General features: G+C 34.3%; 1 pseudogene; it reads right to left on the bottom strand.

The window, feature by feature from the left end:
• Window positions 1-63461: 63461 nt before the first annotated feature.
• LOC149537895 (YTH domain-containing protein ECT2 pseudogene) lies at window positions 63462-187592 on the bottom strand (annotated as a pseudogene).
• Between the last annotated feature and the right edge of the window lie 100766 nt (window positions 187593-288358).

Genomic DNA, 288358 nt, shown 5'->3' on the forward strand with positions numbered 1-288358 from the left:
TAATGATGCTCCATGTCAAATCAAAAGAAAAGGTTCCATTAAGCTTATAGAGAAAATTTCATGTGATAATGCATACTATGTTGAAGGACTAAACTACAATTTACTAAGTGTCTCACAGTTAGGCAATGTAGGGTGCAAAGTAGAATTTGGAAATAAAACTGTGAAAATCTATGATACTGATGGTAGATTGATAGGAAAAAGAGATCAAACAAGAAGTAATCTATTTTATCTTGATCTGGAAAATACTTCTTGTCTTGTTGCAAAATTTGATGATGTGTGGTTATGGCATAGAAGTCTATGTCATTTCAACTTTGATAATCTGGTCAATATTAGTAAAATGAAGAAAGTCAAAAGTTTACCTAAACTGAAAAAAGCCTAACAATATCATGTGCAAACGATGTGAGCTAGGAAAGATGACCAAGTCAAGTTTCAAGAGTAAAAACTATACATTTATTCCAATAGAATTATAGAGTTACAAAGGAGATAAACATATAATGTTTTTTGTAGATGACTATTCCAAGATGATGACTATTATGTTCTTAAAACAAAAATCTGATGCTTTTTAAATGTTTAAGTGGTATGTGGCTAGAGTTGAAAAAAAAAAGGGAAATAGTTTGAAATGTCTGAGATCAGACAGAGGTGGTGAATTCACATCAAATGAATTTGATATATTTTGCAAAGACAAAGGAATCAAGAGACAAACATCAGCTCCTAGAACTCCCCCACAGAATGGAATTGCTGAGAGAAGAAATAGATGTATGATTGATTGTGCTAGAACATTAATGATGGAAAAGATTGTTACTCTGAAATATTAGAGAGAAGCTGTAAGTGTGGCTGTTCATACATTGAACCGAGTACAAGTCAAGAAAGGTACTAATGCAACACCTTTTGAATTATGGTATGGTCACTCACCCAATGTAAAGCATTTCAAAGTATTTGGTTGCAAAAGCTTTATCCTTAAGGATGCTAGAAATGAAAAATTTGATGCAAAAAGTGATGAAGGCATATTCCTTGGTTACTCCACTAGAAGTAAAGCATACAAGTGTTTAAATACTAACATTGACAAAATTGTGGAAAGTGCAAATGTAAACTTTGATGAGCATGCAGATGTCCAAGTTGAAAAACCAAAGAGAATGGATGAATACAGAACCTTTGTGTATTCTTATGAAGCAATGCCTATTGATGAGCATACTAACAATCAAACTGGAATTCAACATCAAGTTTTAGTCTCAACCGAGTCACAACTAGTGAATGTTGAGATGCATTCAAAAGCCAAGTTGCAAAATGAAGGAAATGCTCATTCTGACTTTGAAGTCAATACACATGAAAGAGATGTAGAACAACCTGACAATGAAGTGCATAGTGATCTTGAATCTGAAAGATCAAAAATGGAAACAAGGATAGAACCAAGATTATCCAAATATGTGAAGAAGCATCACCCTCGTGAACAGATAATTGATGACAAAGATGCAAGACCAATGACAAGAAATAGACTAAGAAATGAATCATGTTTGTTAAGAAAATTTGAACCTAAGATAGTGTATGATGCATTACAAGATGGTGACTGGTATAAAGCTATGAAAGAAAAGATTGATCAAATAAAGAAGAACAAAACCTGGAGTTTGATTCCCAGACCAGTTGACGAGAATGTGATTGGCACCAAGTGGGTATTCAGAAACAAGCTAGATGAGAATGGTGAGATTACTAGAAACAAAGCCAAACTTGTATGTAAGGGTTATGCTCAAGAAGAAGGAGGAAACATTTTCCCCTATTGCAAGAATGGAATGAGTAAGAACTTTACTTGCATATGCTACATATAAAGGTTTTAGAGTCTATCAGATGGATGTAAAGTCTTCTTTTCTAAATGGTATATTGGAAGAGGAAGTCTATATTGAACAAGCAGAGGGATTTGTTGATGAGAACAGTAAGGATATGGTTTGTAAACTACATAAAGCACACTATGGTCTGAAACAAGCACCCAAAGCGTGGTATGAGAGACTTCACAAGTATCTAGTGCAAATAGGATTTGAAAGAACTGATGATAATAGCAACATGTACATCAAATCAGAAGAAGGTAAGGATATTATTGTATCTAAAATATTTGTGGATGACATAGTGTTTGGAGGAAAGGAAGTGCTTTGCAAAAGTTTTGCAGACAAAATGAAATATGAGTTTGAAATGTCTATGTTTGGAGAAATCAATTTTTTTGTTAGTTTGCAAGTATATCAACTAAAACATGGTATATTTATGACACAATAAAAGTACATCAAAGAGATACTTAAAACATTTGGACTAGAAGACTCCAAACTAGTTGGCACACCAATGGCAACAAGACACAAACTATCCAAAAATGATGTATCAGCTGAAGTTAATCAAAAAATGTATAGATCCATGATTAGAAAATTATAGTATGTTCTACATAGTAGACTAGACATAGCATTAGTAGTTGGTATAGTGGCTAGATTCTCTACAAATCTTAAAGAGAATCATTTCATAGAAGTAAAAAGAATAATGAGGTATCTCAAAGGAACTGATGATTTTGGCCTATATTATAAAAATCATAAAAAGTTTGAGCTCAATGCATACACAGATGCAGATTGGGGAGGCAACATTGATGATAGAAAGAGCACAAGTGGAGGAGCAATATTTTTAGGTAAAAGACTAGTTACTTGGACTAGCAAGAAGCAAACATGCACATCTCAGTCCACTGCAAAATCAAAATATGTGGCAGCAGCAATCAATTGCACAAACATTGTGTGGCTCACACATTTATTGAAAGGAATGAAAGAAGAGGTATCCAAACCTATGATATTGTATTGTGATAATACAAGTGCTATAAACATATCCAAGAATCCAGTAATGCATGCAAAAACTAAGCATATTGCAATCAAATATCACTATGTCAGAGAATTGGTAGAAGACAAACAAGTGAAAATGGAGTACATCCACACAAAGGAACAAATTGTAGGCATCTTCACCAAACCATTGCCCAAGGATGCTTATGAATATCTAAGAGGCAAGTTGGGGGTAATGCCCCTAACTCAAGTAGTTTAAAGCAAACAAGCCACCCTGCATCAATAGGAATAAATCATTGAAATAATAGAAGAATGATGTAGAGGATAATAGTAGAAGTAGAAACTCCAAATAAATCACAAGCATGGTGACAGAGGGAGACAATATGAGATGCAAAGGTTATATTTCGCATGATTAAGATGTTACATCTTTGGCATTTATGTCAAAGAGGGAGATATATGTAGAAAACTAATCATATACAAAGTAAGAAGGAGATATATATGAAAAAGGGAGATATATGAGAGATTGAGAGGTAAAGATATGGAGATATATGAGATTAGTAGTAAACAATGCAATAGTCAAGAAGGAAGCAGAATTTAGCAGAAAAGGTATATAATTTTGGTGGTTGATCAAGTGATCAGTTTGGTTTGCCATCAATGCCAAAGAGGGAGATTGTTGGAAATGATTGAAAAGCTCATGAATGAATAGTAATGGAATTGGTAAATAATGTTTTCAATCATTTTTTTTTCATTGATGTCAAACTTGCTACTTGTAGGAATGACAATTGCTTTAGTGATCCACATACTATAAGTTGGTTGATTGATAAGGAGGTGGCAATCAATAAGACGTAACTAGAGTACCTAGAGAAAGGTTGAAGTTATGATGTTGTAATGAAGTATAAAGATCAGCTAAGCCATTGATGAAATTGAGTATTGATGACATACTCTAAGACACAGAGGATAGACACACCAAGACATATCAAAGATCTAAGGTTTGGCTAAGTCATTTGTATAGCCTAACTAAGTTCATAAGAGAGTGCTAAGCAAGCTAGTTAGTGCCGAACAGATTCTTAGTTGAAGTTGAGCAAAGTTGAATTTTAGTATGTGCCGAGTAAGTCTTCAGGTGGCAAGTAAAGGTTAGGTGCTGAGTAATGGAAAGGAAATGTCGAGTAAGTCTTCAGGTGCCAAGCAAGGAACAGGTGCCAAGTGAAGATTAGGTGCCAAGCATAATTCAAGTGTCGAGTAACACAGAAGACACTGAGCATCGGTAAACCAATAATGTTGAGTTGTTGCATTAATTTGAAAATCAAAGATTCACCAGATCTGAGCCGACATGGTAGTTATCTAGAATTCTGTAAACTAGAGAGAAGATAAGAATGATGAGATGGTGGCACAGAACATTATGTAAACCATTTTTGACAAATACAATTGGATTCTAGAAAAATTTTCTAGATAAGAGCAAAATATGGAATAGGTACATTGTATCTTACCTAATCTACTAAAACCCTAAAGTTGGAGAGGGAGAATTGAGCAAAAAAGGTATTCCAAATTTCTATTTAAGGAGTTATAAGGTCATGAAGCAAAGAGAGATGGTCTAGCATGAAGTGCTGAATAAGGTGTTAAGGTGGAAGAGAGTACAGATACTCTACTTCAATAGGTGACCATAGATGTGATTGCATTGGTATGATGAGTAAGAAGACTCAAGGTGATGAAGCTTGAGATGACAAGCTGATAGATCTAAAGTGATTAAAGCCAAGCAAATGATTGAACTGAAGTGTGATCTGTAATCTGCAAGGCATGTTGTAAGTTGTATCAGATTAAAAGCAATTATTGTTACTCTCTAGAAATTGTAATAGTTAAAATAAATCCTATGGACTTAGGTTGGTTTAATAGCCATGTTGTAAATCCTTTAACAGGGTGACATTCCAAGTGAATGTTCTGAATTCTTATAAACAAGCCCATTCCTAATAATATCGTGAAATCCTCTAATAAGGTCACATTTAACAATGTGTTGTAGCCTTTAACAAGGCAGGCCTTTAACAGGGCAGACCATCAAAAGTGGTTGAAACCAAATTGCGCAGTTATTTTATGGGTATCACCCCCACTCCAGTTTTACCTTCTTATTCCTGGAGGATTTTTTGGTTATCAAATTCTTAGTGTTATGGTGTAATGCATGTTTATTTTTCATAGTTGTTTAAATGTTCAAATTACATGCATGATAGTTTCAGTTATGTACTATTAAGGATTTGGAGAAGAAGTGGCATTGGACCTTGAATAATTGATTCACCCCCCCTCTCAGTTATTCTAAAGAATTATAACACTATCACCATCTTTCTTCTTCCATATCTTATTCATCTCATTCCTAATGTGTTCAACATCTACTTTGCCTTTACCTTTATTAGATTCCCAACTTGGTACCTTGGACCTAGTTGGACAATGTTTACTGATGTGACCAGTCTTCAGACAACTAAAACATGTGGTTTGACTCAACCACCTCTTGTAATTACCACTAAAGTGAGTCCTAATACATTTTTTAGGTACATGTCCATATTTTTGACAATAGTGACAACTATATCTTGTATTATAATCCCAATTATAATAGTTTTCATAGATGCTTAGCTTTTCTAGCTTGTTTGTTGACCACGTGGACTTGGATCTACATTCAAAATCTCTATGTCCATACTTCTGACAGTTGTAGCAATATCCTTAAAATTTTGGTACATGCATGCTTCTAGTTCTATATTCATGTGCCTAATGACCTTGTTTATTGTACTTATGATAGTGGACCATGTTCTTAGGTTTAGCATTCTAATTTGTATTCTTGCTCCTACATACATTAGAGGTCTGCCCTTTCTTTCCACAATGATGAAAAGTGGGGTTGGAGTTTTTACCTTTTTTGTTCCTTTCCTTAGTGGCTTTGTATGATTATCCTTCTTCATTGCTTATGTAGCCCAATCTTGATGTATCTCTATTAGATCTAGGGAATTTTAGTAATTTCTCAAAGTACTCGATGGCTTCATTTGGTCTGTTGAAACTTTCAGCAAATTCTTTTTCTCTTTTCAATTCATTCTACAGTTGTTCATTCTAAAACTTTAATGTAGTTATCTCAACGTCCTTGACATTCAATTCATGGTGAGCATTCATAATTTTTCTTAAGGTATCCATTTTCATCTTGGAAATTTTGGATAGCTTTTTTGACTTTACTTCCAATCTATTTGCCAAGATTCTTTTATCTTCTCCAACCATGGCCTTATCTTCTATAGCTTTCTTCTTTTGTTTAGCCACTTCACACAGTAGTATAGCTTTTGATTCTTATACCAACTTGAGAATTATGATCTCTTCAACTTGTGCTCTATTTCTTTCCAGAAGATCTACAATTTTTGCATCAAATTCACTTGAGTTTCCATTTGCAAATAACTTGGTGGTGTCAATCTCTTTGTATTGTGTGTTATTTTTTGCTAAAATAATATCCTTCATTCTATTTAGGGAACTCTTCAAGGCATCTCTAGCTTCATTTAGTTGATGTAGTATAAGATGTATTTCAATCTCTTGGTTCTTAATGGTCTTTCCCAATTTGTAGACTTCCATTTCAAGTTCTTTTCTCTAAGCTATAAACCTTCTCCTTGTGAGAAGTTAGCTCTGATACCAATTGTTTGAATTAAAAATGGGAAAAATATACTCCTAATAGGGGGTGGGGGTGAATCAACAGTTAAAATATGAACCCATAAAACTTTTCACCACACATTCATCTCATTTATTCAATAGATAAACTGAAGTAACATGTAGAGTACATTGATTTAAATCATGTAAACATGTAAGAAATCACACATTTGACACTTGATATGATTACGTAGAAACCCTCCAAAGAGAAAGTAAAACTAGAGTGGGGATGACACCCACAATTCTTTACTACTACAGCTATTGGTGTGATTTTTTACACTATAGAAAAATTTTGATATTTGGGTGAAAAATTAGTTCAGTCTTTGTTTCTTGCAGACTAGGGTTTTATTTTGTGAAATCCTAAAAATTGTTAGATTACCCTAATTATGCCCTGTTATGTAGGTTGTATCTTCCTTTTAATTTCTCAGGGTTTGGCTTTCAAAAAGGCCTTAAGTGCATGAAAAATCCTTATACCTTTTTTTTTTATGTTTCCCTAGCTTTAAAATTTTAAAAATAGGGGGTTTTCTTCAAATATCTTGGCAGGATATTTTATCCTAATGTTTTGTTCACATCAGAATATATTTTAATCCTTGTGATAAGCCTTTCATGTGCCTTTAATTGTGATATTATTTTTGAAAGGATGCCAAGTTGAAGTGTTTTTCAATCACCATTGATCTATCAGAGATCAAGGGCCAGTGCATCCCCACATTATGAAGATGTAGGTTTTTAAGTAAAGCGGGGAAGTGCATTTGTGACATGTAGCCCCTGATGTTTCTTGAGATCCAGTATGTCGCAAAAGGTCTTGTATGTCAGATTTTTAGGAACTTTTGTAGGTTTGTTAGTACTTTTTCATGCGTCCTGATCTTCCTGCAATATCATTGGTGGATTCGCCAGTAGAGCTATGAAGTTAATTGCCAAGGAGTGTTCACAATTGATCTATCAGAGATCAAGGGCTAGCGCATCCCCACATTATGAAGATGTAGATTTTTAAGTAATGCAAAGAAGTGCAATTGCAATGCATGTCATAGTGGGACTAGACTATAAAGAATGAATAAGTCATGCCATGAGATCTGACAGTTGTGCTTAGCTAGAGCTACTCATCCATGTGGGCTAGAAAGGTATCAGAAATAAATACAATAATTAGAACACGTGGGTTAATAGCCACCATATCATTGGCCCAAGTGGATAATGCGAGCATGAAATGAAAAATTATTTTTGATCATTGATTTTTGTCCTGATCTACGAAAGGCGCTTCCTCACATTTTGTATTTGAGCGAAGTTTAAACAAAGCAGGGATGTGTCCTACAAACACGTGTCCATGGTGACATCAAAATTTTTCGTAGACATTTAGTAGGGTGGAATCAGCATCGCTGTTGATCTTTTAAAGATGGATAATTAGCACATCCCCACATTATATAGTTGTAGGATTTTAAATAATGCGGGGAAGCGTATTTGTGACACGTGGACTAGATGATGTCAAGTACTTGCAGTATGAACTCATATAGCAGTTTCTTATTGGTCAGTTCAGTTAACTGATTGTTAATAGAAAGTGGATTAGTCTGATCATTGATCTATCAGAGATCAAGGGCTAGTGCATCCCCACATTATGAAGATGTAGGTATTTAAATAATGCAAGGAAGAGAATTTGTGACACGTAGCATTTTTCTAAAAGTTGTAAAGCTTCTTACTTTTAAATCAGAACCGTCCGATTTGATAAAATCTACGGATGGGATTCAAACTTGGGTGCAAATTGCAGGCAACAGTTACTGAGAGTAAATGTGATTCAGATCTTATGCATGCAGTTTTAATTTATGAAAGGAGCCCATGATTTCACCATTAATGAACCACTGAAGCGCAGAAAGAACATCAGGGCATTCAAGATTTGAGAGCTAGGGCAGGAAAATTCTTGGTTACTACTCTAGTAAAATTGTAGAAGACATCATATAGTGCAAAAGTGTGAATTCTGGCAGGTAAGTGCTCTGTGACTTTCTAAGTAAATTTGTAAGTATCTGCTGTTGTAAATTTCCTAGGGTTCATTCAAAATTCCTGCCCAAAAAGAGTTTACTGGGCAAAAGGATTATTTGAAACGTTCTATACATGATGATTTTCTTGAATAGTTCCCCTTATTAGTGCATGAAATAAATAAGGGGAGGGAACTCATTCCGAAACATCCTAGAATATTTATAGCAGAAGGCTTTTATGACAAAGGTAATTGGATAAGAGATGCCCAGGTTTCCATGGGAGGTCTAGAATTGTTTAAGAAATGGTTTTCAGAGTGAAAACTAGACACTCCTATGAGCAATGTTTGGAAATTTGATATTGGAAAATTGATAGTCCCCACCATTTTCTTTGATAGTTATTTATTCGTGGACCTGGCAAAGAAGTATGATCCTAGGAAGGGGAAAAGTAAACAAACCATTATGTTGGTATTCATTGATGATGCATGTTTTCTTATATAAAGGATATACTTTCTTCTCCAAGGGTATGGAGTTGGAAAGAACCAAGGATGGAGGGAGGAATCCAGTGCAGTTGTGGAGTGTGGATATGACTTCAGAAGCCACAAATGTTAGTTATGTAAGATTTGACAGGTATTTTGCATCAAAGCTTAGACTGCTTTTAAGAGGAGATAGCCCTAGAATCCCACAAGCATTGTTAGAATTGTTTAGACCCAAGGACCATGCTAAAGGGCTACTTAACAGTCATAACTGGGGGGATATAATCCCGTACAATGTTTCAACAGTGATAAGAGTTTATGGTTTTTTGGGAAAACCTCATGTGCTACCATTTCATGTGCCTTTGAAGATAGGGATTGTTGATCTCTTATGGCAAGTAGGTACTATATATGAGAGGGAATTGTTTAAGAAGGGCACTTTATTTCCAATGGTTACTGTAGTGCATGATTTTGTCTTTGTCAAAAAAGGGTGTAAGCACTTGAATTTGTTTTTGGATAGGTATAACATGGTAGAGTCTCATGCCAGATTCATTGATCCTGAAGGATTCTATGACCTAGTAAAAGAAAGGGTGAGAGCTTTCCATATGGTACATCAAGTTTACTATCCAAAAGATATAATAAAAAATATCTTCACATTGCAGGAGCAAGAATTGAGGAAAGAGAAATGGATAGTTTTCAGTAAAACTCTAGAATTCATTAATGCTTTTGACCCCCATTATGACCCATTGAAAGATAAGAAATAGTGGGGAGCTAAAATACATGCATTAATGAATAATTTTGGCATAATAATTCAAACCATGAATGAAAAGAAAGCTATGTATGTTGAGGCACATCCAGACATGGCAGTAGAAGTACAAAGAAGAATAAGCAGTAGAAATGTGGTGGCTCCTGGCTAATATACATTGCAAAAACGGTTGGGTTATGTCATGATTCAAAATGTGCAATAGGCACCCCCTCATAAAAAATTGAGGTCAAGAAGTCCATCTGGAGCTAGCTCTCCAGAAAGACAAAAATTAGAGCAGGGGTCTTCTTCTTCTCAAAAGGAACAATACTCCCCAGGCCAGTCCCCAATCCAGATAGATGATGAGGCATCTCTAAGGGAACAACTAAGACAAATTGGAGGAGAAGGGGATATAATTGTTACTTACATAGATTTGGAGATTGGGGAACCACAAGAACCCCCTGCACCTTCCTTGGAGCTTACTATTGCTGACTATAAAGGTAAGGAAATTGATCCTATAGTTGCACAAGCCTCTGAGAGGTTTGTAAATGATGAAAATTTTGTGAAATCTAGAGCATTTGCACAATTTCTGTGGAGGCTGAATATAGGAAATTTTGAAAATACTTGTAAAAAAATAAAAGGAGAGCAACTAGAGAAGCCATACTCAGTTATTAAAGAAGAGTTAAAATCTAAATTTTTGAAAGATTTTGCCCAGTTTACACTTGAGGCTAGGAGGCAATTAGTTAAACAATCAGGAGTCCTTATCTTACCTGAATGGGATATAGTGAATGCTATGGTTTTTGATTCAGTAAGAAAACAAAAGGATGTTCAGTTACAAACTGAAGAAGAGATATTACAAGCTCATAGAGGAGTCAAATTTGGTGATGATCATCAAGCCCTTTTAATTTGGTCAATTGAAAAAGCGATAAAACTAGGATGAGGAAATCTCTACCACAGAACATACTGGTACATTGATAGTATACAGGGCTAGTGAAGTAAGTAGCAAGCAAATAATGGGAATGGCCTCAGAAGTGTTGAATTTGGTGGTGTTTTATTTGGCAAGGAAGAAGATAGATTTACCCAACTCAATGCTAGATTTGAAGAAGTTTTAAAAGAATATGAGGAAAGGGGTATATAGATACAGTCACTGGAAAACAAAGTGTCTCAAATGGAGAAGATAATTGGGAAGAGAAAAGTGGGAGAATCCAATGCACCTAGAATTGCCTACCCTTCACAGTCATTTGTTGGAGCAACCCCTATTGTTGAAATACTAGACACCGCTGAAAGGCCCCAATTCTATACTGCAGAGGACTTTGAAGAAGAAAAAACCAAATTACATGAGCTGCAGGGAGAATTAAAGAATCAATATGAAGGAAAATTAAAGCAGGGTGCGATGTATTTAAGGGATAAAATACAATGGTCAACCTTCTTTGATCAGTTGACAAGAATTACAACTCTCATGGATGAGTTGAATAGAGATGAGGTTAAATTAACTCCTCTGACACAGAAGTGGAGGGAGAGAAACAATGATATCACATTTATGTGTATATCTACCATCCAAATGCCCTGTCATCAAGTAGAGAAATTTTTTGATTTATTAAATAAGTTGGTAGATTTTGATGATAAAAGGGATTCTTTGCAAAAAAGATTAGCACTTTGTTTTTCCAAGTATATTGCTGAAAAATTCATTTTATTTCCTTGTGCTTTAGAATCTGTTGACACAATAAAGGAAAAAGAAAAGTGGAAAAAAGAGTTAGATGAAATATTTTATGAAATGATCAAGAACATCATGAGTGAAACTGGCCACTAGTTTTGGGCAAGGACATATGAAGAGTTGGTAAAGATATAGTTATTTTATAATGTCATCAGAAAAGAGCTTCATGATTTAGAGGAATTGGCAAATTCTTTAGTGATTATAAAAAGAGAGGCTCTAAATTTTGATTGGCCAGATGATGCTACTTATAATGAATGGAAAAATTAGTTCTTAGTACAAATATCAAAATATGATGAGGAGGAAGATGCAAAGGTAAAAGTTACCCTCATAGTTAGTAATGAAGACATCGAAAATCCCCAAATCAAAGTAAGTTTACAAGTAGTTGAAGATGATACGTCACTTTTTAACCTTATGGCCACTTACACTAAGGATGAAGAATAAATGAAGAATTAGATCATATTTTCTTGTCTCAACATTTGAGAATCATAATAGAAAGGGACCCACCAAGGAATGTTTTATGTAATAGCCTTTCTGTTATTTACTTTTTTATTTTATGACAGATGTATGTCAGTATCTTTTAGAAGACACCTGTCACTTTCTTTTAGCCTGAAGCTTGTTGCATCTCACCATATTTAAGTGAGATTCCAAGGCTAAAGAATGGTCTAAATTCTATTTTTCTAAGTAATATGCTTAGTCAGTTTTTGGTCAAAATTTTGAAAGCAAGTTTATGATGTATTTTCTCTGTCAATTCTCTGAGAATACATGAATATAGAATGAGCTGTGTTTCTTTCTAAAGGTCATTCTGAGTCTATTGTAAATGATATACCATTTTCAAAGAAAATGAATACAAATTGTGAACTATCTTCATATTAGTTCTTTCAGAATCTTGTCTCCTTCCAATTACTTGGTTGTCTTGATATTGTATAAGTAAAGGCTTGTGCAATTTAATGCAATCTAGTTAGATTGTATATCTATTTATCACTGCTGTTAATTCAATGGATTAAATAAAAAGTGTTGATGAATGTGATAAGGTTTCTTTAGTAGTAGAAAGGGTTTTGAATGATGAATTCTGATAAGAATTGCTGATAGAATTTGTTGTAAGGCAACAAACTAGATCTGAGAACTTGCTATAGACTCTGAACCCCAATGGATTAGGCACTGATCAAATTGATTCAGCTGAAGGAGACATATATTATAAATGATTATCAAAATGTAGCATGAAATCAAATTTTACTTTTATTTCCTGTAGATCTTCAAAGCTGGCCAGCACTTGTCTGCATGAAATGTTTTAGCTTCAGTTAGCCACTATTGTTAAGAACATCTACAGATCTATAGAAGAATTCTTGGCCATATCTGTTTTATGGGATGTGTTTATCAAGTTAGTAAGAATTATGTATATGTTTGAGGATTTTGAAATGAAAATCAGAATGAAACTAAGAATAATCCTCATACAATTGTTCTAGTTTTGAATCATCCCTGGGTATACCCACCCTAGCTTTGCAAAGCCAAAAGAGTAGAAAACCACCTTCGGTTTTGTAGAAGTTGGATCCAAATATTTTACACATGCAATTGTTAACAAGAATTGGCTGAACTTTAGATTGTATGAGTATTATCATCTTGTTATTAAGCATTTTGTTGCTTAGTAGTTTTAGTCCTTTTAAAAACACCAACAAAATGGCGACTCTACTAGGGAGTTGTCCAATACGTCTGTGAAAAGTACTACAATTTGTTTGGTCCTTCTGTGTACGTGTGTATCATGTTATCTAAGTTTTTCCCATGGTTATAAGGGAATATTTTAGTGACAAACCTTGAGAATTTAAAGAAGATAAAGCCCAAGTACCATTGCTACACACTGATGTATCCAGCCTATCCAAGTGTCTTATCTAACAAGCAAGAGTTGTAGTCTTACGACATCAGTGATTGGTCTGTCTGTTCCAAATATTTTTGTTTCTACTTGAGTATTGTTTTCCTTGAGTCAGCAATAAGTGTCATTACATATTTTTCCAAAATAGAGTGGCGAATCAGTCAAGGTTTTGAAGCTAGTGCTTATTGTAACAAAAGGTGAATATGGCTTACAAGAGAAAGAACACAAGAGCTTACGTAAGAGCCAATCCCTATGTATCAATGCATACTGATCTACCCCAAGGTGGTAGGAAGAACCAAAATAAAAAGAAGATAGATCCAAATCCCACTTGGAAGCCCAGAGGTAATGCATCCATCAATTCTCATTATCAACCAGTAGTAGGAAGAGAGTCTTCCTCACTTAGTTCTGAATCTAAAACTACAAGACTCTTAGGAGGCATTTTTAGTACCCCTGTACTAGATGAGAGAGTCTTTCAAGACAAAGATGTGTCTACAATAGGAGTTGCTTCATCAAGGCCAGATCCTATAGCAGATATGAACTATAGGCTAGGATTTAGGAGTTCATTTGATAATCCTTTTAATCCCAGAGCAACCCCATATGTAGAACCAAACCTTATAGATTTGGACAATCCTACTGATTCAGAGGCAACCTTTGTAGTTCCTAAAGAAGTGCACTCTGAAATAGGATTTTTGAAGAAATGGATTGCTAAGGAAGAAGCTAAATGCATTCATCTTGAAAAAGAAAAGGAGCAAGCCACTTTGGATGCCATAATAGAAAGGGATGCTTTACTAAGAAGGATGGCTTCTTTGAAGGAGTAGAATAAAAAGTTAGAAGAAAATACCACAACTCTCCATACTGATGTATTTAGAGATGTAGACAATTTGAGAGCTAAAGTTTAAGAACAAGAGAAATGCCTAAATCAAAGGCAAGAACCAGTTATTGCTCAAGTCCAAGCTTATAAACCTGTTCAAGTGGATCCTGTAGAGCCCACTGCAAAAGCTCCAGATAGAGGGAAAGGCAAGGCTATAGGAATCCAAATAAATGAGCCTCAAGCTATACCAAGCAAACCTATACAACCCTCCATGTAAAAATTAGATCTAGATCTGGAGAGGGCTCGAAAAGAGAGGGAAGACCTTGCAAAAGAACTTGAGAAGGTTGAGAATGAAGCTCAAGCTGCAAAAACTAGGAGAAAAATCCAATTCATAAAATCTAATTCTACATTGGTTTCATGGCCCAATTTTTCTATCCCACCTGCAATTCCTACACCAGCTAGTGGTCCAATAATCTCAACTCAGGGAGTACCTCAATTTGCTCCTACCTCATCTTCCACTATTCGCAACCAAGTCCCATTTGTCCCACCTCAACAATCCCAAGCTGCTCCTCTAAGTCAAGCTAATATAGCTAGTACCTCAAATGTTCTTGGTTTCCAGAAGAAACCTATATACCTGGAAAAGTATAGAAAAATATCATTTTTCGGTATTCCTGGTGCTCCACATCCCATATCATTTGATTTAAGAGATGAAGTGGTTAAGTTCTCTAGGAATAATGCTGTTACTAGTGAAGAACATTTGAGAATTTTTATTGATATGTTGAATGATTATGAAGTTGAACATGAAGATATGGTAATGAAATTGTTTGTGCATTCACTAACTAAGGATGCAAGGGATTGGTTTAGGAGGTTGCCTAATGACAGTATTACCTCATGTAATGATTTGGAGAAATTGTTCAAAGAGCAATATGGAGACAACACTAATGTAGGATTCATGTTGAATGAGTTCAACACCATCAAGAAGAATCCAAATGAGTCCACATTTCATTTCAATTTAAGATTCCAGAAAGGTATGTACAGACTATTTCAAGTTATGAGGTTGAATGAAGATGTCTATCTCACAACATATTTCAACGCTTTTGATAGCAAAATGGTTTATTAATTGGGGATAAAGATCCTAAGACTTTAGGGGATGCCTATAAAATTGCAATAAATATAGAGAATAATAGGAAGGCATCTGGTAAACTAGGTAGGAGGGATGATCCAAAGCTTTTTAATCCTAAGAACAATAATAAAAGGGAGGGTGACAAAAATCCTATAGGAAAGAAGCTCGAAGAACCTACTATAGGCCAGGTTTTGGAATTGCTCAAGAAGATGAATCCCACTAATTTCACTAAGCCAAATGTTGCTGAAAGAGCCCCTGTGAATAACAATAGTTTCAATAGGTAGCCTAGAATGCAAAATTAATCTTACACCACTCAGTTGAAAGATGGTAAGCCATTTCCCAACCAGACCCACAATGTGAAGGATAAGGGTACTCCAGATCCCTTGCAAAGGAACACTGTAAATATGAATGATGATGTACTGTGGTGCATTAAATGTCAATCACCTCATTCTACTGATTATTGTGTTGTTGCTCAGTCATTTGCCCAAGGTCAAGGAGTTCAACCTTAAGAAGAAAGTGAAGAAAATAGCCATGATGATATAAGTTGAATATGGTAAGCATGTGTGATGATTTGATAGATTCTGATTTAGAAGAGCCTAAAAATGGTATTACCAGTCAAAGAATTTCTTATCATTTACATCATCAGCAAGTGCTTTCAGATGATGAAGGGTATGATATAGATAAGGTATGCAATACATTTTCTGATGTAGGACTCACAAGCTTAAGAATGCCCTCCAAAGAGGAGATTGGTAGAATTACAACAGAAATGATTTCACAAGTCCATAGTAACTACAATTTGAGAAATAGAGCAATAAATAATGATGCAGGAAAGCCATCCAGTGTATTCATCAAAGATATCACTTATAAGATGAATGATCAAAACAAGAAAGTCAATGTAGATGTGCCTAAGATCAAGGACAATAAGGGTAAGAAATGGGAACCAAAGAAGAAGGTTCAATTTTAGATAAGTGAAGCAACAAAACCAATTATGCAACCAAAGAAATCAGAACCTGATATTATCAAGCAAATAGTGGTGTTTTCTACTCAAAAGATTCCAACTCTAGGTACTCTTGTAAAACCCACTATTCTTGAACCTATTGATATGATATCTATGTTATCTCAAATTATTGTAAAAGTGCCCTTGTCTGAACTTCTTATAATTGAAGAGCATAAAAGCAAGGCTTTATCATGGTTGGGTGGGATAGGAAACAATAATACTGTTGTAGATCAAACAGTTTCCCAAAAAACCCCATTAGTAGTGGAGGAAAGTGGTATCATATCCCAGATTCCCTAGATGTTTTTAGATGATTCCTCAGTGGCATTTATAGAAGATATTGACCCCCTTTTCCTCAGCCTAATCATAAAGGGGAAGACCTTGAAAAATTGCATGATAGACTCAGGAGCTTCCAACACTATAATGCCTTTCAAAGTAATGGAAGCCTTAGGTTTGAAGGTGGATACCAAGTAGTGCAAATACAAAGGAATAGATGCTAAGGAAGTCCCAGTCATAGGTACCATAAATGCCTTACCATTCAAATTGGTTGCATATCCTCAAGTAGAGTTAACCATGTCTGTCCTTGTGGTAGATATACCTCCACACTATGGAATGTTACTCTCCAAGAAATGGAGTGCTGCCATGGGGGGAAGCCTACAATGTGATCTGAATTATGGCACTTTTCACATAGGGGACAAAGCTATCAGGGTAAATAGAGAGCCAAGGGTTAATCACATTTTAGGGGAAGAAATTGACAAAGATGCCACTTGTTTCCTAGATACTGGGATCAATGCTTTTAGGGCTGAATTAATTATTTAGGAAGTTGAAAATTTACCTGCTATCATTGAACATGAAGTTGAATGTTGCATGAATTCACCAAAATTATGGACAATGTTCTTTGATGGGGCTAGTTCTAAAGAGGGTGCAGGGGTAGGTGTAGTTTTTGTGTCCCCTGAAAATAACACTTTTAGGTATTCATTCACTTTAAAGTTTTCCTGCACAAATAATATTGTAGAATATGAAGCATTGTTGCTAGGACTGAAAGTTGCCACACATCATAGAATTAAGAAATTATGTGTCATAGGGGATTCTGAACTAATTATCTCTCAGATCAAAGGAATCTACTCGTCTAAGAATAAGAGATTGAAGTAGTATAGAAATGTAGTTTGGGATCAGATAGAATTCTTTGATGCATTTGGGATCTCATGGAGAGATAGGACTCAAAATAAGATGGTTGATTTGTTAGCCAATGTAGCAATCAAGCCAAAAGAGATATCATTTGCAAGAATCTCTTAGATTGAGGTACAAAATAGACCTTCCATACCTGATAACATTGAAAATTGGCAGGTCTTTGAAGATGACAAAGATATTACAATTTTTTTGTTAAATGAAGATAAGTACCACGGTCAAGAAATGGATTGCAATGGACTGATTGAAACCATAAATGGAAAGGAAACTATTTTTGGTCAAGAGATTATGAAATTGAAAACAAATAAGGTGCCGAAGGGGTTAGTAGTCTTGGAAAATATTTTTGATAACTAGGACAGAGTAAAATTAGGAGTTAACGACCCCAAACCTCAGGAGTTAGAAGAGATAAACTTGGGTACTGATGAAGTTCCCAAAAGGGTTTATATCGGCCAAAATCTACCTATTAAAATTAGGAAAACATTGATTGACCTACTTAGAAAATACAAACATGTTTTTGCTTGGTCATATGATGACCTTAAGGCTTATAGGGAGGATCTGTTCTAGCATGTCATACCATTAAAAGACAATGTAAAACCTTTCAGGCAAAAATAGAGACTAGTGAATCCTACTCTGGCCCCAAAAATGCAAGAAGAGTTGATAAAACTAAGGGATGCCAGGATAATCAAACTAATTAGGCATTCCACTTGGGTTTCAAAGTTGGTTCCTGTCAAGAAGAAGAATGGAGATATTAGGCTATGCGTGGATTTTAGAAATTTAAACATTGCATCTCTGAAAGACATTTATGGGTTACCAAATATGGAAGCCATGTTGCAGCAAGTGACTGGCTCTGATTTAATGTCAATGATGGATGGTTTCTTTGGATATAATCAAGTTCTAGTAAAGGAAAGTGAATAGTTCAAGATAACCTTCACAACCCCATGGAGAACATATGTATATGTGAGGATGCCTTTTGGCCTAATTAATGCAGGAGCTACCTTCCAAAGAGCCATGGATGTAGCATTTCATGATTATATTGATAAATTTATGGTTGTGTACTAGGATGATCTTACAAAATATTCTAATAAGGCTGAGGATCACTACAAACATTTGGAAATTTTTTTTATCAAAGCTTTGGAATATGGAGTATCTTTAAACCCAAAGAAATACACATTCGGGGTCACAGAAGACAAATTACTAGGACATATAGTGTCTAAGGATGGGGTGAAAATAGATCCTAAAAGAGTAGCAACTATTGATAAAGTCCCAAAACCAAAAAATGTAAAAGGAATTTAATCTTTCTTTGGCCAAGTCAATTTTCTTAGGAGGTTTGTTACCAATTTTGTTGAAATCAGTAAACCTATCTCAAAGATGCTCAAGAAGGGAGCCACTATAGATTGGAATGGTGAGCCTTCACAAGCATTCTAGGATATTAAAATTGCAATAAAAAATGCTCCAGTACTAAGAACCCCAGATTATTCAAAACCCATGCATATTTTTTCTTTTGCGTCCTTCCATATTGTAGCCGCAGTCTTATTGCAAAAAAATCAAGAAGGATATGAGCAGCCTATTGCCTTTTTTAGTAAGTCACTGTAGCTTGCTGAACTGAAGTATGAAATAAATGAAAAGAAAGCATATGCTTTAGTGAAGGCTGTCAAAGCTTTCAGATGTTACCTGGTAGGTGCTATTGTTATTGCTTTTGTACCTAGTGCTGTAGTCAAGGATGTATTTTCTCAATAGGAAGTATCAGGAAAAAGGTGTAGATGGATCAATAGAATCCAGGAATTCAACATTGATATAAAGATAATTAAGTTAGTAAGGGGTCAAGTTTTAGCCAAACTCATGGCTGAAGCTAATCTAGAGGCTAATCAGATAAATCTGGTAAATGATGATCTCAAAGCTTACTTATGTGACATGGACCAGTGTGATTGGTACACCAATGTCATATATTACTTGCAACACATGGAAAATCCTCCCCATTTGCCTAAAAATGAAAAGAGGAATACTAAATTGCAAGCCATCAGGTATGTAATTGTCCAAATCAACCTATGGTGGAGAAATTTTGAGGGAGTATTGTTGAAATGTGTTAATAAAGAAAAGGTAAAAGAGGTCTTGAAAGAAATGCATGCTGGAATGTGTGGGGCACAATATATGGCGAAAACTACTGCACATAAGATAATGAGGGCAGGATTTTTGTGGCCTTCTCTTTTCAAGGATGCCCAAGTTATGGTTAGGAAGTGTGACCCTTGTTAGAGGTTTTCTAGAAAACTAAAGTTCTCAAGAAATACTCCATTGAAGCCAATGGAGATTCAAGCACCATTTCAACAATGGGGTCTAGATTTCATGGGAGAGATTTTCCCCAAGTCTAGCATTGGCTATTCTTGGATTCTGGTGGCTACTAACTACTTTACAAAATGGGTAGAGGCTATCCCCACAAGAAATGCAATAAGTAAAGTTGTCAATAATTTTCTACTAAATAATATTATTTGTAGGTTTGACTTTCCATACAAAATTGTAACAGATAATGCTATGTGCTTCAGGTCTAAGGAATTCATTAAATTTTGTGATAAATATGGAATAACAAGGTCATCATCTACTCCATATCGTCCACAAGGGAATGGACAAGCTGAGTCCACAAATAAGAGCCTATTGAAAGTCATTAAGAGAACCTTGGATGATAATAAAAAGGAATGGGATTCCAAGTTACAGTTGGCAATATGGGCTGACAGAGTAACTGTAAAGAAAGCCATTGGTGTAGCTCAATTTGATTTAGTGTATGGAATTCAAGCCATAATGCCTCAAAAAAACTTGATGGGACTCTACAATTATATCTAGTTGTATGATGAAGATACTAGAGATGAAATGCAAGAAAGAATGGATGAATTGGTAGGACTAACAGAAATCAGAAGAGAAGCATCTGTAAAGAACCAAAAGTTGCAACTGCAAGTTAAGACACTCTATGATAAAAGAATTGTAAGCATAAAGTTTGAAGATGGATATTTAGTCTTAATGTGGAATGCCAAAATTGAGGATAAAGGAAAACATGGAAAATTTGATCCTATTTGGTTAGGCCCATATCTAATTGAAAATACTTGGGGTGTGGATTCTTATATACTCAAAGATGTATTTGACAGTATTCTTGAATTGCCAGTTCATGGACAGTTCTTGAAGAGGTATTTTTCTTGAAAGATAGTTATTTTCTCCATGAATAGTAGTTTTAGGGTTTCCTGGTGGTTTGTACATTCTATATATTTTGTAAATATTTGTTAGTATCCTTGTGCAGTCTGGTTCCTTGTTTCTGTGTGTTGCTCAGTGCTCTTTAAAGAAGTTGTCATTTTACCAAATATGTGGTCTGCTCTCCTAGAGATTCTAAATTCTCGCATAGACTTAAGTAGTCTATCATCCCCAGATAGAGCCACTATTGGTGTGATTTTTCATAGTATAGAAAAATTCTGATATTTGGGTGAAAAATTAGTTAAGTCTTTGTTTCTTGCAGACTAGGGTTTTATTTTGTGAAATCTTGAAAATTGTTAGATTACCCTAATTATGCCCTATTCTTTAGGTTGTATCTTCCTTTTAATTTCTTAGGGTTTGGCTTTCAAAAAGGCCCTAAGTGCATGAAAAACCCTTATACCTTTGTTTTATGTTGCCCTAGTTTTCAAATTTTAAAAATAGGGGTTTTTCTTCAAATATCTTGGTGGGATATTTTATCCTAATGTTTTTTTCGCATCAGAATATCTCTTAATCCTTGTGATAAGCCTTTCATGTGCCTTTAATTGTGATATTCTTTTTGAAAGGATGCCAAGTTGAAGTGTTTTTCAATCTCCGTTGATCTATTAGAGATCAAGTGCTAGCGCATCCCCGCATTATGAAGATGTAGGTTTTTAAGTAAAGCGGGGAAGCACATTTGCAACATGTAGGCCCTGATGCTTTTTGAGATACAGTATACCGCAAAAGGTCTTGCATGTCAGATTGTTAGGAAATTTGGTAGGTTTTTTAGTACTTTTGCATGTGTCCTGATCTTCCCGAGATATCATTGGTGGATTTGGCAGTAGAGCTATGAAGTTAATTTCCAAGGAGTGTTCACCGTTGATCTATCAAAGATCAAGGATCGATGCATCCCCAAATTATGATAATGTAGGTTTTTAAGTAATGTGGGGAAGCGCATTTGTGACATGTGTCCCAGTGGGACCAGACTGTAAATAATGCAGAAGTCATGCCATGAGATCTGATAGTTGTGCTTAGCTGGAGCTACTCATCCATGTGGGCCAGAAAGGTGTCAGAAATAAATACAATAATCAGAACACGTGGGTTAATAGCCATCATATCATTGGCCTAGGTGGATAATGCAATCATGAAATGAAGAAATCTTTCTGATTGTTAATTTTTGTCCTGATCAATGAAAGGTGCTTCCCTACATTTTGTATTTGAGCGAAGTTTAAACAAAGCGGGGATGCGCCCTGCAGACACATATCTATGATGACATCAAAATTTTTATTAGACGTCCAGTAGGGTGGAATCAGCATTGCCATTGATCTTTTAAAGATCGACGATTAGCGTATCCTCGCATTATAAAGTTGTAGGATTTTAAATAATACGAGGAAGTGCATTTGTGACACGTGGACTAGATCATGTCAAGTACTTGCTTGCTCAAAAGAAGATACGGGATCTATTGGTGTGGAATGTTGTCAGACAGTATGAACTCATATGGTGATTTCTTATTGGTCAGTTTAGTTAACTGGTTGTTAATAGAAAGTGGATTAGTCTGATCGTTGATCTATTAGAGATCAAGGTCTAGCGCATCCCCACATTATGAAGATGTAGGTATTTAAATAATGCAAGGAAGTGCATTTGTGACATGTAGCATTTTTCTAAAAGTTTTAAAGCTTCTTACTTTTAAATCAGAACCATTTGATTTGATAAAATCTATGGATGGGATTCAAAATTGGGTGCAAATTGTAGGCAACGGTTACTCAGAGTAAATGTGATTTAGACCTTATGCGTGCAATTTTAATTTATGAAAGGAGCCCACAATTTCACCATTAATGAACTACTAAAGCCTAGAAAGAACATCAAGGCATTCAAGACTTCAGAGCTAGGGCACACCAAATTCTTGGTTACTACTCCAGTAAAATTACAGAAGACATCATATAGTGCATAAGTGCAAATTCTGGCAGGTAAGTGCTCTGTGACTTTCTAAGTAAATTTGAAGTATCTACTATTGTGATTTTTCTAGGGTTCATTCAAAATGCATCCTTGAAAAGAGTTTACTAGGCAAAAGGATTATTTGAAACATTCTGTACATGATGATTTTCTTGAATAGTTCCCCTTATCAGTGCATGAAATAACTAAGGGGAGGGAGCTCATTTCAAAAGATCTTAGAATAGTTGTAGCAGAAGGCTTTTATGAAAAAGCTAATTGGATAAGAGATGCCCAGGTTTCCATGGGAGGTCTAGAATTGTTTAAGAAATGGTTTTCAGAGTGAAAAACTGGACACTCCTATGAGCAATGTTTGGGAATTTGATATTGGAAAATTGATAGTCCCCACTGTTTTCTTTGATAGTGATTTATTGATTGACCTGGCAAAGAAGTATGATCCTAGCAAGGGGAAAAGTAAACAAACCATTCTGTTGGTATTCATTCATGATGCATGTATGCTTATACAAAGGATATACTTTCTTCTCCAAGGGTATGGAGTTGGAAACAACCAAGGATGGAGAGAGGAATCCAGTGCAGTTGTAGAGTGTGGATATGAATTCAGAACCCACAAATGCAAGTTATGTAAGATTTGACAGGTATTTTGCATCAAATCTTAGCTTCTTTTAAGAGGAGATAGCCCTAGAATCCAACAAGCATTGTTAGAATTGGTCAGACCCAAGGACCATGCTAAAGGGCTACTTGTCAGTCATAACTAGGGGGATATAATCCCGTACAATGTTTCAACAATGATAAGAGTTTATGGTTTTTTGGGAAAACCTCATGTGCTACCATTTCATGTGCCTTTGAAGATAGGGATTGCTGAGCTCTTATGGAAAATAGGTACTATAGAAGAGAGGGAATTGTTTAAGAAGGGCACTTTCTTTCCAATGGTTACCGTAGTGCATGATTTTGTCTTTGTCAAAAAAGGGTGGAAGCACTTGAATTTGTTTTTGGATAGGTATAACATGGTAGAGTCTCATGCTAGATTCATTGATCTTGAAGGATTCTATGACCTATTAAAAGAAAGGGTGAGAGCTTCCCATATGGTACATCAGGTTTACTATCCAGAAGATATAATAAAAAATATCTTCACATTGCAGGAGCAAGAATTGAGGAAAGAAAAATGGATAGTTTTTAGGAAAACTTTGGAATTCATTAATGCTTTTGACCCCCATTATGACCCATTGAAAGATAAGAAATAATGTGGAGCTAAAATATAGGCATTAATGAATAATTTTGCCATAATAATTCAAACCATGAATGAAAAGAAAGCTATGTATGTTGAGGCACATCCATACATGATAGCAGAAGTATAAAGAAGAATAAGTAGTAGAAATGTGGTGGCTCCTAGCCAATATACATTGCAAAAAAGGTTGGGTTGTGTCATGATTCAAAATGTGCAACAGGAACTCCCTCATAAAAAAACAAGGTCAAGAAGTCCATCTGCAACCAGCTCTCCAAAAAGACAAAAATTAGAGCAAGGGTCTTCTTCTTCTCAAAAGGAACAATACTCCCCAAGCCAATCCCCAATCTAGATAGATGATGAGGCATCTCTAAGGGAACAACTAAGACAAATTGGAGGAGAAGGGGATATAATTGTTACTTCCATAGATTTGGAGATTGGGGAACCACAAGAACCCCCTGCACCTTCCTTGGAGCTTACTATTGCTGACTATAAAGGTAAGGAAATTGATCCTATAATTGCCCAAGCCTCTGAGAGGTTTGTAAATGATGAAAATTTTGTGAAATCTAGAGCATTTGCACAATTTTTGTGGAGGCCGAATATAGGAAATTTTGAAAATACTTGTAAAAAAATAAAAGCAGAGCAACCAAATAAACCAGACTCAGTTATTAAAGAAGAGGTAAAATCTAAATTTTTGGATGATTTTTCCCAGTTTACACCTGAGGCTAGGAGGCAATTAGTTAAATAATCAGGAGTCCTTATCTTACTTGAATGGGATATAGTGAATGCTATGGTTTTTGATTCAGTAAGAAAACAAAAGGATGCTCAGTTACAAACTAAAGAAGAGATATTACAGGCTCATAGAGGAGTCAAATTTAGTGATGATCATCAAGACCTTGTAATTTGGTCAATTGAAAAAAGGGATAAAACTAGGATGCAGGAAATCTCTACTGCAGAACATACTTGTACATTGATAGTAGCAAGGCTAGTGAAGTAAGTAGCAAGAAAATAATGGGAATGGCCTCATAAGTGCTTAAATTTGGTGGTGTTGTATTTGGCAAGGAAGAAGATAGATTTACCCAAGTCAATGCTAGATTTGAAGAAGTTTTAAAAGCATATGAGGAAAGGGGTATACAGATATAGTCACTGAAAAAAAAAAGTGTCTCAAATGGAGAAGATAATTGGGAAGAGAAAAGTGGGAGAATCTAGTGCACCTAGAATTTCCTACCCTTCATAGCCATTTGTTGGAGCAACCCCTATTGTTGAAATACCAGACACCCCTGAAAGGCCCCAATTCTATATTGTAGAGGACTTTGAAGAAGAAAAAATCAAATTACATGAGCTGCAGGTAGAATTAAAGAATCAATAAGAAGGAAAATTGAAGCAAGGTGTGATGTATTTAAGGGATAAAATACAATGGTCAACCTTCTTTGATTAGTTGACAAGAATTACAACTCTCATGGATGAGTTGAATAGAGATGAGGTTAAATTAACTCCTCTGGCATAGAAGTGGAGGGAGAGAAACAATGATATCACATTCATGTGTATATCTGCCATCCAAATGCCCTGTCATTAAGTAGAGAAAATTTTTGATTTATTAAATAAGCTGTTAGATTTTGACGATAAAAGGGATTCTTTGCAAAAAAGATTAGCACTTTGTTTTTCTAAGTATATTGCTAAAAAATTTATTTTATTTCCTTGTGCTTTAGAATTTGTTGACACAATAAAGGAAAAAGAAAAGTGGAAAAAAGAGTTAGATGAAATATTTTATGAAAGGATGAAGAACATCATGAGTGAAACTGGGCACTAGTTTTGGGCAAGGACAAACAAAGAGTTGGTAAAGATACAGTTATTTTATAATGTCATCAAAAAAGAGCTTGATGATTTAGAGGAATTGGAAAATTCTTTAGTGATTATACAAAGAGAGGCTCTAAATTTTGATTGGCCAGATGATACTCCTTATAATGAATGGAAAAATTAGTTCTTAGTACAAATATCAGAAGATGATGAGGAGGAAGATGCAAAGGTAAAATTTACCCTCATAGTTAGTAATGAAGACATGGAAAATCCCAAAATCAAAGTAAGTTTGTAGGTAGTTGAAGATGATACGTCACTTTTTAACCTTATGGCCACTTACTCTGAGGATGAAGAATAAATAAAGAATTAGATCATATTTTCTTGTCTCAACATTTGAGAAGCATAACAGAAAGGGACCCACCAAGGAATGTTTGATGTAATAGCCTTTCTGTTATTTGCTTTTGTCTTTTATGATAGAAGTATGTCAGTATCTTTTAGAAGACACCTGTAACTTTCTTTTAGCCTGAAGCTTGTTGCATCTCACACTATTTAAGTGAGATTCCAAGGCTAAAGAATGCTTTGAATTCTATTTTTCTAAGTAATATGCTTGGTCTATTTTTGGTCCAAATTTTGAAAGCAAGTTTATGATGTATTTTCTTTGTCAATTCTCCGAGAATACATGAATATAGAATGAGCTATGTTTCTTTCTGAAGGTCATTCTGAGTCTATTGTAAATGATATACCATTTTCAAAGAAAATGAATACAAATTGTGAACTCTCCCCATATTAGTTCTTTCAGAATCTTGTCTCCTTCCAATTACTTGGTTTTCTTGATATTGTATAAGTAAAGGCTTGTGCAATTGAATGCAATCTAGTTATATTGTATATCTATTTATCACTGCTATTAATTCAATGGATTAAATAAAATCTTTGATGAATGTGATAAGGTTTCTTTGGTAGTAGAAAGGGTTTTGAATGATGAATTCTGATAGGTATTGGTGATAGAATTTGTTGTAAGGCAACAAACTAGATCTGAGAACTTGCTATAGACTCTGAACCCCAATGGATTAGGCACTGATCAAATTGATTCAGCTAAAGGAGAAATATATCATAAATGATTATCAAAATGTAGCATCAAATCAAATTTTACCTTTATTTCGTGTAGATCTTTAAAGCTTGCCAGCACTTGTCTGCATGGAATGTTTTAGCTTCAGTTAGCCACTATTGTTAAAAACATCTGCAGTTCTATAGAAGAATTCTTGCCCATATCTTTTTTATGGGATATGTTTATCAAGTTAGTAAGAATTATGTATATGTTTGAGGATTTTGAAATGAGAATCAGAATAAAGCTAAGGATAATCTTCATATAGTTGTTCCAGTTTTGAATCATCCCTGGGTATACCCACCCTGGTTTTGCAGAGCCAAAAGAGTAGAAAACCACCTTTCGCTTTGTAGAAGTTGGATCCAAATGTTTTACACATACAATTGTTAACAAGAATTGGCTGACCTTTAGATTGTATGAGTATTATCATCTTGGTATTAAGAATTTTTGTTCTTAGTAGTTTTAGTCCTTTTTAAAACACCAACAATAGTGATAAAGTGTAGCTAATTAAGGTTACAATGGTTTTACCATGAAATATGATGTACCCTATGAAAGGCCTACCCTATTAAAGGCTTACAAGGACTATTAAGTCCCACCTTGTTGGAGGATTTCAACACCCTATTAGACATGTGCTTGGTTAAAGGACTTCTGGTCATTCACTAAGAATGCCACCTTGTTAAAGGATTTACAATAGTCTGTTAGGACTACTCTGCCTAGGAGATTTAACTAAAATCACCTATTATGATTGGTTCTAGTTACCTGATTAAAGATTAAATCTATATAGTGTCTTTCTTGATCCTTTCTAATCTTATGTGTCAATGTTGTATCCTTTATCCTTTGTTCTTCTCAAACTAATTTTGTAATTCACTCTCTATGTCTTCTAAGTCTCCATAAATTCTTTGTTTACATATGTAAACTTCTCTATTCACCTCCTTCAATTGCTTAGGCACTCATATGAAGTTTAGGGTTTCATCTTCCTTTAGAAGACTAGAAGACTTATGGTTAGGTATGAATCTACGATTGAGATTCATTCTTTTTGCCACTTAATCCTTCCCTTTTTCTTATTGGTTGAATGTAAATACATAAGGACTATGCAAATAGATTCATCCTTATCTTTAAAGAATCAAAATCTAACCTTATGTTGGCTTGAAAATGGTTTATATAGTTGTTTGTGCAATCACAAACAAGTATGTCCAATCTATGTTACTTGGCACTTGAAGTTACTTATTCTCAGCACATACTATAATTCTATTTCTGACTTAGCACCTAAACTACTTGGTATCTATTATTTACTCAACACTTGAATTACTTGGCATGGTCTATCTACTTAGCACTTGAGTCACTCGGCACAATCTTGTATTTACATATTATACTTAGCATGCATTACTAGTTTGGCATAAACTTAATGATTATCTTAAGTGTGTTGACACTCAATTGTCAAAACCAATATGAGATCAACAACTAAGCTATCTTAAAGCCCTCAAACCTATTAGGTGTTATTATGTATAATTAAAAAATGTATGTAAGATGAGCTCACTACCCAAACATGCAATATAGTTCTTTTATACAAAAGAGATAGATACAAAAATCTCTTGTTTGATGTTGATATATTCAATATTTGATATGTCACTCTTGCTCATTAAATAACTCACAATCCTCTAATCATACATTAGAATTCACACCACATAAAATTTGCATAGTCTTCCTTAGAAGCACACTTAACTTTTCATATTGTAATCTTCTAGTATGCCTTTGTAGTTTACAAAACATTGTCTTGTTGGCCTTCAAGCTTTGACATACTTGGCAAAACACAAAAATAACTCTTGCCCTCTTAGAGATAAAAAATAAGATTTTGTCTCTAAATATTCAAGTAATTATTTTGTAAACAAAGTATTTCCTTAACTCATAATTACCTATTTATTGGTATTCTTTGTTCTGCCTGTATACTATCAAAACTAGTAAATCTATCATATCTTCTCACATACTAACCGTACTAACTTGCACTCTTACATCCATCATCCTGACACATTGTACTATCCACACCTAACTATTTATGTACCAATAATGTATGTTTAAATTCCACTGATAAAATCTATATCTTCTCTACTAGATAACTAGCTTGTACTTAGACAATTTTCCATGTCTACCTGTAGAATCTTGATATGTACACAATGCCTTCTCTATAAAAAGTATATGCTTCCATAAATGACAAATTTTACTTTACTTCAACTTGTACTGCTTACCCAAATTTCTAAAAATCTCCCCCTTTGGAATTGATGGCAAAAATATGGGAAATTTGCCTATGTCCTAAAATGTTGTTCAAAAACTTTTTCAAAACTTGGCCTCTAAGAAATTTCAGAATTGTATATCATTACATTTATAACCATATTTCCTTATATCACCTATTACATTATAATACTTCACATAATTACTCATCCTCCTTTCTATTTACATTATACTATTATATAATTATTCTATTACTACCCCTTACATACTTTTATATGTCTACCTTATATTATTCCCTCTTATATATCATATAATTTTCCTATATTACTCCACCTTTGACATGAATGACAAAAGCATCAAAAATTTATACACAAGTCAAAAATTTGAATCTTTTAGCTCTATATCAGGCTAATAGGCATGTAATACAATCATTGAAGCTTTTCTTCAAACTCTTAAAGTTCTTCTCCCATGTATCCTTAACTCCCCCTAATATACTGAGTAAAGCACACAACCCATAGGATGCTACTTCAAATGCATTTAAGTTTGAAGAAAAAAATTGTCAAACGATGTCTTCACTTTCAAACATTATTCTACTTTTTTCTTAGGTGTATTGATCTTTAAATCTATATATTCTCTCCAAAGTAAGAACATCTTTGGTGTCCTTTCTCTGCTCATCTCTATGATTCTTATCTCATCACAAGTCTTTAAAATATGTACCTCAATCATGCTTCCTTTTTAGGTCATCTTCACTATTCGTGGTTAATTTGAAAGACATTTCACATTTGGAATATAATAATTTTCCTTCTTGTTCACATATTCTTATCTCCTTTATGCATGCATCAAGAGCACCTAAGTCATTTATGTTGTTTTGAAAAATGGTGTCAAACATGTGTGCATCATGTTTAGTTTGGGCTTTTACTACTACCATATCACATACACTTGTGAATTCAACATCAAAATCCTAAATCACAACTTTTTCTCTATCTTCTAGATTAGGGTCTATTAATTGTACGACTAGAGCTCTTTGTAGCTTCTCTATCATGTCCATTAGGGATCTCTAAAATCTATGTACATTTTTGTTCTTGTTAGTTATCTTTCTAAAATATAAGATTAGCTTGGCTAGATCATCATCATCAGATCCTATTAAGGTTGGAAGAGTTAGGGCTATCGTAGATGAGTGAGGTATAGTTACCTTCTTCTCTTCATCCTCCTTTTTCTTCTTCTCCTCTTCTTCTCTTCTTTCCCTCTCTTCTTCCTTTCTTTCTTTTTGTTCTATTATTCTTTCTTTCTTTTTTCTTCTTCTTCCTTCTTCTTCCTCTCTTCTTCTTACTTCTTTTTCTTTTCCACTTGTTCTCTCCTCATCCTCTTCTTCTCCTTGTCTTCTAATCTCTTCCTCTCTACGTCTTTGTTTCTCTCTTCCTTCTCTTTCTCCATTTTTTTTCCTAATCCTCTTCTTTCTTCTTATTTTCTCCCACATCTTCCTCTAAGTTGGTGTAGCTTCTCAAATTGCTAACATTGGGGCCTTAATCCTTAAATGGATCCTCAGCTATATCAACTATTTCTTTAGTACTATTAATTTTTGAAAATAGATTTATACTATTAGAATTCTTTAGAATAAATGAGGGGAGTGAATTAGTTTTTCAAGATCTAGATGTAACAATAAGAAATAAAACATGAAACATAAGAATTCATCCACAGACTTGACACATTGATTTAATGTGGAAACCTAATTTGGGAAAAAACACCAGTAACATGCTACTCATTTTTCACTCTTCTAAATTGATTCCCTATGAAATTCCAACCCTATTAATGCTTACAATGCACACTATTAAATGTGACCCAGTTAAGGGATTTCAAACACACTATTAGAAGTGACTCTAGTTAAAGGGCTTTAGGTCATTCACTTGGAATGACACCCTATTAAAGGATTTTATAATGACTATTAAGTCAACCTTAGTCCAAAGGATTTTACCCTATTTGATACAATTGTTAGAGAGTACAATAGATTATTTGATGTGAAACAACTTACAACTTGTCTTGTAGATTTGAGATCACAATTTAGTTCTCAATTTACTTGGCTTTCAACCTTTGTAGCTTTGACAACTTGTTCACCTTTCAAGAATATGTTCACCTTCAACCTTCTTGCTTGGTATGATGATGAAATCACTCCTTTGGTCACTAGATGAATTAGAGTTCTTAACTTTCTATCTCTATTCTTCCTTAGTTTCTCTTCTTCCTTCTGACCTCTCTTACTCTTTTTCTTCGTGACTAGACATTCCTTAAATAGAAATTTAGAATTCTTTTCCATTTTTCATTTTCCAATTAAAGTTTAGATAGATTAGGTAGGATACAATGTATCTACCCCATATATTGTCTTTTCTAGAAACTTCTCCTAGAATCCATTTGACTTCGCTCAAAAAATTTTCACCTCAAATTTTGTACCACTAGCTTATCAGTCTTATCTTCCATCTTGTTCATAGACTTCAAGAAAAAAAACTTGTTAGCTTTTATTTGGCAAATCTACGATCTTTGCAATAATGCAACAGCTCTAAATTATTGATCTTCTAATGCTTGGAACATAATGCGTCACTTAGCATCAACTGTAAGATTACTCAACATCAACTATGTTTTACTGATGCTCAACACCAATTGTATTTTTCTCAACACTAATTATGTTACTCAACACATAATAGAATTTTCTTTTACTTGGCACCAACTAATTTTCTTCTTGTCATGACTTATCTTTGGTTGGCACCTACTATGAACTTGGTTAGGCTTTGTAGACAGTCTTAGTATTACTTGTTCTTTTAAAGTTTTTAAGTGTGGCCAACCTTTGTAACTTCAAGTAGATTATCAATACATCATTTTACCAATGTCTTAACTAATCCTTGCACTTTATTACATAACCATAACTCAACCTTTCCTCTAGGTGCTATTGTTACATCTTATTGATTAAATCCTCTTCATCAATTAACTATGTGATAGTACTTGGATCTTATAAGAAATTGTCTCACCAAAAAATAGAAAGTTTGACATCAGTGACAAAACAATGATTGAAACACATAGTGCTTCAACAATCTCCCTCTCTCAACAATCTCTTTCAGCAATGATCTTTTCAATCATATCTCAATAGGTACAAGTATGAGAATATTTTTCAATCATTGTTTTGTCACTAATGTCAAACCTGCTACTTGTTGGTAAGACAACTATATAGTTGATTTGAGTACTATCATTTGTTTGATTGATGAAGATGATTTTATCAAATGTGATAACAAGAGCACCTAGAGTAAAGGTTGATTTATGGTAAGAAAAATAAGTACAAAGACTAGTGAAGACATTAATTATATAGTGTATTGATTATATACTTAAGGCTACAAAGAATGGATATACTAATTAAGTCTAGAAGAAAAAGTAAGAAGAATTGAGTTTGTCAAGCATGACCAAGTCGATAGTAGCTACTAAGAAAAGTTAGTGGAAGACAAGAAGAACATTAGTTGGAGCTAAGAAAAGTGAAAGTTCAGTGTATGTTGAATAATACAGTGTAAGCGAAGAAAAGTTTAGTTGATGTCAAGCACCAATAAACTTTAGTGTTTGTCAAGTTATCTACTAGATGATGAGTGAAAGTACAATATGAAAACTAAGTGAGAACATATTGTTTCCAAGTGCTATTATTCATGGTAAGTCATAGATTGGATAAATATGAGTTGATTATTTTGTTTTCTTAAATTTTATAAACTAAAGCATGAGGAAGATAACTATGATGAGTTGGTGGCAAAAATTCATGGTAAACTATTTTGAGGTGAATTCAAAGAGGATTGAATAATTTTCTAAAGACACTCAAATGAAAAGGTGGGTAGATTAATTGAATCCTACCTAATCCTTCCTTAACCTAAAATGGATGATAGAAGTTGAATGGAGAAAGATATTAATTTTCTATTTATAGAGATGGCTGGTTAGAAGCAAGGTTGGTCATGTTTGTGAACCTCAGATAGACAAGAGGTCTAAGGTATTGCTTCATTCAATGACCAAATAGAAGAGATTTCTACTGGCAAGCAAAGAAATAAGGCTTAAGAGTATTAATGCTTGAAGGGCAAACAAGCTATCAGACCTAAACTGTGTGAAAGCTAAGAAGAATGGAGGACTAAAACTGATATCTATAATCATCAAGTGAGTTCTAATTTTTTAACCAAAAAAGTGTTACTAATACTTTCTAATCATTGTACCAGTCTAGGGTAAAGCCTTGGGATTAAGGTTGACCTAATAGTCATTTCTAAATCCTTTAACTTGGTAACATTCCAATTGAATGATCTAAAGTCCTCTAACAAAGCTCACTCCTAACAAGGTGATTGAAATCCTCTAAACATGTCACATTTAACATTGTGTATTGTAACCTTTAATAGGGTTGGCCTTTTGTAGGACATAACTTAAGAAGAGTGAGAATTATTAGCATATTAGTGGTGGTTTTTCCCATATTTTTTTTCCACATAAAATCCTAGTGCAAATATGTTATTGAATCTATTATCCTTCATGTTTACATTTTTGTGAAGTTGTTTGATCTAGGATAGTAATCTACAAGTTTAAGTGATTATATGATCTAATGGATGCATGCATGAATATGTTTTATGGATACGAGCTCACCAAGCTATGATTTATTTTTTGGTACACCTAAACCTTGGGTAACTTATTCACCCCCTTCTTAGTTATTCTAAAGAATTGCAACAATTAGAATCAAAGTCATCTACCTAAGAGGACTAGTTTGAAGGTACTAGAAGCAAAAGATCAAGATGTCAAAGAAGGAGCTACCCAAGATTAACAAGGAAACCTTCCAAGTTGCATGATAAAGTCTAATGAAGCTACACCTAGGAGGTCTTGAAGACAATGCACAATCCGCCATCATCACAGAGCAAGTTGATCCTACTAGAGCCCTAACTACTAAAGATCTGAAAAAAAAAGAAAGAACACAACCACATAATGTTGGAGATTTCCTTTGACGTAAGTTGTTCTAAGTTTGATGATATCTAGGGTTGTAACAGTGCAAAAAAGATGTGGGATGCTCTTCACACCATCTATGGAGGAGACACAAATGTTCTGAGAGCCAAATCTACAAATCTTAGAGCTAAGTTTGATGATATGAGGATGCAAGAAGGTGAGAACGTTTCTCAATATTTATCTAGAATAAAAAGATGTTGTTAATTATATAAGAGGAGCTATTGGAAAGATAGATGATGATAGTGTATTAAGAATTTTTTAAAGAAAATTGCTGCCCATCTATGCTATTAGAGTTTCTACAATACAAGAATTGAGAGGTATACTAGGTCCCAATCTAACTCGTGAAGGTCTGGTAGGTAGGCTCACTACTTTTGAGCTATCTAATTTTGATAACTTTAAATCTGACAATGTTGAATCTTCTTTCAAACCTAAGCTTTCATTGAAGGAACCTAATGAGAAGAAGAAGAAAAAGGTAAAATATGTTTCCAGTGATAGTGATATAGATGAGGAAGATGTAGAAAAACTTGAAGCACTAGTAGAAAGGAGATTTCATAGGGGTAAAGGAAAATTAAAGGGTAAGTTATGTATCATGTGTTTTAATTGCAATGAGAATGGTCATATTGGTGCTAGATGTCCAAAGAAGAATAACTATATAAGTGGAGACAAATACAAAAGTAGGAGAGACAAGGATAGAAAAGGTTATAAAGATAAAGGGAAGAAGTCTTGCTACATTGTAGAAGAGGAAACCAAAGATGGATTTGATGATTATGAAGATGAAGTGGTTTATGTTACTATGAAGGATGATTTTGATGAGGATGAAGCAATTGCACTGGTGATTTGTGTGAACAAGCAAGACATGTGGATCATTGATAGTGGGTGTTCACATCACATGACTAGAGATAAAAGTAAGTTCATTATCTTGAATTATTATGATTGAAATAGTGTAAGGTTTGGTAATGATACACCCAGTCTGATAAAATGGAAAGGATCTATATTATGTTGAAGTACTTAACCATAAATTATTTATTCGTCACAAATGAATAGTTCAGGTTGAAAGGTTGAGTTTGAGAACAAGATAGCTAAGATATATGATATTAATTGAAAACTAGTTGGAAAAGGTGATCAAACTAGATGTAATATATTCTACCTTGATATGGATGATGCTACTTGTCTAGTTGTAGAATTTGATGATGTGTGGTTATGGAACAAGATTTTTTTTCATTTTAATTTTCATAACTTGGTTAGTATTATGAACATGAAGAGAGTCAAAGGTTTGTGTAAGTTGAAGAAGCTTGAAAATATAATTTGCAAACAATGTTAGTTAGGAAAAATGACAAAATCTAGTTTTAAGAGTAAGACTCACAACTCTAAAGGAATTCTAGAGATTGTTCATACTGACTTGTGTAGACCAATTAATGTGCAAAGATATAAGGGTGACAAGTAAATTATGTTATTTGTTGATGATCATTCTAGGATGATGACAATTATATTTTTGAAACAAAAATATGATTCTTTCCAAAAGTTTAAGTTGTACTTAGCAAGAGTTGAGAAGGAAATGGTTAAAATTCTAAAATGTTTGAGATTTGAAAAAGGAGGAGAATTCATATCAAATGAGTTTGATATGTTTTGTAATGAAACAGGAATAAAAATATAGACATTGCGACCTAGGACCCCTCCGCAAAATAGAATTGTTGAAAGGAGGAACAAATCTATAATGGACTATGTTAGGACACTTATGATGGAGAAGAATGTTGCTTTGAAATACTAGAGAAAGGTAGCAAATGAAAATGTCTATACCTTGAACTATGCACAAGTCAAGAAAGATACCCATTCAACACCTTTTGAACTATGCTATGGATACTTACCCATTGTAAAATATTTTAAGGTATTTGGAAGCAAGTGTTACATTCTCAAATATTTTAGGAATGGTAAATTAGATGAAAAAATTGAAGATGGTATATTTCTTGGTTATTCCACAAGAAGTAAAGCTTATAAGTGTTTAAATGCTAACACTAGAAATGTTGTGGAAAGTGCAAATATGAAATTTGATGAATATATAGAGGTACATGAGGTTGAATACATGAATAAAATAGAGGAATAAAAACCTTTTGTATACTTTTATGAAGGTATGCATGCTAATTAAGATGTTGTAATCAAGTTACAAATCAAGAACAAGTTTCAATGATTGCCAAGTCACATAAAATGATTGTGGAGTTGCATTTAGGAATTGAGCTCTAGTCAAGTGTTTAGTTGCATATTGAACATGAGGCACATTCTAATTTTGAGATTAGTGTACATGAAAGAAATGTTCAATTACCTAATAGGGAAGCACATAGTGATTCATAAGTTGACAAACCTAATGAGGAAAATAGAGTAGAACCAAGATTGTCAAAGTATGGAAAAAGACATCACCCTATTATACAAATTATTGGAGATAAAGATGCAAGACTAGTGACAAGACATAAATATGAGAAAAGATACATGTTTTCTTAGCATGCATGAGCCTAAAATAGTGAAAAATACCTTAGAATATATGGATTGGAGTAAACCCTTGAAAGATGAGATTGAATAGATTGAGTAAAACAAGACATGTACTATAGTTCCTAGACCAAAAGATAAAAAAGTGATTGGCACCAATTGGGTGTACAAATACAAGTTAGATGAAAATGGTGAAGTCACAAGGAATAAGACAAGATTAGTTTGCAAGGGGTATGCACAAGAAGAAGGGATAGACTATGGAGAAACATTTACTCCTATTGCAAGATTGAAAGGAGTAAGAACTTTTCTTTCTTACTCTACATGCAAAGGTTTCAAAGTTTATCAAATGGATGTTAAATTTGCATATATGAATGACATATTGGAAGAAAAGGTCTATATAGAATAGCCACAAAGATTTTTTGATGCTAAAAATAAGAACATGGTGTGTAGACTACACAAATATTTATATGGTTTAAAGAAAGCACCAAGACTACACAATTATCCTGTGAAGATTGGATTTGAGAGGACTGATGATAACAATAATCTATACTTAAAGAAAAGAAAAGGAAAAAGAATTTTACTAGCTGAAATTTTTGTTGATGATATCATATTTGGAGGAGAAGATGGATTATTTAAGGTATTTGTAGATCAAATGAAGAAAGAATTTGAGTTGTCTTTGTTTGGAGATATCAAGTTGTTAGTAGGTTTGCAAGTATATAAGATGAAATATGGTATATAGATGACTTAGTCTAAGTATGTGAAGGAGATACTAATAACTTTTGGATTGGAAGATTCCAAGCTAGTAAGAACTATTGGATATAATTGTTCAATTGAGTGTTGTCTTTGATGTTACACAAATGTCATATAAGTCATCAGAAAAAGTCTACCGAGCTCAGTTGGTCAGCAAGGAAAAATATAGAGTCTACCAAGCTCAGAAGGTTAGTGAAGAAGGTTTACAGTGTCTACTAAGAATTCTCAAGCTTTACCTTGTGCAATAGTTGTTACCGAGCTTTCAGGGTTAGCAAAGGAAATTTAGTTGTTACCGAGCTCACTTAGTCATCAAGAGAAAATAGTGTAGGAAATAGTTCTAACTAAGCTTTCATGGATAGTGAAGGAAATTTAGTTCTTATTGAGTTAACTCGACAGCCAAAGGAATTTGCAGATTTTTTAGTGTTAATCAAGTTGAGATGGTTAAATCAGAAAATTATTTCTAGAAATATTGTTTATCGAGCAGGGTTAGCCAATGAAGGATTTCTTTGTTTTGTGAATCTGAATGGTATATATAAGAGGTCAAGTTGTGAATTCTAAGTGTGTGTCGATTTGGTGTAATATGAATGTCAAGGAGGACTAATTATTGTGAGAATGAATTTTGAAGGATGCTCAGAGATCATTGAGGAATAGAAAAGCAATATTTGATCGAGGAGGATCTAATAGTACAAAATAGAGATCTATAATCAGCGAATTTAGTTGCATTATATTCAGGTCAATTCATTGTTACTTTCTAACCATTGTAGTAATGATTTCAAATCTCTTAACAGAGTTGGTTTAATAGCTATTTTGTAAGTTCTCTAACAAGGTGATAGTTTAGTTGAATTGTTCTAAAGACCTCTAGCAAGGCCACTCCTAACAAGGTGATTAAATCCTCTAACAGGGTCACACCTAACAGTGTGTTTTGTAATCTTTAATAGGGTTGGCTCCTAATAGGGCTCACTTTAGAAGAGTGAAAATTTGTAGCTAGTTACTTGGTGGTTTTTCCCATATTGGGTTTCCATGTTAAATCTGGTGTCTCTTATACTCATTTTATTTACTTTTGCATGCATGCTAATAATTATGAATGCTTAAAAATTAGTAACAAGTTAATCTATTGAGTGACAGTACTAACTAGTTATTTAAGATATCTAAGGGATTAGGATTTGTTTTGGTGGTAACTAATTCAATCCCCTCTCAGTTACTTCATCTATAATTCCAACAATTGGTATCAGAGCTTTTGGTGCTTGTAGGAAAATATTTCAAGGATCTAAGCTAAAGATCAGGATGTCTTAAAAAAGGGAAATTCCAAGACTTAATAGGAACAACTTCTCAGCATGGCAAGGTTTGATGAGACTTCATTTGGGTTCTATTGGTGATTCAGGGCTAAAGTACCTTGATGAAAAATATGCAGAACCTACTGGTACATTATCTATCAATGATAATGCTAAAAAGAAGACTCACAACAACATGATAATAGAAATTCCATCTGCTCTAAGTTATGAAGAATTTGATGACATCAAGGATTGCAAAACTTCTTTTGATATGTGGAACAAGCTGAAAGAAATCTATGGAGGTGATGATAATGTAAGAAGAGCCAAGGAAGAAAGTTTGAGAGGACAATTTGATCAAATGAGGATGAGAGAGGATGAAAATATAGCAAAATATGTTGAAAGAGTTAAAGCAAGTGTTAGTGCAATCAAAACATCTAGAGGAGATATCGAGGAGGAGACAGTTATAAGTAAAGTTCTTAGAACTCTACTTCTTATATATGCAATCAAATTTTTTGCAATTCAAGAAAGAAGATGTGAAGAAAATCCATAGTTGGAAGATTGACTGCATTTGAGCTATACAACTATGATAATTATGTTCCAGCAGGCAAAAACATTGAATAAACATTTGAAGCCAAGCTTTCATGCAAGGAAGAAAAAGGATCCTCAATCAGATAGTGATGAAGAATCAGAACAGACTTTAGACAGTGATCTTGAGGTATTTGAAGCTCTACTAGCAAGGAAATATTCAAGAGGCAAAGGGAAATACAAAGGTAAGGTTCCTCTAATCCATTTTTCTTGTGAAGAAATTGGGCATATTGCTACTAGGTGCCCAAATAAGTAGAAAAATGATGAGAAGAAAGGTCTAAAGTGCAATAGCAAAAAAGACTTCAAATCATTTAAGGATAAAAGTAAGAAAACATGTTTCATGGTTAAAGACTCTAATGATTTTGATGATGAAGAAGATGATGAAATTGTTTACACTACTGTAAAAGATGAGTCTAATAATGATGAAGAAATGGCACTCATTTCTCATGTGAGAAAAAATGATACATGGATTATAGATAGTGGTTGTTCTCATCACATGAATGGTGATAAAACTAATTTTGAACATTTTGAAGACTATGATTGTGGTAGTGTAAGATTTGCTAACAACGAACATTGTTGTATAAAAGGAAGAGGAAGAATCTCATTGACCAAGGAACTTGTATGTGATAATGCATATTGGGTAGAACAACTAAAGAATAATCTATTGAGTGTGGCATAGCTACTCAATAATGGATTCAAATTAGAATTCATGCATGGAAAAGCAAGACTGTTGGATGGCAAAGGTAAGCTGATTGGATCAGGCACTCAAACAAAAGGTAACTTGTTTTATCTTGAACTTGGTGAATGTTCATGTTTTATTGTTCAAGTTGAAGAAAGTTGGTTATGGAATAGGAGGTTATGTCATGTGAATTTTGATAACTTGGTAAAAGTAAGTAAATTTAGGAAAGTAAGAGGGATTCCTAACATAAAGAAACATAAGGTTGGTCTATGCAAGAACTGTCAAATTGGCAATGTGGGAAAGACTAGCTTTAAAAGCAAGAACTATCAGTCTAAATTTCTTTTAAAAATTGTGCATACTAATTTTTGTGGACCTATTAGCATTGAAAGTTATACTGGTAAAAATTTCTTCATTCTTTTTGTTGATGATTACTCAAGAATGATGACTATCATGTACCTAAGAAATTAGAAGCATTTGAAAAGTTCAAATGGTATTTGGCCAGAGTAGAAAAGGAAACAAGCAAAAGACTAAAATGTTTAAGGTCAAACAGAGGAGGTGAATTCATTTCACATGAGTTCAATAACTTTTGCATTGAAAGGGGAATCAAAAGATAGGTTTCAACACCTGGAACTCCTGAACAAAATGGGATAGCTAAAAGAAAGAATAGATCTATCATGGACTATGCAAGAACCTTAATGATTGAAAATAACATTTCCATCAACTACTAGAAGGAAGCTATCAACACAATTGTTCATACCTTGAATCGAGTACAGCTGAAAAATGACTCATTCAAAACTCCCTATGAGTTATGGGATGGGTAAAAACTCAATGTAAGTTACCTAAAAGTATTTGGAAGCAAATGTTACATTTTGAAAGAATCTAGAAAAGGTAAATTTGATGTGAAGGGTGATAAAGGAATATTTTTGTTATATTCTTGCAAAAGTAAAGCATATAGATGTTTGAATTTGTCTACTCACAATATCATAGAAAGTGCACATGTAAAAGTTGACGAGTTTGCAAAAAGAACTGGGAAAGAAAGAAAAAGGGAACCTAAAGACTATAGGAGATTTTTTTTTTTTGAACCTGATACAGTGCCAAGCACACCTATCAATTAGAAATCTTCTATTCCAGAATCTTCTTTAATCGAGTCACAGGAAGTTCAAATTGAGCTAATGCCTACCGAGCTACAAGGACCCAAGTTGCAAATAGAAGCTATTGAATCAATAGCTACCGAGACCAAGCAACTAGAACTAGAAGCTGAAACACAAAAGGATATCCATGCAAGCCATTCAAAAGGAAAAGAACCTATGCTAGCCAAATATATCAGAAAGCATCATGCACTAGATCAAATCATTAGAAACAAATCTGAAGGAAATATGACAAGAAGTAAGTTGAGAGGCACTTGTTTACTTGTTGATTTTGAACCTAGAAATGTTAAAGATACATTAGAAAATGAAATTTATACTGAAGCTATGAATGAAGAGATAGGAAAAATAGAGAAAAAGAAAACATGGGCTCTTTTATCTAGGCCTAAAGAAAAAAATGTGATTGGAACTAAGTGGGTATTCAAAAACAAGTTAAATGAAGATGGTAAGGTGTCAAGGAACAAAGCTAGACTGGTATGCAAAGGATACTCTCAAGAAGAAGGTGTAGACTATGGAGAGAATTTTTCTCCTATTGCAAGATTCGAAGGTGTCAGAACCTTACTTGCATATGCTACATAAAAAAGATTCAAAGTTTATCAGATGGATGTCAAGTCAGCATTTCTCAATGGCATATTGGATAAGAGGTTTACATTGAAAAACCTAAAGGTTTTTTTGATCTAGGAAAGAAGGACATGGTTTGAAAATTGCATAAAGCATTGTATGGTCTAAAACAAGCTTCTAGAGCATGGTATGTAACATTGCATAACTATCTTATTCAGATTGGTTTTAAAAGAACTAATGATAATAGTAGCTTGTACATAAAGAAAGGACCAAATCATAAGATTGTTTTGGTAGAGATATTTTTAGATGATACTTTGGTCACAAGAAATAATGATCTTTGCAAAGATTTTTTAGAACAAATAAACAAGGAATTTGAAATGTTAATGTTTGGAGAAATCAAATTCTTTGTTGGTCTTCAAATTCATTAAAGTAAGAATGGCATCTACATCACTCAATCTAAATACATCAAAGAGACATTAAAAAAGTTTGGCATGGAAGACTACAAACTAGTTGGGACTCCTATGTGTACTAGATTGAAACTTACCAAGGATGATGAATCAAAAGAAGTGGATTAGACATTGTATAGATCTATGATTGGAAAGTTACAGTATGTAGTACATACAAGACTAGACATTGCCCTTTTAGTAGGAATTGTGTCAAGATTCTCATAAAAACCAAAAGAAAATCACATGATGGCTATCAAAAGGATCATGAGATACTTGAAAGGAACTAAAGATTACATATTATGGTATAAACTTGGAGGAAATCTGGATTTAAAAGTATTCACTAATGCAGATTGGGCAGGTAACATTGATGACAGAAAGAGTACAAGTGGAGGAGCTTTCTTTCTTGGAAACTGGTTGGTTTCTTAGATAAGTAAAAAGTAGAATTGTACATCTCAGTCCATAGTAGAGGCTGAATATGTTGCAGCAGTAGTAAACTGCTCAAACATTGTTTGGTTCAAAGAATTATTAGAAGGTATGAAGCAATAAATAAAATAACCTATTGTTATGTTGTGTGACAATACCAGTGCAATTAACATATCCAAGAATCTAGTGATGCATTAAAAAATGAAGCATATTGTTATAAAGTATCACTTTATTAGAGAATTGGTGCAGGATAAGGAAATCTGATTGGAATATGTATATACAAAAGAACAAATAGATAACATATTCACAAAACCTTTACCTAAGGATGCATTCTTATATCTAAGAGGTAAGCTAGGGGTTATTTCCCTATCTAAAGCTCACTAAAATACAGTTTTAGTGATGCATCAACAAAAAAAAAATTGAAGATCTATTAGTTGATGCAGCAAAGTAATGAAGATATTTCATATGAATCAGTACATAAGGTACATTTCTATACATTTGGTTTATGTTGACTTTAGCATGTGTTGTTAAAGAGGGAGAGTTTACTATCATATCTTTCTAAAATTTGCAAGAAAATGAGAGTTTGTGTAAGAAGGAGAGATTATTATGAAAGAGGGAGATTACTATATTTGAGGAGTTTTGAATAAGAGGGTGAAGTATTCTATCAAAAATATTTGTTTTCAAATTTCATTCTACTATGACATGTTGTATTGCCATCAATGCAAAAGATGACGATTGTTGAATACAATTATTCAATTGAGTGTCGTCTTTGATGTTACACAAATGTTAGATCAGTCATCAGACAAAGTCTACTGATCTTAGTTGGTCAGCAAGGCAAAAGACAGAGTCTACCGATCTTAGAAGGTTAGCAAAGAAGGTTTATAGTGTCTATCGAGCATTCTCAGGCTTTACCTTGTGCAACAGTTGTTACTAAGCTTTCAAGGTTAGCAAAATAAATTTAGTTGTTACCGAGCTCACTTGGTCATCAAGAGAAAATAGTGTAGGAAACAGTTCTAACTGAGCTTTTATGGACAGTAAAGGAAATTTAGTTCTTATTGAGTTAACTTGGTATCCAAAGGATTTTGTAGATTTTACAGTGTTAACTAAGTTGAGATGGTTAACTCAAGAAATTATTTCTAGAAATAGTGTTTAGCAAGCAGGGTGGGCCAGTGAAAGATTTCATTGTTTTGTGAAATAAATTTTATTTGTTTAATGTAATATTTGTAGCTGACTAATGTATGGTTTATTGGTAAATGTAAAGTATGATTGAGCCGATGTAATAATCTGAATATTATATATAAGAGGTCAAGTTGCAAATTCTAAGTGTGTGTGGATTTCATGTAATATGAATGTGAAGGAGGACTGATTATTGTGAGAGCAAATTTTGAAGGATGGTCAAAGATCATTGAGGAATAGCAAAGCTATATTTGATTGAGGAGGCTTTAATAGTGCAGAATAGATATCTGTAATCAAAAAATTCAATTGCATTATATTCAGGTCAATTCATTGTTACTTTCTAACCATTATAGCAGTGATTTCAAATCTCTTAATAGAGTTGGTTTAACAACCATTTTGTAAATCCTCTAACAAGGTGACAGTTCAATTGAATTGTTCTACAGACCTCTAGAAAGGCCACTCCTAACAAGGTGATTAAATCCTCTAACAAGGTCACACTTAACAATGTGTATTGTAATCTTTAACAAGGTTGGCTCCTAATAGGGCTCACTTCAAAAGAGTCAAAATTGGTAGTTAGTTACTTGGTGGTTTTTCCCATATTGGGTTTCCATGTTAAATTTAGTATCTCTTGTGGTCATGTTATTTACTTTTGCATGCATGCTAATAACTATGAATGCTTAAAAATCAGTAACAAGTTAATCTACCGAGTGACAACAGTAACTAGTTATTTAAGACATCTAAGGTATTGGGATTTGTTTTTGTGGTAACTAATTCACCCCCCCTCTCAGTTACTTCATCTATAATTCCAACAAAGAACACCTATGGTGACTAGACAAAAGTTGTCAAAGAATGATGATTCAGCTAAGGTAAATGAAACATTGTACAGGTCTGTTATTGGCAAATTGCAATATGTAGTGCATCATAGACATAATATTGCATTATCTATTGAGATATTTGTAAGATTCTCTACTAATTCTAGGGAGAAGCATTTGATGGCTATTAAAAAGATAATGAGATATCTAAAAGGAATAGATGACTATAGTCTATACTACAATAAAAATGTGAAGTTCGAGTTGAGAGCCTACATTGATCTTGATTGTGCTAGAAATATTGATGACATAAAGAGCACTAGAGGAGGAGAATTTTTCTTAGGAAAGAGGTTGGTTACATGGACTAGAAAGAAAAATAAATTGCATATCTCAATCTACTACTGAAGCAGAATATGTTGTTGCAATAAATTGTACAAACATTGTATGTATCAAAAAACTACTCAAAGGTATGAAGGAGGAAATCACTAAACCTGTGACGCTTTATTGTGATAGTACAATTGCTATAAATATATCAAAGAATCCTATGATGCATACAAATATTAAGAACATTGAAATCAAGTATCATTACTTGAGAGAGTTAGTTCAAGACAAAGAGGTGTACATGGAATACGTGAATACAAAAGAGAAAATAGTTGATATCTTCACAAAAGCATTACCTAAAGATTATAATGAGTATCTAAGATGTAAACTAGGGGTGATACCATATCCAAGGCTATTAAAGAAGCATAAGTAGTGCCCTGTATCAACTGGAGTTGCAATTTGTATCTTACAACTTGATGTAGTGGATCTTACTTTAGGAGCTGCCTAAAGTAATCAAAGAACTAGAACAATAGATTAGTCACAAGCTAGGTAACAGAGGGAGAACTTAATGTCCCCCTTTTTATAATACTCTTTAATCACTTCAATTTTATATTTTTTAATTTGAAATAAATTATATTATAAATATTTTTTCAAAATATTTGGATATTATATTTTTTCATATAAAATAAATAAATTAATATACCTTCAATTGAATTCCTTCTACTCTGTACTCTTATTGTTTTATATGTTTTGATATTTCTTTACCCAATTTCATTTAACTTTAATACCTTTTATTTTGTAATATAATAATAATACTATAATAGATGGGTGGTAGGAATGAACCCCTAATACTACTTTAGATTTTATGGAATATTCTATTTATTCTAATTTATCTTATTGGCAATTTCCACCATTTTCATCCTCCCCTATAATTTTGGGTTTCTAACATTGTTTGGGACCTTTTAATGGTGTATGGTATTGAATTAAAATCATCCATAATAGTTATCACCTTTTTATTTTCCTTTTATTTGAAAAGCAATTTTCATGCTATCTCATTACTTTTCATTCGATGAATGGTTTGTTATTTTAAATTTTTATATTGTCCCTTCCTCTCATTGTGGATATTATGCCTTATTCGGTATATTTGAATTTGGACACAGTTTTTTCCTATTTTGTTTTTTTTTGTGCTTGCAACATGTTTGCTTCTCAGTATAAATATCATTCCTAATAGTTATCTCTATTGATGCTTGGCCAATTAATTAATTAATTTTTTCATATTTTATAAATGTACAAGTTGCATATGTTATTCAAATATACCCATGGATTAAGTATATTACACATTGGTAAATAATGGGTCAAGCTTTATTATTATTATTAAAAATATTTTTTTGGGATTTGTTCATTTAAAGTTTACTTATTAATTTATTAATAATTATATTGGATCTAATTTGCTACTAATATTTGTTCATTTGATGTTTAATTGATTAGTTAATAATTATTTGTATAGTAGTCAATATGTCTTTTATAATTTTAATCATTTAATTTATCAATGCTTTTTAATTATATTTTTATCTGAGGGAGGGGATATTAAAAAGAAACTAAAAATATTCATATATACATATTAAGATGAAACATCTTTGGCATTTTTGTCAAAGAGGGATAATACGGAATACCAAACATAGTAAGAACAAGGGAGAAATAAAGAATATCTACTTAGAGGGAGAAATGACTAAAAGGTGCATCTACCTAGTAAGAGGGAAATATTACATAATAGAATAGAGATACCTAAATATTAGAAAGAGGAGGTGATCAAGAAGGAGTTATAAGGATGAGTTGATTGTCTATTGATCACAATAGAGTTTTGTAGCCTATATAGAAGGTGAAAGTTGTTGATAAAGAAAGAGATTTCAATACAAGGAATTATTTTATTTTTGGTATTATAGTTGGTATTGGTTTTCCATCAATGCCAAAGAGGGAGATTGTTGAAAATAGATTGATACAATTATGAGAATGTGTTTCAATCATTGTTTTCTCACTGATGTCAAACCTACTACTTGTTGGTAAGAGAACTACCTAGTTGATTTGAGTACTATAATTTGTTTGATTCATGAAGATTATATGATCAAATGTGATAACAAGAGAACCTAGAGTAAATGTTGAGTTATTTTAAGAAAAAGAAGTACAAATATCGGTTAAAATAGTGATGATATAATGTATTAATTATCTAGTTAAGGCTGCAAAGGATGGATATAGTGATTAATTCTAGAAGAACAAATAAGAAGAATTGAGTCTGTGAAGTTTGACTGAGTTGACAATAGGTACCAAGAAAAGTTAGTGCAAGCTATGTAGAAAATCAGCTGGAGCTGAGCAAAGTGAAAGTTTAGTGTATGCCAAGTGACACAGTGTAAACCGAGTAAAGTTTAGAAGATGTTGAGTTTGGGTGGGCTTTAGTTTGTCTAATTCTCTAGTGGATGACGAGTGGAAGAATAGTATGGAAGTTGAGTGAAAAATATTGATGTCGAGTGTGAGTATTCAAGTTAAAACATTGATTTGATGAATCTCATTCGATTGTTTTATTTTCTTGAATTTTTGAAGCATGTGGAACATAACTATGATGAGTTGGTGGCACAAAATTCAATGTAAACTATTTTGAGGTGAATTCAAAGAGGATTGAAGAATAATTTTTTAGAGGGACTCAAATGAAAAGATGGGTAGATTCATTAAATCCTACATAATCCTACATAACCCTAAAATGAATGATAGAGGTTGAACAAGAAAACATCTTAATTTTATATTTATATAGATGGCTAGTTAGAAACAAGGTTGGTCATGTTTGTGAACCTAAGTTATACAAGAGGTCTAAGGTATTGGTTCATTCAATAACCAAACAAAAGAGACTACTATTGTCAAGCAAAGAAAGAAGGCTTAAGAGTATGAATGATTGAATCATGAACAAGATATCAGAGCTAAAGTGTGTGAAAGACAAGTAGAATGGAGGATTGAAAACTGAGATATGTAATCTACAAGCGAGTTGTAATTTGTTATTAGATCAAGCTTAACTACTACTTTCTAATTAGTGTACTAGTCTAGGGTAAATCATGTGGATTAAGGTTGACCTAAAAATCATTCGTAAATCTTTTAACAGGGTGACATTCCAAGTGAATAATCTAAAGTCCTCTAAAAAGGCTCACTCCTAATAGGGTGATTGAAATCCTCTAACTAGGTCACATTTAACAGTGTGTATTGTAAGCTTTAACAAGGTTGGCCTCTCAAAGGGCATTTAATGTAGAACCCTAGGTGGTATTGTAATCAATCATAACAAGAGGGACTTTCATAGTGTTCTTATGAAACCAAACTAGCATCTTGTTAGGATCATTCTCCTTGATCTAATAAACATAATACCCTATCAGAGTGAACATCATTCCTTATGCCACCATAGGTTCTACATCTTTGATAAAAATCACCAATGTACCTCAAATATATTAGTGTCTTCATCAAATCAATTATCTTTTAATAAGTATTCACTAACCCAATCCCCCAAAATATGCCTCCTTGTTGTTTTTGGATAGACCTGTACAATAGGTATATATCTTTCAAACTATACTAAAATTTTTTGGTCTCTCTAGTTAGAATGGGTATAATTTGATTATCAAAAACATACTTCAATCTAAGAAAGATTCAACCGTTCAATTTAGGGATATTTCCCTTGCATTGGACTGCATGTTTTTGGAATAGTCATCTAAAAATTTCTTCAACATTGTTTAACCCTCTATTCAACCTCCCATCTATCCTTAAAAAATATACATAAAAAAATGTATAGATACATATCATACATTAAATGGAATCTCCCCATAGTCACATTAATCATAGTAAGTTGGGGATTCTCATATATTCGTGGTGATTCCACAATTATTTCAGATTGCTCACAATCTCTATTAGGAGCAGTGAACAAATTGAATGGTATTCTTTGTTTTTAAACTTACAAAACAACACACAAAAGCATGGAAATTATCAAAGATAAAAACCCTATTTATTTTAGACCCTTTCTAGTCTATATTTCATTTAAAAGAGAAGCTTAAGCATGTTAAATAAATGACTATTTCCCCACGGGTAGTAGGCTGACAATTTTCAGAGAATTTAACTTCAATAATTCAAAACATTATTTTACATTGATTTCCTCAATAAAACAACCTCTAAAACTATCTACCACTATTTGTCTTCCCCAAAACTCATGCTCACCAAGAAAATAACCTTTTTCAAAATCAATTTGTTGTTAAAACTTACCCTCAATCCAATCAAAATCAGTTACATGACTATTCTAAATTAGTTTAATGTTTAAAATTGTTATCTACTTGACAACATTGTTGTCAAATGTGACAACCTCTAGGTTCTTAGGAATCTATCCTAACCTATAAACACGTTAAACCCTCACTAATCCTCACACATAAGCCCTTTAAGCCTATTTTGCCAATTTTTTGGAAAATTACACATTTGGGCACTTATAGAGAATTTGACCTCACATAATGGCTCTATTGGCCATATTACAATCAATTTTATCTTTCTAGGTCATTAAAAAACTCATCTACCATAGAATTCCCAAGTGACCACTAGATACAATTTAATTGTTAAAATGCCATTAAGGCTTACATTGTTTGATCTCAATAAATAAATAAATAAATAACACATTGAAAACATAATTAAATGAAGATTAAGGTCTTATTAAAACTCCAATTACCTCTTAAGGTAATGTCTATCCTTTATTCCCCTAGAATCTATTCAGTGACCCTAGTTTCCTCATAGGCCCTTGTGCTTGGCCCTGGTGCTCTTGCACTAGCATCACTTTAGAAGAGTGAGAATTAGTAACATGTTACTGGTGATTTTTCCCAAATTGGGTTTCCACATAAAATCCTAGTTGCAAATGTGTTATTAAATATGTTATGTTTCATGTTCATATTTCTACAATGTAGTTTTGAAATTGGACAATAATCTACAAGTTTAGGTGATTGTATGATCTAATGGAAGCATGCATAAATGTGTTTTATGGATATGGGTTCAATGAGCTGTGAAAAGTTTTATTTGTGCATCTAGACTTTGGATAACTGATTCACCCCCTCTTAGTTATTCTAAAGAATTCCCACATCAATCTGCATTGAGTCCTTTCCAATAGTGACTTGAGGTGTTGTTACTACCTTATTTAGATAAGAAACCATTTGACCTATAGATTTATATTCTCTTCATTTACTTCCTAATAATTTCCTCCCATTATTAGAATTACTCTTGTCTTGTTCCTAAGATAAGGCTCTAGAATCTTCATCTGGCTAGCCATATGCTCATTATTGTCTACCTAACATAGCCTTTGTAACTAGTTTTGTCTAATGCCCTTATCTTCATCAGCTACTCTCTTCCTATTGTGATATTTCTATCAAGATTTAACAATTTAGTTTTTAAGTCAAACTCATTGACCCATGCTTCATGAGTAGTGTTTTAACATCAATCCATCTCTCATGAGAGTAAATGGAACACTTAGCACTCATTGGATCTAAGTGATGCTCTTAGTGGTGAAGCACTAGGACTTCCCGGGAGGTCACCCATCCTAGTACTACTCAAACTTGAGCATGCTTAATTACAAATTTTCCTCCATGGTTAAACCCACTATGTTTACAACCCCTTTTACAAAACTTTCATGAAGTCTTGTGCCTTATGAACCATTCATTATAAAACTCCTCAAGCTCATAAATTGATAAGTAGGTGATATTTCCAAAGTCAAATTGTGATTTTGCTATCCTTCTTCTTCTATTGATCAATCTTTTATAGTGATATTTTGGGATCTAATCTTTCAAGTCCTCAAACTTCTTACTAGACAGTATCATTTCTCTAATAATAGCATTGTCTACCTATAATCTATCAATTTCAATCTACAAATGATAATATTTATTTAACTAAACAAAGTTACCTTCATTAATGATTCCAATGTTCAAATTTTCAATCTTAGACTTCCATATCTTCCTTCCTAACCTCACAATTTTATGTTGCTTTTCTATTTGATTCTTGGACTCAATTGATCCTCTCATCATCTTTTTTAGTACTTGCATTATTTCCTTGTGCCTTTTTCTAGGTTTTTCTGCCATAGCTTTCATCCTTTTCTTCTTAAGAGAATTTGGTGATTCTTGTTTCACTTCATCTAGTCTAATTGATTTCCTCTTAGTTTCAACTATCTTTAATTCTTCTTCTCCTTCTAATAACTATGTTAGTAGGGTGGCAGGTGTTATGGATTCTTGTTGTTGAGATAATGTTTTATATGGTGTAATTGGTGCTGATATAGCTAGTCTAACCACTATCACTTCTTTAGATGGTCCTGCAGCTCCTAATGGTGCTACATAAATTAGTCCTTGTTGCCTAATCTATTTCATACCTTTGATGGTTTTCCTTACTATGCTTGCCTCTTCTATTATCATCCTACTTGTATCATGGAATTTTTCATTATTTATTCAACATTTTTCTTTTCTTCCTTCTCCAACTTAATATTTCTAACTAATTTTATTAGTTCTTCATAGGTTCCAATTCTATATAATTCCTCATCCTTGTCTAACACAAGGATAGTTTTGACATATCATTTTACTTCCTTTGTCATGATCTCATAACTCAAAGGTTTAACATATATCATTATTAGCTCTACTGCTTCATTGTAAGTGTAGTCTCTATCTACCCTGAAGTATATGTTATTTTATACTTTTCTATAATAGTAGGTAGAATTTTGACTCTTGTTCTTAATTCATTCTGAATTGTTTTCACAATAAGGTCATCGATGCTAGTGACATTTTCAATAAAGTGTCAGTTGTGCATTTTTTTTTTCCCATGGTGCATATATCACTACTTATTAATTAAAAAACTAATGTGAGTAGAAATATTTGAATCAAGTGGATAAACATATGTGTTATCAATGATTAGAATCTCAATTGGCCATTCTTGACTTTTATTATCCTCTCCAAATTTTCTATTAACTATGCTCTAAGGATCTCTCTTAGATTCACTTTCTCTTTGTCCACACAAATCTTATAGGGTGCTTTGATGAATCCAATTTCCATATTGTTTTCTCTAGACCAATAACATATCTTGATTTCTATAATTCTACTTGGGTAAAAGCACAAACCTGTGTCACCCTTTTACAAAGGAAAAGGTTAACAAAAGTATAATTGTTCACATTCAATGACATAAAATTGTTATAAATATTTAGAATTTGAAAATGAAATAAACTAATGAAATGTGTAGAAATGGATGAAGTTTATGATTATAATGTTAATAATTATCTGGAATATGAAATGTTATATTTTCCTTTTCTTAAATAACTTTTTAACTACCTAAAAACTGCTCAAAATTAGGGGTCTAGTTCCCACCACAAAACTACATGGAAACAAACTTGTTTCCCTTTGATCTCATATTATGTTATAGATAACATATGTATCTAGAACAATAAAAAATAAAAAATGGCTTTAGACCTATATTTTCTCTTTTTATGATTCAAACTTCAACTTATTGAAATTGATAGTTTTCATCTCCCACAACGTTTTTCAAAATAATTCTATTCCAACCAAAATAAAGCTTATAGAGTTTGAAAGAGAACTCTCTCCTCTAGAACATCATATAATTTTTACACTATTTTGATATGATTCACTATTTTTTTCTTTCTCAAAATCAACATCTTCTCAAGTGTAAAATGCATACTTGTACAATTTTTTAATTACAATATATTATATCTAATTAAAAGACTATGAATTTTATATGTGAATATTATTGAGTTAGAGCTCTATAATATGGAGTTTATATGCTATTGAAAAACATAATAAAAAATAGTAAGAGTTATTGAAATGTTAGTTTTTTGAAATAATTGTATTTCTTTAGTAATTGGATACTAACTAGTATAAAACATGTATTTAATAGACATTCTAATTGGAAAAGTGTGAGACCATATATAACTTAGCTAGACTAAATTTATAAAGTTCATATGTTTGAACAAAATTGAGTTTAAGATAGAAATAATCAAATTCAATAATTTTGATAGTCAGCTTGGAAGGTGACACATCTTCATACTTTTACCCACTCAAGAACCTTATATCATCTAGCTTGATCTTGTTGATCAGTATTCCTCTACCATTGTATACTAACTTTATGTTTTCCATTGCTAATTTTCTTGACATTTTTCTCATTGATGGATATGTTTCCTTCATTGCACAATCCAATAACCTCATAAAATAAGTTGGCTAAAATCTCTACTACATTATCTTTCAACAAAAACTTTCCATCATGGATTTGTCTTAGTATGATCTTAGTCCATTCTTCACTGACAAACTCATAATAGAACATACATAAATCTTACTAGGTTATTATCTTTTAGCTACTCAAAACCTTGTTTGTAACTCATATCCTGGTTGTATATAAGGATGAATTCCTTAGGAATGTGCCTATCTTCTATTTTTTCAAACTTACTTATGATACAACTACCTATATCTTCTAGGAGAATAATGTTCTCCAGAATTCTAAAAAATGTGACACTAGGCTCATCTACCATGGGTTTCGTAGGACTTTCTTCATTCTCAACATTATGATTCAATGAAATGCCCATTTCAACAATTAAATTCAAAACTCAATTCTTAACACAATTCTTTTGTAATATGCAAAAATACCTTGCCACGCATATAACTAGGGTTTACAAAACTTCACACTTCAATTTGCCTCCAAATTGCTTTCACTTTGCTCTTGATTGTTCTTAAAATCTTAACATCATCAAATGGTACAATAAATCATGTCCAAATCCTTTAAATCTCACCAAATTTATCTTTGCATTAATTGTGTAATTTCCCAATCCATAAATAATCATTTTTTATTACTAGTAATGTTGTTTTTCTTGTATAATTTCATGTAGTCTCCAAAATATATGGATACATAGCTATAGCTTCTATATATGTTGTCCTCTACCTCATTTTAACTTTGTAATTGTTAACTCCATCATTAACCATTGTTTCAACTTTCTAGTACTTGATCTTGAATAGAAAAGTGTTTAATTCAAGTAGGATGAATCACACAAAGTAGTTGAATTCAATATTTCTTTAGGTTCATATACATATTGTTCTTCCAATACTATTTTCAAGCTTGCTAGATCTTTTTCTTTCACAAATACCACTTTCAATTATTTCACATGTTCTCTCACATCACATTTTTGACTGTTGTTGCTACTTTCATTCCTTCTAATACTTCTATTAATGTTCCTTCACAAATTTGGATTCCTGTTGATGTCCTCGTGTCCATTTCAAAAAATCTTGCTATAGGACCAAATTTATTGCATAGCTAACATACTAGTGTACTGATTATCTAATTAGATCTAGATTGATTAATTGGTGCTTTGCAATTTCTAGAAATATGTCCAAAATTGTTACATTTCTAACATAGAGTGTTTCTCCTTGCTCCATTAGATTATTTCCTTTCACTAGATCTTCTTCTTTCATTACATGTAGGGTTAGTATCTCTAAACATTCTACTATTTCTATTATTACTATCAAATTTAAGTTTCTTAAATTCAATTGTTGTATGACCAAAACCGTAAAAATTAGTAATAGGTTTAAATAACTTACCTAGATACAATATTTCTTCATATGACCAACTTCATTACATATAAAGAATCTACCTCTATATTCATTCTTTACTTCCTTAGGTGATTCAACTTGCTTGATTACATTTGGTTCAATAACTTTCTCAAGTTTACTTGGTTACTCTACTTCATTTGGTGCATATTTAGATTTACTGGATCCAAGCTTATCTCTAACATCCTTTTTATGTTCATAATGTTTAACAACTAGATTTGGTTCCTTTCTTATTAAAAATTTATTTGCTAAATTTTCTCCAATAAAATATATAGGACCAGTCTTATCATACCAAGGTTTCCAAAAATATAATTACTCATCAATTTTCTCACTACTTGAATACAAATTTTCTAATTGTTGATTAGTTGGGCTTAACTCTTCTTCACAATATTATTATACTTCTCAAGCTCTGAAAGTTCCAACTTAATGGATTCAAGTTTTTTGGAATTCTTTAGAATAACTGAGACGGGGAGTGAATTAGTTATACAAGGTCTAGATGCACAAATAAAAAATTCAATGCTTAGTAGACCCATATCTATAAAACCTTATTATGCATGCATCCATTAGATCATACAATACTTAAACTTTGTAGGCTACTATCCTAGGTCAAAATTTTTTTGTAGAAATGTAAACATGAAACATAACAAATTCAATAACACATTTGACACAAGGATTTTATTTGGAAACCCAATTTGCAAAAAACACCAGTAACATGCTACTAATTCCTACTCTTCTAAAGTGATTCCTTACAAAAGGCCAACCCTATTAAAGGTTACAATACAAACTATTAAATGTGACTTAGTTAATGGATGTCAATCATCATTTTAGGATTGATCCTTGTTAGAGGACTTTAGACCATTCCATTAGAATGTCATCCAGTTAAAGGATTTACAAATGACGGTTAGGTCAACCTTAATCCAAAAGATTTAACCTAGACTAATACATTCATTAGAAAGTAATTGTAAGGCTTGATCTGATAATAAATCACAACTCAATTGTAGATTACAAATCTTTGTTTCAGTTCTCCATTCTGCTTGACTTTCACACACTTCAGCTTTGATATCTTGTTCACCCTTCAAGAATTCATACTCTTAAGCCTTATTTTTTTGTATGCTAACTCTAGTCACTTCTATTTAGCCACTCATTGAAGCAATACCCTAGAATCCTTGCCTTCCTCAGGTTCTCACACCTTACAACCTTTTCTTCTTACCAACTCTTTCTATAAATAGAGAATTAATATCTTTTGTTTCTTAACCACAATTTTCCATTTTAGGGTTAGGTAGGATTAGGTAGGATACAATGAATCTAGTCACTTTTCATTTTGGTTCCTCTAGAAAATTCTTTTGCAATCTTCATTGAATTTGCCTCAAAATAGTTTACCTTGAATTTTGTGCCATGAACTCATCATTGTTATCATCCACACAATTCATACAATTCAAGAAAATAAAATAGTCAACTTAGTTTCATGAAATATTTGATTTAACATAAATACTGGCACTCTACATCGATATGTTGTCACACAACTTCAATATTATTCTTCCACTCGACCAAAACTAATTCACTTGACAAACACTAAAGTTTGTTGATGCTCAACATCAATTAAAACTTACTTGGCATATACTAAAAATCACTCATCTTGTACTCATTTTCTTCTTTGCTCAACACCTCTTATTTTTTACTCGACTTCCATTGATTGATGCTCAGCTTGCACAAACTACTTGACAATGCTTGACATACACTTTTTTCACTTTAACTTGAGTGAGCTTTCATTTTTGAGTTTAAGTAGATAAAAAATTTACTATAGTATCAATGTCTTACTTGGTCTTGTATGTAAGAAATGCGGGCCTCAATCTTTACATACACTTCAACATTATCATTATCTAAGAGATCATCCTAGAATAAACATGGGATTGTTCATATGAGATGTCCAATAGTTTGATCTATTACCTTCTAACTAAAATGATTATTCTATTGCTCTCACACCAAGAAGATAGCAACCAGACATCTAGAATAACGTTTTGTAAAGCTAAATGATGTGCAAGATTAATCTAGATGAAATGCAATATTAATCTAGAGATAAAGGAAGAATTTTAATCTAAATGTGTGCATTTAAAACTAAAATTAGATTAAAGTACAAGAAAAAAAAAAACTAAGAATATAAGAGAAATGAATATTTAATCCAACATAAGTTCGATACTATCATTTGTCAACCTCTGGAATGAGGAATTGAAGGCTTCTTAAATAGAATCCATGAATTAGTTGAGATCAAATCGTGTGAATGAATGAGATTTGCAGTGGGATTCAATTAGAGTGGAAAGTTCCTTGTGGATATGAAGTTAACTAATTCACTTCTCAATGTGAGAAAGAGTTAACTGAGTTAATTCCATTTCCAATTCCAGTTCACTCAAACTTTCCATTTCTAAACTAAAGATAAGATTTTGGAGAGTATATTTAATTTAACAAAATTGAATATGACCTCATAAATGCATAATCTTAATTAATTGAATAATTAAACTAATAATTAAAATGAGGATATATCTTATTCAATCAAATACATTGAATTCCCTTGTACATTAGCTAAGAAAGTAATTTCAATTTAATGAACGTATGACAACTTATAATTAAATTAAACTTAATTAATAGGTTTAATGTAGCTAATTTAAATTAATACTTAGGAATTAAATAAAGAGTGTAATTAATATAGATTATGGATTTTATGCATTTGACACTTAGGTCGAGTAGAGATTACCAGAATCAAAATTGCCTAGTAAAATAGGACATAGAATTAATTAAATAGACCAGAATTGGTTTAGCATGGCAATGTGCCAATTTTGGGGTATTAAATTTTCCCCTCTTTAAATGAATGTGCAAGTAGCACCTTTGATTCAAAGAAATTAGAAGTATGAAGCATAGATCAAGAAATGAGATAGGTTCTGAAATTGATGATACGAAGACCAATTGATAAGCTTTTTAAAGTTATCTCCAAAATGAACTTTAACTTTAGGGAATCTAGATAGAACACCTAGATAGAAAAATTGATAAGATTTTTAAAGTTATCTTTAGAACGAAGCTTAACATTAGGGAATCCAGATAGAACACCTAGATATTGAGATTGATAAGCTTTTTAAGTTTATCTCTACAATGAAACTTAACCTTAGGGAATAAAGATACAACACCCAAATACTAAGATTGATAAGCTTTTTAAGTTTATCTCCAGATTGAAGCTTAACCTTAGGGAATCTGGATAGAACACCTAGATACCAAGATTGATAGAACAAAGATTGTCAAACTTCATAGAATTGTTCCTAAAATGAGACTCAATTATCAAGAATTGTGGTTAGACTGTCTCGATACCTGTCCATTAGAAGATGACAAGATTAATCCCAATTCATGTAATTATCCCTAGAATGAGGTTTAATCGTCAAGAGTCAGGGTTAGACTTTCTCAATACCTATCCATTGAATAGTGATCAAAAGAAAGAGCTTAGAATTGTCCCCAAAACAAGGTTTAATTCTAAATAAGAGTTAGAATTATCTCCAGAACAAAGCTTAATCCTTAGCAAGAATTTAGAATTATCTCCAAAATGAAGCCTAATCCCCTAGAGTCTAGATAGAACACATAAATACTAATCCATGAAAGAGATAACAAGACCTATCATGAGTTGTAGAAGCATCCCTAGAATGAGGTTTGGTTCCTATGAGTCAGGGTTAGGCTATCTCAATACTTGTCCATCGAACTCTAACAAGAACTATTATAAATGTGATCAACTAGTCGAAAGATAAGATAGATGACATAGATGTCAGATAGAGGGGAAAAAGATGCCCCATGTGATGAGATTCCCCTAGAAATTAAGACATAAGATTTAGGTTGAGTTGAAGGAATTTTTTTGAAACATTCAATGGTGTAATCATCCTGCCCCCTCTGGAGAAAAATCGAAAGATGACACACTAGAACAATGATGTAGACATTATATTCAAAGATAAAGATGTGATCAAAGATGCCAAATAATGCAAATTAGATCAAAAGAGCATGAAGAAAATTTGGAGTCAATTTGAAGTGATTTTGAGGTCCAAAAGATGAAGTTTGACCAAAGTGGACTAGATTTGACTAGAGATGACTTTTTCCAGAAAAATATGAAAAGTTGAAGAAAATGTGATGTGAAAAGATTCCAAGATTCACAAAGTATCCAAAAAGTGGATTGCACAAGTGTTCAATAATGTTGGTCCCAAAATTTTAAAATGTGATTTTGAGTTGTTAAGTGTGTTAGATTTTGAATTAGATTCCAAAAATGAGTTCAAAGCAACCAAATAAGTCAGAGGGTGATTTTCACACCAATTGAAGCACTTTAAAAATTAGGTCAAAAACTATATAAGGGCCCAAAGGGTTATTTTCAATTCATTTGTGCTTTTGTATTTTGTGAAGAAGAGAGCTCTATGGAGAAACATGGTGGTCCTCGTGCATATGCATCGATTCAAGTGCTCCAAGTGACACAACCAATCGATGAACTACGAACTTTTAGTGAGTCATTGATAATCTCACTTTGCATTGAGTTTTTTTGCATTTTGAGTCATTTTTGCATGTTTTTCAAATGTTTTCAATATTGTCATGTTGATTTTCATGTGAGGATGTCATTCCTCATGCAACAACAATCATCTTTAATGCAAAGATATACCAAGCCAATACTTCTTTGTTGAGTATTGTGGGTTTCCTCATATGGAAGATACCCATCTCTCACATGAGAAATCCTAAACTTAGTAGTTTTTTGCTGATTCATTTGGATTTTCTCGAGTAAGAAAGTGTTTCCTCATATGAAAAGGTGCAAGCTGGCACAAGAAGATAAAATCTCATGCTAAAAAAAGTGTAAATTGTCAAATTAAAAATGAGAAATTTGATTTTTTGTTGATATTTTGTACTTTCATTCACCATTTTCACTTATCTAAAACTAATCGTGTGCATGTTGTTGTCGTGTGTGCAAGCTAGCTTTCCCGATGTCAGATTTAAATCGCATTATCCATCTTATGGAGCCTTGCCACGACAACTTGATGATGCCAACATGGCACTTATTGATGCTCTTGGATTGTCATATCTTTGCCAGATTCCCATATTATTGGTGAATCATAGCCTATTGACTACACTAGTTGAGCATTTCCATTCAGAGAAGAACACCTTCCATTTGCCCCCAGTGAGAGATGATGATCACTCTAGATGACATTTATAGGATACTATGGATCTCATTACATGGTCCATGGGTAGTATATGACATAATACCATGGACATGAATAGAGGCACTAAGGGCCATTTTCTAGGAGGATCTTATCATGGGTAGAGCCATTACTTGGGATGAGCTAGTGCATACCTTTGGTCCCACCCACAGGTTAGTAGCAGTAATTGGTATATTCATCAGCTACTTTCTAATGTGTGACAAACATCAGCATGGTTTAGAGTACAGATGGGGATGAATGATTTAGTTGATGCTAGAGGCACCCAAGTGATATGGATGGCCTTAGTGCATTCTTGCTCATATGTTCGGTTGGGACTCAAAATTGCCATCCCAATTTTGATTACCATTGTCAAAATCAAGCCCCATAAATGCTTTTGATGAGTCTGTACCTAGCTTTCAGTCAGAGGCCTAAGAGGTGTTTAGTGCTTCTAACACCCTCTATTTAGTGCATTTAAGTGTTCCATGATGATGATTTGACATTCTGAGCCATTTTGTGAAGCCTTGTTTTGAGCTAGTTCCAAATCTGGATTTTTACTCAAAGTGTTAAATAGCGACAAGAGGCCCTATTTGCTAGTAAATATCTCACACCCAGAAATGTGTCATAACCCGCCAGTTTGGGAATATCTAGTTTTCATACTTGAGAACCTGTGTTTTAGATTTTGAGTCATTTTGAGTCTGTTCGAATAGGTTTTGAATCTTGCAAAGTTGGTATTTTACTACTTTCATGCTTTTGCAAATTGCACATAATTTTGGGAAGCCCTGTTTGACTTGTAATAACTTTTGATTAGTTGATCAAAATACTAAAATTCCTTTTGCATTGTATTTTAGAGGTTAGAGGTTTATTATGTTTCAAGTTTCAACTTATGACGAATCCATTTGATTAGTTTTCAAATGCTATTCCAAACACAATTATTATCTTTTTACTAGTGTCAGCAAGTGCAGATTGTTGGAACCCCTATTTGGGATGTTATAACTCCTAATCTATGATAGGTGAGATTGAATGGATTTTACCACTATCTTGTCCTCTGAAAATACTTCAAGTGTGCCAGTTTCTGAGCTTTGACGAATCCATTTGCACACTTTTCTAGGTTAATTCTAGTTGTAAAATATGTTTTTCTGTCAATATTTTCAATCTGCAAAATCCAAGTACACTACTTTGACCACTTGCCATTTGCGTCTTGTTATTTTTCAAGATCCCAAATCATAGATTCATACTATCCCTATGACATAAAACCAATGCCCCAGGTTTCATCTTCCCAAGTGTTAGTTTACCCAGTTTTCAAAGCCAAATCTGAACCCAATTTATTACTTTCTTACATATTTTCTTGCAGGCAGTTTTGAGAGGTCAACTTTGACGGTCAATATCTTTTGACCCCAAATTTTTCATGAGACAAGATTTGACATAGTGCAGGAATGTAGAACAAAGATTCAATGTGCCAGTTTTCAGAGCCCAATTAGGTGTTTAGATTAGTTTTTTAAGGCCAGTCAATAGGCCTCCTGGCGTAAAAGTGACAGGTTGCAAAAAAGGATAAAATGAGGTTTTAATGATGGTTCAGTAATCGAACTTGATTCTAATCAGTTCGAGAAGATTGAGGGATCAGTTTGAGGATTCAGTTGTCTAAAATTGAATTTTTTTTTAGTCAGACCCACTTTGGGGCCCGACTAATTCTATCTGATTAATAAGGCATTGGGATCTTGTTAGAAGTTGTAATCTTTCCTTGGTGTGTTTATAAACCAAGGTTAGAACTCCTTTCTTTATTGTTATAATATATTAGGATATAAGCCAAGGTATCCTAATATATTTCTTTTTTGTCCTTTTTCCACTACATCTTATTTTGTCATCTAGTGGAATATGTGAGGACAAATATTTATTGTAATTTCTAATTTTAGATTATTCCTCCTTAAGAGGAATCTCACACTTGGCCTCACACACTTATGAATGGTGGCATTCATAGACATGGGAGTTACATTCTAACTCCTCTCTCTCATCTCTATTTAAGAGATGACCCTCTTCTCTCATTTCACAATGAGGTTTCTTCCTCTTCTCAATTATTGTATGAGCATTGCTCTCTATCTCTCTCTCTCTCTCTCTCTCTCTCTCTCTCTCTCTCTCTCTCTCTCTCTCTCTCTCTCTTCTTAGGCTTTTCATGCCTCATTCATAATGTCACAAGGGGTTTTATTTGCTTTCCCCTTTCCAAATATCTTGTCTCATTGTGTTGGAGCTGAAGCTTTCTCTCTCCTATTTTATGGTAATATCTTTTCATGCATTAACTCACTTAGATTCTTTCCTGGTTTTTACTTATTTCCATATTTATTTTTCCATTTCTAACATGGTATTAGAGCCATTTAATCTTTGTTTTGAGTATTTGCATGAAGGTATGATTCGAAGGAGACTCTTGAGGGAGATTTCACTAATTTCTTCTTTAATCCTTTTAAGATGGAAGAAATTGAATTTTTTTTTGGGTTTGGTTGGTTTACCACCAAACTTGATTAACTTCTGTTTGCTCTAATTTGTGCAAGTTACTTCTTATTTTTTATTAGTTTTCATCTCACCCCTTAGGCAGGCTTGCCGCCAAAAGGGTTTTCCTATCTAGATATCATTTTTTTAATCTTCTTAATAGCAGATCAAAACATTTCTTTGTGCCTCTATAAAACAAAGGAATTGTTCATTTTTTTTTTTCAGTTTGAGTCATTTGGAGCTCTCTTTAAGAAATTGCTCTTTTTCTAAATCATTCTAAAATTTTGTTAAATGGGTGTGAGAATAGTGAAGTCTTTGGATGGACTTATGCTCTTGCTGAATTTCTGCATGTACGTGACCTTTGCTAGAATTGCTAGATGGGCACTCAATAAGGCCATTGATTATCATTATGTTTCTGGATCCAAAAGCAGCATTCTAGTGGGGTTCTCATTCTCACCATTATTTTTCCCCATGGGAAATAAGGCCACTAGTTTTATGGTCATCTTCTCTCTAATTGTTGGAGCTGTGGGAATAACTTCATGTCTGTCAGGGCTTCACCATCTTTGGATGTGGACAACAGAGAGCTTGGCTTCAAGTACTTCTTCTGCCATGTAAATTGATCTCCTTGCATGCCAATCCCATGGCAAGAAGTGTAAGAGCCCAAGAATATGCATGTCTGAAACCATATTCAGACATCACATTAGTTGGTTCACCCTTTCCTTCCTAATATATCTAGATATCCGTTGTTCGCTTCCACTCAAATTATCCAATGCTTGGACTTTTAGACTTACGGATAGGAGACCTTGAAGGGCTCCTACTCTTATTTCTCTTGTGTCACATTTTAGATGGTGAACGACTTTTATGACTTTCAAGGGGAGCACCACAGGCAAAAATAAAAACTTGTCTATATGCTAATTGCGTTATGGAACCCAATTTTAAAACACTCGAGCTTCCAATGCTATTCTTTTTTATTCCTCCCATCTCCTCCTGTCCCTTCTAGTTCACTTTTTCCCATTTTCTCTTTCTTATTCCTTCCATCTCCTGTTCCTTCTAGTTCACCTTTTCCCATGTCCACTACATTGGCCAGGGTAGTGCATTTTTTTGTGGTGACAGATGGTTCCACACTAGCATGCTTCATCGCATTTGATGTTGGTACCTGAGTTCCATTTGCAGATTGCAGTTGGAAATGATACTGATTGGGACTTTGTGTCCTACAATTTCTTGGAGATTGTAGTCGCATTGAGTGGGATTTTGTTAGTCAATCTTGCATTGTTGAGTTCTGCAGCAACAACATTTCATATTACAGGGCTTGAAGTTTTAACATATCAGGATGCACAACCACTAATTGAACAGGTATTCAAAAGTCCAATTCCTCTTGTAGTATTTTTTAGGCATATATTGTGCCAACCAGTTGTCCACAGTAATAGGAACCATTGGGGCTAAAGTTGCTTTGGAAGGTTTTCTTGGTGTTCATCCACGTATTTTGGTTCACTGTGTTTTAATCAAAGTAGGTGTTGTTGTGTTGGCCATGGTTTGCATTTGGAATACAGATGCAACAGGTATTTATCAGCTGCTTATATTCTCTCAGGTCATGTTAGCTATGCAGCTTCCATCTGTTGTCATACCTCTATTTAGAGTGGCATCATCAAGTTCAATAATGGGCACCCACAGAGTGCCTTTTGCAGTAGAAGTCATGGCCTGGTTATCATTCTTATCCTTAATCTATCTCTTGTCTTAGAGATGTGTTTCTGGGATAGTGACTGGATTTGGTCTTTGAGATGGAATATTGGAACTGGCAGAGTGGTTCCTTTCACGCTTGTTCTTATGGTTACTGGTATGTCATTTGTGCTTATGTTATGGCTTATTACAACACCATGCACACCATCTTTTACTTCTCCATTAGATCTATTCAGTTCCCTAGATCCTTTCTCAGATCTAGTCAGCTGTTCCCCAGATCCCTTCTTCTGAACAACGTCATATCTGCCTAATATCTCTAGGTGCTCTTGCTGATACGGTGCCCTCTTCTTCTCTTGCATTGTCTTTTGCCTACTTTTATAAAACATAAAATCATCTAGTATAGATGTCTTTGAGGAGAAGTTCTTGAAAATATTTAGCATCTCAATACCCTGCGAGAATCTTATCTCTTGTGTGTCCCTGCTGTTGGTCAAAGGCTTATTGTCATTGTTTCCAAGAATGATATGATGGAACTAAGAATTGGAAATATCTTTAATGATGTGCCATTTGACTGGGAAGTAGCCATTCCACTTGTCTTAAGGGCATGCTTTTGTTAAAATCCACAGGGCCAGTCATTTCAGCCACACTACAGAACTGGCCACTTGCATTATCTAGAAAAAATAGAAACACTGGACAGCTTCCAGGCTTTCCTCCAGACCTCTCTTTGGCAGTTTGGTATGCCCCATCTAGTCTCTTGTTCCCATTTGGTGTGCTTGCCCATACACTTTATTTGATGCTCTTATTGACATCATCTTCATTGTAAGATTTTATTACAAAGAATAATGCATTCCCATATTTATTGGGAAAATTTGCCGTCTATTGTGCCACAGCTGGAGGTAACGTTTTCTTGTCATTTCATGCAAGATTCTTTTTCTTTTTTTAGCTCTTGACAGAAGCATCATTTACTTTTATTATTGCCTCTTTTCAACCTATTTTTGGCATGTAATCAGTCATTGTCAGACAAGTGCAATATTTTATTTTAAATCTCTCTTAATCCTTTACGTGATTTTAAGTAAAAAAGGAGAAGTTAAGGATTTTTTTTTGAGAAGTTTTCCTAGAATTAAAAATTAAAACTAATCAAAGTTTTATTTTTATTTTTAACATAAAAAGTTAAGTTTTTTTTAAAATATCCTCATTTATAATTCCTTTTTGAGGATTCTTGTCTTTGATGGTGGGCCCATGCTTTATATCTTCTCACTTGTGTTCACCTTGCATGGAGATTTTAACTGATAACTTATGCTTATTGCTCTTCCAAATACTTCTTTTTATTTCAATTTATTCAAGTTTATGAGTATCTTACACTATTGCCTTCATTATTTAATGATTTGAGTTAATTGATCTATCTGCATATGGTTGCAATTTTATGCTTTTATAGCATTGTTCCATGCCCATGTTGGCACTTTATAGTTTTATACCATTGATTTATATGATATTTTGTTTTGAGTTGCATAGGGAGCCATTTTTTTTCAAGGATAACTATGTAGGTCCCCTTAGTATAACTGATACATAGTTTCCTTATCTGGCCCATGGAGTATAACTTCATCCTATATTGGTGTGCACTCATTTTATATGGAGTTTCCCTCCATTTGGTTCTATTGGTTCCACTTTGAAAGATTAATATTTACATGGAGTTTCCCTCCATTTGATTCTATATGCTCTACTTTGAAAGGTTGATATTTATGGAGTTTCTCTCCATGTTGTTCCATTTTTGTTCCTCAATGCGAGGATGATTTTTTATGGGGATTTCCCATTTCAATCTCTTTATCTCTTTAGTGTATGCTCCTAGTTTTGATTTAATCATGGTATGACTTCCTACACTTTTCTCACTTTTGAGTGTATAGGTGATGAGGCTACCATATCTTGGAGCACTCCTATATTGGAGACTTTATTTGAGAAAGTTGTTTTGATCCATGTTGATCTTTTTCCTCATGGCAATGATGTTGCTTGTCCATATGGATTTCTTATTTAAAGGCAATATGTTGTTACTCCTCATAAACCCTTCCTTTGGTCCACTTCAGCTATAATTCTCGGCAAAACTGTAACTTGAATTATTTAGTGCTTGAAGAACATGTTCTACTTATTTATTATTGTCTCCCTTATATTTCTTTGATAAATATACAATGTGATAATGTTCTACATACTTTATTGCCTAGATCGTGAGTCATGTAGGTGATGGAGTCACGACCCATTCACCTGTAGTGGGATGACTCATTAATGGATGGTCTATATCCATGTGATTGATGCAATGTTGATGCAGGTTTCATTAGTTGGCCTTGTCTGTGGTCATTTGTGCATTAGTATATTTCTTTCATGAGAGACTTATTGCATAAAGATTGGCCATTTTGACCCATATTATGATCATTTTGAGCTTATGACTTATTTTAGATATCATGTTAACTCCATTGCATGTTGGTGAACACATTCATTTATTCTCACCTCTCTTAGTTCCTCCTTGATTAAATTATTATAACTTCATTTTTTTTACTAAATGGACAATTCAATGTACTTCTACTTGTGGATAGTTGTCTTGTTGTTCTCTTTTTTTTTAGGTGATCCGTCAAGGAACCTTCTCAATTTTTCACATATGAAGATGTGTCTATGCTTCCACATTCAAAGGACTCATGTACTTCTCTTGGATCTACAAATGTACCATATGGCTTGAAGACAATCAAATTACTTCATATTGAAGATTAAGTTGCAGATTTTTGTAAAATTCTGGGTTTAATACCCTTTGATGTAATTACCCAAAGTAAAGATTAAAGGGGGGTGTTAGAAGTTGTAATATTTCCTTGGTGTGTTTATAAACCAAGGTTAGAACTCCTTTCTTTATTGTTATAATATATTAGGATATAAGCCAAGGTATCCTAATATATTTCTTTTTTGTCCTTTTTCCACTACATCTTATTTTGTCATCTAGTGGAATATGTGAGGACAAATATTTATTGTAATTTCTAATTTTAGATTATTCCTCCTTAAGAGGAATCTCACACTTGGCCTCACACACTTATGAATGGTGGCATTCATAGACATGGGAGTTACATTCTAACTCCTCTCTCTCATCTCTATTTAAGAGATGGCCCTCTTCTCTCATTTCACAATGAGGTTTCTTCCTCTTCTCAATTATTGTATGAGCATCTCTCTCTCTCTCTCTCTCTCTCTCTCTCTCTCTCTCTCTCTCTTCTTAGGCTTTTCATGCCTCATTCATAATGTCACAAGGGGTTTTCTTTGCTTTCCCCTTTCCAAATATCTTGTCTTATGGTGTTGGAGCTGAAGCTTTCTCTCTCCTATTTTATGGTAATATCTTTTCATGCATTAACTCACTTAGATTCTTTCCTGGTTTTTACTTATTTCCATATTTCTTTTTCTATTTCTAACAGATCTTAGAATGCCTCAATGACTCAAATAAATACATGATACATAATATGGCATGCTTTGACAAGCAATTGTACTACCTATAGAACTGGAGCTTCTAACATTTGATGGTGAACTTGTGGGAGGTTTGGGCTCCATGGACCTAGTGGTTCTTAGATACTACTAAAGTGAATAATGAATCGAGTTCCATTTGTTTCCCCCAAGTCTGTTCTAAAAGAGATGATTACAAATGAAGAATCATCATCATCTCTTGAATGTTGATGACATGGGGAACTATGTTGCACTTGTCTCATCATGTATGTGACATTGAGCCCTTCAATCTCAAAGACACTTCTAAAACTTCCATGGCATAGAACAATCAGCATAGAAAAGCCTATGCAATTATGGGCATTTCAACACATCTAATTGCAGTATCCTCTTGATTACCAAAAGGGCTTTTAGCAATTTTTCATAACAAGCAACTGCAGGTAACAAAAGATGTCCACGACTTTAGAGGAGCAAGCTGCCAACAACATAGAATCCATCAGTTAAAAAAGGGAGTCCAAGGTGCCAATAAAGGGAAGAACAACTAAGGAACATTGGCATCCATGTTATGCAGAGCTTCCTAGGTGTGAAGGAAAAAGGAGAGACACGACAACTTAAAGAGAAAATCAACAGTCTGAAATAAAATATTTAGTTTCCCCATGCATGTTAAGGAGGAGCATATCAGTTATAAGGGAAAAGCCAAAGGAATATAAGAAAGAACAAAGCCAAGACAAGACAAAAAAGAAGACTCACATCATATCAGGGGAGGCAACTTCTGGAGTGAATAAGAAAAATAGAGCAAAATTCAACTTGAAGGAAGCCGCCCATGCTAGCTGGGCATCCCATGTGTTATGAATAAATCTCATGGCCATAAAAGAGCCTCCAAGTAAAGGAAATAATTTTCCAATAAGAAGAAAAAAGGTGCAGGGGAGGCATTATGCAAAAGACAAGTCTAGGCATGCTAAGCAGAAAATAGGAGAGAAGTCACCCTCAACAAGATGGACATGAGTATGCCAAAGCACCATGAGAAATCAGAATATCCATGCATGAAAAAGAAGGCCAACGTGAAAGGAACACCCATAGGTCTAAGAAGAAACAGTCAATTAAAAAGTTGTCCACACAATGAAAGGGAAGACAGTGGCATGTAAATTGAAGAAGCACCCATAGATGAAGCCACTAGTTACACAGAGGAACCTAGGCCCACGTTAAAGACCATGCACATATGGAGTAAAAAGGGTAACCTCATGCAAGAACAGGGTAAGCTAGAGATGCAAGGGATAGACTACACTTAATGCTAGCAAGCAGAGGGAGATAAGAATCCATGCATTGCAATCTCCACATCCATACCAAACCACTATCCCATGCCAGTTAGTGTGCAGGTTCTGCAATGTTAAAGCAGAGGAGATGCAAGGAAAAGAAGCCTCCCATGCTTGAACAAAACACAGAGCAAGGGAAAATAGTGTTAAACCATATATCCCACATTGTTAGTGGGTGGGACTTCTTAAATCTTTAAATGCAAAATGATTCTAGACACATTGTGTCTTAAGAAGGTGGATGTTTTGGAAACATGGTATGCATGTGCAGGGGCCTACCCAATGAGTTAAAGATAAAATTTTTTGACAAACATTGAACCATGTTGATGTGGCACCCAAACTAAAGATTGCAAGAGATCGTGCCACGTGGCAAGATAAAAAATGGGTGCAAGCCTGTAAAATCAACCTGGTTGAAGGATAAATATTATGAAAAAGTGGGCACATGACAAGTGGTAGTGCATGGCCAGTTGGCGATGAGGTGGAAATCATCAGCAATTCAAATGTGATGCATGGGATGCTACCATGTGGAAAATCCAACAAACTGTGCAAACTCGCAAAAAGGAGATGCATGCCAGTTAAGAAAAGTGGGTAAGCAGGTGAATGCCACTTGGCACTGATGTGGCACTCAATGGAAGGCTCGGCCAATCAAACATTGACACGGGGTACCTGGTTAAAGGAGGGTTGACCACAAATTTGAAGGATGGAAAAATAAAATGATTTAAAAAAAAATAAAAATTTAAAATTGTTTTCAAAAATGATATGTGCAAATTTGTAAAATGTCAAAATAGTAATAATCTAAAGTTTTAACTTTAGGTTACTCTAAAATTTTCAAAATCTAAAATATCAAAGTTGCAGACTTGATTTTGCTAGTAGAGGGAGACATTTTCGAACTGATATTCTAGGGTTTTTTAAGAGGCTAATATAGTGATATTATATATCGCCAGAATCATGAGGAGATGAACTTTCTAATTTTAGGGTTAGTTTTTGCATAGGATGCAGTCCATTGGAGTCATTCAAGGTTTTCTATTAGATTCCTAATTTGAAATAGTATTCTGGTGTCAAAGTTCAGAACTATTTTTTGGCATGGAAATGACCTGAATGTGAGCAAACAATGGTGAAAATACAGTTTGGGGTCTAATGTAACCACTTTCAAGTCAGTTGAATTAAGGTTTTCAGATATTTTATTACCTCAAAAGTCTTTATCATTTCATCAAAGATATAACAAGATCAGTTACAAGTGATGATGAAAGCAAAATCAAATCAAATGGATAGAGAGATGAAAGAGGTTTTGCAACTGGTAGGGATGGAATTCCAAGTGGGCACATGTTTTCTTCAGATCAGATCCAGGAATTCATCTTGGTCTATATCATTTTTTCTTTCATCCATTGTAGGGGTTCTAGTTCTTGAAGAAATAACCACTCACTGTTGTGATACCAGGTTTTGGTTCTAGTTTTTGATGTGTTCTCATGACTGTGACACCATTCTTTAGCAAATTCTTCTTGTATGAATAGCAGTATGAAAGATAAATACAGGTAGTTTAGATGTGTTAGGTTCTTTATGAGTTAATTTCATGCATTTGGGTGTATTTTTCGAAGGAAATGAATACAAATAAGCAAGAACTTCATTAGTTTCATTATGATTCTCATCTCCTATCTCATTAATCTTCAATGTTTTATGGTCTTTGAACAAAGAGCCTAGGTCATAGTTGCAGTCCCTTAAGGCTGTATGTTGTTTCATTGTTGCTTGTAATTCAAGGAATTGTGTAAATGCTTTAGAGGAATCAATAGGGTTGCAAGTTTATTGAGGAGGATATCAGGTAAGAATGAGATTTAGATTGAACACAAATGTCTATTTACAAGGTGAATAGATAGATCTTATATCTGAATATATAAATAAGTATCAGATATCCATATGTATGCATTTGATTCATGGATTTGCCCAATGGATTAGGCATTGATCAGAGATAGGATCATTAGGTTTTGTTGCTCCTACCTGGGTCTTACTGATATCAACATATTAAATCATCTTTTCCCTTTTATGTTGAAATTTATTTAATGTTTAACCCACACTTAGATTGCCAGTTTCATGAGTCATGTTATTAGCAGTTTCATGATTGTGATTTCTTGGTTAAGTATAGAAGATTTAGGGGTTTTATTTTCTATTCTGGATTCTAATTATGCTCATTGCACTAGTCACATAATTGGATCCTAAGAGGTTCACTCACCTAGGTTTTGTAGATCCTGAATTTAGTACTACATTTAACATCATTTTTCAACCAAAAATTTTGACCATCAACTAAATAAATTTAGGGTGGTCAAAATGTAAAGGCAAAAATTTCATTTTTTTACATATAAGACCCATGTTGGTCAAAATTTTGACCAACATAGGGCTTATACATCTGCAAAGTTTAAAAAACATTTTCCCAATTACGTTTTTCGTGCCTAGTTTCATTTGACATTTTTGGAGCATTTTCACATGGTTATCTCTACATTTTCGCATGGTTTTCTCTGAGCCTAGTTTCGTTTCAGGTTTTCTCCACCCACTTGATTAATGACGCTTGCTAGTCCTAGGAATAATATGAAAGGGGGTCTTGTATTTGCATCAATATAGGGGGGGTGGAATAGTAGTTTGAAACTCTCGATATTGTCTTTCTTTCATTCTTCTTGATGTGCTCGACTTCAAAAGCTGTTCCATTCACGACCTCCAATCACACCTGCATCTCCGGTGGTCGAGGAGAGGGATTTCTCTTCAAGCATATTTCCATAGGTACATGTGTATTTTTTTTGTAGGTTTTTATGATAATATTGAAGATGGAAGTGAATACTATTACTATCATTATCATTTTTTATGCCAAAGTTCAGCTATTGTTGTGTAATATAAATGGGAGAGTCTCCGCTCAAGTGTTTTTTCTTAGTGATGTTTTGATGATAAGTGTTAAAAAGAGTCTAGTTGCAAAAAGAATTTAATGTACTTGTTGTTTCATTTTATTGAAAGTGTGTAGATGCAAATTTATCATTTGGAATGTTGGTCTATTGTAACAACTATTATACTTTTTGTTATAGTAATGAAAGAAAAGAAAGGAAACGTATATGCAGAAGCTGTAGTTTTAAAACCTTAGAAGAAATAATAATAACAAAGTTTTTGTTTTATAAATATAGTTGTGTTGGTATCATATTTTTCTTGTATTTTTGTTTTAATAATACATAATTATATTGTATCATTTAGACAACAGTTTCATATTCAAAAAAAGAAAAAAAAGAAAATAAAATTGAGTGTGTTTCTCTCTTCAACTCTAGAAAATTCAACTTAAACATCAACACATAAAGATAATAATTTGAAATCTGGTGTGTTTAGTGCTTGGAGTTGTACCCTCAATACCTAGGCCATGTGGGCTATAAAACATGATATTCATGTGATTCTATGTTAGATAATGATGATGATAATGAATAATCACCATCTACTACTAGCTCATGTAGTGATAAAAGGTCTTCAATGCACCTCTACCTACAAGTATGCCATGGAAAACTTGTGATGGAGATGACTCCTCAAACTAATAGACTACCATGGAATTTTTTTGATGAAGATGACACCTACAAATACTGGTCTATCTTCAAAAACTTATGATGAAGATGTCACCTAAATTTACTAGACTATAATTGAATTGATCTACTTTGGATCCTTCACCGAAAGTCTCTGTCATTTTGTTAGAAGATTATTTATCTTCTAGTTCAACTTAAAGAATCTCTCTCCTATATTTCAACATTACATTTAATTGTTGCATTGCAATTAGGTCTTCCTACAAGGGTTTCCATTTGGATGAATAACAAACTTGTTGGTGTTTTAAAACTACTAAGCAAAAAAATGCTTAATACCAAGATGACAATACTGACATAGTCTAAAGACTAGCCAATTCTTATTATCAATTGTATGTGCACACCATTTGGGCCAAACTTCTACAAAACCAAGGGTGGTTTTCTACTCTTTTGGCTATGCAAAACTAGGTTGGGTATACCTAGGGATGATACAAGACTGACAAAACTATATGAGAATTATCTTAGTTTCATTCTGATTCTCATCTCAAATTCTCCAATACATGTACAATTCTTGATACTTTAATAAACACATCCCATATAACAGATATGGCCAAAAATCTTCTACAAGTCTGCAAATGTTCTTAGCAATAATGGCTAACTAAAGCTAAAACATTCCATGCAAACAAGTAGAGGCCAACTTTGAAGATCTATAGGAAATAAAAGCAAAGTTGATTATAATTATGCATTTTGACAATCATGTGTGACACATTTCTCTTTCAGCTGGATTAAATTTGATTAGTGCCTAATACATTGGGGTTCAGAGTCTACTACAAATCTCTAGATCTAATTTGTTGCCTTACAACAAATTTTATCAACAATTCTTATCAGAAATCATCATTCAAAATCCTTTCCACTACTGCAGCAACCTTATCAAATTCATCAAAGCTTTTACTTAATCCATTGAATTAATAGCCATGATAAACAAATATACAACCTAATTGAGCCGCATTCAATTGCACAATCCTTTACTTATACAACATCAAGATAACCAAGTAATCAAAAGGAGATAAAGTTCAGAAAGATATGATATGGGAATAGTTCATAATTTGTATTCATTTTCCTTGAAAATTGTATACAATTTACAATAGACTCAGAATGACCTTTAGAAAGAAACATAGAGCATTCTATATTCATGTATTCTCAAGATCTGACAGAAAAAATACATCTTGAATTTTTGCTCAAAAATGGTGGACCAAAAATAGACTAAGTGTATCACTTAGCAAATAGAATTTGGACCTTTTCTCTTGCCCTGGAATTTCACTTATATAGTGTGAAATGCAACAAGCTTCAGGCTAAGAGAAACTGACAGGTGTCTTTTATAGGGAATATCTACATACACCTATCACAAAATGACAAAACTATGGGTAACAGAAGATATCGAAATCAAATCATTCCTTTTAGTGGATCAACTTCTGTTACATGTTCTGATGTTGCTGAGTTGGCTATTGATCTGATTCATCTTCATATGTAACTACTAAATTAGCCAACGATGAAACTTTTTCTGACGAGGGTACATTAACCTCCACCTATAGGCTTCCACCATCTTCATTCTGCATGGTGAGGACAACTTCTACCTTTTCCTTTTCTTTAATTATATTGGCATCTTGTGGTCCCGATTCTGCAACTGAAAGTGATAGGTTTTTCATGTCTTCTTTCTCTGATTGGGTTTGAGTAGTGATGGTATCAATTATTTGGACTTCCTCACCCTGCATCTCATCACTGTCAGTTTCATCTACATCAAATTGTTCACTAGAAGGCATTTGTTCCATCCACCTGTCAAATAATGTGTCATCTGGCCAATTGAATTGCAAAATATCCTTCTATTTCTTTATTATATAATCAGCCTCATTATCAATATCAACAAATTCCTATTTTAAAGAATCAAATAATATTTTGTCTTTCACCATTTCTTCTATTGTGGTCGCCCATCGTGCATGCCCTATTTCATTTATGACTTGATTCATTCTTAAATAGAATAAATCATCAAGTTCCTTTACCCATTCCTCTTTTCTTTTCAAACTATTTTTCTTATCTAGGGCATGAGGAAATAAATTGAATTTTTGGCTCTTATATTTGTCTAAGTAGCCTATTATTATCTTCTATAAATGTATCCTTTTGCTATCAAAATCAGCAAGATTAGAAACAATGTCAAAGGTTTTATCAATCTGGTCATGAGAATTATTTATAACAGATAGACACAATAAGGTTATTGCTTTCTCCCTTCTCACCCATTTGTTCACAATAGGCTTTAGAGCCTCATCATCTACTTTTAACTCCTCCTAGATGTTAATCGCCCTGGCCAATTGATCATCGATTAGTGGCCATTCAACCTTGTCTCCTAGATATGTAAGAGTTGTTCTTAGTTTATCTTCATATTTAGATTCTAGCTCTAAATGTAAGGCCCATAGTTTACTCTTTTCTTCTTCAAAATCCTCAGTAGTGTAATACTGTGGCCCTTAGGGTGTGTCTGGTATTTCAATGAGGGGGGTAGATTTGAAAGGTTCAATAGGGGGGCGAGGGAATGTTATTTTAAGCCTGGTGGATTTTCCCAGTAGCTTGTTCTCAAGCTCAACTCTCCTTTTTACTTCTTTATTGTAGGCATCCACAACTACCTCATATTTACTTTGAATTCAAACATTTCCTTTTCCTCCCTTTTAGTAGTAGCTAAGGAAAACTGAGAATAATCCACATTCATGTGGGCTGCCTATATGTGTGAGGTATCAGCAACTCTCCTCACAATAATATTCCCTATCAGTCCTGAACCATCAGGCTATGCTGATACAATCCTAGATCCTCTTCTTAATGACCACATAACAAGAGCATCTTGATCATCACTAAAAGGAGTCCCTGAAAATTCCTTTTTATTTGGGTCTTGTAACTCCAGTCTATTAGAAACAGAGTTGAAAATCAATGCATCTGCAATATCCCAATTAGGCAACAATAGTATGTTAGAAGTTTTTACCATTGCCTTCCATCCTCAAGGGTAATGTTCTATAATTCTTGCATCATTTGCTCCTTTATTTGGTTTTGGATGGAGGCTTCATCCATTTATGGATGCTTTGTTTTCATGTTCTTACATCCTTCCTCAAAATTGTGGATGTTTTCCCTATAAGCAAATTGATGAAAAGCCCTAGACCTTACAAAATTGTCACCTGAAAAAAATTGTTGGCTGGCTTGTTCCAAAATAGGTTCCAATTCCCTTCCCTTAAAATCATCTACAGTTAGCTCAAGGCTTGGCATAGGAGGTTCCAAGGGGTTCCCTTCATCGATCTCTACTTGAGTGATAAAAACTCCCCCTTGTGATCCAATTTGTTCAATTTGCTCAATAGTGAGCTACTCCTCCCCAGTTCTCAAAGGGGTCTGTGAAGGTGAATACTCCTCAACATGAGAATCCTCCTCTCTTATTGTTTTCCTCCTCTTAGGAGAGGGCTCAGTAGGCTTCTCTTCCAAAACCCTACTAGTGGACTCAATTATTTGTTTGCCTTTGTCCACTGTATTCTTTTTATTTTGAACAATAGTATATCCCAGCCTTTTTTGGATAGTTAATTGACCTGCCCTTATATTGGGAGTAAAACCCAATCTTCCCATTACTTCCCTGGCCTTATCCGAGTAGAACCTAATAAAGAATTGCTTCTTTTCATTCATTGCCTCTATTATTTTACTAAAATTATTCATAATTTTTCTCATCTTATCTAGATTTGTAACTGCATCATCCAAAGGACTATAATCTAGATCAAAACAATGAATGAAATCCAAAATTTTAGAAAAGACTTTCCACTTTTCTTTCCTAGTCTCTTGCTCCTACAAGGAGTACTCATTCCTTATTAAGTCTTCAGGAAAATAAAATTCATGCTAAATTTTACCAAGCTTAATTCTCTGCCTCAGAGCCAAATGATAAAATCCTTTAGAATCACAAAAATGAGGATGGGAAGTGGCCATCTTATAAGGATTCAAAATCTTTTGCAGAGAAAGCCAACCTCCTTTTGTGATTACAAAATGATGAGCCACTGTGCAAGTAGGAAAAATTGACCCCTTTTGTCTTTTCAATAGAAGGGCTTCCTCTGCTCCTCCCAGCTACCGCAATATCTCAGCAACTCCTACCTTCAAAGACACTTGGTAGGGTAGTACATGAGGGCTTCCTTTAAAACCATATATTCTAAATATAGTAGAAACAGAATATGGAATGACATCTCCCCAATTATGTGAAACATTCAAACCACTTGGGTTGTCCATAGGCCTAATGAGATTCATTAATGCTTTGGGGATTCTAGGATTGTCCCTTAATAGGAGGCATCTCAGCTTTGAAGTGAAATACCTATCAAACCTGACAAAACTGGCATTCTCTGCATCCCAAGTCATATTTACACTCCACAATTGAACTGGTAATGCTTCCCCACTCTCTTCTCTATCTAATTCCATTTCTTTACTAAAATATGTTACTCCCTTGAATAAGAACATGTGCATTAATAGAGAATAATGGCCAAAAGTTTTTTCCACCTTACCCTTAGCAATTCCAATCAGTGCAATGTGAATCTCCTTAGCTAAGTAAGAAGCAAAATCAAAAATTATATCCACACCAAAAGAGGAAATCTAAGTAATCATATACATAAAATCCACAGGCATGAACTCTTCTTCATCTCTCCCAAAAACTTTACACAAGGACCTATATATTTCTATAGCCCCAGAATTGAAGTATACCCTTTTGAAAGGCTCCCTGGAGGATGCTATTATTGCTGGCAGTGTTCCAATTCTACCTATGTGTGCACTCAGCGCTCCTTTCCTAAATGCATCTCTCTTAGACATATACTCATTTTCTAACCCTTTCAAATCAATGGGCACATGATAATCAGTAACAGGCCCTAAACTAAAAACTTCCCTAATCTCCTCTGTGCTGATTGTAATCAAGATTTCACCATTAGTTCTCCTCACTACCCTAAGGGCTTGGTCGTAATTCTTAGCTACAGCTTCCAAAAGATCATAATCCATGAAAACACTGGGAACCACTATTTTCCCTAGACCAAAATTCCAGATGTTGGCATGTGGGGCAAAAAGGTTCCTCTCTGAAAATCATTTTTTGAATAAAACAAGATTGGTCTATGAAGTTGTTGCATCCCTAACCCAGTTTCCTTTGTCATACAACCCATCTGCTATTTTCAGCCTAGGGTTTAATGAAGTTAGCCTCTTAACTTCTATAGTTTCAACAGTGGAAGAAGGGAGCAGTTGAAGCTATCCAAATAGTTCTCTTGACCAAAAAATGCTATGTATTTTGGAGCCATTTTAATTAACTCTCAAAGGAATTGAAACAACAGGAGGATTATAATGCAAGTACTTACTTTGAATTTCACTCTAGTTCTTCTCAGTGTTACTGCAATCTTTCTGCGAACAAACTACTTCACAATCTTTTCAAATCCAGCACAGTCTTCTCAACAATTGTTTCTACTTAGAAATGCTCTGAATATTTGTTCGAGTATAGTGGAATTAAGAAAATTTTCTGTGTTATACTCTATTTTTCTTCACACATAAAGCTTTCATCTCTCATAAATGCACAGGGTGGCATCACCTTCTATATTCAAATTTACGTTGTGGATTTATGAAAAATCCTACGATCCAGGGATGCAAGCAAAGATAACTCATGTTCCTCTTGACAAGCTGGCAGTCAACCCAATGAAAATTTTCCATGTGTACCTTTCCTTCATTGTTGGTGCCTCTGAACTGGACCCAAAAAACTGTGAGGACACATGCCACTTAGGTGCTATCTTGCTATACATAAAGAGTGAGCACCTTGCCATAGCGAGATAGCACCCATCATTGATCCTGATTTGATCATGCAGATGACATTTGATGCATTTCTCAAAAGAAATATGGTGGGCCCCTTGTCATCATGTTGCTATTCATAACCTTCGTGCAACTCGCCATAGCGAGATAGCGACGATCATGGATCTAAGATAGATCTGACAATCAGTCTTTCATATATTTTGTGAATAGGGCGTTGGTCCAATCATTGATGATGTGATGAAATCCTCGTTCTATTACCTGTTTCTTGGGGCCAATATTTGTTTATTTCTCAACTGGGCACTATGTCACTAATGGTGAGAAGAATAAGTTCCCAATAGCGACATAGCGAATCTCGGTGTCTTTGCTTTTCCTAGCATATACGTGTAGCCCATTAGATGCCAACATGTTCCAAAGCTTTATAATTGATATTTGATGGAGTACTTTCTAGGACCCACTTACTCTGAAAAGTTGCCACAGTACTACTTTCCATCTGGGCGCTATGTCGCTAATGGCAAGAGACACCAATTCTGTGATAGCTACATAGCGATTTTTGGTGACTCATCAAAATTTAGGGTCAGAAAGATAAAGGCAAGTGAAGTCATAACTACCCTCGTTAATGCATCTGACACATAATAAAATAGCATGTGCACCACGTAGCCTGAAAAAACTTATGATCATCAAAAAATTTAAAAGTGACTGCCAGGCATTATTTTTGGTGAAGATGTCATGTCGCTAACGGCGAATGGCCCAATTTCTTCGATAGCGACAAAGAAACTAATCGAAAAAGCTAAGATTTTTGTTGATGCCTTTTGTCCCTCAATGTTGTAATTCCTTTTCAGGTTCTGACATGTTTGTTGTAAACATGATGAAATATCTCTGAAACAATACAATCTTTGGTCACCGTATTTCCACTTGATGGTACCGCTTTTCAACTTAGCGGTGGTCACTATGTCGCTAAGGGTAAAATACTTGTATCTTTTCATAGCGAGATAGCAATTGTCATAGATCTTTTAGGGATCGAGTAGTCAGAAACACAAAAGAAAAGATGTGACTCAGGGCATGAAATGTTTGAAAAAGATGGGAATCTTAGCAATATTTTTAGTTTCACCCCCGAAAAATTTAAAAGAAATCAAGACCTAGGGTTTTGACAAAAATTTGCTTCAAAGACCTACAAAATATGACTTGGCTAGAAACCCTCTTCACCATAGGTGGATCCAAATCTAAATTCTTCTATACCTTGGACAAAGGAATTCGATTATGCAAAAATTTAGACCAACAAAACTATCATGGAAAAATTGTGATGAAGATGCCACCTGCAACTATTAGACTATCATAGAAAAATTGTGATGAAGATGACATTAAAAACTATTGGACTATCATGTGTACAAGTCACAAAATGATTCCAACATATTAAATTAAGTGTACTACATAGGATAGTGATGACTGAATTTCCATGCCCTCCAAATTTGGTGGTTGTAACATTTATACCAATTTCATTTGTGGGATACATACTCTTTAAATACTCTAGGCAATTCTTGAGTGCGGATGTTTCAATTCCTTAGTGTCAACACTTGAATATATTTCATGCTTATGATTGTATATGACCAATGTTAGTATGCTAATAGAAACCAAATTTAAATAAAGCTTCTACAAACTAAACACAATTCATAAACTTCAAGATAGACTAAGATGAGCTCTCAATTGAGAATATGAGCCATTAATGGACTCTCTCAATAAGAAGCTCTCTTGTTGAGTAGCTTTATCTAAATGGATAGGATGTATGCTCAATATGCTTCCAAAGGCTTCAATGGATGATTGTGGATTTTTGGTGTGGATAGATGGCTTTAGTATGGATTTGGCTCTCAAAATAGCATTATAACTTTACTTCATGGATTGTGTTATTTTGCAAAGGGGAAGGATCCAATTTATAGGCAAGAGGCTTGAGGGATTGAGGGCTAAGATGCAAGGATGGAAAAAAGCTCATGGAGGGCTTAGATTGCATGAGAGGAGAGCACATGGATTGTGCTTCCTTATAGCCAATCAAGGAGTGACACATGTCACATGGTGAGAGGATGGAGGAAAGGGGAAGGATGAGTCAACAAAGTAGGCTCAAGGGATAAAATCTTCATAAAGACCCTCATAATGGCTTGTAAGAGCAATAAAAGGGCTTGGAAGAGTCATTTATGGCCTAGTGGACTTCATAAAGTTTTATGGTTGAGATATTTTGAGGGTGATGAGAGCAATTTCGACTTGGGCTTGATTAGGAAGGTTATAAGCTTTCTTAGGCTTGTGCAAATGATTAGAGGATGGATTAGGATGGTTTAGGATTAGCTTAAGGATAGGCAAGTGGATGGCATTTAATGAGGGTGGGTGAAGGAAGAGATATTTGTTAACTTTGGCTTGGGTTAGTAAGTTTTAACCCATGTTTAGGGAATGTGACAAGGTTAGGAGGGGATTAGGATTAGGTTTAAAGACATCTTCTAGAAGAGTCTAGATTTTGGATGAGGATAAAGACTTTCTAGAATAGTCTAGAATTTCCTAGGATGAGAATGAAGACTTTCTAGAAGAGTCTAGAACTTCTTAGGTTGAGGATAAATTAGATTTTTAGGAAATAAATAAAGTTTTATTTATTTCAAGGGTTTGGGTTGAGGAGATATTTATTTAAACTTTTTTAATAAACATGAGGATTAATATTTAATTTTAATTAAATATTTTGAGTTGGGGTTAGGGGTAGGAAATGATGAGATTAGCCTTTAATCGAAATTAAAGAAGGATTAGAAGATTTTGGAAGAGGTTTTTGGTCATAAGGAAATTGGCGAAGTTTTGGGCAAAAAAAAATTTTTTTATTTATTTTGAGTTTTTTGGTCAATTTATTAATTAAATAATTAATAAATAAGAAAATAATGTTTAAATAAGATTTAAACATTTTTGGGAGGGATTCCTTAATTAAATATTTTTAATTAAGATAAAGGGATTTAATGGCATAAAAATTAATTAATTAATTAATTAATTAATTAATTAATAAATGATGATGTCATCAGGACTTTTTCAGAAAATAAAAATACTTTATTTTCTAAAGGTTTTTAGGTGTCTACATTTTTCCCCTCTTTGATGTGATGCCGCAAGTGGCATGGCATCAAAGATAAGAAAATAAGATGCCCAAGGCTAGAGCAGAAGAGGAGAGAATGGACTGTGAGATGCCCCCTCAAGAAGGCAGCGGGAAGAGAAAGTGAGGCTCGATGGCTTCTTGAAATGTACAAGAATCTCAGATGAGCAAGGAAACTCAGATTGGCAAAGAGAAGGGGCTAAATTAGCTCAAACTCTCACTATGGGAGAATGATAAAGGAGAATCAGATGCACAAGAGGAAGCAAGCTTAAGACTTTAGGGAAGGTGGAGGATGAAGGAGCAGAGCGCTATAAAAAGGAATCTAGGATAGGGAGATGGATGAGGGGATTATAAAGCTGATGCAACAGGATTTCAAAGAGTCAGATTGGTGGAAGATGGGTTTTCGGAGATCCCTAGGACTAGGATTGTGGATCTCGAAAGATGAGGCTTGGTGGATTGATTTGGATTGGTGGATCCCTAAGACTAGGATTGTGGATCCCTAAAGCTAAGAGTGATGAGTGATTCAAAGAGATACTGATGCATAAGCTGGGGTAGGAGAGACGGATGCTGGATATGGATGGGGGATAATGCAGATGAAGGAAAACCATTGAAGCTTTTTGAGCGGGGGGATACTTCAAAGAGAAGTACCACCATGTAGTTGAGCACTAGATTTGCGGACTGTTGGTTAATTGCCAAGGTTACCAAGAACATCAAGGCCTTTTCACCAACCGTCCAAAGGATTGACAAACTAACTCAAAACAAACATGCAAGGATTGCCCCAACATCACACATGAATCCTAGAGGAAGCAGCGTGGAAATGACATTGGAGAACCCACAAGCAGAAAAGAAAAACAAACGAAAGACCTAATCAAGACCTTACGCTCTAATTGCCCCATTCACAGCATACCATGATATGGAAGATCGTGGCAACCTTGAGGAGGGAACAAGGAGATTGCTTGGAAAAGATACTTCAAGACCCAAAAGGGAAGATCCCAAATCAAAAGAAAGTGAAAATCCAAAAGAGAACCGTTTGCCAACGAGATGGGTAGGATGAGGTACTAACGGACCAAGATCAGACATGAGGAAAGCTATATCCTGCAAGGACCTATCGGAGAGCACCTAAGCTAGTGGATTTGGATGAGTGATGCGTCTGGCAATTTGAACTAAGAAAGATAACACTTTGGTGATAGGAAATCTAGCTAAAGGATGCGTTGGAATAGCTAACCAAGATGTGTGATGGGTGCAAGATGCTGATCAAGGACGAACTGACATGAACGCTGGATAGATACAATGGTACTAAGCTAAAGAGGATGTACAAGCTGATGGACCAAGATATGTTACAAATGTACAAGTTTTTTCATGTTTTGGTTTTTGTGAGATGGAAATGTTTGTGAAGGATGGGATGTCTATAATAGGTGATAGGTGGATAGGTAGATGGTTTCCGAAAAGATTAAGTGAAAATGGGGTTTTGTGTGTGCACATGATAGTATACAAGCTAGGATACAAGATTATTTATAGGCTGGAATATGGTACAAACCTTGGACAAGATTCGGATAGACAAGGTATGGTACAAGATTTACAAGGTATAATACAAGCTTTGGTACAAGATTTACAAGCTGTACAGGAGGTATTTACAAGCTTCATCAGATTTTGGATTTTTGGTTGGAACACCAAGGGAACAAGCAAGTGTGTCTTATGGGATGGTGGGTAAATGAATGAGGGATAGGATAGTGATAGATAATGGATTAGTCTTTAGTACACAAGGCACCTGAATTACCAGGTTTTCACCAAGGTACCTATCCAAGGTGCTTGAATTGCCAAGTTTTCACCATTGGACGCTTATTTCTCTTTACTATTTTTTTCTTTTGTATTTTTCAAGAGCCTGGTATACCAAGGATCTTCAAGCATAGAACTTCTTGAGATGAATGATTTTAGTAGGATCATTCAAGAGTTCTCCTTCTGGTGTAGATAGCTGATAAGCTCCAGAGCCAAAGGAAGCAGTGACAATATAAGGACCAAGCCATGTAGGTTCAAACTTGCCTCTCTTTTCTCGATCTACTTGGACTTTCATGTTTTCTTTGAGGACCATGTCACCTGGCTAAAAGTGTCATGAAAGCACCTTCTTGTTGAAATTTCTTTTGAGACGAGTTTGATAGACTGTGAGATGATCATAGGCTTGTTGCCGCTTCTCATCTAAGAGATCTAGCTGGGTGAGTTGAGCTGCTCTATATTCTTCATCTGATATTTGCCCTTGCAAAGATATGCGCAAGGAAGGAAGTTCAACCTCTATAGGTAGTACCACTTCGGCACCATAGACTAGGGAGTATGGAGTTGTGCCTGTGGATGTACGGAAGGAAGTTCGATATGCCCATAGGGCTGGATTTATTTGTAGGTGCCAGTCACAGCCGAAATCATTGACAACTTTCTTTAGAATTTTGAGAAGGGTTTTGTTAGTTGCCTCGGCCTGGCTGTTACCTTGTGGGAAATATGGGCTAGAAAAGCGGTGATGGATGCGGAGGGAAGTGCATAATTCTTCCATGTTGAGATTTTCAAAGTTACCTCCGTGGTCGGTGAAGATGGTGGACGGGATGCCGAAGCGGCAAACAATGTGGTACAAGATGAACTTGGAGACCTGAACTCCTGTAGCTGAGACTAGGGGGACTACTTCCACCCATTTAGTGAAATAGTCTGTAGCTATTATTATCCATTTATGTCCATCGGATGAGAGGGGTGTGATAGTTCCAACTAGATCAAGGCCCCAACAAGCAAAAGGCCAAGGTGGTGCAATAGGATGTAGATCCTGTGCTGGAGCATGCACAAGATTTGCATGCTGCTGACATGGGAGACACTTTCTGACAAAGTCACAAGAATCTTCTTTAATGGTAGGCCAATAGTAGCCTGCTCTAAGGATTTGTCGCGCTAGGACAATACCACTTGTGTGGGCACCGCAAAGTCCAGAGTGTACTTCCTTTAACACCATCGCAGCCTCATTTTGGTCTAAACATCGAGAGAGAGTATCATGATAACCCCAACGATATAGGGTATTGGCTATGATAACATAGCGAGATGATTTTTGGATGAGGTTTTGGCGTTGGGTACGTGTGAGGTGAGGGGATATGATACCATCGTTAAGGTAAGCATGAATCTCATGGTACCAAGGGGATTGGGGACCAACCAAGATACAAACATGGTTTGAATCCTCATTCGCATAGGCGGGTGTCAGGAGCTACTCCACTAAAAACTCATACTATGTAGCTTCTTGGGGAATTTCCAAGAGCGAGCCTATAGTAGCCATAGCATCTGCTGCTTTGTTCTGTATTCGAGGCACTTGTGTAAACTGAAGCTTTGTAAAATGTTGGGTTAGCTGATCAACCAGCTCTTTGTAGGGTAATAGCTTTTTATCTTTGGTTTGATATTCATTTAGGGCTTGCTTGATGATGAGCTGAGAATCGCCAAAGATTTGTAGCTCAACAATGTTCCATTCTGCAGCTATCTTTAATCCTGCTATGAGGGCCTCATATTCAGCTATATTGTTGGTGCTAGGGAATTGTACCTTGAAGGCTTTTGGAATGTAATCTCCTTGAGGTGTGACCAACAATATTCCTGCCCCAAATCCATGATATGTGTATGAGCCATCAAAATAAAGTTTCCATGGGGGTTGTTCTTCAACTAGATAAATATGCTCATCTGGAAATTCTGTGATCAATGGATAAGCATCTATTAGAGGTGCATTAGCTAGGTGATCTGCTATAGCTTGCCCTTTGATTGCCTTTCTATCCACATACTGGATGTCAAATTCACTAAGGAGCATAACCCATTTGGCCAAACGGCCTGTAAGTGTTGTTCTAGAGAGCATATACTTGAGAGGGTCAATCTTGGAGACTAGTTGGATGGTATGACTTAGCATGTAATGGCAAAGCTTTTGAGTTGAGAAAACAACTGCCAAACAAGCTTTTTCCATAGGAGTGTAATTGATTTCATAACCAACTAGGGTTCTACTAATGTAGTAGATGGCTCTTTCTCTGTTGTAGTCATCAAGCTATCCTAGAAGTGCCCGTAGAGCAGTAGGTGTTGCTGATATGTACAAAATCAGGGGACGACCAGGAACTAGTGGAACCAAGATAGGGGGATTGATGAGATACTTCTTGAGATGGTCGAAGCTGCGCTGACATAAAGGATCCCACTTGAAGTTCTCATCCTTCTTTAGTAAATGTGAAAATGGTGTACACTTATCTGCAAGCTGGGAGATGAAGCGCCGAACAGATTGGAGCTTTCCTTGAAGAGAGCGAAGCTGTCGTAGTGTCTGGGGAGGAGGCATGTCTAAGATAGCCTTGACCTTCTTGGGGTCGATCTCTATACCTCGTTTAGAAACTATGAAGCCTAGAAGCTTGCCAGATGTGACCCCAAAGACACATTTCTTGGGATTCAGCATGAGATGATATTTGGCTAACCTATCAAAGACTTTCTCCAGGTCAGCAAGATGATCCATGAAGGTATGAGACTTGACCAAGATATCATCTACATAATCCTCCAAAATGCTATGGATGAGATCATGAAAAATGGCTGTCATAGCTCTTTGATAGGTAGCCCCAGCATTCTTTAGGCCAAAAGGCATCATGTTGTAGCAAAAGGTTCCCCAAGGGATAGTGAATGTTGTCTTATGATGATCCTCTTCTGCAATCTTGATTTGATTATACCCAGAAAATCCATCCATGAGGGACAAAATTTCATGTCCAGCTGTAAGATCTACAATCATATCTATGTTGGGCAAGGGAAAATCATCTTTTGGACAAGCTTTGTTAAGATCTCTAAAATCAGTGCAGATTCTGATGTCACCGGAGGGTTTAGTGACAGGGACCATGTTGGAGATCCACTCTGAGTAGTCGATAGGTCGGATAACCTTAGCAGCTAACATTCTTTCTAATTCAGCTTTGACCAATAATGCCACCTTGGGGTGCATTTTTCTAAGCTTTTGTCTGACGGGCTTGATCTTTGGATCAACTGCAAGATGATGAACTACAAGCTTTGGATCAAGTCCTGGCATGTCCTGATATGACCATGCAAATCGGCCAATGTTCTCTCTTAAGACCTCAAAGAGGAGGTCAGCTTGGTCTTGTGATAGGGATGCAGCAATGTGAACAAGTCTGGGGATCTCTGATGAACCAATGTTGACTTCTCGAGTATCCTCAATTAGAATAGAAGACACCTCTGGTCAATTATCTTGAGGAGGCAATGCTAAATCCTCATGTTCTTCTGGATTTTCTTGTTGAGGGGTTATGTTCGTTGCCTTAGCTAGTCTTAGATTCACCTTAGTTCCAGTTTTGGGTGTATCGGAACTAGGTTGGGGATTTTCTCCAAAATACCCCTTGGGATCTAGCTTGTAGATATAGGCAGAATTTGGCTTTGTTTTCTTGTGAGGAGTTTCAGCTCCCATGAATCTTAGAAGTGCCTCCTCTGATGTGAACTCATCGATGTGTATGACACTTGGTTGGTCCCAATCTATGAGTTGTGGATGGGCGAGTGGTAGGTCAATGAGGTGGATGGATAGTTCTTGGAGAACAGAGTCTCCGAGGGAGATTTGGTCTAGGATATCGTCGTAGGCTCTCTTTTCAACTTCCTCAGGAATGTCTTCGATTTTGACAAGGTTGCGGTGAATGTTTAAAAAAGCGTGACCGTTCTCATTGGTGCCCCCAATTGGGGGTATGCCAAAGCCAAGACCTGACTTCGATTCCCACTTGTGTGCGTCAATGGGGCACTGCATGCCTCTTTCTTCTAGTCCTAGACCAAACCCTTGATAGTTCCATTTGTCAGTGATGAGCTTATGTTCTTGGGGATACTTTTGGCTGAAGTGATCAAGGCATGCTTGATTTCTTTGAGGTGCATCCTTATGTAACCATTTGTTGATATCTGGAGTGAGCTCCTCATGAAGAGGGATTTTTGAGGATACAAAGGTTGTTGGGCCAAACTGTTTGTATCGAGGAGGTGGAACCTCCTTAGCTTTGTGATATGTCGGTCGTCCATGGGCATGTGGATCAAGTGGGAGTGCCCCGACAGCAAATGCATCTGACAGACTATACTCTCCACAACCTTTGTTATTGATCTTCACGGTAGACAGGGTAGAGGCGAGGATGGTTTCTGGGTCATTATAAGTGTGGGATGAGCTGGCGATGGATGTGCCAATATCAATTCCAAGGCAATGGTTTGTATATGAAGCTTCAACTACATTGTAGTAAGCAAAGGGTTCTGGATCGGCATGGATGGTTACCTCAGTTCCTTGATGCGGAAATTTGATGCACTGATGGTAAGTGGATGGAACCGCTTTCATGGCATGAATCCATGGGTGACCAAGGAGGATGTTAAATAGTAGGTTTAGATCAATACCATGGCAGAGTGTCTCTTGGATGACTGGCCCAACCTTGATTGGCAGAAAAATAGTTCCTTCTGTGGTTCTTTCCAAGTTGTCATAAGCTTTGATGGTGATAACCTCACTGATGATATCTGCCTCAGTATACCCAGCTTGTTTTATGAATTTTAGGGTGCAAATATTCAAGGCTGATCCATTATCTATCATTACTCTTTTTACAGCAAAGTTGGATACCATGATGGCAATGCGAAGCGGAAGGGTGTGATCTGGCTTGACCACGGGTATGTCGGTGGGTTTGAATGATAGGGCACATGAGGAGGAGAGGTGTCCAACAAGATTACGAAAATCAGTAGCATTGATATCAGAAGGGACACAAGATTCTATGAGAGCACTGTCAAGGATGTTCTTGTACACAAGACTAGTGCGAAGAAGGTCTAAAATTTAGATTTGGGCTGGCATGTTCCCAAGGTGTTCTAAGATATTGTACTAGCTTTTTGATGGAGCTGATGGTGTTGGTGTAACAGGTGGGCCTACGATGTTAAATCGTGCTCTTTGAATGGTGACTGCACAATCATTGTTTGGTCCTTGGATATTGATAACATTGACGGAAGGCTCTTTCTCGGATATACAACCTATAAGGCTACCATAGTCTATATAGGATGAAGTGTGATCATTGTTCTTCCCATGCTGTTGGTTTGGCTGACGGTTGTTGGTGTTGTTGTTGTTGGTTTGGATAGGTGCTTTTCCAGGATTTTGGTTGTGGTGTGGAGGAAAAGCATTTTGATAGATCTGTAAGCCTACATTGGGAGAGGTTTGGGCACCAACAGTGATTTCCTTCCGATCAATGAGGTCCTGCACATAGTCTTTCAGTTTCATGCATCTGAGGGTAGTGTGACCTTTTACCCTATGAAATTTGTAGTACTCGTTATCTTTGTACCATGCAGCTTTGGATTGGCTTGGGTCAATTTGCTGGGTAGGAGGAAATTTGATGAGGTTTTCTTTGACTAATTTCTCAAAAATGACATCCAATGGCTCACCAAGGGGTGTATAGTTTCTAGGTGTAGGTTGGAATCTAGGCTTTTGTCCTGCAGCTACATTGATTGCATTAGTTTGATTGCTAGACCCTTGGAAGTTGGGTCTTGGATTGTGGTTTTGATAGCTTTGGTTATTCTATTGTTGGTAGTTGATAGCTTGTTGATTTTTTGGTTGATATGGTGGGTTGGACTGGTTGTGAGAAGGACCAACAATATTCACATGTCTGGTGTCAGTGACACCATCTGTTGCAACGTGCTTATTTTTGTTCCAATACCTAGACTTGTCATTGGAATGTGATTGATTTTGGTTGGCTTCCTTGTAAAGCTTGACCACACCATCTTTAATGAGTCCTTGCTCAAGGATCATTCCTTTCTCTTTGATATCTTTGTAGGTTTGCAAACAGTTCATGGTCATGTGGTGAGCCAAGCTAGGATGGGCATTATCAATAAACATTTTCACAACATGGCATTCTGGCAAGGTGCAGGATATGCGGGTGGTAAGGGTTTTCCATCTTTGCAGGTATTCAGCAAGGCTTTCTCCACCTTTTTGCTTGGTGTGGACAAGATCAACTATTGATAGCTCTGTTTCAACAAGATGGGCATATTGGGCTACAAATGCCTCAGATGATTCAGCAAAGTTTTTAATTGTGCCATAGGGGATTCTATAAAACCATTCAAGAGCTGGTCCAGCTAAGCTTTTGGGAAAAAGGCACAAGAGGAAGACATCATTGTATGCTACGTCCTGGCAGTGCATGTAAAATTCTTTGATATGTGTGACAGGGTCTCCTTTTCCTCTGAATTTGTCAAATTTGGGTACCTCAAAGTGTTTGGGAAATGGTGTCATGGTAATGGCTCTGTCAAATGGGTAAGGACACACATTCTCAAACTTGAATGTCTTCGGATCATTCCCTTCTTGGATGGCTTTCAGAGCTATCTTCATTTGCTCCCATTCTGAATTGATAGGTGATGGCTGGGGTGCCCCCAATGTAGGAGTGCCTTGAGGTAGGTATGTGCTGGATGGGGCCACTGAATATGGATGGCAATGAGGGATTTGCTGATAGGGATTGTACATTGTTTGGGCAGCTGCATGGTGGATGACAGGTTGCTGAGGGGGAGGTGGCGCATATTGCTGCATGTGCTGCAAGGCTTGCTGTTGATATGGGATTTGAGGTTGGGATTGAGGAACATAAGCTGGCTGTGGGATAAATGGATTGCTTTGTGGAGGTAAGGTATAAGATGGTTGAGAGGCTTGGGGAAAGGATCGGGCGGCTTGTGGGGTTTGACCAATATATGTGGGTTGTGCCCCCATTTGGGATGGTATCGGCAAATAATTGGTGGTTGGCTGGGGTGGTGGATTACCTCCTAGAAGTGGCATTGAAAAGTAGTTGGTAATTGGAGGTAATGGATTAGTTGGTGGTAGAGGTGGTGGGAATTGAAAGCTTGGGAATGGAACTGATGGGGTTTGATAGCTTTGTGGTTGGATTTGGAAGCTTGGTAGAGTGGTGGCAGGGGCTGGGGTCACTTGGGAGTTTGGTAGAAAATTGGTAGTAGCTTGTGGGATTTGATAGCTTTGTGGAGTGAGGGTAGTAGCTTGTAGATTTGTGGCTAATGGTATTGAGCTCCCAAGACCTAATGGAAATGATGGGATTGTGCTTTGGGCTGCAGTGAACAAGCTGGGGGTGATGAAAGGTTGATTACATGGCCCCATGGGTGGCATCCCTGTTGTATATTTTTGAGGTTGGCCAAAGATGCTAGCACTAATTTGGGAGATGGGTGGATTTGGAAGGTTGGGTTGGGGAGCAGCAGCAGCAGCAATAGTGAAGGGGGTGAACGGTGAGTTGTTTTGGATAAAGGGGGTTTGGAGCGGAGAGGTATGAACCAAGGATGGAGTGGTGATGGATGGGTTGGCTTGCGGCATGGAGATTTCAACTTGGGTGGATGATGGTATGTTTGGGTCTGTTGGATCATATGGATTGGCTGGAGGCTCTTCTTTTGGCATATATTGAGGATAATTTGGATCATAAGAGCCTATGGGTGGTGGTAGCTGCCCAAACAATGGGTGAGATGGATCTGATAATGGAGGGGGTCTTCCAAAGTCAAAGGCTCCTACATTTTCCCTTCGAAAATTAGCCATGATTGTCTCTTTGTTCTTGTCTATAATGGCATTTACCAATACTGCATTTCCTGGTTGGTTCATGAAAACTTCAATGTCAGTACATGATGGCATAGCTTTCTTTGGGTTGAAGGATGGTTGAGTGCTCAAGGTGGGTGAGGTTGTTCGATCCAAATGATAGGGCTCCATTGTTTCTTTCTTCTTGGCTAAGCAAGTGACGGGTGGCATGAAAAATGCTCCTAGGGATGAGATGCAATAATGCTGATGGATGCAAAAGGGGGAAGGCTTCTCTATGCAAATGATTTCCTAGGTTAAGGCAAAGCTATATGACAAAACCTAAGGAGGATTGGTTGGAGATTCTAACTTCAAAGATATGTTGCCAAAGCACGAAAGGTCTGCTTTCCTATGTGCAAGCTTGGTGGTGATTGTGTCAACTTAAGGATAGACTGATGATCCTTTAGGAAGAACACGAGATTGACCACTTGTGGATCCCAACCTTTAGCTCAAGGTGATGAGGGATAACAAGTGACAAAGCTAGATTACCTTAGACAAAGCTCTATCAAAGGTATAACCTTGGTGAGATTGATGGATTTGGAAGATTTTAGGAGTGGCAAACTTTTGGCAAAAGTGACAACAATTTTGAAGGCTTGGATGTGAGGTGTTGATTTCTGGCTAGATGGTTTGATTCTAAATGAGATGGATGAGCTAATAATGCTTAAGGGGATAACCTAAGATGGCTGGCTTTTCTACAAAGATGACTCTAAAGTGAAGCTAATCCAAGAAGATGGGGAGAAACAAGGGTGTCTAATCATAGAAATCATGCCTAGTTGGTAAGGCATAAGCAGGATTAACTCCTGGATGTTGGCTAAATTTGATGGTGCGCTCTAACCAGGCCTCTTGAAGTGCTTCGTCGGTAGCTTTGTCCTCTGCTTTGTGGAGTTTGGCAATTCGTGGGCTTGGTGTTATTTCTTTTCTCTTGGTTGAAAGTTCTTGGTATGCTAGAGATGGTTTGAGTTTAACTTTGTGGAACTTCTATTTGGGTTTGGGTTGCTCTGACATCAATTTCTAAATCTACTTGGCTTAGAGAGATCTTGGTTATTTTGCTTCAACTCATTCAACTTTTGGAATAGGCAGTGACTACGCTAAGTATGCCCTAAGCTAGGATTGACCAAGTTTGGCAAACATTCATTCAACAAATAAAAGATCAAGCAATAGATAGAAACAACCAGATAGAAGTTTTTGATTCTCAGAAAGTGATACTTACGCCAAGGAGTGTGTATGTTCAAAAAATGTTTCGATCAGTCACCTCAAACACATTAACATCCTAGATGGTTGTCTACAAGGTTGACAGTTGGTTTTAGCTAAGGAGTCCTCGATATACCCAAGGTACGTGAGGCCCAAATTCGTAGATGAGACCGAAAAGATGTCACACAGCCGAGAGGAGCGGTAACCCACTTCTCCTCTTTCACTTCTCAAGGGTATAAAGTTCCTTGAGGCTTAGCCCGAGTGAAAAAATCTTGATCCCAAGAGAGGTGTTTTTCGATTCACCTCCCAATTCTTATACTCCGCCAGAACGCTGGAGTTGAGGTCGTCCAAGGGGTGATGAAATCCCCAAGCAGGCCTCCTAAAAAGAAACAAGGTTTTGGATCCTAATCTTATGCACCCAAGATGGCCTCGAAAGATGACAAGGGGAGAGAAGACTTGGATGACCTTGGGCTAAAAAACACGCTTGTTCTTTTACCAACTGACTCTTATGTGTGCTAATCTAGACTTTGCAAGCACTCATGTTTAAGAGACAATGTTCAATTCCAACTTGAAGCACCAACAAAAGTAAATCGATCAAAGAATGCAAACAATAAGAAGAGTTAAGGTCAAAAAAAGCAAAATCACGCGCCCAGAGGCCCTCCACGTCAAGTATCGATTAATTTTCTTTAATGCATTCAAGATTGAGTGTGAGTTTGTTTTAAGCCCAAAACAAAAGTGTGTGAGATTCGATTTCAAGCACGCACCTGGAGGCTCTCCACTTCAGTTGTTGTTCAATTTTAGTGCCCAAACTTGAAGTGTGATCGATTTAATCTAGAGTTTTGATCATTTAAGAATTTTGATAAAGTTAAAGCAAACATTCAAAGACCAAGTGAGTGAGTTAGATTGTGGAACATTTAACACCTTTTTCAAGTAGACCCATCCCCATAAATGGCACTGAGATTGCAACCAATGGTTAATATTTGATGGGTGATTAGAAAAGAGGTGAGTCCAAGGAACTACTCAAATTGATTTTTGCAAATTTGTATTTTAACTTAACAAGGTTTCTTAAATGTCCAAAAATCAAACTTTACCTAGATTGCATGTGGAAAAGAGATTTGTTTTGTTCAATTTTTAGAAGCTCCAAATGAAGTGTTTGATATTGCAATGGTTAATTGATCCTTAGAATTCAAGATTGGATTTGTTGTTTTAATCATGCATTCAAGGAAAATTTGATTTTAATCCATGGCATTCAAGAGTGATTTTAGCAACATGCATTCAAAAAAAAGTGGTTAAACATTCAAGTGTTTTCTTTTCAGCATTCAAGATTGAGATTTTGTGTGTTGTTTTAAGAACTTTGAAGTGCTTTGTTTTAACCTTAGATCATTCAAGATTGTTTTGGACTCAAAAGTGAAAATGACTCTTTGGACTTTGGTTTTCATTCAAGATTTTGTGTTCTAATTTTCATATTTTAAGCCCAAAAATGATATTCCTAGATTGTTTTGATGCATGAAAATCCTAAGAAACACTCAAGATTTTGCAATAAGACATTTGTTTGGAACAAATAACAAAGCTTTTAGGACAATTTTTTGGCAACCATTTAGGACTCTTAGTTTTCATGAGATTTTTTAAAAGAACTTTAGTGTGCACTTAGTGTTGATTTTGAACCTTTTGAAATAGAAACTTGAAGTTCTTTTTAAATTTCCAAAAATGAAGTGTTCCTAATTTTTCATGAATGCATCTAAAACCTTGATGTTACAAGGATGCAAATGATTAGATTGGTTTAGTTTTACTTGTTAAAAGATTTTTTCTTTCTTGCAAATTTTAAATTTTTCAATGGATTTAAGTATGATTTGGGGGTTCATTTTAAGCACTAAAAAGAAGTGTGTATGATTTTGCTTCCTTAAAAAAAAATGGCCAAGATCTCCCACAAGAAGAAGAAGAAGAAGTAGATGGAATAAGAAGAATATAGACAAAAAGAGGAAGAAGAATTTCAAGTTCTTTGTCCACCTATAAGCTTGAAAAATCTGCAAACACTATGAGATAGATTATGAGTTCCTTTGTCTTCTTCATCCTCATGTGGACCTACAAAACATTTTTATACAATCCTACCAATCACAAAAACAAGAAAAATTAGCCAAAATCAGAAAATAACATACAAAACTTGACTAAAAAAGCTAATGAACATGACCCATGCGGGGTCCCACCGGGCGTGCCAAAATGTATATGAGCAATGTTAGTATGCTAATAGAAACCAAATTTAAATAAAGCTTCTACAAACTAAACAAAATTCATAAACTTCAAGATAGACTAAGATGAGCTCTCAATTGAGAATATGAGCCATTAATGGACTCTCTCAATAAGAAGCTCTCTTGTTGAGTAGCTTTATCTAAATGGATAGGATGTATGCTCAATATGCTTCCAAAGGCTTCAATGGATGATTGTGGATTTTTGGTGTGGATAGATGGCTTTAGTATGGATTTGGCTCTCAAAATAGCATTATAACTTTACTTCATGGATTGTGTTATTTTTCAAAGGTGAAGGATCCAATTTATAGGCAAGAGGCTTGAGGGATTGAGGGCTAAGATGCAAGGATGGAAAAAAGCTCATGGAGGGCTTAGATTGCATGAGAGGAGAGCACATGGATTGTGCTTCCTTATAGCCAATCAAGGAGTGACACATGTCACATGGTGAGAGGATGGAGGAAAGGGGAAGGATGAGTCAACAAAGGAGGCTCAAGGGATAAAATCTTCATAAAGACCCTCATAATGGCTTGTAAGAGCAATAAAAGGGCTTGGAAGAGTCATTTATGGCCTAGTGGACTTCATAAAGTTTTATGGTTGAGATATTTTGAGGGTGATGAGAGAAATTTCGACTTGGGCTTGATTAGGAAGGTTATAAGCTTGCTTAGGCTTGTGCAAATGATTAGAGGATGGATTAGGATGGTTTAAGATTAGCTTAAGGATAGGCAAGTGGATGGCATTTAATGAGGGTGGGTGAAGGAAGAGATATTTGTTAACTTTGGCTTGGGTTAGTAAGTTTTAACCCATGTTTAGGGAATGTGACAAGGTTAGGAGGGGATTAGGATTAGGTTTAAAGACATCTTCTAGAAGAGTCTAGATTTTGGATGAGGATAAAGACTTTCTAGAATAGTCTAGAATTTCCTAGGATGAAGATGAAGACTTTCTAGAAGAGTCTAGAACTTCTTAGGGTGAGGATAAATTAGATTTTTAGGAAATAAATAAAGTTTTATTTATTTCAAGGGTTTGGGTTGAGGAGATATTTATTAAAACTTTTTTAATAAACATGAGGATTAATATTTAATTTTAATTAAATATTTTGAGTTGGGGTTAGGGGTAGGAAATGATGAGATTAGCCTTTAATCAAAATTAAAGAAGGATTAGAAGATTTTGGAAGAGGTTATTGGTCATAAGGAAATTGGCCAAGTTTTGGGAAAAAAATAATTTTTTTATTTATTTTGGGTTTTTTGGTCAATTTATTAATTAAATAATTAATAAATAAGAAAATAATGTTTAAATAAGATTTAAACATTTTTGGGAGGGATTCCTTAATTAAATATTTTTAATTAAGATAAAGGGATTTAATGGCATAAAAATTAATTAATTAATTAAATAATTAATTAATTAATAAATGATGATGTCATCAGGACTTTTTCAGAAAATAAAAATACTCTATTTTCTAAAGGTTTTTAGGTGTCTACATTTTGCCCCTCTTTGATGTGATGCCGCAAGTGGCATGGCATCAAAGATAAGAAAATAAGATGCCCAAGGCTAGAGCAGAAGAGGAGAGAATGGACTGTGAGATGCCCCCTCAAGAAGGCAGCGGGGAGAGAAAGTGAGGCTCGATGGCTTCTTGAAATGTACAAGAATCTCGGATGAGCAAGGAAACTCAGATTGGCCAAGAGAAGGGGCTAAATTAGCTCAAACTCTCACTATGGGAGAATGATAAAGGAGAATTAGATGCACAAGAGGAAGCAAGATTAAGACTTTAGGGAAGGTGGAGGATGAAGGAGCAGAGAGCTATAAAAAGGAATCCAGGATAGGGAAATGGATGAGGGGATTATAAAGCTAATGCAACAGGATTTCAAAGAGTCAGATTGGTGGAAGATGGGTTTTCGGAGATCCCTAGGACTAGGATTGTGGATCTCGAAAGATGAGGCTTGGTGGATTGATTTGGATTGGTGGATCCCTAAGACTAGGATTGTGGATCCCTAAAGCTAAGAGTGATGAGTGATTCAAAGAGATACTGATGCATAAGCTGGGGTAGGAGAGACGGATGCTGGATATGGATGGGGGATAATGGAGATGAAGGAAAACCATTGAAGCTTTTTGAGCGGGGGGATACTTCAAAGAGAAGTACCACCATGTAGTTGAGCACTAGATTTGCTATAGGACTGTTGGTTAATTTCCAAGGTTACCAAGAACATCAAGGCCTTTTCACCAACCATCCAAAGGATTGACAAACTAACTCAAAACAGACATGCAAGGATTGCCCCAACATCACACATGAATCCTAGAGGAAGCAGCGTGGAAACGACATTGGAGAACCCACAAGCAGAAAAGAAAAACAAACGAAAGACCTGATCAAGACCTTACGCTCTAATTGCCCCATTCGCAGCATACCATCATATGGAAGATTGTGGCAACCTTGAGGAGGGAACAATGAGATTGCTTGGAAAAGATACTTCAAGACCCAAAAGGGAAGATCCCAAATCAAAAGAAAGTGAAAATCCAAAAGAGAACCGTTTGCCAATGAGATGGGTAGGACGAGGTACTAACAGACCAAGATCAAACATGAGGAAAGCTATATCCTGCAAGGACCTATCGGAGAGCACCTAAGCTGGTGGATTTGGATGAGTGATGCGTCTGGCAAGTTGAACTAAGAAAGATAACACTTTGGTGACAGGAAATCTAGCTAAAGGATGCGTTGGAATAGCTAACCAAGATGTGTGATGGGTGCAAGATGCTGATCAAGGACGAACTGACACGAACGCTGGATAGATACAATGGTACTAAGCTAAAGAGGATGTACAAGCTGATGGACCAAGATATGTTACAAATGTACAAGTTTTTTCATGTTTTGGTTTTTGTGAGATGGAAATGTTTGTGAAGGATGGGATGTCTATAATAGGTGATAGGTGGATAGGTAGATGGTTTGCGAAAAGATTAAGTGAAAATGGGGTTTTGTGTGTGCACATGATAGTATACAAGCTAGGATACAAGATTATTTATAGGCTGGAATATGGTACAAACCTTGGACAAGATTCAGATAGACAAGGTATGGTACAAGATTTACAAGGTATAATACAAGCTTTGGTACAAGATTTACAAGCTATACAGGAGGTATTTACAAGCTTCATCAGATTTTGGATATTTGGTTGGAACACCAAGGGAACAAGGAAGTGTGTCTTATGGGATGGTGGGTAAATGGATGAGGGATAGGATAGTGATAGATAATGGATTAGTCTTTAGTACACAATAAGTGGAAAGAAGAACACAATAAGTGCTTGTGAACCAAGTATTTATGATGAAGCTAGAAGGAAAGAAAAATGAAAAAATGTGTTGAGTCGAGAGATAGACATTGGAAAGAAAGCCATTGATTATAAAAAGTATTAAGATCAAGTTTAAAAATAATGTTTTAATTGACAAGCACAAAGCAATATTAGTAGCTAAAGAGCAACAAATTTTCCTTGTACATCCGTGCACTATCTCCATGATTCCATGTTTGGTCCTTAGCCTCTTTGCAATAACCACATGATCGATGATTTCCAAATAGTGCCAACATACTATGTGCAAAGGCCCTTTCTAGATCATATTTCAATGCAACAATTTATCAAATGATGGTGCTTTGAGGGGATAATGATCATCTTCAACTGTGTGACTTTGGCTCATTGCTTCAAATTTGTTACAGGATATAGAAACTTACTAACTATAAACTATAGGTATGTCCTTAGAAAAAAAACCCATACTCATTCTAAATAGCAGGTATGGACTTAATGCATATTTCATGAGTTGTGGTTCATATAAACCCATACTCATCAACTTGAATTGTTTGTTTAATAACCAATGCATTGAGGTGACGCTTACAATTTGAATTCATAACAACTATTTCTCATCAACTTAAATTGTTTTTTTAGTACCCATTGCATTGACGTGATACTTACAAGGTTGAAGTATTGCAACTTCCTAGAAGGTCTACCTACTCAATTCCATGATGATCCAACTTTCCTTGATCCTTGGGAGAATGATGTAGGAGCATCAAAGTCAAGGTTGAAGGCATGAGAAGATATTAAGGTCTCAAGATAACCAACATGACTATGTTAGAATTGTTGATGTAATAAGACCCTGTGAAGGTCCTTTTTGATATGTTTGTAATCATTTTAGTTACATTTGAAAACATTATTTAACAAAAACCATATGTGTAGATATAAGCATTAATCATAACATGTCTAATTTATTTGTAGGTATATTTTCCTATGAAGAAAGACCATGCCTGACAATATGAATCTAGAAGAAAATAATGAGACAATGGCTGCATTGTGGGCTCAATTCCGATGAAAACCTGATAAATGTTATTGTCCTTGCAAAAAGTGTAAGGGTTTAAAGAATCAAAGAATTCTAATCACAACAGCCCAGAGTAATTGTAGGCAATATGGTCATGTTGAAGGGGGCCACAATTCTCATCCATTGCTGAATGTGGATTTCCTATTGGAGGAACATGGAGGTGTGAATATCCAAGTTGAGGATAACACTCCCATGGAAGAAGATGATAATGTGCTAGAGGACATGATTGAAGAAGATGGTATTGGGGCAAGTGATGAAGAGGCTCACAATGATGGTACTAGAGAATTTGATAATAATGAGGAAGATAGTCTTGATATACCTTTACTTGAGAAGGCAGATGAGCCCTTATACCTAGGCTCCCAAACAACTCTACTGTCAGCTATAGTGTTGTTGGTGAACTTAAAGGTTATGAATAGCATATCCAATGTAGCAATGTCACATATGCTAAGGTATCTCAGTTTTGTCATCTTCAAGGTTAGCATACAATTACTATTCATTATATTAACAATGCATATTTGTTGTTGTAGGTTGATTATTGAGTTTTTGTTACCACCATCAAACATTTTGCCTCATTCATACCGATAATTATCTAACATTATGGATCAGATTGGAATGAAGTATCAAACAATACATGCATGTCCCAATCATTACATTTTATATCATAAACAACATGAATTTGCAATAGAATGTCCTGATTGTCATGTTAGTAGATATCGGTCAGATCAAATAACAAAAAAAGTGCCTCACAAGGTTTTTTGGTACATTCCCATTATTCCACGTCTGGAATAGTTATTCAAGTGTGCTAACTTGGCACAATTTATGGACTACCATGCACGCAATAGAAGTTAGGATGATATTATGTGAATGCCTACCAATTGTTTTGCATTTAAAGAGATAGAAGAAACATGGTCACACTTTAAAGAAGAACCTCATAATCTGAAACTTTCATTGGCGGTGGATGGTGTCAATCCATATGGAGATATGAGATTTGTTTACTTTGTATGGCCTATTTTTGTTATTAACAATAACATTCCTCCTTGGATGTCCATAAAGAGGGAGCACATAATGTTGTTAATGATTGCGCCAGCTATTTTTTTTATAGTTATCTAAATTAATTTATAAATAGTGCATGAAAATGGTTATAATAATTACATAGTGTTTATGTTCATTCAATTGCTAGGTAAATACCAAGTTAAAGATATGAACATGTATATTGAGCCCCTAATTGATGAGTTGTTAAAGTTATGGAATGGCATCACTATGTATGAAATCTCTAGACCGATAGGAAATCGACAATTTCAATTCCATGCAATGTTTGTATGGACAATACATGATGCCCCTGGGCTAACTCATTTTTGCGATATGTTATATTGTTAAGATCACATATTTTTGGTCTGTTATAGTGCTTACACATTACTATCAAATGCTTAAGTTGTGCATGATAATTGTACATGATCCAATTATACATGATCTTTTAGGTCTTCAAACAAAGGGAAAATTTGCATGTCTAGTTTGTGGTCCGAAGATGAAATGTCATCATTTGAGAAGTTTAGGAAAGCAAGTGTTTGATGAGTTTAGAAACTTTCTCTACAATAATCATAGGTGTCGAATTTCCAAAAAATATCTTTTCAATGGGAAAGAAGAGACATCATCAATACCACGAAGAATGACACCTCATTTATGGAAGTTAGAATATGATTGACTAAATCGTCGAGGTAATGTCCAATTTGTCGTTCAAAGTTTACAATTTGTATTTTGATATTGTCTTATATTTACTAATGTTGTAACTGATGCTCATGAAGGTTGTCAAGGCATCAATGACCAACTTCCTAGAGGAATGAAAAGTTATCCTAATCAATTTAGTAGGTTACCATACTACAAGGATCTCCAAATCATGCATTTGTTTGATGCTATGCATATTGGAAACAATGTAACAGAGACACTATGGAAAATGTTGGATGGAAGGCATGATAGAGAACAAATTGCTAAAATTTGTACTGACATTCATGAATCTAATCATGCACTAAAAGTTTTCATTTAATCAAATATGAATGGAGATCGCATAAATACAAGTGCCCTTCCTTGGTTATTAACGGAGCAACAAAGTGATGCATTAAAAGAAGTCATAAAAAAAAAAAAAAATTCCAACAGGATTTGCTACAAATATAAGCACCCTTCTATCAAAGAAAGGTGATTTTGGGCCAGGGTTGAAGACACATGATTGGCATACCTTCCTCAAGGTAAGTCATGTTTTCTATTTACAGTATATTTGTAAGATTGAATGTAGTACCAGTTGTATTATTTAATAATATATTGAAATGGTCATTTTTTAATGATTGTAGTTCATCCTACCTCTATCCCTTTCACAACTATTTGATAACAATATTAAACAATTTATATATGATCTTGGAAAATACATGAGGTTAGAAGAGTGTTTTTTCTTAGATTTGTAGCTTTTTATCTGAAATCTATTGTATAATTTTATTTGAAATCTCCTCTATGTGTTTTTGCCTTTTGAATCTAATTTAGGTGGTTATCATCTAAAGAAATTGATAAAAAAGATATAAAATATTGGAAGAGAAAAATTCCACAGCTTATGTGTGAAATGCAAAAGTGTTTACCTCCAACGTTTTTCAATGCTCAAGAACACTACCTCATACATCAAGTTGAGCAGATTGAATTGTGTAGACCTGTACAAGCTAGATCAATGTGGATGGTTGAGAGGCATTTGAAATTTATGAAGGGCTTGGTTCAACAAAGAGCACATCCTGAGGGTTCTATGATAGAGGGATATATGATATACCAGACCATGGTGTATATCAGTGAATATCTTCCAAAGTTTGCAGCAGATATCCATCTAGATCGCATTTGGGATCCCAACAGTAATGACTAATTCAAAGGGGAGTACCTGATGGGGAAAGGTAGATTGAGGAGGGTGAGAGGTAATTATAAGTTTTTTTTTGTAATTTAACAATTCGTATCCATCATCAATATATCTAAGTTGTTTCTAACTGGTGTAATTAGCTTCTTTATAGTTTTTCATGAGTGGGATGCACTACACTTGTATATTGCAAACAATCTTGATTGGATGACAATGTGGATTGAACACTCTCAAGAAAATGGTCACTCATTAACATGGGATGGTGTTGCATCGTTGGTTAAAGAAACTCATCGTAATGGAGATCCCAATGTTATGCCAATGGTACTTGATCTAATATATGGATTAAGAGATACAAAGGTATGCATAAGATTACTAATCATGAGACATAAGTTTAATATCAACTCACAGATCAATGAGAAGATTTTTGACATGTTTGAATAATTGCAGGTCAAATAGCACAAAGCTATGTACTACCATGGCTATAAATTCCACACAAAAAAGTTAGATGAAACGAAGAAAACATGTGATTCTGAGATAAGTGTTGTCTTTGCAGTCACCAATATTTCATCTAGAACTGACATACATCCTCAACAATCTAAAAATTGATACTATGGCATTTTGGATGATATACTTGAGTGCAACTTTAATTCATTCAAAATAGTTCTATTTGTCATCAAATGGTTTAGGTTACGACTAAATCGAAATGATCCCGATAGGACTATTATTGAACACGACAGTGGATTTACTATGATTAATACAAGGTCATTTGACCCGGTTGGAGATGAGCCCTATGTTCTTCCAAGTCAATGCGAGCAAGTGTTTTACTTTGTTGTTCCAGAGAAACTAGGTTGGTCATTTGTTGTTAGACATGACCCAAGAGGAAAGCCAGTAAAGTATAATGTAATCGAAGAAGAAGATATTGAAGAAGCACAAGAAGAAGTAAATGATTATCAGGAACAACAGTTACCCAGTGATGAAGAAGAAGAAGATGGTCATGATTTTGGTCATGCTAACGATAATGGTGATAATGATGATGATGATGCTGATGACGATCATGATCATGGTGACAAAGATGGTGATGATCATGGCGATGATGGTCATGATGATGATAGTGATCAAGCGAATGATGATGGTGATGAAGATGGTGGTGGTGACAACTGTAGACACCTAAAATCTTTTAGAAAATAAAGTATTTTTATTTTCTGAAAAAGTCCTGATGACATCATCATTTATTAATTAATTATTTAATTAATTAATTAATTAATTTTTATGCCATTAAATCCCTTTATCTTAATTAAAAATATTTAATTAAGGAATCCCTCCCAAAAATGTTTAAATCTTATTTAAACATTATTTCCTTATTTATTAATTATTTAATTAATAAATTGACCAAAAAATCCAAAATAAATAAAAAATTTATTTTTTGCCCAAAACTTGGCCAATTTCCTTAAGACCACTAACCTCTTCCAAAATCTTCTAATCCTTCTTTAATTTTAATTAAAGGCTAATTCCATCATTTCCTACCCCTAATCTCAACTCAAAATATTTAATTAAGATTAAATATTAATCCTCATATTTATTAAAAAAGTTTTAATAAATATCTCCTCAACCCAAACCCTTGAAATAAATAAAACTTTATTTATTTCCTAAAAATCTAATTTATCCTCATCCTAAGAAGTTCTAGACTCTTCTAAAAAGTCTTCATCCTCATCCTAGGAAATTCTAGACTATTCTAGAAAGTCTTTATCCTCATCCAAAGTCTAGACTCTTCTAGAAGATGTCTTTAAAACTAATCCTAATCCCCTCCTAACCTTGTCACATTCCCTAAACATGAGTTAAAACTTCCTAACCCAAGCCAAAGTTAACAAATATCTCCTCCTTCACCCACCCTCATTAAATGACATCCACTTGCCTATCCCTAAGCTAATCCTAAACCATCCTAATCCATCCTCTAATAATTTGCACAAGCCTAAGCAAGCTTAAGACCCTCCTAATCAAGCCCAAGTCGAAATTTCTCTCATCTCTCTCAAAATATCTCAACCATAAAACTTTATGAAGCCCACTAGGCCATAAATGACTCTTCCAAGCCCTTTTATTGCTCTTACAAGTCATTATGAGGGTCTTTATGAAGATTTTATCCCTTGAGCCTCCTTTTTTGACTCATCAATCCCCTTTCCTCCATCCTCTCACCATGTGACATGTGCCACTCCTTGATTGGCTGTAAGGAAGCACAATCCATGTGCTCTCCTCTCATGCAATCTGAGCCCTCCATGAGCTTTTTCCCATCCTTGCATCTTAGCCCTCAATCCCTCAAGCCTCTTGCCTATAAATTGGATCCTTCCCCTTTGCAAAATAACACAATCCATGAAGTAAAGTTATAGTGCTATTTTGAGAGCCAAATCCATACTAAAGCCATCTATCCACACCAAAAATCCACAATCATCCATTGAAGCCTTTGGAAGCATATTGAGCATACATCTTATCCATTTAGATAAAGCTACTCAACAAGAGAGCTTCTTATTGAGAGAGTCCATTAATGGCTCATATTCTCAATTGAGAGCTCATCTTAGTCTATCTTGAAGTTTATGAATTTTGTTTAGTTTGTAGAAGCTTTATTTAAATTTAGTTTCTATTAGCATACTAACATTGCTCATATACATTTTGGCACGCCCGATGGGACCCCGCATGGGTCATCTTCATTAGCTTTTTTAGTCAAGTTTTGTATGTCATTTGCTGATTTTGGCTAATTTTACTTGTTTTTGTGATTGGTAGGATTTTATAAATTGGTTTTGTAGGTCCACATGAGCATGAAGAAGACAAAGGAACTCATAGTCAATCTCATAGTGTTTGCAGATTTTTCAAGCTTATAGGTGGACAAAGCACTTGGAATTCCTTTTCCTCTTCTTGTCTATATTCTTCTTATTCCATCTAATTCTTCTTCTTCTTCTTGTGGTAGATCTTGGTCATTTTTTTTTAGGAAGCAAAATCATACACACTTCTTTTTAGTGCTTAAAATGAACCCCCAAATCATACTTAAATCCATTAAAAACTAAAAATTGGCAACAAAAAAAAAAAATCTTTTAACAAGTGAAACTAAACCAATCTAATCATTTGCATCCTTGCAACATCAAGGTTTTAGATTCATTCATGCAAAGTTAGGAACACTTCATTTTTGGGAATTTAAAAAGAACTTCAAGTTTCCATTTCAAAAGGTTCAAAATCAACACTAAGTGCACACTAAAATCTAAATCAAACTCAAAGCATCAATCAAGGATAAAATGAACCTCATTTGCAAATATTTTAAAGTTCTTTTAAAAATCTCATGAAAAATAAGAGTCCTAAATGGTTGCCAAATTTTCCTAAAAGTTTTGTTATTTGTTCCAAACAAATGTCTTGTTGCAAAATCTTGAATGTTTCTTAAGTTTTTCATGCATCAAAACAATCTAATAATATCATTTTTGGGCTTAAAACATGAAAACTAGAACACAAAATCTTGAATGAAAAGCAAAGTCCAAAGAGTCATTTTCACTTTTGAGTCCAAAAACAATCTTGAATGATCTAAGGTTAAAACAAAGCACTTCAAAGTTCTTAAAACAACACACAAAATCTCAATCTTGAATGCTCAAAGGAAAAAACTTGAATGTTTAATCACTTGTCTTTGAATGCATGTTGCTAAAATCACTCTTGAGTGCCATGGATTAAAATCAAAGTTTGTTTTTTTATGAATGCATGATTAAAACAAAAAATCCAATCTTGAATGTCATAGATCAAATAATCATCTTTTTGGGCATAAAAAGAATCCACATTTTTGAAATCTTCTAAGTTATAAAAACTAATAAAGACGCTTTGAGTAAGTTTGTAGTTGGACTCACCCTCTTTAATCACCCATCAATTTAACCATTGGTTGCAATCTCAGCACCATCTATGGGGATGGGTCTACCTAAGAGGGTGTTAAGTGCTCCACACAAATCAAACTCCACTCACTTGGGTCTTTAGTGGTTTTTTTAAGTTAGAAAATTCCTTGAATGCGCATTAATCTCGCTCACACTTCATTTGGGCATAAAAATTGGACAAATTTTGACGTGGAGGGCCTCCGGGCGCGCGCTTGAAATCAAATCTCACACACCTTTGTTTTAGGATTAAAATAAACTCACACTCAATCTTGAATGCCTTAAAGAAAAATCAATCGATACTTGACGTGGAGGGCCTCCAGGCGCACGGGTTTACCTTCTTGTTGACCCTAACTCTTCTTCTTGTTTGCATTCTTCGATCAATTTTATTTTTGTTGACGCTTCAAAGTTGGAATAAACATTGTATCTTAAACATGAGTGCTTGCAAAGTCTAGATCAGAAAACTTAAGCGTCAGTTGGTAAAAGGACAAGCATGTTTTTTAGCCCAAGATCATCCAAGTCTTCTCTCCCCTTGTCGTCTTTCGAGGCCATCTTGGGTGCATAAGATTAGGATCCAAAATCTTGTCTTAGCTTTTTAGGATGCCTGCTTGGGGATTTCATCACCCCTTGGGATGACCTCAACTCCAGCGTTTCGGCGAAGTATAAAGATCGGGAGGTGAATCCAAAGACACCTCTCTCGGGATCAAAATTTTGTCACTCAGGCTAAGCCTCAAGGAACTTTATACCCTTGAGAAGTGAAAGAGGAGAAGTGGGTTACCGCTCCTCTCGGCTATGTGACATCTATTTGGTTTCATCTATGGATTTGGGCCTCACGTACCTTGTGTATATCGAGGACTCCCTAGCTAAACCAAATTTCATCCTTGTAGAAAGCTTCCTAGGATGTTGGTGTGTTTGACGTGCTTGCTGAAAACTTTTGTCTACTTGTTTGTTCATAGCTTTTGAATGTTTGCCAATTTTGGTCAAAATCCCAAAAAAGTAGAAATCTCCCAGCTCAAGGCATACTTAGCGTAGTCACTGCCTTATCAGAAAATCATCCAAGGTCCCTCGTTGCAACCAAATCTATCTAGTTCTTTGCCTTAGAACAATCCGAAATCCAAAGTCCATCCAAATCATCCCCCCAGCTAGCTAGCAACCCAATCCAAAATCACACCCAAGCCTTTAGAGAGTTGTTGTCATTCTGCTAGAATTTGTTATCCAATCAATCCGACCAATCAACTAGCCTCACCACGGTTATCCTTTTGATAGAGCTTTGTCTAGGGTAATCTAGCTTTGTCACCTGTTATCCCTCATCACCTTGAGCTAAAGGTTGGGATCCACAAGTGATCAATCTCGTGTCATGCCCATAGGATCATTAGTCTATTCTTAGGTTGACACAATCTCCACCAATCCAGCGCATAGGAAAGCAAAACTCTCACTTTTTGACAGCATGCCCTTGAAGTCTTCCATCCACAGGAAAGCCAAAAATCTCCAGCCAATCCTCCTTAGGTCTATCATGCAACTTTGACTCTCCCTAGGAAATCTTTCATCAGCCAATCCAAAATCTGTGCTTAACCCAAATCCAACCATGAGCTTCCATGTTCATCCATACGCAAGACCCCATCCCCATCAAACTCATCATCAAAGCATGAATTACCAATCCTATCATGATGTGTTTGGTCGCATTGTCCTTGCTCCCGCCACCTCCTATTCCAATGATGATGAAAATCTTGTTGACTATGACAGGTATATTGAAAGCCTTAGAAACATTCCCCCAAGCATCCCCCAAAATCCAAGAGTTATTCCAAACTATCTAGTCATGCCATCTGATATTCTAGCTTCCCCTCCATCACCCCATCAACCAAGCTTCCAATCTTCCACCCCCATCACACTAGCTATTCCTATCAATCCACCTCCACCTTCGACACACGAGTCTCCAAGGAATCTCCTAGAGGAAATACAAGAAAAGTTGCCTCCAACAGTCGATAAGCCATGTCATCTAATCCAACCATGTGAAGTAGTCAGTGATGAAGCTTCCCCATCTATAATATCACCTCCATCTCCCATAGCTATCATCCCCATACCATCCATCAAATTACTTAAAATCCTTCCACTTCCCGCAAGCATCAAAATCCCACCACCTGTCAAATCCCTCCAAATCCTATCCACATCACCTCCAAGCATTTCTCAAATCTCTTGTAATGACCCTTATGCATCCATCTTCTACTCACCCATCTCCACTACTGAATCTCCCATCTATCCATCCGCTGCCTTTGAAGAATTCATCCCTTCACCTCCTATCACACCATCCACTCCAAACCAATCCTATCAAGATCCTGCCCAAAAGCATGTTGACATCCCCCAAAGCATAAATGAAGATATCATCGTACCATGTCTTCCATCCATAGTGCAGTCACCATCTCCTCCATCTCCAAAACCTTGAGCCATATCTCCTCCACTACAAGATATCTTGTCATCCCACCAGCTACATCAAGATCCTATCCTTCCATCTCCTCTGCTCCATGCTTCCATCTTACCACCTATCCAAGCTATTCCACCATCTATAATCTACCCTCTTGGTTCACTTACATTCATCCACAGTGGCCCTCTCTTAGCAGAAGAATTAAGAACAGTATCTCCCCATTGCAATACACCTAATAAATCACTTCTACCATTTTCTGCAAGCAAAAAGTTTCCTCAGCTTGTTCAAATGCTCAATCGATGGCATTATCAAGGTCAAGGTTTAGGACCACAAGAGTAAGGAATCAGAGAGCCTATTATTGCACAAAAAAATATAGGATTTCATGGTCTTGGATATGTATCCAAAGGCTCACCATCTAAAGGTGTTGGTACACCACACCCCCAAACCAAGCCTATCTCCAAGCCCACCATGCCAGCCTCCCATCACTCCTTCAAGAAATCTTATGTCATCCCCCCTCCACCATCTTTGCAACCCAAAATAACCTACCATATCCCCCCTTCATCTGCTAAATCCATTTTGGGTCCCTATGTCCCAAAATCTACCATCCTCCATCCTCCTATCAGCCATCATAAAAATCCTATTCTATCCATTTCTATGCAAGATCAACAAAGGCACATATCAGGGCACATCATCCATCATCATCCCCCTACATGCTCTTTCATATCCTCTCCATCTCACAAAGCTTCTCCTAACCATCTTCCCAAAGCTTACCACAGCAATGTGAATGCCAACTTCAAAATGCATAAAGCTAAAAATCCACATCCTAGGCAAGCATATGTCTATTCTAAAAGACATACTCCAAAAAGGCAAAATCCAATCAAAGAATGCAAAACAATGCAAAAGCCTATGAAAAGAAAATAAAAAACCATGTGGATCCCCAAGAAAAAAGTTGAAACCCAATGCATAATGGCACCCACCATTGCTAATTCCCCATCTAGTGACTCATGTCCCCCATCTCCTAACTCCATCTTGGGTGCCTAGATCCCCAAGCACGCTTCCACAAATCCTCCATCATGCCCGCATCTACCATCTATTCCCCCATATGCTCTTTTCACACCCGTCCCAACATGTGCCAATGTTGCTCTTGCAAGCATCCCCATATCATGCTCCTTTCCAACCTTTTCATCCCTCCATCTCCTACCATCAATCCCATCTAATCCAATCTATTGCATAAATCACACATCCTGTGTACAAACAACTAGCAACAAAATTGAACATTCCAACAGCCAGTGAAAAATCCCAAAAAAGCCAAAAATAGCTGAAGAAAGCCAAAATCATTCCAGCTAAGTCCAAAGTCAAAAAGTCAAATATATATATATATATATATATATATGTATATATATATAAAGAAAAATAAAGCGTCCACTGGTGAAAACTTGGCAATTCAAGCGCCTTGGACAAGTACCATGATGAAAACTTGGCAAACAAGCGTCATGCGTAATCTAGCCATCCCCAGCTTGGCCTATCATCCTCATGCTTTTGGTCACATCTTGCCATCCACCTCCATTTTCCAATTTATCCACCTATCTTTCATCCTCCAGATTTTATCTATCACTATCCACCTATCTTTCATCCTCCAGCTTTTATCTATCACTATCCACTTATCTTCTGCAACCTCACCCCATCATCCTAGCTATCATCCATCTCCCTAGCGCCTTGAGCTTTTCCATCCTAGCTTCAATCCTATCACATCCATCATAAGACCTCCTTCTGCATGTCATCTTCTAACTAGGGGCACTATATTCCTTGGAGATCTTGTCTTGTCCATCCTCCCTTGTCATTGGTACCTCACTCTAGGCTATCCTCATGCAAATCCAATGTCATCCTCTCATTAGCCATTCACTCTAGCACTGTCTATCAGCTCAGCTACCACCAACCTTAGCATTGTCCCCATCCTTGGTCACATATCTATCATCATCATTGGATGCATCCTTCCAAATCCATATCTTACGCTATCACCTCATCCTTAGCTTTTGCATCTTACACAAAATTGAACCATCCCGCTATCCTATCATCCTGAGCTTTTGCCTGCTTGTAACTATCTTGGTCAGCTTTAGCTTGTAAATATCTTGGTTTTTCAACTTGTACATCCTCTTTAGCTTAGTACCATTGTATCTATCTAGCTTTTGTGTCAGTTCCTCCTTGATCAACATCTTGCACACATCGCACATCTTGGTTAGCTACTCCAATGCATCCTTTAGCTAGATTTCCTGTCACCAAAGTGTTATCTTTCTTAGTTCAACTTTCCAGATGCATCACTCATCCAAATCCACCAGCTTAGGTGCTCTTTGATAGGTGCTTGCAGGATATAGCTTTCCTCATGTCTGATCTTGGTCCATTAGTACCTCATCCTACCCATCTCGTTGGCAAACGGTTCTCTTTTGGATTTTCACTTTCTTTTGATTTGGACTCTTCCTTGTTGGGTCTTGAAATATCTTTTCCAAGCAATCTTTTTGTTTCCTCCTCAAGGTTTCCACGATCTTCCATATCATGGTATCCTACAAATGGGGCAATCTGAGCGTAAGGTCTTGATCAAGTCTTTTGTTTGTTTTTCTTTTCTGCTTGTGGGTTACCCAGTGTCGTTTCCACACTGCTTCCTCTAAGATTCATGTGTGATACTAGGGCAATCCTTGCATGTTCCTTTTGAGTCAGTTCGTCAGTCCTCTAGATAGTTGGTGAAAAGGCCTTGATTTTCTTGGTAACCTTGGCAATTAACCAACAATCCTATAGCAAATCTAGTGCTCAACTACATGGTGGTACTTCTCTTTGAAGTATCCCCCTGCTCAAAATGCTTCAATGGTTTTCCTTCATCTCCATTATCCCCCATCCATATCCAGCATCTGTCTCTCCTACCCCAGCTTATGCATTAGTATCTCTTTGAATCACTCCTCACCTTTAGCTTTAGGAATCCACAATCCTAGTCTTAGGGATCCACCAATCCAAATCAATCCACCAAGCCTCATCTTTTGAGATCCACAATCCTAGTCCTAGGGATCTCCGAAACCCATCTTCTGCCAATCTGACTCTTTGAAATCCTATTACATCAGCTTTTTAATCCCCTCGTCCATCTCCCTATCCTGGATTCTTTTTTATAGCACTCCGCTCCTTCATCCTCCACCTTCCCTAAAGTCCTAAGCTTGCTTCCTCTTGTGCATCTGATTCTCCTTTATCATTCTCCCATAGTGAGAGTTTGAGCTAATTCAGCCCCTTCTCTTTTCCAATCTGAGTTTCCTTGCTCATCCGAGATTCTTGTACTTTTCAAGAAGCCATTGAGCCTCGCTTTCTCTCCCCGCTGCCTTCTTGAGGGGGCATCTCACAGTCCATTCTCTCCTCTTCTGCTCTAGCCTTGGGCATCTTATTTTCTTATCTTTGATGCCATGCCACTTGCCGCATCACATCAAAGAGGGGCAAGATGTAGACACCTAAAATCCTTTAGAAAATAAAGTATTTTTATTTTTTGAAAAAGTCCTGATGACATCATCATTTATTAATTAATTATTTAATTAATTAATTAATTAATTTTTATGCCATTAAATCCCTTTATCTTAATTAAAAATATTTAATTAAGGAATCCCTCCCAAAAATGTTTAAATCTTATTTAAACATTATTTCCTTATTTATTAATTATTTAATTAATAAATTGACCAAAAAATCCAAAATAAATAAAAAATTTATTTTTTGCCCAAAACTTGGCCAATTTCCTTAAGACCACTAACCTCTTCCAAAATCTTCTAATCCTTCTTTAATTTTAATTAAAGGCTAATTCCATCATTTCCTACCCCTAATCTCAACTCAAAATATTTAATTAAGATTAAATATTAAGCCTCATATTTATTAAAAAAATTTCAATAAATATCTCCTCAACCCAAACCCTTGAAATAAATAAAACATTATTTATTTCCTAAAAATCTAATTTATCCTCATCTTAAGAAGTTCTAGACTCTTCTAGAAAGTCTTCATCCTCATCCTAGGAAATTCTAGACTATTCTAGAAAGTCTTTATCCTCATCCAAAGTCTAGACTCTTCTAGAAGATGTCTTTAAAACTAATCCCAATCCCCTCCTAACCTTGTCACATTCCCTAAACATGAGTTAAAACTTCCTAACCCAAGCCAAAGTTAACAAATATCTCCTCCTTCACCCACCCTCATTAAATGCCATCCACTTGCCTATCCCTAAGCTAATCCTAAATCATCCTAATCCATCCTCTAATCATTTGCACAAGCCTAAGCAAGCTTAAGACCCTCCCAATCAAGCCCAAGTCGAAATTTCTCTCATCTCTCTCAAAATATCTCAACCATAAAACTTTATGAAGCCCACTAGGCCATAAATGACTCTTCCAAGCCCTTTTATTGCTCTTACAAGTCATTATGAGGGTCTTTATGAAGATTTTATCCCTTGAGCCTCCTTTGTTGACTCATCCTTCCCCTTTCCTCCATCCTCTCACCATGTGACATCTGCCACTCCTTGATTGGCTGTAAGGAAGCACAATCCATGTGCTCTCCTCTCATGCAATCTGAGCCCTCCATGAGCTTTTTCCCATCCTTGCATCTTAGCCCTCAATCCCTCAAGCCTCTTGCCTATAAATTGGATCCTTCTCCTTTGCAAAATAACACAATCCATGAAGTAAAGTTATAATGCTATTTTGAGAGCCAAATCCATACTAAAGCCATCTATCCACACCAAAAATCCAAAATCATCCATTGAAGCCTTTGGAAGCATATTGAGCATACATCTTATCCATTTAGATAAAGCTACTCAACAAGAGAGCTTCTTATTGAGAGATTCCATTAATGGCTCATATTCTCAATTGAGAGCTCATCTTAGTCTATCTTGAAGTTTATGAATTTTGTTTAGTTTGTAGGAGCTTTATTTAAATTTGGTTTCTATTAGCATACTAACATTGCTCATATACAACAACGATGATCAAAGTGATAAGTACGATGATGGTGATGATGATGATGATGATGATGACATGGATGATGATCATGATGATCAATGAAATCTTTAGGCACGATCAATGTCAACTATGATGGGGTCTTGTATGACCAAATATTTCTTTCCAAACCATATATGCACATATAAACATTAAGTATAACATGCCAAATATTGTTTTAGATATAAACATTAGTTACACTAAATTTTTAACTTAAGACAAATGATTTACATATAATATCTACTTTATTATTAATATTTTTTTGATAAGTCTATTACTTTAATTTCGCTGCTAATTTCTAAGACTTACTAATTTTTTTCACAGGGCGGTATGGATGCACCATTTCAGACACCTTTAGTAGAGGTAAACATTAATTATTGTAAATTTTAATGTTAATATAGAAACAAATATCCTATTATTATGTTCTTTTCTTTATGGCTTTGGAGTTATTTTGATGAAAGTATATGAATATTTGATGTCACAACTGATAGGAAAAAGCTACAATGATCACTGATCAAATGCAATATGAAATACGGGCATCATATCTACATGACATTGGCCTTAGTACTGACCTTGTATTCATTACCCAAAAAATTACACAAAGATAAACTGATGAGCTTGTTCAAATTATCATCAAGGGTGACAGAAGTGAGGAGAAAGAGGCACTGAGAATAGAATTGGACCATAGAATCCAATCTTTGAAAGTAAGCAGTAATTCGACTAAAGCAGTAATAGAAGTTCAATAGATATTAATATTTTATAGTATCTTATGGATCATGATCTTTGATTTTATGTGTTCTCGTATAGACATATGTTCCAATTGCGACATCACATGTAGAACATTGTCAGGGTTATTTCACAGTACCTTCGTGTAAGTAACACTTTGTTTGTTTTGATCAACATTATAACACTTACGTTTTTTTTGTTGATGTTTCTCACTAGTATCCCATTTGATCTTTATCCATTGCAAATTTCTTTGCTAATAATATTCTATTCTTCAACTCATGATGAACTGCGGACTCCTCTTTCGGTTGGCGGTCCACTATTGTCTGTTGCATTGTTGGCAACAAGGACCATGCAAACATTATTGTCTATGCCCAGTAGAACTGGTAAAACCTTGTTTTGCTATATTTTTTAATGTGCTATATTTTTTAATGTCTTTCTACAAGTTGATGAACAAAAAAGTAGCACATTAATGCTTAAATGATGTCTACAGAAGCTTGCATACACACAAACACATGCATACACACACCACACATACAGACATACATATATACATACATACATACATATATACATACATACATATATATATATACATATATACATATGTATGTATATATATATGTACATATATATGTACATATATATATATATATATATATATATATATATATATACATATATATATACATACATATATATATATATACATATATATGTATATATATATACATACATATGTATATATGTATATATGTATATATACATATATATATGTATATATGTACATATATATATACATACATATGTATATATGTATATATGTATATATACATACATACATATGTATATATATATGTATATATACATATATACATATATACATATGTATGTATGTATATATATATATATATATACATATATATATATATACATACATACATATGTATATATGTATATATATATATAGCCATACATAGAGAGACATGGACATAGAGAGGGAGGTAGACCAACAGAGAACAATACTACTGAAGCTGATCCATTTTCTGGAGTAGTTTGTGTGATTAGTACTGGTTTGTATGAAGGGACATTGTTGCTGAATAAGAAAACTATGTTTCCATTAAGAGAACGAAAGCTTCCAGGTGCTTTAAAATTGATATTTTTTAAAGTATAAATTTAGTTTACTTTTACATTACTCATTTTGGACTGATAAATCCTTTATGTTTTTGTAGGTAATAATGCTTTCTTTGAACATCTTTTTCATATACATTGAGACTGTTTGGACCCACCATACATAAAAGGTACGTAGTTTCATATCATTGCTACATAATTTTTATTTTCTTCTATTTATTGTAATATATTAAAGTTATTGATCTAACAATCTATTTGTTTTTAAAAAGGTGGAATTTACAAGCTGGGGAATTAGAAAATCAGCTGATTGCATCCATTGAGGAGAAATTTGGGAAAAACATTTTTGACACTGGCCTACTTTTGAAAAGAGCAACAAAGCATATAAAGACTGTGAGGGATCAATATAGAAGGGGTCTTAAGGATAACCCAAAGTATGACCGTCCTCCTATGATTCCACCAATGGAGTGGAATGAAATAATAAAAGATGCAAAGGAGAAAAGGCTATGTGAAGATAGAGATAATGAAGCAGCACAGGGCAAAAAGAGGTATGTCATTATAGTATTAAGTACATTGTAATCATGCACTAATTATTGATATTTTTAAATACATAATCTAAGATGTTTGAAATTGTTCATAGATTGTACGACACATCCATGGCTACAAAAGAGAGAATAGAAAAGGTTGGCCAACACAAACTTGGCTCTAGTGGCTATATGAATCTGCAGTCTCGACTTGTAAGTAGAGCAATGAATTTTGTTTTTTTTTTTAATATAATGTTGCAAACAGTTTTGTTTAATGAAACCATACATGGAAAACTGACGTTATCAAGAAAAAACCATAGGGCACAGATTTCAATGTGGACATCACAGATGAAGATAGAAAAATTGCCTTGAAGGAAGGCTATAAAGTTATGGTTGCATGCCTATGTGAAGAATCTGTAAGCCTTGCCCAAGAATCCAGTGCACAAAATGATATCTCACAGATGAAAAGTAAATGAAATTAAATAGTTGAGAAGATTCTTTTTTGGTATTAGTTTTAAACGTAAATTGACTACATAACAATGTGCATAACATTTTACTGCAGCCTTCATAACCTACCACAGAACCTCCTCCTGATGAAGGCCATGATGTGCATTATAGTGGTGGAGGTATTAATTTGCTATTGGAAATTAATTATGCAATTATGAATACAATTTAACATCTTCAATTGGAATTTGACATGTATCCTTTTTCTGAATATTTCAGAGCATGTTGAACATCATGCTGAAGGATTGGACCATGTTCCAAGTGTTCAACATGTTGACGAGGTGGCAGATCAAAATGTTAATGTACATGATGTGGCATTGTCAGGTAAGAAAAATGCATTTTATGTTGTACTCGTACTTAATTAAAAACTTGTAATAGTTAGAAAAAAAAAAGAGTATGCCAATTTATCGCATTCACTTGTTCTTGCAACAAAGCCCCCTTTAGTGTCTTAGATCTGCTCATCATATTCAAAATAAGCCTTCACATGTCTGTTCACTTAGGTCTGATTTAGGTCTTCCACAAATTTGGCTTATAATTATGCTCTTGAATCTCTTAAAATCGTCTTTGTATTCAAATGATATTTAATGAATTGATTGATACAAATTTCCTCATACTTGAATCCAAATATCATTGTCATTGTCAAACATAACACAAACATAAAATCATTTTGGTTATTTGCTTGTTATACAAGTTAGTCTTATCTTTTTGGTTTTCACAAGTCATGCACTTATGCATCTTTGGGATATCCACAAGCTATTAGAGATGTTTGAATGGTTCATGTCCTTATTTTTTTTGTGTTGTTTGTAGGGTTTTTGCCATGAAGTCTAAGGACAGACATGTTGGATGTTTGTGATAGACATGTCCACCTATAAGAAAAGTATCAAATGTAGAAAAAATGTAAAGAAAATCTTGTAAGGGTTTTAGGTGTCTTTAGGCCTAGTACAACTTGTAAGGGTTTTAGGTGTCTTTGGAAGGGTTAGTGAAGTTATAAAACCTTTGAAAAGGTTAGTGAAATATATTAAAGGCATATATGATTGTAAGTTGTAGAAGTTGACACTTTGTGTCAACTAGACAACAAATTTTAGTTTATAACTAACTGGTAACAGTTAGATAGTTAGACAGTAGTGGTTGTTTACTGTTGTTTAGTTATTTAGAAGGGATTTGTTGAGTTTTTGGGGGAGAAGTAGAGTTCTCTGCAATTCAATCTTTGTCCCATGGAACAGTGAGTTCCTATGATGTATCAAATGTATTTTGACTAATATTTAATGTGAGAACATTTTATTATTTTTGTTATCTTTTCCACGCATTCTTTTAATTTTCATTGCGGGTTGAGTAAGGAATAATAGACTGGTGTATTCAAACCAGTGACTGGTTAGGCACAGTCAACTGCACTTATTCTGAAGTTTCCAATGTAGATTCTCTCCTACCACCTGTAGTCACTGTTACTGGTGGGAGACAATGAGGTTGTGATAATTTATTTGTACTATATTAACCAAATGCAAGAGAGTGGGAAAACTTGGTGCAAGTGCAGTGTTGGATGGTAATTGCTGATGGAGGTTGAGCCTGGATTAGACACCAGTCTAATAGACAGTGGATCATTTCATGTTTGAAGATGTTTGGGGGGTGAATCCTTCATGTTTGGGGGGTGTGTTTGTTACCAAAAATGAGACAGTAGAGCACTGCTAGTGTTATGGTGGACAAATATGTCTTTCATTGTGATAGACTATTTCTAAGTCATCTGTGTTGTTTCTTGCTATTGTCAAGCAGTCTTTGTTTTCCTTGAGACCATGAACAAAATTATCTACCATTTTTGCTAATGATAAACTTTTGACTTGAACAATGATAAAGTTAATTAGTAATCATTATAGTGGAACAACTTTTGCCTTGTTCAAAAATTTTAGTCGAAGGTGTTGGAATTGATAGTGAACCCCAAGCTCCTAGAAATCACCTACAACCAAAATGCATGTTACATATGTGTCTGAGAGAGAATATGATCCAAAAAGCATGCCTACTTTAGTGATTTGGCTATTATTATAGCACTACAAAGTGTCCTATAGTGTTTCTCATTTTCTTAAATAATAGGCAATTAGTTCATGATTTCATCATATCTTATAGTGGAACAACTCCAAGAATCTTGGGTAAATTTCTTGCTATAAGACTTTCTTGTATAGGACACTTAATAATGTGGGCTAAGTGGTGGGCACAAAGAGGAACAAGAAAGGATCTATACAAGTGCATAGTGCAGTAGAATTCAAAAATGAAATTATCTTAGTTTCATTCTAATTCTCCTCTGTTACCCTCACATACATACACAACTTACTTCAATTCTTCAATGCTCTTAAACTTATACACATCCCTTATTAGTAGATTTGGTCACAATTCTCCTAAAATTTACAAATATTCCTGGAAATAGCAGGTACCTAAGACTCAGGAATTAGATATAAATGAGTTGAGACCAGCATTTATAATTCTTGAACACGATTGAAAATAATTTTGATTTTGTAAGATGATTTGATATGCAGTAGCAGAATTCATCCTTGTTTACTTCTGATTTATAGGACCAGTGCCTTATCCATTGGGCAAGAAATTGACTATTGGCGGGAGATCTAATTCGAATAACTTTTGTAAGAATTAATCAACTATAATCACCCATCTCCATTCTTATGCAATATTCCTTTTATGAACTCATAAACCCTATTGATTTATTGAAGCATTTATATAATTACTTGAATTAAAGGCAACAATAAAACCAGCATACAACACATCCAGACTGCATTTAGCCAAATAAACCTTATTTAAATGACTTCAAAGTAAACAAACCCATAAACTAGAGATAGAAATTGATGATCCACAGATATAGTGTAAATACCCGTTTGTATTATCCTTTTCATATGACTAATACAATAACCAATAGAAAACCAATTGAATGCCCAAAATAGATTGCCATTTCTGTCATTTCAATTTTCTTATCAGAAAGTACAATGGAAGCAAACTCAAAACCTCTGCATACTATTGGATCGACTGAATATGTACTCTTCTTGAAAGAAACAAAAAATTGTACAAGTCTTAGACCATCACAATGCCTTGAAAACTCATTCATATAGCATGAGTTGCAACAAGCAAAGGGAAATTATGATCTGAGAAGTGTCCAAGGAACAAAGCATCATACAAAAGACAAAAATAATCACAACAGAATGCCAGGTGTATCAAATATTCCTTCAGGTAGGCCTGTTCTAGTTTCTATTGTGAATCATCAACTTCTAATTTGTCTCTCATTATTCTGGCTCCTTAGAATACATGGCTACCAAGCTGGCCAAAGAAGGATGATCTTGTGATACCTCCAAATCAGTTTTCTCCTGCGGGTTCTCACTACTTTCACCCTAAGCAGGCATTATTACCTTTTCCCCTTCTTCTTTTTTCAATTCTGGTGCAAAGGTGTCAATAACCTGCACCTCACCTTCTAGTTTCTCATCATCATCTGAACTGTCCTCCTCCAACTACTTGTCCAACAGAAGATCTGCCATCCAAGTGTCAAATTGTATATCATCCGTCCAGATGAACTATAGGATATCATTTTGCTTTTTTAAAATATAACCTACCTCCTTTTCAAAACCAAAAAATTCTTGCTTCAAAGAATCAAAAAATAATTGGACTTTAACCAATTCCTTTGTCATGGTGGCCCACCAGGCATGCCCCTTTTCATTAATAACTTTATTTATGCTTGTGCAGAAAAGGTCATCCAATTCTTTACTCCACTCTTCCTTATTTTTCAATTTCTTGTTTCTATCCAAGGCATAAGGAAATAGATAAAAAAAATTATTCTTGTACTTATTCAAATAAGAAACAATTTTCAATTACAGAGCAACTCTCCTGTTATCAAAATCTAATAGGTCATTAGCAATATCATACAATTTTTCAACATGGTCATGGGAAGACTTTATAACTGAATAACATAGAAGGGTGATTTCCTTTTCCCTTCTTCCCCATTTATTAACAATAGGCTTTAGGGTATCATCATGAGTTTTCAATTCATCCCATATATCTATTACTTTTACCAACTAATCAAAGAATAAGGGCCACTCAATTTTGTCCGCTAAATACATTAGAGCCTTTCTAAGCTTATCCTCATACTGCGTATTTAAATCTACATGTAAGGCCCATAGTTTCCTCTTCTCTTCTTCAGATTCCTTGACTGTATAATATTCAGGCCTTTGAGGTGTGTCTGGTATCTCTACAAGGGGGGTGGATTTAAAAGGTTCCACTAGAGGACGGGGGTATTTTATTCTTCCCTTGTGGATTTTCCCATTGCCTTGTTTTCAAGTTCAATTCTCCTTTTTACCTCCCTATTATAGGCCTCAAGAAGTGTTTCATATTTATTCTATAACTCAGACATAACCTGTTCCTCCTTCTTAGCAGTGGCCAACACAAACTTAGAAGAATCCACATTCCAATATGCTGCCTGGACATGTAAAGTGTCAGCAACCCTTTTTACAAGTATATTTCCCATCAACCCAGACTCATCTAATTGTGATGGTGTGGCTCTAGATCCTTTTCTTAATGACCAACTGACCAATGTAGCTTGATCTTCAATGAATGAAGTGCCTTGGAAGTCTCTTCTATTTGGGTCTTGCAACTCCAATCTACTTGAAATAGAATTGAAAATTAATGCATCTGCAATATCCCAATTGGGCAATAATAAAATGTTAGATGCGTTTATCATTTTCCTCCCCTCCTCAGGGCTTATATTCTACAATTCCTTTATCATTTCTTCTTTAATTTGGTTTTGCATGGAAGTTACATCCATTTCTGGATGCTCTATTTTCATCTTTTTACATTTCTCCTCGAAAATGTTAATGTTTGTCCTCCATGCAAACTGTTGAAAAGCCCTTGATTTCACAAAACTGTCATCAGTCAAAAATTGATGACTTGCCTGCTCTAATACAGGGTCCAACACCTTGCCTCTATAATCAACTATTGTTAGATCCAAACTTGGGAGAGGAAGTTCTGGAGGGTTACCCTCATCTAATTCTGCTTGAGTAATAAAAATATCTCCCTATGATCCCATTTGTTCAACTTATTCACTAGTGAGCTGCTCTTCTCCAATCCTCATCTTGAGGCCTTTCATCTGTCATTACCTTTTGCCTCTTAGGACTAGGCTCTTTAGGTCTCTCCTCTTGGGCTATACTAGTAGATCCTATTATTTGTTTTCCCTTGTCTATAGGAACCCTTTTATTCTAAATTATAGTATATCCGAGCCTCTTTTGTACAATTATTTTATCAGTTCTCACATTTGGAGTGAAAGCCAACCTCCTCATGACCTCTTTGGCCTTATCAAGATATGAATCAATAAAAAATTGTTTCTTTTCATTCATGACCTCCATTACTTTAGGGAAGGTATTCATGAGCTTACTTATTTTCTCAGCCTCTATAATAGCATTATCCAAAGGATCATATTTATTATCAAAACAATGAATGAATTCTAAGACCTGGGAATAAACTCTCCATTTTTCCTTTTAAGTTTCCTACTCCTGCAATGAGAATTTGTTTCTTATAATATCCTCTAGATAATAAGAATTGTGCTTGACCGGTCCCAACTTGATTCTATGCCTCAACATCTGATTGAAAAATCCCTCAGAATCAAAAAAATGGGGATGAGAGACAGCCATCATATACTGCTCCAAAATTTTATGCAAAAAGATCCATCCCCCTTTTGTAATCACAAAATAATTGGCCACTGTGCAGGTAGGGAAAATTCACCCTAATTTCCTTTTCAACAAAAAAATTTCTTCCACTCCCCCTAACTGCCATAAAACTTCAGCCATTCCCACCTTCAAAGGAACTTGGTAAGGCAAAACATGAGGGTTCCCCTTGAAACCATAGATTCTAAAAATAGTAGAAATAGGGTAGGGGATGATATCTTCCAAATTATGTGAAACTTTCAAGTCATGGGGGTTATCCATAGGCTTGATGAGACTCATTAGTACCCTATGGATTCTGGGATTGTCACTCAATATGAGGCATCTCAATTTAGCAGCAAAATATCTATCAAATCTGACAAAACTAGCATTACTTGCATCCCAGGTCATATCTGCACTCCACAACTAGACTGGTAGTATTTCCCCATTCTCCTCTCTATTTAGTTCCATCTCATTACCAAAATATGTCACTCCTTTGACCAAAAACATACGCATTAATAGAGAGTAGTAACCAAAATTTTTTTCCACCTTGCCCTTCGCAATCCCAACTAAACCAATGTGAATTTCTTCATCCAAAAAGGAAGCAAAATCAAAAATAGCATCTAAACCGAAGGAAGCAATCTGAACCATCATGTACATGAAACCAATGGGCATAAATTCTTGCTCATCTTCACCAAAAACTCGGCATAAGGTCCTATATATCTCTACAGCCTGGGAAGTGAAAATAATCTTCTTAAAAGGCTCTCTAGAGGCTGGAGTAATTACTGGCAAAGTTCCTATTGTACCAATATGTGCCCTTAATGAACCTCCCCTAATTACATCCTTCTTTGCTTTGTATTCATTCTCTAATTCTAGCAAATTGATTTGCACATGGTAGTTTGGTAATGGTTCCAGGTGAAAAACCTCTCTAATTTCTTTAGGAGTAATCGAGACCAAAGGCACACCATCCTTTCTTCTTACAACCCTAATGGCTTGGTCATAATTCTTAGCAATGGCTTCAAGCAAATCATAATCCATGAAAACACTTGGGACTACTAACTTTCCCAAATCAAAATTCTAGACATTAGCATGCGGGGCAAACAACTTTCTTTTTGAAAACTACTTTTTAAACAAGATAAGGCCAGTTTGAGTAGTTGTTGCATCCCTAACCCAGTTCCCCCCTTCATATAGGCCATGACCAATTTTAAGCCTAGGGTTTAAGGAAATTAACTTTTTAACTTGTGCAGGCTATAAAGTAGATTCTAGGACTAATTCTAATAAATCATCATGGACATTCCTATCCATATAATTAATTTTCCCAGAGAATGGTTTCTTAGGAGGCATTTTGACAATATTGAGAGAATTAGAATGCCATAGAGGTTATAATATGAGTACTTACTTGAATTGCTGAACTTGTTCTTCTCTGAACTTCTAAAATTTCTCTCAAATGACAGGAGAATAGTTTCACGTCTTTACTAGGCTTAACACGACACAATCAATCAGGCTCTTGTGCTCAAAAAATTTGCAATCTCTGTTCGCATGGGACTGGAATTAATGAAAATCTTTGTGTTATTCTCTATTTCTCCCACACACGAAGCTTTCACTTATCATAAATGTGCCGAATAGAAAAATAGAGTAGTGTCGCACTTTCATTTTTAAACTTGTGTTGTTGATCCTTGAAAAATCCTACAATCTGGGAATTACAACTAAGCTGACCTAGCTTTCTTCTTAACACATTGGCAGTCAAGCCAATAAAACACCTCCACCTCTACCTTTCCTTCAAGGCTGGCACTTCAAACCGAGCCCATGCATGACTACGGACATGTGTCATCAACTCACTAACTCATTATAAATAATTCTCAAGCACCTTTCCACAACGAGGTAGCGATGATCACTGATCTTACTTTAATCGTGTGGTAGACAATTGAAACAACCTTTAAGAACAAAATGGTGGGTCCATTGCTCGTTAACTCAGTATACTTAATTTTTGCACATCTCTTTATAGCGTGTCAATGAGCATCATTGATCCAAACTTGATCTTGTGGACAGCAATTTTACTTCAACAGTAGTGGGCCACACTCACTAACTCGCTATACTTAACTTCTGAGCACTTCTTCATAGTGAGTCAATGCCACCCTTTGATCTCGGCTCAATCTCACAATCAAAAATCTTCATACCTAGTACACGGGAAGTGGGTCCATGATATCACTATCCATGATATGGGCCCTATAGATTTCTACCAAGCATTGGTCGAAAGATTGACCAATGAATGCCAGAAAATGCACTAACAACACCAACATTTTTCGACCACCGTATTCATCAAATTTTTGACCAAAAAGTTTTCAACCAGTGCCATCTAGTTTTCCACCATGCATTGGTCAAAATTTTGACCAATGCCCCACAGATTTCTACCAAGCATTTGTCGAAAGTTCAACCAATGAATGGCAAAAAATGGCTCAACAACCTAGAAATTTTTTGACCAACGTATTGATTGAAATTTTGACCATCCAATATGTTCGTTGAATTTTTAACCAAAAAATTATCGACCAATTCGTTGGTCAAATTTGGTCAAAGATTGGTTGAAAAATGGGTCAAAATTTCAACCAATAAAGGTCAAAAAATGTGCCCAAATGTACTAGTGAGTGTAGAAGGAGTGTAGCCTTATAGTTGGCCTAGGTCCTTAGTGAATTGTGTCAATTATTGGAGATAGTTGCCCATAGACACAATCTTACCCTGTATACTTGGTTATTAAAACACTATTAAATCAGGAGTCAACATGTTTCATGAGATGCACGCATCATTTATCATTAGGGGAAGAGCATGGTCATCAGGGTTTATGTTCTTTAGGTATGGGCATGTCACCATTTTCCTGTTACAAGACCCATTTTTATAGATGACAGATAGCCTCTAGAGCCATATATATGTAGATATCAAGGCCAATCGACCCAAGCAGCTCTAGGGAAGACTAAGTAGTGGAGAGGTTAGCTAGATGACCTAGTAGTAGTGGTGTAGAGACCACATAGGGAGATGGATCCTTTGGATGATGCACTTGTAGAGCTACGATACATTTTTGCATCTCGACCACTGATTGGTCACTCTGTGCATGTTATTGAGAGATCCCCATTGATATATGTTTGGTGATAGTATGGTCGGCCACATCACATCTCATAGGAGTAATGTTCATATGTAAAAATTGCTACAGATCTTGATTGTGGGTGGTTAGTCAGGTTAGACTAGGGTCATTCAATGATTGATGTGCAAAACATAGTGGTGACATAGTGGAATTACATGCCAGCTATAGCAGATGGGGGGATGATGCCAACATATTAGGCATACTTTGCAAGTTATCGATTTCCTTGATTCACAGACCCAATGGGATGGTGGTACTCATAGAGCCAATGTAGGCACCACAACCACCACTACAGTAGCCATAATAGGAGGCAGTGAGGTAGAGGACCCAATAGATTCCAATTACTCCTTGATAGATGGGATTAGATCCAAATGTTAGTGGCAGGGGGATAGGACATAGATGCCCTCATGGTGAGATGGGATCCCTAGGAGCCATCTAAGGAGACACACAGAGGAGTAGCTAGGCTAGTAGGAAGAGCAAGTAGCAGGAGATGAGGAGATACAGGATTAACCTATTACATGCCACAAGGAAAAGATATATTGGCATAGACTTGGGATGCCCTAAGGGGATCTCGAGAGCAGGTTAGGACTAGGCACATGGATATCAGAGAAAGATTAAGAGATTTATAAATTGTGAGAGTAGCTAGAGCAAGAGGCTAGCAGATCAAAGTACTAGTAGGATGAGATTTAGTTGTAGTCAGTGAGAGTGACATAATATTATGTGGCATATGTTGCGATAGTGCTAGAGGAGGCAGAGTAGGTGCCCCAACTTTCCTAGTATGTTAGAGAGTCAAGAGGTGCATGACCTCTAGAAAGAATGGATATGCCTCCTCCTCCTCCTTCACTAGTTGGAGGTTAGGGAGAATAAGAGAGTTGTCTTTCTTTCTTTCAATTTTGTGTTGGCTATGTATCGATTAGTGTGCTAGCACCATTTTGTATGATATTGAGATTGACGGTGCTCGAGTAGTATATATTTTTTTAGTGATGTACATAGTTGACTTCATACTTATATAGGAGATGTTTTATTCGAGTACCTTTGCATGTGTCATCTTTCTCTCTTTATATTTTGTCGTACATGAGATGATAATGCTATGATTATCAATGAAAATTTGATATCATGTATGAATATAGTGTAGATGAGGTGAATCATGATGAAATGTATATGAAATGAAAAATGTGAATGAACTAACATCTCATGTAGTGTTCCACTTTGTTGATAGTGATAGGTATCCCATGAAGATGAGTAGGACAAACCAAAGAACCAGATGCTTGTGTAGTCATGAAAAATGTGATACTTTGAAGAAACCAACAAAAAGGATGCAAGTAAATTAGTGATTGAACCATGTGCTTATGCAATGCAACCCTATGCTAGATGCACCCCTAAGTCTGGTTACAAAGCTTCAAAAATTGTCACACTAAGCATTTATAGAAATCCCAAATGTCGTACAATTCCCACTAACATTGCAATCATGGGAATATGAATGTGACACCTATTCTAGTTTTGTTGAGATTAAATGTAAGAATTTGAGGCACAAGAAGATAGAATGACAATAACATTTTTCCCTTTTAATGTAGTAAGCTAACATAAGAATCAAAGCATAAACACTAGGATGACCACAAAAATTCTTGAGTGCACACACACTAGACACATGAGAGATCCTTCTGATGCTAAGTAATTAATAAGTATTCTATCTACAATGACCCTTGTGTTTGTAACCTAAGACAAAATTGTACTAGGTGTACTCACAATGACTTGTACATTCACTTAGTAGAATGAGTATCGATATTTACTATAGCATAGAGAATTCTCATAAACAAGCAAGGAAAAGAGCCAATGTTAGTGAAGAGTCAATAGAAAATGAGTTAAGGTACACATGGCCATCCAATACAAGATAGAGGCTCTTATATTGGACACCCCTTTTATATGGATGCTTCAGATTGTTGGAGCTAAACCATCAAATATAAAGCAAAGAAAATATGATGCCCCTAGTCCTCACTTCTCTAGTCGAAAGTGACATCATTGATTTGCTCCAAAGAAAAGCTCAACTTATTGCAAACAAGTTCATCATTTTCATTTCAGTTTTTGTGTTATCAGATTAATGTCAAGTGTCAATGTTTAGAGCATATATGAAAGAAATCTCTTCAGTAGGGTAAAAATAGTAGAAACACATAGTTAATATTCATTAAGAAGAACCTTAGTAGGAAATTGAGTGAAAATAGATAGACACAGTTAGAACAACTCGTGACTAACATGAGAGATCTTTTATGAGAGGAATCTCTAAAGTGAAATAGGTGACAATAGGCAGATGCATTTAGAACAACTAGTGACTGAAGCTTAAGAGATTTTTCGTGAAAGGAATCTCAATAGTGACATAAGTGACAGTAGGCAGATGTAGTTAGAACAACTGCTGACTGATGTGAGAGATTTTTTGTGAGTGAAATCTCTAAAGTGACACAAGAAACAATAGGCAGATGCAATTCAAATAACTAGTGATTGATGCAAGAGATTTTCTATGAGAGGAATCTTTAAAGTGACATGTGCAAGAATAGGCAGATGTAGTTAGAACAACTAATGAAAAATGCAAGAGAGATTCATATGACACTGTAGGGTGCTGCCCCCAAGTTATGACAAGATTCAATCCATGGATGCATAACTGAAAGCAACAAACTAAAGTAGGAAAACAATTGTGCAAGAGCCAAAAGATGCACTGCAAGATATAACATTGGAAACAAGAGATGCATATTTACTAGGTTTTCACCTTCTTGATAGAGATTCTTTTCTTGCTACAATGATGTCTGTTTGCCAGGTTTCATTAATGGCACTTTTTTTTTTTCAATTTTTTTCAATTTTTCTCTTTTTTATTTTTTTGTATTTTTTCAATTTTTCCATTTTTTTGGTATTACCAAGGTGCCTATTGCTAGGTTTTCCCTAAGATAATGATTTTTAAGGTATTTTAAGTATATACAAAGAGCTTTGAAAATTAGATCAGTTGTATAACCACTTTAGATGGTGAGTGTTGATGGGCTCCTTGATCACCTCTCCCTTGACTATAGAAACTTGGTAAGCACCAAATTCAAAAATAGTACTAAATATACATGGACCAAGCCAATTAGGTTTGAACTTCCCTTTCTATACCTATTGTTTCTGATTCTTAGGGTTTTCTCTCAAAACAAGATCACCTAGTTGGAAGTCAGGTGGCTTAAATTTCTTATCGTAGCTTTTAGACATACACTACTGATAGGCTAGAAGATGATCACACACTACTTGTCAACATTCATCTATCAATTCCAACTCTTGAAGTTGAGACATTATATAGTCATCATCAGTAATGAGGCCCTTCATGGAGATTCTCAAAGTAGTAATCTCAACTTCAATCGAAAGCACATCATTTGATCCATATACCAAAGAAAAGGGCATTGTACCTATTGGAGTTCTGATACTAATTTTGTAAGCCCATAAAGTTGGATTAATCTGAAGGTTCTAGTCCATTCTAAATTTTTTAACTTTGTGATGCAAGACCTTAAGGATTTCCTTGTTGGATGCCTCTACTTGGCCATTACCCTAGGAGTAGTAAATAGAAGACCAATGCTATTTGATTCTAAACATTTTGCACAACTCCTTAAGGTCCTTATTTTTGAACTATCCTCCATTGTCAATAACCATGGGAGGAAGGTGCAACATACCTAAATATGATGTAATTCATAATGAAAAGAGCTAAAAAAATTCCATTTTCTATAGAGAGAGGGATTTCCTCTACCCATTTGGTGAAGTAGTCTTTAGCTATAATGATGAACTTGTGTCATTTGAAGAGGATGGGTGAATTTGGCCCACAAGATCAAAGGTCCATTGTTGGAATGGCCATAGGATGATAGATGGAATTAGCTCCCTAGTTGGAGCATGGATCAAATTTTCATGGAACTGACATTATTTGTGGGACTTGGCATATTTGATTACCTCTTGCTCCATATTTGGCCAATAGTAACCAGCTCTAATAAGTTTACAAGCTAGTGTCAAGATGTTAGAGTGAGATCTGCAAAAACCCTTGTATACATCAATTAATGCATGTTTAGACTCATTAGTTTCTAGACACCTAACAAGAATTCTATCGAGAACTGTCCTCAAAAAATTATTAGCAATTATAACATACCGTGAAGCATTGTAGATAAGGTGACATTTTTTCATTTAGGGTTAGATTGTTCAAAATTGTTTGGTCACACAGATAAGAGCATATATGATGGTAGTGATAAGAGTCATGTCCTACAATAGAACAGATCATCTGAGATTCAAGGGAATTATAGGAAAGCTAGAGTAACATTTCCACCATGAACTTGTGTCAAAGATCATTCTTTGGCATCTATAACATGGAAGCAAGAGTAGCCATTGCATTAGTTGCTTTTTTATTTTCTTGAGGAACTTGTTGGAAAGTGATATGAGAAAAGTATTTCTTCAAGTCATCTACCATCCATTTACAAGGGATTAATTTCTCATCCTTCATCTAGTAGACATCATTGATCTATTTTATTATGAGCTATGAATCATCAAAGATGTTTAATTCATCCACTCTCCATTTAACTATAGTCTTCATGCCATTAATTAGGGCTATATATTCTACAATGTTGTTTGTACAAGGAAACAAAATCTTGTATGCCTTAGGCAGTGAATACATGTATGGTGTTATGAACAATACCCAATACTGGATCCCTATTGTGTGAAGGAACCATCAAAGAACATTACCCAAGTTTGGTGCATTAACATGAGGATTGATTCATTAGGAAAGTCAATGTTTAGAGAAAGAAGACTTGGCATTGGTGCTTTTGCTAATTCATTAGCAATTGCTTGTCCTTTGATATCCTTCCATTCAACATACTAAATGTCAAACTCACTTAGTATCATGACCCACTTTGCTAAAATTCTTGTTAGAGCTGCCTTGTTGAGTAAGTATTTTAGTGGATCAATTTTAGAACCAATCGCATAGTATGAGGAAGCATGTAGTGTCTCAACTTTTGGCAAACAAAGATTACTGCCAAGCAAGCTTTCTCAATGATAGTATAATTCATTTCATAAGAAATTAGTGTGTGACTTAGATATTAGATATCTCTTTCCTTGTTATCAATATCCTCTTGGATGAGTAAGATACTAAGAGATGACTCTATTGCTAAGATGTACAAAATAAGGGGCTTCCCATAGATAGGAGGCATTGAGATCCATGGATCGGCAAGGTATTGCTTTATCTATTTTAGACTCTGATAACAATCTTGACTCTAGTTATATTTCACACCTTTATGCAGAGTCTTAGTGAAATTTTTTGACCTATCTGCTAGTTATGAGATGAATCTGTGAATGGATTGAAGGCTTCCTTGTAAGCCCCTCATTTGATTGATATTACAAGATGGAGGCATGTCCATGATTTCTTGCACTTTCTTTGGATTGACCTCAATTCCTTTTGTAGACACAATGTAACTAAGTGATTTCCTAGATGTTACACCAAATGCACATTTCTTATAGTTGAGTCCAGACTAAATTTCTCCAAAAGATCTAGGATGGGTCCCAAATCTTGAAGGTAGGTATTTCAGTTTGTGATCTTAACCAAAGTATCATCAACATAGTCTATAGTGCCTCTCGTGTTTGCAGTCTATACCTTGTCTATTTTAATTGGAAAGATACGTAATACTCTTATTATATGTACCTTGTGATGACCTAAGGGTCGAATGTTATACTTTGATTCAATATCATAGATGCTTTACTGCTATGATATTCAGCTTATCATATTTGCATGTTGATGTCATTTTGAGATGACAATAGATCTATGATGATATCTAATTATCTGTTATTTAGACATTTTTTTGATTATGTTACGTCATGGATTTTATTCTTTGGTTATTTACTTTATTCTTTTCTCTTTATGCTTTATGTGAACATGAGTGATGTAAATGAATTAATTAGGGGTAAAAGCACAAACCTCTGTCACCTTTTTATAAAGGAAAAGACTAACAAAAGTACAATTGTTCATCTTCAATTACATAAATTTGGTAGCATTATTTACAATTTCACATTGATGCAAACTAATCAAACATGTAGAAATGGATGAAGTTTAGGATTATAATGTTTAATAATTATTTGGAATAAGAATTGATATATTTTCATAATTATTAATGACAATTTTTTACTTGCTGAAAAACACTAAAAATTAGGGGTCTAGTTCCCACCACAAAAATATATCGAAATAAACTTATTTCCCTTTGATCTTAAAATATTCTATAGATAACATATATAGCTAGAACAATAAAAAATAAAAAAATTCTTTGGACCTAAATTTTATCATTTATAATTATTCAAATTTCAACTCACCCCAAATCGATAGTTTTCATCTCCCACCACATTTTTCAAAATAAATCTATTCTAACCAAAAAAATAAAATTATACATTCTTGAAGAGGACTCTCTCCTCTAGAATGTCATGGGATTTTTATTTTTTTAATATGATTTAATATTTTTTCCTTTCTCAAAATTTACATCTTCTTGAGTGTTAAAATATGTACTTTTAGAAAATTTTAATTAGAATATACAATATCTAATTAAAATACTATAAACTCTATATAAGAATATTCTTGACTTTTAGCTCTATAAAATTGTGTTTCTATGTTATTGAAAAAATATCATTAGTTTTCTAAAATAATTTTAATTTTGTAGTAACTGGATACAAACTAGTATAAAACATGCATTTAATAGACATTTCCAATTGGAAAAGTGTTAGACGATATATAACTTAGCTAGACTGAATTTGTCTAGATCATATGTTTGAATAACATTAATTTTTAAATAGAAATAATCAAATTTAGTCATTCTAATAAGTCACCTTGAAAGGTGACACAACTTTGTACTTTTACCCTTAGGTATTTAATGCATTATTGCTTCAGTTATGATATTATATGTAATTGCACTTGATCATGTGTTTTAGTGTGTAGGAATTATATCCCTGCCAGGGGCACATGGAGTTAGTGATTCAGCTAGGCATATGTTACCAATGTCATCCCTATATGGTCGACGTATCCTTATTTTAGTTGTTTAAATTAAACCTTTTGGTGATTATTAAATCCAAACTCATATGCATTATGTGATTAGACCAGTAAGCATGTTTATGCATCTAGGAGTTCACAATATCATGAGAGTTGTTAAGTGATTTTCTGTGATTTTGGGTATCCAGGCTTTGCATCTTCTCAAATTTATTTTGGGTATCTAGGCTTTGCATCTTCTCAAATTTAACTTCTGGTAGCTTTTCCATAGGTGAATTTCCATTATGAGGAATAACCTATTTTCATTTGGGTCGAGCTAGTTCAACTAGCTATTTTCTCTAATTGACTATTCACTTGAAAAGTGAATAAGTTTGGAAAGAGGAATTTAATTGCTCACTTTTCTATTCTAGGATTTAGTTATTTGGAGAGATTTTCCAAAATCCTCTTCTAAAGGATTGGACTTTTGTTCATTCTAGGAGCTATGAGCATGGGATTTTCATGAGATTATTCTCATTGAATTTGGCTTCGGCTGACCTTCATTTACCATCACTTTTAGTAGTATAGGTGGCTTATTTATTTTATTAAGTTATTTTTTGCTGCCCCTTTTGCTATCAAATAGGGCTTTCCAATTTTCATATTTTTGCTTCATTTTAGCTTATATTTTTGGTAGAAGTTTGTTAGGAGGTCGAGAACTAGTGTTCCCCTCCATTTATGTTTGTTGGTTCTTCCTAGTTGCTTTGGTATGAGCATTTTGCCTATTTTGGGGATGGGAATTTGGGGTTTCCCACTGTTATGCTAGCCATTTTTGCACATGGTGTCTAAATCCAAACATTATTATATTTTTGGGGTTTTTGTACTCATATACTAAATAGGTTTTAATTTTGAAGTTTTCCAGTTTTTGGGGTTTTTACCTCATTTTGCATGTCGCCCCATTTTCTTGGGTTTTCTTGGCATGAGTTTGGTTGTGGACTTTGATTATCTATTTCAATGTTAGTTAGACCTTTATTGCACTTTTTATGTTGCATTGGGATGTGTGTCACATCCATCCTCCCAAGCTATTTTTAGTTGAGTCACCTTTTACATTATATTCTCATCTAGTCCTTCTGTTATGATCTTTGTGATGGTGGTGCACCACATATGAGTATGTGCATGTATATTTTTTGAGTGACTTGTGAGTTTTGATCTTTTGTCATACTTCCAGAAGTTATGCTCATTGAGGTTGGGTTGGGAATTTTCAAGCCTATGGGAACTCATCATTGGATGAGCATGGGTAAGGTAGGGTAGAATATGGAAGGGACTTCTACCTCATAGCTTGGCGATCATTGTGCCTAGAGGGTTGGTGAAGGAAGTTTTAAATAAGTGATAATTAAATAATATATTGGGTGCTAATAGAACTTAAGATAATAAAATGCGTGTGCAAGAGTATTCCATTGAGGATTTGAACCACATGATCTGAGCTTGGGCTTGTCAATGCCAAGTGATTCTCCATGATGTTAGCCCCTACTTAGTAGCCCATCAAGTGTTTGACTAGGACCAGTAGTTTATGCATTTTCTGTGTTCTTGGTTTTAGTGATCATTACTATCTGGTGTGAGTTTTAGCCATGAAAGTTGTGCTTTATGTGTCTTTGTTCTTGGATCATCATCTCCATCAGCACAATGAGAGTGGACCTATGGTTTCCATGTGGTTGAGAGGCATAGCTACCTATACCACTTGTAGGGACTAGTGTATAGAGATGATCTTTTATCCTAGTGTGACCATTGTTGGACATTTTCACTTGGTACTTTGGGTCCCAGAGTATGCTTTCTTGTGATTTATGCTTTCCATGGGATGCTTGTATGTCATGTTTATATGATGTTAGTTATTGATGCATTTCCTTATTATGATGATTAGCATATGATAGATAACATTATATGGATTTGTAGGATTATATTATGCTTTACTTTTAGCATGTTAGATTTCCTTATGCTTATGTTGTAGCATGTTTTAGCAGTGACATCCTTTTTTATAGTACCAACAATCTAATCGGTAGCTTGGGATATTATGCTTTGGGGATGGATAGGGCCCATGATGGTCTTATGATGCTATTATTGTTGGGAGGAACTGCATACTTATTTTGGTCATTCTACACATTGAGATGTTGTTTTAAGTACATTGTGATGTTACCTTTTGTACTTTCCCTTGTTTGGTTATTAGATGGTTAGATGTTGTTTCTATCTTTTATTAATGTGTTGAAGTTTTTACGCCTTGAATTTTGGATCCAGTACTCTCCAGTGTTGAGAAAATTTATCCCTTAGTTTTGTTACCTTTTTGGTTTTTGTGTGTTGTCTTGGGATCTTGCATGGTGTATTTAGTTTCTTCATGTGGCCTTTGGCACTTTCTCACATGAAACTCAAGACTAGTATTATGTGCCTTGGCTGTTTTGCCAAGCACTTTCTTGTGTTGCATGGTACAAATCCCCACAAGGCATGTTGCCATTTAGGACTGACTACATTTTTCATCCATGAGTGAGTACATTTCATATCTTATTGTTAGATCCACTATTATATCAATGTTGGGGAGTAGAAAATCATCCTTTGGACATGCTAAGTTTAGATCTTAGATATTTGTACAAACTTTGATAGATTTTTCATGTTTGGAGACTGGAACAATGTTTGATATCCATCCAACATAATCAATAACATGGATGAAACCAGCTTTTAGAAGCTTTTCTAGTTCAACTTTGACAAGTAATACAACATGAGGATGCATTTCCCAAAGTTTTTGTTTGACTAGTTTAACTCCTGGTGCAATAGATAAAAGATGCATTATGAGATCAAGATCCAAGCCTAGCATGTGTGAGTATGTCCATGCAAAATGTATCTTTTTTTCTCTTGGAAGAAGGCAATAAACTCCTCTTTTTCTTCTCGAGATGATGACTGTGCAAGATGTATCATGTGAGGTTGTTCCTCTATTCCCAAGTTGATTGGTTATGTTGGTTCTATCAACTATGATGATCTTTCCTAAAAATGACTAGGAAGTGCATCAAATATCTCATTTGTAGGCACCTAAGATAGGTTTTCACCTTTGAATATGTCTTTTATTTTTATGATTTTAGGTTTCAATACTACCACAATGTGGATTTCACCATCAAACCTTCTATTTCCTTTCTTTTTTATTGTGCGACTGAGATATTTGATGTTAGCTTTAGTCATTTTGATGATTTGTTGGCTTGTGGAATACGTTACACATTTGATAGCCTTCAAATAACAAGCAAGAGCATAGTCATTCTAGAATGCAAGGAGATGCTTCAAAATTCTAGTCTATGAGCTCAAGATAAGTGAGTGAAAGAGATGTAGCAGGTTCAATAGCATTCACAGTATAATCATCAGATGCATGGATAAGCAATTCGAGACCTAGAGAAACTTCATCTGTAAGTGTGTTCAAATGCATTAGAGTTCTAATCTCAATAATTGAAGACTCGATGACACTAGTTGGATGAGACTCGTCCAACCTAGGACCATAGATGATTCACCTACTTTGAGTAAATTTTCATTAACATGAACTTGATCTATATATTTGTCTGTAGTTATTTCTGATAAAGATTCGAATTAATGCTCTTGAGAATTTTTACTGCATGGAGACATATTATAGGATTCAATAGTAGTAATAGGGACCCATTCCCCTTTATCACCTAGATTTTTACAAAGTTTTTCAATTACCAAAGCATTATTAGACTCTCCTTGTTCTTGTTGAATATGAGAAGAATCAATAGTGTTTTTAGAAGAATCACTATCACCATCCATAGTGATGACACGTCGTACAAATTCATCTAGTTCTATGGAGAATTTAGCAAGATCAACAAGAATTGGATAAGGATAAGGATCCCCATTTTTAGCATCATTCTCATGGTCATCTCACTTAGCTTGTGACTCATGTTTAGATGAATTCATAGGTTCTGGTATAAATTTGTTAATCCCTAGATGGAAGGGAATCTTCTTGAATCCTAGACTAGATGTATTTCAAGACCTTCTAGCTATTACTTTGTCAAGATCAATCAGACCATTTTTTTTGCATCCAATTGAACTATTCCCCTTGTAGCAAAGCATTTCATGAGTTTAAGACCTGGACCATACTTTTCAGGAGTAATTTCATGAGATTTTTTTGTGAGATCAACTTGAGCTTTTTCTTTGTATATCCATGCAGAAATGGCTTTGTTTTCATATTCCTCCTCAAGAGTTGTAGTAGCTTTAACAAAGGTACCATTATACTTAGTTTGAGATGACAACACAAAAGGTCTCTTCACTTCAGATGGTCTCTCATAATGATGGGAAGATTTAGGAGGAGATGTCAAAGAAAATACTAGTTCAATGTGATATTCACCCATCCCAGTATCTTTCAACTTGAGTGACTACTCAATTTGTTTCATCTTATCATCTTGATGATCTATAGATTCCCTATTAGTAGGTACAAAGCTTTCAAGATATTTCAAAATGTTACAAGTGTAACTAGTATTTGCATGTATGGTGACTTTAGAGCCATGAAATAGAAACTTGATGCACCGATGGTAAGTTGAAGGCACAACTTGTATTCCATGTATCCTTGGTCTCTCAACTAGGATATTGTATGCTAATGGGATGTCAAGAACTTGACAAGGGTATGTGCAAGATCATGGTGTGCCAAAAAGTGGCGATCTGAAAAATCTATAGTTCTGAAATATCGCAAACCATTTCAAAATCTATTCCAACTTTTTTCTTACCCACCCTAATATTAAATGAAAACAATTAATATCTTTATAAGGTCTATTATATCTTTTGATACCAAACCCATATGGTCAACTTTAAAAGCATCCTTAAAATGTGCTTTTGGCCTGTTTTTATGTGATTTTTATATCAAACATGTAGCTGACAATTTTTTTTATAGCAATATTTGATGAAATGAAAAGGGTTTATTAAGAATGTTCTTATCTTTCCATAAATGTAAGCTTTGTCAAATTATGAGTTTAGTAAGTAATTATTACTTATTTTCTAATGGAGTTATGTATAAAGTGTTGACTGACACTCTACTTGAAAACCAACTATAACTTTCAAATGGTACAAAAAAATTTAAATCCAAAAGATGCATCACATTCTATGTTTCTTCTACTATAAGGGAAAAAAATGAAAATTTGAATTTTGTAGAGTTTTGAATTAGTTAAGGTGGTCAGACATGAGATTTTTTTAATTTCAAAAATACTAAAGTCAAGAATTAATTAATTATTATTTATTTATAATAAAAATACCCAAAAATATGTCACATCCAGGCATAAGTTTACTACTTATATCTAGAATATTATTAAAAAATTATCATCTAATTTTGATTAAGGTGGTCAGACATACATCTACTTCTTATTTTTGTTCTAAAATTTTTTTAATAATGCATTAAATTTCAAAATTTTGACCAATCAATTTTAATTTTTTGGTTGAGATAAGTCCTAGTAGTTTGGAAACTAGATTCAATTTTCTAGAGATTATTTTCTCTCAATTTTTTAATATAAAGTTAATAACAAGTAGAAAATTGCATGTCAAGTTGACATAACCCTAATTTTTTTTTTTTTATTGCCACTTAAGAGCATAGTTTGGTTGACCATGATCCTGCACATACACACAAGTTACATCTCTTTCTATAGGACCAACTTAGAGAGGCAATAGAATGAGACCTAAGGATTTACACTCGACTTCATCATATGCCTTGATGGTTATCCTGTGACGAGGATCAATGGACTTTTCAGAATAGCCCAATTGTCTAAGTAGAGTAATAGAGACAATTTTGAAACCATCCTCATTTTTAATGAGCACATGATGGACACATTTCTAATGTATCGTGAGGTACATTTTCCTCAGTGAGGGCTTTGTCAAGAATCTACCTATGGGTAGGCAAGATTTTGAGAAATTCAAAGATTGTTATTTGAGCACTCATCCATTGTAATTGATCAAGGATATTGTAGCTAGAAGTTGTAGAAGATGTTTCAATTTTTGTACCTTAGCCTGATGGACCAGCAAGAGCATTGTCTTTGTGTTGTTTTGAATCAGGAGAAAAAGCCATAGAGCCTTTGAGTACTATTTGTAGGAGTTGAGAATTTGACTCCTATAATGCGTCAAGATCACCTGCAGTGCAAATAGCTTGCTAAAGAGAAACCTAGGGAGCAAAGAGCTTGAAGCAAATACCGCACAAGAATATTTCACAATAGGAAATTAGAATTTCTATGTGAAAATGGAAAATGGAATGAATTTACAATGTGAGAGAGACCGCTTATAAAGGCCTCATGGAAGCTTGTAGAACAAGCTGGAATGAGGTAGGAGATAAGGTTGACAACTAAGCACACATCCACAAAAGGTGGAAAAGATAAGTATGCTAAAGGGAACAAACTCCTGTGTTGTCAACAACTAACCTCAACTACATGTATTAACCTAACTAAGCTTAAGCAATAGAATAAATAATTAATAATTAATTAATTATTTACTCTAACACCCCTTCTTAAGTGTAACTTAGGGGAATGCCTTAAGCTCACAAAAAAAAAGGAGAAAATGCAAAATAGGTCTCGGCAACAAGGCCATTTTAGGTACCCAAGTACAATGCAACTAAATGCAATAAAAAACAACCTCTGTAAAATGAGGAAAGAGAGAAAACTACTTGGGAAAAACTCTCCCCCAAAAAGAGGTAAAACAACATGCTGAAAAAAAACATGAAGTGAAGGAAGGATGGCTTCAACCAATCCTCCCAAGGAAAAATTCCATAACCCCAACCATTGATTGTAGCTGAAGAAAGAATGGCAATGCAAAAGGCTTAGTGAAGATGTCTGCAAATTGATCAATGGTAGGAATGTACTCCAATGCAATAACACCATCCTAGATCAACTGACAGATGAAATGCATATGCAACTCAATGTGTTCGGTACGCTGATGTTCCACTGGGTTGCAAGAAATTTGGATGGCACTCTGATTACCATGTAGGAGTTGAGGATCCAACTCCAATAATGTGCCAAGATCACGTGCAGTGCAAATAGCTTGCTGAAGAGAAACCTAGGGAGCAAAGAGCTTGAAGCAAATATCACACAATAATATTTCACAATAGGAAATTAGAATTGCTATGTGAAAATGGAAAATGGAATGAATTTACAATGAGAGAGAGACCACTTATAAAGGCCTCAAGGAATCTTGTAGAACAAGCTGGAATGAGGTAGGAGATAAGGTTGACAACTAAGCACACATCCACAAAAGCTGGAAAAGATAAGTATGCTAAAGGTCCAACAAACTCCTATGTTGTCAACAACTAACCTCAACTACATGCATTAACCTAAGTAAGCTTAAGCAATAGAATAAATAATTAGCAATTAATTAATTATTTACTCTAACACTATCTTGGCATGAGAACACATAACAACGGTGGCACAAGATTGTGATAGTTATTTGTTAGATGTATTGTGTGTAGTGCCCCTTAAGAAAAATGGTGTCTTAGGTTAAGTATTAGCTTTTTTTCCTTTGATGGTGATGACATTGCAATACTCAAAATCCATAGGTTTAACCATGTTGATCCCATCATCATCATTAGGGTACATATAGTTGACCTTGTTAAGAGGTTTTTGTTTAGATTTTTCTCCTTTTTCATAAGAAAAGAATTGTTCCTTGAAAGCCTTGTGATCTAAGTTCTTGTAATGTCCATCCAAAGCAATTTTACCATTGTCAATTAAGTCTTGGACTTTGTGATGTAGGTTGATGCAATTGCTGGTTTTGTGACCTTTGTTTTGATGGTATTCACAAAATGTAGTTTTGTTCCACCATGGGGATCATGGTTTTCGATCATAAGGACAAGAATTATCTAATGGAGAAATGAGTTTTTTTTATAGCAAGGTCTTATAGACCACATCGAGAGGTTCACCCAGAGGTGTATATTCCCATTTTATGTGTGTAACCCAAGATGGGTTCTTCATTTTGTTTCCAAATTTCTTGTTGTTAGGAAGAGGTTTGATAATGTTCTTAGATGCTTTGAGATTGTCTGTAAGATTAAAAGATTCTCTAGCAGGTTTAGGAGTAATGTTGTCAATGAATCCATCATGTACTACCTCTCTATTCTTGTTAACATACTTGGTCTTATCTTTACTAAAAGTTGACCCTTGTTTAGTATCCTTTTGAAGGGTTATTTTTCCCTTCTTGACCATGAATTCTTCTATTTGGATAGCTTGTGTGACCATGTCTTCAAAGGTGCTTGGACCTTGAAGTTTAACTTTATACAAAAAATTAGGTAAAAGATTGTCTATGAAGATGTCAAGTTTTTTTGTTTCAAGAATATTTCATGAATATTTGGTGTAAAGTTGTAGCCACCTTTGAAGGAATGTGAGAAAAGGTTTCTCAACCTTTTGTTTAAGGTTACACGAGTCACGTATGTTAACTAGATGTTGTATGTTGTGTGAATACTATTGAAAAAATAGGTTAGCAATCTCATCAAATGTTTTGATACTAGTAGGAAACTATGAAAACCATTCCATGGCTTGACCACTTAAACTTCTTGGGAATAGACGCATGAGATATGTCTAATTATGCATAAATTCAATAGACAAGGCACCAAATTCCTAGAAATGATCTTGGGGATCAAAATTTTTAAAGTATTTAACACACCTAGGTAAATCAACTCCTTTTGGAAAAGGGGGCATGCCTATACTCTTATCAAAAGGTAATGGAAAAAGAATGTCTAAGGTTTATGTTTCTGTAGTTTTGTCCTTATCACGCATCACTTTGGCTAACTATTCTTGCATGATGTTTAGTTATTTTTTTCAACTTAGAAATTTTAGTTTCTTCTTTAGGTGTAATGATTGTTTTGACATTTAAGTGATGAGGTAGCTTGGCTCCCTCTTGAGCAAGTTTGAGAAAGTATTTGTCTTTCTCTTTGTTAAGCAAGATTTCCATAACTTTCTTGAAGTGTTTAAATCCTTATGATATCTTTTGATGCCTTTGGAAAATATATTTTCCACATTCTCATCAATGAAAGGTTCTTTATGTCTTTCATTCCTTTGGTGATCTTGTTCTCTACTATGTTCTCTATTTTCTCGGTCTTGATCAGCCATGTCAGGAATATGATAAGTTTCTGTGTATGTTGGTTGAAAAGGTCATGTGAATAAAAATTCAACTATGTTTTTTTTGAGATGTATGACCTTTGCTAGTTTTAGGGTCCTCTTGATACAAGGGGTTCCTAGTTTGTTGTAAGTTTATGGAAAATGTTCTCTAAACATGAGGTGGTCTAATAGGTGAGACAGATTGAAATGATTCCTCACTAGATTCACTAGATATAGAATGTATATAAACTAGGAAGTGGTTTCTGCTAGGATTATGACCCCTAGCTCTACCTTGTCTAAGTCTACAGGGATGGAACAAGTTTCCAATCCTTGTTGCAATAGTCATAGAAACTAATGAATAGAAAATGCCTAGAGAAGGACCACACTAGAATGTAGCCTCAAAGTAAGATAAGAGTGTTGTATACTTAGGTATGAGTCATCTGAGTAATGGATAGAATAGCCAAGAGTTATGACTATCATGATACAAAGTATGATGAACACAAAAGGATATAATAAGATAATTGAGGAGACTAGTTCATATGTAGATTGCAAATTGTAAACTAAGCAAGAAGTCACTATTTGACACTACTTACAGACAGAGAAGTGATCAAATGTTATAGAGATAGATTAGACATGAAACATAGATAACTTTGACATAACAGTTTAATAGTTTCAATATAAAAATCTCATGTGAGGATTCACAGAGAACCATGCAAGAAAGAACAACAAACCAAGTGAAGTTTAAAAACAACAAATTTTGACCAATTTTCTTGTGCGAGGACTTGCACAGAGTCGTGCAAGGATTTGACAGTTTGACTAAAAAGGTGGAATTTTGGTATTAGAATACAGTGTTTGGAAAATAATGACATGAAGATTCATAGGTAGTCATGCGAGAAATTGCAAAGAACCCCACGAGGAAGTGGTGATAGGGAGTTTTCTCATGCAAAAATTTGTAAAACTGGGTTCAAGAAAAAGGGACATAATGACAATTTTTGACTAAACTCAAAGATATTTTCAATGGTTTTGACAGTTCTAAATAGAAGACTGACTGTATTTACATGTTTTAGGTAGATATTAGCATAGTTTTCAAATTTTGGACATCATTTTTGTTTTCAAGTAAACAGTTGTTTTCAGACATGGGAAGCAAGTAGTAGTCACAAAAAATCCAACCGAGGACAAAGCAACTCAGAGGGATGGGGGAGTCTTCACCTTTTGTTTGTTTGAATGATTTGTACAAGTTTAAAGACTCAAAAAAGACACACTTTATCCCTATAACAAAAAATGGTAGAGGAAGGAAAACCTTTGTCTCACAACTTATGTACATGCATTCACCTCACACAGCCGTGTCACCCCACTAGAGGGGACTCATGTTTTTGGTGTATCCCAAGGACTCAATAACATATATGCTAAATGAGCACCCTTATGGTAGGGGTCAAGAATGTATACCACCTTCCAATGTCCAAGTGCATGCCTATGGTGAGTATCGATAGGAAAGATTATTCCCTCTATTTGCACAAAGATTATGCCCCCTTCTAAAGGTGAACCAAGTAGCAACTATCTAAAAACTTTTACTTGGCTTCCATTTATATTAGTCCTTGGTGGCTTTGCAAAAAAATTTAAGGTCAACAACCCACACTAGCATCTAAAAGTGCACACACTTGACCAACAAGACTGGGGCAAGGGCCAACTAGTGCAACAAACAAAGCCTCCTCTTGATATGTGATATCAAGAATCAAGAGGAAGAAATTAATATGGCTTTGGATTCTTTCTCTCTATAAAGCTTCTTTATTATAGTGAGTTGGAATCACTGGTGAAAGGTGTCTACTCACTTTGATCATTCCTAGAGGTTGGATTGCTCTGGCACGCCCTCTAAAGGTTGACTTGGACTGGTGGTTCAAATCTAAGGGTTCAAGTTTCTAATTTCCCACAAGGGGAAAGAGCATACTCCTCTACCTTGTCACCTTATGAAAACATGCAGAACATGTTCATCACTGAGTTAGCTTATCAATCCCAACTTTTTTTCTTCCAAGACTTTGATCCCCTAAAACAAAATCATCATCTCTTCATCAAAGGTTTTTCTTGGGAGAACCACTAACTTTCTTGTCTCCCTTGGGTAACATCTTCTAAAGGAGTCTAGGTTTCTGATTTACTCTTGGGCATCACTTGCAAGTAGCAAAGAGCATACTCCCCTATTCCTTTGTCTAGAGCCTTAGGAAGTTCACAAGCCCTATTAAACTATGTGTAAGAAAGTAGTAAATATGACATGATGTTTTAGTGGGTTTGAATATATTTTTTTGCATGTGTATCTTCAACAAAATGTCCTATAATCAATCTATCAGTACTATTTTAAGGGTTTGTAACAAGGTGTCTTTGACAAGCATTCTGCAAATCATAGTTAAGCTATTGAATATCACAAACCAAAAATGAAAATGCTTTAGAAACAACCATTAGTTAAATCATCATGATAAAAAGAAAATCTAAAAATTGCATTTTGCATTTATTGATGCCAAATTTTGTGTGAAATCTTGCAAAGGCCTGCGTAAGAAAATGATATGTGCCACGCGAGAAACCACAAAATTATACAATTTTTCATGTGAGGAAGTGTCCAATAGGGAGAAATATCTTAGTTTCTTTGTGCTAGAATGAGACTTTCCATGCAAGAAACAATGGTACTGAGGACGATAGTGACAAAAAATACAAAAGAAAGAACAGATGAGACTAGAAACTTGATATCTCATCTGCACGATGGGTGCCATTGTTGGAAATGATTGAAATGATCATAAGAATAATTGTTGGAATAATATATGGAATTGGTAAAGAATGTCCTCAATCATTGTTTTGTCATTGATGTCAAACTTGTTACTTGGAAGGGATGACAATTGATTTAGTGATCCAAATACTATCAATTAGTTGATTGTCAAGGTGGAGGCAATCAATAAGATGTAACTAAAACACCTAGAGAAAGGTTGAAGTTATGATGTTGTAATGAAGTACAAGGATCAGTCAAGCCATAAATGAAACAATGTATTGGATGACATACTAAAAGATACAAAGAATGAGCACACTAAAACATATCAAAGATCTAAGGTTTTAGCTAAGTCTTTTGTAAAGCTCAAACTAAGTTTATTAGAGAGAAGGTGCCGAGAAAGCTAGTAAGAGCCAAGCAAATTCCTAGTTAAGTGCCGAGAAAGTTCAAGTGCTAAGCAAAACCAAGTGTCGAGCAGAATCAAGTGTCGAGTAAGTTCAAGTGCTAAGCAGAATCAAGTGCTAAGCAGAACCAAGTGCTGATCAGGTATAGGTGCCGAGTAACACAAAGGTGTCGAGCACCAATAGCTCAATAATGCCGAGTTGCTGCATTATTTAGGAAATCAAAGATTCGTCAGATCTTAGCCGACAAATTTGTTATCTAGAAATCTGTGAATTAAAAGGAAGATAAGAATGATGAGTTGGTGGCACAGAACACCATGTAGAACATTTTTAAGATACAACTGGCAAAGTTTTAAGAAGAAAACAAGATATGAGGTAGATACATTGTATCCTACCTAATCCATTTTGAAACCCTAAAATTGGAGAGGGAGAATTGAGCGGCAAAGGAAAATCAGACTTGTATATAAGAAGACATAAGTTAATGGAGAAAGAGTGGAATAGAGGGGATAGTGAGAGAGAGAGCCGTGGTCAAGCATAAAAGCATGAAATGCTGAAGAATGTGCTAAGGAGAAGATAACATAGGAACTCTATTTAGATAAGACGACCACAAGCATGATTGCATTGGTAAAATGAGTAGGAAGACTCAAGGAGACGAAGCTTGAAAGGGAGACAAGCAGTCAGAGTTGAAGTAATTGAAGCTAAGCATAAGGATTAAACTGAAAGAGTGATCTAAAATCTGTAAAGTATGTTGTAATTTATCTCAGATCAAAAGACCATTATCATTACTTTCTAGCAATTGTAATAGTAAGATAAATCCTATGGACTTAGGTTGGTTTAACAGCCATTAGATAAATCCTTTAATAGGGTGACATTCCAAGTGAATGTTCTAAAGACCTTTAACCAGGCCCATTCCTAATAGTTTGGTGAAATCCTCTAACAAGGTCACATTTAATAGTGTGTTGTAAGCCTTTAGCAAGGCACGCTTTTAATAGGGCATCACCTTAGAAGAGTGAGAATTAAGTAGCATGTTACTGGTGGTTTTTCCCAAATTGGATTTCCACATAAATCATTGTGTCATGTGTTGATCTTGAATGTTTTATCTTTGCATGTTGATTTACAGTAATTTGCTTATATGACTGATTTATGTTTGAACATATAAAAAGGGTATTAATAGGGCATTTGGACCTTGAATAACTAATTCACCCCTGCCCCCCCCCCCCCGTCTCAGTTATTCTAAAGAATTCTAACAATTGGTATCAGAGCCTGATTGCTGATTCAGTTTAAAGTGACTACTAGAAGAAAAGATCAAAATGCCAAAGAGAGAAGTTCCCAAGCTCAACAAAGACAACTTTGTTGCATGGCAAAGTTTGATGAAGCTACATCTTGGATCCATAGGAGATTATGCCCAAAACTGAATTGTCACTAAACGTGTAGATCCAACAGATGCTCCTACTACCGAAGACATGAAAAACAAACAAGAACACAACCAGACAATGCTGAAAATTGCCTCTGCACTCAGCTATGCTGAATTTGATGATATCAAAGGATGTGACACTACATTCAAAATGTGGAAAGCCCTATCAGACATCTATGGAGGAGATCAGAATGTACGAAGAGCAAAAAGAGAAAGTCTTAGAGGAAAATTTGATGACATGAAAATGGAACAAAATGAGAATGTTGCTCAGTATGGTGCAAGAATAAAGGAAGTGGTAAGTGCAATAAGATGCTTGAATGGTCAACTGGATGAAGATATTGTTAATAGTGAGTTCTTAAGAACCTTGCTCCCTATCTATGCTATTAAAGTATTAGTAATACAAGAGCTAAGATGTATACCAGGAAATAATCTAAGCTTTGAAGGTATAATAGGTAGACTCACTGCATTTGAGTTATCTAACTTTGACAACTACAAACCTTAAAATGTTGAATCTACTTTTAAGGCCAAGTTATCACTAAAAGATGCCGAACGGGTGAAATCAAGGAAAGGAAGAAAAATGAAGTATGTATCTAGTGACAGTAGCACTGATGAGGAAGATGTGGAACAATTGGAAGCCTTGCTCCTTAGAAGATTTCATAGGGGCAAAGGAAAATTCAAAGGTAAGATGCATATATTTGTTTCAATTGCAATGAAGTAGGTCATATTGCTGCAAGATGTCCACAGAAAAAAGATTCCAAGGAAGGCAACAAATACAAGAACAGAAGAGATGATGACAAGAGAGACTACAAAGAAAAAGGTAAGAAGTGTTATATTGTTGAAGAAAATTCTGATGACAATGATGATGAAGTTGTCTATGTAGCCATGAAGGACCAATATGATGAAGAAGAAGCCACAACACTGGCGACATGTATAAACAAGAATGACAGATGGATCATAGATAGTGGATGCTCACATCACATGACAAGAGACAAAAGTAAGTTTGTTAACTTTACTCAGTATGATGGAAATAGTGTTAGATTTGGTAATGATGCTCCATGTCAAATCAGAGGAAAAGGTTCCATTAAGCTCATAGACCAAATTTCATGTGACAATGCATACTATGTTGAAGGATTAAACTACAATTTACTGAGTGTCTCACAATTAGGCAATACAGGTTCCAAAGTGGAATTTGAAAACAAAACTGCAAAAATCTATGACAATGATGGTAAACTAATAGGAAAAGGAGATCAAACAAAGAGTAATTTGTTTTACCTTGATATGGATGACGCTTCTTGTATATTTGCAAAATTTGATGATGAATGGTTATGGCATAGAAGATTATGTCATGTCAACTTTGACAATCTAGTCAAAATTAGTAAAATGAAGAAAATCAGAGGTTTACCAAAATTGAAGAAGCTTGACAATGTCATGTGTAAACAATGTCAGCTAGGAAAGATGACAAAGTCAAGTTTCAAAAGCAAAAACTAAACATTTAAAGAGATACTTGAGTTAGTTCACACTGACTTATGTGGTCCAATGGAAATACAAAGCTATAGAGGAGATAAATACATAATGTTATTTGTTGATGACTATTCCAAGATGATGACTGTTATGTTCTTAAAACAAAAATCTAATGCTTTTCAAATGTTTAAGTGGTATGTGGCTAGAGTTGAAAAGGAAACTGGAAAAAGCTTGAAATGTCTAAGATCAGATAGAGGTGGTGAATTTTGTAATGACAATGGAATCAAAAGATAGACATCAACTCCTAGAACTTACCCACAGAATGGAATTGCTGAAAGAAGAAATAGATCTGTAATTGACTGTGCCAGAACATTAATGATGGAAAAGAATGTTGCTCTAAAATACTGGAGAGAACCCGTAAGCATAGCTGTTCATACACTGAACCAAGTACAAGTCAAGAAAGGTACAAATACAACACCTTTTGAATTATGGTATGGTTATTCACCAAATGCAAAACATTTCAAAGTGTTTGGTTGCAAATGTTTTATCCTTAAAGATGTTAGAAATGGCAAATTTGATGCAAAAAGTGATGAAGGTATGTTTCTTCGTTACTCCACTAGAAGTAAGGCATATAAGTGTTTGAATATTAACACTAACAAAATTGTGGAGAGTGCAAATGTAAATTTTGATGAGCACACAGAAGTCCAAGCTGAAGAACCAAAGAAAATGGAAGAATATAGAACCTTTGTGTATTCTTATGAAGGAATGACTACTGATGAGGATGATGACAATCAAATTGAAAATCAACAACAAGTGTCAGTTTCAGTCGATTCACAACCAGTGAATGCCGAGTTGCATTCAGAAGCCGAGTTATAGAATGAAGAAAATGCACAATCCGAATCTGAAGATAGCATACATGATGAAGAACAACCTAATAATGAAGTGCATAGTGATCCTAAATCTGAAAGATCAAATATGGAAACAAGAACAGAGCCAAGATTATCCAAATATGTAAAAAGACATCACCCTGCTGAACAAATAACTGGTGAAAAAGATGCAAGACCAATGACAAGGAACAGATTAAGACATGAATCATGTCTGATTAGCCAATCTGAACCCAAGACAGTACATGGCGCATTACAAGATGATGACTGTTATAAAGCTATGGAAGAAGAAATTGATCAAATAAGAAAAAATAAAACCTAGAGTTTGGTTCCCAGACCAACTGACAAGAATGTGATTGGCACCAAATGGGTAGTCAGAAACAAACTAGATGAGAATGGTGAGATTACCAGAAATAAAGCCAGATTAGTATGCAAGGGTTATGCTCAAGAAGAAGGAATAGACTATGGAGAAACATTCGCACCTGTTGCAAGAATGGAAGGAGTAAGAACTTTACTTGCATATGCTGCCTACAAAGATTTTAAAGTCTATCAGATGGATGTAAAATCCACCTTCTTAAATGGTATACTAGAAGAATAAGTCTACATTGAACAACCAGAAGGATTTGTTGATGAAAACAATAGGGATATGGTGTGTAAGTTACATAAACCACTCTATGGTTTGAAACAAGCACCTAGAGCATGGTATGAGAGACTTCACAAGTATCTAGTGCAAATTGGATTTGAAAGAACTGATGATAACAACAACATGTACATCAAAGCTGAAGAAGGTAAAGACATTATTGTATCTAAAATTTTTGTGGATGACATAGTATTTGGTGCTAAGGAAGTACTTTGCAAAGGCTTTGCTGACAAAATGAAACATGAATTTGAAATGTCTATGTTTGGAGAAATCAAATTTTTTGTTGGATTGCAAGTTCATCAACTCAAACATGGAATATTTATTACACAATCAAAATACATCAAAGAAATTCTTAAAACATTTGGATTGGAGGAATCCAAACTAGTAAGCACACCAATGGCCACAGGAAATAAGCTATCCAAAAATGATGAGTCAGCTGAAGCCAATCAAACAATGTACAGATCTATGATTGGAAAAATACAATATGTTGTACATAGTAGACTAGACATAGCATTAGCAGTTGGAATAGTGGCTAGGTTCTCTGCTATTCCTAAAGAAAATCATCTCATAGCAGTAAAAGGAATAATGAGATATCTCAAAGGGACTGATGATTTTGGTCTATACTACAAAAAGAATGGAAAATTTGAACTCAATGCATATACAGATGCAGACTGGAAAGGAAACATTGATGACAGAAAAAGCACAAGTGGAGGTGCATTATTTCTAGGCAAAAGGCTGGTTACCTAGACTAGCAAGAAACAAACATGTATATCCCAGTCCACTACAAAATTAGAATATGTGGCAGCTGCAGTCAATTGTACAAACATTGTATGGCTCACACATCTATTGAATGGAATGAAGGAAGAAGTAACAAAACCGGTGATATTGTATTGTGATAATACAAGTGCTATAAACATATCCAAAAATCCAGTGATGCATGCAAAAACCAAGCATATTGCAATAAAGTATCATTATCTCAGAGAATTGGTAGAAGACAAACAAGTGAAGTTGGAATACATTCACATAAAGGAACAAACTGCAGATATCTTCACCAAACCATTGCCCAAGGATGCCTATGAATATCTTAGAGGCAAGCTGGGGGTTATACCCCTAAGTCAAGCAGTTTAAGGCGACAAGGAAGTTGCCTTGCATAAACAAGAATAAATCATTGAAATATTAATAGGTTGATGCAAAGGATGATAGCAGGAACAGAAACTCTAAATCAGTCACAAGCATGGTGATAGAGGGAGAAAGACAACAAGAAGCCAAAGCTTATATTTTGCATGATAAAGATGCTACATCTTTGGCATTTATGTCAAAGAGGGAGAAATATGAAGAAAACTGATCAATGCAAAGAAATAGGGAGATATATATCAAAGAGGGAGATATATGTGATCAGTAATGAAAATGCAGCAAGCTAACGTATGCAATCATGGTGGTAACTAAATTGATTACTTGATCAGTTTGGTTTGCCATCAATGCCAAAGAGGGAGATTTTTGGAAATGATTGAAATGATCATAAGAACAATTGTTGGAATAATATACGAAACTGGTAGAGAATGTCCTCAATCATTGTTTTGTCATTGATGTCAAACTTACTACTTGGCAGGGATAACAATTGCTTTAGTGATCCAAATACTATCAATTAGTTGATTGTCAAGGTGGAGGCAATCAATAAGATGTAACTAGAACACCTAGAGAAAGGTTGAAGTTATGATGTTGTAATGAAGTACAAGGATCAGTCAAGCCATTAATGAAACAGTGTATTGGATGACATACTAAAAGATACAAAGAATGAGCACACTAAAACATATCAAAGATCTAAGGTTTTAGCTAAGTCTTTTGTAAAGCTCAAAGTAAGTTTATTAGAGAGAAGGTGCCGAGCAAGCTAGTAAGAGCCGAGAAAATTCCTAGTTAAGTGCCGAGAAAGTTCAAGTGCCGAGCAAAACCAAGTGCCAAGCAAAATCAAGTGCCGAGCAGAATCAAGTGCCGAGCAGAACCAAGTGCCAAGCAGGTATAGGTGCTGAGTAACACAGAGGTGCCGAGCACCAGTAGCTCAATAATGTCGAGTTGCTGCATTATTTAAGAAATTGAAGATTCGTCAGATCTAAGCCGACAAAGTTGTTATCTAGAAATTTGTGAATTAAAAGCAAGATAAGAATGATGAGTTGGTGGCACAGAACACCATGTAGAATGTTTTTAAGATACAACTGGCAAAGTTTCAAGAAGAAAACAAGATATGAGGTAGATACATTGTATCCTACCTAATACATTTTGAAACCCTAAAATTGGAGAGGGAGAATTGAGCGGCAAAGGAAAATCAGACTTGTATATAAAAAGACATAAGTTAATGGAGAAAGAATGGAATAGAGGGGATAGTGAGAGAGAGGGCTGTGGTCAAGCATAAAAGCATGAAATGCTGAAGAATGTGCTAAGGAGAAGATAACAAAGGAACTCTGTTTAGATAAGATGACCACAAGCATGATTGCATTGGCAAAATGAGTAGGAAGACTCAAGGAGATGAAGCTTGAAAGGGAGACAAGCATTCAGAGTTGAAGTAATTGAAGACAAGCATAAGCATTGAACTGAAAGAGTGATCTGAAATCTGTAAAGTATGTTGTAAGTTATGTCAGATCAAAAGACCATTATCATTACTTTCTAGCAATTGTAACAGTAAGATAAATCCTATGGACTTAGGTTGGTTTAACAACCATTAGATAAATCCTTTAACAGGGTGACATTCCAAGTGAATGTTCTAAAGACCTTTAACCAAGCCCATTCCTAATAGTTTGGTGAAATCCTCTAACAAGGTCACATTTAACAGTCTTTTGTAAGCCTTTAACAAGACAGGCTTTTAATAGGGCATCACTTCATAAGAGTGAGAATTAAGTAGCATGTTACTGGTGGTTTTTCCCAAATTGGGTTTCCACGTAAATCATTGTGTCATGTGTTGATATTGAATGTTTAATCTTTGCATGTTGATTTACAGTAATTTGCTAATATGACTGATTTATGTTTGAACATATAAGAAGGGTATTAATAGGGCATTTGGACCTTGAATAACTGATTCACCCACCCCCCCCCCCCCCCCTCTTCTCAGTTATTCTAAAGAATTCTAACAGCCATAAATGTAAGTGTTAATTATGGCTTGTTAATCAGCCACACTTCAACATGATCATTATATGAAGAATCATTTTGGAATGAATGCTGGATTGTTCACTCGAAACAACTTGACAAGCTGACCTATTGCCTCCTAACTAGAATGATTATGCTATTGCTCTCAAGCTATGAAGCTAGAAACCAAACATCTAGAGTGAAGGATTTTAAGCTATATGAGATGCATTATTTAAGCTAGATGAGATGAATTTAATCTAATAATATAAATAAAAGATTAATCTATATGAGAGAAATATGAAACTATAATCTAAGAATGCAAGAATGTTTGAGTAAGCAATTTAGCATAAGTTTGATGCAATTCATTTGTTAACCTTTGTAATGAGGAATTGAGAGTTTCTTAAATAGAATCAAAGAACTTGATCAATAGTTGAGATCCACTTGAATGAATGACTGAGATTTGAAGAAGACTTAGTAAGAATGAAAAGGGAGTTAACTGATTTGTGATTCAGTGGAATAAGGAATTAACTGATTTAATTTCTTTTCTGATTTTAGTCCACTCAAAGTTTTCATTTCTGAACTAACAAGAAGAATTAGAGAATATATTAAATTTAATAAAATAGAATATGACCTCATAAATGGATATTCTTAATTAATTGAATAATTAAACTCAATAATTAAAATGAGGATATATATTACTAAATCAAATACATTTAATTCCTTAATAAGTATTTTAGCAAAAGGAGTACTTTTAATTTAACCAAAGTACTAGGACTTATAATTATATTAAATTTATTAAGGTTTACCTTTGCTAATTCGATTAGATGTAGGAATTAAATAAAGTATGTAATTAATGTAGATTAAGGATTTTTTGCATTTGACAATTAGGTCAAGTAGTAATTATCAAAATCAGAATTCCCTAGTTCAAAAGGACTTTAAGATTGATCAATACTAGACCAAAATTGGTTTAACATGGCAATGTGCCAATTTTGGGGTATTATAGGAGCATCTTGGGTGTAAGGGCAATCTTGCATAACCCAAAAGAGTAGAAGCAAGAAGTTGTATCTAAGAACTAGATAAGTATCTAGATTAATATCACATTAATTTACAAGTAGATGTGCATCTTTAAACAATGGGTGCTTGTTTTAGTCTTGGATGCTCGATGCAAATTTTAGAAAATGGGCACCCTTTTTAAAAAAAATTAGGCACCCATTTTTTATTTTCAAAAATCAGGTGCCTAGTTTTGAAAAGAAGACAATTTTTTTAAAAAAAATGGGCACCCATTTTCAATTTTTTTTTTTTGATTAGAAGTGCATTTTTAAACAATGATTTTACGTTCTCAAACTGGGCACCCATTTTTTAAATTTCAAATAATGGGTGCCCATTTCTTATAACACAAGGCATGATTTTTTTTCTCCCACCTCTAATTTTGGTTTGTGATAGGCTTGGTGAGACCAAGGCTAAGCCATGACCTCGAAATATTTGGCCAAGGCATTGAACTCACTATCTTGATTTCAAAAATATGAATTTTATATTGTTATGATTGTATAATTTACTATTTTTTCATTATTTTTTAATCAAAGGTGGTACCTAAACATAAAATAGTGAGGTCACTAAAACTTTAATAACTCTTTTATTTTATGGGTTTTCTTAAATTAAAATTTATATGTCATCAACCTACATACAAATATTTTGAAGTTGAAAATAAATAAATAAATGAAATAAGTCAAATTTCCATCAAAGCATGGTATTTGTGCATGAGAGGTTTTAAAAATTACCTTTACAACAAATTTTAAATTTAGTAAAATAAATTATTCAAGAAATAATTAAAGAAAAATATTGTCATCAATTATTATTGTGTTAGGTAAATTCCTTTGAAAATATTTTCAAAATTTAATTTATTCATTTCAAATTATGGTGCTTGTACATGAGTGTGGTGAAGTCTTCAAACATGCATTTTGAAAAAGTGGTTTTTAAAGATCCATACCAGAAAAAAAATCTATCATATGGGTTTATGAATAAATTACATATTCAAAAAATAGACTATGAGAAATACAATTTTTATTACTAAAGAATTTTTATATTCAATCTCTAAATTCCTCAAATTTTGACATCAATTGAAAAGAAATTCCAAAAATAGGAAAACACTTCCACTTTTGCCCAAAAGTGAGACCCAGATTATTGCACTTACCCAATAATATTGATGTTTTGTCATTTTTAATAAGGTTTGTTTTAGTATATAGTTACTACTAATGAAGACTTCATAATTTTTGTATGTGGCTCATACGATCTTAGAATATTTTTATTTTACAAGCAGAGGATCTTCTTAGTCTTATACATCGTCAGGTGGAATTACATCATTATACCATATGTATTGCATAAGTTATTTGAGGTTTTTAGGTGTGAAATATTTAAGCTCTATTTTGAAGGCCTTAGAGGCTTCAAAATGAGGAAAAGTCTTGAGTGCTTGGCTCTTAAGTGTGTTGTGTGTTAGAGTTTAGGAACTCACACATCAAAAGAGTATGTATAGATTAAAATCAAAGATGCTACTGAAAAGTTATGGACTCTAGAAATTATGGTACTTAAAATTATAGTTATGGATGACCTTATGTAATAAGTAAGAAAATAATATTTAATTAAGGATTGTCAACATCAAGGGTTAGAGTTAGTATTTAGAACCTCTCTAGGATGTGACAAATTGTCTATATAAGAAAGTTCTATTGTGATAGCTAGGTAGTTCAAGATGGTAGTTTATAGCTTTGTGTTGAAAAAATTGTAAAGAAATTTCTCATCTACTTTTCCATATTGTATTTCAAAAAATTTGTAATTTCACATGTGTTGACATAACAAGAAGCCCATTTCCCATTAATGTAGAAATCCTATTGTTCTCTATTTCTATGTGTATTTGTTGTATTAAGAGGATAAACCTTCACGAATTTTGTGTCTAACGGTTCATTAGTTTAATTTCCTAACTACATTATATTTCTCTCACTCCTTTTTTGTAGTTAAAATTGAGTCTTCATTGGAAAATTTCTTGAAGCTATAATTTGTAACTTGGGTACCTAATTTGGTTATATAATGAAAATGTTGCTAGGGATTCCAAATATAAATGCCAAGGGAAAATTTGTGCAAATAAATTTAATTTTTAATGTATCTATTCAATCAGCAAACATTAGTTTTAATAGGCAATAGAAAAATAGTTAATATTAATTACCAATAATGATAACCATTGATAGTCAAGAAGTAATTTTATTAATTAAAATAAATGTCAAATGGCACTAAGAAATGTAATATACCAACATACCCACCCCCTTTATCATATTAATGCAAACTAGAGTGAAACATTTAAAGGTTTTTAAACACAAACCTTCTAAATAATTTGATTAAACACCTTCATCAATCATCCTCATCTCGGTCAAGAAAAATAAAAATAACTCTATAAATGGATATCCATAGTATATAACTTGGAAGATTATGCACAAAATGAGTTTTCCCACCTTGTATGCACAATGAGACACATTTTCTCACGAATTGCAAATCTTGTGTAGGTGTCTCTAATGCTTTCTCTAGTGCATCACATGAGATACCTTTCCTCTAAAATTGCACTTCTCCTCTACATTCCTCCTCATGCATTATTGAAATAATACTTCCTTTTCTAAAAATACTCACTAACCATATGCATGTAGATAAGATTACTTTCATCTAATAGTTAAAATCTCCTTGGAGTGTGTCTTAGATCTCCTCAAGCACTCGATAAATCATTTATCAAATATTTTCCTCTTATCCTTAAAGGAAAAGCCACAATTCCAAAGCCTTTTTTATACCTCCAAGAACACAAAACTATCAAGAACTCTCCTTTATTAATGTATAAATTTTTGAGTACCCCAAACTTTAGGGATTGAATAGGTTTCTTTGAATGCAACAAATCATCCTTAAGCCAAAGTCGAGGTCAAGATGATTGTAAACCTCTTGGCATTATTTCACTTTTAACCTCTTCTACCTCTTTTATATTTTATAAAGCAAAAAAAATCATCAATACTTGAATGATGAGGTGGATTATCATCATAATATGAGTCCTTTGCATGTACTAAATAACAATTAAAAATATGTTTCTCCTCTAGTTGGGATAAATGTTGTATTTTTGTTCAACTTTCTTTCAACAATAATTACATTAAACTTCTTTTTTGTTTGAGATATTAATCTTTTCTCTATCCATGGAATCACTTTCCTCAACAATAAAATAACTATTGTTAACCCAGCTTCCTTCACCAATCAGAGGAGAAATTATGGTTATTAAAGAAGGAAAATTTTGTTTATAGTCAACACAATATGAAAAAAAACTTGAAAACATATTTCTTAACAAGATTGCCCTGGTGGCATCATCATCAAATTTGGTGATAACACCTACAATATGATTAATACAAAATATTAATTTCCTTACATGTTAAACAATAGGTCAATGTTTTCCTCTTTCATTTTCAACACAAATACTTTTTTCTTTATGGACATTTTTGTATTACAAGCTTGTGTACCTAAAAAAATATTGATCACATTTCTTTTGATGTCTTTCATAGATAAATATGATGCAAATACACATCTAATAAACCTAAACCAATAAGTGTTGTGGCCCTCAAAATTTTATCCATCCACTCCATTCTTAATTTCATCTTGGGGTTTCCAAAAAATTCCCTTAGCAAATAATCATATATCATTGTTCACTAAAAAACTATAATTTAATTATGTATATTAAAAAACCATCCTTCAAATATGGAAACCGTTATTATCTCTCCCATTTTATTTTATTCAAACCAAAAATAATAATTCTAAAAGTTTGTGTGGAGCTAATATCCTCACATAGCTTTGTAAATTCATTTTTACTCTTCCTAATCATGTGGATGAGAATGATCTATCCTTTCAACATTAGAAAATATAAAGATTGACCATTTTTTCTTTTTTAAACTAATCTTATTACATTCTTATGTGAAGGAAAGAACTTATTCTTTTCATATGATTATATCTTCACAAGCCATAGGTTCCCATGGAAATAGTTTGAGAATTTTTCATCACTATCACTGCATTTTGGAGTGCAAAAATATAAAGTGTCTTCAATGTAGTTAATGAAGGGATCAATTTCATTAGTGCTCTTGTGTTCCCAACATTAGCATAGGATAATGGTTTAGTATTTAAATTCGACACCAACATACTAGAAACAAACATATCATTGGTAAAAGAATGATAAGAAAACAATCATATATGGACTAGACACAAAGTCTACCTCAAATCATAATAGGCAATACAATGACACCATTGAATAACCTAAATCATCAAAAGGAAACCATCACATCATGGTCTAGCATGGATAAATAAAACACACCCATTTAGAGGAACATAACATAAAAATAAAATGGGAGGAACAATACACCAATAGTTTTGTAACATCTTGTATGGTTTATAACTAAATGTGGAATGAAGTATTATGTAATAGAAATATGAACATCCCACAAACCATTGCTCATAAAAGTCTTGTAAATTTTCTCCTTCCATACTAAATACATTTTAGAGAAAATGGTACTAAACTTCAATGGTTTCATGCATGAATAATTATATTTAGATTTTCTACACACTTCAATCCATATTACATTTTTTTTTTTTTTTGTAATTTAAAAAAGAAAAATCAAGATGAAAATTCTAGATGCCATACATTTTTTACTCTTTTAACAATTTTTTAAGGAAATGTTGACCTCAAGAATCTTAGGGAAAATACTTCTAGATCTAGTAAGACAGAGAAAATTTATTAGTTTTTCTTCTAACAAAATATTTTAATATTTTACAACGAATTACAAGAAACTATTGGAATGTTTACTAAACCATAAAGATTATACCTAATTGGATAACTAATTCATTAAATTCAACCATTTTTCAAATTTTGAAGTGTAAAGAAATAATGATTATAGGAGAGAACCTAATTCTAAAAGGAAACTATAAAAATAAGGTGTTGCAAACTAAAATGATTAATAAAAGAAACAAAACTAATCACTTGTCAATAATCCTAAATGTAGTTTTAAGTAATGACAAGTCATTAAAAGTTCTTGAATCATATGCCAAAACTTAAAGATATTTGAACACTCAAAAAAGAAAACAACAAACCTCATAAGACAAATTTAAGATTCTACTTCATTGATTTTATATTTCAAAATTTATATCTAAACCCAAAATTGATCCATAAACAATGTTCATTAATTTTTTTCAATAAATGATTGCTAATGCATAATCCACAAAATCATCCCCACATACTCCCAATCAAATATTCAAATTAAAATAAAACTACTTATCTCTCATCTACTAATCTCTTATCTTCTATATTGTGGAAAATTAATACTATTAATATCAACATATATATATATATATTCTAGTATTATCTTTAATTGTGAATTAACTATCTAAATATTTGTAATCGTTAAACTAGTATAATATATTGATAAAATTAGGTTAACTTAGATTTAAAGAAAGGGTTATTTTACTTCAAGAAAATCATATTATATTATTCGTTGGGTGGCGAAACGTAGTCGAATAGTTCTAGTGTGAATAATGCATAAACACGAGAATTATTGCAAAGAGAGGAGTGAACCCAACTTCCTTCACTTTCCTCAACAATAAAATAACTATTGTTAACCCAACTTCCTTCACCAATTAGAGGAGAAATTATGGTTATTAAAGAAGGAAAATTTTTGTTAATAGTCAACACAATATGAAAAAAACTTGAAAACATATTTCTTAACAAGATTGCGCTGGCGGCATCATCATCAAATTTGGTGATAACACCTACAATATGATTAAGACAAAATATTAATTTCCTTACATGTTAAACAATAGGTCAATGTTTTCCTCTTTCATTTTCAACACAAATACTTTTTTCTTTATGGACATTTTTGTATTACAAGCTTGTGTACCTAAAAAAAATATTGATCACATTTCTTTTGATGTCTTTCATAGATAAATATGATGCAAATACACATCTAATAAACCTAAACCAATGAGTCTTGTGGCCCTCAAAATTTTATCCATCCACTCCATTCTTAATTTCATCTTGGGGTTTTTCAAAATATTCCCTTAGCAAATAATCATATATCATTGTTCACTAACAAATTATAATTTAATTATGTATATATAAAAACCATCCTTCAAATATGGAAACAGTTATTATCTTTTCCATTTTATTTTATTCAAACCGAAAATAATAATTCTAAAAGTTTGTGTGGACCTAATATCCTCACATAGCTTTGTAAATTCATTTTTACTCTTCCTAATCATGTGGATGAGAATGATCTACCCTTTCAACATAAGAAAATATAAAGATTGACCATTTTTTCTTTTTTAAACTAATCTTATTACATTCTTATGTGAAGGAAAGAACTTATTCTTTTCATATGATTATATCTTCACAAGCCATAGGTTCCCCTGGAAATAGTTTGAGAATTTTTCATCACTATCACTGCATTTTGGAGTGCCAAAATATAAAGTGTCTTCAATGTAGTGAATGAAGGGATAAATTTCATTAGTGCTCTTGTGTTCCCAACATTAGCATAGGATAATGGTTTAGTATTTAAATTCGACACCAACATACTAGAAACAAACATATCATTGGTAAAAGAATGATAAGAAAACAATCATATATGGACTAGACACAAAGTCTACCTCAAATCATAATAGGCAATACAATGACACCATTGAATAACCTAAATCATCAAAAGGAAACCATCACATCATGGTCTAGCATGGATAAATAAAACACACCCATTTAGAGGAACATAACATAAAAAAAAATGGGAGGGACAATACACCAATAGTTTTGTAACATCTTGTATGGATTATAACTAAATGTGGAATGAAGTATTATGTAATAGAAATATGAACATCCCACAAACCACTGCTCATAAAAGTCTTGTAGATTTTCTCCTTCCATACTAAATACATTTGAGAGAAAATGGTACTAAACTTCAATGATTTCATGCATGAATAATTATATTTAGATTTTCTACACACTTCAATCCTTATTACTTTTTTTTTTTTTGGAATTAACAAAAGAAAAAGCAAGATGAAAATTCTAGATGCCATACATTTTTTACTCTTTTAACATTTTTTAAAGGAAATGTTGACCTCAAGAATCTTAGGGAAAATACTTCTAGATCTAGTAAGACATAGAAAATTTATTAGTTTTTCTTCTAAGAAAATATTTTAATATTTTACAACGAATTACAAGAAACTATTAGAATGTTTACTAAACCATAAAGATTATACCTAATTGGATAACTAATTCATTAAATTCAACCATTTTTTAAATTTTGATAGTGTAAAGAAATAATGATTATAGGAGAGAACCTAATTCTAAAAGGAAACTATAAAAATAAGGTGTTGCAAACTAAAATGATTAATAAAAGAAACAACACTAATCACTTGTCAATCATCCTAAATGTAGTTGTAAGTAATGACAAGTCATTAATAGTTCTTGAATCATATGTCAAAACTTAAAGATATTTGAACACTCAAAAAAGAAAACAACAAACCTCATAAGACAAATTTAAGATTCTACTACATTGATTTTATATTTCAAAATTTATATCTAAACCCAAAATTGATCCATAAACAATGTTCATTAATTTTTTTCAATAAATGATTGCTAATGCATAATCCACAAAATCATCCCACGTACTCCCAATCAAATATTCAAATTACAATAAAACTACTTATCTCTCATCTACTAATCTCTTATCTTCTATATTGTGGAAAATTAATACTATTAATATCAACATATATATATATATTCTAGTATTATCTTTAATTGTGAATTAACTATCTAAATATTTGTAATCGTTAAACTAGTATAATATATTGATAAAATTAGGTTAACTTAGATTTAAAGAAAGGGTTATTTTACTTCAAGAAAATCATATAATATTATTCGTTGGGTGGCGAAACGTAGTCGAATAGTTCTAGTGTGAATAATGCATAAACACGAGAATTATCGCAAAGAGAGGAGTGAATAAGACGACGAATATAACAAAAGGTATACGTGAAGCATTGATAAACTCGAGTATTATATGGCAATTAATTCCCTTTCCAAAGGACAATCATGATGTTTTTAAAGTTGATTTTCCTCCGAGTCGAGGAGCCACCCTCATTCAAGCTACTCTACTTTTAAGAAATTCTTTGAGAACCATAAAGGCATTTCACCCTACCCTCTTTGACCATATCCCTCTTAAAATAAGCTTTCTTAGGTTTAATAATATCATAAATATTTGCATAAATCAAATGAATGGCGGGAGTGTCTCAGCCTAGTGGGACACAAAAGGAAGAGGTGCCATCGGAAAGAGCATAAGTTTGGACCATGGGAATCTATGTACAGGGTACATAGTAAATGCTCACAATCTCAATGCCAGATAATAGTTATATAAAAAATCTAATAATTTGTAAAAGATTTATTGAAACATAAAAGATAATGATTATAATTTAAATTATTTTTTTTCAGAGTATATCATGTAAAAATAATAGCTTTTATTAAAAAATTGAAATAAATATCTCTTATATGTTTATTTGCATTACATTCTTTTTTTCATATAATAATGTTAATTAAATGATGCCTTACTCATGAAGTAAAGTATAAGATATGCATTTTTCATATTGATTCTTTTAGATAGTTTCACTCCTCACTGCATCTCAAAACTATAACTCTTACCAAAAACTGAAAAAAATAAAAACTTATTTTATATCGTGTCAAGTACTAAAAATATTTAAACAATTCATACAAAAGAATAATAAGTAGATAATACAGAATTCATGTCACTTCTCTCTAGAATTGTATTTAACAGATACCAATGGGTCTTTAACAAGAGTATACAAAATATCATAATTTTCCTCATGGGAAAAATGGTCCTTCATAGTTCATTCAGAAACAATATTTATTATAACCAATACATCAACTACAACCCTTGCCTTTTAATTTTTTTACAGCTTATGATGATTTTCCTTGTCACGTTATAATAGTCTTTCAAGGATATCATGTCCTACAAAGTTCTTTAAAATTCCTAGAGTGTGATGTGTATTATCTAACTCTCATTTTTATATATATATACCTCAAAATTGAAGAAAAATCCAACTATTCTCCCACTCTTGAACACATTCCCTTAAAAATTTAGAAATCACTCTTCTATTACCGTCTACAAATTTCTTATTAGAAACATTGTCTAAATTCAAATATATTTTCTTGATACTTTATAACATGATGTATATAAAAAGAGGCATGCCACTAAAAAAAGAAACCTAAAAGTTCATATGGTCTCATAAAAAGGTTGTCACTTGACTAAAAAATGAAACCCTAATGTTAACATGGTTTCAAAAAAATGATTATCGCATAATTTAGTATCTTTGATGAATAATGTAAGTGAATTATATAGGCTAACAATAACAATTTTATAGAATTATTATAGATAGAATATCTAAGAGATATAACCCCAAAGCTAATATTTTGAACCAAAGGCACTCTCGTGGGAATGGTAAAATCTTAATGAAATAATATATTTGAGGATGCATGCATTAAAAAGTGATTTTATAAATAAGTACCTTAACATAGACTTCAAAAAAAAAAATCATTAGAAAAGTTCAAATTGTAAAATAATAGGTTATTGTATTATGTTCATGTAGGAGATTTTTTTAGTTGTGCATTGATGTTCATTTCAATTTGTTAGGACTTTTTTTTTAAATCTAGGTCTTTGGGGATCCATTGGGATATCTTTTTTTAGTTTTAGTTGTGTGAATATGCTTACGAATTCAAATTTTGTTTTCCCTCCACAATACATATTTGAATTGCCTAGCTGATTTTCGGGATTTTGAAGGTCAAGTATTTTTCTTATCCTTATTTTTTGGGGTTTCTAGGTTTTGCAAGGTCTTAGAATACCATGGAGGCCATTAAAAGATTTCTTATCAACCTTCTTGAATTTTTCTTTGACATAAACATATGAAATAATATAATCCTATAAGATCATAAGGTTTCATTATTATTAAGAAAATATTTTGATAGTTATATTTTAGTGTTCTATGATATCAATATGGCCTTTTTGTTGTGTGGCCTAAAAGAAATAAGAGTGACATCAAAATGGTTGAAAAGTCATTGATGTGTCTTAATATTCCAAAGTAATTTCATGAAGTTGTGTTAAGGAGATGAATATGTTCTACAAATTGCCTTGTAATAGAACACACATTTTTTTACAAGAGAAAACATTCATCATGTTAAATGTTTCTTTTGAAAAATAAAATAACTTGGTTAAAATGGCCATTAGCTTTTTGCTTAGATTCCTACCATATGAAAAATATTAGTTCAACCAAATGTAAACTTTATGTAGTTCAAAGTGTGTTTATGTAATGAATATGTTGTCAAAACCTGAGTGAGTTAAGGGTTATCCTAAAAGAAGTGATATTTTGAGTTCATCTTCAGAGAATAAGGGTTTGTAAAATTCATGCATGGAGTGTGTGATGGTTATAGAGTATTCATAAGTTGTAAGATTGCATGGAGGCACAACTAGGGCATCCTAGAGAATTGAACCCAAGTAAAGGTGGAAATAAATCTTGAAAGATAGGTTGTAAAGATTGAAATATATTTTCTTTTGTATATTTTTTTTATGCTTTATATTATTATGGGTGTCAAATCCAATAATTAATAAAATATTTTATCAAGAGGGTAAATGAAGGCCTTAAGAGTCAATGTTTGCTAAAGGGTGATATTTAAAACATTGCAACATAGTTAAGAAAAGAGAAATGAGGAAAACAAGAATCATTTTTTATGCAACTATCATGTAAGCTTACCAATGAAGAGGAGTGGCTATAGTGTTATTAGTTAACAAGAGGCAACATTGGATGGAGGATATCTATTATAGTAGGAACCTAAAAAATATGACAAATCCCTATTTGTAATGGATTGGGAGATTGTTGAAGATAGTAAAGGATTAAGGAACTAAGGTGCAAAGAACAACGTATCATATGTATGTATGTAGTTTGAATGGTGAAGAAATATTTGATTGGATAGGTGAGTTAAGAATACACTTTTATGTTTGGAAAATAATTGAACTCATGGGAAGTCAAGTTGGTTCGGACCAATTGAAAAAGTCATTCTTCCCTAAGGTGGGTCTTTGTTCTAGAAGAAAGAAGAAAGAATCAAAAGCCTTTATCAATTTTTAGGGTAATATAATTTTTGAGTTGAAAAATAATTTATCTTTTGTAGTGTCTACTCAAATCAATCGTATAATAAGGTGATTTTTTTTAAGAAATGATATTGTTGAGAGAGTATACTAAATATCTCTACATTTTTATTATTATATCAAGACACATTGAGGATAAAAGTAATAAATTTGTAGGATACCAAAATGGACTAAATTACATATTGAAACATTAGTAGATACTTACAATACCTAAGGGACTTGAATTATGATACCAACTAGTTGTAAAGGTTGAGAAAAAAGAGTACAAGTGTAGGAAGCAAATTAGGAGGTAGGAATCCATATGTTGATAGAGTAAAATATCAAACGAATCAAGTTGAGCTAAGGACCTCAGAAGAATGAGTGTTCAGTTGAAGAGGATATTTTATAGGTAGGTATAACTTTAAGGATACTTTTATGAAAAATATGAAGGTATCTAAAATTTTAAAAAAGTAAATAATATAACTACACTAGGTTTTTAAGTCATAAAGATTAGGAGAGACACTAGAATCTTTGTGAATAAAATGGATAAAGATTAAAAAGGAGGAGATGAGGAAAGTATCATGTCATCACCATTAATTAAAGAGAAGGAAATTTATTGCTTTGATCCAATAGAGATTGAGATAGCTCAAAAGGGGCCATTAACTACTTCTTATCTACTCTAAATTTAGATGTTTATAAAATGTAGGTTAAAATGATTACCCCATCCTATAGCTCATAAAGTATCATTGTTGAATAAGGGGAAGGAATTGTACTAGTAAATGAAGAAAATTGGGTCTAGTTTTAGATAGGAAGGTATAAGGACAAGGTTTTATGTGATTTCATCTCTATGGTGTACTTCATGTGATATTTTTTTAGACTAAGTAATATGATAGAAAAATAATACATTATAATAGGAAGAATTTGTATGTTTTGGAGGTACATTTAATTACTTTGAACATAGAACCTCAGGTAGAAGACAAACTCCAAAAGATTGGATCAACATCATATGTTAGCAGTGTTGGATACTACAATTAAAATAATTGTTATATTATATTTGCTAATATTGTAGATTGCCATATTATTTGATTGATGGAGAGGATTTGAAAAGAGAAATAATAAGACAAACTAATTTAATGTGATGAGTAATGAGGAATATATATGATAGAAAAGAGGACTTGATCATTTAGTATTTTGCAAGATAATGTGTAGTTTGATCATTGTATTAAGTCAAGCGGAAAGATGAGTTAAAGTATAAAAGACATGATAAATAGAAGTCAAGAAGTTGAGTAAAACATGAGTTTGACTAAGTGACAAGTTATTAGGTGAATGAAGAAGTTAAGAATTACTTACTAGAACATTAAGGAACTTAAATTATAGCTTAGGAGAATAGTATTAGTAGACTGTTGGTAATGGTCGACCAAGACAAAGGTAACATGAAGTAATGACCAAGGAAACTGATGGCTGAGAAAGCCAGTGTAAGTCGAGAGAGACATATCAGTAGTGATTGAGCTACATAGTGATGATTAAATGTCATCATTTTGATCAATGGGTAAAAGAATAAACCTATGTCAACCTTTTGTAAAGGAAAAGGCTAACAAAAGTATAATTGTTCACCTTCAATGACATAAAATTGGTTTTATTATTTTGAATTTGAAAATGAAGTAAACTATGAAATGTGTAGAAATCAATGAATTTCAAGATTATAATTTTTAATAATTATTTGGAATAAGAATTTATAAATATTCTTTTTTTTAAAAGATAAATATTTAGCTATAGAAAAATACTAAAAGCTAGGGGTCTAGTTCCCACCACAAAACTATATGGAAATAAACTTATTTCCCTATAATCTTGGACTATGTTATATATAAGATATATAGCTACAACAATCAAAAATAAAAATTGTCTTTTGGCCTATTTTTTCTCTTTTATAATTATTCAAATTTCAACATACCTGAAATCGATAGTTTTCATCTCCCACCACATTTTTCAAAACAAATCTATTCTAACTAGTAGAAAAATTACACTTTCTAGAATAGGACTCTCTCCTCTAGAATGTCATATAATTTTTTATTTTCTATATTATTTAATATTTTTTCTTTCTAAAAATTGACATCTTGTTGAGTGTTAAAATACGTGCTTACAATATAATTTTTTAATTGCAATATATATTATATCTAATTATAACATTATAAACTCTAAATGAGAATATTCTTGACTCTGAGCTCTATAAAATGGTATTTATATGTTATTAAAAAAATATCACAAAATACAGTAAGAGTTATTGAAATGCCTCATTTTTGAAATAATTTTATTTCTTTAGTAATTGGATACAAACTAGTATAAAAAATGTATTTAATAGACATTTCTAATTGGAAAAATGTGAGACCACATATAATTTAGGTAGAATAAATTTATCTAGATTATATGTTTGAACAAAATTTAGTTTTAAATATAAATGCTCAAATTCAATCATTCTGATAAGTCAGCTTGAGAGGTGACAACTTTTTACTTTAACCCTAATAGTTTGTGAAAGAGTCAATATTTTAGGCTGACACAATTGAATTTAAAGATTCGTAAAAGCCCTTAAAGGATAAGGATTGATGAACTAGAGTATTTAATGCATAAATTTATTTTTTTAAGTGATATAAGGAATGAATTCAATGAGAACCTTCTAGAAGTTTCAAGAGAAGAAGAAGGACAAAATGATGAACAGATTCAATGAATTTGATCAAACCCTAAGATCTATGGTTGTGTTTAAGAGGTAAAATATTTGGCCTATCTATTTAAGGAGGCACATGAGATGTTTTGAGGTTCTTAGTTGTTGAACTTGTGAAAAAAAGAGTTGCAGAGGAAAAGTGAGAAGTTTGTGAAAGGATGATTGCATCAAGAGGTTCCTAGTAGATTAGATATCAGAGACGAAGAATGTGATGAAGTCCATTGAATCTAGCACAAATGAGCCTAATGGATATTTGAACATGCAAAGTGAGATGTATTTTGTCTTATCAACCTAGTTCTTACTTTCTAACCATTGTGGTAGTAAAATCCTTTAGTCAAGGTTGATCAAATAATCATACTATAAATCCTTTAATCAAGGTGACATTCTTATATGATATTCTAAAAACCTCTAACAAGGAAACTTCTAATAGGGTGATTTAAATTCTTTAACATGTTCACACCTAACTATGTGTTTTGTAATGTTTAATAGGGTTGACTCTTAATGGAGCTCACTTTAGAAGAGTGAAAAATGGTAGTATGTTACTTGCTGGTTATTCCCAAATTGGGTTTCCACATTAAATACTAGTGTCATACTTATGTAAATATATTTTTTATGTTTCATTCTATTTACTGCTATATGTTTGTGTTATTTGACATATACTAAATAGAAAGCTAAGTGATAATATTATAAGTTCGATTACAGATGAATTACTATATTGGCGAAGTGGATTTATGAATTTTTTTAAGTTGTTAAAGGTTGAATTTGTACATATATGAACTTGAGGATAACTAATTCACACCCCTTCTCAATTATTTAAATCATTTTAACAATTGGTATAAGAGCTTTTGGTTCTTTTAAGGAAATTTTGGAGGGAGTTAAAACTAAAGATCAAGATGTACAAGAGAGAGGTACCCAAGCTGAACAAAGAGAACTTCTCATCATGGCATTATCAAATGAGATTGCATTTTTCTTGAGTTGGAGATTTTTCTCTACACTTATTGGAAAACTAATGCATAAAAGTTCCTAGACCCACAAAAATTAAGGAAATCAAAGGGAAGTAGGAGCGCAATCAAATGATGAAAGATATGGCATATTCCTTAAGCTATGTTGAATTCAATGATGTGAATGATTGCTCTACTGCAAAGAAATTGTAGGATAACTTGGCACAAGTTTATGGAGGAGACAAGAATGTGTTAAGGGCTAAAGCTTAAAGTTTAAGAGGAAAGTTTCATGACATGAGAATGATAGAAGGAGACACTATTGCACAATATTTGTGGGCAATATGGCTAAGGAAATCAATTGATGTTATCATTTATGGAAACATGATTTTAGTATGAACATCATAGATCATGGAAATAAAGTTAAAGTTTTTGTAGTTGGAAAATTGGCTAAGTATCATGGATTTTATCTCATAGAGCAGATAAAATTTCATTGGAAAGATTCACTTGTTAAACATTGGCACCTACACAGTTAGGTATGCAAAGTATAGAGTTTTGTGATTATGTGTCTAAGTATGTAAGTAAGTACGAGCAGTACTGGTTTAGATATGAGTTAATTTCTAAAAATAAAGTGTACATGAAAGAATAGAGCATGAAAAGTAAATATGAATTATCAGTTAAAGAGTTATTTTTTATACAAAATAATTACTTAACTAATTAGGGACAACATCCTAGATGTTAACCTTAAGTTAGCAATACTTAATTTTTTATTTAGCCAAGCATTTGCAATCCTAAAGGCTGATAGGGTATTTTTGTAATTTAATGTAACATTATAAAAGAAAGGTTGAAATATATGAAGTTGTTTGAGTACTTGTGTTTACATGTAGATGTACATGAGAGCTACGAAAACTTATGTGAAGGTAAAATATGTGACATGTGAGCTATATGATATTTTCTTTGATGTATTATCAGAAGATTGTGAAGAACAACAAACATCAAAAAACAGGTTTTATAATCATTTTCTTTTGTACAAGAACTTTATTTTATATTGCATGTTTGGGCAGTGGGCTCATCTTGCATACATTTTAATTGTAATACCAACACCTAACAAGGTTGAGAATTTTAATAGGGCCTAGTCCTCTAATAAGGACTGAGACACTATATGTACTTCATAGACTCCTAATAGGGTCAACATCCTTAACATGAAACTTTTTCTTAGTCGACCATTTTGTGGGTACCATCGCCACCAAGTTTAAAAAATATCGTGTTATGAGTTCTTTGATTGCATGGTTATGTTTTTGAATTAAAAGAAGCCACAACTAAGGGACTACCCCATTAACAATCAGATTAGTTAACAACCAACAGATAACCATTAACCAAAACAACCCCCTACCACTTAATGAAACAAAAACAATGTTTGGAACCATAATTAAAAGAGTATTAGTAGGCCTAACATACATAGTGCCTATTTTAAAACCAATAAAACTATAGTAATATATAAACAAAGGCATGAAAACCTTAAACCCCTTCAAGTTCAATAACTAGTAGATTAACAACATAAAAAAAAAAAAGAAGGAGAAAACCATTAAGGTTTCTTAGCCTCTTTCCTCTCCAAGAGGATGTTAGCCCAATCTTTTGCAAGGAAGTCAAACAACATTTTTGTGTCCTCGTTTGACAACTTGCCCTCTAAGTTCTTAATCAGGTTTAGTGTGGTGGCAACTACATGTGTCACTTTGACAGTGAAATTTTTTAGTAGTCACATTCTCTCCTCCAATGCATGAATTCTTTCTCGCACCTCACTGCCTGCCTTCTTTGTGATCTCCACATTCACCTCCTACATGTCATTAGGAAAACCATCTGCCTACATCATAGTAACTTCTTGCATAATTGGAGGGTTAGCAATATCCTTGGAAAATGTCTTAATAGGGGAGGAAATCATTATGGGGGAGGGGACTATATCCACCATATCAAGGAACTGGTCCCTCGTTAAGTTCGATGGTTGTCAAAACATGTGACACCTCCTTTCTCTCCTTCAACCCCTCATCTAAGCTAGACCAAAAATAGTCCAAGATCTCCTCTTCCTCCTTCTCCATTCTCCCTTCTCCAAAATTTGATGCCTTCTCTTTCATTCTTCATTTGGGTTGGCCTGTGTCTTATAATTTTGTCTCCTCCTAGTTATGGTATTGTTCATCATTATTAGTTTACTTTCATGTGCATGTTATAAAGTAATTAACACTATTTAGTTGTGGAGAAAAGTTTATAGAATACTAATTCCCCCTCCCCTTTCAGTATTACCTATTTCTAACAATTGGTATTAGAGCCCAATTACTTTGAAGAGGCTTAACAACTTGAGTAAGATCCCTATGAATATGGAATAGTTACAGAGGAATTTTGAAGAAACCCTTAAGAAGATTGATATTCTTACTGAAGAAGTAGATAAATTAAAAAAAAGGTATGAAGATTCAGGACCCAATATTGGAAAATTGAAAGACAAGATCGATCATCTCAAATCTAGAATGGAACCTAAAGAGAAGACAAAAAATAGTGATGAGGTATCAATGTTGAAGTAAGAAAATGAGATTTTGAAACATGAGATGAAGATAATTGAACTAAAATTAATTTTGAAGAAAGATGATACCAAGGTTGAATCATATCTAAAATTTAAAAATGTAGATCTAAGTTCCCAACTTAGAAAAGTGGCATCTAAACTTGTTTCCATCAAAATAGAGCATGAGAAACTTGAGAAGTACAATACTATTGTGAAAGGAGAATTAACCCAGGCTAAGACACAATTAGAAAAGTTATATTCCAGTAGTGAGAAAATTGATGAGAAACTATATTATTAGAGACCTTCCTATGAGAATATTGGTCTTGGATTATTCATTAGAGAAAAGTCAGCAAAGAAATTTGAAGCAAGAAAGGAACTGGATCTAGTTGTTGAAACCCCTAAACCTAAGAAGAATAATCAAAATGAGTCTGAACCAAGTCAATCTAATGATTTAGGTCTAAATAAGTTGAACATATGAATTAACCTCAAAAATGTGATGAACATAAGCATATAAAGAAATTTGAACTACCTAAAGAGGTAAGATATGAATCCAAATGTAGATGTTTCCTATACATAACGAAGCTGGTCATATGAAGAGAGATTGGATAGGTTAGTCATTGAAACCTATTACTAGTTTCTATTATTAAAACTATCATAGTTTTGGTCATAAGGTAGTTGATTGTAAGAGAGATAAGTGTGATAGTAATAATCGCAATACTAAAATGTGTAGGATACTAACCCTCTAGGTAATGGAAGAAAAAGATCCTCTAGCATATCCAATGAAGGAGAGAAATCAAATTAAACAAACAATAACATTCTATGTTACAAGAGTAAGAACTTTGGACACATTTCTAGGAATTGCAAAGCACTAGTTAATAAAAATAGACGTACTTAGAGAAGAAGTACACCAATGTGTCAGTTACGAAATAACTTTGGTTACATAGAAAGATTTTTTAGAATGGACATGAGGAAAATCAATAGGAACCTTAACTTTAGAAAGAATAATAACAAAATGTCAAAAGGAATGATAGAAGATATAATAGTAAAAAAAATGAATTGAGAGAACAAGTTGAAGTATTCAAAGAAGCATTTGTGAAGGAACAAGATCTATGTATTTCACAAACAATATTGCAAGAACAATATTTCAATGCACTTGATGAAAGCTTGATGTCAGTAATTATATGTGATTCATTGTATTTAAGTTAAGCCCTTTTCTATTAAATACCAAGCATCAAAAAGGTATAACTAAGGTTAGAGTTTGAGTTGAGAATTGTGAAGTTAGCATAAGGGAAAACTTATCATGAGGTAGCTATTCTTAAGTGCATAAATGATTTGGAGATCATAGGAAGTCATCTAAAAAGAATCAAGTTTATTGGTAATAAAGAACAACTTTTATGGACTAAGTAGTTGCACAATCAATGTGAAGTTCAATTTGAAAGGATTTAATCCATGCAGACAAGATTATCCATACCATTTGATTGTGTAAAGAAGTTAAGAGTGGTAAAGAGTAAAGTGAAGAAGAATTAAAGTATTTTTAAGTGCAAACACAGAGAAGCCCTAGTGACACAAATTATGAGTATTTTATAAAATTGCAATTGCATTTTTGAAGCTTTGAATTAGTTAGGATAGAAAATCCCACAATCTATTATGTAAGTGAGAGACCTAGGTATAAACTAAAAAAAATCCCTATGTATCTTTGGATGATGACCCTCTAGAAGAATTTCCACAAGTTTTGCCTGATATTTTGCACTTAATAGACATTAGAGCTCACATTCACTTGAAATTAAAAAGTATTGGTGATAGTGATATCCACAAGGTGTTGAATTTAGTTATCTACAATGATTCATCATTGAAACAAGGGAATGAACACTTGAAAGATATGAACATTATCAACCAGATATTTTATACTTAGTTTGACAACCATGAATGGACAAGGATAATTCTAAGAAGGATTCATGAAGATATGTTCTAGGTAGGAGATATTCCTATAATGATTGATAACAATCTGATAAAAAAACTCACTGGCCTAAGTAATGAAGGATAAAATTTGGTGAATGAGAAAAGTATGAAGAAGAAAGTTGAAGTAAGTCTAGAAACTAAATCTGATGGAAGGAACATGAGGATTGATCTAATTTAATGAAAACTAATATCAGATTGATTAGAAAAATTATTTATTATAAGTTGAACTAACACTCTAGAGCTAATTTTGTGCTTTCTAGATTCATCCATGAAGCTTATGTAATAGAAGCAAAGAAGGAGAAAGTTAACATATGAGAAATTGTGAAACAATAGTTGTTAGGCAACATAGAACGAATGAAGAAAACTAAGAATATGATGTTTAGATTTGAATCACTACTAACACATTTATTTTTATAAGTGATAAGATGGTTTCTTGTTTTGATTAATCAAGAATAGGACAATAATCAATATACAATGTGAATGATAACTAGATACTATAGAGAATAGTCCAAAGAAAAGATAATAGAGGATATCTTGTGTTGGAAATATAAGAGTAACTAAGAGGGGAGGGGTAAATCATTTACCACAAAAATAAATCCTAGATCCCTTAGATGTCAATACAAATCAAAACCAAACTCTATTGGAACTAAAAATAGTGATGTAACTTAGTTATCACTGAATCACTCAAAAAATACTAAGAATTATTGTAACTTGGCAAGAACTAAAATATTACTTCTCTAGATGTTTAGTGTGATTAACCTTAATTAAATTAGTTTCATGCACATAAAGAAATAGTAAGAACACACATGACACTAGGATTTAACATGGAAACCCAACTTGGGAGAAACCACGAATTGCAACTAGTCACAATTTTTCACTCTTTTGAAGTGAGCCCTACTAGGAGCTAGCCCTATTAAAGGTTACAAAATACACTATTAGGTGTGACTTTGTTAGGAGTGGCCTTTTCAGAGGTCCATAGACATTTTAATCTTGAAATGTCACATTATTAGAGGATTTGGCATGTAGTTGTTCAACTAGCTCTATTTAGAGATTTGATACACTACTACAATTATTAGAGAGTAACAATGATATGACTTGATTGCTGATGTAACTGAATTGCTGATTTTAGATCATTATTCTAGCTTGAATACTTGATCCTCCTTGATTAGATAAATCTTTTTAGCTTGGTCAACTCAGGACACTTTTCCATCCTTCCAATTTGCTTCCTTGGTTTATCTTGTCAATCCCACAACTTGACCTTATATTTATATATTTTTCCTTACCAAGTCAAGTTGAACACAGTTACAAATATTCATTATTCATCCCTTAAGTCAGCTAGACTTAAAAAATAAATTCATCAAACCATAATCTGTTTATTTAAGAAAATCCTTCATTAGTCGACCTAGCTCGGTAGGCACTAACTCTAAAATGATTTTCCCAAGTTAACCCAGTGAAATCAATTAACATTGCAACTTTGTAAACTTCCTTTGGTAACTGAGTAAGCTCAATTAACATTGGTTGCATGCCAACTTTCCTTTGTGAACTAAGTGAGATTGGTTAACACTAAACTTCTACAAACTTCTCTTTGGTGCCTAAGTGAACTCGGTAGACACTGTCTTCTAAACTTGGTAAACACTGGAATGCTCAACAGACACTATAAACTATCTTCATTGCTTGAGTGAGCTAAAAAAAAACCGACTAGTAAAGATATGAAATTTCATGTAACATCAAAGATAATATACAATTGAATAATTATTTTCAAAATCTCAAAGATGATGAAGAATTTCCTATCATCCATGAAGTAAAGTTTCAGAATTCCACCAGCATTTGTAGAAAAATATAAGAATGACATATGTTTTATGGTAGAAGAAGATGTTATATAAATGGAGGTTGTGGAACAAAGCATTATGCAATTAATTGAGGGTTGTGCTAAGATAATTCTAGAGTCAGAAAAGGACTTGACATGTCCTAGATGGGGGACATATGAGAAAAAGTGAAAGAGGTATATATTGAGTTGCACAAGAAAGAGATTAAGAAGAAAGTTGAGAAGAATATTGAGATGATGAGAAAGGGATTAGGAATGACTCCTGAGAAATTTAGATAGGCATTGGGAATATCTCTAGAAATGACAGCTAGTCAATAAATTGATGTTTTAGTTGCTACACCTCTAGAAATTGTAGGAGTGGGAGAAGGGGTCAAAATAGTAGGGCCACACACTCGAATGCCAAGTGGTCCCTACACAACAATATCTAAAGTGCAACCCACTATTGAAAGACCTTGGTATTGAAGAAGAAGGTTGAGGAAGAGGTGATAATAATTGAAGAACAAATTGTCACCCCTCCTAGAATAAGGAAGTCTGAAAGAATTTGTAAAGAAAAATTAGAACTTGTTGAATCTCCATCAAAGAAGAGAATAAAGTAGCAATCAAGTGGACCAAGAAAAGGAAGAAAGACACTATAGGTGATTGAGTCTGAAGAATTAGATGAGGAAGAATAATAAGAACAAGAAGATAGACTAATTTATAAGGCCATGACAAAGACAAAGAAGACTCTGAGCAAGAAATATTGGAAACCTAAGGTAGAAAGTATAAATGTCCAAATCATTGACAACAACAATTTTGAGTAATTAAATAAGTTTAATCACTTGTACAGTAATATTAATAGATTTCAATTAGAGAATGCAGTAGAAAGAAATGTGATTTTGACAAATAAGTGGTTTGAAGATATGTAAAAGAATATTCCTCAAGATTTGTTTAATAGACTTGTATTTATAGGAGTAGAGTAGTATAAGAGGACAAAAAATTAAAAAAATAAATAAATTAGGAATTTGTGTGAGGTTAATAATGTTGATCAATTGGAGAGGATAAAGAAGGGTATTGAGCCCCTACTTAGGAATAAGACAAGACCAATTTTAATAATGGGTGGAAACCATGAATAGGTAATAGTAAAGAATGTTAAAGCAATAAAAAAGTTAATGGTTTTAAAAGAAGAAGAAAGTATAAATGTCCAAATCATTGACAACAACAATTTTGAGTAGTTAAATAAGTTTTATCACTTGTACAGTAATATTAATAGATTGCAATTAGAGAATGCAGTAGAAAGAAACATGATTTTGACAAATAAGCGGTTTGAAGATATGTAAAAGAATCTTCCTCAAGATTTTTTTAATAGACTTGTATTTATAGGAGTAGAGCAGTATAAGAGGACAAAAAATAAAGAAAAAAAATTAATTAGGAATTTGTGTGAGGTTTATAATGTTGATCAATTGGAGAGGATAAAGAAGGGTATTGAGCCCCTACTTAGGAATAAGACAAGATCAATTTTAATAATGGGTGGAAACCATGAATAGGTAATAGTAAAGATTGTTAAAGCAATAAAAAAGTTAATGGTTTTAGAAGAAGAAGAAAGCAAAAACTTAGGGGGACCAGTCCTTGTTAAAGTATTATCTTACTAGTTAAATCATATTAATTTAATTATTAAGTCACTTATTATCTCTAGTTTACTTAAGCTAAACATTGGGCATATTAATTATTATTATGCAACCTAGGTTAGTTTCATGTTAAGGTTTTGATCTCCTTTATAAGGATTGATCTATCTTTTTAATTTACATTCATTCACTTTTGATAATAGAAATCTCTTTTTTGCTCATCAAGGATATCTCATCTATGGATCTGGGAATTCCACCCTTCATAACTTTTGCTTCTCTCTTTTTGTGATAGATGTTTGCATGCAAGTGATTCATGGGAGCTCTAGGGTTGTTATTTTATCAACCTCAATGTGGTATTAGAGCACCAGATCTTCATGATCCTATTCTATTTATGAGAAGTTGTGCTTTGCTTTTAGATCTTTTTTTTTCCTCTTTTAGAGGGTTTTATTTTTTAGATGATTTTTGTATTGGATTTGGAGGGTCACTTATTTTTGGGTCACTTTGAGCCCAAAAAAGCATCACCATTGAGCTCAGAGCACCCAAAAGAGCATATTTTCTATTGAAAATGGAAATTGCTGAAAATAGATTGATACAAGTATGCTAAATGTGTTCCAATCATTGTTTTGTCACTAATGTCAAACCTTCTATTTACTAGTAAGACAAGTTCTTACATGATTCAAGTACTATCACTTATTTGATTGATGAACAAGATTTGATCAAAAGATGTAACAATAGAACCTAGAGGAAAAGTTGAGTTATGATATGAAAAGGAGTACAAGAATCAGCTAAGATAGTGGTTAAAATAGTGCATTGATAATATACTTAAGTTTGCAAAGGTTGGTTATACTAAGAAATTTTAGAATAACAAGTATAACAAAGTTTTTCTACAAAGCTTGACCGAGTGGATAGCAGGTGCAAAGAAAAGTCAGTGCAAGCCAAGTAGAAAATTTATTGGATCCGACTAAGAGTATATTTTAGTGTATACCAACTAAAACAATTAATGTCGAGAAAAGTTTAGTTGATGTCGAGCACCAGTAAACTTTAGTTCATGCCGAGTGATTTTATAGAGGATGTTGAGAAATGCGGTTTATGTCGAGCATCAGAAGCAAGTTAATGCCATATGTCACCATTATTTGAAATGTCATGAATTTGATAGATCTGAGGCAACAAGTTTGTTTTCTTGGATTGTTTGAACCATGTGGAAGATAAGATTGATGAGCTAGTAGCACAAAATCCACGGTAAACCATTTTGTGGTCAATTCAAAGAGGATTAAAGGAGAAGTTTCTAGAAAGGGATGAAATGATATGATGGGTGGATTTATTTAATCCTACTTAATAAGTCCTAACCCTAAATTAGACGATGGGGAATGAATGGAAAAATATCTTAATTCTCTATTTTTACAGATGGCTAGTTAGAAGCAAAGATTGTCATGTGTGAGAACCTAAGGAAGACAAGGATGCTAGGTTATTGTTGCATTCAATAACCTAAGTGAAGACTCTGCATTAGCATATTAAGCAAGAAGGCTTAAGGGTATAGATGCTTGAAGGGTGAAAAAGCTATTAGAGCTGAAGTGCGTGAAAGCCAAGCAAAATGAGTGACTAAAATAGAGATCTATAATCTACAAATGGAGTTTTACTTGTAAGTTGTTATTAGATCAAGCCTTACTATTACTCTCTAATTTGTAATCAGTCTAGGGTAAATCCTTTAGATTAAAGTTGACCTAATGGTCATTTGTAAATCCTTTAACCGTGTAACATTCCAAGTGAATGATCTAAAGTCCTATAATAAAGCTCACTCCTAATAGGTTGATTGAAATCCTTTAACCAAGTTGAATTTAACAATGTGCATTGTAACCTTTAATAAGGTTGGCCTTTCATGGGGCATCACTTCAGAAGAGTAAAAAAGAGTAGGATGTTACTGGTGGTTTTTCCCAAATCATGTTTCCACATAAATCATTGTGTAAAATATGTTGATCAAATCTGTTATCTTTCAGGTTTACATTTATGCAAATTGATTTTTTTAAAAACCTACAAGTTTTAAGTCATTGCATAATCTTATGGATGCATGTATGATGATAAATTTTGTATGCGTTCACTAAGCTATGAAAAGTTTTAATTGTACGTCTAGACCTTGGATAATTTATTCACACCCCCCCTCCCCCTTCAATTATTCTAAAGAATTCTAACAATTGGTATCAGAGACATCTACTTAAGAGGACTTGAAGATCATGCACAATCTACCATTACTACTGAGCATGTTGATACTACTGGAGCCCTATGTTAGAATCTGAAAAGATTAATAACCCAGAAAACTAGTGCAAAGAGTAAATATCTAAACTATGAATGCAAATGATACAAAATCAAAATAGCATCATAGAGTTAGTCTCCAAGAGAGTAATGCAAATGCTGGAAGCCAAAATAGAATTAAGAGGATGCAAAAACAAGAGATCCAAATACAAGCCAGGTAGCATGCTTATATAGACTAGGAGAGGAAGGAGGTGAGTCCTCTGAGTCACTCTCTGCATCAAAAGTAGAGGTAGAAGACTACTCAAGTGAATCTGACCCATCAGGAGATCTATCATGTATTCCAAGTGACTCCAATGTCAAAGTAGAAGGCAACCCTGTGACCATGCTCTGCTGGTTAAGCTGATGCAAGTAGTGGAAGTTAAGATGGCCAAACTGCTCATGCCATATTCTGCTCACATCATTAGAGTGAGTGAGAAAAATAGTCAAAGGAGGATCAGGAACAAGGTGAGAAAACATATAGAGTCTTGACTGATGATCTACTCTCCCAACTGCAATTGTAGAATCATTGTGCAACTCACGTATCTCCACTAAATCAGGAGTGAACTCAACCCGCTTGCCTAAACCTGTGTGAGTGATATGGTGTACCGATAGGAGATTAGTTGACAATGAGGGTACATAAGGAACATCATGGAATGTGCCATCCCCCACATCAACAGACCCTCTCCCGCACACCTCAATAGGAGTGTTGTCACCCATCAACATAGAAGGCATAGTACATTGCTCTAAGGATGCAATTTCTTCCTTAGATGAAGCCATGTGGTGTGAAGCACCCGAATCAAGAACCCAAGTGGATGGTGAGGAAGCAACTGCAAAAAGGGTCTTGCCCTTTCCTTTCCCCTTGCTATTTTCTTTTTCTTTGTTAGACCCTTCATTAGAACTTTGTTTGATAGACTCAAGAACACTGATATTATTCTTCTCAAGAATGTATGTCAAGTGATCAAGTTGTTTCTGCAAACATTTATGTTCATCATGACCAGGTCTTTTACAATAAGCACATTTGACCTTTTCTTTCTTAGGTTTATTGCCCTTGGAAGATGGTGTATCAATAGTTGCTTTTGAAGAAACTGGCATCTGACCATTCTTCTCCTCGCTATTCTTTTGTTTCTTGTCCTTACTATTGTTGTTACTAATTTGTCCTTGTTGTTCTTTTGTGCCTTGGTTGGCAGCCAAGGCATGTGACTTAGAGGACTTAAGAATGCCCATCTGGATTAGCTTGTCCTGTTCTCGAGTGAGATTGATAGCAAAATCATCTAAAGATGGCATGGTGAATTGAGTACCAAGTGCACCCTTAGTAGCATAGAAGGTAGAGACAAACACAGAATATTCTGAACTTAGCTTAGAGAGAATACTAAGAATCAGTTGTTCATCTTTCTTTTCAATTCCACATTGTTTTAACTGCAGCCTTAGTGATTTCAATTTGGTGAAGAAATCTTGGATTGTGTTGAAATTTCCTGGACTCAAACTTATTAATTCATTTTCAAACATATGACCCCTCATTGAATCTTGTGTGCCAAATAGTGTTTCTAGCTTTGTCCATACTTCATTTGGTGTATCCAAAGACTCAATGTGAAATAGCAAGTCAGGAGAAATAGACAAACACAATGTTCCAAATGCCTCATCACATTTGTTAAGCCACTTAGGCTTATCTTCATCTTTAGCAGGTTCAGTTTCAAGTCCCATAGTTATCCTATTTAATCCAGCTTTCCTTAAGTGAATTGTCATGCGTGATTTCCACTCAAAGTAATTGTATGGAGTTAGGATGGGCATATTTGTTTGATCCATGATGAAGAAATGCAAAGAAATGCTAAAAAGAAGAGAACACAGCCACGACAATGTCCCCCCTTTTTACTAAATCAAAGAACCCCCCCCAAAGAATTATGATTTGGCACTTTATTTTAGTGCATTTACAACTACCACTAGAAAGAGATACTTAGTGGTCTTGATTTCAATGCATTACAAACCCTCATGAAGAGCATATGCTAAAAGTGAAACTTGGGCACAATAATCAAGGAAACAAATAACACCACTGTGATCTACTCGAAAAATCATGCACTTTCAAAAAAAGAATTGCCTCGATACGAGGTCGTATGAGAAAGTTATGATCCTCCGAAGTTTTCAAAATGAGAACTGTGCACAGTCACGGATGAGAATTTGCAATTTCTCAAGAATTCATGCATGAAAATCAAAAAATAACTCCACTAGTGGATAGAGCACAAAAAAATAGTCAAGTTCATAACAAGAATCATCAAAATCGAAGTCCGTATGAGCAAGAATGAGACATTTGAAAATTGCATTCAAATCTACGGCTGCCAACGGAGAGGGGTATGGCTGTAGCTTTGCATGCTCGATCTTGAAAAATATACAGCTTGCACACAAAATCTAAAAGATACCCAAATGGTTTTTTGGGGCTGCGAACAAAACCCAGAAAGCTTTTTTCTTGCTGATGAACAGAAGATCTTGCTGTAGTGTAAATCAGACGCCTTTAACAGTAAAAAATGGCTCCAAAAATTAGAAAACGACCCTAGCAACCAAAATTTGACATGCAAATGCTGGATCAGCTTCTCAAGTTCATCAATGGCATGCTGGAACCTGCAAAACTGATTAAAAACTCCAAATATGCAAGTTGGTTGTCAGATTTGAGATTGAAACCTCAGAAAAAAACTATTTTTGTCAAAACTTTTCTGATTCTCAGGATCATCCAAAGATGCAAGAGAAGAGAATACTTTGTTTTTCAAAAAACTACAATAAAGTTTATTTGCCCCCCCCAAATCTCTCAAATAAGGAAACTAAAATCTACTCTTGCACATAGAAAAGCTCTGATACCATGTTAGAATCTGAAAAGATTAATAACCCAGAAAACTAGTGCAAAGAGTAAATATCTAAACTATGAATGCAAATGATACAAAATCAAAATAGCATCATAGAGTTAGTCTCCAAGAGAGTAATGCAAATGCTGGAAGCCAAAATAACATTAAGAGGATGCAAAAACAAGAGATCCAAATACAAGCCAGGTAGCATGCTTATATAGGCTAGGAAGAGGGAGGAGGTGGCAACACCAACCAATGAGGAGCAACCATCTATCGGACTAAAGATAGCAAAGTATCTTCCCAAGATAGCTAATGGATGCTCACATGTAGGAAGATGACACCTCACAACCATTCACCTAATAAGACATGCTTTATTAACCTAAGCGAGATTATTAAAAGTGTAGGAAAAACCTAGCAAAATAGGAAAAATAAAAAACTACACTAACACCCTAACTATTGAGGATCTGAAAAAGAAGAAAGAACATAACTAAGTAATGTTGGAGATTGCCTTTTCCCTAAGCTATATTGAATTTTATGATATCAAAAGTCTTGGGAGTTCAAATAGAATGTGGGATGCTCTACACACTATCTATGGAGGAGACAAGAATGTTCTGAGAACCAAAGTTGAATGTCTCAAAGGTAAGTTTGATGATATAAGAATGCAACAAAGTGAGAATATTTCTCAATACTACTCTATGATAAAAGATCTTGTTAATGCATTTAGGGGAGCTACTATTAAAATAGATGATGATACTATACTAAACAAAGTTTTGATAACACTACTACCCATCTATGCTATTAGCGTTTCAGTAAGACAAGAACTAAGATGTGTACCAAGAAATGATATAACTCTTAAAGGTTTGTTAGATAAGCTCATTTCTTTTGAGCTATCTAGCTTTGATAATTACAAGCTAGAAAATGTTGAAGCTGCTTTCAAAGCTAAGCTTCCATTAAAGGAACCTAATGAGAAGAGAACAAAAATGACAAAATCAGTGTCTAGTGATATTGATATAGATGAGGAGGATGTAGATCAACTTGAAACACTACTAGCAAGAAGATTTTATATCAGTAGAGGCAAGTTTAAAGGTAAATTACCCTTTTTTTTTTTCAATGGCAATAAGGTTGGTCATATTGTTGTTACATATCTAGAGAAGAAGAACTATAGAGGTGGTGACTAGTACAAAATTACAAGAGATGAAGACATTAAGAATTACAAAGACAAAGGAAAGATGTTTTGCTACATTCCTGAATAGGAAATATGAGATGAATTTGATGAACATGATGATGAAGTGGTGTATGTTGCAATGAAAGATGAATCTAAAGAAGATGAGGCAAATGCACTTGTGTCTTGTGTGAACAAGAATGATAGATGGATCATTCAAAATGGGTTCTCACATCATATGATTGGAGATAAAAGTAAGTTGATTACATTAAATTGTTATGATGGAAATAGTGTAAGATTTGGTAATGATGCACCATGTTTGATAAAATGAAAAGGTTCTACCAAACTCATAGAAAATACTTTTTATGACAATGCTTACTATGTTGAAGGACTTAACTATAATACGTTGAGTGTGTCACAACTAATTAATTTAGGATGTAAGGTTAACTTTGAAAACAAGATTTCTAGGATATATGATACTAATGGAAAATTGATTGGAAATGGTGATCAAACTAGTAGTAATCTATTCTATTTTGATATAGAGGATGCTACTTGTTTAGTTGTAGAATTTCATGATATGTAGCTATCACACAAGAGGTTATGTCATGTTAATTTTGATAAATTGGTTAGTATCAATAACATGATAAGAGTTAGAGGTTTTCCCAAGTTGAGGAAACCTAACAATATAATATGAAAACAATGTTAGTTAGGCAAGATGACAAAGTCAAGTTTTAAGAGTATAACTCATGCCTCTAAAAGAATAATAGAGATTATTCATACTGACTTGTGTGGACCAATTGAAGTCTAAAGCTACAAAGGAGATAAGTACATTATGCTACTTGTTGATGATTATTCTCGAATGATGATAGCTACATTTTTGAAATAGAAATCTAATGCTTTCCAAATGTTTAACTGTTACATAGCAACTGTTGAAAAAGAAACATAAAAAATTGTGAAGTGTTTTCAATTTGATAGAGGAGAAGAATTTACATCAAATAAGTTTGAGATGTTCTGTAATGACAAAGGAATCAAAAGATAGACACCTGCTCCTAGAACCCCTCCACAAAATGGAATTTTTGAAAGGAATAATAGGTCTATAATGGACTATGCTAGGACAGTCATGATGGAAAATAGTGTTGCTTTGAAATACTAGAGAGAAGTTGTAAGTATAGCTATCTATACCTTGAACTGTGTACAAGTCAAGAAACATACTCATTCAACACCTTTTGAACTATGGTATGGATACTCACCCAAACCAAAATATATTAAGGTATTTGGAAGAAAATGTTGTATTCTCAAAGATTTTAGGAATGGTAAACTATATCAAAAAAGTGAAGAAGGTATATTTTTAGGTTATTGCACAAGAAGTAAAGCTTATAAGTGTTTAAATACTAACAGTAACAAACTTATAGAAAGTGAAAATGTGAAATTCAATGAATATACATAAGTATATGTGAGAAGCCAAATAATACAAATCATTTGTATATTTTTATGAAGGTATGCCTACTAAAGAAGATGTTACTAATAAAACTACAAACCAATAGCAAGTTTTAGTGACTACTCACTCACATACTATGAATGTTGAGTTGCATTCAAGAACTGAGCTACATTCAGGTGCCGAGTTACACATTGACATTGAGGAACAATCTAATTTTGAGATTAGTGCACATGAAAGAGATGCTGAAATACCTAACAAAGATGTACAAAGTGACTCAAATGTTGAAAGGAAAAATGAAGAAACTAGAGCTGAACCAAGATTGTCTAAATATGTTAAGAGACATCATCCTACTGCATAAATCATTGGAGATAAAGATGCTAGACCAATGACAAGGAACAAGTTGAGAAGTGATACATGTTTTCTGACCATGAAGGAACCGAAAATAGTGAAAGATGCCATAGAAGATATGGACTGGAGTAAAGCCATGGAAGAAGAGATTGAACAAATTGAGAAAAACAAAACATGGACTCTAGATCCTAGGCCAAAAGACAAAAATGTGATTGGCACCAACTGGGTATATAGAAACAAGTTATATGAAAATGGTGAAGTCAAAAGGAACAAGGAAAGATTAGTTTGTAAATGATATGCACAAGAAGAAAAGATTGACTATGGAGAGACATGTTATCTTGTTGCTAGATTGGAAGGAGTAAGAACCCTGCTTGCTTATTCTACATATAGAGGTTTCAAATTTTATCAAATGGATGTTAAATCTATATTTTTGAATGGTATACTAGAGGAAGAAGTTTATATAGAATAGTTAGAAGGATTTGTTGATGTTAACAATAAAAAAATGGTATGTAGAATACACAAAGGTTTATATGGTTTGAAGTAAGCACCAAGACTATGGTATGAGAGACTTCATAATTATCTTGCGATGATTAAGTTTGAAAGGACTAATGATAAAAAAAAAATTTACTTGAAGATAGAGAAAGGAAAAGCTATTTTATTATCTAAAGTTCTTGTTGATGATATCATATTTTGAGGTCAAGATACTTTATGTAAGGCTTTTGCAAATGAAATGAAGCAAGAATTTGAGATGCCTATGTTTGGAGAGATCAAGTTCTTCATGGGTTTGCAAGTACACTAGATGAAATATGGTATGTGTGAGTGTAAAATACTACCTCTCAGTCTACACACACTTCAATATGATCTTTGTTTATGCACTATCACATTGAAGTGAACATGAGGTTGTTCATTCGACATAAATACACAAGGTGATCTATTGCCTTCTAACAAGATGGGGTGACTTGATACTCTCGGACTTGAGAGTCCAATAACCATAGACCATGCTTAGAAAAAAGGATTTGAATGGAGGATGAATTGCAATGCTTTTACCCTAGATGAATATGCATGTTAATTCCAAATAATAATAAGCAATTAAGTGAGCATGTATACAAGTAATGTAGAATTGAAAACATGTAAATGTAACCTAAGTATGAAATCTAATGATGTTTCAATAGAATTTTACTACTTCCTCTGTTGGGCCCATTTTCCATTGCACCAAAAGCCATGACTGTTAGTGAACATGGAACACCACATAATTAACCACCTGTGGGTAGGGGAGTGCATCGCATCACCCAACAATCTCCCCCTCGACGCGCATACCAGGTGCTTACACGGGTCGGGAAGGCATCGGGGAGATTTGAACCCATGACCAGGCCAAAACTAGGCTCTGATACCAATTGTTGGGCCCATTTTCCGTTGCACCAAAAGCCATGACTGTTAGTGAACATGGAACACCACATAATTAACCACCTGTGGGCAGGGGAGCGCGTCGCATCACCTAACATCCTCCTCCCCTCCTTTCTTTCCAAATGAGTCTTGCATTTATAGATTTTGGCAAGGCCCTAGGGTAGAGTTTGATCCAACCATGGTGAAGTTGGGAGTTGAATAAACAATTTTAGATGTAAGTTCCACTTAGAATAAACAATTATAGGTGTAAGTTCCACTAAAATAAAGAATTCTAAGTATAAGTTCCACTAGAATAAACAATTTTAGGTGTAAGTTCCACAAGAATAAAAAATTCTAGGTGTAAGTTCAACTAGAATAAATAAGCAATATCCTTGTCCCCCGTAAAGAATAAAATATTCATTTATGGATAGGGGGTCCCTTATCAATATTAAATTGATATCTAGAATAATGACTCATTAATGATTATTCTAAAATTAATATTCATGTGTCACAATTCAATGGGTTCAAAATGATTTGACTTGGTTGATTTGTTTGAACCTATTTCATTTGAAGGTGAGATTCTAATTTAAGAATGTGACCAATTTTGGTTTATTACATTTTTACCCTTTTTCAATTGATGTGTAAGTAGTGCATTAATTCAAAGGTAATCATGAATTTGGAGTGTCAGGTGACAAGATTGATTTTAGATCTAAAGATATTGAGACCAATTGATGAGATGGTAGGGTTATCTCCAGAATGAAGCTTAGCCCTCTGGAGTCCAGATAGAACACCTGGATACCGATCTAATAAATCAAAGATTTAATTCATAGAATTATTCTCAAAATGAGACTCAATCCTCAAGAATTAGGGTTAGAATGCCCTGATACTTGTTTGGTTCAAAGATCATCATGATTTGTCAAATTGTCCCTATAATGAGGCTCAATCCTTAGGACTTAGGGTTAGGATACCACAATACCAATTTCATTAGCAATACATGAATGAGATTCATGGGATCATCTCTAGAACAAAGCTTAATTCTCTAGAATTCAAATGAAACACCTAAATAGTGGTTTTAAAATAGATAAAAATGTCATGTCATAAGTCATAGGACTATCCCTAGAAGAAGGTTTAGTCTTCAAGAGTCTAAGTAGAACACTTAGATACTTGTCCATCCAACTATGACAATTATTGTTGTAAAATCGATTGCATAGATAGTGTATGATGCTAGATAAGCTAATGAAGCTACCCCAAGTGTTGAGATGCCCCGAGTAGTCAAGACATTATGTTTAGATTCAAAATCATACATGAGATATTTGATAAGGATTCAATGATGATATCATGAATAGTGTTATAATCATACTGCCCCCTTTCAGGAGCAAAGTTAAAACATGATGCCCCAATAGGAATGCGATTTAGATTGATTTGGAGGTCATGGTTGACCAAAATTGACCATAGTTGACTTTTTTTCAAACAATATTAGGAAAAGTTGAAGAAATGATGTTTTGATGATATGCCAAGAGTTGCATGGTATCAGGAAATTGGATTCCACAAGTGTGTGATCGCATTAGTCCCAAAAAATTTAAAGTGTGTATTTTAGCCATTTACGTGCCTTAGATTTTGATTTTGGTCCCAAAAATGGATTTAGAGCCATGAAATTAGCCAAGGGGGTGATTTTTACCTCAATTGGAGCACTTTGAAAAATTAGGTCACCTACTATATTAGGGCCCAAAAGTGTCACTTTCAAAGCATTTGTGCATTTGACTTTTGTGAGAAAAGAGCTCTAAGGTAGAAATCATGGTGGTCCTAGTGCCGTCACAAAGATTCAAGCATTTGAGGCATCACAATCAGTCAAAAGACTACAGGCCTCCAATAAGTACTCGACTAACCACTTTTTAAGTTCAATTTTTTTGCATTTTAGTTGAAAATTGTGGATTTTAAGCCATTTTAGGAATTCCTTGTCGAGTTTCCACATGAGGAAATAGTTTTCCTATGCACACATGGGAGAAAGCTTGCATGAGAAAGTGCCACAAAGGCACATTCTTGTGCAGGTCTCTAGGTTTTGTCACATGAGGGAGACCTAGATGTCATGCAAGGAAACCTTAAGAGGGCTTTCTACCATGCACAAAATCATTTCCTCACACAAGGAAAGAATTTTCTTAAGCAAGACTATAAAATCTCACATGAAATCCAACAACTATAGAGAGTGTTTTTGATGTTTAAAATGAAAATTTCACATTTGAATTTATCGTCAAGCATCTATTTATCATACTTTGTGATGTTTTAGATCATAGTAGTAGTAGTATATATTTCACATATATTGAGTACTAATTGGTTTCATGTTGATTGTGTGCACACAGGTAGTCTTTCAGGATATTTATTTTAGATCACACTATCTAGCCATCAAGGCCTTGATCAGATAGTTAGATGCAACAAAGCTCACTCATACTAATACTCTTGGTCTTGCATATCTTTGCAATATCCCCTCATTGATGGTGAATCACAAATTATTGATGGTCCTTGTTGAGCATTTCCATTTGAAAATGAAAACTTTCTATCTACCACTAGGAGAGATGATGATCACTATGAAGGATATATATATATATATATATATATATATATATATATATATATATATATATATATATATATATATATATATATATATATATATATATATATATATATATATATATATATATATATATATATATATATATATATATATATATATAGGAAACTCTATATTCATTTCCATTGATCAAGGGCTGAGTATGACACATAGCCACATATGAGTATAGAGGTACTTAGAGCTATATTCCAGGAGGATTTCATCATAGGGAGAGCCATTGTGTAGGATGATCTATTGTAGAATTTTTGTCCTACTGATAGATTGGCCACCATTATTGAATTTTTCTTAAGTTTCTATCTGATGCCTGACTGAGGGCAGCATGGGCTTGAGTGTGGATGGGGTCAAATGTTGCAGAGGATGTTAGAGCACCCAACACACTTTAGATGGGGTTAGTGTATGCTGGCCCATATGTACCATGAGATGCATTAGATCACCTACAAGGAGGTGAAGTCCATGGCTATAGGAGTATATGTACTACAGGTATGGGCATGGGAGTACATTCCTATCACTAGGCCCATATGCGAGGATATGAGACAACCACATGAACCATACATTTTTAGGTACATAGGACAAATGACCTAGATTTCTTTGGGTAAGACTGATCAATGGCATGCAAAGCTATTTGATCTTGTGGTAGTAGTATGGTAGCCTTGGAGAGAGATAGAAGCTTGGGATGATGCAAGAGCAGAGCTCAAATAAATGTTTTCCTCTTGCCCTTTGTTTGGCCATTCTTTCTAGGTGATTGAGAGATTTCCATTGACACATGTTTTGCAATAGTATGGCTGACCACAAGATATATCCCTAGAGTACTACACTTACACTTGTTTTACCTTAGTGGAGGTGAGGGGATGGTCTATCAGATTGGACATTGGTCGATCAATGATTGAGATGTGAGCTCTTATGATTGTTTGATGGGCTAATATTGTCATAGTTGTAGATGGGTGTATGATCCCAGCATATAGAGAGCATTTTGTGAGCCACCCCTTTCCCAAGTTGACAAATCATATGGGGATGGCAATACTGGTACAACCAGTACAAGCTCCAGTACCATAGTAGCCACAACAACATGAGCCATGATAATGGACTACATAATTCCTTATCCCTCCTCCATAAATGAGAGTGGATCTTGGTGCTGGTAGTAGTGGGGCTACACATAGGAGATCTCATGGTGAGTTGGGTGCCCCTAGCATAAGTGGCAGCAATACAAAGAGACCACAGGTTGAGGAGCATCTAGCCTAGCAGGATATAGGCAAGGAGGAGATGCTAGACTAGCTTGTAGTAGATCCACAAGATGGAGACCTACTAACACACACCCAGAACACCCTTAGGAGGGCTAGGGGTCAAGCCAGGATAGTGCAGTGATAGCTAACAAAGATGTAGATCTAGCTTGTAGTGAGGGACACATGCTTAGCAGAGTGAGATTGAGAAATCCACTTGCTTCAAGAATAGTTGGAGCACCAGTAGGATGAGACTCATCTTTATTCATCTAAAGTGTCTTATTATTATGCCACTTATGTTGTAGCAGTGCCTAACCCATCCATATAGCTACCAAGATTCTCCAAGTATGGAAGAGAGTCTGGTGGTGCACGGTCACCGATGAGATTAGATATGCCTCCTCCTCCTCCTCCTCCCAGAGGTGAGGGAGTAGGAGGGAGTTAGCTTCATTTCCTTTGATTTTATACTAGCTATGTATCAATTGGTGTGTTAGCACCATTTTGGACCATTTTTTATTGATAACGCTTGAGTAGCACCCATTTTTTGTAGTGATGGATTCTTTTGATATTTGATATATATACAATATTTTGAGTCAAGTATTATTTGCGTGTGCTCTATACCCTTTTCTTTGATGATTGTCCATTTATGAGCTAGATAGATTTGATTGATATTATTTCCTTTGATGTATGATCTCATAGTATAGATATGCCATTGAGATATGTGGCTAACATATGGTGCAAGTTAATTGAGTAGATTCATCGAGATCGATTGAAGTGCAAAACTATTGCAATGTGAAGATGGGTTGTGCCATATTGAGACTCACTCAAATTGAGAGATATATTTGAAGTTGCACTCCATGCTATATCAAAATACAAAGCTAAAATGAAATGCAACCTACATGAAATGCAAGCCTTAGGACTAGTTATTGGACCCATAATATTTTTTTTATCATCATAGAGCTTTGAGTTAGACCCACAAAAGTCCTTCAACTCACACTGACATTGCAATAATGTAGATATATATATGACATGTATCTAATTTTTCAGGATTAAATGTAAGCATTCCAGGCATAAGAAGCCAGAATGACTAGAATGTTTGTCCCTTTTAATGTATCAAGTTAACACAAGCATCCAAGCATAAATACTAGGATGACCAAAATGTTTTTTGCAAGAAAAACATGCCAAATATGTAGGAGATCCTTCTCGTGCTAAGTAATTAGTAATTTTTTGTCAACAATGACCCTTTTGTTTGTGACCTAAGACATAAATATGAAAAGTGTTAGTAAATAGTTTTGTCCTTTGGATAGAAATGCAAACAATGACTCAATATGCTTCAAAAGAAGAACAAAATTCACTAACAAATGAATAGTTTATCATTTTAACGATAATCTTACTCTGAATTGAGAGGTACAACTCCCTCATAAAATATATTCAATGAATGTGATAACTCGTTATGTCTTTAACTTGAAGACATGAAGGGTTTTCGAAAATTCATCCATTAATATAGAATAAATGCGATTATTAGATTGCTAAGTTAATTATGAGAGAAAAACTAGCAAATAGCCATAGGACTACTTACCAAGTCTTTCACATTACAAAAGAGAGAGAAGGAAAGCTATAAATATCTTAATGCAAAAAGCGTGAATACATAACCACAAAACTATGTATATCACATTCAATGTAGTAATAAAGGACTGCATCTAAAGTAGAAATGAAAGGTCTCAAAATCCTTACAAATTAGAAATACAAATGTACATGACCTCAAGGTCAAACACACATGTATCCCTCTTTATTTTACAAACATGATGAAACAACAATACTATTGCCCTATCCCCCTATTACAATCAATATGTATAAGACAAAGCTCCTTCCCCTATCGCAAAACAAAACTATCTTCTCCCCTATTGTAGCAGCTGTAGAACTCAAACCTAGAAAAAAAAAACCCCTCACTCCTTTTTCTTTTGTGCATTTATCCATTTCATTATTCCTGATAACATAGTTTTTAGTTATCCCAGCTGATTTTTCCTTGCTTGGATTTATCTTCCCTTTCTTCTTATAATGTCAAAGTAAATATCTTGGAAAGGAACAAGATAAGTGACCTTCAAATGATGACACATCATTAAAAAATTTCTAGCATATCTTTAAATGAGTCCAAATAGCTTGCACCTCTTAATAGCATAATTGCTTATCAAACAAACTGCAGGCTCTATCTATGTCTCAGGAGATTGGATTACACATGTTTAACATTGCTACTTACCATGCTTATCTAGAAATTTATTCTCTTTCTAAAATATTATAAATTTCACCATATGAGGCTTGACTCTCCCTATCTTTCCATTATCCAATAGTTTAAACTAATAATTGTTGACCTTCCATTCCAAAATCTTGATTTCTCATGCATTGAGTTTCCTTCCCATTTTTCTATTAGTCATATCATATCCCATTCACTCACATACCTATGTACCTTAGATTGAGCAAGACATGACCATCAATTCCATTCACACATCTTTTAGTGACAAGGCCTATTTATCATATGCCTTTATTCCTATTTATCCTTGTCACATGTATAAGATATGAGAGTGACCCATTTGATAGATATCACCCTGGTACTTTGGGTCTCACCGGGTCTGAAGTATTGATTGCCAAATCCTACTACTTTACATCATGTCATATTTTACATCTAGAGAGTTTCAGCATTATAATCATTATTTTTTAGTTAATTCCTCATTCGATCTATGAGTATGTGACTAGACTAGGTCAACTTCCTTTTTTCCTTAGACTAGTAGGAGATTGATAATATCATCAAATTAAAACATCAATTTCAGAACTTCAAACCTTGAACCATATATTTTGCATGCTCAAACCTGAAAATTAATCTAAGTAGTGATGAACTTGAGCCACCGATCCCTTGAATCTCTAAATCTACTAAACTACACCCATCTTCATTTCTCTAAACATAACTTTGAATTTGAAGTTGAACTTCAAATTGGAGTACTCAAACCATTTGAAACTTTGTACCTTTTTCAATAGCTAAAAAATCTACAAAGGAAATTCTTGAATCTACACTGAATAAAAGTCTAATTCTGAGGACACATATTTATGTTTTGAAAATTAGGCTACACATCTATACTGATAAGTTTGAGCTCTGAACTTTGATTTTCTAGACTAAAGCTTTAACTCCAACTTGAAGTTGAAGTTGAAGTTTAAACCTTTGGTTCAAGTTTAAGTTCAACTTAATATGGGTATCCTACACCTTGAAATGTACTGACAATTTAGCCTTCTGCAAACTTGATCTTGAAGATGAAGTAGAATTTGAAGTTCTAAATTTGATAGTTCAACTTCAACGTATCTTCAAAACTCTATCTTCTTCATAGGTCATAGTTCATAAACTATCAATAGCAATTAAAACCAACAAAAATTTACTTTGCAGAGTTAGCTTAGAGCTTTAGAATGTGGGTATCAAAAAGCATGGTAACAATAGGCTCTGACTAGGGATATGGGCCATGAGGGACACAAAGAGTCTAGTAATATATGGTAAAGACTAGTGCCTAGCCATTGAACAATAGAGTCATGGGAACAAAGAAATTTGGCTACTTGCAGAGAGAGAGAACAAGGGACAACACCAAAGCAACCAACACAACCAATAGATGAAACTAAACCAACAACACAACAACTGAATAGCTACACTACACACAACCAAAAATGGAGGGTAGTAAGATTTACAAATGTACATAGGTGAGAAGAACTCACCATAGCACTAGAGCTATGGAAAAACTTACACGAAGCCATTTACTGGCTGCAAGAAGAAAGAACTATTTCAAAAAAATGAATTGCATTAGCATGACGCAACCCAACACCACCTCCATTTGGAAAACTCATCTTTTTGGTATTTTAGACTTATCATGCATAGGAACCTTATCCACTAATTGTCATGTTCCAAGAGCCACATCTCATCATAAAATAATGAGTTTTTGTAAACACTCTACTAAGAACTTTCAACTCCTTTTCCTACAATTCATTGAAACAAAACTTGTTCAAAAAATTTCAAAGTAGGGATTATATCATTTTTAGTATGTAAACTCTTGGGATCAGCACAAATAAGAGGATTTTTAGAATTCAAAACACTCTTAAGATAGAAGTGATCCTTTTCAAGCATAGGGCCAATCTTGGTCTAGATAAATCCATCATCCTTTTCTACTAATAAGTTTGAAAACTCTTTATCTAAATTAGAGGAATTTGAAAGGCTTATATCTGGAGTTTTCATGAGAGCAATTTCTTCTTCATTCACTAAGAGAAAGCAAGACTGAACTATATTTGTTGAAACTATTAATGGTCCTTGGGACTTTCCTTGTAGTATACTTGCTTCAGTGTTCTCCATGACAAATGGAAATAAATAATCTTTCCCACCTAGAGGTGATTCTTGTATTTGGAAAAGAAGGTTTTCTCTAATAATGACATCTTCAAGGAACCCCACTAGAAGATATAGTGGGTTAAGCTCATTCCAAGTTCACCAATCATCCAACTCTTCAAACTTTTTTTTTGTCTCACTTGCTGATCTATCAATTGTTTGGAGAGTATCTCCTTTACCTAAGCATGTGAGTGGTTTTCACTTTTGGGAATCCTCATTGTCCTCATTGAATGTGATTGTCTCTAATTCTTGAATATTTCCTAGTTAGTGCCTAACCTTAGGCTGCAAATCATCATTTGAGCCTATTAAGCAGCACCTCATAGAAGTGTGCAAGTCATCTTGTTTCTTTTTTATTTTAGGTTGACCACATTTCCCTTGAGATGATAAGTCATGGAGTAAAAAGGTTTCATATTCTACCTCTACATCAGCTTGACAGATTCCCTTTGCTTCTTCCTCATGAATCATCCTTTTGTCATATGGATCTACCATGCTTTCATGATTAATGTTGATGGCTGAAACTACATTAGGAAATTTAGAAGAAAAAGATTAGGTGAGAGGTAGCCATTGGAAAGCTTGTATTTGACTCATTTTTGACTCTTCCTCTATATGAGGCATACTTAGATGCTTCATAGAATCATCTAATTGAGAAGTATGTTCGCTATTATTCTTAATTTTTGAATAGAAACACCCTATCATATCAAAATAATTACACTCTTTGGGTGTGACTTCTTGAGAATCCTCATCATCATATTCAACATGTAGGTGGTATGATCCCATTGTATGGTGAGGATTGCTTTCAAATAAAGGAGGCATTACCAAATCCCCTACACCAAAGACTAATGTAATTTGACAATTAGAAATGGAGGATGTTGGTCATGTTGTTTTGAGGACAACCCTTTTCATTTTGGGTTTTAATTCTAGATGATACTATTGTTCATAGAGTCAAACTCTTTTCTATGAAGGTTTATCACTTGTATGCTCATATTTTAAATTAAAATCTAGACCTAACACTTTTACAATGCTGTATTTTTGAAACCAAATAGATAAAGCTAAATCATCTTCAATTTTAATAGCCTCTTGCTTAGCAATTTCAAGGTCATGTATCTTGCTCATTTTGAGATGAAATCTAACTTTTGGATGTAATGCTGCAATAAAGATTGACAATAAAATATCTTGGCTGGGCTAGTCAACTTGTGGGATTTTTGTTAAGGTTCATGTGAATCGATCCACAAAGCTTCTTATCTCTTCATTCTCTTCTTTCTAAATTTTGAAGAGTTGACAGAATAGGGAGCCCACATTAACTGTTGGTTTAAATCTTGCAAGGAATTTACTTTCCATCACACGCTAGCCAGTGATGCACCCATCTTTCAAATGTTGAAACCAAATAGTAGCATCACCAACAAGAGATTTAACAAATAGGAAAACGTAGACATCTTCTTCTAAAACATCAATAATCCCACAAGCTATATTGAATGCTCTAATGTGGCTATCGAGATCTTGATTGCTTCTTCCAGCATACTCAGGAAAATATTTCTTTGATCTAGTGGGCATGAGTGTGAAATGAGGTAGACCAAAAGGACCAAAATGTGGCTGCCATGATTGCATCACAATCAAGGCCATGTTTGTATTAGACTTAACCTTCAGATATCTAAGAAAAGAAAGCACTAGAACTTTTCTTTCTATCCTTAGTAAAGTTGCCAAAAACTGTTAGTAAACAATTTTGTCCTTCAGATAGAAATGTAAACAATGACTCAATATGCTTCAATAGAAGAAAAAAATGCACTAACAATTGGATAGATTATAATTTTATTGATAACATTCCTTTGAATTGAGAGGTACAACTCCCTCATAAAATATATCTTGGAAAAGAATAGGATAAGTGACCTTCAGATGATGACGCATCATTAAAAACTTTCTAGTGTATCTTTAAATGAGTCCAAATAGCTTGCACCTCTAAATACCATAATTTCTTGTCAAACAAACTGTGGGCTTTATCTACGTCTTGAGAGATTAGATTACACATGTTCAACAATGCTACTTACCATGTTTATCTAGGAATATATTCTCTTTCAAAAATATTATAAATTTCACCATATGAAGCTTGACTCTCCCCATCTTTCCATTATCCAATAGTTTAAACTAATAGTTGCCGACCTTCCATTCCAAAATCCTAATTTATCATGCATTAGGTTTCCTTTCCATTTTTTTATTGTTTGTATCATATCCCATTTACTCACATACCTATGTGCCTCAAGTTGAGCAAGTAGTGACTAGTGATTCCATTCACACATGTTTTAGCAACAAGGCCTATTTATCATATTCTTTTATTCCCATTTCTCCTCATCACATGTATAAGATATGAGAGTGACTCATTTGATAGATATTTCCCTAGTGCTTCGTGTCTCATTGGGTCTAGAGTATTGATTGCCAAAGCCTACTACTCTACATCGTGTTATCTTTTACATCTAGAGAGTTTTGACACTTCATTGGACAATTCCTTGTTTAATTGTCAATTGCTAGATTGGCTATATATTTGCTTCTACCAAAATTTAAATCAGATCTCTATGGTGCATGTGTATTATCCTTTGCAAATGTGTATGGGTAATCCTTGTTTGCTTTTGGATAATAATGTTTGAATCCATTATCATTTCCTTTTGCCATGTGTTGGTCCATGGTCTTCACCATCATTTGAGAAAGACTCTTTTGCATCAAATCTATGACCAATGCACGAATTCTGATTTCATCATCAACTTTCATAAGTAGGTCTTTAGCTTTTGTTAAGCCTACATTCCTACTTCTATCTGATTGAACTAATGATAATGCCAATAGTATTGTTGAAAGAACAACAATGCACTTGTGAATCTTCTTTCAACATCTATGGTGAATACTGGCAAAGTGAAGCCAAGATTTGGGTAGCATCTTTGAGTCACAAACCTCCCAACACCACAAGCATGATTTGAATTCATCCTCTAAAACATCAGCTATGATGCTCAAAATTCCATACAAAGAGTGTTTCCTAATAAGCAACACTAAACATTTCACAAATGCCAAGCTAATCTCCATTAAATTATGTATTCCAGTGGCCACTATGAAAATGGATTTAGATACTCCACTTATCTTTGTGAAAGTCCCTAGCTATAAATACAACTAGGGTTTTAACTTCTAATACTATTTATGATGTCACAAATGGAAAATTTAGATTACCAGAGGGCAATGGTTGACAAAAGCATGCCAAAGCTTGTTTATTTGTAGGGTCAATTGCTATGACACTTGAAACTGATCCAAAAGGAAACTATTATTTTGGGAGTGATATATGGTGAGGATTCTTAAAATACATAGAGAAACTACAAAGTAACTTGAATAATTATTTTTCCAACAATAAGGAATAACCTAAAATGATCACTTGAGTAGTCATTAACATTATAACCATTATTTTACAATTAATGCCTCAGATATGAATATACGACTAGACTAGGTCAACTTCCTTTTTTCCTTATACTACTAGGAGATTGATAATATCATCAAATTAAAACATCAATTTGAGAACTTCAAACCTTGAACCATGAGTTTTGCATGCTCAAACCTAAAATTGAATCTAAGTAGTGATGAACTTGAGCCACCAATCCCATGAATCTCTAAACCACTAAACTGCACCCATCTTCATTTCTCTAAATAGAACTCTGAATCTAAAGTTGAACTTCAAATTGGAGTAATTGAACCATTTCAACCTATTTGAACCTTTGTACATTTTTCATTAGATATGAAATCTATAGAGGAAATCCTTGAATCTACACTGAATAAAATTTTGATTCTAAGGACATAGATTTATGTTTTGAAAATCAGGTTGCACATTTGTATTGATAAGTTTGAGCTCTGAAATTTGATTTTGTAGACTAAAGCTTTAACTCCAACTTGAAGTTGAAGTTTAAGTTGAAACTTTTAGTTCAAGTTTGAGTTCAACTTAATACAGGTATGCTACACCTTGAAATGTACTGACAATTCTGCTTTCTTCAAACTTGATCTTGAAGTTGAAATAGAATTTGAAGTTCTAAATTTGATAGCTCAATTTCAATATATCTTCACAACGCTATCTTCTTCATAGGTCATAGTTCATATACTATCACTAGAAATTAAAACCAACTAAAATTTACTTTGTAGAGTTAGGTTAGAACTTTAGAATGTGGGTATCAAAAAGCATGGTAACAATAAGCATGCTTGTAGTGACTAGTACATTCACTTAATAGGATGAGCATCATGATTTTACTATAGCACACAAAATTCACTCTAGAAAGAAAGTAGAAGAAACAACTTTATCAAAAGCATTCATATAAAAGGATTCAAGGTATACATGGCCATCCAACATGAGATAAAGGATCTTACATTAGACAGCCATTTCATACATATCCTTTAGATCATTGGGACTAAACCAACAAGTAGCAAGAAAAGAAAATATCATGCCGAGGCAGTCCTTGCTACTCTTGTCCAAAAAGAGACATAATTGAGTTGCTTTGGGGGGAATGACAAATTAAAAAAGCTCAAATGTAAAGAAAAGCTCAACATTGCTCAAATAGTGTTATCATTTTTAGTTCAATTTTTTTAGAAGATTGATATGATATGATTAAATCTCTTCAAGAAAAGGACAACAATAGGTAGATAGAGTTATAGGACAACTGGTGACTACAGTCAGAGAGACTAGGCAACAATAGATAGACATAGCTAGGACAACTGTTGATTGACACAAAGAGGATCTTTATGGAGAAGAACCTTGATAGAAAACTAAGCAACAGTAGGCATATATAGTTAGGACAACTAACGATTGAATCTTGAGGGATTCTTAATGAATCCTATGGTATTTCTCCAAAGATAAGGATAAACTCAATTCAAAGGAACTGCACATAGAGTATCGACTATTACTAAGAGCATTGCTGATTCATTTTGGTCTAAATAGTGTCTCATGTGGTCATCTTTTGAAGGGACAATGTCAGTTGAGGAGATCATGACTGTTTAGGAAATTTTAGAGTTTTTCAAATGTTTTTGGAGTTTTTAGAACACTAGCTTATGTACAGGAAAGAACAACACACCAAAGCAGAAAAGGTGCAAAGTGCATAGCATGATGAAGGAAATATTTTTGGTGCCACCAAGGCATTTAAGGCTAAGATTTTACTAGAGTAACCAATATTTCCTGACATTTTGCAATTTAAGGCTTTTTTGAGGACTTGTAAGTATGTATAGAGAGCTTTGGGAATTAGATTAGTTGTAGAACCACTTCAGGTGGAGAGTGTTGATGGGCTCCTTGAGTGTCTATCATTTGGCTATAGATAGTTGGTAAGCACCAGACCCAAACATCATAGTATTATGTATGAACCAAACTAGTTAGGTTTAAACATTCCGTTTTGTACCCATTGTTGTTGACTCTTAGGATTTTCTCTCAAAATGAGATCACACATTTGGAAGTCACGTGGCTTAACTTTCTTATTTCAGCTTCTAGACATATGTTGCTAATAAGCTCAAAAATGATCACATGCCACTTGCCAATGTTCATCTAAAAAATATAGCTCTTGAAGCCAACATATTCTATAGTCATTGCCAATAATGAGGTATTTCATAGAGATTCTTAGAGTGGGAATCTCAAACTCAATGGGAAGCGCACATCTACTCCATATACCAAGGCAAAGGATGATGTACCCATTGGAGTTTTGATACTTGTACTATAGGCCCATAAAGCTATATTAATTTGAAGGTTCTAGTCCCTTCCAAATTTGCTAACTGTGTGATGCAAGATTTTAAGGATTTCCTTGTTAGATGCCTCTACTTGACCATTACCCTGGAGGTAATAGGTAGAAGACCAATGTTGCATAATTTTAAATTTTTTACATAATGCCTTAAGATCCTTATTTTTGAACTACCCTCCATTGTTAGTAATGATGGAGGAAGGTATACAAAACCTACATATAATGTAATTCATAATGAAGAGAGCTATAATTTTGCCACTTTTTATGAGAAGAGGGACTGCCTCCACCCACTTAGTGAAGTAGTCTATAGCTATAATGATGAATTTATGTCCATTGGAAGATGATAGATGAATTTGACCCTCAAGATCAAAAGCCCATTGTTGAAATGGCCATAGTATGATAGATGGAATGAACACTTTGGCTGGAGCATGAATCAAATTCCCATGAAGTTGGAATTGTTTACAAGACTTGGTGTATTAGATTTTCATCTTTCTCCATTTCTAGGCAATAGTAACCAGCTCTAACAAGTATATGTGCTAGTGCTGGGCCACATGAGTGATTCCAAAAAATACCTTCATGTACATCTATTAATGCAAGTTTCGACTCATCAGGTTCTAGACACCTAAGGAGTGTTTCATTGAGATCTCTCCTAAATAAGTTGTTAACAATGATGACATACCATGAAGCTTTATAGATTAGATGATATTTTTCATTTTGGGTTAGATTATTTCAAACTATTTTGTCACAAAGGTAGGAGAAGATATGAGAGTAGTGAGATGAATCATGTCCTATGATAGAATAGATAATTCAGGAGTCAAGTGAATCTTAGGCTATGTAGGATAATGTTTCCACCAGGTAACTCATGTCAAAAATCATTTTTCAAGCATCTGGAGCATTGAAGGGAGGCTAGCCATTGCATTAGTAGTTTCATTACCTACCCGAGGAACTTGCTCAAAAGTTACATGTGCAAAATATATCTTCAAATCATCCACCATCCTTTTGTAAGGTACTATCTTTTCATCTTTGGTCTAATAAATGTCATTAACTTGGTTGATTACCAACTATGAGTTGCCAATGATTTTGAGGTGATCTACCCACCATTCAATAGCTATTTTCATTCCATTGATTAAGGCTTCATATTCAACAATATTATTCATACAAGGGAATAAAATCTTGTATGCCTTTGGTAGAGAGAATCTTGGTGGTTTTAGAAATAAGATTGCCACACCAGATCCTTGCTGTGTGAAAGAACCATCAAAGAACATCCCCCAAGTGTGATGTGTTAATGATAAGATTGACTCATTAGGAAAGTTAATGCCCAGCAAAAGAAGACTCTACATTGGTGCTTTCACTAGCTAATCAGCAATTGTTTGCCCTTTGATAGCTTTTTGTTCAAAATATTGAATGTCAAATTTGCTTAGGATCATGACACATTTAGCTAACCATCCTGTGAGAGTAGCCTTACTGAGTAAATACTTCAACAAATCAATTTTTTCTATTAGGCATGTAGTATGGGAAAACATATAGTGTCGCATCTTCTGGGAAGCAAACACTACTACTAGGCAAGCTTTCTCAGTTGTGTTGCAATTTATTTCATATGAGATATATGTTTGACTGAGGTAGTAAATAGCTTTTTCCTTATTACTGTTATCTTCTTGGGCCAATAGAATACCCAGAGAGGAGTCTATCACAAAAATATATAGGATCAAAGGCTTCCTATAAATAGGAGGCATCAACACTGGTGGATTAACAAGATAGTGTTTTATTTGTATAAAGCTTTTATCACAATCAACATTCCAATCATATTTCACACCTTTATGCAGAGTTTTATTAAAAGGTTTTGTTTTTGTAGCTAGTTGTGAGATGAAGTGGCAGATAGACTGAAGTCTTCCCTGTAAGCCTTTCATCTAGCTAATGTTATGAGGTGGATGCATATCTATGATAGCTTGAACTTTCTCTAAATCCACCTCAATCCCCCCAATAGATATAATGTAGCCCAGTAGCTTCCCTAATTTCACACCAAAAGCACATTTCTTCGAATTCAATCCAAGACTAAATTTCTCCATATGATTTAGGATAGGCCCCAAATATTTGACGTCAGTGGTTCTTTGTGCACTTTTGACTAAGGTATCATCAACATAGTCCTCCATTTTCTTATGTATCATCTCATGAAAGATTTAATTATTGCTCGTTGATATGTGGTACTTGCATTTTTAAGACCAAATAGCATCACATTCCAACAAAAGGTACCCTAGATGTAGGTGAAAGCAGTTTTCTCTTGGTCTTCTAGTGCTATTTTTATCTGATTATACCTAAAGAAGACATCCATGAGTGAGTACATTTGATAGCCTACTGTCATATCCACTATCGTGTCAATGTTGGGGAGTGGAAAATCATCTTTTGGGCATGCCAAGTTGAGATCTCTAAAATTTTTATGAACTTAGATGGACTTATCATGCTTAGAAATCAGGACTATGTTTGAGATCCATTCAACATAGTCAATGGCACAAATGAAACTAGATTTTAGAAGCTTTCCTAATTCAACTTTAACTCACAATGCAACATGTGGATGCATTTTCCTGAGCTTTTATTTGACTAGTTTTACCCTTGGTGCAGTGGAAAAATGATGCATCACCAGATTAGCATCTAAACTTGGCATATCAGAGTAAGACCATGCAAAGTTTATCTTCTTTTCTTGTAAAAATGTGACAAATTCTTCTTTTTCTTCTGTAGACAAGTACTATGCAAGATGAATAATCTGAGGATGCTCTTCTATTCTGAGATTGACAAGATGTGTTGGTTCTATCAATACTCATGATCTTTCCTGAAAGTGACTTGGAAGTGCATCAATTATCTCATCCTTAGGTGCCTCATAGAGGTTTTCACCCTTGGATACATCTATTTTGTTTAGTATTTTTTTCTCTAATACTGCCACAATGTGGTTTTCAGCATTAGAACATCTTTATTTTTTTCTTTTAATTATTTGGCTAAGATATTTGATATTAGCTGTAATCATGTTGACACTTTTTTCATTGGTGGGAGATGTTACCAGTTCGACGACATTTAGGTAGTAGGTAGGAGCATAGTCATTCTAGAATATAGGGACTTTAATAGGTGTAGATTAGGAGTTCTAGTCTATTAGCTTGGGATGTGTGAGTGAAAGAGAAGTGATAGGTTCGATGGTGTTCATAGTACTATCATCAAATGCATGGACAAGTAATTTGAGGCCTAGAGAAACTTTTTCCAAAGGTGTGTTTGAAACCCTTTGAGTTCCAACCTCATTAATCAAAGACTTAACGATACTAGAAGGACATGACTTATTAGAATCAACCCTAGATTGTTCATCTACTTCAAGTTGGTTTTCATATGTGTGTACTTGATCTATGTCTTTGTCAAAAGTTGCTTTTGAGAGAGAATCAAACTCATACTCATGGGATTTTGTGCTACTTTGGTAAGTATCATTAGTATCAATGAAGCTATTGTCGTTAACCTTAGTAGTATTGACAAAATGAATAACATCATCTAGTTCTACAAAATATGTAGCAAGGTCTAGTAGAATAGGATGAGGGAAATCATCCTCATCATAGTAGGTCTCAATTTCATCATCTAACTCAAGTATAGACTCATGTTTAGATGAAGGGTTAGTCAATGTAACAAACTTGTTGACCCCTAGATGAAAAGGGGTTTTCTTGAATCCCAAATCTATTGTGTTAGTAGGTCTCCTAAATTTTTCTTCAATAGGATCAATAAGAAGATCATTATTCTAGTTGATAGGACCTTTTCCTTTGTAACCAAGGCACTTGATCATCTGAAGACCTTGACCACAACTTTCTAGCATTATCTCATGAGCTTGATCTATGAGCTCAGCTGCGGTTTTATCCTTATATAACCATGCTACAATAGCTCTATCCTCATCTTCTTCTTCTAGGGGTATTGAGGCTTTGACAAAAGACCCATTGAACATAGTTTTAGGTGCAAATACAAAGGGTTTCCTTGTCTCGGATGGTCTCCCATAATGGTGAGGAGATTTTGGAAGAGAAGTTAAGGATAGGACCAGCTCTAGGTTGTATTCTCCCATCCTTGTTTCTATTAGTTTGAGAGTCTCCTCTATTTCTTGTAATTTAATGACTGGCTTATCTATAGACTCCCTATTGGTAGGCACAAGACTATCAGTAGATTTTGACATGTTGTATGTGGAACTAGGAGTAGTTGGTATAGTAACTTTAGACCCTTGGAATGGGAATTTTATGCATTGATGGTACATCGAGGGTACTACTTGCATTTCATGAATCCATGTTTATCCTAAAAATATGTTATACTCTAAAGGGATGTCAAGGACCTAACATGTAACATTTCTTTCTATAGGACCTACCCACAAAGGCAACACCACAAGACCTAGGGATTTGCATTCCACCTCATCATAAGCTTGAATCATTATTTTGCAATGAGGTTCAATGGATTATTTTGCATAACCTAGTTGTTTAAGAAAGGAAGTGGAACAAATATTGAGATTAGCTCTATTGTGTATTAGCACCCTTTAGACATGCTTTTGATATATCATCACTTCAATGTGTAATAGTTGATTATGACGATGACTCAAAGATTTATCATCTTCTTCTGAAAAAGATATTTAGTGAGGTGAAGTCAAATGACCCACCATGGATTGGAACCTATCAAGATCAAGATCTTGAGGTATGCTTGCCTCATTAAGTGTTTTTATCAAGAATTTTCCCATGAGTAGGCTAGATTTTAAGCAATTCAAAGATCAATATTTGTGCATTCATAGATTGATATTTGTGCATTTGTTTATTGCAATTTTTTGAGTATGCTATAAATGGTAGTTACAGAGGGTGTCATAGTTTTTGTGTTTCTACTAGATGGACCAGCAGCAGCATTATCTTCATTTCATTTTTCTTCAGAGGTGACAAGCTCAGGGCCTTTAAGAACCAACTTAGCTCGCGAGTGCATGACTGCATTGACACATAGTTGAAATGGTTCTTGAGTAAATGTCATACCTTTTAGGACAAATGGAGTCTTAGGTTTTACACTGTCCTTTTTTCCTTTAATTGTGATAATGTCACAATATTTGAATGTCATAGGTTCGACCATGTGGACAATATCTTAGTCAGCATATGTGTTATTAACCTTGTTATCACCTTTTTATTTAGAGCTTTCTCCTTTATCATAAGGTGGAAAAGGTTCTTTAAAAGCTTTGTGATCAAAATTCTTCTTGTGCCCATCCACAAATAGTTCACCATCATAAATGAGATCTTGAATCTTATGATGTAGGTTAACCTAGTTAGTAGTTTAATGTCATTTATTCTAATGGTAGTGACAATAGGCATCCTCTTTCCACCATGTAGGTTAAGGTTGTGTATCATAAGGACATGGAAATTCCAAAGGAATACAAATTTTGTGTTTGAGTAATGTTTCATAAACCACGTTGAGTGGTTCACCTAGAGGTGTGAATTCTCACAGGGCTCAAGAGACCCAAGAGTTGTTTTTCACTTTGTTTCCAACTACTTTATAATGTATAGTCACTTGTTCCATAGCTTTAGAGACTTTAAATTTATCCATGAGGTTAAATGTAGTTTTAGCTAGTTTAGGAGTTATGTTGTCCACCACTCCATCATGTAGTACCTCTCAATTTTTGTGGATAAATTTAGAGTTGTCTTTGTTATGGGAATGTCCTTGTTTAGTATCCTTTTGGATAGTAAGTTCTCCTATTTTAATCATGAATTCCTCAATACATATGGCTTGCATGGTAATGTATTCAAAGGTCCATGGACCTTGAAGTTGTATTGTATACCCGAAATCTGGCAAAAGATTATCATTGAAGATGTTTAACTTTTCAGTCTCAGGGATTTTGTGTGAATATTTGGTATATAGTTGCCTCCATCTTTGAAGGAATGATAGAAAAGATTCTCCATTTCTTTGTTTGAGGTTGCACAAGTCTCTTATGTTAATGGGATGGTGTATGTTATGTGAGTATTGCTGAATGAACATGTTTCCAACTACCTTATTATGCATAGTCACTTGTTCCATAGCTTTAGAGCCTTTAAAGTTATCCATGAGGTTAAATGTAGTTTTAGCTAGTTTGGGAGTTATGTTGTCCACCACTCCATCATGTACTACCTCTCAGTTTTAGTGGATAAATTTAGACTTGTCTTTGTTATAGGAATGTCCTTGTTTAGTATCCTTTTGGACAGTAAGTTCTCCCATTTTAATCATGAATTCCTTAATGCATATGGCTTGCATGGTCATGTATTCAAAGGTGCATGGACCTTGAAGTTGTATTGTATACCCGAAATCTACCAAAAGATTATCATTGAAGATGTTTAACTTTTCAATCTCAGGGATTTTGTGTGAATATTTGGTATATAGTTGCTTGCATCTTTGAAGGAATGATAGAAAAGATTCTCCATTTCTTTTTTTGAGGTTTCACAAGTCTCTTATGTTAATGGGATGGTGTATGTTATGTGAGCATTGCTGAATGAACATGTTTGTAATCTCATCAAAAGTTTTGATTGTCGTAGGCAATCTAAAAAACCATTCCATGGCTTGACCACCTAGACTTGTGGGAACAAATGCATAAGGTATGTTTGGTCATGCATGAACTCCTTTGATAGAGTGCCAAACTCTCTCAAGTGATCTTGAGGATCGCATGTCCCTAAGTATTTTTCATATTTAGGTAGCTCAACTCCTCTAGGAAAAGGAGGCATATGCAAATCCCTATCAAAAGGAAAAGGAAAAATACTATCGAGTGTGAATTGTTTAGGCCATTTTTTATTATCTTGCAACACTTGAGCTAATTATTCTTGCATGATTAGGAGTTGCTTTTGCAATATTGAGGTCTTAGTTTCTTCCTCTTGAGTGATAATCATTTCAACATTGTAATGCTAAGGTAGTTTTTCTCCTTCCTGAGCGAGTTTGAGAAAGTATTTCTCTTTCTCTTCTTGGATCAGGATATCCATCATTTTCTAGAAATTATTGTCTTTATGGCATCATTCTATCTCTTCTAGGGATATATTTTCGTTATCCCCATCATCGTTTGTATATGTCTAAGGATGAAAAGTCCTTTCATTTTGTTGAGAATTATCTTGGTTCATTCTTGCACTATTTTCACATGTTTCTCTATGTTGATCCACCATTGTAGGGATGGGGATATGTTCAATATGTGTAGGTTGCTTAAATGTTTCAAAAAATTGTTTAGATGGTATGTCTGTAGGTATATCACTAGCATTTAGATCTTCTTGGAATAGTGGATTGCTAATCTATTGCAATTTTATGTCTAATGTTCTTCGAGCACTAGGTGAATTGTCAAAAGAGCTAGATCATGAGGATTTTTCCCTATACTTAGTTTGAATGAGACTTCTACCATGGGTCTAATCCCTACTTCTACCCTGTCTTGATTTAAAAGAAGGAAATGCATTTCCACTTCTAGTCACAATAGTCATAGACAAGGACCAATGAAAATTTTTGATCAATGATCACACTAGGATGTCATCTCAAAGTAACTGAAGTATAGTAATCATGTTGTGAGCCCATATACGAGTAGTCAAAGAAACAACTAGAACAACCAATAGTTTTTGACTATCATGACCCAAGGTTTGAAAACCACTAGAAGGCAAGATAAGATGATGAGTGACAAGACTAATCTATGTGTAGATCACAAATGACAAGCTAAGCAAGAAGTCTAAGTTTTAAGATTGCCAAAACTTAGATAAATAGCATAATGCATCCCATAAACACCAAACTTAGGTTGAATTTGAACAAGGAAACTCAGAAAAACTCATTGTTTTAGGAAAAATCCAATAGTTTTGTACAAGAAAAGGAAATAGTGACTAGAAAACATAGAAGTTTTAGTACAAGTTCTCTACATTACGTCTTAAGATTATAACAGGAGAACGATCACATCGTTAAGATTTTGAAAACTTTGTTACAAGATTGATATCGATAACCTATGATATTACATTAATTTGCAATGATATGCAATCAAAATTACTTACATAACAATGTACTTGAGTTCGGAATTAAAATTACTTGCTTTAATGAATCAATCAAACCTACATTAAAACTTACTTAAATAGCCAATTAATCGATAAATTTAAACTATTCCAAGGTTAAGGCAGTTAGAGTTTATTTAAATTAAAACTAATTAAATTAGTATTATAAAATTAAGCATAGCTAACTAACTAAAATTATTAACAATTACCACAAACGTCCTTCATCAAAACATGAAATGACCCTAAACTTTATTAAATCAACTGACTATACTTAAGTCAATTTAAAGTTTTAACTATATTACAACTAATACTAAACTAACTTTAACCAAATATTTTAAAGTGATACAACTATTCTACAAGATGTATTACTAATTTTAATGCAAACTTTACAACATTTTAATAACATACTAACATTCTTAAATTACTTTTAAAATTAACTAATTAAAAGTAACTACAAATTAATCAATAACATAAGTAACTAAAAAAAGACATAATATATACTACTAAATACAACTTAGTTACATTTTAAACTAACTCACTAACTTAAATTAAAACTAAATTAATTTATAAATTAAACAAACCTATGACTACTGACTAAAACTAATAACAAAGCAGAAACTAACCAACATTATTAATAATTAGTAAAGCAAAATAACTACACATAAACTAAACTTTAAAAAAAAACAACTAACACTAACTACTACTTACTTCCTAACCCATCCTACACTAACCCTATGCCCCACTTGGGCAAGCGCTTCCCAAGCGCTGTCCTTGGGATGGCGCTCTGCCCAAGGGAGGCGTGACAGACTCCCCCACCCTCACTCAACTCAAGCGCTTTAATTGGATAGAAAGTGGACGGATGCAGGAGGAATTTCTTGCAAAATTTTGTATATATATATTTTTTAAACTCAAAACTTTAATGCCTTCCCTCAAATCTAAGCGCCCAATTTGGAGGAAGATAGTGATGGGACAAGGATGATGTCATCACCTGTGATGACAATTTGACTTGCACAAAGCATTCATTGGACAAAGTTTTATAGGTAGCAAAAAACAAATAGATATTTAAGTTATTAGTGTAATGCTTATTTAGTTAATCATAATCCTTTTTTTTTATTATAAATTTTGAAAATTTAATTTGAAACAAGGGATCCAAAGGGGAATATTCTCTATTCAATCAAGAGAGTAACTTATTTCCCCATACAATTTCCAGCATCCTGTAAGTGGATATTTGATAATTTGTCTTCTCTTTCTCTCTTGAAACTCATTGTATATTTCTTTGCAACTATATTACAGCAATAGGTGTATACATTCTCTTATAAATTTCAAATTTATTATTTCCATGAACCTCAAATGGCCATGCATTTCAATGGAACCACATTTCATGAAATAACCATCTGCATATTCATTTAACTATCTAATAAAACTGATGGATCAACATTGGAACAACAAAATGACTAAACTAGTCTTAAGGCAATTGAGAAAATAAGAGATCAAAATGATAATGCTCCATTCCTTTTTGAAGTGAGTATCAAAATACACAAAGTTATTTCTCTATCATGTTTCAATTTTAGCTTGGATCTCTTGACGTAATTGTTTCCTTCATGTTCTTGCAAATTCACTTTCAACACAACCTTACATAAACTAAATCATTTCAAACTTGATAAAGACACCATACATTTACATGGATTAGCAACATCCCTCTCTACAGTCCATATGAATAGAGGCATCACCACACATCACAAATTGAATCTTGTATAATTGAACATCATTGTTGCATCTTATCTTTGATACACATTCATATGGCAACATAGAATACGAAAAATTTAAGAGAAGTAAATTTACTCAATCACTTATTTTATTATCAACCTGATTCAAGGCTCAGCCGGGAAAGAATCAGGAAGAAAACCCGGCTTCGTTGCCATATATAATAGAGTTTAAAAAAAATACAATTTACAATAGGATCTCAATCCCAATTTTCAATAATTTTATCAAATTTTCTTCATGATCATAATCAAGGAGTTTGTAATGTCTTCTGAATCTCATTTCAAGAACCATGGAGGAAACCAATAACTGATCGGGTGACAACCAAGAAGAACCAAAAGAACATCAAGCATGCATAATCATACATGGTTTACACAATAAGATTCACAGTGAATCAAGACTAGGGAGAGGTGGATTCTTCCAACTGGAGAAGTCAAGCACAACACCAATTCAGATGCCCAATCGGGGCCAATAACCAAGAACTTCCATTCTTCCATTTAAACTTGCCATACTCATACCAGGTTTGTGCTGACGGGTAGGGGCCAATAACACCCTACCCTTTATCCTTCTTCTCATCCTGAGAAGAGACTCTACACAGGTTGGAGTCCAACTAAACAGACCTCTCCCAAAATTGGTCACTTCTGCCCTCTCCTAGGGTGAGTAATACCAAAACACCCATGCAAGGAAACTCAAAATTGCAAACATAAACAAGAAAGGAAAACAACCAAAATAACAAGGTTTACAAATCTTCCCAACATACCCACAACCATACAACAGTAAAACAACAACAAGGTAACAAGAACATGAAACAAAACATAAAAACTGAATAAGGGAGATGGGAGTTTCCTACCTTCACAAAGAGGTAATGGAAATGAACCAATTTGAGTAGAGTATCCCACCTTCCTTCAAGCTTCAAGAAATCTTCTCTAAATTTAGAGATTGGGTAACCAAACCACTAGACCAAGGAAGGTCTCTAAATAAGCCTCCAACTCAACCACCCAAAAAGGAAAAATAACTATTTCCACCCACTAGCCACACTAGAAACTCCTAACTCAACTTACACCATGGTTACACCCTAAGAGGAGGTGGGGTAAGACAACTCATGACAACCACTTGCAATTTTCGCACAAAGGCAAAAAGGGACTTTTTGAGTGCCCTCAAAAGTCAAAGCTAGGGGCTTAGGGGTTGGAAAAGACCCCTAACCCATACCCATACCCTTTGGTTAGAATAAAAACATGCTAAAAGCCTTAGGAAAGAGGTTTAGAGACAAAATAAAATCTAGGAATAAAATAGGTCCATCTAACAACTCTAACTAGCAAAATAAGCACATAAACATTTTACGAGTGTCAAGCGACACTGAAAGAACATAATTACGAAGAATAGGGTTTCCAAATTTTATTTTTTTTGCACATGGAGATCAGTTTTGTTCCTCCGTAGGGTTTCTCGGCTAAATATCTGCACACTCATTGCACACATCAGTAGTCCCGTAAAATCACATGTATATAAACGTATATGTATCCAAAATTTTCATAATTTAAAACATACATTAATAAAGTTTCTTCCCCCTTCATAATTCTTAACCATTTGAAATATCCTAAATCAAATCTCAATCCTACATCTACTGATTTCATCAACATACATATACATGAACATTAAATGACAATCATCAAATATATCTGGAAATAACATCGCACAACATGAAATAATAAAATATGTTCTAAGCATCAAATAAGGTCTTGACATCTCGAGTCGCAGATAACAAAAAAAAAGAGAGTAATGTATCACTATGCTACGATGGGTCGGGGCGAGGCCTCACACTTCAAACCACTGTTATGCTACATCATAAGTTAGGAATCATAAAATAAATGCTACAAAATAGATATTAGATCATAGAAATCATGAAATTAGTACAAGAAATGTAGTTTTTGAAAATTGGCACCAAGACTCACATGGCGACTCTCTACATTGCACGTGAAGATTCTCTTTGTGTTATACAAGGAAGTGTTATTCTTGCGTGAGCATACAAGATATTACACAAGAAAGTACAGAGAGTCACACAAGGAAGTGCACTAAAGGGCACAACAACCTATTTCTTTGTGTCTGTTAGCCTATTTCTTTGTGCGGGCTAGTGAGTTTCTTTGTGCAAGAAACTAATTCCATGCATGAGGATCCGCTACTATGTATGGTAACAAGCTAGGAAAATAATGAAATTTTGATGAGAGAGCCCCAAAAAATTGATTTTTTTGGAGCCCCATAGTGGGTGTCAAAAATGTGAGCATGAAATACTACCTCTTGGTCCACACACACTTCAATATGATCTTTGTTTGTGTGTTATCACACCAAAGCAAACATGAGGTTGTTCATTGGACATATATACACAAGGGAATATATTGCCTTCTAACTCAATGGGGTGACTTGATACTCTAAGACTCGAGAGTTCAATAACCATAGATCATGCTTAGAATGAAGGATTTGAATGGAGGATGAATTGTAATGCATTTACCCTAGTTAAATATACATGTTAACTCCAAATAACCATAAGCAATTAAGTAAGCATGTATGCAAGTATTATAGAATTGAAAATATTTAAATTCAAGATAAGTATGAAATTGAATGATGTTTCAACAAAATTTCACTACTTCTTCCTCCCCTCCTTTCTTCCCAAATGAGTCTTGCATTTATAGATTTTGGCAAGGCCCTAGGGTAGAGTTTGATCAAACCATGGTGAGGTTGGAAGTTGAATAAACAATTTCAGATGTAAGTTCCACTTAGAATAAACAATTCCAGGTGTAAGTTCCACTAGAATAAATAATTTTAGGTGTAAGTTCCACTAGAATAAACAATTCTAGGTGTAAGTTCCACTAGAATAAACAACCAATATCCTTGTCCCCCATAAAGAATAAAATATTCATTTATAGATAGGGGGTCCCTTATCAATATTAAATTGATTTCCAAAATAATGACTCATTAATTTTTATTTTGAAATTAATATTCATGTACCACACTTAAATGGGTTCAAATTGATTTGAATTTCTTGATTTTTTTGAACCTATTCCATTTCAAGGTGTAATTTTGCATTATTACAGTATATACATCACTTAGTCAATGTGTATCAAGGAGATACTAAATTTTTTTAGATTGGAGGATTCCAAACTAGCAAGTACACCTATGGTGATAGGACATAAGTTATCCTAGAATGACAATTCAACCTTGGCTAATCAAATATTATACAGGTCTATGATTGGAAAATTACGATATGTTGTCTATAGAAGACCTAATATTGCTTTATCTATAGGGATAGTTGCAAGATTCTTTGCTAATCCTAGAGAGAATCATTTGATGTACGTAAAGAGAATAATGAGATATCTTAAAGGAACAAAGCAATAAGGTCATACTATAAGAAAAATGAGAAATTTTAAATAAAAGCCTATATTGATGTTGACTGGGCTAGAAACATTGATGATAGAAAGAACATCAGTGGAGGAGCATTTTTCTTAAGCTAGAGGCTAGTTACATGGACTAGCAAGAAACAAACCTACACTTCACAATCTACTACTAAACTTGAATATGTTGTTGTGACTATAAATTGTACAAAGATTATATGGATCAAATAGATACTCAAAGCTATGAATGAAGAAATTACTAAACCAATGATACTTTATTGTGGATAATACAAGTGTTATAAATATATCAAAGAATTTTGTGATGCACACAAAGACTAAGCACATTGCAATCAAGTATCATTACTTGAGAGAATTAGTTCAAGATAAAGAGATGAAGATGGAATATGCTAACAAAAAAGAACAAATTGCTAATATTTTCACAAAGTCTTTACCTAAGGATACTCATGAGTATCTAAGAGGTAAACTAGGGGTGATACCCCTATCAAAGGCTATCTAAGTAACAAAAGGAGTTCCCTACATCAAACAAGTTGATTGACATATGTTACAAATTGATGTAGTGGATATTACTTTAGGAGTTGTCTAAAGTAGTCAATGTGATGAAACTAAAAATTAGTCACAAGCAAGGTGATAGAGGGAGAAACTAAAGAATTTCATATCTACATATTAGGATGACATGTCTTTGGCATTATTTTCAAAGATTGAGATATACAAAGAATGGGAGATATATAGATAAGAGGAGGATATATATAAGAAAAGGAATAAAGGGGGAGAAATCCTAACACATAGTATGAGGGAGACAGTTTGAACTATTGAAAAAGAAAGTATATCTACTAATTACATCTACCTAGTAAGAGAAAGATACTGCAGAGAGAGATATAAGAAGTAATTCAGAGGGAGTCATAAGGATAATGCAATAGAGTTTTGTAACCTATTTAGAAGATGAAATTTTATAATATAAGGAGAGATTTCAATACAAGAAATTATTTCCATTTTGGTATTTTTGGTCTTACTATTTTAACCTAGTCAGTTTGGTTGATCAATTGGATTATTCATCAATGCAAAAGAGGGAGATTGTTGAAAAGCAAAATTGTGGAAAATAGGTTGATATAAGTATGATAAATGTGCTTCAATCATTATTTTTTTACTAATGTCAAACCTCCTACTTTCTGGTAGGACAATTGCTTACATGATTCAAGTACTATAAATTATTTGATTGATGAAGAGGATTTGATCAAAAGATGTAACAATAGCACCTAGAGGAATGGTTGAATTATGATATGAAAAGTAGTCCAAGAATCAACTAAGATAGTCATAACATAGTGCATTGATAATCTACTTAATGTTGCAAAGGTTGGTTACACTAAGAAAGTTTAGAAGAACAAGTGTAAAAAAATTTGTCTGCAAAGCTTTATCGAGTGGAGAGTAGGTGCCAAGCAAAGACAATTCAAGTAGAGGAGAAAATTAGTTAGAGCTAAGTAATATTTTATTTTAGTGTATGCCAAGTAATATAGTTGATGCTAAGTAAAGTTTAGTTGATGTTAAGCACTAGTAAACTTTAGTTCACACTGAGTGATTTTATAAAGGATTTCGAGAAACACAATATGTGTTGAGCATTAGAAAAAAGTTAATGTCAAGTTTCAACATTATTTGAAAGATTGTTAATTTGATGGACTTGAGATGACAATTTTTTTCTTGGATTGTGTGAAGCATATGGAAGATAAGATTGATGAGCTTGTGGCACAGAATCCATGTTAAACTATTTTCTAGTGAATTTAAAGAGGGTTGAAGGATAAGTTTCTAAAAAGGGATGAAATGAAATAAGGGATAGATTCATTGAATTTGAACTAATCTGTCCTAATCCTAAATTAGATGATGGGGAATGAATGACAAAATATCTTAATTCTCTATTTATAGGGATGGCTATTTAGAAGAAAAGGTTGTCGTGTGCATGAACCTAAGGAAGAAAAAGAGTCTAGGGTATTTCTTCATTTAATGACCTAAGTGAAGAGTCTACATTGGCATGTTAAGAAAGAAGGCTTAAAGGTATGGATTCTTGAAGGGTGAACAAGCTATCAGGGCAGAAGTATATGTGAAAGCCAAACATAATGAAGGACTCAAATAGAGATTTATGATCTACAAATGGAGTTGTAAGTTGTTATCAGATCAAGCCTTACTATTACTCTCTAATAATTTTAATTACTCTAGGGTAAATCATTTGAATTAGGGTTGACCTAATAGTAATTTGTAAATCTTTTAACTAGGTGACAATCCCAGTGAATGGTCCAAAGTCCTCTAAAAAGGATCTCTCCTAATGGGGTTATCAAAATCCTTTAACTAGATGATATTTAATAGTGTCCATTGTAACCTTTAATAGGGTTGGCCTTTCATAGGGCATCACTTTAGAAGAGTGAAAAAGAGTGGCATGTTACTGGTGGTATTTCCCAAATTCGGTTTCCATGTAAATGATTGTGTCAAATGTGTTGACTGAATCTATTATGTTTTATGTTTACATTTCTACATGTTGGTTTGATAGTAACCTACAAGTTTTAAGTCATTGCATAATCTTATAGAAGCATGTATGATGATAAATGTTTTATAGGTCCACTAAGCTATGAAAAGTTTTAATTATAGATTTGGACCTTGGATAACTAACTCACCCCCCTCTCTTAGTTATTCTAAAGAATACCAATAATTGGTATTAGAGCCATTTGCTAAGAGGACTAGTTTGAAGGTACTAGGAGCACAAAGGTCAAGATGTCAAAAAAAGAAGTACCCAGTCTTAATAGAGATAAATTTCCTACATGGAAAAGTCTAATGAAGCTACACCTTGGAGGACTTGGAGAACACACACAATCTACCATTACTACTAAGCATGTTGATCCTACTAGATCCCTAACTACTGAGGATTTGAAAAGGAAAGAACACAACCAGGCAATGCTAGAGATTTCCTTTGCCCTAGGTTATGTTGAATTTGATGATATCAAGAGTTTTGGTAGTGAAAAGAAAATGTGGGATGCTCTAAACACTATCTATGGGGCTACCGATAGAATAGATGATGTTGTTGTACTAAGAAAAGTTTTGAGAACACTATTACCCATCTATGTTATTAGACTTTTTGCAATACAATAACTAAGATGCGTACTAGGGAATGATCTAACTCTTGAAGATATAGTAGGTAGGCTCAATGCTTTTGAGCTATCTAACTTTGATAATTACAAACCTAAGAATATTTAATCTCATTTCAAAGATAAGATGTTATTAAAGGAACTTGATGAGAAGAAGAAGAAAAAAAATACAAAATATGTGTCTAGTTACAGTCATGTAGATGAGAAGGATGTAGATGAACTTGAAGCACTACTAGCAAGAAAATTTCATAGAGGTAAAGAAATGTTTAAAGGTAAATTACCTATTATTTTCTTCAATTTCAATGAGGTTGGTCATATTGATGCTAGATGTCCAAAGAAAAAGAATTATAGAGGTGGTGACAATTACAAAAGTAGAAGAGATGAAGACAAAAAGAATTACAAAGACGAAGGCAAGAAGTCTTGCTACATTGCTGAAGAGGAAGTAAGAGATAAATCTAATGAACATGATGATGAAGTGGTGTATGTTGCAATGAATGATGAAGTTGATGAAGCTGAGGCAATTGCACTTGTGTCTTTTGTGAGCAAGAATGATAGATGGATCATTGATAATGGGTACTTACATCACATGACTAGAGATAAAAGTAATTTCATTACCTTAAATTGTTATGATGGAAATAGTGTAAGATTTGGTAATGATGCACCATGTTTGATAAAAGTAAAAGGTTCTATCAAACTCATAGAAAATATTTAATGTGACAATTCTTACTATCTTAAAGGACTTAACTATAATATATTGAGTGTGTCACAACTAAATAATTTAGGATTTAAGTTTGAGTTTGAAAACAAGATTTCTAAGATATATGATACTGATGGAAAACTAATTTGAAGGGGTAATCAAACTAGGAGTTATCTACTATATCTTGATATCAAGGATGTTACTTGTTTAGTTGTAGAATTTGATGATGTGTAGCTATGACACAAGAAGTTATGTCATATTAATTTTGATAACTTGGTTAGTATGAATAACATGAGAAGAGTTAAAGGTTTGCATAAGTTGAAGAAACCTGGCAATATAATGTGCAAACAATCTTAATTAGGAAAGATGACAAAGAAATGTTTTAGGAGTAAAACTCATACCTCTAAGGAATACTAGATATTATTCATACTAACTTGTGTGGAACAATTGAAATGCAAATCTACAAAGAAGATAAGTACGTTATGCTACTTACTGATGATTCTTCTAGAATGATGAAAGTTATGTTTCTAAAATAGAAATATGGTGCTCTCCAAATGTTTAAGTGGAACTTAGAAAGAGTTGAAAAAGAAATAGCTAAAAGTTTGAAATGTTTGAGATCTGATAGAGGAGGAGAATTTACATCAAATGAGTTTGAGATGTTGTATAATGATAGAGGAATCAAAAGATAGACATCTGCTCCTAGAATCCCTCCATAAAATGGAATTGCTAAGAGGAGGAACACGTATATAATGGACTATGCTAGGACACTAATGATGGAGGAAAAATTTTCTTTGAAATGTTGGAGAGAAGTTGTAAGTACAACTCTCTATACCTTGAACCATGTACAAGTCAAGAAAGGTACTAATTCAACACCTTTTGAACTATGTTATGGATACTCACCTAATGTAAAATATTTTTAGATATTTAGAAGAAGATCCTATATTCAAAAAGATTTTAGGAATGGTAAACTAGATGGAAAAAGTGAAGAAGGCATATTCTTAGGTTATTCCACAAGAAGTAAAGCTTATAAGTGTTTAAATTCTAACACTAAAAAAGTCGTGGAAAGTGCAACTTCAAAATTTGATGAATATACAAAAGTATATGAGACTGAACCTATGAAGGAACTAGAAGATTACAAATCATTTGTATAATTTTATGAAGGTATGTCTCCTGAAGAAGATGTTGCTAATCAAGCTACGAACCAACATCAAGTTTTAGTGACTACTATGTCACATACTATGAATGTCAAGTTTCATTCAGGAACCAAGATACATTAAGCTATTATGTTATAGAATGAAGTTGAGGCAAAATTTGATTCTAAGATTAGTGTACATGAAAGAGATGTTGAGATACCTAATAGATATGTACATAGTGACTCATAAGTTGAAAGACAAAATAAAGAAACCAGAGCTAAACCAAGATTGTCTAAATATATTAAGAGACATCATCCTACTACACAAACCATTGGAGATAAAGATGGTATAAAATTCTATTCCTTTAAGATATCTCTTTTTTTTTTACCACCATCATCCAATTCTCCTTAGCACTAGAAAAAAATCTTGCAATATTTTGAATTGTGAGGGTAATATCAAGTCTACTATTAACAACATATTGTAGTTTCTCATTCATTGATCTATATGATGTCTATTTGACATCACTAGAATCATTATTCTTAGATAGCCTTTGTCCTTTAGCCATAGCCATGTTGATTGTTATTGAGTCTTCCATTCCAAAAATTATTCACTACCTCCATGGTGTATTTTCATTGAGTAATGTAAATACCTTCATTCATATGATATAATTGTAAACCAACAAAGAATTTTATCTCAAAAAAAATAAAATTTTCACATTCCTTATGCATCTCTTTTGAAAATGATTTTCATAGTGCATATTTCCCTCCAAAAATGATTTCATCAACACATTTTAGTTAACAATATCCCTTTACAACATTCAGTCTTTACATACAAATTATTGTTATCACAAGTTCTTGCAATTCAAATATTTACCAAATAATTGTGCAACTTTTCATACCATTCTCTATGGGATTATTTCAATCTATACAGTGCTTGTGTAGTTTACATACTATTTTCTTCTTTCAAGAATCAATAAATCCTTTTGATTGTTCAATGTAAACCTCTTCTTCTAGAATTTCATTCATAAATGCATATTTGACATCCATTTGGTACACTTTAAGTCCTTTATAAGTAAAATACACAAGTAATCTTATAACTCCTTATAGTCTTACAACTAGGGAGAATGTTTCACTATAGTCAATACATTCTTCTTGTGCATATCCTTTTCATAAAAATCTAGCTTTGTTCCTTATGACTTGTCCTTTCTCATCCATCTTGTACCTGAATACCCATTTGGATCCAATAAAATTCTTTACCTATTAAATTTCTTCATCCAATGCTTGAATCTAGTCTTCATTTTCCAAAGAATCATTTATTGATTTAATTTCAAAATCACAAAGTAAAGATGTATTAATTATAATTATTTTCCTTGTCATAACTCTAGTATCTTTGTTTCCAAGGTTTTTTTTTGGTGCATGAAGTCTTCATACATAATTTGTTAGTTTAGGTTCTTTTCATCTTTTTTCTTATACAAGTTCATTTTGAAAATTTATTTCAACTTCATTTCTTATTTCTTCCTTTGGTAATAGTTTTGGTTCTAATTACTTGAATTGCCTTCCAAATGTTTGGCATCTTCTTCATGTATCTCAACATTATTATGCTAGCACTCGACACCTAGGATCTATTGCTTTGCATCCTAGTGCTACAACTCAAAATTTACTAATTGTTATTTCTGAACAAGTTTATTCTCTATTTTGGGTAAGGTGGAGGGAACACCTTCATTGACATATAAAAATATGTTGTAATATTCAAGTTCTATCTTGCATTCAACTTCACTCTTTTTTGCATAATCATGAACTTTCAAATTTTCACTTTTCACCAATTTGTTAGTATTATAATTCAAACACTTATAAGTTTTTCTGTTAGTAGAATATCTAAGGAATATGCCTTCATCACTTTTAGCATCAAGTTTTTGATTTATATTTTCCTTCAATATATAAAATTTACTTCCAAAAAGTTTAAAATACTTCACATTAGGTGGATACTCATACCATAACTCAAAGGGTCTGATGTTTGTACCTTTCTTGACTTTTACTTAGTTCAAAGTATAGATTATTGTACTTACATCTTCTCTTTAGTATTTTTGTGACATATTCTTCTCTTTCTTAAAAATTCTGGCACAATCCATGATAGATCTATTTCTCCATTCAACTATTCCATTTTGTTGATGGGCCCTAGGTGGTGACATTTTCCTTTTGATTCCTCTATCATTGTAGACTGTGTTAATTTATTAGACAAAATCTCCCCCTCTATCAAATTTAAGGAATTTTAGACTCTTGCATGTTTCCTTTTAAACTCTGGCCAAATACCACTTCAATTTTTGAAAAGGATTTGATTTTTCTTTAAGAAACATTATAATCATCATTCTAGAATATCCATCAACCAACAAAATGAGATATTTGTGTCCACAATAGCTTTTCACTCTAATAGTTCCACAAAGGTCATTATTGGTGTTTAAAACTACTAAGCAACATAAATGCTCAATACCAAAATGACAGTACTCAAATAATCTAAAAATTAGCAAATTCCTATGATCAATTACAGAACCAGATCATCTAGAACCAACTTCAATGAAACCAAGGATGGTTTCCTACTCTTCAGGCTCTACTCAACCAAGGTGGGTATACATGGGGTTGATTCAAATGCTGACTGGTATATTATGACTATCTTTGTTTCATTTTGATTCTCATCTTATATGCTCATACACATGCATAGTGTACCAATTTCTTTATTGCTTTCAAATTTGTATGTATCCCCTATAAGTAGATCTGGTCCTAATTCTCCTAGACTTTACAAGTGTTTCTTGGAATAGTAGCTACCTATGACTTAGAAAACTAGATGTAAGTGAGTGGTGACCAGCATTACAACCTTGAACCAAAATAATATATGAATTGGATTTATAATAGTTTTAACATGTAGAGGCAGAATTTACTCTTGATCATCTCTGATTTATGAGACCAGTACCTTATGTAGTGGGAAACAAAGTTGATTATTGGCAGAGACCTTGTTCAATTAGCTTGTAATTGAATCTGTCAACTATAATCACCTATTTCCATTCTTACATGATATCCTCTTCATAAACTCATGAATTCTACCAATTTTTTGAAGCATTTATATAACTCATTGAGTTAAAAGCAACAATATAACCAATACACACCCTATCTAGAATGCATTCAATCAAATGAACATTATCCAAATGATCTCAAAACTAATAGACTCATGAAAAGGGGACATAAAAATGGTGACATAGATTTTGGTGTAAATATCCCTTTGTATTATCCTTCTTGCTCACTAATACAATAATCAATAGGAACTCAGTAAGGAACCCAGAGAATCATATTGACTCTGCATTTCTATTCATTATCTAAAAATATATCGCTAAAAATAAACTCTAAACAACTACATATGACTAGACTAAATGTACTTTCTTGGAATAACTAAAGACATACAAAAAAAAATTAGACCATCACAATGCCCTGAAAACTCATTTATATAGGCATGAGTTGCAACAAGCAACAATAAAATGTGATTTATAGCTATCCTTTACATAAGAAATCAAAACAGCTATCAAAAAAGACAAAACTACAAATAACAAAAATATATGCAGATCAAATATTCCTTTTGCGAGTCCCTTTCTGTTACATTTTTGCATTCTAATTTGGTTGTTACTCTAATTTCTTCATGTAGGAAACTCCTAAGCCTGCCAATGATTAAATATGTTCTGATGATTGTAGACTAACCTCAACCTGTGGTTTTCACCATCATTATACTATGAGAGTCACTTTTACCTGTCACTATTCCTTGGTTATATTAGTATTCTAGGGTAATGGGATTGTCACTTAATATGAAGCATCAGAACTTTAGAGGCAATGTGGCTATCAAATATAACAAAATGAGCATTTTTGGCTTCCTCGGTCATATCTGCATTCAAAACCATTCCTCTACCAAAATATATTTCTCTTTCGAAAAGAAAGATGTGCATTAACAAAAAGTAAGAGTAATTATATCCATGAAACCCGTGAATATAAAATCTTCTTCACCCTCTCCAAAAACTTTGCACAGGGCTTTATATATCTCTAGTACATTGGTATTGAATTATACTTTCTTGAAAAATTCTTTAGATAATTATGTTATTGCTGACAAGATTCTAATTTTTCCTAGTTCACCCTTTGCTGTTTTCACTACCTTTGTGACTTGATCACAACTCTATGCCATAGTCTCTAAGAGATCATAATCCATAAAGTCACCTGGGACTACTAGTCTTCCTCGGTGAAAATTCCATATTTTGGCATCTAGAACAAATAACATCCTCTCTGCAAACCATCTTTTGAACAAATTTGAATTAGTTTGCAAGGTATCAGCATCCCGAACCCAATTGCCTTTATTAAGAAATCCCTCTGCTATCCACAACCTAAGATTTGATGAGTCCATTGGAGGCATTTTTTGATTATATCTTGTAGGACTGGAGCACAATAGAAATTATGGTATAGTTACTTAATTGAAATTCTTTCTTATTCCTTTCTGTAACTCTACAACTTCTTCACAAACAAATGGCTTCATACACTTGCCAAATAGAATCTTCTCATTATTTGCTTTTGCTTAGAAAAGGCTTGAAATCTTTATTTGCATAAGGTGGGGCTGAGAAAATATTTTGTGTTATACTCTATTTTTTACACATGTGAAGCTTTCATATCAAATAAATACACAGAGTGGCACCACCTTTTGTGTTTAAATCTGCATTATCGATCTTTAAAAATCCTATAATCAAGGGATGCAGAAAAGATGACAAGCATTCCACTTGATAAGTTGGCTAGTCAACACAATGAGAATTCAACAAGTATACAACTTCCTTTTTTATGGCACTTCCATCTAGACCCACTTGGCAACTGAGGACATGTGTCGACATCTTGCTATCTTGCAATGCATAAAGAGTGAGCACCTAGCCATAGTGAAGTGGTGACAACCATTGATTTGATCTTCATCATGTGGATGACACATAATTGCATTGCTTAGAAGAATAGTGGTGGGCCCCATATTTTCGATCTCATTGTACATATCCTCTGAGAAACTCCTCATATCACGATAGTGATGATCGTTGATTTGAGATCAATCCAAGGGTAAAGAAATTGCATGAACTTCTTAAGATGAGGTGGGTCCCATATTCACTATCTCCCATGGAGTAAACCATGCACATCATTTTTATGGCGAGATAGTGAGAATCATTGATCTTAGCTTGATCTAATGATCAAAATCCCTCCTACATTTTATGAATGGGGGGTGGGTCCAGAAGATTGATGACATGATAAATTTTGCACAACTAGTGAAACAAAAACCATATTTTAATTACAGTGATCTTTCCACATTGCTTGGGTTCCACCATATGCTCATGTCATGGTACCTCACTATATCGCTAATGACAAGAGGCCTAAATTTTTTGATTAGGGAGGCAGTGAGCTTCGATAACTGTTACCTTTCGTTCACCCGCCAAAGGTTTAAATTTTAAATGCTCAGCTCGTCCAACGGCTAGCCGCAGAAATATTATTTTATATGCCAAGATCAGACCTTATGATGTGTTTTGCAGCCCGCAGGATCATCTCCGTTAGATTTTAGCAAGATCGACGGTCAGTGCGATCTTGTCATTAGAGATGCACGGGAAATAGCATCAACAAAATCGTGCCCAATTGATGCATGTTTGGTGGGTCCAACGAGTGGGCTACAATGGAGGGCAGGTCGAGAAAGTTTTCCGGCACCACAAGCGCTATGTCGCTATTGCTTGCCAGCCAGAAAATCTCCATAGTGACATAGCACCCAGCGGAAATGCTCATGGCAGTGGGCGACACGTTTCCATGAGATGGAAGTTCACAAGACCAGCGAGGCGCCATGGTGCCAACGAAAAAATCGATGCATTTTTTGATGGTGACATAGCACCCAATCGAAAAATCCACCGTGGCGAGAAGTGACTAGGCATGTTGGGTCCCAACAAGTACTTCACATGAGCAGTCAGGAGCCCAGTGCCATGGTGGCGAATCAAATGTAGCCACATATTCATCAGTGGGGTCAAGGAAATACGGACCCTCTGAGTTGGTGCTTTGTCAAACCAGGGAGGTGTTTCATTGGGCCAATAAAGAGCGACCATGTTCCCCAAGTCAGAGTTCAGTCAACGTCACCAGTACATGGAAAGGTAAGATCTCCACTGTTAGATCAAGGCCGATCGACAGCAGGTGCCATCATGCTATAGAAGAGCTATGCGAGTCTTATGTTAATGACATTGCGCTTGAAGGACACGCATCCTTTTGGGTCCAGGGATGTCAACGAGGACTAGTTAGACCGTTGATACATGGCCAGTTCTTATTCATCGATACGCTGAGGGGAATGATCTTCCTTGCACACCGTCAGATCAATTTAGATCAACGAATGGTGCCATCTCACTATGGCAGAGATGCATGAGTTTTAACATGGCGACATAGCGACCATCCGCCATGTGTCGACGGGAGTCAGGTCTTACCAATCGGCGTCAGGAGAATGAATCAAATGATGACACGCGTTCAGCAGGCCCAGTAGTTTTAGAAGGAATGGTGAGTCTTCACGATCGTCAGATCGTGGAGATCTATGACTGGCGCTGTATCGCTATCGAGAACAACTCGGTAGATAACATCGGCGACTTGGCACCCTTGCGCCACGTGTCATGGTGGGACCGCATTCCATGTCGTCGGATGCGATCAGATTCAGGGTGATCGATAGACCAATAAGATGATGCCACGTTTCGATGGGCTCGGCGAATCATAAAAGAAGGAGGGTCGCGACAGGTCATGTTTTGCGACCGTCAGATTAGAATAGATCAACGGTAGTGCCATGTCACCTTGGTGAAGCTGCAAGATTTTTTGTATAGCGACATGGTGCCCTGTTGCCATGTGTCGGTGGGGTCAAGTCTCGCCAGGACGGATCGCTTAACTATTTCCATATGTCATTCAAATGAAGATCGATTGCCAAGGTGGCGCCAAATGTGATGGGCCCAGAATAGGAATAGTGCAGGGCAGTACAAGGCGATCCTGGTTGTCAGATGGAGACAGATCTATGATGGGTGCCATTGCGCTATGAAGAACTGCTCGAGAGATAGTGTTAGTGACAATGCGCCTAGGTGACACGTGTCCTATTGGCTCGATCAAGGTTGACGGTCGGCTGGCAGATAATATAACCATCGCAGTTAGTGATAACCGTCTGAAGGGTGGTGCAGTAGTTCGATGACGGAAGGTCAACCATGGGAGAACTTCCTTAGGTGGCAAAATAAAGAAATATAGTTGGCCTGCGTGGCCTAGTTGACGCGTGAGCCTGGTTGACCTTTTGACTAGGCTGATTCATGAATCAAAAAATGAAGATGATCGATGTTATCTTGCAATTTGATCTTCGCGATCATTTTTGACCTATGAGGAATGAATGCCAGGCATAGGGAAACACTCCACCATCCCAGTCGATCCATCTACTATATCAGTATCATTCATTGGTGCCACTGTGTCTACTCGAGGCATTCTTTCAATCAAATATTTGATTTGGTACTTCAGAATCATGCTCGAGTGTGATCTTTGATCGGATATTTTGGGGTTCGATGCCAGTAAGTAGGAAGTAAATGTAACGCAGAAATCTTCAAGTTATGCCTGATCTATAAAGGCAATTTTTTGATTTGTTCCCGGGGGACTCTTCCTGATTTTCTCTGCTACTGCTTGCAGACTTGTAGTGTAGAATCCCTATGTCTCTGAGCTACATAGCATCCTGTGTCATTCTTTTTAGTGGTCAATGTGTATGTGCTTCATTTTGCCTCTCATTGATGCATTATTGAGATTAGTGGTCCACAAACTGTATCTATCTTTGGCCTATTGGATAATATACAAGTCAAATCTTCTTTTCCTGGTGTCATTCAGTTGGTTTTTTGATCTGTATGTGATTATTGATCGATATAAGTCTGGACATGTATGAATTTTGGATGTTACCCTAGTTCTGTAGTGCATATATGGGCAGGAATGAGTCTGAACACTCTGTTTTGGTGCATCACCGCCTTAGATTAGACTAGGTAGATTTGCCTTAGTGCTCTCTTTCTCCCTTTTTCTTCTGAGAATAGATAGGTGTGCCCTGATAGTAAGAGGAAGCTGGCCTTCTTCGGAGACTCAACCTTGTAGTTCAAGTCCCACAGCTTGGAGGTTGTTTCCATGTTTCACTAGGTTGTCCTCGCACATAGGCCTTGGACAAGGGTGCAAACCTAAGTGACAACAGTTTTTGGCACGCCCGGTGGGACTCATATTAGAAGATTTAAGGTTTACCGCTGTTAAGAAGAGAGAATTCCAAGGATCAACGCTGAAGAAGTAGTGCTGGCTTCAGTATTCAAGCCTTCAAGAGGCTGATCTTTCAAGTACTTGGCAACTCTGAACATCAATAAATCTGGTTTCAGGCTAAGTTGCAGAAATTCATGCCTAGGGCTGAAACAAGGGCGTCTTCTAGAGGTAATTTTCAATATCAAAAACTCTCACTTTTGTATCCTAGAAGAAGGAGGACTAGAGCTTCATTATCACCAGTTAGAGGTGGAATAATAGTTAATATACCTGTAAGATCTATCTCTACTCCTCCTACTATTCGAACTCAGCCTAGATTGACATCTAGCCTCATCAATAGAATGCTTGTCTATATGGAACACCCAAGGATTCATGCTTTTGCCACCTTTAATGGTGGAAGCTCTCTATTGTTAGCCCAAAGACATGATATACCAGTAGCTGCACTAAAAAGAATACCTAATTTTACTGGTGAAACTTCTATTTCCCCTTTAGAGCATATCCAAGAGGTAGCAAATGTCTATAATATTCATGGTATTATAGAGGATGATGTTGTTGTCAGACTTCTAGCCTCATCTTTAAAAGGAAAAGCATTATAGTGGTATAGAGGCTTAGCTCATGGTTCCATAACTGATTGGGATGGACTAGGAGTAGGATTATGCAAACATTTTGAGGATAAGAGAGACCATTTGTCACTATTAGAGCAACTGACTACAATAAAAAGAGCCCCCCATGAATGTATGACTAATTTTAACTATAGATTCCAAAAGACATGGGATAGAATACCTACTATAGTAAAACCTACCCCTGGTAATGCTTTCTTGCATTACCTTAGAGCTTTCAACAGTGACATTGCCACTACAATCCAAACTATGGGGGGAGATACATTACCGAATGCTTATGAGACAGCCATAAAAGCTGAGAACATCCTAATACAAGGAGGAAAGTTGGCTCCAAGACCTCCTATGCCCTTCTTTCTGGATGTCCCCAACCACCAACCAGTAATAGCTCCCCTTCCTACAATTCCTACATCACAAGCCCTTACTCTAATTCCTCAAGCTTCCACATCCTCAAACGAAATAGATGAACTCAAGGAAATGCTCCAAGGTCTAGTGCTGAACACAGATAAAAGAGAGAAGGCCCTGGATAAAAAATTACAAGAGCATGGGAGGGAGTTGAAGGATCAAGGGAAGAGATTAGAGGATATTTTTTCTCTAATACAAAAGATGAGTAAAAAGGTGTTGGCCTTAGAAAGGTAGCAAGCCCAAAGTGGCAAGCCTCCCCAATTACAATATCAGGCTCCAAGTGGTGGTAGGCCTCCTAATCAGTGGAATAGCTCTTTTGATCAGAATAGGTAGAATAGTCATGCTTTTGCTTCAAGCTCAAATCAGAACAGAGCTATAGTCCCTCAAAATAACTTGGCCCAAGATCAAGATTTTTGTCCTTCTTGCAACTATTCTTATACCTATTGCATGTGTCAGAAGGCAGAATCTTATTTGGCCTTAACTGTCTAGGAGCCTACAGTAAAGCAACCATACAAGGAAGATCATACCAAGGAGGCCTCATATATCCAAAGGCAAGGTGATTTCTCTTTCATGAATCACCAGATGGAGGAGCATTGTAATGTAAACCAGGATTCCGTTGCTCATAACACAAGAAGTAAGAAGAGAGCTATGGAACATGCTGCTCCTCCTTCTCCTAAGCAGGCCTCAACTTCAAGTGTTACACCTAACATACAGACAACAAATGAGCAAACAAATACTTCACAACAGCAAAGGCAAGGTCCAAGAGAGGAGAATGCAAGTGATCCCTATGTTGCTCCATCTCAACCTCTCATGAGTGCAGCTCCCAAAGTTTCTACCAAAATTCCTAACGCACCATTGAGTGTGGTAGAGAAAATGAAGAAGACCAATGTAAACATTTCCATGTGGGATGTTGTTGCTACCATACCAATGCAGAGGAAGATGCTACAGCAAGAATTGGAAAAGATTGAACCCAAGGATCAATCATCTACCGTGGAGAGTGCCACTAGTTTAGTACAACCAGCAGGAGATGTGGAGACAAGTAAAAAGCTTAGACCTCCTCCATTTTATGTTTCTCTGATTATAGGGGGCAAATTAGTCCATAATTGCATGATAGATTCGGGGGCTAGTAGCTCAGTAATGCCTAGGTGTGTTGCTAATGCTTTAGGGATGAAATATGAGCCCATTGTTAGGGATGTGTTACAACTAGATGGGAGTACTGTCAAAATCGTAGGCATCCTTAGAAGTGTGTAAATGGCCCTACATGCATGCCCTGGTTGTACTGTGATTCAAGACATATCTATTGCTAAGGTCAAGCCCTATTTTTCCATCTATCTTTCAAGAGACTTCACTACTCAAATTGGTGGATTCATATCTGCTGATTGGTCTTATATGTCATTTAAGACCAGATATGGGGCCAATGCTTCAATAAGAGTAGAACCTCAAGCCATTCATCACACTGAACCTTACACTCCCAACTTCATCAATATGAATTGCCCTATTCTAGAGATGGACGAAAATAACATAGTAAACGAGCCTGTCACTTCCATAGCAAAGATTCCTGATTTCTTCTTAGATGAGTGGGAAAATATATGTCAGTTTGAGCCTATGTCGAAAACTCTTGAGATAGGCCTTAGTACATATTGCATAATAGAGAAAGAGGTTCAAGTTCCTGACCTTGTTAGGACTAATGATGACATAAATGGAGTATGGAGTATGTACTTTGATGGCTCAAGGAATAGAAATGGATCAGGGGCTGGTGTTATGTTGATCTCTCCTGCACAAATAAGATATTATTTCTCTTTTAGACTCCAATTTAGTTGTACCAATAATGTGGCCGAGTATGAATCTTTGATCCAAGGTCTCCTACTTGCCCAAAAGAGGGGAATTCAATCCTTGAAAGTATATGGGGACAGTGAGTTGGTAGTGAACCAAGTGAGAAATTAGAATATCACCAAAAATGGCATGCTCAAGTCTTATAAACACAGAGTCTGGGATTTTCTTGAGGGTTTCTGAGCATTTAATATTCGGAGCATTCCTAGGAGAGAAAATAAATACGCTGATAGACTTGCAGTAGTGGGAGCATCTTATGATGTGCCAAGGAATCTTGAGGAAGAAAAGAAACAACAAATAAGGGTGGTGGTAAGGCCTACTATTCCTGATAATAATACTCATTGGCAGGTGTTTGAGTTCGATGAGCAGATTGTGAGTTTCTTGCAGAATGAAGCAGAAGTTTTAGAAAGAAATCGGTCAAGACTACAAGATCAATATGGTGATCAGATCATTCACCTCAATTCCAACAAGTTTCCCAAAGGTCTCATTACCTTGGAGAGTGTCTTTAATCCTAATGATCAGACAAGAGGCAAAGGAATAAATCTAGCTGCAGAAAAGGATGAGCATGCTCCAGTTACTATTGCTGATGGAAAATCTCTTAACATGGGGAAGGTATGTTCCGAGGCTGAGCAAGAAAATTTCATTCATCTATGTCAAGAATTTAATGATGTGTTTGCTTGGTCATATGATGACTTAAAGGGATTTGACCCTAGTTTGTTTCAGCATACCATAGATTTAGTTGATAGGGTCAAACCAGTAAGGAAAAAACAGAGGCCAGTGAATCCCAAGATTGAACCCTTAATGAGGAAGGAACTATCCAAGTTGATTGAAGCTAACATAATTTTTCCTATCAAACACTCATCATGGGTGGCTAACCTCTTCACTGTAAGGAAGAAGAATGGAGAAATCAGATTGTGTGTGGACTTTAGGGATCTTAATCAGGCTTCCCTTAAGGATCACCATCCTCTCCCTTCTATGGAGCAAATTATGTCCAAGGTTAGTGGGTCAAGGAGGTTCTCTTTTCTTGATGGATTTTTTGGTTATAACCAAGTGTTAGTTAAAGAATCTGACAGATATAAGACAACATTTACTACTAAATGGGGCACCTATGCTTATTGCAAGATGCCATTCGGACTAAAAAATGCAGGTGCCACATTCCAAACGGAAATGGAGGTAGCTTTCAAAAGATTAATCAACAAGTTTCTCTTAGTATACCTTGATGATATAATTGTATATTCCAAGAATGTAAAAGATGACCTTGATCATTTGAGACAGGTATTTCTAAGATGTAGAGAGTTTGGGGTTTCCCTCAACCTAGCCAAGTGTATCTTTGCTACAAGCCAAGGAAAATTACTAGGACACATTGTATCTAAGGATGGGTTGACCATTGATCTAGAAAGGACAAAAGCAATACTTGCCCTTCCTCTCCCTAAACACAAGAATGGGCTGCAAAGTTTCCTTGGTAGGATAAATTTTGTAAGAAGGTTTATTCCTAATCTTGCCATCATGGTGAAACCCCTCATAGCCATGCTTAAGAAAGATATGGTCTTCTCATGGACCAAGGAGGGGAAGGAGAGTTTTGAAGAAATTAAGGCAGCCATAGCCTCAGCCCCCACTCTCATGAACCCAAATTTTGAGAAAGATTTCATCCTCTACACTTTAGGTGGTGAGTCAAGTGTTTCTGCTATCTTGACTCAGACAAATGACAAGAATGAGGAGCAGCCCATAGCCTTCTTTAGTGAAGGACTCAAGGAATATGAAGATAAGTATAGCTTTGTTGAGAAGCAAGCCCTTGCAGTCATTAGAGCCTTGAAGAAATTCAGACACCTCTTATCCCATAATAGGATCCATTTGTTGGTGCCCCATGCAAGTGTAAAAGACTTCCTGTTAAACAAAGATATTAGTGAGAAGAGAGCTGGATGGATCACTAGGGTAATGGAATATGATGTTGACATTCATATTACCAAATTGGTAAGAGGGAGAGGATTATGCAAGGAAATGTTATCAGGTCAGGATTCAGATGAAGGGACTGCTATGGTAATTGCAGAGCAGCAGGAGGAAAGAAATGTTAATGCCCCAAAGAGCTAGATGGATGACATGAGGAGCTTTTTATCAGGGAATGGATACCCCCAGGGATTGGACATAGCCAAGAGAAGATAACATAGACTACAGTCCATTCCCTATGTTGTGATTGATGATATCGTATTCAGGAGGGATTTTAATGGGACCCTGTTGTGATGTGTTGACGAGGATCAGGCTAAAAGGATGATTAAAGAACTCCATGATGGCCCTGATGGTGACCACTTCTCTGCAAGAAAAACTGCCATGAAGATCATGAGGGCTGGTTATTACTGGCCATCCTTGTTTCATGATTGTCATAGGTATGTGAGAAAATGTGAGAAGTGTGCTTTCTTCTCAGGCAAAAAGAGACTTGCAACTCTTCCTCTTCATCCTATTCAGGTGGATCAGCCCTTCACCCAGTGGGGGTTGGATTTTATAGGCCCCATTAATCCTCCATCTAGTGTAGGTCATAAATGGATTTTGGCTGCTACTGATTATTTCACTAGGTGGACAGAGGCAGTTTCCTTGAAGGATGCTACAGAGCCTTCAGTTGTTGAATTCCTTGATGGAATTGTATCTAGATTTGGTGCTCCTTCTACTATCATCTCAGATAATGCCAAATCTTTTGTTGGAACCTAGATTTGTACATGGGCAATGGATCATAACATCTATCTGAGCACATCATTGAACTACTATCCTCAAGGTAATGGTTTGGCTGAATCTTCCAACAAGAATCTGATTAGAATCATAAAGAGAACAATAGAAGACAACCAGAGGGCCTGGCATAAGAAGCTAAGAACTGCTCTATGGGCTGATAGGATAATGCCCAAGAGATCTATTGGGAATTCACCTTTTGTGCTAGTATATGGTAGGGAGGCCAGATTCCCAATCTCATTGGAATTCCCATCCTTGGAGTTGGCTCATCAACTAGAATTGGTTGAAAATAGTCCCATGTCAGTGAGAATGGCAGAATTGATTGAACTGGAAGAAAAGAGAAACAAGGCTATGCAAACCCTGGAGATACACTAGCAACAGATGAAGAAGAGTTTTGATAAGAAGGCAAGGGCCAGAATCTTTAGACAAGGAGATTTAGTTCTCAAATGGGACTCAGATAGAGAAAAACCAGGAAGGCACTCCAAATTTGATCCACTATGGAGTGGCCCTTATCCGATCTCCGGTTGCAAACAGGCCAATGCGTTCCAGCTAAGTAGGCCAAATGGTGAAGTTCTGCCCATTCTAGTCAATGGGATCCATTTGAAGCCCTATTTCTGAAGGATTGTTAATCCATGTACATAATTAGTTTAGTTGCTTCCTATTGTTCCTATTTTTCAATAAGTGCATGTGCACATGGCTCACTTCATGAGTCGTCAGTTCTCGAAATTTTGACAAGTCTCAGGTTGCTGAGGAGGTCCTATTTTTTGTTTCCAAGTCACAGGAACAGAGCCAGAGTTCAAGGGTTTTTTTTTAATGTTTTGATTTCCTCTTTTAGGGTTAGGGTTTCTTGCAGCTCTCAGTTTCGTACCTTCCAGGCCCTCTTTTCTAACTCCATGGCCCAATGGATCATTCTCAGGCACTGTCATGCATTGAGTAGGCTCATGCCCCCTGTGAGTCACCAGAATTGTTACCTTTCGCTCACTCGCCAAAGGTTTAAATTTTAAATGCTTAGCTCATCCAATGGCTAGCCACGGAAATATTATTTTATATGCCAAGATCGGACCTTATGATGTGTTTCGCAGCCCGCAGGATCTTCTTCGTTAGATTTCAGCAAGATCAACGGTCGGCGCGATCTTGTCAATAGAGATGCATGGGAAATAGCATCAACAACATCGCGCCCAATTGACGCATGTCTGGTGGGTTCGGCGAGTGGGCTAGAATGGAGGGTGGGTCAGGAAAGCTTTTTGGCGCTGCAGGTGCTATGTCGCTATCGCATGTCGGTCAAAAAATCTCCATAGCAACATAGCGCCCGGCAGAAATGCTCATGGTGGTGGGCGACACATTTCCACGGGCTGGAAGTTCAAAAGACCGGTGAGGTGCCATGGCACCAACGGAAAACCAATGCATTTTTTGATGGTGACATAGCACCCAATCAAAAAATCCACCATGGCGAGAAGCGACCAAGCACGTTAGGTCCCAGCAAGTACTTCGCATGAGCAGTCAGGAGCTGAGTGCCATGGTGGCGAATTAGATGTAGCCATGTATTCATCAGTGGGGTCAAGGCAATACGGACCCTCCGAGTTGGTGCTTTGTCAGACCAGGGAGGTTGTTTCATTGGGCCAATAAAGAGCGACCACGTTCCCCAAGTCAGAGTTCAGTCAGCGTCACCAGTACATGGAAAGGTAAGATCTCCACCGTTAGATCAGGGCCGATCGATGGCAGGCGCCATCGTGCTATAGAAGAGCTGCGCGAGTCTTATGTTAATGACATTGCGCCTAAAGGACACGCATCCTCTTGGGTCCAAGGATGTCAGCGAGGACTAGTCAGACCATTGATATGTGGCCAGTTCTTATTCATCGATACGCTGAGGGGAATGATCTTCCTTGCACACTGTCAAATCAATTCAGATCAGCGAATGGCGCCATCTCGCTATGGTAGAGATGCATGGGTTTTAACATGGCAACATAGCGACCATCTATCACGTGTCAGTGGGAGTCAGGTCTTACCAATCGGCGTTAGGAGAACGAATCAAATGATGACACACGTTTAGTAGGCCCAGTAGTTTTGGGAGGAATGGTGAGTCTTCACGATCGTCGAATCCATGGAGATCTACGACTGGCACTGTCTCACTATCAAGAACAACTCGGTAGATAACATCGGCAACTTGGTGCCCTTGCGCCACGTGTCTTGGCGAGACCACATTCCATGCTGCCGGATGCGATCGGATCCAGGGTGATCGACAGACCAATAAGCTGACACCACGTTTCGGCGGGCCCAGTGAATCATAAAAGAAGGAGGGTCGCAGGAGGTCAGGTTTTGTGACCGTTAGATTCGAATAGATCAACGGCAGTGCCATGTCACCTTGGTGAAGCTGTAAGATTTTTTGTATAGCAATATGGTGCCCTGTTGCCACCTATTGGTGGGGTCAAGTTTTGCCAGGATGGATCACTAAGCTTTTGCCATATGTCATTCGGACGAAGATTGGTTGCCAAGGTGGCGCCAAATGTGATGGGCCCTGAATAGGAACAGCATAGGGTAGTATGAGGTGATCCTGGTCATCAGATGGAGATAGATCTGTGGTGGGCGTCATTGTGCTATGAAGAACTGCTCAGGAGATAGTGTTAGCGACAACACGCCTAGATGACACATGTCCTATTGGCTTGGTCAAGGTTGACGGTCGGCTGGCAGATAATATAACCGTCGCAGTTAGTGATAACCGTCTGAAGGGTGGTGCAGTAGTTCGATGACGGAAGGTCAACTACGGGAGGACTTCCTCAAGTGGCAAAATAAATAAATATAGTTCGCCCGTGTGGCCTAGTTGACGCGTAAGGAGCCTGGTTGACCTTTTGACTAGGCTGATTCATGAATCAAAAAATGAAGATGATCGATGTTATCTTGCAATTTGATCTTCACGATCATTTCCAACCTACCAGGAATGAATGCTAGGCATAGGGAAACACTCCACTGTCCTAGTCGATCCATCTACTATGTCAGTATCATTCATTGGTGTCACTCTATCTACTCGAGGCGTTCTTTCAATTGAATATCTAATTTGGTACTTCAGAATCATGCTCGAGTGTGATCTTTGATCGGATATTTTGGGGTTCGATGCCAGTAGGTAGGAAGTAAATGTAACGCAGAAATCTTCAAGTTATGCCTGATCTATAAAGGCAATTTTGTGATTTGTTCTCGGGGGACTCTTCCTGATTTTCTCTGCTACTACTTGCAGACTTGCAGTGTAGAATCCCTATGTCTCTAAGCTACATAGCATCCTATGTCATTCTTTTCAGTGGTCAATGTGTATGTGCTTCATTTTGCCTCTCATTGATGCATTATTGAGATTAGTTGTCCACATACTGTATCTATCTTTGGCCTATTGGATAATATACAAGTGAAATCTTCTTTTCCTAGTGTCATTCAGTTGGTTTTCTGATCTGTATGTGATTATTGATCAATATAAGTCTGGATGTGTATGACTTTTGGATGTTACCCTAGTTCTGTAGTGCATATATGGGCAGAAATGAGTCTGAACACTCTGTTTTGGTACATCACCGCCTTAGATTAGACTAGGTAGATTTTCCTTAGTGCTCTCTTTCTCCCTTTTTCTTCTGAGAATAGATAGGTGCGCCCTGATAGTAAGAGGAAGCTAGCCTTCTCCGGAGAATCAACCTTGTAGTTCAAGTCCCACAGCTTGGAGTTTGCTTCCATGTTTCACTAGGTTGTCCTCGTGCATAGGCCTTGGACAAGGGTGCAAACCTAAGTGACAACAGTAACTTAACAAAACTCAATGTCAGAAAACAAAATCATGTCACATCATAGTTACTCACTTATTGGTTTTTACATGGCAATGATATCATCATTTATTATGCCACTTGGGACTCTTAATGACCACTGAAAAATTTGATGACTGTTGTGACATGGGTTTCCAGGTTGATCACTACCTCACTATCAGCAAGAGATTTGAACTTATTGATAGTGAAGACATGAGTATCAGAGTCTAAAATATTTCTAGGATCCCTAGTTACTTTTTTAGCTTAGGGAGCAAAAGCAAAGTACATGTGATTAGAAACCAACGTGAAACCTTTCCAGTCACTACCTCCATTTATCCAAGAATCATAGCTTAGTTTGATGGTAGTTGCTATGTCACAATGATCACTTAACTCATGTCTTATCATAACAACAAATTGATAGCCCTTGATCTTGTCACCATTGGGTAGTTCTCCTTAAAAGGAAAAGACAGGCAGGGTGTGAAAGCTAAAGAACATAAGGGAATATTTAGAAACTGCTTGCACCCGAGTTTAAATAAATGCAGGAGACCTAGGGCTTACTTAGGGTGTTAAAACAACCATGTTAAGAGACAAAATTTGAAAATTTAATAGATTTTGACAACACATGACTCATAGCATGACTAGGGTAACCTAAAATTATTGAAAATTAAGAGGAATGAAACTTTATCCTGCAAGAATGCAATGACCTAACTGATTTTTAACCAAAATTTTAAATCTTTTTCTATACTATGAAACATTAGACCAATAGTCATTATGAACCAATTCAAAATATCATTAGAGGACTATGTCTTTCTCTTGAAACTATACTTTATCATTTTCCCAATTGACATTATTTACACATAGCATTATCACATTTCTTCAATTTTTTTAAAATTATCTTACTCTTTTCATCTTGCTAATGCTTATCAAAATATCAAATTTCACATGAAACAACCATGTCTCATTAGATAAACCTAGGTAGAACAAGTTACCTCTTTCCTAATCAAAACTTTCATTTAGTTCACCAGTAGCATAAAATTTCTTTTCTTTCTATGATGAAATTGAACTTTATATCCTAATTTGTTTAGACATGAGACACTCAATAAGTTATAGTTAAGTTTTTCAACACAATAAACATTATCATGTACTTGATTTTTTTAGTCATTTGCATTGATCCTTTACCTTTGACAAGACATGGTGCATCATTACCAAACTTAACCTAGCTACCTTTATATTGCTTCATGGTTTCAAACTTAATTTTAGTTCACCAATCATGTGATGTGAGAAGCCATATTTAGTTATTTATCTATCACCTTTACACACATATGAAATTAATGTAGTTTTCTCATCTTCATTAGAATATATTTTCATAGAAATATATAAAAATTTGTCATTATAAATATTAGACTGATTTTCAGTTTCTTTTGATGTAGGGAGGTTGGGAGTAACTAGGGCCAATAGGCACACTTAGCTACCCAAACCACCATGCAAGAGTTAACACAATAGAAGCAACACAAAAGAGAACAAGACCATAGAGAGAGAGAGAGAGAGAGAGAGAGAGAGAGAGAGAGAGAGAGAGAGAGAGAGAGCAGTATTATTTATTGATTCATAAAAATATTATCATACATGACCACTTGCAAGGCCTTCTGGGTTATGGCCAGATACAATTGCATTCATTATCTAAGATCCAGCTTCCAATTTGCACATTCTATTTCTACTCTCCAATCCTCTCTTAAAATTGCTCTAGCTCTAAGCCTAAACACTATATTTATACTAGCCAAAATGGTTTAAAGATCATTCTAGAACATAGAGAAGGCATAGTTCAGCTCTCAACAAATATTAAATACTTGAAGATCCACAAGTCAACTTGCAATAGCAATTAAATATCTTGAAATTGATACCTAAGAAAAATCATGATATCTCATAGCTCTGATTGAATTAGAACTCATTCTTTGAACTATGGGTAGAAATTTAGGTCCTCTACAAATCCTTAAGTGTGAAAAGGCTTATTCTCCAAGGATAAGTGTGTATCAATCTAGAAAGTCAAGCACAAAAAATTGTCCTACAAAACTACTAGAAATTGATACTTGGGGAAAATTACCATATCTCCCAACTTATGAGGAATTAGAACTTGGACCTTTCATAAAAGAAATTAATCTAGGCCCTCATAAATCCATGAAAATAAAATCCTATCATTCATTGTGAAAAATTAGTTACATAGTCTACAATAGGCACCTAGAAACCAAAAATATAGTTTCAAAAACAAGGTAAAAAAAAAAATTGAAAACATGCAGGATAGTAGTGCAACCAAGGATGCTCCTGCATTAGACAAACAAGGTTGGAAGAAATGATTCTCCTAAATTATTGAGATGTGACAACTTGAGCTATATAAAACTTACATTGAGAAATCCATGAAGCATCTTCCATAGGTTTGTTCTTCCACTTCACTAGATATTCATAATAATCTTTTCCCCTTGTGCTCTTAATAATTCTCTGATCCAATATCTATTCAACTTCTTCAATCTACTTCTTAGGATAATCCTCTGATATAATAACTTCATCATCTAACTCATGATACTTGTATAAATCAGCAACATTGAATATAGGAGATATATCCATGTCATTTGGTAACTCAATTTTATAAGTGTTTCCATAGTCAAACTTCTTCAAGATCTTAAACGTCCAAATTTTTTCATCTTCAACTTACTATATGTTCCAACTAGTAATATTCCTTTCTTCAAATGAACCATCACCTCATCAACAACTTGAAAATCATGATCTAGGACCTCCTAGATTGATCAACATTCTCCTTATACTTCTAATTACTTTATTCTATCCTCAACTTCACTTCCTTATGTAAAGACTCCATAAAATTATCAAATTCTTCTCCTATAGCACTTCTCTTTTCTTCACCAATAATATCTCTCAAATTGGATACTCCTCTAGGCTCCATTCTAGTAACAATCTCAAAAAGTGTCTTCCCTTTACTCCTATTCATGTAATTATTAAATGTAAATTCAGCTTATGCCAATACCATCTCCCAATTACTTAGCTTATTCCCAACTAAACATCTCAAAAAATTACCCAAGCTTCTATTCACTACCTTTGTCTATCTATATGTCTATGGATGGAATGTAGAACTAAACTTCAATTTAGTACCCATCCTCTTCCACAAAGTCTTCCAAAAATAACCAACAGACTTACTATCGCTGTCAAAAATAATACTTCTTTGTAGTCCATGTAGTCTCACAATCTCTTTAAAGAAAAGTTTAGTAACATGCTTAGCATCTAATGTCTTCTTACATGGTATGAAATGAGCCATCTTTAAAAATGATGTAACAGGCTACCTGAAGCTCTCTAATTCTACGTTCATGGTTACAAAATGTAACTGGAGATACCCCACATCAATGTGATGGGCTTAAAATATTCACATCCATCCATTTCTATAACCAAACTCACCGCTATATGTTTATATCAACTCAAATATCACCTCTGCCAACCCACGGCTTGTGATCATTAAACATGTCCATATCTTATTTCGAATGTTGACCACATTTTCTTTATCGTATAAACGTAATCACCAACAATGATTTACATTCATTGAGTTTCCATACCTTTCGGGTCTTTATTGATGAATAATCTGTAAAGTTTGGGCTTTGTTAACTATCCAAAGAAAAAATCCTCATCACTATTTCTTACTTTAAATTAGGTCTTTCCATTCTTAGCACCCATTTATACAGCCCTCCAACTCGGGCTGCACTTAGCACAAAAACTCAATCTGCCAATGCATACACAATTAACTAAGAGACATTAAATCTCTTCCACCATAGTTATTGGGCTGGTTGAAGGAGTCGCCACCTTTAATGAACAAATTGCAATTCATAATCTCGAAGGAGAAATCGGGTTCTTCATGCTTGGTGTTGACACAGAGTGTACATGGTGTTATCATTTGCCACCTTTGCAGTCCGCCAACAAACGAAACTAACTTACATGGAACATAGATGAGAAAAGAGAGAACAAAAATTACTATCTTAAATTTATTAAAGCAAAAACTTGAAATACATAGAAACATAATTGATATGTGTGGCTCTCTGGCCTTCAGCCAGAGAGCCGACTCCTTTCTACACTTCTTTCTGCTCTCTTCTTAATTTCTCCCAAGAGTCTCTCCACACTTCTTTTCTCTACCTTTCTATTCGGTTCCATTCTCTTTAAAGAGATTTTTTTAGTTACATACTGATGGTTATTAAAACCATCTTTCCACTTTTTAAGCCCTATGTTTCCCACATTGTCTCCTCATGCAGATCGCTTTCCTATTCTAATGGAAATGCCTTTGAACTACATCTTAAATACTATAGATAACCATTAAAACATATGTCTAACCCATGGTTCCCAGAGATTAAAATTTTCTCCATTATTACAATATTGAAAACTTTTACCGTGATTGGCCATGTTTGAGGGGTCTCCCATCAAAAAATATGTCCACTACAACAAATATGGAATCATACCCCTTCATTGTTTTTGGTAATCCAAGAACAAAATTTATACTGATGTCACTCCAAGGTTTCTCAAGAATAGAAATGGGTTTATACAAACTAGTGTTTTGACTCATTCCTTTGGCAACATGAAAAAATCCACAACTCTTTACAAATTTCTAAGAATCCTTATACATTTGTGGCCAATAATACTTCTCTTTTAGCAAACTCAATGTCTTATCAATTCCAAAATGTCTAGCCAATCCACCACTATGTTTTTCCTTAATCAGATTCAACCTCATCAAATTTCTAGGAATACACAACTAAATACCTTTGAACAACATACCTTCTCGAATGAAATACTCATCATACTTACGTATGTGATTTTTTAGATTTAGTGCTCTACACTCTCTCCATGCCTTAGAAAAATTAGGATCAGCATCATACAACTCTTTTGTTTCATTAAAATGAAGAACTTCAACCTTCATTTCAGTCAATTAAGAATGTCTTCTACTCAATGCATCAACAACTCTATTAGTAACTCTGCTCTTGTTCTTAGTTATAAATGTAAAATTCTGCAAATACTCAACCCACTTCATATGTCTCTGATTCAATTTATGTTGATTTCCCATGTATTGTAAATCTTTATGATCAGTTTACAACACAAACTCTTTAGGAATCAAATAATGTCTCCACTTCTTGAATGCTTGCAAAATGGCATAAAAATATTGATCATATACATAATACATCTTTTTAGCATCATTCAACTTTTCACTAAAGAAAGCAGCATACTTACCTTCTTGACTTAATGTAGCTCCTATTGCATTACCACTTGCATCACATTCAACTTGAAATACTTTGTTGAAATCAAGAAAAGCCAATATATGTAAGTCAACAACCTTTTGTTTCAAAGTCTCAAAACTCTTATCACCTCCATGTGTCCACTTGAATTCATTTGTATCTCCCCTCTTTGTCACAGTCATAGCATTACAAACAAAACTAAAATTCTTTATAAACTTTCTCCAAAAACTAGCCAAACCATGAAATGATCTTACCTAACCCACATTCTTAGGCGTAGACCTTTCCAAAATTTCTCTAACCTTCTTAGGAATAATCTTCAATCCATCAGCCGAAATAATAAATCCCAAATACACAATCTCCCCTTGCATAAAAGAACACTTTTTCATATTAATTAGAAACTTTTCCTCTTTCAGCCTTTGTAATACTTGTCTAATATGCTCAAGATGTTCTTCCTTAGTCTTATTGAATATTAGAATATCATCCAAGTAAACAATCACAAACATGCCCAAGAATCTTTTCAGAACTTCATTCAACAACCTCATGAAGGTTCTAGGTGCATTAATCAAACCAAAAGGTTTAACCAACCATTTATACAAACCATCTTTTGTCTTGAAACTAGTCTTCCATTCATCACTTTCTCTAATTTTGATTTGATGATAACCACTCTTCAAATCAATTTTGGTAAAATACTTTGCTTCACTCAAACAATCCATTATGTCATCCATACTTGGCATAGGAAACCTATATTTCACTATGATTTTGTTAATAGTTCTAAAATCAGTACACATTCTCCATTCTCCATTCCTTTTAGGTGCTAATATAGGAGGTACAACACATGAACTCAAAATTTCTTTGATTAATCCCTTTTTTCGCAATTCATGCACTTGTCTACTAAGTTCTTCATTCTTTGTAGGTGTCAATCTATATGGTACTTTGTTTGGAAATCTAGCTCCAAGAATCAGATCCATACAATGACTTATACTTCTTACTTGAGGTAAACCATCAAGAATATCATCACCAACAATATCTTTATACTCATTCAGCCATTCAACAATTTCTATTGTCACTCTGTCATCACCAATTTTTTCTACTCGGTCATTACTACCAACATTCAGTCCTCTAGGAACTACATCAAAACAAACTTGATTCTTCTTTACTTCCTTTCCAAATTATTTTCATTAACCATGTAAAATTTTATTGCAGTACAAGTGACCTCATCTGGACTTTCAATCAAAGCCAACAATATTTTTTTCTTTCCATTTAGCTAAAGAGTATATTGATTCAATCTTCCATCATGCAAAACATATCTATCATATTACCAAGGTCTACCCAACAAAATATGACAACAATCCATGGGCATAATGTCAAACAAAACTTCATCAAAGTAATGTCTAATTTTGAATTTCGCAATACATTGCTCACTTACCAATATCTTATGTTCATCTTTGATCCATGAAACATGATAAGGTTTGTGATGTTTCAGCCTCTGCAACTACAACTTTGTAACCAACTCTTCTAATACGAAATTTGTTGAACTTCCACTATTAATGATTACCTTGCAATATTTTTTAGCCATCTTACATCTAGTCTTGAAAAGACTTCTTCTAAGGATAGGTTCCTTGTCACTTCCTTTATTACATAAGGTTCTTCTTACCATAAGATTTTCTCCAGCCTCATGTCCACTTGGTGAACTCTCAATCTCTCCTTGAATCACAACATTTCTATTATTTTGCCCACTTTCAAAAGATCTATGTCTTTCATTACCACATTTGAAAAAATTACCACAGAAAGCACCTCTAGGATAAGAATTACCTCTTCCTTGGTAAGATCTAGTACCTCCTCTATAAGAACTACCACACTTCCATTTGGTCTTTCCTTTGTTGTAATTCTTCCATTTAGATTTTCCTTTATCATGGACCAAACTATAAGATCTGCCACCATCTCCATAAGATCTACCTCTACCTCTCTGGAATCTATTAACTCTACATCTTTATTTTTGTTCATATTTTTTTGTCAATATTTCCTCATCTTTCAAGGCATATTGATATGCTTATTCTACAATTTAAAACTTCACAAAAATTATTTCATCTTGAATTCTAAATCTTAATCCATTTATGTACCTTGCAATTTTCTCAACATCATCATCCACATGTCTAGATCTGATGTCTAATCTATGGAATTCCTCGTTATACTCTTTTAGAGTCATGTCCTTTTTTCTCAAATTTTTCATCTTTCTCAACAAGATAACTTGACAATCAAAAGGAAGGAATTTTTTCTTTACCTTGTTCACCATCTTTGGCCAAGTTCTAATCTTCTCTTTTCCTCTCCTTTGTCTATCAGTTTGAAAATGCTCCCATCATAGTGAAGCATGACCTTTCAACCTAGTGACTACAATATTCACCTTCTTATTATCAGCAGTGTTTTCATGCTCAAAGAACTTCTCCATATCTGAGATCCAATCTAACACAACATTGGCATCCAATTTCCCATCATAAGGAACAACTTCTATAGCAAATTTCAAATGTGCCCTAGATAATACTCTCAAAATCTTTCCTCATCTTGACCTTCTTCAGGTTTTAGATTATGGTTTGGTGTTATCACTTCATCATCACTTACATCATTAAGATATGCTCCTCTCCTTTGGGCTGTCTCCATAATATCTAATCTAGCTACAATTTGTGTCAATTGATCCAATATAGGATTATCATAAATTCCTGTACCACAAACCATTTTTACAAATCAAGTTCCTACAAGATTGTAACCCTCTGTAAGTTATAGGTCAAATCCATAGATCTACAACCCTACAACCAATATTTGAAATAGGGTTTGACATGATCCAATCACCATAAGGATGAACCTCAAGCTTTGATACCACCTGACATAGGGAGGTTGGGAGTAACTAAGGCCAATAGGTGCACTTAGCTACCCAAACCACCATGCAAGAGTTAACAAAATGGAAGCAACACAAAAGAAAACAACATCATAGAGCAAGAGAACAATATTCTTTATTGATTCATGAAAATATCATCATACATGCCCAACTGTAAGGCCTTTTGGGTTATGGCCAAATATAATTACATTCATGATCTAAGATCTAGCTTCCAATTGACACTTTCCAGTTCTACTCTCTAATCATCTCTTAAAACTACTCTAGCTCTAAGTCTAAACACTCTATTTATACTAGCCAAAAGAACATATAGATCATTCTACAACATAGAAAAGCAACAAGTCAGCTCTCAACAGATATTAAATACCCAACATGAAAATAAAGGGTAAAAGTAAAAACTTTTGTCACCTTTTAGGTTGACTTATCAGAATGGTTAAATTTGAGAATTTCTATGTAAAAATCTAATTTTTTTTCAAACATATGATCTAGATAAATTCATTCTAGCTAAGTTATATATGGTCTCACACTTTTCCAATTGGAAATATTTATTAAATGCATGTTTTATACTAGTCTATATCTAATTACTAAAGAAATAAAATTATTTGAGAAAAGTGGTGTTTCAATAACATTTAGAATTTTTATGATATTATTTTAATAACATACAAACATCATTTTGTAGAGCCCAGAGTTAAGAATATTCTCATATAGAGTTTATAGTGTTTTAATTAGTTATAGTATATTATAATTAAAAAATTCTATAGCCACATATTTCAACACTCAAAAAGATGTTTATTTTGAGAAAGAAAAAATATAAAATCATATGTAAAATATTTTAAAATTATATAACATTCAAGAGGAGAGAGTCCTCTTCTAGATTGTATAATTTTCCTCCTAATTGGAATAGATTTGTATTGAAAAATGTTGTGGGAGATGAAAACTATCAATTTCAAGTGAGTTAAAATTTGAATCATTATAAAAGAGAAAATATAGGTCTAAAGTTGATTTTTGTTTTTTATTGTTCTAGATATATATGCTATTTCCATATAGTATTTTGGTGGGAACTAGACCCCTAATTTTTGACATTTTTCAGCAGCTAAAAAATTATCTATAAAAATTAGGAAAATATATCAATTTTTATTCCAAATATTTATTAAAAATTATAATCCTAAACTTCATCCATTTCTACATATTTGATTAGTTTACTTCATTTTCAAATTCAAAATAATAATACTAGTTTTTATGTCATTGAAGGTGAATAGTTATACTTTTGTTAGCCTTTTCCTTTACAAAAGGGTGACACAAGTTTGTGCTATTACCATAAACCTAACATTAAATACTTGAAGAGCCACAAGTTGGCTTGTAAAAACAATTAAATGTCAAAAAACAAATACCTAAGAAAAATCAAAATATCTAATAGCTCTAATTGGATTAGAACTTGTGCTTTGAATTTTGGGTAGTACTTTAGGTCTTTTAGTGCACATTAATCCCAAAAGTCAAGCACAAAAAACTATCACACAGAACTACTAGAAATTGATACTCTAGGAGAATTGCCATGTCTCCCAATTTATGAAGAATTAGAACTTGTGCCTTTGATACAAGGAAGTACTAGAGGCCCTCTTAAATCCTTGAAAAGAATATCCTCTCATTCATTGTCCAAAATTAGTTACATAATCTGCAACAGACACCCATAAACTATAAAAACATAGATTCAATAGCAAAGTAAAAAAACTAAAAACATGCAAGATAGCAGTGCAACCTAGGATGCTCCTACATAATATTTTTCAATAATGTAACAAGATTTCTTACTTGTGTCTTTATAGTCCTTGTTTCTCCTATTTCCTTGGTCATCTCTTCTACCTTTGTACCTGATTTCCCTTTTCTAATTTGTGTCTTCTTTACTAGGACATCTTTCAGCAATATGACTACGTCTATTATATGAAAAAAAAAAAAAGAGAGGAAGTTTACCTTTGCATTTCCCTCTTCCTCTTGGAAGTCTTCTTGATATCAGTTCTTCAGACTCATTGAGATCATCATCAAAAACATGACAATCACTTTTCACACACTTTCCTTTTCCTTTCTACTATTAACCAATTTATATTTAAAAGTAGATTCAATGGTAGTATGCATAGAATTATGAAGATTTGATAGTTCAAAAGCATTAAGCCTACCAATTAATCCTTCAAAAGTTAGGTTATTACTAATGGCATATCTTAGTTCTTCTATAGTAGAAACTCTAATACCATAAATAGGAAGTAGATTTCTTAGTACATTGTTGATCATAGCTTCATCATTAGTCTTTCCATTTGATCTTCTTATGAGGTTCAGCACCTCTTTTCCTCTTCCACAATATTGTACAATGTTTTCTCCTTCTACTATTCTCATTTCATCGAATTTACCTCTCAAGTTTTTTCATTTTTCTATGAATACATTTGTGTCTCCTCCATATATAGTTTGCAATGTATCCCACATTTTTTGGTTGTTTTTCATTCCTTTATGTCATCCAACTCGAAATAGCTTAGGGATGATACAATCTCCAACATAACCTAGTTGTGGCCTTGCTTCTCTTTCATCTATTGATCTATTAGAGGACTTGGTATCTCCATATACATATGTTCCACATACTATATTTCCTCTTCTCCAATTCTTGCTAGACGCAACTTCATCAAACTCTACCATGTAGACAAGCTATCTTTGTTCAACCTTGGTATGTTTTTTTTTTTATGAATTTAGCTTCAAGTACCTTCAAAAAAATTTCTACAAGCACCAATGCTTTGATACCAAGAGTTAGAATGATTTAGAATAACTAAGAGGGGTGAGGGGTGAATTAGCTAACCTTAGGTCCAAATGTACCAATTGAACTTTTAATCACTTCCTATACCTTAGATATAAATATTCAATAGCTCAATATCTATAGCAAATAATCACTAAGATAAACTTTTAATCCATTTTTATAATAGTTAAAAACTTGTAGAATGTAAAACATTAACAGTAAAAGACCACATATGACATCCACATAGGAAGGATACTACAATTTAATATGGAAATCCAATTTGCAAAAAAAATCAATAACATGTCTCTAATTTTTAACTCTTCTAAAGAGATCTCTATTAGGAGCCAACCCTATTATGGGTTACAAAACATAGTGTTAAATGTGACTTTTTGAAAGGATTCGATCATTCTATTAGGAGGGACCTTGTTAGAAGATTTGAGAGTGTTCCATCAAAATGTAACCTTGGTTCAAGCATTTACATATGACTCTTAGGTCAACCTTGATTAAAGGATTAAAATACTAATTTACAATGGTTAGAAAGTAATAACAAGTTGATCTAAACAATACAAATCACTTTCAAAATATAGACCTCAATTGTTCCAATAGTTGACTAATTTATTGACCTCCATTATCATCTCCAACATTGATTTTCTTGGCATTCCTTCAAACAATCACTCAAGTTGATCTGAAAAATACAAATCACTTTCCAAATATAGACCTCAATTGTTCCAATAGTTGACTGATTGACTAACCTCCATTATCATCTCCATCATTGATTTTTTCTTGGCATTCTTTCAAACAATCACTCTTCACTTCAACACTCAGTATTCAACCTTCTTTTCAAGTTTTCCAATCACCAAAATCAGCAAGTGCTTCAACCTTGTTAAGGTCTTCAATAGCTCTACTAACCTCTTTAAGTTTATCTCTTGTAACACCTTATATATGTAATTTTAATCTTTTTCATCTAAAACATCATCATAGATCTTAGGGTTAGGTTAGATAAATTAAATCCTACCATTATTTTTTCTCATCTTTTCTCTTCTACAAACTTCTCGAAACTTTGACTTGAATTAATGCATAGAAATGATAAAACATTGTTTCTCTTGAACTAAATTCTCTAGGTCATAGTCAATCTTTATCTTTAACATGGTTTACATATTCCAATAAATCAACTCAATTAGATTTAAATCACAATTTCTACACAATCTTTCAAATTCTCTAGCTGAAAAATCATTGTATTCTAATACTTGGTCATCACTAAATTTCTCAGTCACTACTAATGGTTTTGTTTGGCACATTAACTACCATTCGGTCAATAATGATGCTCTATCAAAATTATAATTTTCTCGAGTTATACTACTACTTGCTCAACTTGAGCATTACTTGGCATAATCTTAAAGTTCCTTTATCTTCTTCTCTTTTTCTCGTTCAAGCCTATGTATTTCATCTTTCTTTGAATCACTTATTCTAGTCTTCAGTATAAATTTCTACTTCACTAGTAAAATGATTAAACAATGACTTTATCTTATCAAAGTTTAACTTAACAACTATTGGAATTACAAGTGGGAAAGGAGTAAACTTATTGTTGGGTTGGGGGGTTTTTGAAATAGGTGTTTAAACTTGGACCCATAAAAATGTAACCATTTATATATCACATGCATTAATATAATGAGATAACATATAAAGCATATGCATCAATCATGTAAACATGCAATCAAGCACACACACTTAACACTAGATATGATTACCCAGAAACCCTCCAAATGAGAAGGTAAAACTTGAGTGGGGATGTCACCCACAAATTTTCACTACTATAGAAATAAAGTTTATCCAATTAAGGTTACAATGGTTGTACCATGAATCGTGATCTACCTTGTGAAAGGCCTACCCTATTAAAGGCTTATAGAGACTATTAAGTCCCACCTTGTTAGAGGATTTCAAGACCCTATTACAAGTGTGCCTAGTTAGAGGACTTCAACTCACAATTAAGTAAGCACATTGTTAAAGGATTTTATATAGCCTATTAGGATTACTCTATTATGTGATTTAACAGATATCACCTATAAAAATGTCTCAGCATAGATCCTATGGTTGGGACTTGATTGCTTGATAATAGATTGCCTCTATCCAATCTCTAATTGATCCTTCATGATTTAATGTATCAATGTTGTATCCTCTATCTTCTATTCTTTACTTAACTAATTTTGCAATTCACTTATACTACTAAGTCACCTTCAATTCTTTGCAAACAATCTTATTCACTCCTCCACTTAGATCATTCACCCCTTTTCAATGCTCTCAACATCATTAAAAATTTAGGGCTTCATCCTTCTTAAAAAGAATTAAGTGGCTTAGGGTTGGGAATGAATCTACGACTAAGATTCATCCATTTTGCTACTTAAACCTTCCCATTTTCTAATTTTCTGCATTTAATTACATAGGGAATTTGCATATAGATTCATCCTTATCTTCAAAAGATCAAAATCTATCCTTAAGTTAGCTTGAAAATGGTTGACATAGTTGTTTGTACCATTACAAACAAATATGTCCAATCTATGTTACTTGGCATATGATGTCTCTGATGCTCAACATACACTATAATTCTATTTTGACTCTGCACTTGTATTGCTCCACATCTACTATTCACTTGACACTTCAATCACTTGACATGGTCTATTTTCTCGACACTTGAGTGACTCGACACTCATTGCAACTTGGCTTGGTCTAATATTTACATGTTGTACTCAACATACATTACTAGTTTGGCATGAACTAAGCAAATGACTTAACTGTGTTGACACTCTCTTGTCAAAAAAATCTAAGATGAACAATCTCCCCTTTAGACATGACTGTCAAAAAAACTTGAATATACATATCCTATAATCTACTTGAGTATAACATATCCATGACTCGACTTATATAAAAAAATTCAAAATTTTCATAATTTTGTAGTAACATATATAACTTAAAATTTATAACTCCCATTTAGTTAACATGTCTGCTCTATATCCAAAAAAATTTCTCCATTTTGAGTAGATTTGTCTCTATGAACAAATACTCTTTCATGCTGCTCTATTTCTATCTCTACATTTTATTGCTCCCCCTTTCTTTATTCTCTCCCTTTTTGTTCTCTCCACCTTTTTTCATCTCTCTCCCATAGAATATTCTCCCCCTTTGAACACTTATGTTAAATGGGTTATACACATATAGGGTGTTTTTCCAAAAATTATTTATGGACTTCCATTATAAGTTTAAGAGTTGCATCCTAGTTGTCACATGCAACATCCAGTGACTTGAGTTGGATGGCAAGCTCTATATCAAGGTGTACTAGGCCATCTAGAGTAGAAAGATTGGGGTCTTTCTTTAGAAAAGTTTCTACATAGCCTAGCTCCTTGTGCATTATCTCCATATGAGGGGTGAGAGATGCATGCATATTTGTCACTTTGGCTCTTATGCTAGCTTCTTCTACTGTTAACATGACTAATTGACATTGTATTTGAAGCAATGTATAAAAATGCTTCTCAATCTAAGCTAGGTTCTAAGGTAATCTTTTACCTAATATGTTGATATTTCTCTCCAAGCTTAGAATATAATGTCTGGTCTCTTGGGTGAAGAGTGTAGGGTCACATAATTTTTTGTACAATGAGAATATGTTCTCAAGTACCTTCTTCACATCCTCAACCTTTGTTGCCAATGCAACTTGAGTTAGTGCTATCTCACCAGATATCTTCTCATTGACCTTGCTCTAAAATTTCTTTTTTGACCATTCTAAGATTTTAGCACTTATATCAATGTCTTCATTATTGACCTTTTCCACTATGTCTAACAATTTCTCTAGTAGAGGCTTGGTCTCTTCAAGTGTAGGCAGACAAAATGCATCTAGAAAGATGTCTTTTATGTCTAGAAGAGCTTTCTTCTACCTATATTCTCTCCTAAGCATATATTGATGATTTTTCTTCTCTAAAGCTTGGTGTAAAGTGCTTATTTGATGTAATGTCATTGTATCATAATCAAATTTTGAAATAATAATCTCTTCATCAAGAGTGATATCACCATAGTGAATTACATTTTTAGCTTTTGAAGAGCTTGAGCTTGGCACTAAGATCTACAATGGTATTGATTTTGTGCTTGGCTTCTGAAGAATTTTTGTAGAAGTGCCAAATTTTGGTAGAGTTACTAGTGCCTAGATGGCTTCTTACTCCTTTACCTTGGGTGTTTTCTCACCTTGTCTAGATTGGCTCTTCTCTAATACAATGACATGAAAAACACCTTGTCCTTGTGCTTTAGGTACATATGAATCTATCTATCCTATTTCCTATTGTACATTCATATCTTTTTATTCTTTCTTCATCTTCTTAAGAGTAGTAACTTTCATAGGTGTATCAACCTTAGTAGGTGTATCTACTATAGTTTGATACAAAGGTTGTAGTTGAGTAAGTAAAGGGATGGTAGAGGATGGTTCTTATGGTTTCACCTTGTCCCTTATGATGTGAGTTACTTCCTTTTGGAGATCATCTACACTAAATAAGATTGGATTATCATCTACAGTCAGTGCATTAATGTTCTGAGCTGAAGCATTAGGAACATCCTTGACAATAAAAGTTTCAGTTGACTTGGCTCTATCATGTGAGGGACTAACACTTAGCACTTGTGTGTCCTACACACTCTCTTCATCTTGCTATTGTTTAGCTATAGGCATGTCATCATCTTGCTTTTTTGTTTCTTCCCCAATTGTATTATCTTTATTTTCATTTCCCTTATCAACTTCTTGTTTGTCATCATCTTCTTTTTCATCTTCATCTTTGTTATTATCTTTACCCTCAAAAGGGTCATCTTTTCCTTATTTTATAGTGGTCAACCCTAGATTAGTTTCCATATTTGGGTAGACTTCTTGACAACATCTTCAATATTATTTTGAAGTGTGTTAAAGACTCTATATTTAGGTGTAAACCTAACTCCATATTTCTTAGTAGCCTTAGCAATCTATCCTTTTGTTAGTTCTGGCATTACTTGGGCAAAAGTATTTTCCCTTATTTATTTTTCCAAATTTAAACAATATTGCCATTTTTTCTCAACTAAATCATATAACTTCTTGGGTACTAAGCTAGAAAAATATAATGGTGTAGTCTTAAATTTAGACATCATTGCATATAGGGCTTCTTCAACTAACCTCTATTCCTCTTTCTCAAGTTTCTCAAAATCAATATTCTTAAATCTAGACAAATCTCCATTATTTTTGACATTTTCACACACATTTTCAATATCTGATGGGACACAACCCAAGCACAAAATGGACACAACAGGAAAGGGAAAATTTTATTAACTATAAAAATATGCTAGTACACTTAGTGCAGAGAAACAGACTCCAAAATATGCCCTATGGCCTTACAATAGCATAAATCTAGAGATAAATTCTTCTCCCAGTACCTTCTCTCAAACTCCACTCCTAACTGCCTTTTACAATGCCAGAAATGTTCTTACATAGACCCCAAAGGGTTAAGGATTACGAATAAATTCTAGAAAGTGCTAGTTGGCATCCATCAACCAAATAGAAGGCTCTAGAAGTCGCATTAGAAGTTGGCACAAAATTAGAAGAATCCAGAAACGGTAACCGAACTTTCGAGAGGCATAACTTTTGAACCATAGCTCCGATTGATGAACTGTTTACATTTTTGGAAAGCTCTTGAAGCACTCTATAGCCCTATGGACCAGCATTTCTCATCTCCCATTTTTTTTTCCCTATTTGAGGTAATTTAATGCCCCTAACCTGACTTTAAAGCATTCTTAGGATGTCTCCAGAAACTGAAAAACTGCAATAACTTTCAAACCGTGGGGCCTTTTGACCTGATTCTTTTTCTAGAATGCTCTAAATTACAATGACAATCATTCAAAAAATTTACACCTTCTAGTTAACCAAAATTATGGCTCAATTACATAATCCTATTTTTTTGGCATTTACACGTATCCCAAGGTGATTAAAAACTCTAATCCAAAATACTAATAGTGGAACTATGAGAGTTAGAACGTTTATTTGACCCAAATGGGTATCTAGAAATGAAAACACATGAAACAAAAAGTAAGTCTAATTACTTTTTTTTTGGGTGACATAGGATTGCCCTTATACCTCTGAATGCTCCTGCATCAAACACCTAGGGTAGATTGAAAAGTGACCCTGTCACTTTATGAATGGTAGAGGAAATCCCAAATGGGAAACCTTAGCTGTTGATATCCAAGTTGAGTCCTCTATCGGCCATCCTTTCCACATGACCAGATACTCTTCATACTGCCTATTTTTGGTACTCCTACCCACATGATGATCTAGAATGTCTTCTGTCTCCTCCTTCTTAGAAGCAGGAATTTGACATGGCTCTAACATTGGCTCCTCATCTACACCATCGTCATGATACTCTGTTAAGTCTGCAATGTTGAAAATAGGAGAAATGTGAATACCATTTGGCAACTCCACCTCATATGCATTTCTTGAGTCATATTTCTTCAAAATTTTGCAGGGGCCAAATTTCTTCATGTAGATGCTTGATATGTTTAGCAAATTCTTTAGCTTCAGCACTTGTCCTCTCCCCTTGCTCTATCTTCCTCAATTCTGGTGCATTCCTTGGACTACTTCCATATACAATTTGGAATGGTGATCTACCAGTACTCCTGTTTATAGAGTTATTGTAAGAAAACTCTGCTTGTGGTAGAATCAAATCCCATCCCTTGGGCTTATCTCCAACTAAACATCTCAGCAAATTTCCCAGACTTTTGTTTACCACTTTTGTTTGGTCATCAGTTTGTGAGTATGTGTGCAACTGAATTTCAAGTCTGTTCTCAACTTCTTCCACAATTTTCTCCAAAAATACCCCACAAATTTAGTGTCTCTATTAGAAACTATACTCCTTGGGAGACCATGTAGTCTTACCACCTCTTTGAAAAACAAGTCTATAATATGGACAGCATCATGAGTTTTGTGGCATGGAATGAAATGTGCCATTTTGGAGAACCTATCAACCACCACAAATACTGAGTCATTACCCCTTTGTGTCCTCGACAATCCAAGAACAAAATCCATACTTATGTCCTCCCATGGCTTTGATGGAACAGGCAATGGCTGATATAGTCCAGTATTGTGAATAATCCCTTGGCAACTTGACAAATCTGACAACTATGTACAAACTTCTTCACATCTTATGAAATTTGAGGCTAAAAATAATGTTCTTTGAGAATGGCAATGGTCTTATCTCAACCAAAATGTCCTACCATCCCTCCACTGTGTTTCTCCTTAATCAGATTTTCCCTCATGGAACTCTTTGGAATTCATAATTGACTACCCTTGAATAGCATACCATCCTAAATCAGATAGTCTAACCACTTAGTTCTGTCTAAAGTAGCAGGCTCTTTACAACTTTCCACGCTTCAGAAAAATCAAGATCCTCAGGGTACATATTCTTGAATTCATCAAACCCAACTACTTCAACCTACATTACTGTAAGCAACAACTGTATCATACTTAACGCATCTGCAACCCTATCTGATTTTGCACTTCTATGCTTCAACACAAATGTATAGTTCTACAAGAACTCTACCCACTTCATATGCCTTTGATTCAATTTACCTTGGCTATTTAGGTACTATAATCCTTGATGATCAATATACAAAACAAATTCTTTTGGCAATAAATAATGCCTCCATTTTTCTAAGGCCTGAACTATTGCATAAAACTCTTGATCATAAACAGAATACTTCTTTTTCACATCATTCAATTTTTCACTAAAATATACAATAGGCTTACCTTTTGGGCTTAATATAGCCCCAATAGCACTGCCACTAGCATCACAATCCACCTAGAGCACCTTTCTAAAATCTGGAAGTGCCAACACAGATTGTTCTTTCACCTTCTTCTTTAGCAATTTAAAACTTCTTGTAGCTGTCGCAGTCCATTTGAACTCTTTTCTATCCCCTCTTATTGTGTCAGTCAGGGGTGCACATATGCCACTAAAATTCTTAATGAACTTCCTGTAAAAACTAACTAGACCATGGAACGATCTTACCTTAGTAGTAGACCTTGGAGTAGGCCATTCCAAGATGGCTTTTACCTTCTTTGAATCCATTTTGAGACCTTTAGGTGATATAACAAACCCCAAGTCGACTAATTCCTTTTTAGCAAATGTACACTTTTTCAAATTAATTAACAGTTTCTCTTCCCTTAACCTTTCAAGGACACTACAAATATGTAATAAATGTTCTTCCAAAGTCTTTCTAAAAATTAAAATATCATTCAAATAGACAATAACAAATTTTTCCAAGAACTTCTTAAGTACCTTATTCATAAGACGCATGAAGGTGCTTAGGGCGTTTGTCAATCCAAAGGGCATGACTAACCACTCATAAAGACCCTCCTTGATCTTGAAGGCTATTTTCCACTCATCTCCTTCTTGTATCCATATCTGATGATAACCACTCTTGAGATCTATCTTTGTGAAGTACTGAGCTCCACTCAAGCAGTCCATAAGATCATCCATTCTTGGAAAAGGAAACTGATACTTGATGGTTATCATGTTTATAGTTTGAGAGTCTATAAACATCCTCCACTCTCCATCTTTCTTTGGTACCAATACTACAGGTACTGCACATGGACTCAGGCTCTCTCAAATCAATCCCTTTCTTAATAGCTCTTGCACCTATCTATTTAGCTCCTCAGTTTCAATAGGAGTCATCCTTTGAGCAGCCTTGTTAGGAAAACTAGCTCTTGGGATTAAATCTATCTAATGACTGATTTGCCTTATCGGAAAAATTCCTTCTAGAACATTATCAAAGATGATATCTCCAAACTCACCTAGTAAATCTAAAACTTCAAGTGATATTTAACTACTACTTTCTTTATCTTTCCTAGGGATCAAATCATAGTACATACATTGATGTTTCATGCCATCCAAAAACTTCCTTCCATCAATAAGACAAATCCTAGGACTGCTACATACCTTTTTACCTTCCTTTTTCATGGGCTTCAGTTTGTGGTGAACTCCATCATTTGTTAGAGAGTATGTGTTTGCATGACCATCATGTACTGCATGCCTATCAAACTGCCATGGTCTTCCCAACAATATATGGCAAACATCCATTGGAATAACATCACAGAGAACTTCATCATGGTAACTCCCAATTTTGAATTTCACTAAACATTGTTCACTTAATAGGACCTTATGATCATCTTTCACTCAAGAAATCTGGTAGGGCTAGGGGTGTTTCTCCCTTTTGAGCTTCAGCTTAGAGACCATCTCTTCTAATACCAAGTTATTAGTACTACCACCATCAATGATCATATGACAACATTTATCCTCACACTTGCACCTGGTACGAAATAAAATCCTCCTTTGTCCTGGTTCAATCTCACCACTTAGTAGGACCCTTTCATTCACTAAAGTCTCTCCTCTTTTTGCATCCTCTGAATGTGATTATTGTGCATCCTCATCCACATGAGCAACCCTAGTTTGACCCTCAGCTCTCCTATCTATCCTTCCTTGTCATTGAGGGCATTCAAAGGCACAATGAACTTCTTCGTTGCAATGGAAATAGGTACCAAAAAAACCTCCTCTTCCTTTTTCATGTCCTCTACCTCTTCCTCTCTGATTTCCAAAGTCTTGATCATGAGAGTGATTGAAACCCTCATTCCTCTGGTTCCTGCTAGTACCCACATCTTCATTTTTCTTTTGGGTTTCATTTCAGCCTCCAGATGACCTACCACTACCCCTTCCTCCTTGACCACGCCCTCTTTGTCTCCCTTCAAACCTTTTATTTAGCTTCTCCTCAACTCGTAGAGAAAACTGGTATGCCTCTTCAACGTTGGTCATTCTTACCAGACTTAATTCCTCCTAGATGCTAGGTCACAACCCACTGATATAACAAGAAACCTTCTCCTTATTTTATTTTGCATGCCCTACTCTAATCAGAAGTTGGTAAAACTCCTCTATATATTCTTGGACTAATTTTCCTGCTTGCTTTAACCCATGCATCTTCTTAAACAAATCAAGCTCGTAGTCAACAGGAATGAATTGCTTCTTCAATGTATCCACATATGATCCCACCTTGTGATCTTATCCTTTCCTTTTCTATTTCTTTCCAACTGAACCTCTTGCCACAAAATTTTGGCATGTCCTTGTAGTTTGGCCTTTGCAAACTTAACCCTATCTAGGTCTCTAATATCCTCATACTCAAAGTATTCTTCCAGTTCATTGATCCAATCAATCAACTCATCTAGTTTCAAATTTCTTGAAAATACACCCACATTAATTATAGGTCTTTTCCCAAACTTAGTAATGGCCCTAAAAAGCCTTTCCTCTGCTTGATTCAAAACTTTCCCGTCAAATTCTCCTTTTGGTCCAATTTCTTCTTCTTGATTGTTGTCCTCACTTTTGTCACCTGCAGTAACATTTGTTCCTCTACGGAGCTCCTCCTACAACACTTGTACCTGCCTTTGGAGGGCTCTAACCTCCTTAGGATTAATAGCCCTGGCCCTTCCACCACGCTCTCTTTTTGGAGACATTTTCTTAACTCAAACCCACAATGACACAATCTTGGTGCAAACTACCTCATAGTCAGTGCTCTATCTACACACTCAGGAAAACCAGCTCTGATACCACTTGATGGGGAAACAACCCAAGCATAGAATGGACACAATAGGAAAGGGAAAATTTTATTAACGAAAAAAATATGCTAGTAAATTAGGGCAGAGAAACAGACTCCAAAACATGTCCTATGGGCTTACAATAGCATAAATCTAGAGATAAATTCTTCTCCTAGTACCTTCTCTCAAACTCCACTCCTAACTGCCTTTTACAATGCTAGAAATGTTCTTAAATAGACCCCAGATGGTTACAGATTAGGAATACATTCTAGAAAGTGCTAGTTGGTATCCACTGACCAAATAGAAGGCTCTAGAAGTCCCATTAGAAGTTGGCACAAAATTAGAAGAATCCATAAATAGTAACTGAACTTCTAGGAGACATAACTTTTGAACCGTAGCTCTGATTGACGAATCGTTTACATTCCTAGAAAGCTCTCAAAGTCCTCTATAGTTATATGAATATCTTTTTTCATCCCCTATTTTTGGCCCTATCTAAGGTCATTTAATTCCCCTAACCTAACTTTGAAGCATTCTTAGGATGTCTCCAAAAATTGAAAAACTGCAATAACTTTCAAACCGTGGGGCCTTTTGACCTAATTATTTTTCTAGAATGGTCTAAATTACAATGAAAATAATCCAACCAATCTACACCTTCTAGTTCACCAAAATGATGGCTCAATTATGTACTCCTATTTTTCTGGCATTTACACATATCCCAAGGTGATTAAAAACTCTAACCCAGAACACTAATAGTGGAACTGTTAGAGTTGGAACCTTTATTTGATCGAAATGGGTATCCATAAATGAAAATACATGAAATAGAAACTAAGTCTAAGTACATTTTTTTTTGGGTGACACAAGATTGCCCTTATACCTTTGGATGCTCCTGCATCAATATCAGAAAGTGGTTTGTGACTTACCACTTTGAATTGACTTAAATCCTTTGATTTAGTCTTTTCTTCATTTGAGTCAGGTTGTGCAACATATTTTCTTCTTTGTTTTTTCTTCACTTGGCCTCCTGGATCTATAGCCTTAGTCTTCTCCTTGGCCTTTTGTGTGCTTGCACGTGTCCTAGCTCTGGTGGTAGTGGTAGTAGGCTTGGTTGGGCTAGGTTTGACAACTTTCCATGCCTTAACCATAATTTGTAACTTAGCCTTTCTTTTCTTTGGCTCGACTTGCGTAGGTGTTTTCTTAGTTGCTTCCTTGGCACCTTTTATTGCTTCTTCTTCCTTATCCTCTCCCATGCCTTTGGTCAATGTAAGAGATCCTTATGTTTTTTCTTATTTTTCTTCTTCCTCCTCTTCATCTTCTTCCTCTTCCTCCTCACTTGCACCTTCACCAAATTTGGCCTTTAGCTTCTTTACCATCTTATCTTTCTTTTTGAGTGTGGAGGTAGTTTTTAACTCCATTTTAATATTTAATTTCATCACATCATAGTTCCCAAAAGAAAATTGTCTTGTCAACTTCCCCTACTAGGAGTATTCTGATTGTTGTTGATGCTTCATCAACATTGATCTCATATCCAAGTGGTCTTAACCATCTAACCCTTGGTGTGGAAGCCCATATAAAGGTGTAATCAACATCAACTAGAAAGCGTATATCATTGTAGTGTTTCTCAACTATTGAAACAAGTATCCTTATCCTTTGCTTCATTGACTTCTTAAAGTCCTCAAAGTAGCTAGTCATCAATGTGTCAAAAATTTCTCCCATCTATTCAATAAATTCATTAATTTTTATTGCAATTCACTTATTGATCTTCCATCCAATTGTCTAAAAGAAGGGAATGTATTTTGTACATAGAAGAATATAAAAATAAGTATCGAACCAAATTTGCATTGTGCACTTTTGGTTTTCTAAATAGCTTCAAGGTTCTCCATTAGTTGTTGTAGCTAGAGTTTTGCTAGATCACATGTGTGATATTTCTTCACAATCTTGTAGCCAACATCTACTACAATACAGGGTGTATTCAATCTATTAGATTGATAGAATTTGTGTGAGATTACCCTGATAGAAAAGTCTAATAGGGGATTAGTGATAGTATCAATTGTCATTCCTCTTTTGTTCCATTTTTACCCTCTAGTTTTCTCTATTACCTCCTTGGAGTCACTTCTTAGAGTCTTGGGCCAATCTAGGGTTGGATATCCAGTAATCCCATGAATTATTGTCTTTGATATCTTAATCGGTCCACCTTCTAGCCATAGGGATCCATTATGTATTTGGCTTAACAAAATTTTAATCCAGTCAATCTTGAAAACAATAGGAAAATCTAGGGCACTAGTGAAACCCTTTCTCTCAACAATTTTATATTCTTCTTTTAGAACACCATTATCACGTAGTCTATCATAAGCTTTTCTAATTTCTAGGTCTTGAATGCTACCAATTTTATAATTATAACATTTCCTTACATCCTAAAACATAATAACATTAAGCGAGATCATTGAAAGTGCACCAGAGGGATCTTGTTTGTATGTTATGTTAGGGATGACCTTGAATATGGGTTGGTTGACTTCATTACTTACAAGTTGGACATTTAAAACCTCTTTCCCTTCTACATTCCTCAAACTAGATGCCATTCTTATCAAACTAAGGTTTGTGCAAATTAAAACTGCATACTTCAACTTGTGAGAAATACCTTGTGAAATCTATATGCTGGTGTGAGATTATCACTGAATTTTTTGCAAATGCTTCAAACAAATTTCCAAATTGCCCTCTTCTTTGTTTTCTCTTGCTCAAATTTGAAATGATGAAAAATGAGTGAAAAACAACAATATACTCTTCAAAACCCTTGCATTTAATGCTTAGTGCTTTTATAGTTGTAAACTCAGTGTCAACTTGATTTTAGATTCATTTGGCACCCATTAATATTAAAATCACTTGGAAGCTTCTATAGACTTAGCATCAGGTACCTAGTCTGGTAGCTTGACTTCAACTAGCATTCTACCCGACATCCATTGAAAACTTTCCCAATTTGTAGACTTCCATTTTGAAGATCTTTTCTCTAAGCTACAAAGCTTCTCTTTCAGAGAACTTAGCTCTAATACCAATTGTTAGAATTACAAGTGGGAAAGGAGTAAAATTTTGAGAGGCAGTGAATGAAGAGTTTAAACTTGGACCCATAAGAAATTCACCATTCATATATGATATGCATTGTTATAATGAAATAAAATATAAAACATATGCATCAATCATGTAAACATGTAATCAAGCACACACACTTAACACTAGATATGATTACCAAAAACACTCCAAATTAGAAGGTAAAATTGGGGTGGGGATGATGTCCACAAATCTTCACTACTGTAGTAATAAAGTGAAATTAAGGTTACAATGGTTTGACCATGAGGCATGATCTGCCCTATGAAAGGTCTTCCTTGTTAAAAGCTTACAAAGATTGTTAAGTTCCACCTTGTTAGAGGATTTCAACACCCTATTAGAAGTGTGCCTGGTAAGATGACTTCAACTCACAATTAAGTAAGCACCCTATTAAAAGATTTCATATAGCATGTTAGGACTACTTTGTTAAGAGATTTAACTAAAATCACCTGTCAAAATGTCTCAGCATAGATCCTATGGTTGGCACTTGCTTGCTTGATAATAGATCACCTCTATCAAATCTTTGATTGATCCTTCATGATCCAATGTATCAATGCTATATTCTCTATCCTCTATTCTTCACTTAACTGATTCTATAATTCACTCTTACTACTAAGTCACCTTGAATGCTCTGTAAACTATCTTTTTTGCTCCTCCAATTTGATCATTCACCCATTTACAATTCTCTCAACATTGTTAAAAATTTAGGGCTTCGTCCTCTATAAGAAGACTTAGGTGGCTTAGGTTAAAGTATGAATCTATGACTGAGATTCATTCATTTTGCTACCTAAACCTTCCCATTTTCTAATTGGCTGCATGTAATTGCATAGGGAATCTACATATAGTTTTTTCCTTATCTTCAAAGTATTGAAATCTATCCTTAAGTCAGCTTGAAAATTATTTACACAGTTGTTTGTGCCATTACAAATAAATATGTCCAATCTGTGTTACTAGGCATATGAAGTTTTTGATGCTTGATATACACTGTAATTTTGTTATGACTTGGTACCTAAATTGCTCGACATCTACTATTCACTCGACACTTGAATCAATCATCATGGTCTATCTGCTCGACACTTGAGTGGCTTAGCACATGAGTGACTCGAAATTCATTGCAACTCAGCGTGGTCTAATATTTACATGTTGTACTCGGCATGCATTACTAGTTTAGCATGAACTATGTAAATGACTTAATTGTGTTGACAATCACTTGTCAAAACCAATTTGAGATCAACATCAATTTTCTATTTTTTTTTCTTCATACCTCAACCTTTCCTCTAGGTTCTTTTGTTATGTCCTTCTTCCCAAATCCTCTTAATAAATCATCTTGATATTGCACTCTATGCATATATAAATTTTCCTTACTAATACTATTTGACATCAATGACAACATAACAATTATTTAAGTTATAGTTTCAAACAAAAATAACCCACAAAGAAGAGCAATAAATATATCTATCTACTTTGCCAAAATTTATCCAAGTTAATCTCACACCATTAACATAACCAATTTGTACTTATAATCACAAACCTCAAGAGAAAAAAACAACCATATATAAACCAAGAAGATCCCACTATAAAAGATAAAATCAAATTCATGACAAATCCACTCACAACATCTCATAGAAGTGAATCTATATAGTACCAAGGAAATGCACAACATATAAACAAATAACCTACAATAAAAATTTTCATAATCAATCTTTAAAACTCACCCATGTTCTTGACAACCAAAAAAGGAAGTAAACAAGGAATAACCATGCCTTCACTCACATGAAATACATGAACACAAACTAGTGATCAAAATCTGCAACCAATACAACATGCATTGTAAGTGAAACTTAACATCCTAGAACATAACCAACACCATAGAGAAACCATGCCAATCATAGCATGTATCATGGACTTCTATAGATGTCTCTAGATGAAAAATTTTCCAAGTAAGATCTCATCCATAAAACCTCAACCAAGAAGCCACAACTAAACCATATAACTAATCATGTATGTCAGTCTCACACAAGAGGATAAAAGTCTTTAACTGTTCCTTAATCAAAGAATAATCATTCCTAATATAAGGAATCTATATAATATAAATCCATGAATCAAACTAAACAAGCATAAAACATGCACACAAGGAGATAATAAATTCTGAATAATCTCTCAAATGAACCCTCCAAAACTATCTCATGTACCATGAATCAAGATCTATATAAATGAAAGACAAGCATAAACTTAATGAAACCTATTGAAATAATGTGTTAGGTACCTTTCAAGTAATAAATAGCCAAGTAGACCAAGAGTGGGTAATCAAAATTCCCATCAAACTATCCAAGTCTTGAACTAGGAATTATCTAAGAAGAATATCTTCTCTAGCCATATCAGGTGAATGCCTGCATAACTTCCTTCTAAAACCATCTTAGCCATCCCATCAAATAAATTTATGGTCATAAGAAAAATAAAAAATAACATCATCTTTATGTTTCCATGAGAACTTGTAATGAATCAATTCATGCCAAATGCAATCCAACATAGAAATGTGAAGAACTATCCAAACAATTATTGATGTACTCAATACTAAGAAACTCAATCAAGATCAACATATATGGCCTTAGGGAGAATAACATGACAACTTGATCTAAACCATCTAACCGAAAATAGAAACCATACACCTAATGAACATACCAGAACATGTCAAAATTCTAAACGTGTATCAAGAGTATACTAAGACATAATAATGAAACCAACCAAAATGATGAACTAGTAAACTGCACTATGTACATTTCAAGTAGTAAACTACTAAGTAGACCAAGAGTGGGGAATCAAGAATCTCATCAGCCTATCCAAGTCTTTCAAACCAATAATTATCTAAGAAGAGTCTCTTCTCTTTCCATATTAGGTGAATTCCCCTATAACTTCCTTCTTAAACCATGAACCATCCAAACAAAGACATCTCTAATCATAAGAAAAATAAACAATACCATCGCCTTTATGTATCCATGAGCACTTGTAACCAATCAATTCATGCCAAACCTAAATCAAACATATAAATTCCTAGAATTATCCAAAAAATGATCAATATCCACAATAGAAAGAAAATCAATCAAGATCAACGTTTATGACCTTAGAAAAAAAAAAATGACAATATGATCTAAACCATCTAACCCAAAAGAGATACCAAACACTAAATGAACATACCTTAACATGTCAAAGCTCTAAGTTTTTGTATCAAGAGTATACTAAAAAATAATAATGAAACCAACAAAAATTATGAAGGATAACATGTTAAATAAAAGAATAAATCACACATCCATAATGAACCCCATGAGTCCTCAAGATGAAACCATCTCAAAAAATCACTAACATCACCATTACAAACAATTTCACCATGAAAATGTCAAAGATGTTTATGTATCAATATGATCTAGGAAATCCTACAACAACTAAAAAAAATCAATAAATATATTAATGATAGACACTTCCACTTAATCTAGGTACTATGTTACTAATGACATCATAGAACGCATCTCATACATGAAGATCCTATATGTCTAGATTCACACAACCAAAGTGTTAGTACCAATTCAAACCAATATCTCAATTCCAAGAACATAAAAACCAAACTAGGAACTAATCCTACACTACCACATCATCACTATCACAAGTTCCCACTAAAGTATATTTCCAAACTATCCATGATATCATGCTGAAAACCATCCTCTAACAATGACAATCAACCAATGCATCAAACCATTAAATAACTTGAAGTGCACATTACATCTCTTTAAAGGAAATCAAATAACCATGATCCTCAACCAAGAATATATATCACCATTACTAAATCAAGATTCCAAACCAAGGAACATAAAAAAAAAAGTGTATATCTAATCATGTGAAGCAAAAATCCATGACACCATGATCATTTCTATAAACAAATTATCTAACTCTCAAAGTCTCAAACCTATCAACATAAAATAGTCAACCAAAATCCTCCAACCTGATTGTCCCTAGTAGCAATATCTAATCCTCTCTACATGAATAAAAATCAATAAATCACTTGAATAAGGTATAAAAAACCCAAATCCAAGCCACCAAACTAAATATGAATGAATAATTAAAGATAAATGGGAAAAGACAACACATATTCAATCCATACATGCAACCTATAAGTATATAATTCTTAAAATATTGTAGACATTGTAAACTCAATAAGTCACCATAGATGTCCAAATTAAATAAAAATAACTATATCAATAAGAGATAAAACTAAAATATATCATGCATATACAATGACATGAAATATTAAATCTCCAAAACATATACCAGCTCATAAACTCAAAATGCTACCATACTCAATATAAATCATAAACTACTGAGGTCAATATATTAGAAAATGAACATTCCTAACCTAAACCCAATCTAAATAAATTTATGGATCTCTTCAAGAAAATTTTGTTGAATATTTGAAGTCCACAATCTAAATTTATATGTGAATGCTATGTCCTAAAATATACTTAAAACAACATCTAAATTTTGTACTCATAAAACTAGAAAAATGACAAAATGGTAGAATCAAACCTATACCAAGTTTTAGTTCTCTAAATAATCTTTCTAACAATTATAGTAAACCAAAATCTAACATCTCAAGTGAAGGTTATGATCATATTAAAAATATAGCTTATTTTTAGATATAAATCATTTTCATGGGAAAAATATGGTGATAGAAATTTTCATGGCATTAATTATGATAGCCATTACAACCTACATATAACAAATGACTATCATTTTCTCTCAACATGGAAAAACTAGGGAGGGATGGATATGAATAAAAGTACTTATGTTGCATACTCTAATAGATCAAACATATGTTTAAAGGGAAATGAAGCTCATTTTAAAATGTGTAGTTGGTTTGTAATGGAGTATACGTCATTTTCATAAATTGAATTATGTATCACAATCATGAAATATTTCATCTTCAATGGATGTTTACCATATCTTATTTTAAGCACTTTCCTCTATTGAATTATTTTATCAACCATGAACTTATTTTTTTACCATAGTGATTTTGGTTAGAGAGGTCATTAAGGTTCCTAAGACTTGAGAAAATAAAAGAATTTATTACTTAAAGACCTAAATTATGGATTGTATCAATTCAATTAAGGCTATGAATGTCCTCCTAAACACATGGATGTCTAGGAAACCCATAGGTAATTCTCAAACCCACATGTTCAATTCATTGACACTTGTAGTCTTATAGAAAAGAAGTGTATTCACCAACTAATTTTTTGAAATTGATGTCATTAAGTAGATCTTTACAAATACCCTACTCTTTATATTACTTCTTATGTTCAATTTTTTTAAGAGAGTTTGAAGCAATTGTAAAACTACAAGAAAAAAAGAGAGGTAATAACCCATCATTTATTTCCAAATTTTTTTAGTTCACTACTAAGGAGGTTATTAGTGAAGAAGGAGAAGATAATTGGTATGATCTTACCTAGAGACAATGTCTCTAAAAAAGGTCTAATTGGATAAATATTTTTGTACTAAATAGGGAGAGCGAGAACTATTTGGTTGATTATTGCTCATAGTATGTGGATTAGAATCAAAGGGATGAAAATTTTTGGATAAGGGAATTATTTAGAGGCTAGTGGCAAAGGAAGGTTTATATAATCTCTCAAAATTCCATGAGAAATATCTCCATGAAAATATCCTAAAACATGAAAATGGAGTGATCTAACTTTTCCAAAGATGTAGTATTCCATAAATACAAAAAATTTGAAACTGGTTTAAAGGTAAGTAACACTATATTCCAAACTAGTACAATAGAACTTGGTGAAGTCAAATCTTAGTTGAGGATGATTGAGACAAAATTTCTTGATCTAGAAATGAAGATAGTTATAATTTCTCTTTTTATCCTCTAGGTGATGTACAACTTAACCACTTCCTTTTTACTAATATAGAGAAAATTACTACACAATGATATTAAAGGGAAGCATAAATACCAGAAACTATGGTTAAGTTTTGAACAAATGACTTAGAGAGTCATGTGCTTTAGAATCTAGAAAAAACGTTATCTTTCTCAATCATAGTTTTCTTTCTTTTGACTCTTATATGTTTTATTTTTATTTTTCATTGGATTACAATGTTAATTCTATTATAATTCTTATTGGAAAACTTGAGTAAATGTCTAATAGTAATAGATCATATTATTACTTTTGACTTAGTTTTTAATTTGAGTCTATAATAATTTATAGAGTGGTTAACAATTAGTTGTTTAACTATCATAGTTTTTTATTTGACATGTTGTTAATATATTTCCCCTAATTTTTTTTAAAAAAATTAATAAATATATATTTCTATCTTTAGGGACAACAACAATATTTATTTAGTGTTTAATATAAAAAAATAGATTTCATATTTAACATTAAACACTTCAATTCTGAATGTACATGATCTAAAATTTTATGGTAATTACATGTAGAAATTTTTAGGACAGCTCTGTAATCTTAGGAGTATACATTATCATGATGGGAGGTAATTAGTTTTAAATTGCTAAGAAATTAATTGCAAAATCCAATATACTATCTAGTGAAGGACGAATGTTGTGATGTGGAGCCTAATCAAAATCAGGAGTTTATTCAGTGTTGTTTTCCCATAGATTATTTCTATCGGGTTAAAGGGTAGCACCCCTTATGGAGTCCTGGGAAAATGCCCCACATGCACTCCCTATCACATTACAACATGGGGTCAAGAGGAAATGCCATTGTGGTAGTTTTTGCAGGTAGCACCCCCGAAGCCAAAAATGACTCATTATTGTAAAAGTTGGTGGCTACTATTTTTCTATTAGAATACGTATTATAGCCCTAGTTTTATAAGTGGAATTTTTTTTTGTATAAAATGGCTTAGGGTTAGGGATTCCATGATGGATGATGAGATTATAGCTTCTTGCAGTAGCATTGAGTTTTGAGGAATTTTTGATTGTAATCACTAGATAATAATAATAATATTGAACTTGGCATTGATGGACGTAGCCCAAGGGTTGGGTGAAAAATGTTGAATCCTTATGTATTGTGATCTATTCTATGTGATTTTTTTTTTTCATATTATTTATATTTTCATGTAATTGTTGATCTCATTTTGGTTTTGACAAGGCAGTGAAAAAAAGCCTTAAGACATTACTTTACAGAAACTTAGTGTATGTTGAGCATAAGTTGCCAGAGAATACATGCCAAGAAATATGATAGTTAGTGTCATGCACTAGTATGTGTTGAGTAGTCTATACATGCCGAGTCAATCAATTTCCAAGCTGACATAAGGAGCCAAGAAAGTTAGTTTGTGATGAGTGATGTAGGCACTGACCAGACAATGTATGGCATCTAGCAACCATGTGCTAACTGAAGGATCGTGGTCCTAAATCATTTTAGCAAGTGATGTAGAGAAAATCTCCTAATAGAGTAGTCTTAACAAGGTTTTTTAAATATTTTAATCAAGTTCTTTCTTTATCACAAGTTTAAGTCCCCTAATAAGGAACACTTTTAATAGGGTGTTGAAATCATTTAACACGATGAGACCTAACAGTCTTTGTAAGACTTTAATAGGGTAGACCCCTCATAGGGTAGATCATAGTTTATGGTTAAACTCATTGTAGCCATAATAGTACATATTTTAAAACTATAGTAGTGAAGATTTGTGGCTATCATCCTCACCCTAGTTTTACCTTCTCATTGGAGGAGTTTTGAGTAACCAATTTATTGTGTAATGTGTTATTTGTTTCATTCTATCGATGCAAATGTGTAGTTAGCTATTTTAGTTTATATGCTAAATTATGAGATGGATATGTGGTGAATGTTTTATGGTTAAATTTTTGAAGTGGTATTAGGGCCAGAATATCACAAATTTTTTTAAGCCTAGACTATTATCAATTTGATTAGTTATCCTCTATAGGAAGGTCTCATGGCTAAGAAAAAATCACGTAGTTGAGTGGTAGCAATGGAAGACAAGGGTAGGCTAAAGGTTGAGAAGTATAATGGGTAGAACTTTTAGTTATTGAAATTTGAAATGGAAGACTATCTTTATCAGAAGGAATAATGGCATCCATTAGAAGGAAAATCCAAGAAACATGGAAGTTTGAAAGATGAGTAGGAAATTTTGGATAGAAAGGCACTTGGAAGTATTTGATTATGCCTAGCACAATTAGTGAATTGAAATATTACAAAAGCAAAGATAGTGGAAGAGTTGATGCAAACCCTAGTGAAACTATCTGAAAATCCCTCTACTTTAGACAAGGTATTTCCCATAAAGCATTTATTATTATGAAGATGGCAGAAGGCATATCTTTTAAAGATCATTTAAATGATTTTAATACAGTTAATACTGAATAATGTTTTGTAAATGTTAATATTGATGATGAAATTAGGGCTCTCTTGATTTTTTGTTTCTTCCCTAGAAGTTGAACAGAGTCAGTAATGGTTGTGAGTAATTATGTTTGAGGATCATTTCAAGTGAGGAAACTCATTGGAAAACCTCAGGTGGATCTACATTAGGAAGTGCTTTGAATGAACAAAGCAGAAGTAGACTAACTAAGAGAGAAAATATTTTTAGATATCAAGGAAAATTAATAGAAAAATCAAAGTGGAAGAGGTCTCAATTTAGAGGACTAAGAGATTGCTAGTACTATGGGAAACGTAGGCATAAGATCAAAGTTTGATGGAATCAAAAGAAAAATGAATGAGAAAAACCATAAGGGAACACGGAGGAAAATGTGGCATGTAACAAATCTGAAGAGGGTACTTTGCTTCTTTTTTTATAAAGTGTTGATTATTCTTTGGTTTTAGATTATGGGGCTTCATTTCATGCTACAACCTATTGAGCTAGCATTTTGCATGATGCTTAACAATATGAATACTTTTGAATTCTTCTCTTGAAAAGATAATATAGGATCAACTCCAAGGTCTTGGTGATCTTGTGACCTACTAAAATTTGCTCAGTTGAATATAAATGTGTTTGTTCATAAGCCTTTGTTGGTTCTGACTAATTTTGGATAAGATGTACAACCTACTTTTTGTTTCAAAAGGTAACCACAAAAGAGATATATTTTTGGTATTTCTATTTTATAATGAATGCAATCTAATAATGCAACTATATGAATTCTTAATTTAACCAAGTGTTAGCAAAGAAAATAATGAAGATAAGGTAACAAGAGATGAAAGAAAATAGCATGAAAGGGAAATTCATAATAGACATAAACCATGGTAAAAACACATCTACGAGCTAAATTGTCAAAAAGATTGGGTAGGAAACAAATGAAAATAGGAGTAGTGCTTCCACAAATCCACTAATGCAATCATTTATGGGAATTTAGTAAAAAAAAAAAAGATGTTTCACTTCTGATCGAATCGCAAGGCCACAAAAAGTGCACTCATGCAAGACAAGAAGCTATGTAGGGACAATAGGGTGACCTCTTCTCCAACTTAATGTTGACATTAAGATCAATTTTTCTATCAACGAATCAACACTTAGTCAATTAGTTACATTTCCATAGAGTGCTAGAGAGTCTACTAAGCTTATCATTCAATTTCTAGTGTTAACCAAGTGATTTAGTTATTGATGAGCTGAGAAGTCTGAATATAGTATCTACCAAGCACCTAAGTTAGTTTACAGTATTTTCCAAGATACATAGTGTTTTCTAAGCTTCAAAGATCAATTTTAGTGAAAATCGAGTGTAGTAGAGGCTACTAAGCTAGTCAATTGAAGTGAAGAAGATCATAGTGTTAACTAAGCTTTGTAGTGTTAACCAAGTCCAATTCCAATAGTGTCTACCAAGCTCAAAGAGTTAACAAAGTGGATCTAGTATTGATTGAGTGATGCAGTGTCAACCTAGAGTTAGCCATGTCCAAATTCTATAGGAGAATGTTGGCAGTTAGTCCAACAATCCCCCCATTAGTGTTACTTGAGGAGATTCAAAACTATGACCAAGCTCTAATACCACTTGTTACAAGCTTCACTTGCCATTGCAACAAAAGATCAACCTACCAATGCCCTATACAACTACTAGACTTATAAAACATAGAAAGTGGTTAAGCCATGTTATTAATCTTGAAGGGGAATGTTGGTAGTTAGTGCAACATAGTGATCTAGTAGCTACTAATTTTATTAGAGTTCACCAAGTCATACAATTTTGATCAAGTTCAAGCTACTTGGAAGTGATTGGTATGGACTAAGGTTCAAGTTCAATTGAGTGTCAAAGATTTCTAAGTGTTGATAGTGTTTTCTATTTATAAGAACATCATTGAGTTTGTCTTAAGAACCTGAGTTACAACAATTGGGTTGAATTTGTGAATTATGATGAAATTAGTAATGTAGTCAACTCTAGTAAGTTGTGATTTGGATTGGTATATATGTAATTCATTATATCATATCCAAGGAAGTAGGTAAAAAGAATACAATGAGAAAATGTGTGAATTAAAGAAGCCTACAAGTAGTATAATGGACAATAGAGATTTATCTATCACAATCAGGTGATCACTACAATACAAGGAATGTCAACCAGAAAATTAAAGTTGTAGATCAAAGACTAGTCATTGCTTCATCCTAATAGGTGCATTAGTCAAATCCTTTAACATGGTAGACTTAATAGTCTTTGCTAAATATCCTAACCGAGTTCATACTTCGTTGTATGTTTATAAATATTTTAACAAGGTAAACCTCATAGTCCTTATTTCTCATAATAGTGTAGATCACCAAAAGTGCTCAATTGTAAGCCTTAATAGGTTAAATTTACACTACAATACTAAAGCTTGTGGGCATCATCCCCACCCTAGTTTTACTTTCTCTTTGGAAGGTTTATGTGTAATCATATCTTGTGTCAAAGTGTTATGAATGTTTGTTTTCTTTCATTCTATCATACATAAAATTAGATTAAAATATTATATGAAGGATTAATTGGTGAAGTAAGATAAGATTTGATTAGTTCTTGATTCAACCCTCCTCTCTCAATAAACTCTCCCACCTTATGTTTCCAACAATTGGTATCAAAGTTTTTTAGGTTCTCACTTTTGCTAAAACAACCAAGGACACTTGGGGTAAAAGGTTTGAAAAGTCTGAAGGCAAGTTTTCATTATTGCATGAAGATGTTATTAGCTTAAGGTAGATGAACAGAGTTTTTGATAGCAGATGAATAATTTTGACACTTTTTTGGCATTATGATATTTGTCATTAATTTCAAAGAGAGAGAAGAGGCATAAGAAAATTGTAAATAATGCAAGGTATGAAATCATATCAAAAGGGGGAGCATATGTAAGACGGATCAGTTGTAAAAGATGATTAATGTATTAATACTATAATGATTTGGACAAGTTTTTGATACTTAGCCAATTTTCCCTATTTTTTTACCATCAATACTAAAGGGGGAGATTGTTGAAAATTGGTTAATGAAGATATATAATTTTTTTCATTTATTGAAACACATGATGTACATGCTTGTAGAAAAGCTCAAAAATAAAGATATTTATCTTTTGGTACCTAGAAAATTTTTGAACTATAAAATTGGTTTACAATAGTTTATTATAATCTATATAACATGTTTTTGACGTCATATTATGTCTAGCAAAGTTAGATGGTGGTAGTATACTTATTGATAGTGATGTGTATAACCTCAAAGATCAGTACAGATAGTATAAAAAAGAGTTATTCACATTTTACCTGTAAAGTAGAACAATGAAATTAAAGGTAAATTAATTATTTTGTCTACAAAATAATTAGTTGACCAATTAGGGCAAATATCCTATATGTTCACTCTAAGTTGGAAAATTATATTATGGTCTTAGCTAACTAAGCAACAATTTCTTAAAAGGTATGGTATTTATGCAAATTACATTTTGTGAAAAGAAGTGTGCAATTGTATTGTAATAATTGATATGTGAACTTTCTGTGAAGCAATATATGCAAAATTTTGAGAGCCTAATTTTTTGATCCGAGATCAAAGATCAGTTAAGAAGGAAGTTACAACACCTATATACCCAAAGACTAATTACTTTTTTAGGTAGTGAGATCTTCTCGTAATTGGAATTGCATTTTTGGGTAGTGAGTTGATCTTGCATCTACTATACTAAAAATTCCAAATATGGTTGGAATCTCCTAACAAGGATTCAAAGTCTCGTAACAATGAATATCTATAGTGAATTTTCTCACTAACTCCTAATAGGGTCCATCCTCTAACAAGGAACATATATATCAATATATTATCTAGTGGGTATCATCCCCACTGGGGTTTTCCCTTGGCCAATATTTCCATAGTTTTATGGTATTATTGTTGGATTTACCAGTGGGAAGAGAGTAAACTTCTAGGGGGGGGGGGGGAAGCGGGCAAGTGAATCAGGAGTTTAAACTTGGACCCATAAAAATTTCACCATTCATATATCACATGCATTAACAAATTGAAATAACATGTAAGACATATGCATCAATCATGTAAACATGTAATCAAATCACACCTAACACCAAATATGATTATCCAAAAACCATCTAGGTGAGAAGGTAAAACTAGGGTGTGGATGAAACCTACAAATCTTCACTACTATAGCAATAAAGTGTATCCAATTAAGCTTACAATGGTTTGATCATGAATCATGATTTTCCCTGTAAAAGACCTACCCTATTAAATTCTTACAAAGACTATTAAGTTCCACCTTGTTCGAGGATTTTAACACCCTGCTAGAAGTGTGCTTAGTTAAAGGACTTCAACTTACAATTAAGTAAGCACCCTATTAAAGGATTTCATACAACCTATTAGAACTACTCTGTTACGAGATTTAATTGAAATCACATATCAAAATGTCTTAGCATAGATCCTATCATTGTAGCTTGCTTTCCTAATAATAGATCACCTCTATCCAATCTCTGGTTGATCCTTCATGATCTGATGTATCAATGATGTATCCTTCTCTATCCATTGTTCTTCACTTAACTTTTTTTGCAATTCATTCTTACTACTAAGTAACCTTAAATGCTCTACAAACTATCTTGTTTTCTCCCCTAATTTGATGATTCACCCCTTATATCTTGGTTCTCATCATCATTAAAACTATAGGGCTTTGTCTTTCTTAGAAGACTCTGGTGACTTAGGGTTAGATATGAATCTATGGCTAAGATTCATCTATTTTTTTGCTTAAACCTTTCCATTTTTTGATTGGGTGCATGCAGCTACATAGGGAATCCACATATAGATTTATCCTTATCTCTAAAGGGTCAAAATATATCCACAAGTTAGCTCAAAAATGGTTTACATAGTTGTTTGTGCCATTACAAGAAAATATGTCCAAAATTTCTTACTTGGCATTTGAAGTCTCTGATGCTTGGAATACATTGTATTTTTTCTTTTGACTCAGCACCTGAACTACTCAACCTCTACTATTTACTTAGTACTTGCATGGTCTATCTACTTGGCTCTTGAGTTCACTCTGCACATGAGTGACTTGACACTCATTGCAACTTTTCCTGGTCTAATATTTGTATTTTGTGCTTAGCATGTATTACTAGTTAGGCATAAACTAAGTAAATGGTTTAAGTGTGTTGACACTCATTTGTCAAAACTAATCTAAGATCAACAATCTCCCTCTTTGACATGAGTGTCAAAAACACTTAAATATACCATGTTCTACTTAACTTCTCCAGCATAACATATCCATGGCTCAACTTGTATATGCAAAACTTCAAAAGAAATTTAAAATTCTACAATAACCTATATACCTCAAAATTCATAACCCCCTAACTTAATGTGTCTATTTTGTATCCATAATCCGCACTTCTCTTTGACTTTAATGCATTGTATCTAATACTCTTTAATCATTTGATCTAATAATCTTTTCATATGACATGCTCTATCACAGTTGATATCTATATCTATCTACTACTTTTGCTTTCCAAAAATGAATCTCAAAATATCACAAAAATTTATATCACCCCAATGATATGACTTTATTACTAGGCTTTCACTTTGGTGTTTCTTCCTTGATTTTATTCTCTATTTCATTCTATGCTCCCTCATGATTTATTTCTCTAGATGTCTATTGTTATTTATTCCCTGCCTTTCTTTATGTCTTCCCCTTTTCTTTATCTCTCCCCCTTTTCTGAAACATGTCAAATGGGCTATACACATATAGTTGTTTGTCCAAAAATGATTTATGGACCTCCATTATCATTTTAATAGTTGCCTCCCAATTTTCACATGCAACATCCAATGACTTGATTTGGATAGCAATCTTGGTAGCAAGGTGTACTAGGCCATCTAGAGTAGAAAGATTGGGGTCTCTCTTTAGTAGAGTTTCTACATAACCTAGTTCCTTGTGCAATGTTTCCATGTGTGGGGTAAGGGACACCTGTATACATGTCAATTTGGCTCTTGTATTAGCCTCTTCTTCTATTAACACAACTAATTGATTTTGTGTTTGAAGCAATGTATGAAAATGCTTCTCACTTTGAGCAGGGTTTAGAAGTAGCCTTGCACTTGATATGTTTAGATTTCTCTCTAGGCTTAGAATATGATGTCTGGTCTCTTGGGTGAAGAGTGTAGGGTCACATAATTTAGTGTATAATTAGAATATATTCTCAAGTACCTTCTTCACATCCTCAACCATTTTTTCCAATGAAACTTGAGTAAGTGCAATATCACCAGATATCTTTTCATTTACCTTGCTCTAGAATTTCTTTTCAGACCACTCTAAAAGTTTAGTATTTGTCTTAGTGTCTTCTTCATTGTCAACATTTTATAGTATTTCTGATAGTTTATCTAGTAGTGGCTTGGTCTCATCAGGAGTTGGCAAGTTGAATGCATCCAAAAATATATCTTTTATGTCTTGAAGTGCTTGCCTCTATCTATGTTCTCTCCTAAGGATTTGTTGATGTTTTTTCTTCTCTAAAGTTTGTTGTAAAATTGTTATTTGATCCAATGTCATTGTATCATAATCCAACTTCAGAATAATAATCTCTTCATCAAGAGTGATATCTCAATAGTGAATTACCTTTTTATCTTTTGAAGAGCTTGAGCCTAGCACCGTGATTTGTAATGGCATAGCTTCTGTGCTCATCTTCTAAAGAACTTTTGTAGGAGAAGTGCCAGATGTAGGTAGAGTTACCAAAGCTCAGATGGCTTCTTCCTCCTTTACCTTAGGTGCTTTCTCACCTTCTTTAGATTTTATCTTATCTAATAAAATGACTTAAATAACACCTTGTCCTTGTACTTCAAGTAAAGAAGATTCTATATGTCCTACTTTCTACTATTTAGTTGTATTATATTTTTCTTCTTTAGTCTACCTCTACTCCACTATGTCAACTCTAACACATGTAAAAACTTTGGTAGATCTATCATTTATTGTTTGGGTCAAAGGTTTTACTTGAGTAATTGAAGGGATTGCAAAAGTTCATTCTTGTAGATTTACCTTATCCCTTGTGGCATCAGTTAGTGCCTTTTGGAGCTCATCTATACTGACCAGAACTGGGTTATCACATAACTTAGCATCCAATGTTGATTGGTCTAGTATCTTCTTTAGGTCTTCTATAGTCAAGGAATTTATGATCTAAGCTGGAAGATCAGAGACATCTTTTATAATAATTTTTTTAGTAGTCTTGACTATATCATGTGGGGGACTAACACTTGGCACTTGTGTGACCTCCACACTCTATTCATCTTGCTATTGTTCAACTATGGCCTTGCCATCAGTTTTCTTTTCAGTTACTTTTCCCACTGTATCATCTTCCTTATCATCCTTTTCTTTGTCATCATCATCATCATCCTATTTTTCATCAAGTTTCCCTTCAGAGGGATAAATTTCTCCTTGTTTAATAGTGGTCAACCCATAGATAAGTTTCCATATTTGGGTAGATTTCTTGACCACATCTTCAATATTTTTTTGAAGTATACTGAAGGCTCTATACTTAGGTGTAAACCTAACTCCATATTTCTTAGCAGGCTTAGCAATATACCCTTTTATTAGTTCTAGCATTACTTGGGCCAAAGTGGTTTCACTTATTTGTTTTCCTAAATTTAAACAAGAATACCATTTTTGCTCAAGTAAGTCATATAAATTCTTGGGTACTGAGTTGGAAAATTCTAATGGTGTAATCTTAAATTTAGACATCATTGCATATAGGGCTTCTTCCACTAGATTTTGTACTTGTTTCTCAAGTTTCTCAAAATCAATATGCTTTAATCCAGATATATCTACATTATTCTTGACATTTTCACACAAATTTTCAATATTTGAAAGTGCTTTATGACTTACAACTTTGAATTGGCTTATGTCATCCAATTTAGTTCTTTCTTCATCTAAAACCTACTATGCAACATATTTTCTTCTTTTCTTCTTATGCACTTGTCCTCCTTGCTCTATTTGTTTGGCTTTCTCCTTTACCTTTTGTGTTGTGGCATGTGTGCTGGCTCTAGTGGTAGGTGCACTTGGCTTGACTTGGCAAGGTTTGGCAATTTTCTTTCTCTTGGCCACTGGTTGTGCCTTAGCCTTTCTCTTCTTTGGCTTGGCATGTGTGGGTGTTTCCTCAATTTCTTGTTCCTCAACACCTTCTTTTTCCACCTCTTTATCCTCTCCCAAACCTTGAGTTAATGCAAGAGGTCCTTGTGTTTGTTCTTGCTCTTCTTCTTCATCCTCTTCATCTTCATCCTCTTCTTCCTCACCTGCACCTTCACCAAATTTAGCCTTTAACTTCTTTACCAGTTTATCTTTCTTCTTGATTGTGGAGGAAATTTTCAACTCCATTTCAATCTTTAATTTCATCACATCATAATTTTCAAAGATTTTTGTAGTCTTGTCAATTTCCTCTGCTAGGAGTGTAGTTATTGATGTTGATGCTTCATCAACATTAATCTCATATTCAAGTGGTCTTAACCATCTAACCCTTACTGTGACAGACTTTACAAAGGTGTAATCAACATCAACCTTAATACATATATCATTGTAATTTTGTTCAACCAATGAGACATGTATCCTCATTCTTTGCTTCTTTTATTTCTTAAAGTCTTCAACATAGCTTGTCATCAATGATTCAAATTTGTCTCCCATCTTTTCAATAAATTCATTGATTTGCACTATGATTGACCTATTTTTTTTCTATCTTATTGTACCAAAGGAGGGAAATGTATTTTGTACATAGAAGAATATATAGAAAAGTATTGAACTAAATTTACATTAAGCGCTCTTGGCCTTTCTAATTGCTCCAAGATTTTCCATTAGTTATTGGAGTTGAAGCTCAACTAGATCATAAGTATGATCTTTCTTCACAATCTTGTAGCCAACATCTATTGCAATACAAGGTACACTATTCAATCTACTAGATTGATAGAATTTGTGAGAAATTACCCTAATGACAAAGTTTAATAATGGATTAGTGATAGTGTCTATTGTCATCTCTCTTTTGTTCCATTTTGTCCCAGTGTTTTTCTTTATCACTTCCTTTGAATCACTCCTTAGAGTCTTGGGTCGATCTAGGGTTGGGTAGCTAGTAACCCTATGAATTATCCTATTGATGATCTTAATTGGTCCACCCTCCAGCCATAAGAATCTATCATGTATTTGGCTCAACACAACTCTAATACATTCGGTCTTGAATACACTCAGAAAACCTAGGGCACAAGTTGAACCCTTCTTCTCAATGATTTTATATTATTCCTTTAGAATACCATTTTCACACAATCTCTCATATGCTTCTCTTATTTCCAAGTCCCTAATGCTACCAATTTTGCAGTTATAACATCTCCTTACATCTTGAACCATTATGACATTTGACAAGATCATAGATAAGGTGCCTGAAGGATCTTGTTTGTATGTTATGTCAAGGATGGCCTTGAATATAGGTTTTTTGACTTTGTTACTAACAAGCTAAACATTCAAAACCACTTTCCCTTCTACTTTCTTCAAAATAGATGTTTTTTGTCAAACTAGGGTTTATGCAAATTAAAATTGCGTAGCTTAGCTTGAGATAAATACCTTGTAAAATCTAGAGAACTAGTGTAAGATTGTTTTCAAATTCATTGCAAATGCCATGAAAATTTTTCTAAATTGCCTTCCCTTTGATTGTTCTTTTCTTGAATTCAAAATGAAAAATAATGAATGAAATCGAACATATATCCTTCAAACCCCTTGTATTTAATGCTTAATGCTTGTACAATTGTAAACTTGACATCAACTTCAATTTCAAAATCACTCAACATCCATTAGTATTACCATCACTCAACAACTACTACAAACTTTTCATCTACTAGCATTCCACTCGAGATACATAGGAGACATTTCATGCTCAGCAACAACATGAGAACTTTAAATATTTAACTTGAATTTATAACAACATCTTGTATCTTCTTTCATGCTAATGTAGTCTTTTTCAGTACTATCACCCTTTTTGGAACTAATGTATGATATTTTCACTTGAATATCAGTCCCACATACCTTTCAATTGTCTAGTTTGATTAGGTGTGATCCCACATACTATTCATATATCACATGCATTAATACAATAAAATAACATGTAAGACATATGCATCAATCATGTAAACATGTAATCAAATCACACACATAACACCAGATATGATTACCTAGAAACTCTCCAAGTGAGAAGGTAAAACTAGTTTGGGGATGACACCCACAAATATTCACTACTAAAGCAATAAAGTGTATCCAATTAAGGTTACAATGGTTTGATCATGAATCATGATTTGCACTATGAAAGGCTTGCCCTATTATAGGCTTACAAAGAATATTAAGTCCCACCTTGTTAGTGGATTTTAATAGCTTGTTAGAAGTGTGCTTGGTTAAAGGACTTCAACTTACAATTAAGTAAGCACCTTATTAAAGAATTTCATACAAGCTATTAGGAATACTTTATTAAGATATTTAACTAAAATTACCTATCAAAATGCCTTAGCATAGATCATATAGTTGAGACTTGCTTGCCTAATAATAGGTCACCTCTATCCAATTTTTGATTAATCCTTTACAATGTGATGTATCAATGTTGTATCCTTTCCTATTCTCTATTCTTCACTTAACTAATTCTGCAATTCATTCTTACTACTAAGTCACCTTGAATACTTTGTAAACTATCTTTTTCACTTCCCTAATTTGATCATTCACCCCTTCTATCTTGTTCTTATCATCATTAAAAATTTAGGGCTTTGTCTTCCTTAAGAAGACTCTAGTGGCTTAGGGTTTGGTATAAATATACAACTAAGATTCATCCATTTTGCCACTTAAACCTTCACATTTTCTAATTGGCTGCATGCAATTGCATAGGGAATCCACATATAGATTGATCCTTATCTTGAAAAGGTTGAAATCTATCCTTAAGTCAGCTCAAAAATGTTTTACATAGTTTTTTGTGCCATTACAAATAAATATGTCCAAACTATCTTACTTGAGATTTTAAGTCTCTGATGCTCAACATACATTTTATGTTTTCTTCTTACTTAGCACCTAAATTGGTCAGCATCTACTATTTACTTGGCACTCAAATTAACTTGACATGGTCTATCTACTCGGCACTTGAGTTCACTCAGCACACGAGTGAGTCGGTACATGAGTGACTCAGCACTCCTTGCAACTCAGCCTAGTCTAATATTTTTATGTTGTGCTTCATATGTATTACTAGTTTAGCAAGAACTAAGTAAATGGTTTAAGTGTGTTGAAACTCACTTGTCAAAACCGATCTGAGATCAACAATTATGAGTTATCTTTGTGCATGGTAACTATTACTATTCAACATAACTTATTTACCTTGTTATGTATGGTTAAAAGTAATTAATAATATCCAATTAGAGACAAAAGTTCATAGAATACTAATTCACTCCCCACCCCCCTGCCCCCCCAAGTATTCCCTATTTCTAACAATTGGTATTAGAGTTTGGTTGCTTTAAAGAGGCTTAGCATCTTGAGTGAGATCCCTATGGATATGTAAAAGTTGATGAAGAACCTTGAAGAGACACTTGAACAAATTGATCTTCTTACTAAAGAGATAAAGTTGAAAGATAGATAGGAAGACTCCAAACTATACACTGGACAACTGAATGACAAGATTGAACATCTCAAATCCAAGCCTGAATCTATTAAATATGAAACTAGTGATGATGATTTTTCAAATCTAAAAATGGAGTACAAGATCTTGAAGCATGAATTGTAGATTACCAATCTACAGTTGAGATTGAAGAATCATCCTAGAAAAGTTGTATCTAATTTGAAGACTATAAATTAAAATCTTAGAGCCAATCTTGAAATGATGACATCTAAGCTTGAAGCATTAAAAGAAGATCATGAGGAACTTTAAAATTACAACACTATTGTGAAAGGTGAACTGACTCAAATAAAAGTACAACTTGAATAAGTTTATTCTAGCAGAGAAAATATTGATGCTTCAATGTCAATACAAAGACCTACCTATGATAAGACTAGTCTTGGTTATCTATTTAATATTTTTATAAAGAAACCTAAAAATAGATCAGATTTGTTAGGAAAAGATAAATCTAATGATAAGATTGAATCTAGTCAATTTTTTGATAAAAGTAATGAAGATGGACAAGAGAAGGAAATTATAAAATTGGATGAACCCACCCAAGTGGAATCTCCTAAGGAAACCAAGTATGAATTTAGAGGTAAGTTTTTTTCATGTAATGAAATAGGTCGTATGAAAAGAGGTTATACAAATAAGTCATTTAATCATATTCTAGATTTTTATTGTCTTAATTGTCATGGTATGAGTCATAAAGCAATTGACTTTAGGAAACCTAAATATTATAATGATAGAAGGAATAGTAGAATTCCTAGAAATACTAAACCTACATATAGAAGAAGATTTAATGAGAGAACATTGAGAGAAGGAAAACCTTATGAAGAAAGAAGGTAGGTCATGTGTTATAATTGTAACAACTTTGGACACATAGCCCAAAATTGACATGCACCTATTGATCAACAAAATCTTACAAGCAGAACTCCAGTATGTCAATTATGCAACAACTTTGGACATACAAAAAAGTATTATAGAATGGAAAAAAACTTTAGAGATAGAAGGAGCAATGGAAGAAACCTCTGGACAAGAAGGAAAAATGGAAGAAACATCAGAAATGACAAAAGGAGCCATAAGAATAACTCCAGAACTAAGAAAGACAATGAGGAGCAAACAAATGTAGTCAGTGAACTTCAAGAAGAACTTAATGAGGCATTTGTAAAGGGATTGAATGTTACAGAAAAAAGTTAGACGATGCAGAGACAAGAAAATTGAAGTCAGTAATTGAGTTTGATTCAACTAAGTTGAATTAATCTTAATCACCACACCAGACTTTGAAACTTCATTTAGATACTGAACTATGGGTAGCGAAGTTGGGAACAGGTGTATAAAGATAAGTTTGGATTATAGCTAAGCTCTCTTTCAATTTGGAGCTTATTAGAACTTGTTATGAAGGAATTAAGAGTTGTTTTTATGATAAAAAAAAGTTAATTCTATAGTAGAAGATGAAAATTATGTTTTTACAATGAATTTCATGGAGTGAAGTTCCTTGGAGTGTTGTCATGATTCAAGGAAGCTATGGTAAACCTTGGGTAGCATTTGAAGATCAAAAAAAGATTTTGAGAAAATATTTGATTTCTGAATGTAATTGATAGCTTTTTCATGTTTGCAAAGTATGCAATTAATGTAAGTTTGAATTGAATGAATAAAATGGAGTACACACTTGATTACCACTTTATTGCAATCACATCAGAAGCATAGAGCACTCAAAAGTTACTTTGCAGGGTAATTTTTAAATAAACCCTATTTCAGAAATAGGTATTTTGTCATTTCTCCAAAGAATTTCTTTGATAAAGTTTATATTTAACAAAATCATGGATATGTCAGTAGTTTAGAATGTTGAGAATGAGGAGAGACCAAAATTGAAGTTTGTTTCTATGAAACTCATAGAATGAAACCCTAATTCAACATTATCTATTACTTTGAACAACATAGTATATTTGGAAGACATAGGATGTTATCTTAATAACAAGTTTGAAACTATTGGGAGTGAGTTTATGAACAAAGATATGGAAATTGTCTTTAACAATGATATGTTAGTAAAACCCATATTTTAACATTTGAAAGAGCTAGACCTATTCAAATATCACTTCTACCAAGAATTGGACAATGAAGAATGGACTCAGATCATACTAAGTAGAATTCATGATGGAAAACTATGGATGGAAGATAATGTAGTTGACATTTTAGCCAACCTTAATCATGAGGTAACTAGTCTTAGCAAAAAAGGAAGTGTAGCTATAGGTGACAATCTAGTTAAGAAGAAGGTTGAGAGCTACACTAAGGAATTTTATAATGGGAAGGCCATGGTGATTAGCACCATTAAACAAGATGATGTAAGATTCCTAACTAGAATCATTGGCTATTATATTTGTGCAAGTTTAAAAATTGATGAATTATTAGTAGGATTCATCTATGCAGATTATAAGATTTGTTTCAAGAAAGAACAAGTTAACCTATTAGAAATTTTGAGAATGCAATTCCTTGAAAACTTAGAGAAAATCAAGAGGAAAAAGAATGATGTGTTTAGATTCCAATCATTGATCAATCATATATTCTTTCATGTACTTGAGATTTTCATACTTAGTAGTTATAGAGATTATGAGTAGTGAGAGATGTACCATGGAAAAGATTATAGATGTATGTAGAAGACATCCAACAAAAAAAATCTAGGATGAAAAAAAATTGATAATGAAAACATTTGATGATGCGATGAAACAAAGATTTGGAATTGTAGAAAGATTCAAAGATGATATATGTGTTATGGTTGTTACAAATTTAACTCATATTCATGCCATAGAACCCTGAGATATATTCCTTTCTCCCTTAGGTTATGAATTCAATGATGATGTAGCAATTGGATATATTAATCTATTGTTGAACTCTATAAAGAACCATGTTGAGTATAGATTTGGAACATATGAATAGATTACCTAGTCATCTTATCAAGAATCCTTGGAGAAAGCATCTCACAAAAAAATTGAGACAATAATGAAGAAAGCTCTAACTAAGGGCAGTATGAGAGAAAGTGAGTCACCAACAATTAGGTAGACAATGAAACAAGGAATAATTTATGTGCAACCATTATCATTTGGGAAACCATCTAGTGTGTTAATTGTAGAAACTTCTTCAGAATAGAGCATTCAATATGCCAAAGTATCAACTGAAAAGCCATGTCAGCCAAAGAGAAAATCTAAAAGATTAGTTGAGGTTGTGACTACCAAAACTAAAAGAGTCAAGTAATAGGCTACCAAACTAGGAAAAAGACAAAAGTCATTGTTGATAATTATGTAATCTAGTAAAGAAGAAGAAATATAATAAGAAGTGAAATAGTTGTAGCTATCAATCAAATGATGATAGAGTCAAAGGCAACACCTACACCAGCACCTAAAACTTCGAAAGTGTCAATAATTGGTGACACTATGTAGATTGACCAGACCAATGTTACTATCAACATTGATGACACTAACCCTTTTGAAAGTTTCAATCAACCTGAAGCATAGGATGAGGTCATTCAAGATCAATTGAAACAAATTGAGGAAGAAAAGAGGCAATTAGAGGTAGAAAAGAGAAAGATCAAAGAAGCAATGAATAAATTACTTGAAGAAGAAATGAAAGGAGAGTAGAAGAAGAAAAGAGGAAAATAGTAGAGGAGGAAGAAAACAAAGAGAAGGAAAGATAAAGAAAAGGAGGAGAAAGAGAAAGAAGAGAGAAGAGTTAAGGAAGTAGTAGAAAAGAAGAAAGAGGAAGATGAAACTAAACCATCTAGTTCATCTACTCCACTTTTTCTTGCTAGCCTAATAAGTGATGATGATGATGAAACTAACTTGATCTCATCTCTGACAAAACTGATTGAGAAAAATAGAAAAGTAAAGAGGTTACAAAGAACCTTAGTGGAGGTAACTAAGAGATTACATAGTACTCTAGCAGTCAAGCATACAAAGGTAGATCTCGAACAAAGGGCACAAGTAGTATTAAATTGTTTTGATGAGGAATTTACAAATTTGTTGAACATTGCAGAGTCAAAGACCCAAATTTTTCATGATGCCAATATATTAAGCACCATTTTTCATAATATCAAGAATGATTTTCTAATTCTTGATACTTGTATCAAGGAACTTCATAGATGTCAACAAGATGGAAAGGTATTGTATATTAAGTGTACTTTATCTCATAAGTTGACCAAGGATTTTGAAAACAAGATTGAAGGAAAGGTGAGTGAGCTGGAAGATCTAACAAGCTAGATGCAACAACCTTCCAACAAAGTTGATGACTTTGAAGGACAACTGGTCAGTGTTCACAATGATATCAAGAAACTAGAACCTGCGAAAGAATAAATTTTGAAGAGATTATTAGAATTAAAAGAGTCTATTTCTTTGAAGATGTCAACTATTGAGAGACAATTGGAGGAATGTGTCAAAGCCGAGGAAAGCTAATCAAATTTCTTATACTCTGATCTCAATGTAGTTGAGATTGTATCATATGCCCTATGTGCAATTCTCACTTCTACTTAAACAACCAAGGACACTTGGATAAAAAGGTTTGAATAGTCTTAATATATGTTTTGAAAATTGCATGAAGATGTTATCAGCTTAAGGTAGGTGAACAAAGGTTTTAATAGAAGATGAGCATTTTTTTCATTTTTGTCACATTTTGACCTTTGTCATTGATGTCAAAGGGGGAGAAGATGCATAAGAAAAATTTAAGTAGGGTAAGGTATAAAATCATATCAAAATAGGGAGCATATGTAAGATAGATCAATTGTAAAAGATGACTAATGTATTAATACTATAATGTTTTGGACAAGATTTTGATACTTAGCCAATTTTCCCTATTTTGTTGCTATCAATGCCAAAGGGGGAGATTGTTGACAATTGGATAATGAAGATATGTAATTTTTTTCATTTATGGAAATACATAATGTACATGCTTATATAAAACCTCAGAATTAAAGATGGTTAGCTTTTGGTACCCAGGAAATTGTCTAAGTATGAAATTTGTTTGTAGCAGCCTATTGTTTTCTATGTAACATTTTTCTGACATCATATTATGTCTAGAAAAGTTATATGGTGGATATATACATATTGATGATGATGTGTATGGCCTCAAACATCAGTACAGATAGTACAAAAGAGTTATTCACATTTTACCAATGAAGCAGAACAATAGAATTAAAGCTAAAGGAATTATTTTGTTTACAAAATAATTACTTGACCAATTAGGGCCAACATCCTAGATGTTTACTCTAAGTTGGAAAAGTATATTATTTTATTAGCAAACCTAGCAAACATTTGTGAAATGGCCTGGTATTTGTGCAAAGAACATCTTGTGGAAAGAAGTGTGCAATTGTATTGTAATAAGTGATATGTAAACTTTCTGTGAAGTGATATATGTGAAGTTTTTAGAACCTAATTTTGTGATTCAAGATCAAGCTGAGATCAAAGATCATTCAAGAAAGAAGTTACAACACCTTTATACTCAAAGACTAATTACTTGTTTTGGTAGTGATCTATTTTTCTAATTGGAAGTGCATGTTTGGGCAGTGGGCTCATCTTGCATATACTATATTACAACTCCTAATAGGGATTCAAAGTCTCCTAACATTGACTCTCTATACTAAATTTTCTCATTGACTCCTAACAAGATCTATCCTCTAACAAGTAACATATATATTGGTATATTATCTAGTGGGTATCATCTTGCTAGGGTTTTCCCTTGGCCATGGTTTCTTTAGTTAACAAAATATGGTATTATGAGTTATCTTTGTCCATGGTTACTATTAATATTCATGATTACTTGTTTACTTTCTTATGTATGCTTCAAAGTAATTGATAATATCTAGTTGGTGAAAAAAAATTGTAGAATATTGATTCACCCCCCACCCCCTCTCAGTATTTTATATTTCTAACACAACAATGGGTACCAAATTTTCTAGAGAATGCAAACCATGATCATGAAGTGAATGACACTCAATTCAATGAGTTGGAAGGTCCAATCATTTCAAATTAGTTCCTTATGGAGATCACTATACTATGATTCAAATAAAGTAATGTAACACTAATTCTACCTAGCAAGTAGAATGAACTATTCAACATTTAAGATGTGTAGGGATCACAGAGAATGATGGAAAGCTAGAGATCTCACTGAGCAAGTTCTGGTTGTAAGAACTCACCAAGAAAGGTTGGTTGTATACTGTTGTGGACTCAAGTTAGCAGTTCCTATTGAATGATGGTAACTCTATTGACCTATAGATGTCTCCCAAATATTAATGAATAAACTAAGTGGAGGACAACCTATCAACAAGTGAGTGTGAAGTACAAAGCATTAATGGAAACTGATCAAGGGAAATTTCTTAAAAGAAAGAAATCAAAGGCATTTCTTTCACCATGAATTTCCAAAGCTATTATTCCAAAGTGATTTTAGAGCCCTCGAGCAAATTGAGTATTTTTTTATTGAAGAGTTCATGAAGGTTTTAGAAACCCTACCAAGCATGGCATCACCAAGCATCAAAGTGATGAAAGGTTATAAAATGTTGGTTCGTGGAGTTGATTGCAAGTTACCAAATTTCAAGTTGAGTGAAGCAATTGTGAAAGCACTTGATCTAGCTAGTGCTCAGTCTCAAATTCTATTCCTTTTATCACTTTATATTTACAAAATCAAAACCCTAGAGATGAATGAAGCATTCAAGGAATTTTTTTTTGGATGGTGCATTGAAGACTCAATATCAATATTTGTAAACCAATGGCTTGACACATATCTCTCATGTGCCAAGAGACTTTTAGATCAAGTGAATGAGATGTATCCTATGTCATGTACACAATGGGTAGTTATGATTGGAATGACCTATTTAGATAATGAAGAAAATGAGTTATAGGATCACTAGGCTCCCAATGCTAAATAAAGAAAAGACGACCAAAACCATAGGCTAGGTCGAATTGGAAACACAAAATCTTGTTGAGTATGATAAAAGAGGTATGAAGATTAGTGGTATAAAACACATGGAGCTAAAGTTTGACATTCATGTTATTGTGTACAAGATTTATAGTTCTACAAGATTAAACAATGTGTCATGTGAAATTTTTGATCTTGCATACAAGGTTGTGAAGGTTCACCTTTCTTAGTTACTATTGAATCAATTCAAAAAAACCATGGAGAGAATTAGCGGATCAAAGAATAATCTATCTAAGTTTGAATCTCTTTTAACATGTTTATTCTTCCTTGCTTAGAAATTCTTCCCTTCCAAAGGTACAATAGTGTGGAGGAAAGATGTTCCTATTTTGTATCATATTAATGAGTATGTAGCAGAGATGGGTGAAATCATGGATAACTACTTTGAAACATTCAAAGAGAAGATGAACAATAGATTTAGGATCCCTAAGAAACTTGTAGAAGATTACAAGGATGATATCCATTTCATGGTGGACAATGACAAAGTATATATTCAAGAAGTTAGACCTAGAGTGGCATTGGTTAAGCCTCTAGAGTATGAGGTTAACATTGATGGCACCAATGATATCATAGAGGCTCTATTGAATGAGCCTATGGATCCCAAAGATACATACATCAGAACATATGATGAAGCTAAGGTAAGAATAAAGATTGATATTAAGCTACCTCAAGAAGTAAATAAAGTAAGGAAAAGAGTAGAGAAGCTACAGAAAGGCACAAAGTAAGCATGTTCCCCTCTAATGCTTACTGAGGGAAAAGGTGATGATATTGAAGATGATGATGCAGAGGATGAAGTAGAAGAAGAAAAATCTATGGAAGAAGAGCCTCTAAGGAAAAACGGAAAGGTTATCATAATTAGATCTACCAAGTCATCCCCTATTGTATTCACTAGAAGGGAAGCCAAGTCAAGGAAGAAATTGAAGTTAGGTGAAGATGAAGCCAAGTAGATAATCTTCAAAAGAGATGCACCTACACTTTAAGAAAGATTAAAGAAAATGGAAATAAGAGCTGACATGGAAAATTTAAAATCTCTTAAGTATGAGACCAAGAATGCAGATGAGAAAAATAAGATTAAGGATATGATTTTGTCAAAATTGGGAAAATGGAAGTACTCACTAGATCATCTTGCACAACAAATTTCTAATGAACTTCTACAGGTAATCAAACCTAGATGAGAAAGTGCAACAAAGACTTTCATGGAAATCTTTGAGTAGACCTTGAATCAGCTCATGCCAAATCTCAATAAAAAGGAGGTAAAGGAATCCTTGAGGAAAAAAGAAGAGAAGTTCACTATTAAATTAAACACATGTATGATATTTATGAAGGACATTGAATATGTGGTCAAGGAAGCTACAACTACATGGAAAAACATCTATCAATTGCATCAACCCAATGTCTTTGTTGTTCATGTTGATGACAAAGATGATGATGATGAGGAAGAAGATATAGAACTAAAGATGATGAGTTAGATGATGAGGAAGAGGAACATGAAGCTACTAGAGGAAGTATTCTAGAGATAAAAGGTATTGAGGAAACTAATGTATAGAAAATTGTAGCAACAGTCATGGCCTTATTTCCTGACTCTCCAAGTACAACCTTGGTGCAATCTAGCTCAGAGATAGCTTATATTGAGTTGATTTTTGATACCACTCTATACTAAGCACCTAACCAAGATCTAAATCTATTTAGCTAAATGTTACATTGACAAAAGGGCCCAACACTTCATCTACGAAGAAACAAGTTACTCCATCATCAAGCTCATCAGAGCAGCAATGATGTATTTTTTTTGTTAGTGTTATTTCAACATTTTTTCCTAGTCCATTAGTTTCCACAATTGTTTCCATTCTAAGCATATCCATAACTAGTAGAATGATGGTTGAGAACTAGTCTCAACCAAGAACTAAAGTACAAGACAAGGGGGAAAAAATATTTTCACCATTTTTATGGAAAAGGCCAAAGAAAAGGAAGCTATTAATCTAGATGAGAATATAGTTATACCAAATTGATATATCTTTACCCTCACCCCTGATCAAATGAATACCATGGGTGAACTAATAAAGAAGAGAGCTAATAAGAAAAGGCTCAAAGAAGAGAAGAAGAAGGAAAATCAAGTTTTTGAAGAGATAAAGAGCATTATTTTGATGCTCTAAGTATTGAGGTTGATGGTAATCAACCTAATCTTGATCAATTAGCATAAATTTTCCATAGATTCAATGAAGCATTAAATGCAAAGCATAAGATACTTCAAAGAGAATAATGGAAATTTGAGAACAAAGTGTTAGAGAAAGTTGGACAAAGAATTGCAATATTTCAAATAGAGTTAGCTAGTATTCTTATTTCATTGGAAACCTTTTTTAATAATGTTGTTTCAGTATTTGTCAAGTTAAATGACATATTTATCTTTAAAAAGGAGATTAAGGATAATTTTTCCAAAATAGATGATCTAAATTTAAGAAGTAGGTTGCAAACACAATATTTGTTTAATCAAATTACCTATGATGCCAATGTTCAAGTTCTGGAAAACCTTGCAAAACTCGAAAGAGTTGTATGCAAACCAAAAGCCATCTTATTAATTGAATTGAAAGAATATATCAAATTATGGAATATGAATAGTCACCATAGCCATGAATTTGAAATTTTTATGTGACTATAATAAAAAAATAAAAAAATAAAACTAAACTATTCACAACTAGGTGTTTAATTACCCCAACTTGTGAGGGTAATAACTTTTCACCTAGAGCTCATATTTTGAAACTACTTACACCATTCGAAACAATAATTAGAAATTCAATTATAGTCTCTAAAATAGTGAGTCTATGACTGACCAATTCTAAGAACTAGTGAACATTTCAATTTCAAATTTTGAGCATAAGACCTCCAAAAAGACCAAGTAAAAGACAAGAAAACATTTTAAAATTATGAAAAAAATACTTGCAAACATTTGATCTTCTATATGATCTCAATAAATAGATGAAGAAATGAAGGAAAGTTCACACCATATGATACTTGAACCAAGTCTTAGCTCTGCAAATTATTCAAAGATTAGATATCTGACAGGT

The sequence above is a fragment of the Cupressus sempervirens genome, chromosome 9 (genome assembly GCF_028749045.1).
Source record: "Cupressus sempervirens isolate cs-2001-9-10 chromosome 9, ASM2874904v1, whole genome shotgun sequence".
NCBI classification, from domain to species: domain Eukaryota; kingdom Viridiplantae; phylum Streptophyta; class Pinopsida; order Cupressales; family Cupressaceae; genus Cupressus; species Cupressus sempervirens.